This window comes from Onychomys torridus, chromosome 3 (assembly GCF_903995425.1).
Source record: "Onychomys torridus chromosome 3, mOncTor1.1, whole genome shotgun sequence".
Taxonomy (NCBI): domain Eukaryota; kingdom Metazoa; phylum Chordata; class Mammalia; order Rodentia; family Cricetidae; genus Onychomys; species Onychomys torridus.
The window spans coordinates 122,612,538-122,900,895 of NC_050445.1; positions in this window are offsets into that span (position 1 = coordinate 122,612,538).

Sequence of the window (288,358 nt, forward strand, 5' to 3'; positions counted from 1 at the left end):
CAAGCAGTCCAGGCAAGAACAGTTTCTTGTCAAATGGCTAGTTTTACCAAGGTGAAGATAAACTCCATATGAATTGTCTTCAATGCCCATCTTCCTCTTTGAAGTAAATCAGTGCTGCCAGGAGCAGACATGTCTCACTGTCCAGAAAATCTAAATTTTTAAAAATATTTTAAATGCCATATTATGTAGGTCTTTGAAGTGTTTGAAATTACCTATTGATCTGAAATATGTCTATGTATACCTAGAAGACTTAACTAACATGGTTATGAGTATGATTATCATAGATGACTAACTATTAATCTATTTTTACTTACCCATTGTAATTTTAAATGAGCTGTATAAACATAATACCTTAAACAAGAGTAGAAATATAAACACAGTATAACAAAATTAACTTTAAGTTTGTATCAATAGACTAAAATCTATACCAATGTAAAACATTTTAAACAAGTTTTTGTTCTTAAGAAGTAAGTTCATTAATCTACCCTTTTAGCCTGTTATATCTATATCATATCCCTTTTTTTCTTGAGAAAGAGATTGCATTTATAATCAACACGATTTAAATAAAAATGTTGGTGTTTCTCTGTCCCACACCAGAGGGTTCTTTTGACTTGGGACATAAGAATCTCTTAACGTTTTATTTTAGCAGTATGCCTGGGTTTAGAGAAGGAGTGAGCCAATTCCATCTGCAAAGCCAGCTTGATATATTTGGGAATTTGGGTGTAGTTTCTCTTACTACGTTCTGCTGGAGGAAGATGTATCTTATGGGGACGTAAAAAAAAAATAGGATTATGGAGTAGTCTGTGAGGGTATATCTTTTGAGCCAGTTGTCTTGAAACTGTTTTGGATATTGGATCATCTGAGCCATGGTGTTACTGGAGATCATTCAGTGGGTCTTGGCTGGTCAAACCTGATGTATCTTAATCTGGAACAAATCCATAGTCTCTGGCTTTCTGTGGAAACAAAAGCAGAGACACTTTTCCAAAGCAACATATCCTTATATCCAAATTTTGAAGTCAAGGTACCTTTAAAATTTACGTATTTGTTTAACTCAACAGCTTTTACAACCAAATCATTTTTTTAGTTAAAACTCACAAAGACCATTGGCAGAAGTCTACAGAGGATGTATCATTGTGGATTTCTGGGGACCTCTCCAGCACTCTGCCTATTCCTGTTCTCATGTGGTCTCCATTTATCATGGTCTGTTATTCCTCATTCTCCCTTTCTGTTCTTGATCCAGCTGGTATCTCATGTTCCCCTAAGCTTTCTTTCCCTCAAATCTTGCCCTTCATTACTCCCACTGTCATCCAGGTTGTTCATGTAGATCTCATCCATTAATCTGTCATTGGGTGATCCCTGTGTCTTTCCTAGGGTCCTGCTTTTTAGGTAGTCTCCCTGGAGTTGTGTAGCAGTCTAGTTATCTTTGTTTTGTGTCTAGTATCCTCCTATGAGTGAGTACATACCATGTTTGTCCTTCTGAGCCTGAGTTACCTCACTCAGGATGATTTTTTCTAGATCCATCCATTTGCCTGCAAACCTCATGATGTCATTGTTTTTCTCTGCTGAGTAGTACTCCATTGTGTATATGTACCATATTTTCTTTATCCATTCTTCAGTTGAAGGGCATCTAGGTGGCCAAACACCCTAACCGTCATGCTGGAACTCTCATCCAATAACTGATGGAAGTAGATGCAGAGATCCTCAGCCAGGCCCCAGGTGGAGCTCCAGGTATCCAATTGTTGAGAAAGAGGAGGGACTGTAAGAGTGTGAATTGTTGAGACCAAGATTGCAAAAAGCACAGAGACAAATAGCCAAATGAATGGAAGCACATGAATTATGAAGCAATGGCTGTGGAGTCCCCAGCTGGATCAGGCCCTCTGGATAAGTGAGACAATTGAATAGCTTGAACTGTTTGGGAGGCATCCAGGCTGTGGAACCAGGACCACTCCTTAGTACATGAGCTGGCTGTTTGGAACCTTGGACTTACACAGGGACACTTTGCTTAGCCTGGAAGGAGGGTACTGGACCTGCCTGTACTGAATCCACCAGGTTTCAATGAATCCCCAGGGAAATCTTGGCCCTGAAGGAGAACAGGGAAACCCATGGCTGATGTGTAAAATTAGAACACAAATACAAAAAAACAAAATTAATTAAATAAATAAAGAAAAGAAAAAAACTCACAAAGATAACATAATCCAGATTCTCAGTATAATATCCATCTTTATGTGGCTTATTTTTTATACTACCTTTACTGTCTCTTTAAAGACTTTATTTTTAAAAACTATATATTTGTTTATATAACTGTATATATATTTTTTTTCTTACAAGCCTACATACATTTTTTACACATAATGTAAAGCATTTAAAGTCTTGTTCCATCTGAATTTGTCTTATTGTGAATCAATTGCTTTAAAGTACAGCATTTCTAAGACTGAAATGGAGCTGTGGCTCTGCCCCCATCAGCTTCCCAACATGGTAATGGTACAGTTTACTTTCAGCTCTGGATCTGGAGCTATGTGTACCATCAACTATCAAAACAGTTCTGTGAAAACAGCTCATAGCCCCCCCCCCCTTTTTTTTTTACTAGCAAAGGCTAAATCTACCATGTGGCAGAGTAAAGTGCCGTTTGCAGACTCCTCATTCTGCCACATTACAGGTCAGATGCACAGGCCAGAAACCCACCATAGTAGCTCAAACTGGCAGGCTGCTGCTAAGGTGAAAGAGACAACTAGGAAGCTGTTTTTAGCTCCCTTTTAGAATCTTTCTCTTCAGGTTTTAGTTGGTTACTCTTGCCCCACATTGGGCGCCATTGTAGTTGAAGTTATCTGGTTCCTGCCCAGCTCCAGTGACCCTCAGACCCAAGCAAGTAAACATAAAGAGACTTATATTATTTATAAATTGGCCATGGCAGGCTTCTTGTTAACTGTTTTTATATCTTAAATCAACCCATTTCTATAAATCTATACCTTGCCACCTGGCTTGTGGCTACAGACATTTACATTATTTAAACTGCTTGGCCATTAGCTCAGGCCTACCATTGCCTAGCTCTTATTTTTATATTTAGTCCATGTTTATTAATCTATACTTAGAAAAGCTGGCATTTAAAGACTGCCAAGCCCTTTGACAGCTGTCCCCATTAATCACCATTCATGTGGCAATATGGTCAGGAAAGATATCCTACCCACTCCCCCTCCCCTACTCATCATATCAATGCCTGAGGCAGGTGGGATAGCTGGCCCTGTCCCTTGTCTGCTGCGGCTCTCAGAAGAATGGCAACTATGCCATGTCTGGTCAGCACAGTAGAGTTGACACTGAATGTGTAGGTATGGGGGATCAGACCCTTAGAGTATGAGAATAAGAGAGCTGGCTGGGTCCCCTGCTCATACCTGCAAGGGGAGAACTATCCAAGGCAACTCTAGAGAGCTCACCTTGATGGTGAGGACAAGGGAGAGCAGGCAGGCTAACGAACCCTACAACTACCCAGGCCCAGAACCAGGGTTACGGGTTGGCCCACCTATACCAACCACATTTGTGACCTACTGGAGCACATGAAGGGACTGGACCTGCAGACCCAAAGCCATATACACATCCCCATAACACAGGGCAACAGTAGTAAAACAAAGAGGAATTCCAGTGAGGGCCCAGTATTGATAGGGTAGCAGAAACCAGAGGCCTTAAACTAGACTAATGTCTCTTTTCAATGTACATCCGCAAATAAAGATAAGTGGACAAAAGAGTTTACTATGTGACTCAATATATCACACTACATCTTTTTTTATCCTTTTTTTTCTTTTCCCTTTTCTCTTTTAAATTTCTTTTGGTGGGGGCTGAAAAGGCAGAGGGCAAATACGCAGGGATGAGATTGAAATGCATGATGCCAAAGACACAAAAATTGAACAAAAAGAAAGTTTAAAAAAAATCAACACTGGCATCTATCTGATGGCTTGAAATTGGTCAGTAATGCAGCTTTGAACAGATTACTTATGCTTATCTGACACTATCTCATGAACTTTGAGACTCAGAAATGAACATGCTTCATAAGATTATTCAAGGACTAAATCTGTTAACATATATCATACTCTTGGAAGAGAAATGGATCCATAAATGTTTTGCTGTTATAATTATATTTTAGAGTTATGTAAATGTCCTATATGAAAGATAGATAAGCATTCTGTAGGTCTTTCTGAGGAAAGCTCAGACCTCAGAATAATGTCTCCTTCTTGAAGTTCCAGTTTATAAGCATGGAAATCAGGATCAAAACAAGGAGTATAAATATAAGAAAGATATTCATATGCCTTCAATGTCATTAGATATGTAGTCAAAAGAATTTTTATTTAATACTTATAATCATATAACTATTTTTATGTTGTCTTCTACTATTATTAATAATAATTATTAACTATTGACATTTGTGTGCCCTGTGTACATTTGGTGTTTAGAAGACAATTTCCAAAGTCAGTTCTCTGCTTCCACTAAAATTTCAAGTGGTGGATGTTTAAAAGTGGGTCACCAGAATTTTGTGGCAATTGCTTTTAATTGTACAGTGGTTTTGTTTGCCTACTTTAAAATCCTTATTTTTTTTAAATGCACACACTATTCTCTCATGGCATGTTGAGGAATATGGGAGACTAATAATCTAGGGTTATTTAGAAGTAAATCTAGTAACTGAGAACACACTGCAAGTTTACCTGATGAGAGATGTACAAGATTTTCTCTAGCTTGCAGGACTTATCATTGAAGCTCTATTTTAATCTGAACATGGTACCACCATTTTATATATATGTCTTCTCACCATACTGTAAACATGCTGTTTGAGCAATGTTTTCAATATCTCAATGTAGTGTTATATATATTACTACCCAGCATGCCTTAAAATTGAACAATGACAAATTCCACTTCACATAAATTTTATGACATTTATTTTCTAATTATATTCTCTTATGTACTTGATGCTATGAAAACTATAACAAATTAATGGACTATTATTCTTCATAGACAATGGATTGTTATTAGGAAAGCAATGTTTATATATATATATATATATGGTAAAAGAGGGCCGAAGGTCAAAGAACTCTCACCAAACATAGGTAACCAAGATGTTAGGTCTGATGGTTTGATTGTCGGAGTTCATAACCTTGTTTGTGAGACTTTCTTAGAAAAATAAAGACTGATATATGAGACAAAAATCTTCTCAGGTTTAACTCAAGATAATATATGCAATGGTCTTAAGCATGATAATAGTTTTGTTTAAGAGGTTTTTCTCAGAAAATAAAGTAAGTCCTTTGCAGACTATTTGCTTAGTTGTGAGCAAATTCATGTGTTCATCAGAGAAATGTTACCAGATCCTGGGATTCATCTAGCAAAATTCTTAAATGAGGTCCTGGGGTAATGATCTCATTTGCCTTCCATGTCACTTAATGATCTCCATTTTAACAGTAGTGAGAAAAATACCTAATGTGGACATTTTAATCTTATCTATTAATAGCCATTGTTTATGTATATGTGCCATTATTGATGTTGTCATTTTGTTCCTTTTCACTTTTATACCTATTCCAGATGTCTGTTTTTACTATTTACTAAACTCAGTGCTAGAATGAGCACTTCAAGGTACAGGAAAATTCCTTCAAGGCTGTGTCCTTCACATTGAGAGAAACTGCTGGTGTGTAGCAGGTGCGTAATTAATGTTCACACAATGAAAGAATGCATAAGAACATACTGTTAATTCTAAAACATAGCACAAAATTGATAATTTGGGAGAATATAAAAATTAAAGATTCAAAGTAATTTTAATCTGAGTAATTAAAATGATATTTTGACTCTCAAAAAAGTGGTGCTAATTTTCTCATTTGGGCTCAGTAGGTGATCAGGTATCCATATTTGACTTCCATTTAATGTTATAATTCCTGGCAATGCTTATAAGAATGGTATCCTCCAGGAAACAAAAAAAAAAATAATGCAATGTTGAGTTCTGTGTCAGCATAGGTGCTGGGAGAGAAGGTGATATCTGATAGAACAGTTTAGATATGAAAAGATAGATTATTCCCTTATTTGTTACACTTGATATGATAGTTATCAGAGATAACTATCAAACACACAGTCACAATTGAAGTGAAAAGTCTTATATTCTCTTCAACTTTATGACTGCACAATTCTGTTGTGACTCACTGGACCTTATCTCAATTCTGTGTTGTTCTACAGATGGACCTGGGGGTGGGGACTCATATCCAAGAGCATGGACTCAATATTTGAAAAGGACATGCTGTTCTGTACATGGTGAAAAATTGGAATAACATTCTGATGCACACAGAACAAGCAGTTGGTGATGAAAGAAGTGAGCCAAGGAAACCAGACTTAGATTATATTGGTAACAGTCTTTGGGGTCAATATCTGGACCAGGTATTTCCAAGTTGTGGGCATTTAATTTGATAATAAACTAAAAGCCCACATAGATTGCAAAGTTCTGAGGAAACTTAATTTAAGCCAAAGCAACAGAAAAGACTAGAATACACTACATGGTAATAGGCAGCCACATGAATGAATGTACTGAAGGGCTCAACTTTTTCTGTTTATAACTTCAAGAGTAAAGAAAATTTGAACACTAAGAGCCAGTTAGGATGAGTTTTTGTTTTTACTGTTAAATTAGGAAACAATCTTTTTATTTTATTTTATTTATTTTTTACTATGCACATCATCTTTTCTAATACGTCTGATTTTAAGTGGTCCAATTGTGTTATGTGTAATGTAGAAAATAAAGGTTACTTTCTAAACATAAATGTGTGGACACATTTTTGCTTTATTACACATGCACATTACACATTAAAGCCAAAAGAGGACCTAGTTTGATAGTTGTGAATGTTGGGGGGGGGGTATCACACTGTTAAAACATAAAGTGTGAATGTAGCCCAAAACAGAGATAATTTCAGGTGGTCAACACATTGCAAATATAGGGGATAGCTTAGCAATCTAGGACTCCACTTGGCTTTAGCTTGTACATATCTATCTCAGAACAATGGACCTAGAACCCAAAGGGCAACTGCTTTGAGTTCTGAAAAAGCTGATTCTGTAGTCACTCATTTGCTAGAAGTTATGGCCATCATGGGTCTATTCCTGCTAACTGATAAAGTCTCAATTTTCCTTTCAAAATTAAATCAGAGATTTTTTTTTTCCACATAAGTTTTTAATTTGTATTCGGTTTATTTGGTAAAAATATCCATTCCAATATAATATCTTCTCTCTGCATTAATATTCCTGTAGGAGAATGCCTAGAAGGTAAAATAACCAAAATGCAATCCAGCTTTGGATCGATATGATCCATGCGTCTTTCATGTACTTTCTTTTCTACCAAGGCCAATTCTTTCTCTCTCTCTCTCTCTTTTTTTTTTCCTCTGTATAGCTTTGCGCCTTTCCTGGAATTCACTTTGTAGACCAGGCTGGCCTTGAACTCACAGAGATAAGGTAATATATTGGAATGGATATTTTTACGAAATAAACCAAATAAAAAAAATAAAAAACTTTTGTGGAAAAAAATCTCTGACTTAATTTTGAAAGGAAATTGAGACTTCGTCAATTAGCAAGAATAGACCCATGATAGCCATTACTTCCAAGAAATGAGTGATTACAGAATCATCTTTTTCAGAACTCAAAGCAGTTGCCCTTTGGGTTCTAGGTTCATTGTTCTAAAATAGATATGGACAAGCTAAAGCCAAGTAGAGTCCTAGATTGCTAAGCTATCCCCTGTACTTGCTGGGCTCTATAGCTACACACTGATGCTAACTAACCCACACTGCTGGAATCTACATTAATTCCTTTATGAAGAATAACTTCTAATAATACAAAATTAATCTTGTACAATACAATATAAATTTCTACCGAATAATATTCTACTTGGAAAACAGTTGGGGACTGAAATATTCTCCAGATGTCCATGAGATGAAAATATGCTCTCTATATTGTAGAGAAGTTATGGAAACATGATGGCTTATGGTCTGGTATGGTGCCTTTATGTTAGCAGAGCTTTGATTTTGAGGATAACTGTGGAACCCTACCCTCCTTTTGCAGTATTTTCCTTACTAGCCACAAAATAAGCATTTTAGTCTGCTACACACTCTTTGCATGCTGTGATTCCATCCCAGACTCAACTCAATCCCCACCCCAGAATCCTAAAGATAGGTAAGATTAGGATATAGCTTAGTAACACAGGCTTCCATGTGGTTTTGGCTTTGCACACACATATTTCTGAATAATATACCTAGCAACCTGCCTGCAATCTAGGAAGCCCTACCTACCTGCCACAAGCTTCACCCTCTGTTAGCAACATAGTAATTTCTCCTCCCCTTGATTATTATCAAAATTAGATAGATTCCAGTCTTGGCAACACACACAATAAGGTAAAACTGTCCTGAAGTGCATGTCCAGGGAGAATTCCTTATGTACTGTTTTATGGGTAGAAGCTATATCTTCCTATGGACTGGAAAGTATAAAGTTGTGTTCTACCTAATAAACCTTTTATGTTTTATAAGTTGATTATCTCAAGTATTCTTATAACAAGAGGAAGTTGACAAATACAATATAAAAAGAAATTTCACTGGGAAATCTGACAGGGACAAACTACATCCCAAACATAGCAGATATAAGTACATTATCAGTATCAGACATGGTATGATACTGACCTATCAGAAGACCAAAAGACAACATAAAATATCAATTTCCATCTTCTAAGCAGAAACAGACTTTCATCAGAACAGTTTAAATTTCCCTCTGTTTACATATGTATATAATGCTATTGTGGTAAACATAATATGACACACAGTAAGAACTCAGGGATAAAATAATGAAGTTTTATTTATAAGAGAGAAATAGCTATAGGTGAATAATTAAAAAATCCAAATCACCATATTTCATCATGTAATAGGTAGAATTAAAATAATTTTAGAAAATATTAAACAGGACTCTAAGGAATATTTAAACAATAAGAAAAATGTAAGTTGTTAGCTGCTATTTAGTTAACTTAGTCAATCTGAGTAATCACATATTTCCAATAATATTTATAAAATAATGAATTTACCACTATTATCCTTATTTCGGGAATAAAACAAGGGTAAAATGCCTAAATCACTTGCCACAGTCTCATTGTACTAAAGCCTGAATGTAAACATAGTTCCTATCCTAAAATTTTATGCTATGCAGGCTCTCAAAAAGCGAGACAAAGAACAGACCAGTCCCTTCACTTTGCACAATTTTGCTTTCTCAAGTCTTGCATTTGAATGACTGCACTTCACTCATTAACATTCAAGTCTTTAAAAACATTTCCTAATCTTGAAGGCCTTCTGTAGCTTTCTCTGAGTTGTCCTGTAAATAGCAAATGCTATCTCATCATTTTCTTTGCTAAAACTTTGTATAAGGGGTAGCTAAAAGCCTTTACTTCTAGTTTTGCATTCAGGATTATTGATGGTGTGGATCTACCCTTTCTTTCTCTTATTCTCTGCATTTATTCTGATGTCATTCTATCCAGTTGTTTCTTTTTCCTGTGTCTTTCAGTAACTTTGAGACTTTGTTTATTAAGTGGCACTGTTTATTTATTAAGCAGCACAAATTACAAGATCACGAAGAGTACAGATTACATAGGATGTAAGGCTCTGGGGTGACTAAGCATCTCTCCTGGCTACTGGAAAGTTCATTTGTGGTCATGTAGCTGGGGGAGTGGCTAGGAATTCTAACACTAGCTATGTCCCTAGCCTTCTAGGTAAAAATCCTTCATTGATATTACTATAGCTACAATCATTGCATATGATGTTTATTTTCTACCCTCAATAGGAATTCAAACTCCATTTATTTATTCACAAATTAAGTAAAACCAGTGTGGGGCTAGGAATTTGGTAAACATTGATTAAGTCACTAAGTAGGTCAAAGACCTGAGAGAGAAAAAAAAAAAGAAACAAAATTCACTAGAAGATGATCATAATAGGCCTTTTTAGCCACACTAATACAATATGAAAGGCCCACTAAGGGAAAATAACTTCCTTCTTAATAAGGAAGTGATCACTCTGGTTTTAGTGAAGGCTTAACATTCCAGTTGAGCTGGTAATTCACTTTGGTAAGTGACTGTTCCACAGAAAAACAATCACCTTAAGCCATGCTAAAGAGATAAGCAGATATCCATCTCTTTAACAAGATAATGTGCTTTTCCTTCCTAGAGAGCCTGCTCCTAGTGCAGTCCTTTACCACAACCATGCAACTTCCTTAAGCCTTTTGCTTTTCCTCTTTCCATCTGGGTTCTAAGCACGCTTTCAACTAATAGTTCAGGCTTGACTCTTTGTCTTCCATCCCCCCACCTCCACCACCACCTCCACCATATGGTACTGAAAACCCAACAAGGATTTGCTCTAGGTATGTACCTAGCCTCCTAGGTATAATGTTTTCATCAATGTCACTATAACTGTAATCATTCTATGTGATATTTTTTTCTACCCTCAATGAAAATTGGACTCCATTTATTTGTTCAAAAATTACTTGTCTACCATGAAGCTGACCACTTTGCACGCCAGTGTAATTCAAATGGTACAGTTTACTCTCCTCTTCTTCACTTCTTTTCCCTCCTGGGCTCCTGCTGAAATTTATGGTGTGCCTGCTCTAGATTTTTTTCTTTGCTTAATAAAACTGTCCTTAAACTTCCTTTTGAGTCCATTCTTAAATTCACTTATTGATAATACTAAAAACTATGAGAGTGGACTCTGATTTTCCTGGTAAGAACATTAAGAAAAGTATTCTTCACAAGAAACAAATGTTGTGATTGGAATGTTTTAAATGTTTAAAATGTATGTTATATTATATTATTAAATTGTTATGTATTTGTTAGTGATCATTGAGAAGCTAGTTCTGAGAGTAAGGTTATCCACCATCACAGTTCAGACACCATCATGTCATGGTAAGTGTCTGAAGAGGAGCTGATCCCCTTCACTCTGTGATGGGGTAGAAAAAATAACAAAAGCTCAAGAGCAAAAATACTGTTCTGAAAACAGCTAGAAGCCAACTAGTTCCAACGGAGGTTATGAATGTTTATCCAATAAGACAAAAGTGCCAGCACTGGGAAAGAGAAACCTGAAGATCAATCATGGGAGCTTGGTCATAGAAAGGAAACTAGCTGATTCTTTATCTTTATCTTTCTTGGTAGGTTTCTGCTGGATATTGTGAGCCCCTGATCCCTTGCTATTTATTCCTTTACTTGGATGCTTCACCTGATGGACAATTGCTCTACTAGGGCATCTTGATTAGAAACCCCAGATGGAAGCTTTAATGAGGCTACCCAAATCATCTTTTGTTGGATGCTTTAAACACATCATTCACTGATATTTGCCTGTTTTCTATCTATCTGTCTTTCTGTTGGTTAGATTATCTATCTTTTCATCTATCTATCAATCATTTGTTTTGTTTATTTACCTATTTCTTGTGTCCTGGTTAGTTTTTTCTCAACTTAAAACAACCTAGGACCACTAGGGAAGAGAGAACCTCAATTGACAAAATACCTCTATCACACATTGGTCTATAGGCAAATTTGTAGGGTTGTAGTATTGATGATTGATGTGGGTGGGCCCATCTCACTGTGGGTGGTGCCGTCCCTTGACAAGTGCTCCTGGGATGCATAAGAGAACAAACTGAGCAAACCCCAAGGAACAAGCAGCATTCCTTCTTGGTCTCTGCCAAATTCCTGCTTTATCTTCCCTCAGTGATATAATATGACTAGTACATTTAAGCCAAATGAAGCATTTCCTCTTCAAGCAGCTTTTGGTCAGTATTTTAGTACATAAACAGAAATCAAAGAATGATATCTTATTTGTTCTTTGGCTTCTTACATACTCAGTAAACTCACTTGTTCCAGACCAGAAGGCTCACTATCATAGATCATCCTCCAGACTGCACAAGTATCATTAGGAAATTGTCAAATGAGCCTGGACTCTGAGATACAAATTAGAGAATTCAGTGAAAATCCTGGAGGCATGGTAACAACTTGAACTACATATATGGTAGAGGTAATTGGAAGCATTCAGAAGAGAAAATTCACAAGTCATGAGATTATGAATATGGATAACCACAGATTACAGAAGTGGTTGCTAGATGGTTACATAGCAGAATTCAACTGCATGCACTCTATAAATAATTCACATTTTATCTGAATCAGCATTTCACTAAAAATATTGTGACCATTTTCTGAAAATATGCATGGATGATTCTTTGAGATTCATGGCATCTTCTCTTTTAGACATTTATTTTTCCTGGTGAAGTTTCAGGTAGAATTCTCTAAGGTAGTTTATTTTTTCAGATGAGTTTTGAAAAGATATAATTCTTTGTTTTTTCCTTTTCTACAATTTTCTTTCTCTGAATTGATGACCAAGATATGTAATGTTTTACAAGAAGTTTAATACAGCCTTGCTACCTCAGCATCCAGTAGCCATGGAAATATGGAGTGTACTTTAATGATGCCCTCACATTCATTCTTAGGTCATAAGCAATCTATAGAAAGCCACTATTGTCACTTTAAAAATAGCCCAGTCTTTTGGTCTTAGTTTCCATTTGTAATATTCTTTCATTCTGACTTTAGCATTCTACCCATTGGCTTCATACTCAAATCCTTCTCTATAGTTCAGTCACCTACTGTGATAACTTCTGGCTCACAGCTTAGAATCTTAAGAAGCTTCTATTTGAATAGCATTTCATGGATTTTCATGGAACAAGAGAAGGGAGTCATTTATTGTGATATTGTATTTCTGAAATGTGTCACTTCAGTTTGGAATTTACTAACAAGAGTTTACACAGCTTATTTGTGTCATTGTAATACTAAAAAAACAAAAAAACAAAAAAAAAACAAAAACAAAAACAAAAAACAAAACAAAACACTGGCTTCCATGGAAATTTAAGATGCTAATTAGACAGGGAATGCTCAAACTTCTCTGTGTAACTATATGTCTCAGATAAAGCACATATATGAAAGCCTATGATATGCAAATGACACTCAAATTTCACACTCTAACATAAAGCCCCTTCCATTGTAGAGCATGGCAGTCAATCTTTCTGGTCTTTTTACCTTAAACTGCTTTCTCTCTTGAAAGTGTATTCTTTTGTACTGGGCAGTGGTGTCCCATGCCTTTTATCCCAGCACTCTGGAGGCAGAGTCAGGCTGATCTCTGTGAGTTCAAGGCTAGCCTGGTCTACACAGAGAGATCCAAGACAGGCACCAAAACTACACAGAGAAACCCTGTTTTGAAAAAAGAAAGAAAGTATATTCTTTTGTAACAGCTTTTCTACTTTGCTTTAATCTATCTGTATGTTTCTGTCAAATATCTTGCTCTGAAAAACAAGAACCTGGAACAACTTTGAAGGTACTCACCCAAAACCAACATCCACCAATACCAAACAGAGAGACTGTGGAATAAATTTGTCTATTTCTGCCTTCTAACATTGCTTTTCTTTTTCATTTGCACATGTGTATGGTTTTTTGTGTGTATGTATTTGTAAGTGTGTGTATTTGTATATGTATCAGGCATGTGTATGAAAGTCAAAGATAGCCTTGAATGATGATCATTATCTTCAGACAGGCTCTCTAGTTTTTCACTATTGAGCATGAAAAGCTAGCTGGAGGCTATAAGCTTCATAGGATTCTTTTATATCTATTTCCCATTTTCCTTAGGGGTACACTTGGAGTATGGAATTCGTGTTCTACTGCCTCTGATTTTTAGATGGGTGCTGAGTATTCAAATTTAGGTTGGCGTGTTTGAGCAGAGAAGATTTGCCTAGTAAGCCGCTCAATGGTCATGTCTTGGAACTTTTCAAGAACCTCTTTTATAAATTGTGCAACAAGAATCCATAAATAGAGACCAAAGTTCATCTCAGACAAAGAAAAATTTGAGATTGTGAAGCAATTTGGCCACTAGGAAACAACAGGATTTCACATATCTGAGGCTCGTAATTGAGTTAAGAAAAATAAGGGAGGAGAGATAAGGAACACAGAAGGGAGAGTTCCCCGATGAAGAGAGAAGGGGATGAGCACAATTAAAGCTGCTAGTAATGTAGTTTGGGTCCTGAGTGTGCTGTTTACTAAAGTTTGCTCAGCAGGATAGAGTCCCTACTCTGAGTCAGTTCATATCAACAGCATTTTAAGTGTCTTTCTTTTCTTCTATAGACAGAAAGAAAGCAGCTGGGCAGTGGTGGTGCACACCTTTTTAATCCCAGCACTTGGAAGGCAGATTCTAAATTTGAGGCCAGCCTGGTCTACAGAGAGAGTTCCTGAAGAGCTAGAGCAACACAGAAAAAAATGGTATCAAAAGAGAGAGAGAGAGAGAGAGAGAGAGAGAGAGAGAGAGAGAGAGAAAGAAAGAAAGAAAAGCAGAAAAGGAAAGAAAGAAAGAAGAAAAAAGGAAGAGATTGGCCTTGAACAAAATGGATTAGTCTTCATTCTGATATTCTCTTTGAAAGTTATGACAATTCTTTGACATGATCCAGGTATGAACGATCTATGAGATGTCCTATCTTTGATAGTACCAGAACAGATTAAATATTACAAGGATCTCTAGTTAGAAAACAGAAAGGAAAAGTCCTGAAATCAAGATAGAGAGGATAAGCAGCAGTAAAAAAGAGTCACACAGAGTACTTCAGAAGACTCAAGATGGATGTCCCAAAAAGGCTGACACCAGTGGCAGATGGTTCTCAATGCTTCTCACTGTGCAATTAGAGAAATGTTTTCCACAAAGCTCTATTGGGCTCAACAGAATCTGTACTTAAACCACTGTCAATATAACAAACATAACTGTGACCTCACAAGGTAGAAAAAAGTTTATTAGACCCAGACCTAGAAATACAAATTCAGGTCATGTGAAATTGAATGATTTCAATGTGACAAGAATTTTGTGAAGGTTTTATTGTAAGACAAAGGGTAAAATAATAAATCAGGACACTTTAAACATATTGGTGGGAATATTAGTTAATATCTCTATAAAAAATATGAAACATAAGGCACAGGCCTCTTACAGAAGAAGACAGCAAATGACCAGTAAGGGAGCTGAGGATAGCCAAAGATAAATTGTGATTAGGAAAGAGACCTGCAACATTCCAATCTCTCCATAATTTGAGGTTTACAGAAATACTATGGATTATAAGTTGGCCTAACAAAATGTATAGGACATTAATAAAAAATAAGATTAAAAAACCAGGTGAAATATTATTTTGATATGTAGGCTGAAATGAGATTAGGACATAATTATAACCTCTTTAGAGGCCAGGCCTTCCTATATATTATTGACAACAGTATGGACTAATTAATTTTATGCTAATTTGCCAATATTTATTTTAATATAGTCTTTACAGCTATATATTAATTGGTTAACTTTACCTTAAACATAGAGATTAATAAAGATAATGATACTAGTGTTTATATAAAAAGCTAATGAGAAACAAGTAAATTTACAATCAGAAAATGGCTAACTTACTTAAAATTGGTGCATACTTACAAGAGAAGATGATATATCACCTTTTATTGTGAGAGTATATCACAATTAGTAATTAATTTTATCAGTTAATGCTTTGCAACTAAGAAAATTAACTAACTGGGAACTATTCTGTAGTTCAAATATTAATGAATTATGTGTTTAGTGATGCAATGAGAAATCTGGAACAACACAAATGCATGCAAAGATTTAATTTTGATAGAAGGGCATCTTGGAGATAATACAATATAATGTTTCCTTTTATAAATGATCTGATGTTCACAAGGAAAATTAGTATGGGTAATAATTGTAAGACATGTGAAAAAGGAGACATGTCTATGGATAAAGAAGTTCTGGATGACCTCTGTATAAGGGAGGGATAAACAGATTCACATAGAACCTGTATTCACTTTCTGAGTGTCCACAATTGTCAGCCTTGAAATTAAGTTTTACTTTTGCCATTTTCATTCTTTTTATTCACTCTTCTCTCATAGACTACACTCTGACCACAGTCTCTCCATTTTTCTCTCCTGCCAGTCCCTCCTCTCCACCTCCTCTCCTCACCATATCCACTCCTTCTCTGTTTCCATTCAGAGAAGGCAGGCCTCCTAGGGATATCAACCAAACTTGGCATAACAAGTTATAAGGCTAAGTAGGTACAAACCTTCACATCAAGGATGGGCATCACAGGCTAGTAGGAAGAAAAGGTACTAAAAGCAGACAAAAGTATCAGAGTCAGCTCTCACCCCCACTTCCAGGAGTGTCACAAGAACATCAAGCCGCACAACTTAGGTTGTGGACTTAGGTCAGATTTATACAGGCTCCCTGGTTGTTGGTTGAGTCTCTATTTTATTTTAGTTCCCTACTTTCTCTTATTATGGTACATCACTTCAAATTCGCACTTTAGAAACTGAGCAAGAAAAGAAAAATGTTAAAATATTTAGGTCAGCAATTTTGTTTCAGTTGTTTGAATATTTATGGTGGGAGGAGATTAAAAACAAAAGGATACCATCTTATGTAAGTGTTTCCCTTATTAGCTAAAAGCCCATCAGATGAGTATCAAATAAGTTGACATTGGGAGATAAATATGTTTTTCTTTCCTTTAGCATTCTGATTCTATTTGGCTTCTCTGTATTTTTCATCATTCAAGTTCAAAGTTAGTTTTCATTATTTTTAGCCCCTTCTGCTTTTTTAAAGTATAACTCTTGCAACTTTCTGTAAATATCTGTCAGCAACAGAATTCTTGAGTATGTCATGAACCTAAAATGTACTTGCCCATTTGTAAATATGAGAATAGTTCTATCTTCCATCAGTAATTGTAAGAACCTTAAAAATGGATGAAAGGGAAGCAAACTGACAAGAAGTTTAAGCACAGATTGAAATAATTTACCATTTTCTTTCTTATTTGCCATTTGATGTTCACAGTTTTAATTACACAGGTCAACCATCAACCAAAGATTTTAAATGACAGATTACAGAAATAATTCACAATGTTAAAGGTTTACACCATTCACATGCAATATAATGCTGAGACAGTTGGTTACCAAGATGGCTACTAAATGACCAGCTCATGTGTCATATATACAGTGTTATGCTGGAAAAGGTATGATTCATGCACTAGAAGTATAGGGGGAGATTTTATTACATAACTCACAAGGATCCACAGAGAAGCTCAACTGTGGCCTAAAGCTGCAATACACAAACCATTCCCATTACAAAGATGTCTCATCATCTGTTAAGAACAGCAATAGACAAATTGTTTAATCTCATTAAGACTATGTAGAATTTGTCTTTCTAATTATGGTTTCCTTCTCTTTAATGTTGTAGATTAAAGCTGTGTTCTACACAAACAAGCTCTATCAACCAAAGTCAAGCTTTCACCCTAGTATTTTAAGAGATTTGAGCCTATGGTGGTGAATCACTGTTCATTTCATTTAAAGATTCTGAACTGCCAATAATTCCATAGCTTACTTTGATTACTCATTTGAAAATGTTTCTCTAGTAGGTTGCGATCCATGACTTACAAGACATGAATTTTTTTTTTTCTTTTCATTTTATTTATGTATTTTTTAGCCTCAGTAAAGATGCTCCTTGAGAGGCAGTGGAGTCACCTCCTAAAAATCACAAGGCTGAAAGATGGCTCAGTTGAATTGCTGATCCAGTGTCAAATGGTCAGTCCTGATAACAAATAAATAAAAATGTTATATATCATTAACAAGTTATATATAGGTATATACATGTGTACATATATGCATATAATCACAGTTAGTGAAAAATGATGCCATGAATTTGAAGAGTGAGTACTTGGCAAGATTCTGAGAAAGAAGGGGGAATAAAGAAATGTTGTAATTATACTGTAATCTCAAAATTAAGAAAGAGTGTACTTGCTGTTTATTATTATTATTATTATTATTATTATTATTATTATTATTATGTGTTTTAACTTTATACATCAGCGATGGGTTCCCGTGTACTCCCCCCTCCCACCCCCACCCCCACCTTCCCCCAAGCCCCTACCTTCCATTCCCATCTCCTCCAGGAACAACACACCACTGGGGACTCATTTAAACCTGGTGGATTCAGTACAGGCAGGTCCTGTCCCCACATTCCAGGCTGAGCATGAGTCCCTGTGTAAGGCCAAGGTTCCAAACAGCCAGCTCATGCACTAAGGACAGGTCCTGGTCCCACAGCCTGGATGCGTCCCAAACAGTTCAAGCTATTCAATTGTCTCACATATCCAGAGGGCCTGATCCAGCTGGGGGCTCCACAGACTTTGGTTCATAATTCATGTGCTTCCATTTGATTGGCTATTTTTCCTGTGCTTTTTGCAATCTTGTATTCAACAATTTACGTTCTTGCAGTCCCTCCTCCTTCATAACAGTTGGACACATGGAGCTCCACCTGGGGCCTGGCCAAGGATCTCTGCATACACTTCCATCAATTATTGGATGAGAGTTCCAAGATGACTGCTAGGATGTTTAGTCATCTAATCAACAGACTAGGTCAGATCAGGCCCTCACTCGACCACTGCCAGCAGTCTACAGAGGATATATCATTGTGGATTTCTGGGGACCTCTTGATCACACTGCCTATTCCTTTTCCCATATGGTCTTCATTTATCATGGTCTGTTATTCCTCGTTCTCCCTTTCTGTTCTTGATCCAGCTGGGGTCTCCTGATCCCTAAGCTTTCTTTCACTCAAACCTTGGCCTTCATTATTCCCACTGTCATCCAGGTTGTTCATGTAGATCGCATCCATTTCTCTGTCATTGGGTGATCCCTGTGTCTTTCCTAGGGTCCCGTTTTCTAGGTAGCCTCCCTGGAGTTATGTAGCAGTCTAGTCATCTTTGTTTTACATCTAGTATCCTCCTATGAGTGAGTACATACCATGTTTGTCCTTCTGACTGTGGGTTACCTCACTAAGGATGATTTTTTCTAGATCTATCCATTTGCCTGCAAACCTCATGATGTCATTGTTTTTCTCTGCTGAGTAGTACTCCATTGTGTATATGTACCATATTTTCTTTATCCATTCTTCAGTTGAAAGGCATCTAGGTTGTTTCCATATTCTGGCTATTATAAACAAACCTTGTATGAACATAGCTGAGTAAATGCCCTTGTGGTACATGCCCAAGAGTGCTACAGCTGGGTCTTGGGGGAGATGGATTCCCAATTTTCTAAGGAAGTGCCATATTGATTTCCAAAGTGGCTGTACAAGCTTGCATTCCCACCAGCAATGGAGGAGAGTTCCCCTTGCTCCGTATCCTCTCCAGCATAAGCTAACTTCTGTTTTTTGTTCTTAGCCACTCTGGCAGATGTAAGGTGGTATCTCAGAGTCAATTTGATTTACATTTCTTGGATAATTAGGGATGATGAGCAATTCCTTAAATGTCTTTTAGCCTTTTGAACTTCCTCTGTGGAGAATTTTTTGTTTAGTTGTATAGCCCATTTCTTAATTGGACTGTTGGGCATTTTGATGTCTAATTTCTTGAGTTCTTTATATATTCTGGATATCAGCCCTCTGTCAGATGTGGGGTTGGTGAAGAACTTTTCCCATGCTGTAGGCTGTCACTTTGTCTTGTTGACCGTGTCCTTTGCTCTACAAAAGCTTCTCAGTTTCAAGAGGTCCCATTGATTGATTGTTTCTCTCAGTGTATGTGCTACTGGTGTTATATTTCGAAAGTGATCTCCAGTGCCAATGCCTTCAAGAATACTTCCTTCTTTCTCTTCTATCAGGTACAGAGTAACTGGATTTATGTTGAGGTTTTGGATCCACTTGGGCTTAAGTTTTGTGCATGGTGACAGATATGGATCTATTTGCAGCCTTCTACACATTGACATCCAGTTATGCCAGCAACATTTGTTGAAGATGCTTTCTTTTTTCCATTGTTCATTTTTGGCTTCTTTGTCAGAAATTATATGTTTATAGGTGTGTGGGTTAATGTCAGGGTCTTCACTTTGATTCCATTGGTCCACATGTTGCTTTTTATGCCAGTACCAAGCTGTTTTTATTATGGTAGCTCTATAGTAGAGCTTGAGGTCGGGGATCATGATGCCTCCAGAGGTTGTTTTATTGTACAGGATAGTTTTGGCTATCCTGGGTTTTTTGTTTTTCCATATGAAGTTGAGTATTATTCTTTCCAGATCTGTGAAGAATTTTGTTGGGGATTGCATTGAATCTGTAGATTGCTTTTGGTAAGATCATCATCTTTAATATTTTAATCCTGTCTATCCATGAGCATGGGAGATCTTTCAGTTTTCTGACATCTTCTTCAAATTCTTTTTTCAGAGACTTAAAGTTCTTGTCATATAGGTCCTTCACATTCTTAGTTAGAGTAACCCCAAGGTATTTTATATCATTTGTGGCTATTGTAAATGGTGATGCATCTCTGATTTCCTTTTCCGCCTGTTTGTCTATTGTATACAGGAGGGCTACTGATTTTTTTGAGTTGATCTTGTATCCTGCTACATTGCTGAAGGATTTTTTTAGCTGTACCAATTCCCTGGTTGAATTTTTGGGGTCACCCATGTATACTATCATGTCATCTGCAAATTGGGAGAACTTGACTTCTTCCTTTCCAATTTGCATCCCCTTAATCTCTTTATGTTGTCTTATAGCTCTGGTTAGAACTTTAAGTACTATATTGAAGAAGTGTGGGGGGAGGGGACAGCCTTGCCTTATTCCTGATTTTAGTGGTATTGCTTTGAGTTTCTCTCCATTTAATTTGATGTTGGCTGTTGGCATGCTGTAGATTGAATGTATTATGTTTAGGTATGTTCCCTGTATTCCTGCCAGTATTTTATTGAGTATTTTGGCATCAATGTTCATGAGGGAGATCAGTCTGTAGTTCTCTTTCTTTGTTTCATCTTTGTTTGGTTTATGAATCAGGGTAATTGTAGCCTCATAGAAGGAGTTTAGTAATATTCCTTCTGCTTCTATTGTGTGGAACAATTTAAAGAGAATTGGTATTAAGTCTTCTTTGAAGATCTGGTAGAATTCTGCAATGAAACCATCTGGTCCTGGTTTTTTTTTTTGGTTGGGAGATTTTAATGACTGATTCTATTTCCTTAGCAGTTATTGGACTACTTAAATGGTTTTTCTGGTCTTGATTTAACTTAGGTATGAGGTGCCTATCCAGAAAATTATCCATTTCTTTTTGATTTTGCAGTTTTGTGGAGTAGAGGTTTTTGAAGTATGACCTGATGATTCTCTGGATTTCCTCATTGTCTGTTGGTATGTCCCCCTTTTCATTTTTGATTTTGTTAATTTGGATGCTCTCTCTATGTGTCTTTTGGTTAGTTTGGATAAGGGCTTGTCTATCTTATTGATCTTCTCGAAGAACCAACTCTTTGTTTCATTATTCCTTTGTATTGTTCTCTTTATTTCTATTTTATTGATTTCAGCTCTCAATTTGATAATTTCCTGGCATCTGTTCTTCCTGGGAGACTTTGCTTTTTACTGTTCAAGGGCTTTCAGGTGTGTGTCAAGTCACTAGCACGAGATTTCCACAGCTTCTTTATGTGGGCATTCAGTGCTATGAATTTCCCTCTTAGCACTGCTTTCATAGTATCCCATAAGTTTGAGTATGTGGTGTATTCATTTTCATTGATCTCTAGGAAGTCTTTAATTTCTTTCTTTGTTTCTTCCTTAAGCCATTGGTGATTCAGTTGAGAATTATTCAGTTTCCATGAGATTGTAGGATTTCTGTAGTTTTTTCTGTTGTTGAAGTCTAACTTTAAACCATGGTGGTCTGATAGAATACAGGAGGTTATTCCAATTGTTTTGCATCTGTCGAGATTTGCTTTGTGGCCAAGTATGTGGACAATTTTAGAGAAGGTTCCATGGGGTGCTTAGAAGAAGGTATATTCTTTTTTGTTTGGGTGGAGTGTTCTGTAGATATCAATTGAGTCCATTTGAGCCATAACATCAGTTAAGTCCATTATGTCTCTGTTATGTTTCAATTTGGCCGATCTGTCCAGAGGTGAAAGTGGGGTGTTGAAGTCTCCCACTATTAATGTGTGGGGTTTTATATGTGATTTAAGCTTTAGTAATGTTTCTTTTACATATATGGTTCCCCTTGTGTTTGGGGCATAAATGTTCAGAATTGAGACTTCATCTTGGTGGATCTTTCCTGAGATGAGTATGTAATGTCCTTCATCATCTCTTTTAATTGATCTTAATTGATTTTAGTTGGAAGTCTGTTTTGCTGGATATTAGGATGGCTACACAATCTTGCTTCTTAAGACCATTTGATTGGAAAGTCTTTTCCCAGCATTTTATTCTTAGGAGGTGTCTTTGAATTTGAGGTGTGTTTCTTGTATACAGCAGAAAGATGGGTCTGTTTTCATATCCTTTCTGTTAGTCTGTGTCTTTTTATAGATGAATTAAGTCCATTGATATTAAGGAATATTAATGACCAGTGATTGTTCATTACTGATATTATTTTTATTTTTTGGTGGTAGTGTGTGTGTACTTCTCTTCTTTGGGGTTTACTGCTGTGGAGTTATCTCTTGCCTGTGTTTTCATGTGTGTATCTGCCTTCCTTAGGTTAGAATTTTCCTTCTAGTACTTTCTGTAGGGCTGGGTTTGTGGATAAGTATTGTTTAAATCTGGTTTTGTCTTGGAAGATCTTGTTCACTCCATCTATGATGATTGAAAGTTTTCTTGGTATATTAGTCATGGTCTCTTAGTGTATCCATTGTATCTGTCCAGGTCCTTCTGGCTTTCAAAGTCTCCATTGAGAAATGGGTGTTATTCTGATGTGTTTGCGTATATAAGTCACTTGGCCTTTTTCCTTTGCTGCCCTTAATATTCTTTCATTATTCTGTACGTTCATTTGTTTAATTATTATGTGGTGAAGGGACTTTTTTGGGGGGTCTAGTCTGTTTGGTGTTCTATAGGCCTCTTGTATCTTCATAGGCATTTCCTTCTTTAAGTTGGGAAAGTTTTCTTCTATGATCTTGTTAAATATATTTTCTGTGCCTTTGAGTTGGTATTCTTCTCCTTCCTCTATCCCTATTATTCATAGGTTTGCTCTTTTCATGGTGTCCCAAATTTCTTGGACATTTTGGGTCATGACTTTGTTGGTTTTAGTGTTTACTTTGACTGACGAATCTCTTTCTTCTACCGTATCTTCAACACCAAAGATCCTCTCTTCCATCTCTTACATTCTGTTGGTTATACTTACCTCTGAAGTTCCTGTTTGTTTACTCAGATTTTCTATTTCCAGCATTGCTTCTGCTAATGTCTTCTTCATTTTTTTTTGTTTCCCTCTTCAGTTCTTGGACTGTCTCCCTTGCTTTTTCATGATTATCTTTCAAGGACTTATTGTTTTCTACTGCTTTAATTGTCCTTTCCTCTAGTTTTTTTATAGCTTTCTTCCCATTTTTTTGTTTGTCTGTTCCTCTACTTTATTTTTGATTTCTTCTATATAAGGCTCTAGGTTCTTCATGATGTTACTTATAAGGTTGTTTTCTTCTTCTTCTTCTTCTTCTTCTTCTTCTTCTTCTTCTTCTTCTTCTATTCCATGATGTTCAGGTCTAGCTGTTGGAGAAGGGCTAGCTTCTGGTGATGCTGTATTGCTCTTTATTTTGTTGTATGTACTTCTGCCTTGGCATCTGCCCATCTTCTCTTGGGTTCATTCTTGGTCTTATCAGTGTACTTGGTCCAGAGAGAGCTGACAGATTTAGGGAGCCTCTCTCTGGTCCAGATGGAAGCTCTGGGCCAGATGGGAGTGCTGGTCCAGATGAGAGTGCTGCCGGGATAGGAGCTGGGGGGTGGAGTCTAAGTCTGGGAAAGTCCCTGGGGTCTTCTTATTTTGTCCAGACGGGAGCTCCTCTTTTCCAGATGGGAGTTCCTCTGGTCTCTGGTCCAGATGGGAGTTCCAGGGCAGGATGGAAGTTGGGGGCTGGTCTCTGATTCTCAGGAAGTGGCTGGGGTCTCTGCCAGATGGGTGAGGGGGCAGGGTGTGGAGACTGCAGTGTCTTTCTCCAGTCTTGGAAAAGGGTAGACTTCCCGCAGGGTCTGCCAATTGGCTGGAAACTGGGGCAAAGTTGGGCAGGTCCTCCCCTCCCAGGGATGGCCTTTGTCCAGCTGTGGGACCCAGGGGCAATTGCCTCTCTGACTATAACCTCAGGCATTCACTTCTGGTCCAGGTGGGAGCTGTGGGTTGGTCTCTGAGTCTCAAAAGTAGCTGGGCTCTTGGGCAAATGGTTGTGGTGCAGCGTGTGGAGACTGCAGTGTCTGCCTACAGTCTTGGAAAAGGGGAGTCTTTCCCACAGGGCTGGCCAGTTGGCCAGAAACTGGGGCCAAGTTGGTCAGGTCCTCCCCTCCCGGGATGGCCTTTGTCCAGCTGTGGGACCCAGGGGCAATTGCCTCTCTGGCTATAACCCCAGGCACTCACCTCTGGTCCAGATGGGAGTTCCCGTACTTGCTATTTTTACAGATTACTAGATTTCAAATTGTTCCTCTTGTGTCAGATGGCTTGCAACTATCTATAACTCCAACTCTGAGAATTCAGGGCCATCTTTTATTTCCATGGGGATTTGCATATTTGGGAGCATATGTTTACATAGACACAACTGTGGTGGTATTGTGTTCCCAAAATAGTGTGCACCCTAATAAATGTATCTGGGTCCAAAGAACAGAACAGCCACTAGATACAGAGCCTAGAAAATGGTGGCACTCACACCTTTAATCCTAGCATTCCAGAGGCAGAAATCCTACTAGATCTCTGTGAGTTCAAGGCCACACTGGAAACACCCAGGCATGGTGACACAAGATTTTAATACCAAGAAGTGATCCTTTAAACCCAAGGAGTGAAGACAGAAAGCAGAATGATATAAAAGTCATGAACACCAGAAACTAGAGTCTTTTGGCTAGTTAAGCTTTTAGACTTCTAGCAGCAGTTCAGCTGAGATTCATTCTGGATAAGGTCTCAGAGGCTTCCAGTCTGAAGAAACAAGATCATCTGAGGAATTGGCAAGGTGAGGTAGCTGTGGCTTGTTCTACTTTTCTGATCTTCCAGCATTCACCCCAATACCTGGCTCCAGGTTTGTTTTTATTAATAAGACCATTTATGATTCCTGCTATACACAACATAAAATAAAAATTTCCAAAATCTAATTTATGCAGAAAATGCCATAAGTAAAGGGGAACTGAAAACACTTGAATTGCTGAATGTCACAATTTAGCCTTGTCCTCCTAAGGAATGTTCCAATACATAAATATGGGCCTGCAGTCAGTCAAAATCAACTAGCAAAAAGATTATTTATTGTAAAACACAGGGTAATTCAAATACATAGAACAGAAGAGGGTTCTGGCAGATGTGATGAGACACAGAGCCTATCACACAATCAGAGAGTTGAAAAACCCTAAGCTGAGTCATCATAAGTAAGAAACTATTCAAGACAGCATTTGGAATATATTTATCAGTACATGCACATCTATAGTAACACAGTGTGGAGTTCAGTAGCCAGATTTCAAAATGGAAGGCTGAATCTGAGAGAAGTCCAAGGATAAGGGTGGTATATCTGGAAGAAAATATCAAGATATGTCTGTATTTATTGACCCAGAGAGGATAAAAAATACAGATATAGTGGTCAGATGAAGCAAACTCTAGAAAAATTAAGTCATTGGATGGAGATTAAATGAACTGCTATTCTATTTTTTTTAAAAAAATAGAATTCTGCAGATTAAAAATGCTTTCATTCCATTTTGTGAAAACATTGGTTTAGGAGGTGAAATTACTCAAAAATATCCCATTATACTAAAATGTTTACCAGTCTTTCCTTTACTGCAACCATATGTTAATAGTACTTTCTTTATTTGCTTAACTGAGCTTTTAATGGATTAAATTGTTCAAAACATCACTATTATGCTTTTGGGCTTTTTAGGCATCACATAATTGTTGTGTATTCTCTTCCAGCTGTGTATTAACATAAAAATGCAGGCATTATTTTCACTAAGACTGTATGCCAAGGCTGAAATTTGATTTGGTACTAAGAAAAAAAAATATGACAAAGATTGCTTTAGAGCCTTGTGTATTTCACAGGATGATGTTCATATGAAGTTTTTTTTTTTTTTTTTTTTTTTATAATTGAACACACCTGTCTTAATTCAATATTTAGGTATGATAATATATTTGCTCACTCAGGTATGCTCAATTTAAGATATATATTACTGAACATTCACAGTTTATGATCATGGTTCAAGAACAGAAGATGGTGGGTACAGTATATGTGTGGTGAGGGAGCATGTAACATGCTTATCTCAGTGTCATGCAGCAGATGTTCAAAAGCAAGAAACAGCAGGCAAGAACAAGAAGATGACAAGAAGAGGAAGAGGAGGAGAAGGAAGAGGTAGAAGACAAAGAGAGTAAAGAGGAGGAAGATGATGATTTTAGTACAAACTAAAAGAAAGAGGAACTTTGAGGTTATGTTAATGTGGAATTTACCCTTACATGCATTTACCTCACTTGGCTGCTGATAATAAATGCCTACTAATTTCATTTAATGGATGTACTTGATAAGAAACCTAATATCTAGCTAATTGCTAGAAAAATACCTGAGGGAATTAAGGGCAATAACTATGAACCAAGATTAATATATCCTTCAGAAGATATATGGAAATTTCTGAAGGCATTGGTTCAACTAGAGGAAATAGGTTGATGATTGGCATGCATCAGGCAGAAGCCAGGGATGGCTCCAAACACTTGTGAATGTTCAGGACACTACAAAACATCAACAGTGTCATTCTTGAAAATACCCAACTGTCTCACCTATGCAGAGGGCCTAGTCAGTTCCATGGAGGCTCTATAGCCATTTGTCCACAGTTCATGAGTTCCCACTAGTTTGGTTTAGTTGTCTCTGTACATTTGTCCATCATGATCTTGATGCTCCTTACTCATAGAACCCCTCCTTCTCTTCGACTGGACTCCTGGAGCTCAGCTCAGTACTTAGCTGTGGATCTCTCTATCTACTTCTATCAATCACTGGATGAAGGCTCTATGGTGACAGGGTATCTGCATAAGGGAGACTGCTGTGTAGCTTGACCTGCTTCAGGGGCCCCCTGGCAGTTGGATCTGGATCTGTCCCTGATGCATGAGCAGGCTCTTTGGAGCCCAGTGCCTTGGTTCAGGGGGAGGGGCTTGGATCTGCCTCATCTGAATGTACCAAGCCCTGATGACTCCCCATGGGAGGCCTTGCCTTGGAAGAGGTGGGTATGGGGGGTGGGCTGGAGGAAAGGCTGGGGGGTGGAGGAGGGCGGAGAGGGGGATCTGTGGTTGGTATGTCAAATAAATAGATAATTTCTTAATAATAATTTAAAAAAAACCTGAACAATGTACACTACCAACATTGCTTTTGTTTGTACACTAGAACAAACTAGAAAACTACTATTTCTGAAGACATGACAGGTTTTGGTTGCAGCACTTAGAGAAAGTAAGTTGGAACCAAGCTTGAAGCTTCCTCCCTTTCAGTTACTATATATAGTATTCCAAGGTGTAATGAAGGTTGTTGGGCTAGAAAAAAAAAAAATCATTAACAGTTTTGCTGAGCAACAATATCAACCTTTGAGGCAAGGTATTCCTACAGTTGAATAATGCCATGAATGTTATGGGGGTAATCTATCATCTTCTGATTAAATTTGAGTCCACATGAAGGAACACATAGTTGGTACTGTAAACCTGGCCAAGAGCTAGTGGATGGAAAGGTCATAGACACTAGAAGAGAACCTACTAATTTTACTGCATCTACATGTGATCAAATTGTCTCCTACTTCTGAGGCAAGGATTCTCTGTGCAGTTTTTGGTGCCTGTCCTGAATCTTGCTCTGTAGCCCAGACTGGACTCAAACTCACAGAGATCCACCTAGCTCTGCCTCTTGAGTGGTGGGATTAAAGACATTTGCTACTACCGCCTGACTCAAATTGCCTTCTAAATACTTATGTTTATGATCATAGATTATTGCTGCTCTCAACTTTCATTAGAGTAGCTTCTGATATAGTGGTCAGTGGCTACTTCAGATCCCTACCTGGCCATGTGCTGAAAATAAGTGATTATTACATGCTGAGCCCCAAATGGAATGTTTGTATCATTTCCTACATGACAGGGGGATCATTGGAGAAGATGGTTCAAAAAAATGTAGGACCTAGAAGATGTCTCCTGGATGTGACATAACCAGTGAGACTTGCGCTCACTGCAGCTATGGTTACCTGCACAGATCTGTGTAAGATTGAGCCTGTCAACAACTTATGGATAAATGAAGCACTTAAGAAGCCCAACACCTCCCTGAGGGATCAATGGCAGTTAATTATTACTAGGAGGAAGGGATGTAATTCTCTTCCTTGAAGTAGCCACTCATAAGTGTCTCAGGCTCCAGTGAATAAGCCTCCTACTACCATTACTCATCAAATCAACCTAAGTAAACTCAGTGTACCACAAAAGGATTAAGTAATTAATTTAACAAAAATGTGAAAGTAGAAGTATGCTGCAGTCTGAATTGGAATGGCCTTCCTTCATAGAGTTATCTATTTGAAGGTTTGGTTCCTAGGTTGTGGAACTTGTAAGAAGGATGGGAGGTGTGGTCATGTTGGAAGCGGTTTGTCACACGGGATGGATTTTGAGGTTTCAAAAGCCTATGTCAGGTCTAGACTTTCTCTCTATGTCTCCTGTCTATGCATCAGGATGGAAGCTCTCAGCTATTGCTCCAGCTGTCTGATTCCACCATGCTCCCTCCTATGGTGATCATAGACTGATCCTATGGAACTGTAAGCAAGTCTCCAGTTAAGTGTTGTCTTTTATAAGTTGCTTTAGTAATGGTGTCTCTTGATAACAGTAAAAAAATAACTTAGAAAATAATTGGTACCAGGAACTGTGATAATGCTGTGACAGGCCTATCTTTTCTGTTTTGGGAGGAATATAGAAGACTTTGAAACACTGGACTAGAAAAGCGGTAGAACACTCTAAGAAGTCCTAGTAGCACTTGGGAAGACAGTGGTATGGAAAACAATGTGGATCAAGGTGAGTGAACTCAAGATGTCTCAGAGGGGAAGAATAAGTGTAGTGGTTAGCCATTCCAGCCTTGGCTTGGAAGTTCTAACCCCCACTGAGGCTTCCGTAATGGTCATGCCTACAAGGCAGGGCTGAGAGAGGATGCTGAAGACCCAGGATCCAGAGGAGAGGCTTCTCTTGGTTCCAGGACCCTGGACCCTGGAGGTAGACCAAGCAGATTTCTGCAGAGAACACCGCTGGACTGCTCCATACCTTTCCCAGACCCTGCAACCTACCTATCCCTTCAGTTGTAAGTTGCCCCACTAAATAAAACTCCCTTTTAACTATGTGGAGTGGCCTTAATAATTTCACCAATAGGGGTTGGGGATTTAGCTCAGTGGTAGAGCCCTTGCCTAGCAAGTGCAAGGCACTGAGTTTGGTCCTCAGCTCTGGCAAAGAGAGAGAGAGAGAGAGAGAGAGAGAGAGAGAGAGAGAGAGAGAGATGATTTTTGTGATATTTTGGAAAAGTTTGTGGCTGCTTTCTACCCTTCACCAAAAAATCCACTGGAAGCTAAACACAAGAGTTTGGGACTAATATCATTAGCAGAGGAGATTTCAAAAATAACTTAAATTTGATTCTGTCATGTAACTTTTAGTTATCACAGATATCAATGCAACAGAGCAAGCTGAGCAAACAGAAATAAAATAAAACGTGAAGTTTTAGGAGAAAAAGAGAACAAAGAAAAATTATGTTAACTCCAACCCTTTTGCTCAAAAACAAAGTTTCTAAAGAAGAAGAAAGAAATTGAAGGAGATATCAGAAAATGGAAAGATATTTCATGTTCATGGATTTGTAGGATTAACATAGCAAAAAAGGCTTCCTACCAAGAGCAATCTACAGATTCAATGCAATGCCTCCCAAAATTCCAATACAATTATTCACAGATTTTCACAGGATAAGTTTTGGCTTTATATGAAAACAACAACAACAACAAAAAAAAAAAAAAAAAAAAAAAACAACCAACCAAACAAACAAACAAAAAAAAAAACGAAGTAACAAAAATCCTGGATAACAAGAGAACTGCTGGTGGTCTCATCATTTATTATCTCAATTTGTACTACAAAGCAAAAGTAGTAAAAAGAGCATAATGTTGGCATAAAAATAGACATGTTGATGAATGGAACTAGATTAAGGACCCAGGCATGAATCCACACCTATGGACACTTGATGTTTAGTACAGAAACCAGAAATATGCATTTGAAAACAAAAGTATTTTCAACAAATGGTGCTGGTAACCTGGATGACTGCATGGAGAAGAATGCAAATACATTCCATACCTATCATCCTACAAAACTCTACTCCAGATAGATAGAAGACTTTGATATAAAACAAAGTGTGATGAACTTGATAGATGAGACATTGGGGAATCGTGTCAAACTCATTGGCACAAGGGAAGACCTTCTGAACAGAACACCACTAGCATAGGTACTAAGATCAATAATTAATAAATAACAGAAACCCCATGAAATTGAAGTTTCTCTAATGAAAAAGACACCATCAACTGGACAAAGCCACAGCTAATGGAACAAGAAAAGACTTTTACCAACAGCACATCTGACAGAGGATTATTATCTAAAATATATTAAGAATTCAAGAAACTATATATAGAATATCAAATTAATCAAATTTAAAAATGGGGTTCACATCTAAACAGAGAACTCAAAAAAATGGAAACTCAAATGTATCCTTCTTTATTAGGAAAATGCAAATTCAAACTACTTTAGGATTTGATCTTACACCTGTCAGAATGACAAAGATCAAATAAAGTAAGTCACAGATAATGCTGGTGAGGATGTGCAATAAGGGAACACTCACACATTGCTGGTGGAGGCACAAACTTATACAGCCACTGTGGAAATTAGCATGGTAGTTCCTCAGAAATTTAGGAATCAATCTGCTTCAAGACCCAGCTATGTCATTCTTGGGCAAATACCCAAAGGACACTTTATCTTGCCATAAGGACAATTGCTGAACCATATTCATTGCTGCTCTGTTGATAACAGTCAGAAATTAGAAATGACCTTAATGTACCTCAAAAAAAAAACAAACAAAACAAAACAAAAGAACAGATAAAGGAAAAATGTGGTATATTTACACAATAGGGTATTTCTCACTTGTAAAAAAATTGGAATGGCATCATCAAATTTTTCAGGCAAATGGATGGAACTAAAAAAAAAAAAAAAAGTCATCCCAAATGAGGTAACCCAACCCAGAAAGATAAATATATGTTTGTTTATATGTGTATATTAGCTGTTAAATAAATAATATCATGCTACATTCTGAAGACACAGAGATATTAGGTGTGGAGGAAGGGACCGGGTAACACATAAATCACACTGGGAGGGGGAAATTGAATAGATTTTATGTTTGGATTTTGGGCATGGATGGGAGTAGGAGGATCAGGTGGAGAGGAGGAGTGGGAAAGGGGTTGAGGGAGGGAATGCAGGGAAAGACAGCTAGAACTGTGAGATATTTGAGGGATTATATGGAAACATAGTGCAGTGGCAACTTCCTAAAATGTATGAAGGTGATCCTACTGAAGTCAGCAAACAATGAGGGAGAGTTCCAACTGGCCATCTCTTGTTACCTAATGAAGCTTCCATTACTGAGACCAGAGTACATCTAATTGAGTTGTTGGCCAAAGGAGTTCCATGAAATCCCTGAACAATCCAGGTAATTACCATGACAATAGATTGCTCTCCACAAATTGAAAGCAAGGCTACAATGCTGAAGGCAACACCCATACAAGTCATTGAATATAGAGAGGTTGAACTGGTGCCTACATAAAAATTCACCATTACATTCTAGTGTCTTTGGTCTTAGAAGGTACTGTAAAGGATACCTGTGGTGGTTTAAATAGGAATGACCCCCATTGGCACATAGATTTGATGCTTGGTCGTTAAGGAGTAGCACTACTTGAGAGAAATCAGAAGGTATGGCCATGTTGGTATAGGGATGGCCTTGTTGGATGAAGTATGTCACTGGGAGTAGGCTTTGGGGTTTCAAAAGTTCAAGCCAGGCCCAGTGTCTCTCTTCCTGTTGCCTATGGAGCTGGATATTGAACTCTCAGATATTTCTCCCAAATTCTGCCTGCCTATTAGCCACCATGTTTCCCACCATGCAGATAAGGGACTAAACATCTGAACCTGTAAGCAAGTCCCAGTTAAGTGTCTTCTTTTATAAGAGGTTTAATATAGAAGAGTCCTTCAAAATTCCTTGCTTCTCAAAAATGTCCATAAGTTATACTATGCCTGTAGGCCAAAGTTAGGTGCCCCAACATTAGGTGACTGTCTAGGCAGCTAGACATCACTGTTCTTAACATTTCACCCTTCTGGGGTATTTTTTGGAGTTAAAGACTAAAAAATTAGACTTGAAGTTTTTCTTAGTTATGATAAAAGGTAAATTAGGTATAAAACTTTAGACTCACAAAGATAAATTTAAAAAATGTTTTTTTTGTAATTTCACCAAACACAAATGGACTAGATATTTTAACTACAATTATTACTTAAGCACTGTTTTTTTGTATATAATTTTACTATTTAAAAGTTAAAACCTTCCTTTTTAATTAGACAAAAAGGAGGAAAAGTGGAGTATTGCTTTACACTGTGTAAATATATGTCACTATGATTGGTTTAATAAAGAAGCTGACTGACCAATAGCTGACTAAGATAAGGTTAGGTAGGAGATCCAACCTGAGAATGCTGGGAGGGAGAAGGGAGAAATCAGAAGAACTGCCAAGAAACTCAATGGGAGCAACACATGCTGGAGGACAGGTAAAGCCATGAGCCATGTGGCAGCACATAGATTAATATAAATGGGTTAATATGAGGTGCAAGAACTAGTTAGCAATAAGTCTGAGCTATTGGCCAATCATTTGTAAATAATATTAAGACTCCCTCTCTGTTATTTGGGAACTGGTAGGTGGGAAAGAAACATTTGCCTACAGTAGTGTCTCTTCACAGCAATAGAACACTGATAAAGACACTACGAAAACAGAAATGTAAACACTAACCTAGTCACAATATCTTTGATCTATAATCTCTCCTGCCTGCAAAATATCCTAGGACAATGGTGGCATGAAGCTTTTGGGAGTAACCAACCAATATGTCAATTGACTTAAGGCCTTGTTGAGAAGAAACCAGTACCAGGCTCTGCTGTGTGACCAAGAAGTTGAGTCTAGATAGCCTATAGACCTAGTGTAAAACCAAACACTACTGGTAAAAATAAATAAAAAAGTAAAGTGACTCCTAATGATATAATGGTATTTTGTTATAGATCAGTGCCTATACAGAGAACCACATTACATACACACACCCACACATACACTCATACACACACACACAAAGAGAGAGAGAAAGAGAGGGAGGGAGAGAAAAAGAGAGAGAGAGAGAGAGAGAGAGAGAGAGAGAGAGAGAGAGAGAGAGAGAGAGAGAGAGAGAGGGAGGGAGGGAGGGAGAGAAAGAGAGGGAGGGAGGGAGGGAGAGAAAGAGAGAGAGAGAGAAACCTTAGAATACACAGCACTAATTGGGGTGTCTCCATCAAATCCATTCCTTCAAAATTCAGGGAACACCATGGAAGAGGAGGCAAAAAGGATGTAAGGGTCAGAGGGTGTACAGGACACCAGTACAGCAAGGGCCTCTACATCAACAGAGCAAAACTCATATGATCTCAGAGACTGAAGCAGCAAGCACAAGGCCTACAGGGGTCTGTACAACATCCTCTGTGTGTATATTACAGCTTTCAATTTAATATTTTTATGGGATTCCTTAGTGTGTGAACAAGTGGTGTTCTGATTCTTGTGCCTTCTCTTGGGCTCATTTCCTTCTGCTAATTTGCCTTGTCCAGCTTCAATGTGAAAATTTTGTTTTAGCTTTTTTTTCATTTGTTACAATTTGTTGTTACCTCTTAGAAGCCTGTACTTTTCTAATTAGAGACAGAAAGGGGGTAGAGTGGTTTCATATGGGATAGGATCTCTCAGTGGGGTGGGACTGGAAGGTATAGAATGAGGGAAAATGTAATGAGATCACATTGTATGAGAAAATAATTTTTTTTAAAGGGGGGAAATGGAATAAAGTGAGTGGTTCTTTAAGGACAAGAACCCTCCTAGCTGAGCTAATTTATACAAAGCAAAGTTCCATCACAAAAGGAAACCATCAACAAGTCAATGCCTATGCAAATATAAGTCATGGAGGGGAGGCATGTTTCAGTCTAAGCAAACCAAAAATCTTGCCTTCCTCAGCCACATGGTGGTTCTGGTTTTAAAGTCAAGGATAATAAAGTAAATATAATCTTTCTCAATGGTTTAGGAAAGTCAATGGATGTCAGGTATATGACAGAGAAATCCTTGCATAGAGGCCTGGAGAGGCCATTCCATGAAACTGTGATGGTAAAGTCTGCATTATATTGGAGACCCCAATGTGATATGGATTCTGAGAGACACCTACCAAGGAATGATATGGACAGAGTGTAGAAGTAGCCCAAGAGAGAAAAATGTGTTACAATCAACAATGCTGTGATTAGAGATTCAAAGAGCAGTGTCAGGATTCATAGTTGGTCCACTTTGATTTAAGTTTTATTTTGGTCTAGTATTTCCTTATTATGCCCCCTCTTCTCCTTTTTGGAATGGTAATGCATATTTTCTTCCATTGTAATCAGAAATATGTGATTTGATTTTGATTTTACAGTAGGTTATAGTTAAGAAGAGATTGCCTTGAGTCTCAGAAAAGACTTTTGACTTTCAAACAGTGTTATGATTGTGGAGGACTATGGGGACTTTTGAAGTTAGAATGAATGCATTTTGTATTGTGATGTATCTACAAGCCCATGGATGCCATGTTGTTTGTAATGAAAATGTCCCCTCCCCATCAAAGGCTCACATATTTGAAGGTTTGTTTCTCAGTTGTTGAAACTTTTTAGGAAATATTAAGAGGTGTGACCTAGTTGGAAAAGTTGTGTCACTGGGAGTGGGCTTTGAGGTTTCAAAATCCCATGCTGCCCCCTCCCTCTTTGTGTGTGTGTGTGTGTGTGTGTGTGTGTGTGTGTGTGTGTGTTTATCTCTGTGTGTTTACTGTCTGTGAATTGGATGTAAGTTTTCAGCTACTGTTCTAGTGGTCTGCCTAATTTCATGCACCCCATCATGGACTAATCCCAGAAAACTCTTAGCAAGTCCCTAGTTAAATGTTGTCTTTGATATGCTGCCTTGGTCATGGTGTCTTTTCACAGTGATAGAACAGTGACTAAGACAGAGGAACACTTGCTAGGATAAAGAAGGGTTTCAGTGGGAGAAATATAGCATGAGAAAGGGTATTGGGGATTGAAAAATAACTGATAGAAGTGGATGCAGAGATCCTAGGCCAGGCCCAGGTGGAGCTCCAGGAGTCCAATTGGCGAGAAAGAGGAGGGATTGTGTGAGAATTGTTGAGACCAAGATTGGAAAAAACACAGGAACAATTAGCCAAATGAATGGAAACACATGAACTATGAACTAAAAGCTGTGGAGCCCCCAGCTGGATCAGGCCCTCTGGATAAGTGAGACAGTTGAATAGCTTGAACTGTTTGGGAGACACCCAGGCAATGGGACCTGGACCTGTCCTTAGTGCATGAGCTGGCTGTTTGGAACCTGAGGCTTATGTGGGGACACTTTGCTCAGCCTGGAAAGAGGGGACTGAATCTACCAGGTTGAGCTGAATCCCCAGGGGAGTCTTTGCCCTGGAGGAGATGGGGGGTAGACTGGGAGGAAGGCAGGGGCAGGGGCAGGAGGGGGGAAGACAGGGGAACCCATGGCTGATATGTAAAATTAAATTAAATTATTTAAAAAAATAAATATATCATAATTAAAATAATTATATCCACAAAGCCACACATTTTTTTGTGAACAAATTACTTTGTATGCTTAGTTCCGACAATCTGATAATATCTGAGAAAGTCTACATATACAGGTGATAAATTTATTGTCCTTATTGTACATGTGGATGACAACTTGCTAGGTTTCTATCATTTTCACCCTTGTAAAGGAGTTGCTGTGCCTTGCATATGTGTTCAGTCATAGAGAATTAGCAGTCATGGACAGTTTCAAGCAGCAAATGTGCTGTGAGAATTACCTGGAATCCCATACTGGGTAACCACTAGTAATTCAAAGATGGGGGAAGAGAAAAGTACAGTCCTTGAAGAAATAGAAGAGGTCTGGATAGATTGAAATAGAACCTTTATAGATATGTGAGAGGTTGACATAACTGGGACTTGTATAAATAAAGGTATATGTATGCTTATACAACAGACTGTTGAAACTATCTTTAAAATATCATTGAATAAGCAGTCTTCTATGAGATTTTACACAACAAATAAAATAATAAGAAGAGTTATAGAGTGAGCTTCTTGTAATAGAATATTCATTATTGGATCAAATAAAAGTAATAGAAAAAAGGGATATTTCTGTTTCCAAATTTAGCTTATGCCATTATGTTTGACCTAACTTTTTTACATGAGGATAGATAAATGAGTCAATGAAATGGTCCAATAGAAACTAGTAGTACATGCTTTTATCTACAAGAAACATTCCCATTAACTTGTGTGTGTATATGTGTGTGTGTGTGTGTGTGTGTGTGTGTGTGTGTGTGTGTGTGTGTGTGTGTGTGTGTGTGTGAGAGAGAGAGAGAGAGAGAGAGAGAGAGAGAGAGAGAGAGAGAGATTGAGAAAGTGTGTGAGAGTGGGTATGTATGTAAGAGATAGATAAATTATAGACAGATGATAGACAATTGATGGATAGAGATGTTCATTTATGTGTATGCATGTATTCTTATGTTTGGAAATTTACTGGATATACAGAGAATTGTGCACAAGTGGAATATTGCATATAGAGTCTTCCTCAGTGGTAGTCTACTCTATTTACTGAGGCACGGATTCTAAATTGAATACAAAGATTTTTCATATAGGTGGTCTAGCTGGTCTGTTTGCTCCATGGGTTTCCTGTGTGTACCCTCAAAAGTTGGAATTAAAATTAGGCTACCACACATTCCCAACATTTATATGGGTGCTAGGAGTCCAAATTCAGATAATCTCACTTCTGTGGCAAGTGTACTACCAACTGTACTATTTTCTTGGTCTTTTTCTTCTTTTATTTTTATAACAGGGGTAGAGATAGGCAAATTCGTGTTATCTCAATTTAAGAATGAAATAATCTGTTTGTAAAAACTAAGAACTAATTATGTACCCCAGGCTAGCCAAAGGATTATTGGTTTCCAGACTGGCCTCAAAATCAGTAATCCACTCTCTTAGCCTCTTGAGTTCTGGCGATATAGGTGTATAATACTGCATCTGTCTCAGCCCTCTCTTTAGAATGATTTTCTCCAGCCTTGTATTTTACATTTAATAGTGTCTGTCAGTTTTACCCTTGATGGTTGTCTATGTCAATATCAACTGATTTTCCTAATCTTTGTATATTGTATTTTCTTATATAGTAGAATTTATTTGATGTCACACATTTAAAGTTCATTTTGTGTGTGTGTGTGTGTGTGTGTGTGTGTGTGTGTGTGTGTGTGTGTTTGATACTTTTTATTCTTATAGATAGTGTTGGCATGATGGAGCTATTTAATAAAGTGACTCTTTTTGCACATAGCTTTCAAGAACTGCTAATTTGACTCACAGCTGTGCCTTCCATGAGATAAGATAATAATTCTTAACAAAACTCTTCTGATTGGTTTATTCAGTTCCTTAAGGATTATGAATTTTGGAGTTCTTGGTGTTGACAACAAGACATTTTTTTCCCAACCTCTAGCCATTATTGATCATTCTTCTTACCTTATTTTTCTCTGTGATTCTTATGGAAGTCATATAATTTTCTCATATGCATTTGGCTTTTGCTCTAATTATTACTTGAGGATGTCTCTATAGATCATCATAGCCACACCCATCCAATATCTTCAAATAATTCCATCTATGCTGCTCAGTCTTTTCTGTGACTCTCTCTGCCTGATAGTCTGTCCTTTTTGGTCACCCTAAGTTCCAAGTGCTATACCATGATTCAAAAGATTACACCATATATTTGTTAATTGTTTTCCTTTTCCCATGGGTAGGAAACTCTATAAAGGTATATTCTTGAACAATCTTAGGATTACTTTAGTGATTTTTTTTTTCAAATTTCTCACCTCAAAGAATGTTGCCCTTTGAGTTCTTGCATTCTATATATTTTATTTATTTATTTATTTATTTATTTATTTATTTATTTATTTATTTATTTATTTTGTAGCTGTTGATACATGGTTGTGACCAAGTATCTCGTCAATTTTGGAAAAAGTTCCATGAGGTGCTGAGAAGGAGTGTTCTTTGTGTTTGAGTGAAATGTTCTCTTGATATGTGCTAGGCCTTTTTGGCTCATTATTCTTGCATGAAATCTAAAATGGTCTTATAATAAAAACCCAGAGCCAGATATTGGGGTAAATGCTGAAAGATCAGAGGGACAAAGGAACAAGCCACTAGAGAAACTTCTCACCACTACCAAATTCTCAGGCCAAATGGAAGGCAAGATCATGTTTCCATGAATCCTTTGACTGAAAGCCTCTGAGTGTTCAGCCAAAAAGGCCTTCTCCCTAGTTCCTGCCTCTTCACGTATTATATGGCTTTCTCTACCCAGCTATTTTGATTCCTTCCCAGTGCTGGGATTAAGGGAATATATGCTTCCCAAATCCTGGTAGCAGAGGCATGAGATTTCAAGTGCTGAGATTAAAGGCATGTGAGTCCCAAATACTGGGATTAAAGGTGTATGCCACCACTGCCTGGCTCTGTTTCTCTCCTAGACTGAATCAATCTCATGTAGTCCAAGGTGGCTTTGAAATCACAGAGGTCCAGATGGATCTCTGCCTTCTGAATGCTAGGATTAAAGGTATGTGCCATCATTGTCTTGCCTCTATGCTTAATCTAGTGGCTGGCTCTCTCCTCTGATACTCAAGTAAGTTTAGTTTGATACACAATATATCACCATACATTATATCTGTTAGCTCCAATATTTCTCTGTTTCGTTTTTACCTATTGGTGAGAGATGGGTATTGAAATCTCCCAATATTAATTGTGATGTTTGATGTGTGATTTAAGCTTTAGTAATATTCTTTTTAAATGTGGATGCCTTTGTGTTTGGGGCATAATTGTTTTGAATGAAGATATCTTCTTGACAGATGTTTCTTTTGATGAATATGAAATCTTCTCCATCTTTTGATTAATTTTTTTGGCAATCTATTTTGTTAGATATTAGAATAACCACATCAGCCTGATTCTTCTCTCCATTTGCTTGGGAAATTTTTCCAACCCTTTACTCTGAGGTAATGTCTATCTTTTGATGCTGAAGTGTGTTTTTTCTATGAGGTAGGAGTATGGATTCTATTTTCATATTCATTATGTTAGCCTGTGTCTTTCTATTGGAGAACTGATTCCATTGATATTGAGAGATATTAATTATCAATAATGGTTAATTCCTGTTATTCTGTTGATGGTGGTCTTGATTGCTGTGTATGTGTGTGTTTTCATTATTTTGGTTTTGCTGGTGTGAGACTAATTATTTCCTGTGTTTTCATGGATATAGTTAATCTCTTTGGATTAGAGTTTTCTTTCTAATACTTTCTGTAGAGCTGTATTTGTGGATAGATACTGGTTCATTTGATGTTTTCATGGAATATCATGTATTCTTGATCTATGGTGATTGAATGTTTTGCTGAATATAGTAGTCTGGACTGGCATCTGTGGTCTCTTAGAGTCAGCAATTTGTCTTTCCAGGCTCTTTTGGCTTTTAGAATCTACATTGAGAAGTTAGGTATAATTTTAATGGGTCTACCTTTATATAATATTTGGTCTTTTTCTTTTGCAGTTTTTAATATTATTAGTTTAATATTATTGTAGATGTAACTGTCTTGTTAAATAAGAAACACATAGCCAATTGCAGAGTTAAAAGTTGCTTGCATTCTTCTCCCGGTTCTCAGGTAATAATATATCCTTCTGAGGTCTTTGATGTGGTTGAAGACTAGATAGTTATAATTTCCTCAGTTATGATAAAAGATAAGTTAGATATAAAACCTTAGACTCACAAATATAAGATAGATAGGATACCTTCTTTAATATTGTAACTGTAAATCTTGCTTGATAATTGTTTTGTTATCTGTAATTTTACTCTATAAGTTAAAACCTTGCTTTTTGAAAAAAAGAAAAGGGGAAGTGCTGTGGGATGTTTAAGTATGTCAAATGTGTTGCTCTGTTTGGTTAAAATAAAACACTGATTGGCCAGTAGGCAGGCAGGAAGTATAGGTGGGACAAGCAGAGAAGAGAATTCGGGGAAGTGGAAGGCAGAAGAGGAGAGAGCTGCCAACCGCTGCCATGACAAGCGAGATGTAAGGTACAGGTAAGGTACGAGCCATGTGGCAAGTTATAGATTAATATAAATGGGTTAATTTATGATAAAAGAAGTAGATAACAAGAAGCCTGCCACAGCCATATAGTTTATAAGTAATATAAGCATCTGAGTGATTATTTTATACATGGGTTGTGGGATTGTGGGGGCTTGTCAGGGGCTGGAGAGAAGGTCTCCAGCTACACTCTATGTTTAGTGTTTTGACTGTTATGTGGTGAAGGGACTTTCTTTTCAGGTCTGATTTATTTGGTGTTTTGTCAGCTTCTGGTACCTTTATAGGAATGTCCTTTAGTTTGGATTTTTTTTTCTATGATTTTATTGAAAATATTTTCTTGGAATTTGAGCAGGGATTCTTTTTCTTTTTTCCTATTATTCTTATGTTTAATTGTTCATAGTGCCCAGATTTCCTGTATATTTTGTGTTAAGAACATTTTAGATTTGACATTTCCTTTGACCAATGAATCTATTTCTTCTATTGTATCTTTAGTGCCTCAGATTCTCTCTTCCATCTTTTGTATTCAGTTGGTGATGCTTACATCTGCACTTCATGTTCACTTACCTAGATTTTCCATTTCCAGAATCATCTCCATGTGTGTGTGTGTGTGTGTGTGTGTGTGTGTGTGTGTGCACATGTGCTTGTTTCTGTGTGTTTATTGATTCTATTTCCATTTTTAGGCCTTCAGCAGTTTTTTGTTTTCATTTTTCTTCAAGTGTTTGTGTGCTTTTTCCTGGCTTTCATTAAGGGAATTATTCATTTCTCCAATTGTTTGTGTTTTTCTGGATTTTTTTATTATTAAAACTATTTATTTGTGTTTTAGGTATATTGGTGTTTTGTGTGCATATATATTTGTGTGAGGGTGTTGGATCCCCTGGAACAGGAGATATAGACAGTTATAAGCTGCCATGTGGGGGCCAGAATTGAACTCAGGTCCTCTGGAAGAGCAATCAATGCTCTTAACAGTTGAGCCATCTCTCCAGCCCCTTCCTAGAGCTCTTTAAGAGAGTTATTCATTTCCTCTTTAAACACCTCTACCATGTTAATAAAGTTAGGTTTATACTCATTTTCTTGTGCTTCAGCTATATTGGTGTTTTCAGGGCTTGCTGTAGTAGGATACCTGGGCTTTGGTAGTAACATATTGCCCTGGCTATTAATTTTGTTCTTTACTGGCATCTAGGCATCTGGGTTTCTGGTGATTATAGGTCAAGGTGCCAATTTCTGAATTTGTCTTTTTTTGTATGGGTGTTTTGTCCTTGTATGCATGTTTTGTTCCTTAGTTTCTGTTTCATTCTTGGTCTTCTGGTCTTTGTGGCCTGGAGCAGCATGTGGTCTTTCTGGAAACCAGCATGACCTCTGGTCTAGCACAGAGTCTCAGTCCAATCTGGGGCTACACTTGTGGTATCTAGTGTGACCTTCATTCTATCACGGTATCTCTGCATGTTCTTCTGACAGCCATTACCTGTGCCAGGGTAGCATATATCAACCTGAGTCAGAGTGGGGTGGTTTAAGTGGGTGTTGGCATTAGGATAGGAATAGGTGGCAGTAGGTTTGGTCTATGGGATTCAAATTGAAGACATGGGAAAGTTCTAAGTGCAGATAGACATTTTACCTGTTCTTCTGACCATATTCTTTTTTAAAGTACAACTAAATAAAATATATGATTAAAAAACAACTATCATATCAAAGTTACATAAGACAAACCAACAGCCAAAAAAGAGCCCAAGAGAAGTCACAAGAATCAGAGGACCCACTTGTGTACATTCTCAGGAATCTCATAAAAACAGTAACTGGAAGCCATAATATATACACAGAGGACCCAGTGAATATCACTATTTCATTTTTTTCCTGATTTGTATTTGCTTCATATGAGATGTTTCTGATAAACTGTTATGTTTTGAAGCTCTGCCTTCCCAACTGAATTCTTTTTTGTATTCTCTCCACAGTAGGATAATGATTCCTACTCACTACGAGAGAATAGTAATGAAAAAAGATAGGCATAGATGTTTATGTTTCAACAGGAACTTCAATTGTAAGACAAATAATCGATTTTCAAGTTCAGTCCAATAATATATACACATTTCAGAGATACTTTGAAGACTAAAGAAAACCATCTGTATTAGTCAGTGTTCTCTAGAGTAACAAACTTAGAGAATTTATCTATATACATTGAAAGGGGATTTATTAGAACAACTTGCAGGCTGTGGTCCAGCTAATCTAACAATGGCTGCCAATGAATGGAAAGTCCAAGAATCTAGGTTTTGTTTTGCTTTTTTCAGTTTATGAGGATGCCATCTTTCTCAGCTTATCTTCAGCATATGTCAGAATTTCAAAGAAGTAAACTCTAGTGCCAATGAAGAAATGGACTTTCTAGTGAGAGCAAAAACAAGCAGACAAAGAGCAAAGTTTCTTTCTTCCATATACTTTATATAGGCTTCCAGCAGAAGGTGTGGCCCATATTAGAGGAGGATTTCTCCACCTCAATTAAATCCACCTGGATTAAAGTCTGTCTTCTCATCTCAAACATCTGGATTAGAAGATGATCTTCCCCCTTCACATGATTTAATTAAGCAAAAATTTCTTACAGGTGCACCATTTGTGTTTTAGTTAGTTATAAATATAGTCAAGTCAACAACCAAAATAGCCATCACAATACCACTGAGTAGGTCCGCTGATACAGAAAATACACTGAGGACTAAGTATATGCAAGAACTTTACTAATTTCTGGCACCCAATTTCTCACTCTAGAGACTAAATAGGTATTTTCTTTCTTTAATTAGAACATCAGTGTGGCTTCATAATTCCAGTGACCTTCAAAAAGTGCTAATGTGTTCCCATTGTGAAGTATTCACTTAGTAAATGCTAGTGATTCTATCTGGTAAAGCAGGATAGGTAATCAGTATAATGCCTTTTCCATAGAATATCCAGTATCTCCTTCTCTCTTTTAATAGTCAAGTATAAGTTCTATATTAAGAAAAGTAGAAATGACTTTGGAACTAACAAAAAGCTTATAATTTGTATATAGTTAACCTTGACCTTAAATAAGCCACTTATTTTAGTTCTATTTCATGTTGCTGCCATGAAATAATCAAACTAAAGAATCTTAAACATGAAAGCAATTTTTGGCTTGTAATTCCAAGTTACAAACAGTTCACAATGATGGGGGAGTCATGACAACAGGAATCTGAATTAGCTGGTCACAACATATGCACAGTTAAGAACAGAGAATAATGAATTAATGTATGCATGCTTGCACACAGTTTATTTTCAACACTCTTATTCAGTCCTGGCCCTACACCAGGGGACCCATATTAGACAGAATTTTCCTTAGGCATTTCTATAAGCCAATCTGATTGGGACAGACTCTCACTGTGATGCTCTTCTTGGATTACTTAAGATTATGTCTGGTTGGCAATGAAAACTAACCATCAAGTTATCCATGACTTTTTATTCTATGATATGTATCTTTTCAGCATAGCTTCTCAGTCTCAGAACTATGGATACTGTGTTCTAATTGTGTCTTTCTTGGGCTGTTTAATTGTGTCCTTTGATGCTAACCACAAAACTTTATTCAGTTGGAAAAGTTGGCCCAACCTTCTTTAGGTTGAAATGAGGAAAGAACAGCCCAGAATATCATTGCTGCTTAAATCAAGGACAAAAGAAAGAAAGAAAGAAAGAAAGAAAGAAAGAAAGAAAGAAAGAAAGAAAGAAAGAAAGAAAAGAAAGAAATGTATATGTGTGTTAATAAATAAAGCTTGCCTGGAGATGAGTGGGAAAAGGCCAGCCATTTTAAGTAAATACGAAGTAAGATAGCACACACCCTTATTTCCTTAGCAGGCAGAATCTCTGTATGTTCAAGGCCACACTAGGAAACAGAGCCAAATATGGTGACACATGCCTTTAATCCCAGTAGCAACCATAGAGACCTGGAGGTCTATACAGACAGACAATGAAAGAGCTGTGTAGGAAGAGAAAGTGAGGAAGCTGGGCTAAAAGCCAATGAGAGGGCAGAAAACCAAGGTATATAAGTCTGAGTAGACAGGAAATTGTGCTCTTTGGAAGCTGTGCAGTTGGTGAGGTGAGGATAGCTGGTGGCTTTCCATATTTCTGTGATCTCTCTAAGGCTTTAACCCAAATTTCTGGTTCTGTGTTTTATATTTAATAAGACCATTTGGAAATTCATCTACAAAGGCAGAAAGATAGAAGGAAGGAAGGAAGGGAGGGAGGGAGGGAGGGAGGGAGGGAGGGAGGGAGGGAGGGAGGAAGGAAGCACAAATCATCAGGCTAAGAGCCAAGATTTCAGTTTTCTTCATACTCAGCTTTCCAGGATCAAGTCTAGAAATAGAAGAATCCTTGACCACCTACAATCTAGAGATGTAAAGTTCAAAGAAGATTCCTAGGAACATGCTCTGTAAACACTATAAAACACCTCAGGAGGAAGGAGTAAAGACAGGTGATTTATTTAAGTCAAATGACTCATGAGAAGTTGTCAGAGCTCACTTTTGACAATATGATGTAATTAGACATGCTTTGCCTGATTTAGTTAAGATTAATGTAGGTGAAAATGAAAACAATTTTCTATAGAAGCTCATGCCTTTGGATATCCAATGTTTTAAACATAGTATGTGTCTCACACCAGAGATTTTATGATAAGCATTTCTATGACTCTAACATCTTCCCCAGCAAGCAGAAAGACAAAAACTGCAAACCTACTTAAAAGAAAAGTCATTGATTTAAGATTTCACCATAAACCACACCTGTCAGCATCCTGAATATCAATATGCTATTGCTACAGGTGTCACTCATTCTGTTCTTTCAAATTTGTTTTATTTTAATGGGTTGATATAAATACAGCATTTATTAATAACTTTTTATTCTTCCAAATGCATGGCACCTTAAAAAATTAATTGTTATTAAGTATATAAATACAATCTTATCTGTATAATGTTACTTACATGTATATTTTCATGGATGACCATTTGTTATTGGATAACCAGTTAACTGATGGCTATTCCCTGAAGAAGACAACTCTCCTAATCTCAGCATTTCTTAGTTGTTTGTAGTTCTATCTGCAGTGTTGAGGCCTCCTGAGATTTCCTTTTTCTATGTTAGTCTAGTATTGTTCTTGTTCAGCTCATGTTTGGATAGTCATTTCAATGAGATGTAATGGGTTTAACTTCTGACATTGCTAGGAGAAATAAGCTCACTGCAAATTCTATGCTCCTCTGGCTCTTACAGTTTTTTTTAGCCTCTCTACTGTTTCCTGGCACTTTGTCTAAGGGACCATGTTATGGATATGTCCTTTGGGAATGGGTTCTACAACTCTGCATTTCAGTTGGTTGTGATTTGCTGTAATGGTCTCCAGATATTGCAAAGATCTATATTTTTTAAAAAAGATAAATTGCATTTTTACCATACTGAGTAATATAATGGATGAAATCAGTCTCTTTGGATTTCAAAAAAATAAAATTAAGAATAAGATATATGGAATAAAAGTTCACTTAAATAACACATGATTTGTAGCATATCCTCAAGCAAGGAAATTAATGTCCATTTCAGTATCTTTCAGGCACCAACATGGTAAAACAGAAATGTAAGCAGTATTGTATTGTTTGTCTTTTTTCCATGCTAGCCTTGTCTTGATAGCTCTGCTCATATCTAACCCAAAGGTTGATATTTTTAGTATTTTTATTTTTTCTTCCATTAAACCCATAGCATTTTATCATGTCTTCAATTTTCATTTTCTCTTCCCACATATTTGTCTATTTATCATAATGAATTAACAAGGAGTCATATGCCATATATGTGTCACCTTGGTTTAGTTATTTTATAGAAACTATGCTTTGAAATCAAAATTCACTTTACCTAATTCTTGTGTTATAAACACAATGTTAATAATTGAGTTCAAATTCTATACAATTATAAAAAATGAAAAACTGAATATGCAGCCATGGCCTTTTATCATCCTTTTTTGGAATTACTGAATGAGATTTAAATGTATGTTCTGACTATGAAACACTTTGTAATATTTTCTTGCCTGAGAGAATATTCATATTGCTGAATTCCCTTCTGCTGAGGTAACAGTAAAAATCTAGTCTCAAGTTTCTTTGCCATTGAAACAATGTGCTCTAGCTTCAGATCTTTAGATTTATTGCTCCAGTTCTCTTCACTGGAAAGTGATAGCATCTATAATTATATGTATAACTTGCCTTTGAGCTCCATTCCTTCCTCATTCTATTTTTATTCAAATCCCCTTTCACTTTCTTGGAGAATGAAATGTAGTCCATGAGAATAATCTCTGATGTCATATCTTTCCTTATCGAAACTTAATGGTCTTTTTCTCCAGATTTCTAATTTTTTGTATGTGTATGTATGTGCTTTCCCTCTATAGCAGTGTGCTTTTGCTTTGCTTTGCTTTGTTTTCTGTTGGTTCCTGTGTGTGTCTCAAGTGAACACAGGCATAGGATATTTCAAAAATACATTTGAGACAACTGCTGGGAACTTATTTGAAAAGTGACATTTTGGTTTAAACCAAGAATGAAATGGTAGAAGACAGCAAGAATCCACTAAGAAATTATTCTCTTATTAGAGAGATGTAAGAGGAGATCTGAATATAAAGCCTGAGAAGCTCTGGGGCTGGGATCAGGAGATTAGGAGTAGTTGGTTACTGTGGCTTTAAAAAAATACTCTCCCATTGTACTACTTTGGATTTGCTACTTCAGTTCTCAACTCCTCATTTTTGTTTACCTTTTGAATGTAAGTGAGAATACCCTTCTCTTCTTCTGGCTCAGACTTTTTCTGAAATTTTCATCTCCTCTTCTGGATTCATAAATTTCTAGCTCATGAGTAGTAGTTTTAAGATTATAGCCATGGAGATGTACATGAAAAGGAACTTCAGGTCTCAGTGCAGGTTTCAGGGTTACATCTAAACTTATGTATATGTCATTCACATTAGACAATGATCTTGGCCATTCCCCTCAGCCTTTACATCCAACTCTTGCTATGGGGTGTGGCTAGAGCCTGAATCTATGGGGCTGGACCCACACTAGGGTAGGTAGGCCCAAACCCCAAGGACGACCCAGGCCCCAGGCAGTCAGATGTTTGGACCTGTCTGGAGTTTGGTGATGCAGAGGATGCCCTGGCACCAAGCAATTTTCATAGGCATATTTTATAAACAGTGTTTTAGGATTGTTTTGTACAATTGTTATACAAATATTATATATATATATATATATATATATATATATATATATATAGAGAGAGAGAGAGAGAGAGAGAGAGAGAGATAGTTGTTGTTATTGTTTGTTTGTTTGGTTTGTTTGTTTGGTTGATTTTTCAAGACAGGGTTTCTCTGTGTAGCTTTGCGCCTTTCCTGGAACTAGCTTTGTAGACCAGGTTGGCCTCGAACTCACAGAGATCCACCTGGCTCTGTCTCCCGAGTGCTGGGATTAAAGGTGGTATATTCTTAAGCTTTTACAAGTTAACTGTTTGGATTCAAACCTTTAAACTGTTGGCTCCTTTTATGGCTCTTAGCTGCATCATATAAACACTCCAACTTCCATTTCTACTTTTTTTGTTTTTTAAGATTTTATTAATTTCAATATTTATATATATATATATGCATACATATTTATATGTGTAGGTTTATGAGAGCATATCATCTATATAGAGTTACTTGTGTAAGCCAGAAAAGAGTATTATTATATATAATGGAGCTGAAGCTGAAGTCACAAGCAATTGTCAGTCAATGGGTGTGGATTGTTGGGAACTGAACTCAAGTACTATGGAAGAATAGTAAGTGCTTCTAACCACTGAACTATCTTTTTGGTCCTCTACATTTCATTAGTGAGGTTTTCTTCACAAATGGGCACTCTCCACTATGGATACTGATCCCAAAGCAAAGAAACAGAGAGAAGGTATCAGAAAAGTACTTTATGTAGCCACTTGCTACCGTTGCATTTAGTTGTGTTTCACTTTTACAAACATGAAATACTGAAACATATTCAGTGTATGTGAATGTGTTGCTATGCCAGTATCATGAATCCTGAATTTACTCATCCAGTGGAAATAAAATGTCTAAGAGTTGAAGACATCTTAGATTTACAAGTGGGTTTCTCCATTAGTTAGAGCCAAGGATCTAAGGAGAAATCTCCTTCAACTTTCTGTTTCACTCAATGAGATGAGCTATGAGTAGATGTTTATACTTTAATAGTTCACAATTTCTTACCAATGTTCATATCCAGAGAGAGAAATAAACAAAAATATGTTCAATGACTTTATATATCAAGGATTATTTGTTTGTTGATAGTATTCACATTATATGATAGGGATTGGAGCTGACTAAATGACTCATTTGATAGAGTATTAATTTTGAAAGCATGAGGATCTGAGCTCAATTACCACAATCTGTTTTAAAGGTAAAAGCTAAGCATGGTGGTAAATCCTCACTATCTTAGTGCTAGCGAAATGGAAGCAGGCAGATTCTGAAATTCTCATTTGAGACAGCCTTGTCTACTTGAAAGGTTCAGTTCCAGGCCAGTGAATATCATCAAGTGTTGTGAATATCATTTGGGAAATAATACCTAAGTCTGGTATCAGGCATACACACTTATCCACGCACATACACTAACATACACACACAGAAACACACATACACATACATAATACAAATAAATGAATAGCTACAGATTAGTGCATCAATGTATCAAATTGGGGCCATGTTTAGAGCATGACCCCACATCCATGTGCATGCAGGCAATAACGTTGAGATTCAGTAGGTTATAAAAATCAATTAATTAACTAACAAAGAAGAGGAAGGGAAGATGGAGATGGGTGAATCTGGAAGGATTTGGGGTAGGGAGTAACAAGTGGATATGATCAAAACACATCATGTGTACTATGAATTTACAGAATAAAAATGACCCTTAAATAGATGCTAGGCAAACAGAATTTCTAATATTATATAAACCAGAATTTAAACAATATACCATTACTGTTCCCTGACAAAGTTCTCATATAAGTTGTTGTGAGTTGAGTTTATATATAGTTGGGTGCATGTGAAATTGCATCACCTGTTTCTAATTAAGCTTCTTCACAGATATTTAGCTTTCCAGGGAAGATAAGCTGTGGGAGAGTTGGCTTTGCAGATAATTTCTTTCCTTGGGCTATATAATATAATTTTTAGCCTCATTGTATTCAGATAGTCATAAAGTAGTCAGTTTTTCATTTTATTTCCCAAGATGCTCTCCACTTCAAATTTTCTGTGACTTAGGAAAAAAGTTTTTGTTTTTTTTTTTTTCAATTTTTTTTTGTGTGTGTGAGTTGTGTATGTCTATAGGTATGCCACATGTGTGTAGTTACATGTGGAGGCCAGAAGAGAGTATTGGATTCCCTAGAACTGGAGCTACAGGCAATTGTGAGATACCAGACATAGGTGCTGGGAACTGAACTGGGTGGGGTTCTTGGGAAAAGTTGTAAGTAGATTTTCAAAGAAGAAATATATTATCACACCCTTGTACCCATGACATCACAATGTATGGGTCCTGTTCAGACCTACTGGTGAAACAGACCTTTGTATGAATCTCTAGTTCCATCATTTTGCCATTGCTTAGTAAACCAAAAAGCAAAAGAAATTTGAAAAACATTTAAAATCGTCATGACTTTGGTGTGATGGTGAACAAGAAAATGCTTGAAAATAACTGCGTACTTGCAAAGTTCTTTTCTCAGTGGATCTGCAGTTGGCTTGAAAAGGTATAAATAAAGCAGTATAAAAGCTAAAACAATGCTTTTCAAATCTCATAATTTTGAAATGATTTAAAGATAGGCTAGACACAAAGTGGAGAGAAAGTACCAGATATACCTCCAAGATCCTTCCACTGTCCTTTTAATTAAATATCAAATCCATTTTGGCAAATTACTTCACCATTTATTTGAGAAGCTAGAGAGAGTTTCCTATAATTATATAAACATACTAATGATTTCAGTATCATGCTGTTCTGTTTCTGTTTGCTTATTTTGTTTCTCAAACAGGAATTCAGTTCAGGGCTGGATGGTTTTGAATTCTCCTTTGAACTTTTAGTTTTCCATTTGTTTTCAAGATACTTCAGCTCAAAAGCATTTTGTACAATTTATGAGATTGGAATACACAGTCAGAGGTAAACACTGCAGGCCTGGCTAGCTTATACTCTGCACATTCTTAAGAAAAGCCAACTTTCTTGGCAAGAACTTGTATAACTCCTGAGCACTGAACCCTGGAATTTTTCACTTGAAAAAGTGTTTTTTACATGCCTGAGGCCTTCTGCACATTGCATCAATGTTTCCTGATAGTTTGTATTATTAGTAAATAGTTGATACACATCTGCTTTTTCCAGCGATTTGTAGACTATGAGTTACCAAAACCAGATGCAGGTACTTTATGCCTCCATGTCACAGCCCCATTAAAACATTTGCTATTTGGACCGGGAAAGAGACATTTCTCATGTGATATCACATGTCAATGCTATAAGATTAGCTGCATTTTTGTATGATTCTTTTGTAAACATACTTGGAAGCTGGTAATGGATTCCTTATAGATTTTGCTCCATACATTCCCCCCCTTGGCAATTTTAATATGAACTATTTACTCATATAACTACACACATGTGGCATACCTATAGACATAGACAACTCTCACACACACACAATAAATATCAAACTTGACTCTCACTTCAAGAGGAATATGATTATTTATTGAGTCAAATAATAGCAGCTATGTTCTGGGAACACTGATTAAGGGTGTAGAGTTGTAAGTTTTTCTGTGTCCTACCTGGTCCTGCAGCCTGCTTATAAAATAATCACTCAGAAGCTTATATTAATAATAACTGCTTGGCTATTAGCTCAGGCTTATTACTGACTAGTTCTTACACTTAAATTAACCCATAATTCTTATTTATGTTTAGCCACATGGCTTGGTACCTTTTCTCAGTTCTGCCTTCTCATCTTGTCTCCTCTGTGTCTGCCTGGTGACTCCTGAATCAGCCCTTCCTCTTCCTAAAGCTCTCCTTGTCTGCTTATCCCACCTATACTTCCTACCTGGCTACTGGCCAATAAGCATTTTATTTATCAACCATCAGAGCAACATAGATATTCGCAGTATACAGAATGACATCCCCAGCAAGGGTGCTTTGAACAACATGATCCACTGTGGAAGCAGGTTTATGAAGTTTTTATAGCCACAGAACAAAAGGAAATGATGAATCATGGAATATCCTAAATACATTGGTAGAGATATCAGGTGGGTTTGTTTCAACAAAGTAGATACATCTCTGCTGTAGGTATCTGATGATAAGTGATGACATCCATATGCTGTGGATCTCGCTCTGTGTAGGCCTGAGCTAATGGCCAAGCAGTTTAAATAATATAAATGTCTGTGTGTTTATTTTACAAATGGGTTGTTGGACTAACAGGGCTTGATGGCACCTGGAGAGAAGGTCTCCAACTACAAATGGTGCCCAATGTGTTGGCAAGAGTTTCCACCTAAAACCTGACAAAAAAAGATTCTAAAACGGAACTAAAAATAGCTTCCTAGTTGTCTCTCTCAAGTTAGCGGCAGCCTGCCGGTTTGAGCTACTGTGGCAGGTTCCTGGCGTGTGCGTCTGACCTGCAGTGTGGCGGGAATGAAGAATCTACTAGAGGCACTTTACTCTGCTGCGTGGTGGATTTAGCCTTTGCTAGTTTAAAAAAAAAAAAGTTTCTGGGCTATGCACTGCTTTGATAGAACTGCTTCTGATAGTAGATGGTACACATGGCTCCAGACCCAGAGCTGGCAGTAAACTGTACCTCCGCCACTTTGGGAAGCTGAGGTGGGCGGAGCCAGCAGCCACAGCAGCATTTCAATCTTACAAAGATGGATATTACACAGAGAATCTGGTTTGTGTGGTCTTTGGGATTTTTAACTACAGAAAAAGATTTTATCGTAAAAGCTGTTGAGTTAAATAAATATGTAAATTTTAAAGGTACCTTGACTTCAAAATTTGGATATAAGGATATGTTGCTTTGGAAAAGAGTCTCTGCTTTTGTTTCCACAGAAAGCCAGAGGCTATGGATTTGTTCCAGATTAAGATACATCAGGTTTGATCAGCCAAGACCACCTGAAAGGTCTCCGATGACACCATGGCCCAAATGATCCAACATCCAAAATGGTTTCAAGGCAACTGGCTCAGAGGTTTACCCTCACGGACTATTCCAGAATCCTAAAATTTTCTTTGTGTCCTCATAAGATAGAGCGCCCCCCTCCAGCAGGAAGTAGAAAGAGAAACTTCGCCCAATTTCCCAAAATTATCAAGCTGGCTTTGGAGATGGAATTGGTTCACTCCTTCTCTAAACAAAGAAATATTGCTAAAAGAAAAGGTTAAGAGATTTTTGTGTCCCAAATCAGAAGAGCCCTCTGGTGTGGGACAGAAAAAAAACAATATTTTTATTTAAATCAGGTTGATTATAAATGTGATCTCTTTCTAAAGAAGAAAAGGGGATATGATATAGATATAATAGGATGAAAGGGTAGATTAAGGAACTTACTTCTAAAGAGCAACAATTTATTTAAAATGTTTTACATTGGTATCGATTTTAGTCTATTGATACAAACTTAAAGTTAATTTTGTTATACTGTGTGTATATTTCTAATCGTGTTTAAGGTATTATGTTTGTATAGCTCATTTTAAATTGAAATGGATAATTAAAAATAGATTAATAATTAGTCATCTATGATAATCATACTTGTAGCCATGTTAGTTAAGTCTTCTAGATATACATAGACATATTTCAGATAGATAGGTAATCTTCAAATTCTTCAAAGACCTACAGAATATGGCATTTAAAATACTTTTAAAATTTAGACTTTCTGGACAGTGAGACATGTCTGCTCCTGGCAGCACTGATTTACTTCAGAGAGGAGGATGGGCATTGAAGACACTTCATATGGAGTTTATCTTCACCTTGGCAAAAATAGCCATTTGGGCAAGAAACTGTTCTTTCCTGGACTGCTCAATCAACTGGACATGCAGGACCCATAGAAAGGTGACCACTGAACTTTGCTTGACAAAATGGTCCTTCAGGTTCCTGCTTCACAGAGGAAACTGCCAGACATTCTACAGGACACTGAGAGAAGTGACCCAGAGACTCTAGCCCTGTGGGCTGAAAACAAATGCCCCAACTTTACAAAGGAACATTAGGTGACTTGTCTCTGTCTACCCTGCAAGACTCCCAAAAGTTGTTTGCATCCTTCTCCCATTTCTCGGGTAATATTATATCCTTCTGAGGTCTTTGATGTGGTTGAAGACTAGATAGTTATAATTTCCTCAGTTATGATAAAAGATAAGTTAGATATAAAACCTTAGATTCACAAATATAAGATAGCTAGGATATCTTCTTTAATATTGTAACTGTAATTCTTGATAATTGTTTTGTTATATGTAATTGTACTATGCAAAAGTTAAAACCTTCCTTTAAAAAAAAAAAAAAAAGAAAAGGGGAAGTGCTGTGGATCTCACTCTGTGTAAATAAAATTCTGATTGGCCAGGCAGGAAGTATAGGTGGGACAAGAGAGAAGAGAATTCTGGGAGGTGGAAAGCTGGGTAGAGAAGACACCTCCAGCCACCGCCATGAAAAGCAACATGTAAAGACACTGGTAAGCCACAAGCCATGTGGCAAAGTATAGACTAACAGAAATGGCTTAATTTAAGATAGAAGAAGTAGATAACAAGAAGCCTGCCATGGCCATACAGTTTCTAAACAATGTAAGTTTCTCTGTGCTTTCATGGTTGGGTCTGAGCGACTGTGGGACTGGCGGGTAAGAGAGATTTGTCCTGACTGGGCCAGGCAGGAAAACTCTAACTACATCCACAGTCTTTTTTGGGTTGATAGGTCTACAGAATATATTGCAAAGTTTTGTTAAATGGTCAAAAGAATGCTATGCCAGACACAATAGTGGGAAACAAGTATTTATTAAGGGAAAAAGACAGCCCAACATGATTTTCCCTTTGGTTTTGAAATGTGCCAACTCTGTTTCAAAATGCAACTCAAATACAAAATTCCCAACAACTGTGTAGAAACTTGGCTATAGGTGTAGCATTTTAGTTTCCTAAGAACTTCATTCAGTTCTTGTTTTTCAATGTTGACCACATTTGTCCAGAGGAAATTAAAATTTGTTATGTTAATTACAGCACTAAGAAGGCCCATTTCTAGGAACTGATGAAGTGAGGCTGAGTAGTTGGGAAAACAGTATGTATGAGAGGGAAATTGTTATTAAGGTATTAAGGAGAAGTCTCTGTGTTCTATCACTGTTATTAGCCATCATCATGATCCAGGTCTGAATTTCCCCTTTTTCAACATTTTACATGTGACACAGAGTAGGAATATTAAATCTATAGGTAAAATAATCAATATATTATGACCTAAATATTGTAATGGGCAGAGGAAATAAATACTTTTACCAACTAAATAATACTCTATTTTCTTCTTTGTCTACAGTTATTTAGGTGGCATGAAGTATTTATCTACTGTTTCTAATATTTGAAATAATTTATTATTATTATTATTATTATTATTATTATTATTATTATTACTTTTCATTTCTCTCTCTTAGTTAGTTTCATTTTATACCCATAACATTATTTTGAGTAACTAAAATTTTAGGAAAAAATAGTTTTTAATACCTATCTTAGTCAGTGTTACATTTTATGAGGAGATGTGACCACAGCAACTTTTATAAAAGAAACAATTTAATTAATGTTTGCTTACAGTTTCAGAGGTGTAGTCCATTATTTTCGGGGCAGGACATTCAGGAAGACATGGTAGCTGAGAGTTCTACATCCAAATCCACAGAAGCTGGAAAACAAAGCCACTAAGCCAAACTTGTGCTTTTAAAGCCTAACAACCTACCCACCAGTGACACACTTCCTCCAACAAGGTCACGCCTCTTCCCACAAAGCCACAAGTCCTAATCCTTCTAGGTAGTGCCACTCCCAGATGACTGAGCATTCAAACACATGAGCCTGTGGCGGCTATTCTTATTCAAACCATGACAATATCCAAGTTATTCAACTGTTTTCTGTGACTAAAGATATTAGTTTTCATGGTTCACTGGTATTATGTCAGAGTCCCAGCTGTATTCACAGGGCAGATTGCCATGAGTACAGGTTATGCTATGACAGGCAACACAGGCAGCTGTGTTTGTGTTTATTTTCTTGAATCTGAATGATAGTTCATTAAGAGATTTTAATACATATATTGAGTTGTAGTTAGAGTTTTCCTGCCTGGCCCAGTCAGGACAAATCTCTCTTACCTGCCAGTCCCACAGTTGCTCAGACCCAACCAAGAAAGCACACAGAAACTTACATTGTTTACAAACAGTATGGCCGTGGCAGGCTTCTTTTATCTACTCTTTTTCTATCTTAAATTAACCCATTTCTGCTTATCTATACTTTGCCACATGGCTTGTGGCTTACCAGTGTCTTTACATGTTGCTTCTCATGGCGGCGGCTGGCAGTGTCTCGCTCCAACCTTCTACTTCCCAGCATTCTCTTCTCTTTTGTCCCGCCTATACTTCCTGCCTGGCCACTGGCCAATCAGAACTTTATTTACACAGAGCGATATCCACAGTATTGAGTACTCTTAGGAAAGGCATTCAGGAAGACAGTATGACACTCCTGAGTATGTGGGTGTGGGCTTTGCACAAACTGTCCAGTGACATACTTTAATCATTCAGCTCTGTCCACTCACTTTTTAAGATGCTGGGGGAAAAATCCTTTAGAGTAGAAAGAAACATATAAACATTTCAGCACAATTTCTGCCTAAGGAGTAGAGAGTTTTGGTGTCTACTCTACTTCTAGGTTTACACTAACAGGCTAAAAGAATCTTTCTTTGATACAAACACACACACACACACACACACAATGTGCTGAGTCCATTTATAGTTGTGCTGTGTACATGTATTTAGGGCTGCCGTATCTGGGAGCTTGCTCCTGGAGAAAACTGGTATTTTCTCAGCAGCTATTAATTGCTTATAGTTTTTCATTTGGGGGTGGCTCCTTGTGAAATCTCCCCATCTACATTAACTGTTGTTATCAATATGCATATCTTGTTTAGGCCAAATATTTTTTTTTACATGATAGCTTCCTGTCATATCCAGAAGACACTATCTCTAAGAAATCATGTATCAAGCTCTTATAATCTCCCCTGCCCCAAATACACACATCTTTTCTAATGTTCCCTGAATCTTAAGTGAAAGGACTCCATTTTAATGGATCAGTTGTTGTTGGACATTCAATGGTCATTTATTCCCTTCATTTTGCCTAGTTGTAATGTCTGTAATGGTCTTCACCTGTCTCACAAAAGGAGAGCCTATAACATTTTTATGCTGTAGTTAAAATGGTAGGTAATTTTTTTAAGTTCTCCAGTGCTTTTTTTTTTTTAGTTATATTTGTGTTTTACTTTTACACATCAGCCATGGATTCCCCTGTCCTCCACGCTCTCACCCCCGCCACCACCTTCCCCCCATCTCCTCCCCTCCATTCCCATCTCCTCCAGGGCCAAGACTCCTCTGGGGATTCATTTAAACCTGATGGTTTCAGTACAGGCAGGTCCAGTCCCCTCCTTCCAGGCTGAGCATGTGTCCCTGTGCAAACCCAAGGTTCCAAACAGCCAGCTCATACACTAAGGACAGGTCTTGGTCCCACAGCCTGGATGCCTCCCAAACAATTCAAGCTATTCAATTGTCTCACTTATCGAGAGGGCCTGATCCATCTGGGGGCTCCAAAGCCTTTTCTTCATAATTCATGTGCTTGCATTCATTTGGCTATTTGTCCCTGTGCCTCTCCAAGCTTGGTCTCAACAATTCACACTCTTACAGTCCCTCCTCTTTCTCGATAGTTGGACTCCTTGAGCTCCACCTGGGGCCTGGCTGAAGATCTCTGCATCCACTTCTATCAGTTATTGAATGAGAGTTCCAGCACGACCATTAGGGTGTTATCATTTTTAACAAAATGAAATACAATATAATGAAAATGAACACACTGAAGTTGAACAAGTCAAACCAACAGAAGTGAAAGAGCCAATGAGAAAGCATTAAGAATAAGAAACCCACTTGTTCACACATTCAGAAATCCCATAAAAGTACTAAACTGAAAGCTATAAAATAAAAGCAGAGGACTTGGGGCAGACCGCTTCAGTTCCTGTGCATGCTCCTTCATTCTCTGTGAGTTCATGTGAACTTAGCTCAGTAAGATATCTTCTTCATTGTAAGTTACCATTTCCCACTTGATTTGCTCATATCACATTAACTGAAGCTAGAGTCATTTTTCTTACCCAATGTGTGTCTTAGAGAAAAGACAGTGTGAAACATGATTTCTCCTCCCATGGTTGCTCACAAAGTACTTCAATTGCATCTGATGAGGTACTCACCACAACTTTTGACACAAGTTCAGCTTTATGGATTTGTTTCTTATGATGTCTTTAGTGTTTATAATTAGTGACACTTTCTGAGTCCAAAATTACTGAAAATCTGTGATTCTGCAACTGAAATCTTACTATAAATGTACAACTCCAGACCTTCTCATCTATTCATAAAATGTGATTAAATAACACCTTGTTCTACTGCAGAAGCAGCATTGCAGGGCTCAACTTAGCCTTCATTTTCTTCCTGAATTTGGACTCTTTCCTTATTTTCAGGAATGAGAATATTATCTAGGCTTTATTCTTTGATCATTTGACCTGGTCTTTGCATAATGGAAGTGTTTGCATGACAAAAATAAATATGATAAGGTAGTCCTGCACTCAAGATTTCAACAGTGTTTCTAACCCCAGTATTTGAATACTAAAGAGAACTCAGATTTGGATCTCTTTAAAACATAAAATCCAACCTTGATGTGATATTATTGCCTGGTCTCATAGTAAAATATGATAAATGCATATTTTGTTGATGTTCCAGGGAGGCCTGCTCGTTTCTGAGGGAGATAGAGGGAGGGTGTATCTGGAGGAAAGAGCAGGTGGGGAAGAGAGACTGAGGGAAAGGGAGAGGGGGAAATGGCAGAGAAAAAAAATTCAAATACAAAACAACAACAACAACAACAAAACCCACAACATTTCTGCTGGGCAATTGGCTCAGTGTGGTAAGTACTTGCTGCCTAAGCCCAAGGACTTCAGTTCTGATCCCAAGCACCTCTGTAAATACCCTTGTAAAAATGCAGTTTTATAGTGCATTTCTCTTACCCCAGCTCTGACAAAGGGGTTGAAAGTTGGAGAAGAATGAAAAGAGTAGGATCAAGAGGACTTGCTAGCCATCTGGTACAACAGAAATATCAAGCTGCTGGCTGGATGAGAGACCTCTGTTGAAAAGGAAACAAGTGGGGAGATACAGAATACCAGATGTTAGCATCTGTCCTCCACATGCCAGGATGAGTGTGTGCAAACCCAAACACACATAGATACACCAGCATACATGTACCAGGCCATAGAAATGGTTGAATGAATGAATGAATTACAAGTAAATAACTAACTAAATAAATAAATGAAATTCAAGCACAGAATAATAGTAAAGGTTCACTGTAATTAAACACAATTTACTTTAGACCAACAGCTGTGGAGACTTCATGGAACTGGACTAGGTCCTCTGCATAAGCAAGATAGGTGTGTTGCTTGATCTGCTTTAGGGGCCTTTGGCGTGAGATCAGAATCCATCCCTGGTGCATGAAGTGGTTTTTTGGAGCCCATTGCCTATGGTGGGACACATTGCAGTCTTGAGGCTTGGACTTTCCTTAACTGAATGTACCAGTCTTTGCTGACTCCCCATGGGAGGCCTTACCTTTCAGGAGGAGGGGGTGGGGTTGATTTGTGAGGGGGGAGGCTGAAGAGGGGAGAGGCAGGAGGGATGAGAGGAGGATCTTCAGTTGCTATGCAAAATTAATAAAAGCATTCTTAATAAAAAATAACCTACTTATTTATTTAATATATTTTGAAAACATTGGGTATTAAATTTATAAGTATATCATAATAATACCAATTTTTTTAAATTTTTAAAAATTTTATTATTATTATTATATTTGTTTTAATTTTACACATAGCCATGGGTTCCCCTGTTCTCCCCCCTCCCACCCCCACCCCCACCCTTCCCCCAACCCCTCCCCTCCATTCCCATCTCCTCCAGGGCCAAGACTCCCCTGGGGATTCATTTAAACCTGGTGGATTCAGTACAGGCAGGTCCAGTCCCCTCTTTCCAGGCTGAGCAAAGTGTCCCTGTGTAAGCCCCAGGTTCCAAACAGCCAGCTCATGTACTAAGGACAGGTTCTGGTCCCACAGCCTGGATGCTTCCCAAACAGTTCAAGCTATTCAATTGTCTCACTTATCCAGCGGGCCTGTTCCAGCTGGGGGCTCCAAAGCCTTTGGTTCATAATTCATGTGCTTCCATTAGTTTGGCTATTTGTCCCTGTGCTTTTTGCAATCTTGGTCTCAACAATTCACACTCTTACAGTCCCTCCTCTTTCTCGACAATTGGACACCTGGAGCTCCACCTGGGGCCTGGCTGAGGATCTCTGAGTCCACTTCCATCAGTTATTGGATGAGAGTTCCAGCTCGAATGTTAGGGTGTTTGGCCATCTGATCACCAGACTAGGTCAGATCAGGCTTTCTCTTGACCATTGCCAGCAGTCTACAGAGGATATATCATTGTGGATTTCTGGGGACCTCTCCAGCACTCTGCCTATTCCTGTTCACATGTGGTCTTCATTTATCATGGTCTGTTATTCCTTGTTCTCCCTTTCTGTTCTTGATCCAGCTGGGATCTCCTGCTCCCCTAAGCTTTTTTTCCCTCAAACCTTGTCCTTCATTACTCCCACTGTCATCCAGGTTGTTCATGTAGATCTCGTCCATTTCTCTGTCAATAGGTGATTCCTGTGTCTTTCCTAGGGTCCTGTTTTCTAGGTAGCCTCTCTGGAGTTGTGTAGCAGTCTAGTCATCTTTGTTTTCCATCTAGTATCCTCCTATGAGTGAGTACATACCATGTTTGTCCATCTGAGTCTGGGTTACGTCACTCAGGATGATTTTTTCTAGATCCATCCATTTGCCTGCAAACCTCATGATGTCATTGTTTTTCTCTGCTGAGTAGTATTCCATTGTGTATATGTACCATATTTTCTTTATCCCAAATTTTTGAAAGTTCATTGAATGAACTGGGACTCTATTCATTGGCTCTAATTGATTGTATACTGTTAGTATTCTGACTTGCCTCTTGGGGACCCTCCCAGCAGTGTGACATCATCTTATGTGAAGTCCCCTTTAAGAAAAAAAACCCCTTGCTGGGTGGTGGTGGTGCACCACTTAAATCCCAGCACTCGAGAGGCAGAGGCAGGCAGATCTCTGTGAGTTCAAGGCTAGCCTGGGCTACAGAGTGAGTTCTAGGATAGACACAAAGTTACACAGAGAAACCCTGTCTCGATAAACTAAAGAAAAATAAAAAATTCCTCCCTGTTCACTAGAGGTAGCCTGAATCCCCCCTCCTCTCTCTCTCTCTCTCTCTCTCTCTCTCTCTCTCTCTCTCTCTCTCTCTTTCCCTTTTATAATTAAATTTTCCATGTGGATGCTGGTTCTAAAGTGTGAGTAACTTTGCACCTTACCATGAAGCTGTCTACCTAGCCCACACAGCATGTCTCACCCACTGTGGGGCACCTTGATTCAAAGCTGCCAAGGCCTCTGAAGTACCGTTTCACAACATTAAAGTGTATAAAGTGAAAATCTTCTGTGTTACATCTCTGCATCTCTGATTCTCCATTGTCCTCCACAAAGACAGTTTTGACATTTTGTTTCCCAGACTGTTGCTATACTGTGTCTCAATATATGTATATTACTTTAACTCTATTATGATAGTTTTGAGTTTACAAAATAGTCAATGTCTTACGCAATTTTCTCAGTGTGTTAAACTGTTCTACTAACAAATATCAATGGCCTTATTTATTATTTGAAATACGTTCGATTTTTAAATTTTTTAAATTGTCTATAATTTAATGTGTGTGGGTATTTGGTCTGCATGGATGTCTTTGTGTCACCCAGAATTTTATTGTTCAAATGCTAGCATTGAAAGTACCATTGTCCTATCACTGCCATTTTGGTCATTACGCATTGCTAACAGATAAGGCATAGTCACCTTTGAGTGTTCTAGACATTAAAGTCACGAGGGAGAAATCAATCTCTTCACTGTGTTTAAGACAATTGATTATATGCTCACATTGCAGATTTTAAGGATTTGTGGGTTGTAAACAGAAAATTTTAAATCAAATAAGAACACTATAATTAGCTGAAGAAAATTAAGCAAATCACTGAGTAGTTCAACAAGTAAAGAATGAGAAATCTTAACAGTGTGTCTTAGTCAGGATTTCTATTGCTGTGAAGAGATTTCATGACCATGGCAACTCTTATAAAGAAAAACATTTAACTGCGGTTGGCTTATAGTTCAGAGGTTCAGTTCATTGTCATCATGGCGGGAAGCACAGTAGTGTGCAGGCAGCCATGATGCTGGAGAGGAGCTGAAATTTTACATCTGGATCCACAGGCAGCAAGAGGAGACTGAGACACAATAGGCCTGGCTTGAGCTTTTGAGATCTCAAAGCCCATACAAACCCCCAGTGATGTACTTCCTTCATACCTACTTCATCAAGGCCACACCTCCTAGTCGTGCCACTCTCCAGGGGCCTATGGTGGCCATTTTTCCTCAAAACATCACAGTGTATCCTGAGAATGAAGGAGGGGATCTATGCTACTACCTGGAGCACAGTGAGATTTAATAAAGATTAAAATTTTAACTTGCATACAAAATAAATTTAATAACAACAATCGTTGTAGGATCTGTGAGGCCTTTTGTTCTGATTTAAGCCTCCAAAACTCCATATTTGGGATTTATGGAAAGAAAGACACAATAATCCACCGAAATGTTCCTGCATGGCAAAGAGCTTAAGAATGACTCTCCCCTACTGCGCTCTGTCACTCAATCTTTCATAGATGTTTAATAAAGTAGAAATGTATAAATACTTACTTTTTACTAGTGTGAATTTGGACACAAATACATTTCTGTTTTACCATGCAAACATTATATAAGTGAACATTTACTAAATTAAGTGCCACATGTCTAACACTAACATGACTTGGATACCAGATTTTAGTACACTGTACATTTTGTGGTATTTTATAATCACTTTGTATGGAGCAGACATACAAGAAAGCCTTCTAGAAAATTATCAAGGCTGGAAAAGATTTTGCCAAACTCTCCACATCAGAGAAATACTGTCAACAATGCCAAAATAAGAGCTGAGCCTTTCACATTGATATTGTGAAGCATAGAGCTGGATGAGGGGACCTAGAATGGCCCCTGGCTGTCATCAGCATTCAGGACCACCCAGTAGATTGCTCCTAATTATTGAATTCCCCTACTGTAATATTTCTCAGAGGAATAATTGACTCTTGTACAGAAAATAAAGCTCAAATTAGGTGTAGGCATGCTATTAATACTTCAGCATTTATGATTACAAAATCACCTAAACATTAATACTCATTATAGAATTCCTCCAAAATTGATTTTATTTATTCTGGCTATAGATGAGTCAAGAAAACTAGTTTATGTTTTTTACTGTTATTTTTAGTTATTTTTGTTTTATATAAGGTCTGCTGTACACCAGGAGGGCCTCAAACTCATTGTTGACTCTGTACTTGAGGATGGCCTTGAGCTATTGATTTCTCTACACCTTCCTCTTGAATGCTGGCATTAGAGGCATGCATCAACATACCATTTTCTGTAGTGCAGGGGATGGAATCCAAACTGAGCTTCATCACTGGTCCTTTTCCTTTACTCATAAATTTTATTCTACTTGATGGTGATATACAAAGATCATGTAAAAGTTTGAGTATACAGAAGTATGTTTGTTATTTTCTAAAAGTCAAGGGGATTTTAGTCTTCTAAGAGATGGAGAAAGTAAACGAGGACTCTAGTTTAATGGGGCTCATTATAGAATGCTTGAATTTAGCATAGAAGACAGATGTCCTACATGTAAATTTAATAGTTAAAATGTGGGAGTTAGCAGAGATACCATCACAAGTCACTATTTTCAGGTCAAGGCTAGGTTAAAGGAAAGTATCTCAAGAAATTTTTACTATCTACTGAGAAATACTAAAAAGAATACCAAAGCCCTACAAACATTCTGAAGACCTTTTTGTTCTAGTTACTATGACCTGTCTGCTTGATACAGTACAGACTAGCCATTAAAATGAGTTGGTTTCAATTAAGCCACTAATTGTCTTTATCAGAGTGGTTGTGGGCATGTCTTAGAGGGAGTGTTCTGATTGGTAATGGATATAGGAAGGTGAAGCTTACCTTATGCAGCACCATTCCCTATACTAAAGCTAAGTGAGCATGAGCCTGAAAACCATCCAGCAAGTCCCATTCCTCCATGGTTTACGATTTGAGTTCCTCCTTGTATTTCTGCTCTGACTTTCTTCAATTATGTACTATGACCTACAAGTACAGGACAGATAAACCCTTTCATCCCCTAAGTTGCTTTCTGTCAGAGTGTTTAGTCACAGCAAAAGAAAGGAAACTATAACATTCTAAAATCAGGTTTAGTTTTTGTCCAGTTAAAATTCCACCTCTGTTTAGTTTGGTAAGTTAGATGACCTTAGTGAGTATGAATCATGCACATCTGTCTTATTTTACTTTTAAAATAAGTGGTGCATGTAATAGTACTCACTGATAGATGACTTAAGTAATATCTGGTCAGGATGCAGTGATTCACTGTGTGGGCTTCTAATACCACCACCACCCCCTTGCATGGGTTATTAAAAACAAAGAAGACTCTTAAATAGTCACTCTACCATTCATACACATGTAATAAAGTTGCAAAGTTGTAGCTTTTAGTAATCCTTAACGCCCAGAAAGTAGAAGGGTGAGACTCAAGGATCACAGAAGATATGTAGCTAGCCTGGACTACAGAGCAAACTCCTTTCTCAAAACAAACAAAAAGTCATTATCAACAAAGCTACTTAGCACATCAGCCTGTCTGCAGGATCTTTCTAGCACTGTCAGTGTGTATGAATTCACATGCTCAGGGAAGGAAATGGAGCCAGTGGATGGCTTTATGTGCCACTTTTCTAGACTTGAGATCTGTATGCTCTGAAGTGGTTTCATACTTAAATGTAGTATCCACTGTTCCTTTCTTTAACATTTTATGCATTTATTCTGTGTGCATCTCTCATACATACTCATCTGTGTGCATCTGTATATGTCATTGCATATGTGCAGATCAGAGGATAACTTGCATGAGTTGGGTGGGTCTTTACTACAGCCATGAGAGTCTTGGGAGTCAAATTCAGGTCATTTGGATTGGGTGCCAATGCCTCTTCTCATATCACCATTCCCTGTGTCCATTGTTCATATTATTTCAAGCACAGAAAAAATGTTGTCTTTGGCCTCCTCTCTTCTAACATTTCATTATTACCTCTGCCAATAATGGAAGAAACATTATGCAATTCTTAGGTGCATTTGTATCCCCCAGTGGGAGTTCATAGAAAAAGGAAACATATAATCACTCCTAGTATGGTGTAAATTGTCAAAATGATACACAATTAGTGAATTGATGTGTGAACTCCCCCCAGGAAAGCTATTCCACAGTGTGCTCATTAGCTCCAGGCTGGGCCACCATTGTAGCTCTATTTCTTTCTAAGTAGCAACTCCCCTAAGGTTCACATAATATGTATTTTTTGTCCAATCCTAAATTGCTTTAGCAATGAGATTTGTGCATAACTCCTGGATGTCCATCCTGTCTCAGCAAGTAGAAGCTGCCCATGCTAACTGACCTGCTTCTAAAGAGAGGAATATATTATACACTCTTGTAATTGGGACAATACACAGAAGCCCTGTCTATGGCTCTCCTATGCTTTATCCTCAGCAGAAAACTTCTCTGTCTATCTGTTCTTACTCATTGTTTTTAGTTTCAGTGATTAAATTTATGGGTTGTTGAGTATGAAGGCAGGGTCCTTACCCAAATGTCCTCTAAGGCTGCTATATCTAATTGGCTATCTAACAGTAGTAGATACATGTTATCAGACATGTGTCTAAGCCTATTAAATATACAACACTGGATTTGAATCCAAGAGTAAATCATTATGTAAGTATTGGAGAACTAACTAACATAGAGGAAGAAATAATTCAGCAGGATATCTGGAATATCTTCATACTTTCTTGCTTATTTTTGTTGGAAACCAAAGACTGAACTAAAAATATCAAAAGTAATATAAGTTACTAATAAATAAAATGAACCAAGAAAAGTTTTATATACTCAAATTGAATGTGTTCATGATTAAACTTATTTTAATAACTATTCACAATTCTCATCATTTTTTATATAGAATATTTGTGTATCAAATATTCATATGCACACATATGCTTTAATTCACCCATCTAGGTTTATCCCAACTTCTCCATTTATGATTACCTGTCACACATATAATGAAGGGCTAAATATAGAGAGGGAATGATTCGATGTTTATAGAAGAAAAAAATGAAAGACTAGAAGAGAACATTCACAGTGACACTCAAGGATAGTGGAGTCGCACAGTGGGAAGACAGAAAGGGAAAGAATGCTTCAGGCAGTCATTCCATGCCCTTACTTCGAATATTTCTGGTTGGATGCCTACAAAACTACTGTAGTGTACCCTAGCGTACATATGTTGAGAAAAGTTTTTAAAATGAAAATTATTTTGAAAGCTATTCTGTGTCAAAAACTAGATATGAGTGGAAATATACCATTTTACAATGATTTTAGCATTGTTTGTTTTTAAAGATATTGTGTGTTTTGAAAAATCAGGGTTAGATAAGGATTATAATGTATGAACTATGCTCTTTAATAACCACAATTCACAATATATTATTATATGAAAACACATCACAAAACAGCTGAAGTGTATGAAGCCACTCATTTTAGTGCATATATTTAAAATATGTTAAATTATATACAGAAATGTTTTTAGAAAATATTTGTTTATAAATACATTTACATGGGTCAATGCATAGGAAGCTACACTTTTAAGTGTAGTAGTAGTTTCTGCAGTAGTTGTTTCAAATTAGCCACTTGAGATGACTGGGTATTCTCTTTGTTTTACCATCTTGCATTTGATGCACCCACAGACTCTTCCTTTCTTAAATACTAAGTGCTAGGATTCCTTGCTTCATAGTACTTGTTCATCATCCATCATGATCATGCAGATGCTGCCTTTTCATTGTGATGAATCCCTTCTCTTTAACAACCCTCTTAATTCTGCTGGCAGTACAGATTTGCTACCTCTGTTTTGTGTCACCAGCATTGTTGACAATTTTATATGCCATTAATTATGACATGGAGGGACTCATATTTGGGTGACTTGCTTCTGTGAGTCTCTAAGTGCTGAACCATTACATATTTTATATAAAATTTGGGCAAGTAGCTGAAATACATTTTTACATAAAAAGAACACAGACCTTTTTGGTTTTAATGTGTTTCACATGGTATCTCTTATTAACCTATAATATTGACTGACAACATATGATATAAGATAGTCAAGGGAAGAAAATATTGCTAAAAGAGAATTAATTTGAAAGTTAGATATCAATCTAATTTATAATGAAAGTCCAAGCACCTTGCCCACCAAGAATAATAAATGTCTTCAATTTCTTTTGTATTCTATCATTTAAAAGTGCAAAGAAGCTCAATTTACTATCAAAGCATGCAAAGAACGGGAGAAAATGATTGTGAAAATTCTTAGGTCATGAAAGAAAATTCTAGAACTATAGACCTATTGCTTGTACAGAGAAAGTCCAATTTCCCTTGCTTAGAATTTAGTACAGTCCTCTTTAATTGATAACTTTGATAGGTGTCAGATGTTTGAAAGCAAGAAAAATGAGTCCATTTGAGAAAAGAAGAACAGTCATGTAAAAAAAGAGTCAGTAGGGATTTCAGGGAATGAGGCTTTTGCTTAAAATAAAATGGGAAAACATTCCAGTGAAAGTTTGATACCAAGATTTGGAAGCCACAATGAAGGCAGTTACCATTAATTTCATTTGTTCCTATTGCTCTTCCATTACTGGTCCTAGAAAGCTCAGTAAATAAGACTTCTGCATACACACTTTTGTCTAAAGTTCTGTTGTTTGTGTCTGTTAGGTGAACATAAATAGTGGTTATGATTGGGCTTATTAAACAGGAACTTAAAATCTAGAGAGATTTGGATTGGACTAAGATCAATCATATCTACGTCAGATTGTAAACCAGCTCTACTTCCCACATTAAATATAAAAAAACATGGAAAGCTGTTATCAGTGCATAAACAATTATACATATAAAAAGTACACTTATCTGTGGGTAGAACAAACTTTAAAAAATGGGCTATAGAGCTAAACAGAATTCTCAAAGGAAGAATTTCAAATGGCTGAAAGACATTTAAGGAATTATTCAGTATCCTTAGTCCTCAAGGAGATGCAAATCAAAATGACTCTGAGATACCACCTTACACCTGTCCAAATGGCTAAGATCAAAAGCACTGTAGACAACTTATGATGGAGAGGATGTGGAACAAGGGGAACACTCCTCCACTGTTGGTGGGAGTGCAAACTTGTACAGCCACTTTGGAAATCAGTACGGTGGTTTCTCAGAAAATTGGGAATCAACCTTCCTCAAGACCCAGCTATACCACTCTTGGGAATATATACCCAAGGAATGTTCAATCATACCACAGGGACACATGCTCAACTATGTTCATAGCAGCATTATTCATAACAGCCAGAACCTGGAAACAATATAGATGCCCCACAACTGAAGAATGGATAAAGAAAATGTGGTACATATACACAATGGAGTACTACTCAGCAGAGGAAAACAATGACATCATGAAATTTGCAGGTAAATGGATGGAACTATAAAATATCACCCTGAGTGAGGTAACCCAGATTGAGAAGGATAAACATAGTGGATACTAGATGTAAAGCAATGGATAATCAAGCAACAATCCACAACTCTAGAGAAGCTAGCTAACAAGGAAAACACAGAGGGACATATGGATCCCAGGGAAATGGAAATCAACAAGATCCTCATGAGTAAACTGAGGATGAGGAGTGGACAATGGAGGGTAGGGTATAGGTGATGTGAACATAAAGGAATGGGATGGTAGAGCTGGAATAGGAATGGCTTGGGAAAGTAATGAAAGATATACGATGATAGAAGGAGATATCATGGGGATAGAGAAACCTAGTGCTAGAGAGCTTGCCAGGAATCCCCAAGGATGACCCAAGGTTGGACTACTAGCAATAGTGGAGAGGGTGCCTGAACTGAACTGGCTTATCCCAGTGATCAGGCTGGTCAATACACTAGCTGTCATCACAGAGCTTTTCTCCAATGACCGATGGAATCATATGCAGAGATCTACAGCCTAACACCAGGCAAAGCTCCAGAAGTCCAGTCAAAGAGAGAGAAGAATTCTATGAGCAAGTACACCAGGATCATGATGGGGAAACCTGCAGGGATGACCAAACCAAACTAGTGAGAACTCATGAAAGTTGGATCAATGGCTGTGGGAGCCTGCATGGAACTGGATTAGACTCTCTGAATGGCATGACAATTGTGTAGCTTGATCTGCTTGCCCCCCTTCCGGCAGTAGGATCCAAATCCATCCCTGGCACATGAGCGGGGCTTTGTGGAGCTCACTACCTATGATGGGATATCACATGCAGCCTTGAGGCAGGGTGAAGGGCTTGTACTTGCCTCTACTGGATATGCCTCCCCATGGAGGCATGCCCTTGCGTTTTTGTGGGGGGAAATGGGGGGGTAGATTGGGAGTGGAAGGCTGGGGGGAATCTTTGATTGGTTTATAAAATAAATGAAATTTTTTTTCTTAATAAAAAAAAAGAAATTAGGAAGAAAAAAAATGTTCCAATGGTTAAATAGTTAATATATTTTTTAAAAGGATATTTCACATATAGAGAATTAACTAAAAGTTCTACAATTAGTGTGTAGATTTGGCTGGAACATGAGGACACTTTGAAATTTAAAGAAGAAAGTCACACAATAGAAAACAAAGTTTTCTATGAAGATTGCCTAGGTTGTATATAAGTGAGATTTATGAGTTAAAATTTCTTTTAAATATAATAAAGCATGTATTCACTACTAAACATTTTAATTGTGATATCTAAGAATTTCTGGAGTTAGGAGTACTTTTAGCATCTTGTACTGTTTATGTATTCAGCTTTTAAATATATATTTATATTAAATATTAATGCTATGTTTATTATTATTGTAAAAATAATAGTATTTCATTTAGTTTCTTTCAGAAAAGAATTTCTAGAGATACCATGATGCATGCAATATATATGTATATATACAGATATATGCATGTAATGTTTTATGATTATTTTAATCATATATATAGAGAGAAGAGACAGAGCTACAGAGAGAGAGAAAAAGCATTGTCTCAAATTCCTAAAATAAGTCAAAATGACAGTCATTTAATATTTGTGAAGAGCTCACAGATGACAAAGGGAAACGGGAGGTGGTGCTTGGTAGAGAATGGCTATTAACCTTGAAAGAGGGCTACAATGAGATAGCTCAGCAAGCAGTACACCTGCTGCCAAGCGTCATTGGTTTCCAGAACTTACATAGTACAAGGAAAGAACTGACTCCTGTAAGGTGATCTCTGAGTTACACACACACATGCAGATAAATGCATTTAAAAAACATTCCAGACTTTTTAAAAATTCAAATAATGTCATAATGAGTACTTATTTAGATTTTCATATTAACATATTGTTGTTCTTTGAAATCATATCCTCCTGACATGAAAATGTATGGGTGTTTTGTTTTGTTTGTTTGGTTTTGTTTTGGTTTGGTTTGGTTTTTCAGTTTTTCGAGACAAGGTTTCTCTGTGTAGTTTTGGTGACTGTCCTGGATCTTGCTCTGTAGACCAGGCTCACTTTGAACTCAAAGAGATCTGCCTGGCTCTGCCTCCTGAGTGCTGGGAATAAAAGCATGCACCACTACTGTCCAGCTGAAAATGTATGTTTTTAAAAGACAAATTGAATTTTAAAAAGATCTAAAACAAAATCAGAATAACTTCTTCCATAATCCACATTTTCTGAATTTCCAATATCCAATTACTTCCAAAACAAAGATTCAAATTCACTTGTATTAAATTGTATTTAATTATTCCATTCCAATATCATTATTAATACAGAGATGGATTCTCCATGAACTACATACACTTTAGTTGCCAACTTAACATTTGAGAACTTTAAACTCTAGCCCTTACTTTATGGTCACTTTTATCTTTTATACATATATCTTCAAGGCAAGGCTTGATATTTCTTCACTCATAATGTCAAATCAGGAAGGCTATTTACCTGCATGATTTTTCCCCACCTATTTATTTATTTACTTATTTTTTAACTGAAAGTGAATTTCTTTTCTCATGTGATCTATCGTACTTACGGTTTTCCCTTCCTCTACTCTGCCCAACTCCTCCCAAACTACCCTCCCACCCAGATCCACTCACCTTTTTGTGTTTCATTAGAAAACTAACAGGTTTCTATTGGATTATAATTGATATAGTATAAAATAATATAAATAGATAGTAAGATAGAACAAAAACTAATATATAAGAACAGGAATTAACAAACAAAAAGAAGGAAAAGAGCACAAAAGAAGACACATAAACCACATCCCCGCTAATTTGCAGATTCAGAAATCCCATAAAAACACTAAACTGGAAGACATATTATGTACACAAAGGACCTGCAAGGTAAGCAGAGAGAAGAAGGAAACAATAGACAAATAAAATAAAAATAAAAGTAAATGAAAAATAATATGATACAAATAAATAAATAAAAGGGAAGAGCCAAGACATAACATTATGAGACCAAGTTCCTCCAAAGTAATTAAGTTCATTTTCTTTTTATCCTTTAGTGCTGGGCATACAGCCTACCCTGAAGAGTACTTTGTTTCTCCAGTGAGGGTCCCCTGCGGGGACCTAGATTTTTATTTGCAGATGGTTATCAGTTGGCCGTAACTTTCAGGATAGGGTTGGGGACATCTATCCACTTTTCCTTTCCACTCTGGGACACCGTCTGTTGCAGACCTCAGCAGGCCTGGTGTTCAGCTGCTGTCTTGGTCCCAGTGAGTCCATACATGTATCAGTCATGTTGATTTAGGCGGCCTTGTATTCTTAGTGTCCTCCATCCCATCTGGCTCTTATATTCATCCTACCTTCTCTTATTTGTGGTTCCCTGAACCTGAATGGAGGGATTTGATGGAGAAATCCTATTTAGGGCTGAGTGTCCCAAGGTGTCTCCCTTTCTGCATAATGTCTGGTGGTGGGTCTTTGTATCTGTTCTGATATATTAAAGGAGGAAGCTTCTCTGATGATGGCTGAAGAAGGCAATGATCATATTTGTCTTTCTGGGTTCTAAGTTACCTCACTGAGCATGATTTTTTTTTTTCTAGGTCCATCTGTTTATCTGAGAATTTTATCATTTCCTTTTTTTAAACAGCAGAGTAATACTCTATTTTGTTAATAGACCACATTTTATTTTTCCTATATTCTGTTAAGATGCATCTAGGTTGTTTGCAATTTTACTTATGACTAAAGAAGCAATGAACGTGGCTGAGCAAGTGTCTCTGTTTTAGGATGAAGCAACCTTTGGTATATGCCAAATAATTGTATAAATGGATCTTTAGGTAGATTGATCTCAGTCTTTTTGATGAACCTCCATAGTGGCTATACAAATTTGTACTCCGACCAGCAATGGATGGGTGTTGTCTTTACTCCGCACCTTAGTCAGCATGAGGTATCACTTGTTTTATTGATCTTAGTCTTTCGGCATGATGTGAGATGAAATCTCAAAATAGTTTTAATTTGCATTTCCCTGAAAACTAGGTATGCTGAACAAATTTTTAGATGTTTCTCAGCTATTTGATTTTCCACATTTGAGAATTCTCTGTTTATATGTGTTATTCATATTTTAAATTGAAGTTTTATTGTTGTGTTGTTGATATTTAGGATTTTTAGTTCTTCATATGTTTCAGATATTATCCCTCCACTGGATGTGTAGCTTATAAAACACCCTTTCCTGTTCTGTAGGCTGCCACTTTGCCAGAATGGCAGGAGCCTTTGCCATGGCAAAGCTTTTTCATAAGGTTTCATTCATTAATTGTTGATCTTAGTGTCTATGCTAATGAAGCTCTATTCATAACGTCAATTCCTGTGCCAGTGAGTCCAAGGGTACTCCTAATACCCTCTTCTTGTGGTTCAGTGTATCTGATTTTAAGTTAAGGTCTTTGATCCATTTGGCATTGAGTTTTGTGATAAGTATGGATGGCAGGGTGATAAGTGTAGTTCTATATGCATTCTATGTGCACTCATCCAGTTGTTGAAGATGCTGTCATTCACTGTGTGTTTCTAGGTATGTTGACATATGTCCATGTCTTCAATTCAATTCTAGTGATGAAAGGAATGTGCCAGTTCCATTCTGTCTTTATTATCATAGCTCTGGGGAGCAACTTGAAATTGGCAATGGTGACACCTCTTGAAGTTCTTTAATTATTGGGGATTGTTTTAGCTATCCTAGTTTTTTTATTGTTTTTGTTTTTGTTTTTGCATATGAAGTTGTGAGTTGTCCTTTCAAGGTCTGTAAAGAATTGTGTTGAAATTTTTAGTAGGATTGCAATAAATCTGTATATTGGTTTTGGTAGGATGGCCATTTTCACTATATTAAGCATACTGACCCATGAGCAGGAGAAACCTTTCCATCTTCTGATTTCTTTTTCAATGTTTTAAAATTTTTATCGTACAAGTCTTTCACTTGCTTGAATAAAGTTACCCCAATGAGTTTTTATATTAATTGAGGTATGTGAGTGGTGCTTCTCTGATTTTTTCTCAGTCTGTTTGTCATTTGTATTGATGTTCTGTGAATTAATTTTGTATATATATACTTATAAGGGTGTGTTTATCAGCTGTACATGCTTCTCTGTGGAATTTTTAGGGTCACATAAGTATATTGTCATATCATCTGCAAATAAAGATATTGTGACTTCTTCCTTCCCTGCTTTTGTCACCTTGATCTCCTTCATTTGTTTAATATTCTAGCTAAAGAGCCAGACACTCTATTGAGTAGATGTGGAGAGACTGGGCAACCTTGTCTTGCTCCTGTTTAGTAAATTACTTTGAATTTCTCTCTATTTAAATTGATGTTGGCTTTCTGTGAACCTTCTTTAATATATTTAGATATGTCCATTGTAACCCTAATTGGTTGTCCTTGTGTTTGGGGCACAGATGTTAATTAAGAATGTTACAATGTCTTTTTGATGGATTTTTCCTTTGATGAGAATGTAGTTCTTCTTCCCCATCTCTTTTTAGAATTAATGGATACCCCAGTTGTAGAGAATGTTAAATCAAAAAAGAATATTCAGGAAATCTGGGACACTACTAAAAGACCAAATCTAAGAATACTAGCAATAGGAAAAGAGAGAGAGAGAGAGAGAGAGAGAGAGAGAGAGAGAGAGAGAAAACCAAGCTCAATAGCCCTGAAAATATTTCAACAAAATCATAGAAGAAAATTTCCTTAACCTAAAGATGGAGATACCTATCAAAGGACAAGAAACATACAGAACACCAAATAGACTACAGCAGAAAAGGAATGCCCTTTGTGTTCACCACTCACATTACAGCCTAGCTGTTCAGGTTACAGTGTTCCTGTGTCTCTTCCCTCCTCTTTGTCTTCATTGAAGAATAGATTATCAAGGAGATGGCCAGGTTCTTGGTCATTGTCTTCTAGTGTTAACAACTTTTAAAAGACCCTTGATCAAACAAGCCTTATGATGAAGCCAAATTTTGTTGTATATAATGGCATTGTGATGGTTGTCTCCAGGATTGGTGAGATTTTCCATTGCCAATAACAAAGAATTGAATGATGGGAAAAGCAGAAGAGAAAGACACCTTGAAAAGGAAAGCAACACCTTTACAAATTCAGAATGGGTGAAGTCTAAGGCTGGAAATCCATTCAAGGGAAGTTGATGGTTATTTTAGAGGACCCTTTGGTACTCTCATTTTGGCTGCTGGCCCTGTTTTGATACTCACCTACTTGTCCTCCCAATATTTCTCTTCACAATACTTTTTGGCGCAAGAATCAGCCATCTCAGGCAGCTCACTTTTGTTTTCTGAGTCTACATATGTCCCTCTTAACTCTCCTCCAGGTTGAAAAGGATCATGCATGTCTACAGAACTAACTAGGAAACAACCAGGAATGGGATATTTAATATCCCATTGTGTTACTTCTGTCTTTGCCAATGTATTAGAAAGAAATTCATTTTTAGAGATTAATTTACAATATTGTATATTCTGCCAAGAGGACCATAGCATGGAGAGGGTAGAGGGCTAGATTGAGTAAAGAACTTAAATTGTCACTGGAGTTGCTAGGAAGGATGGAGGAAGAATTTCCTTTTCCTTGGGGGACTCTAAGTTTTGTTGTTTGTTTTCTCTTAAGACTAAATGGATGTACCTCAGCCACATTATGGTGAATAATGATTGGGATTTACTGCAAGTAAGCTGACTTTATTATTGATCTAGTGTTTTTTCACATCAATTGGTACAGTATCTATTAAGCAAATTGGTTGCTATTTTACCAATATATACATAAGATTTGCACACTGTAATGACCAAAGGAAGGAAACTTAATTTGGGAGATAATAAAAACAAAATGACTAATTTCACTATTTTCTTTCCCTAGTACCCTTTCTTCAAGCAATTGTTGTACTCCATTTTTGAATATATTTTTCTTGGGTGAGGATGACATTTGAGCATATTTCCTTAAGAACATGGCCTCTGAAAATATGCCCACTCACATGTATATCCTTGTCTTCAGAATTTTTTTCACTTTTCAAACTACCAGTGACAATAAGTCTGTAGGGTGCTCCTGGCATAGCTGTTCCAAACTTGACTTTTGTTAATGATTGGTTGTTCCTAGAGTTCTCCTTTCTCTCGTGTTGTTGGTCATCATAAAACATCCTTCAGATTGTCATTAAATTGTCTTGAAATCTTAGACATTATCTTAGGTTTAGGTTAATTTACTTAAATTGTGTGTGTGTGTGTGTGTGTGTGTGTGTGTGTGTGTGTGTGTGCATATGTATGTAGTTTTCAGCAGAGGTCATATTAGCATGTCAGATCTCAGAGCTGGAATTCCATGAGGTTATGTGCTGCCTGCCAACATAGGATGTGAGAATTGGAATTGGATGTTTTTCAAGAATAATAGCAAGCTTACTCAACAGCTGAGTCATCTCCAGCCCTCAAAGCCTTAGACTTTCAAATTTTTTCTTTCCTGCTGATTACTTGGTTGTGATGAATTACTTTTATTTATATTTGCTTTTTTATGTGTTTGGTATATGTGTGCCTGTGTGTGTGTGGGGGGGTGTTTGTGCATGTATGTGGGTGCATGTGCACATGGTATGTAATGGCTAGAGATTGACACTGAATGTCTTCTTATATTGCCCTATAACATGTCTTTTTGAGTAAGTGACTTTCACTGAAGTCAGATATGCTGTTTGGATTAGACTGGCTGGCTAGTGAGCCTCAAGGATCATCCTTCTTTTCTCAAGCACTAGAGTTACAGATGTTTGCTACTGTACCTAGATTTATATGAGTAGTTGGGATTTGAACCTGTGTAGGTGGAAGGCCATCTCCAAAGCACTATGGAATATTGTTTTGAGTTCAGATTTTTGTTGTTTTCTTGATTCTAATTTAACATGTGAACAATTCCTTCTATTAGTGGGATTTGTTGTCCATAATTGTGATGTTAGTCTAAGGGTTAGTCTAAGAGACCCAGAAATATCAACAACTTGGGCAATTGTTTGGCCTGGCATTTTGGTTTGTGATTTTTCTGATTGAGACAACATGGATTTACATTCCCAATCTGAATCTTGTTTGGCATTCTACATTTTCACACAAGATCACCTCCAATAATGGTTTCACATTGGAATGGCACATGGAGCTTTAAATAAAAATTAATGTCTATAGAGATCTGATTTAACTAGTGACTAGAATGACCTCAGAAAGCTTGTTTTCTTCCTGTCTTTTGATTTCTTAGTTTGTAAAAACACAAGCAGCTCTAAAATGCAGCCAAGTTTGAGCTTCGCCAATAGAATGATATTATTTGTTTGACTCTCTTCTCCAGTACCAAGTCCAGGATATTAGCTGTGAGATATAGATACTATAAAGATGACTACTTCTACTCCCAAGGTTTTGGTTAGTATCCTAGAGATTTTAAACTCCAGTTCATAGCAACAAAACACAATAATACTCTTATCAGTGTGTTCTATTGATAGTCAGGTATTCAATTAAGCACTTATTAGTCCAGTTTTGCTTTCATTTCATGAAGTTATGAACACCCTTCAATTTTTAAATTTTCCTGTAAATATATTTAACAATATGTAAACAATCTTGTTTATTTTATCTAAAATATCTAGGAGCTTATGCCTGAAAGTGTGCCCATTTTTCTTATCTTCATAAAGTCCAAATTGCCTTGCTAGTCTTCTAGTAGCACATTGACTTACGTGTCAAGACATATCTTGCTATTATTGCTATTTTACATAGGCAAATTTCTATTTCCTAGAAGGTCTAGTTGTTTTCAATCTGTGGGTCATGACCCCTTTTCAGTCTCATATTAGCTATTTCTTCATATCAGATATTTATAGTAAGATTCATAACAGTAGCAAAAGTACAGCTATGAAATAGCAATGGAATAATTTTATGGTTGGTGGTCACCACAACATGAGAAACTGTATTAAAGGGTCCCAGCATTAGGAAAGTTGAGAGCCACTTTACTAGGTGGTATATTGTATGAGTTTCAAAAATTACCAAGTAAAGTGCTTACAAAGTTAAGTCATTGTTACCATCCATGGTACATGGAGCATTAAACAGCCCTGACCACAGTAACTGTTGAACTAAATAGCTTTGTGTTTATTGATTTTTGGAAAGTTGTGGTTGAAAGAGTCCAACTCGTCTAGCCTATATGAGCCATTTAAGAAGCTTGGGGACAGAACATTGCTCAGTGCCCCAAAATGCTTGCTGTGTAAGCAGGGTAAACCAAATTTGACTCCCTAGTACCCACATTACAGCTACAAACAACAACAACAACAACTAAAACAAAATCAATCAACAAACAAGCAAACAACAACAATAAAGAAACAATGCAAGTCTGTAATAACAACATTAGAGGGCTGAGAGAGATAGGCCCAAGGGCTTTCTGTGTCCCTAATCAGTGATTTCAATGGGTGAGTTAGAGACAAGGCCAGAAAAAATAAGGTGGAAAAGTGGTTGAAGTACGTATCTGGACTTTTGATTTTCATACACACCCTCTTCATATGCACATGCTCTATACACACACGCCCCCCCCACACACACATGTAGACAAGGTTAGAATTTTCTGTCTTAACAAGCCACTACCATATGTAGCTTTTAAAACATAATATTAATTCCTTACTAAGTGTTAGTATCTCCTTTACATTATCCATATTTATATTATCCAACACATGGCCCATGTATTGAATATCTAACAGAGGGTATATCTATGCATCCTTGTAGAAAGTTCTGCTGTAGAGGTCAGTTAAGAATCTTTTTAAAAAATGTTTCGTTTTTATTTTTTTTAATATTATTTGGCATTTTGCCTGCATGTATGTCTGTATGAGGATGTCAGGTCCCCTGGAACTGGAGTTACAGATAGTTGTGAGCTGCCATGTGAGTGCTGGGAATTAAAACCTGGGTCATCTTGAAGAACAGCCAGTATCCTTAACTTCTGAGCCATCACACCAGTCCCTGTAAGGATCTTTTTTAAGGAAACCAACTCAATTTTTTCTTGGAAAAGTATTTCAAATGATAGTGTTAATTTTCCATTTTCTATTTGGAACTAAATTTTAATTACATGATTTATTACAGGTGTCAGCGTATTTCAAATGCAAAGGCAAAGTCTAAAGTTTTCACTAATTGTTAGTAGCAGAAATTTGTTCCATAGCTGTATGATTTGAATACTTGGTCCCAGTTTTTGGTGCTCCTTTAAAGGCTGTACAGCTTTTGGGGGATAAGAATGAGCAAAAATAATCCTGTACGGTTGGCCTTAAGATTATTTCAGGCTGTAGGTCTGGCTTATGGTCCCAGCTCCTTAGTCAACTCTTTAAATGAGTGAGAAGGATAAAGGCTCAGAGATGATGAAGAATCATGTAAGTTCCATGGGGAAACATCAAATTTAAAAAATAAGTAGAAAGGAAGGAAGGAAGGAAAATGGAGGGAGAGAGGTGAGAGGAGAGAGACAGAGCAAGAGAGCTAGAGAGAGCTAGAGCTAGAGCGAGAGCGAGAGAGCGAGAGAGCGAGAGAGAGAGAGAGAGAAACCATAAGTTAACCACTAATCTAAAAATGAAAGGAGAAACTGGGGAGTCCAAATTTGATATTTGCCTCTGTTAAGTTCACTGACCACTTTAATCTTGCATGTACTTCTTCCTAAGGATATAAGTAAAAAGCATTAAAAATCTATACTGTTCACCTACAGTCTCACCACATCCCCACAGCCACCTTACCTTGTCACCTTGTCATCCCTGCTATGATGGAATAACATCTACTGTGATGGAAAGACATCTCTTGAAGCTCTCAGCCAAAATAAAGTTAATCTCCTATAAGTTGTTTTTCCTGGGTATTATAGTCACAGCAATAAAAAAGCCACTTACCTCCTGTGGGATGTTCTCTGTGTCAAATGTGTTGCTCTGATTGGTTAATAAATAAAACACTGATTGGCCAGTAGCCAGGCAGGAAGTATAGGCAGGACAAGAAGAGAGGAGAATTCTGGGAAGTGAAGGCTGAGGCAGGGAGACACCTCTAGCCGCCGCCATGACAAGCAAGATATAAGGTACTGGTAATCCACGAGCCATGTGGCAACTTATAGATTAATAGAAATGGGTTAATTTAAGATATAAGAACTAGATGACAAGAAGCCTGCCACAGCCATACAGTTTATAAGAAATATAAGTCTCTGTGTTTCCTTGGTTGGGTCTGAGAAGCTGTGGGACTGGCAGGTGAGAGAGATTTGTCCTGACTATGGGCCAGCCAGAAAAACTCTAGCTACACTTACCCAACCTTAGAAAGCATGTTGTTGAACTTTCTTATTTCACAGTTGAGCAAACCAAGAATCGGAGGCTTGAGCAGCTTGCCAATTCCACACTGCTCGTTTAAATTAGGATGGAGAGATTGTAACTAGAGAAACTAATCCAAAGCTAGGCCCTCTGCTTCACAGACCAATCCTCAAACAGTGGGTCTACTAAGATGCACAGCTACTAACACTAGATGCTAAGGCACAGAGGGTCTGAATATATGCTCCAAAAGCCCAGCATGATTATTTATTTGTGGTTGGTTCAGGAAATATTAAAAATAAGTGACAGCCAGAGGAATCTCTGTAGGCATACCTACATAGAAGGATCCTCAGGGATCGCTGCCTTCGATTAGCTCTATATTTCCAGACTTGGATCTCAGACAGTGCTGGAGTTCTATTTAACACTGAAATAAATCAGTGTTCCTTTCTTTCTAGTTTTTCAGCCCTCCACAGCCTCTGTGGACTGACACTGCCTGGGATGTTTATATTCCATTCCAAATGAACAAGCTTTTACAGAGCCCATAGTTATGAGAATGTCTTAGGATATTTGTAGGGCTATCCATCAAGCAGGGGAGACCAATTCTACTTTGTAATTATTATCATAGAAATTCAGGTGAATGTCAGAAAGGAGTCTAAAAAATGCACTCCTGAGGAACACTTTCTTCAATTATCTGAGGCTTACTAAAATCCATTTATTTTGGAATTCATATACTTTATGAACTTACATCTCAGTGATTTGCTAGGAAAGCCCTTACTTCAAAGTTCTTTAATTTAACAGGTGTAATGTACATACATTTATGCAAAATGTATTTCTCATTTTAAACAGAAAATAGAAATACAGACTAGTTCTATTCATCAATAAGAAAATATTCAGAACTTTGTTAGACTCAAAGTCTAGTGACTAATATTTGAAAATTTGTACTTTATACCAAAGTGTTGGCAGCCATACATTCATCAAACTAAAGCTTATATTAAATATGCTAATATGTGAATTCTAATTGTTTTTGCATGTGAGAGAGTCTTAACTTTGTGTGTTATAAGATTCAAAATCTCCTTTGGAAATAACTACACTCTGAGGGATGTTGCAGGGTCAAGGCAATCAGATATATCTCCTCTTTCTCTCTCTCTTCTATACTGACTATGATTATGATAGATGATAGGCACTTTGCCTTATAATAGGCTGAAAATGTTCTGCTGCATCTCTAACATTTAGCATAAAGTAACTGGTTAAGGATAGCATGCCATGGTATCATTACCACACTAATTCATCTTCCTTAATAAAATTTTAAGCAATGCAGAGCAGAAATAATTGTTTGAACTATATGCTTAAATCAGTTCTCTCAAATTGATTGAAGATACATAGGACTGTTCACTGAACAAGAGAGGCATGCATTGCATGAAGAAGCACATTAAATTTCTAAAATAAAGAGAAAAGAAGGAAGGAAGGGAGGGAGGGAAGGAGGAAGGGAGGGAAGGAGAAAAGGAGTAACAACAGAGGGAAGAAGAAGGAAAGAAAGAGAAGGTCATATGAGGTAGCTATGAGTTAATGATTTTATGATGAGGTAAAAGGAGAAATTGGAAGAATCTATTTGCTACTTCCCTCTGTTAAATTCACTGATAATTTTATTTTTGCATATATCTCTGTAAAATGATACGATTAAAAAGCATTCAGGATGGAATACTATTTAGTCATAAAATTATGCTACTATTTGCAATTATAGAGATAATTAGAAATCACTATATGAAATGAAACAACCCAGCCTAGAAAGACAAAGGCCACATAATCTTGCTTATGTATGGAGGTTGATCTCAGAAAAATTAACTGTGGATCAGTGACATATTTTATCTATATCTTCCTATCTATCTATCTATCTATCTATCTATCTATCTATCTGTCTGTCTATCTATCTATATCTATATCTATATCTATATCTATCTATCTACCTATATATGTCTATATGTTTATATCTATATCTATATATCTATCTATATATAAAATTATACTTCTAGTAGGACAAAATCCAGGCACACATCTTGATGATTATGGATTTGGCAAAAAAATTCTTAAATGTGACACTGACACCCAAGTAAAAAACAGATTAATGGACTTCTTTAAAATAAAACATTTGTATCAATACAAAGAGTGGGTGGGTGGTCCTTGTGGTAGTTGATACCTGTAGTCCAAAACATGGGAGACTAAGACAGAAGGGATATAAGTTCATGGAAAGCCTGAATTATATAATAAGTTTGAGAGAAGAGTGTATGGAACACATAGAAAAGACTTGAAAAAATATGTAAAGACTTTCCCCTTATCTGTGGTTTGCCACATTGCAGGAATGGTGGTGTCCTTCTCTGCACTGTTTTTTAGTTTCATGAAGTCTCATTTATTAACTGTTGATCTTAGTGCCTGTTCTATTGGTAATCTGTTTAGAAAGTAAACACACAAACAACTGTGAATAAAAATATATTCAAATCACCTAATGTAGAGAATACAAAATATAACATTACTCAATAACAAAAATATTTAAATAGGGGACAACTAGATTATATGGACATCTATCTTAAGAAGATACAGAAATGATTAATATGATCAATAAGGTCAAATAACATATTCAAGATCATAACTCAGTGGGGAAATGTAATTAAAAATACTACAAAGCAGAGCTCCCAAATAACAGCAAAAAGAAAGAAAGTGAAAACACCGATAGTTTGTAAATTGCTGGTGGGATGTACTCCATGACTCAGCATATGTGGGGAACAGGTGGTTACTCAAAATGTCAAATGCAAAATTAATTAATGACACACTGGTTTCACTACTAGGAAATTAACAAAACAATTGAGAACAGCATTAATGCAAATTCACATGTAGATTTGATTTTAGTGTGATAACATATAACAATCCAAAATTATGAACGTGTGTGTATGTGTGTGTGTGTGTGTGTGTGTGTGTGTGTGTGTGTATCACTCAATGCTTAAGAGTGATGATAACTCACAACCTTTTGTAACTTCAATTCCAGGGGACTTGCTGACCTCTCCTGGCCTCCACAGCCACCAAGTATATGCAAGATACACAGTCATAAATACAGGCAAATCACCCACACACCTAAGATAAAAAATAAAAATTAATAAGAAGCCAAAACTTCCAACACCATAAGCATGCATAAATAAAATGCTTTATCGATTCAAACAATATTAACACAATTCATCTGTAAGATAGAATTATATACTAAAGAAAAAGAGGCGATTTAACTGCAAAACACTGCAGAATGAAAGAGTCTGAATACAAAAGGTTGAACATCATACGATTCTGGGAAATTTCTAGAACACAGAGTTGATGCAAATGACTGACTGCTTCAGGCTAGAGCCAAGTAGACACAGGGTAGGCAGCATAAAGGCTAAAAGCATCCCTTGGAGGAGAAAAACGACCTGGAGCAAGGCTGTGTTTGCCTAGCATTGTGACAATGTTATAAGCTCCATCATTGTTCATGAATTTACATGATTAATTTTGTATGATGTGAAAATCACCCCATAGTGAAAAAAAATATAAAAAGGGAATGAAAGTGTATGCCATGTGTATTGATTAATCCAAGGCTTATGTTTCACAGGATGATTTTTAAACTTGTTTGACCTTTCAAGAATACCTGCATCACTTTCTTCTTAACTGTGCAGTCACCATATCTCTTTGGTTTGGTATTACTTTCAGACATCAGCAAATTAATTCTACCATAAACCAACTGAAAGGGTAGGGGAGGCAGCACAGATGGGACAAGACAAAGGTTTGTGTGCTGCAGTTACCAACACAGAAAGGAGCAAATGAGAACCGTTGCTTCTTCCTACAGTGTGTAGTTTGTTAAACCTGTGGCCATCAAAAGGTAGGGTGGCCAAATGAAGCCTTCCCTCTCTCATAATGATAGAAACTTTGAGTAGACAAGTCTGTGATATGGAAAATGCTGAGAAGGTCGTGGAATGTTATGGGGCCGATAGAAGAATCTCCAGGTTCTATTCTCTGTCAACAGTAGAGATCAACCAAAATCTCCCAACTGCAAAACATCCCTTGGAGGAAGGAGACACAGGACTGACTCACACGTAGAACTACAGTCTAGAGGTAAAGCCTTGCAGATTTAAATTAAGGTTTTTTTGTTTGTTTGTTTGTATTTTTAATGATTGATGGAATATAAATTTGTATTTGCAACTAAATTGCCAAATTGTGGCAAAATTGAAAAAAGGAGGCTACAGTTATAATTCTTTGAAAAATAGTCTTTGTTATAATCCATGTAAATGATTTACTCCCCCCCCCCTCCAAAAAAATAGCAAGGTAATTATTTTGGGAATTTTCATTATTTTTAGCTTTGTTTTCTTAACATTTCTCTTTTAGTTCTCCAGACTACTTTGAAAACATTTGTTTAAGTTGAGAATAAAGAATAGAAATCTAACAGGCAATACTGTTAGATCAAAGCAAGTATCTTTTTTTTTGGCCTCATTTGCTTATTATCCTATGTTAATACTTGTAGCATGAATCTTAAATGGTCTTATTAATAAAGTCAAACCTGAGGCCAGTTATTGGGGTGAATGCTGGAAGATCAGAGAAGCAGAACAAACCACAGCTACCTCATCTCACTACTTCCTCTGCTGATCCTGTTTCCTCGGGCTGGAAGCCTCTGAGTCCTCATCTGAATGGGTCTCAGCTGAACTGTCCTGCTCAAAGCCTAAAAGCTTAACCAGCCAAATGCTTCCGGTTTCTGGTCTTCATGCCTAATATATCTTTCTGTTTTTTGCCATCACTCCCTGGGATTAAAGGCTCACTTCTTGGGATTAAAGGCATGTGTCACTATGCCTGGCTGTTTCTAATGTGGCCTTGAACTCAGAGATCCAGAGGGCTTTCTGTCTCTGAAATGCTAGGATTAAAGGTGTGAGTGCCACCATTTTCTAACCTCTGTATCTAGTGGCTGTCTGTTCTCTGACCCCAGATAAATTTATTAGGGTGCACAATATTTTGGGGAACACAATTCCACCACAAATAGTGAACTAATTTTTGTGTCACTCATTCAAATCTGGCATTCATTTGCAAGAATCTAATATAAGACAAAATTTAGTGAGCCTGTTTCATTTTCTTAATAAAGGGATAATAAATTGGTAGCCTACAATCTCCACTTGGCACACAGATGTACCTTGAGTTACTGTCTAGTGAATAATGTGTTTTTATTGTAAATATTTTAAATATACTATATATTAAAACTCGTTCAGCTTCATCAAATAATTTAAATGGTATCTGTAGAGATAGCTCTTGGCTTAAGAATGCATGCTCAGATCCCAGCACCTACAGCAGGAGTGCTCACAGTCTACCTCTAACTCCAGATCCAGGGCATATGACATATTCTCCTGGACTCTGCAGGATCCCCACTGCATATACATAATTGAAAATAACACTCCTGTGAATGTTTTTTTTTTTTTTTCTACTCTGCCACGCCTGCCTTTAGACATGGCTAAACAGGTGCAAATTTAGTCTCATATTGTCAGATGTTTTGTATACACCCATGTTGGGACCCTAGCACCAGTCTCTCTATCTCCTTGACACTTGTTTTAGCCATTTGCCCCTCTGTCTTCACACTTGCTGAAATGCAATAGTTTGTGTACATACTTAAACACATTGAATAAAATAATTATTTCAGGGTAGCTTTATAATGTTATGGCTTGATGCCAAAAATATTCCAGTTAGAGAAAGACAATTTCAGACTTACATTGAAATTCTTTCATTTTATTTTTTGAATCATCTTGTTTTTGAATTATAATATAGACAGCAAAACTCTATCATTTTAGCTGCTTAGTATAGTCAGGCTAACTTAAAATACATTTTTCCCTTCCATTATTCACTTAAAGGATGCTGTGTTCTTCCATAGCAGGCTACCAGGGAAGCATGTGCGGGTACCAGAAGGGCTTGATGGTGAAGAAGAAGCTCTAGGCTGTAAGAGAAGACAGATGTTATATGACATCAATTTATATATATATATATATATATATATATATATATATATATATATATATATATATATATAAAACTCAGCAGGCGAATCTAAGAAACTGTTCCTTCAATAAGCAGAATTACTCCCATAGAGAGTTATTTATTTTGATCTGTTCTAAACTTGTCTGGTAAAGTCGGGCAACCCCTTCTGATTGTTTAAAAATACATGAATGGATACACATAGGGAATGACTAATAAAAGCCATATTACCCAGATGGTGATAAGCAGAAGATTAAATCAGTCCCAGAAACAGGATCAAGAGCCACAACAGAACCAACTAAAAGTTCCTCCCTTTTACTCATATTTCCTGAAGGGTTTTGTTTGAATTGTTGCTTTATTTTTTCATCTAGAAGCAGATAAATAGAAAGAGATCCTAAACACAAAAATTTCTAAAATACTAATGAGTGAGTTGATTTCTAAAACCAAAGGGCATTTGCATATCCTGAGCCACCACCTCTTTTAATCTAGTATACTCATAATGTGGGACTTTTTTATTTCTCTCCTCCTCCTCCTCCTCCTCCTCCTCCTCCTCCTCCTCCTCCTCTTCCTCCTCTCCTCCTCCTCCTCCTTCTTTTGGTTTTTAGATACAGGGTTTCTCTGTGTAACTTTGCACCTTTCCTGGAACTCACTCTGTAGCCCAGGCTGGCCTTGAACTCACAGAGATCCACCTGCCTCTGCCTCCTGAGTGCTGGGATTAAATGCGTGCGCCACTGCCGCCTGGCTATTCCATGTTTGCTGCTTTTTCCTCACTTTAATTGCCTTATTTTTCTAAACTATGGATGTGTGTGTGTGTGTGTGTGTGTGTGTGTGTGTGTGTGTGTGTGCGTGTGCGCACGTTTTGGACAAGTGTTTTCCATGGCATGCAAGTGGAGGTCAGAGGACAGCCTTCTGGAGTTTGTTCTTACCTTCCACCTTGTTGAGGTAGGGTCTTGTTTGTTTCCTTTTTAAACGTCTTTATTAATTAAGTTTGTTCTTTGGCAATTTCATACATGTATACAGAACATTGTTTATTCTTTCCCACACACTCTTTTGCCTTCTCCCCCTTTTACCCTATGTCTTCCTACAGATTGCTTTTCCATATTCATGTCTCTCCATTGTATTTGTGACCCAGTAATTTTACCGAAGACAGTATATATGACCATAGATTTTAGAGCTATTCTTTGGAACTTGGTGGGCTAACACTAGGTGCACATCTAGAGGTAATGACTCTCTTTCCACTAGAATTCTTAAGCAGCCAACAGTTCATCAGGGAGAGAAAGGGCCTCATGAACCTCTTCCTAATTTACATCTAGCTATCCTGTCCACAGTTCACATCTTCTGCATTCCCACTGCAGTCAAATGTTGCTACTGAGAGCTCATGTTTGCATTGGCTCTGCCATGTCCTGAAGGCCACATCATGTAGATTTCTACATAGTCTGGCTCTTCTATTATTTACTCTCCATCTTCAGTATTGTTTCATGAGCCTTAGGGAAAGCACAAATGACCAGTTTAGTACAGAGCACTCAACTGTCTTTATTTCTAAGCATCCTCAGCACCCAAACATCTCTGCATTGATTGCTGTTCACTGCAAATGAGATTCTCTGATTAATGATGATAATAGACTTTGTCTATGACTATAAATGTAAATATCTTAATAATGTTTAATGGTATGTCAATTTAGCTGAATAATAGTAATAAGTTTCCTGTGAGGGCCTATGGCTGACTTAGTCATGAATATATGACTTAGTTTACAGTGCCAGGCATGCATTCTCTCCTGTGGAGTGAACCCAAGCAATCAAATTCAAAAGCAGTTGACAATCCCCATAATAATCATAATGCTATTTCACCCCTTGGGCATTTTGCATGGGAGTTGGGCATTGCAGCTCCCCTTGTTTACAAAAGCATAAAATCATTGATACCTTTTCTCCCCAACTTTGAGTTTCCTGGTACTATGAAAACCAGCTGTCAGGGAGGAAGGAAGTTTCTATCCCAGTTCCAGCTTGACTTCTCTGTATCACACAACTAATGCAGGTGGTGTCTTCACCAGATATGTTGCTGCCATCTAGTTGTATATGTACATACAACTATAGAAGAACTATGGAACCAGAGAGGGACTATCTGGGATGCCTTATGTAAGGGGTTGGAGTAGAACACAGATGATTTGAAAGCTAAGTATACTAGAGGTGGCAAGGTTTATGTAGAGACCCTGTGAGGGAAGAACATGAAGGCAGAGCTTAAGATCAATTAAAGTGAAGGAAGAGGGGGCATGGAAACATATTTCTTTAAATGGCACATAAAATATATAAATTTAAAAAAAGAAAAAGAGTTAAAAGGGGCTGGAGAGTTGGCTCAGTGGTTAAGAGCACTTATTGCACCTGCAGAAGACCTGGGTTCAATTCCCAGTACCCACATGGGGCTTGCAACCACTACAGCTCCAGGACCAGGGTATCTGAAGCCCTCTTCTGATCTTTGAAGGCATTAAGTATGAATGTGGTGCATGCACATGCACAAACACACACTCACACACACACACACACACACACACACACACGTAAAACATTCCTACACATCAAATAATGAAACAAACCTTTAAAAATGAATTAAAAAATTGCTGGGCAGTGGTGGCACATGCCTGTAATCCCAGCATTCGGAAGGCAGAGGCAAGTAGATCTCTGTGAGTTTGAGGCCAGCCTGGTCTACAGAGCTAGTTCCAGGACAGCCTCCAATGCTACAGAGAAACCCTGTCTCAATAAACCAAATAAATAAATAAATAAATAGATAGATAGATAGATAGATAGATAGATAGATAGATTGATAGATAAATAGATAGACAAATAACTAACTAACTAACTAACTAAATAGATGAATGAATGAATGAATGAATAAATAGATAGATAGATAAATAAATAAATAAATAAATAAATAAATAATAAATGAATGAATAAATAAATAAATGAAAGACTTAAAAGAGGGACATGCTGCATGGCTTGACAATGCTGATCGTGGGATCTGGTGTTTAGCTAATAAAAGTTTCAGTGCCAGGTGTGGAGTACCTCCTTAGGAATGTTTAGTCAGACAGGTCCAAGAGAGTTCCCTAGATCCAGTTTCTGCCACTGGCTTACAAGCTTTCAGGTGATACTGCTGTCTCTGCTTTGGTCTGTCTGCAGGAGTGCTAGGATGACAGGTGTGTGATTTTCATATGGGTTCTGGAGTGTGTCTCTGGTCATTAAGACCATCTCCCTAAGTTCTTCATTCTCTATTTAATATGGCTTCTCACTTTCATTCTTTCATTAAAGTATAAATTAGTCACTTTCATATGAGATAGAGCCTCGCAATAGATAACCTTTCCTTGCAACAGAACAAGTTCCCCAGCTGATGGATACTGACAGTGTGAAGGGCATATCTGATGCTGGAAGTTTCTTGTTCAACATTGACCAGCCCATTATTTATCTGCTCCTGCAGCCCTCTCCCATTCCAAGCACAACATGCCCTCCTGATCCTTTGCACCTTTTCTACCATCTGTCCTATATCTGCTTATCTGTTTCCTTTCATTTAGTGGCAGACATAGAAATTCTATACAAAGGAAATCTTAAACCTTTCTTCTGGAAAGTCCATTGATCAATCTAAGTCCACATACTGCACAATCTATGCACAGCTGATGCATAATATATATATATCAATATTGTATACTTTGTACTTCAGTACTTAGAATAACCTAATAGGCTTTTTCCTGTTTCGGTCTTTTCAATTATTACTTTTGAAATTAATATTTATATCATTTCCCCCTTCCTGTTTTTACCCCCAATCCATGTTGCTCTTTCTCAAAATCATGAATTCTTTTGATTTTATTATTGTTACATATAAACACATATGTGTGTATATGTCTGTATACATATATTTCAAAGTACATAATTACAACCTGTTTTGTACATAAAATGTTACTTCTTTGTAGATAGGGTTGACCATTTTGTTATTGATAACCAGTTGGGTGACAACGAGGGGTGGAGCAAAAGACCTCCTCCCCCAGCACAGCCAAGTGCAGACCATTTCAGACACCTGCACTCAGGCCAGTGGCCATAATCATCCTCCATGTGGACCTGCTGGGTAAAGCCACAAGGAACCCTAAAACGGGCTCCTACACTTTACCAACTAAGCCTTATCCCCAGTTATTCTTACCCTCCTTCTCTCTTCTTCCTCCCTCCCATCTCCCTTCCTTTCTTCCTTTCTTCCTTTCTTCCTTCCTTCTTCCTTCCTTCCTTCCTTCCTTCCTTCCTTCCTTCCTTCCTTTCTTCTTTCTTTTCTTCCTTCCTTCATCTATTATTCCATACTTTCTTTAATCTTTTTGATACAGACTAACTATATGACCCCGGATGGTGTGGAGCTTGTTATTTAGAAAAGACTGGCCTTTAACTAATAGAGTTTCACTTGCCTTTACGTCATATGTGCTGGGCTTAAAATAGGTGCCACTACACCTGGCTCCAGATACTTTTATTTAATTTGATTAATTGAACTCTTATTTATTTTATAATACAATTGATGCCCAGTGCTAGTTATTTTTTTATGTAACTATACTACTTTTTTTAAAAAAATCGTTTGAATAATTGAGTTCATTTTTAGTTGGAAGGTTATGAATTGCAAAAAGTCATTTACTGAGAAAGAAAATAAAGGTGTTATTATGGGATCAGTCCATCTTTTCATTCCTGACTTTTATTATAAATGTGAACCATCTGATTTTTCATTAAGGCAAGGGAAAAGGAATATTTGCATTTAACTCTGTGTACAGTTCTTATAGCTGTCACGTAACAAGTTCAAAATGTTTTCATGCAGTTCAGTTTTAGAAAACTTTTGACCTTTTTAGATTTTATTTTATTTTCAATATTTTTTTATTGAAAATGCCAGGAACCATCAAGCCACTAGTCTTGAAAGAAAAGGTCATCTCAAAGAAGAATGTTAGTCCTGAGTTGAGTGACACTGTTTTTCTGTTGTCTAATCTGAGGTGTCAAGCACTAATTGCTGAATGGCTGAATGGCCACTTACGGTATGCACTAGTCCTGGAAGCACAATGATGCTTCTGGAACTTCTGAAGCTTTTTAAAACACAAACTTGGCAATGTTATAAATGGTAAAGTTTAACTGTTAGGGGAAGTGGAAGCCATTCTCTTCAAGTCTTGAAGTTTTCACATGTTTCTCTGAGATCTAGTATTTGCTTTAACGTAGTCAATTGGTGATATCTATGAGGACTTTGGAGGAATCATTCTCAGCTAATTGTTGAGAAGGACTAGACATTTGCTTAAGTAATACTTTACTCTTGCCAGGATATCTATCTCTCTGTCTCACAATAATTAGAGGACAAAATAAAAACAAAATAACATAGGGTTTTCCAACAAAATAGATTACATGGAGGGCTTTTCTCAAAAAAAAAAAAAAAGAACAACTTTACTGTAAGATACTACATGCATGAAGGACTATATAGGCTATTAAAGAACAGTTTTGGTTTTTAGAAGAAAGATAGAGGCAAAGTGAAGCTGGAGTTATGCTCCTTTTTCAGGGACTAAGTGCATGTCTCTTCTCTAAACCAAAGATATTGAGATTGTAAGATGCAGCTTATGATCTAACTGTTGAAATCAGATATTTAAATAATCTATGGTTTATAATAATACACTATTCACTACCACACTAGTTCCATGATGCTACATTGAGAAATTATCTCAGTGTCTGAGGATATTGTTTGGGTCAATAAACAAAACCATGTTGATTCTTATGAGAATTAGAGTCTTAGAATACTACCCATTGTGTTACTCAGCACAGACCTTTAAAGGTTTTAAATAAACCTTTAAATTTCTGATAAATTTCCAAGGTGAAAAGGAACTAAAGCTTTTGTTTTAAAAAGTTTCAAAAATGAGAATAACTCTGTAAAAGAAAAAGTCCCACAGTTTCATCCCTGAGTTTATGTGTTTATAAGTATGTTCTCAACTATCAATTATTAGAGTGAAGAGAAAGGCATTTTTTGAAATTGAAGGCTTAGCAGCAAACTGAAGTGTCTAAAGCACAAATTATTTAATTCTGAAGGCTTTGAAAATATACTAATGGGAACAAACACATGATAATGAGATTACAATGAGTTTTTAACATCAGGAAAATCAAACTCAGTTTATTTTGGTTTTGATCTGTGTACATGTTGAATTAATCTGTGTAAAATAGCAGTAAATTTTACATTTTTTATTCTGTAAAAAGTATTCTTTTATTTTTATGTAGTTTATAAAGGTATGCCTGCATGTGAACATGAGTACAGGTACCTGCAGAAGCCAGAAGAGGGCATTGGATCCTGTGGAGCTGCACTAACAGGTGATGGGAACCGTCTGACATGAGTGCTGGGAACTAACCATGGGTGGTCCTCCGGACAGGGGTATGAGTGCTTGACCACTGAGCCATCCCTTTAGCCCAGGAAATACGTTTTTAACATCTTATTTTCCAAAGGCTTTTTATCAAATACATAGGGAAAATACGTCTGGAAGAAAATTATCAGCATGAGGCTTAAGGATTTGCCATTTATTGTTTACTTGTGATATAAAATCACTGCTCTTAAAGCTGCTTGCGGTGCTATTGATAGAGTGTCCTAGTAAATTCTTGTGACAAAATAGTCACCACCTGTCAACTTCTTTCACAGAAAAAAAAAAAAAATTGCAGTGCCAATGAAGTTGCCTTTGCCCAATCCCTGCCCAGGTTGCATTTCTGAAAGAATGCAAATTTCTTAGCAAGATCACATTAACGGGTAAAATTTATTCAATCCCAGAACATTGTCTTCTCAAATAAGAAATAAATTGATTCCAATACCCTTTTGCAATTACCTGTCTTTGCTGTTGCTCATGTCCTATGTCTAAATGAGAAAGTAATGAATTCAAGATGAAAAATCTCCTTTGGAGAATCAACTTAGTCAACTTCTTCATTGCAGGACTGAATTCTATTTGTGTAACAAAAGAAAATTCCAAAGTAGTGGGGCAAAGGCAATAAAGTATATACATTTGCACTAAGTTGTTGTTTCTTTAAAACAAAAAGACATTCTATACAGGTGGTTAACATCTTGCCACTGTTGGTATTTCCACCTAAATTTGAAATCTTTACTGTATCACAGAGGCTCTACGCCTGAAAGCCAGTGTCTTGTATTCATGTTCACGCCAAAACTCCTATTTAGATTGGACTTGTGAGAGGTATTTTCATAAGAGATAGAAGGTACCAGAGAAACTGAGCCTATTGTTGTTTCATATAGTAACAGGAACTGACAACCCCACTGAGATCAACAATGAAGGATTTAATCTAGAGTGGTGCATGGATTTTGATAGGATGCAGATTTATATGTGTATTGATGGAAGGTTTAACCAGCATTGTTATGTCTTTATCCAGTTTGATGCTTCCTCCAATGCACTTTCTGCAATTCCTTCTTCTCTTAATTCCTAAGCCCGAGAAAACTTTCCCTCACATTCCAGAGGCAATTTTAGCATCTTCAAAAAAATATTTAATTAATTTTAGTGATATTTCATGATGTACATATGTGTGTGACTATGTGTGGTTATGCTACCTTGTGGAGGGGCGAGGCTCTGCAGGGTCCAGAAGATGTAAGTTCTCTTAGAGCTACAGTTATAGGAAGCTGTAAGATTCCTGAGTGGGTGCTTGGAATTGAATTCTGGTGCTATGCAAGAGAAATAATTGCCTTAACTTCTGAGCAATCAATTCAAACCCTGTTGACTCTTTGTTAAAGGGAACATGTCTCCAAAAGCTCTATTTGTAAGGACAGATACTTTGTAATTACCAAGTTTGCTATGTGCATTGTGAACATGACTGACTGTAAAGGCCCTAATCATGAATCAGTACTCTAATTATTAACCATTAACATAATCAAAGCAAAGAGACCCCACTAATATCTATTGTGATTTCATTTTCTCATTTCCTAGTGTCTCCTCGTCCAAGTGAGCATTCAGATTGAAGAGATTTTGTAGTTAGATTTCAACAAGGTCCTTAAAGCTCCCATGAGAACAAGTTTCCAGGGCTTAAGGCTGTCTGTTGAGGGCATGGATATACTATAACATGTTTGAAGATTGACTTGGGTGATGAGTTCACATGAGTTTCCCCCAATTCTAGAAAGAAGAACCAAATTCATTCCATTAGATTGTCTTTTCAGATAGATTTTTGGAATATTACATATCTGTATCTAGATAAAACATAAGTTTTCTTACAGCTTAGATGAGACAGTATTTTACCCTGGAGATACAGATAGTTGTATTTCCCTTTACATGGGTGTTGGTTGCTTAAAATTAGGATCATATACTGCTATATTATACCTGTGCAAGTATCATCAGAATCCCTTGTGCTTATCACTTTGTGGGAAGTTTTATCTGAAGGGACTGTCCTAAATACTTTATATTCTGATTACTGTTTTTTATCTTTCTTATTATGGCACACACTGACAGTTTTGTACCATGAGTTTCTAAATTTTTCTCAGCGCTCATGACATTGTGGCAGACTATATTACTTTTAGTAAACTTTAAATTCCCAACAGCTGCTGGAAGTGCTGTGTAATTGGTGTTTTATTATGGACCAGTGACTCTTTTGTTTTGTACTTTCTAACCCCTTCAACCAACTTAGAATAAAAGCACGTACAGCCAATTTGTTTGTTTGTCTGCTTTTAGATCTTCTCCATCATTGTATTATGGATGTGTTGAGATGGGTTCTATGTCCATTTCTCTTGAACCTGACTCAAGAAAAAAGAAGGAAATTCAAGGTGCTATACCTAATATTATCATCTTGTGATGCTTTACAGTGAACTGGACCTTACTGAATTAAAGAAACCTATGATGAGCTACTAGATGATGACAAGTGGGATAAGATTGGAGAGGGAGGAATCTTGGAAAGGCATAGATATAGTTTATTGATGGGAGAATTGTGATTTGGTGAGATGAGAGAGTGGATTGATAAGTTCTATAGTTCTATATATGAACATCAAAATCACATTGTCTCCCACTCTCCTGGCTCTCTTAGAACCCTCCTTAGGACCATAATATCCAAATACAATATTGTTCTGGACACTCATAGTTTTATTCCTACATTTATAACCAAAGAGCCAATTTACTCTATTTGAAAATCTCTGAGTCAATCCTATGCAGCTTATTTTCTCACAAAAAACAAAAAACAAAAACAAAAAAACAACCTTGATTCTCATCATGGGGAACAAAGTTTCTTAGATTGCTGAACGGGAAAACACATTTTTATACATGAATTATTTCAACAACAGTTACATAACTCAGTTATTTAATTACTGAAAAGGTATCTGACTTCTAAATAAATATTAGGGAACTTTAGTAAGTAGTTTTTCATTCTTTGGAGGACATGAACAGGAAGTTATTTTATAAACATATGTGGGACTGTTCACAAATATATATGCTCACTGACAAGCAAATTTACACTGGACAATCACTGAAAATGTTGAGAGTGCTGAAATAAAATGAAGTCTTCAATCATGGACACTTTTGAGCAGATGTTTGAAAGGTAAATAATCATAACTCTTTCTTCTTGTTGTTCCAGGTGCACTTACTCAAGCGGAATACACAGGAACATCCATTCTATTTCATTCTTTAATGTCTACTCTCTACCCATTCATTAAACTTGATTACAATGTGAGTGTTACACCTCCTCACTCACCTGTTTCCTCTGTGCTAGCCTCTCATGTGACAATAATAAGAAACAAATAGGTCCCACTTACTTGATAGACATATGATTGAACTGTTCATCAACGATAGACAAGACAACATAAAACCAATAGGAGGGGAACGGGAGGAAAAAAGAAGGGAAATTTGTGCTCAGGAGACAACGGGAGAGAAAAATAAATCTAAATAAAAGGCTTAAATTTAGAAGTGTGAAGGAAATATGAAATCTAATTTCCATTGTTCTTACTTCTCTTTCCCCTAGCATTCTATTAAAACTAACATTGTTCAAAATAACAAATTTTGATAATTTTTGCATATCAGTATTTATAATATTTTAGTTTATTATTTGAAAATATAAACATATATACATTATATTTTGATCATATTAACTTTCTCTGAGATCTTTCTGTCTTTATTTCTTTTTTATTATTATATTTGTGTTTTAATTTTACTTATCAGCCATGGCTTCCCCTGTCCACCCCCATTCCAAAAACGCCCCCACCTCCCCCCCCATCTCCTCCCCTCAATTCCCATCTCCTCCAGGGCCAAGACTCCCCTGGGGTTTCATTTAAACCTGGTGGATTCAGTACAGGCAGGTCCAGTCCCATCCTTCCAGGCTGAGCAAAGTGTCCCTGTGTAAGCCCAAGGTTCCAAACAGCCAGCTCATGCACTAAGGACAGGTCCAGGTCCCACTGCCTGGATGCCTCCCAAAGAGTTCAAGCTATTCAACTGTCTCACTTATCCAGAGGGCCTGATCCAGCTGGGGCTCCACAGCTTTTGGTTCCAAAAGCAATCTACAGATTCAATGCAATCCCCTTCGAATTACCAACACAATTCTTCACAGACCTGGAAAGAATAATACTCAACTTCATATAGAAAAACAAAGAATGCAGGATAGCCAAAAGAATCCTGTACAATAAAACAACCTCTGCAGGCATCATGATCCCCAACCTCAAACTCTGCTATAGAGCTACAGTAATAAAAAACAGCTTGGTAGTGGCATAAAAATCAACATGTGGACCAATGGAATTGAATTGAAGATCTTGACATTAACCCGCACACCTATGAACATATAATTATTGACAAAGAAGCCAAAAATGTACAATGGAAAAAAGAAAGCATCTTCAACAAATGATGCTGGCATAACTGGATGTCAACGTGTAGAAGGCTCCAAATAGATTGATATCTGTCACAATACACAAAACTTAAGTCCAAGTGGATCAAAGACCTCAACATAAATCCAGTTACTCTGAACCTGATAGAAGAGAAAGTAGGAAGTACTCTTGAACGCATTGGCACCGGAGATCACTTTCTAAATATAACATCAGTAGCACAGACACTGAGAAAAACAATCAATCAATAGGACCTGTTGAAACTGAGAAGCTTTTGTAGAGCAAAGGACATGGTCAACAAGACAAAGCAACAGCCTACAGAATGGGAAAAGTTGTTCACCAACCCCATATCTGACAGAGGGTTGATATCCAGAATATATAAAGAACTCAAGAAATTAGACATCAAATTGCCCAACAGTCCAATTAAGAAATGGACTACAGAAAGAAACAGAGAATTCTCAACAGAGGAAGCTCAAATGGCTGAAAGAATTTAAGGAACTGCTCAGCATCCCTAATTATCTGGGAAATGCAAACCAAAATGACTCTGAGATACCACCTTACATCTGTCAGAATGGATAAGATCAAAAACACAGAAGACAGCTTATGCTGGAGAGGATGTAGAGCAAGGGGAACTCTCTTCGACTGCTAGTGGGAATGCAAGCTTGTCCAGCCACTTTGGAAATCAATATGGTGCTTCCTTAGAAAATTGGGAATCTATCTCTCCCAAGACCCAGCTATACCACTCTTGGGCATATACCCAAGGAACGCTCAATCATACCACAAGGGCATTTGCTCAGCTATGTTCATATCAGCATTGTTTGTAATAGCCAGAACCTGGAAACATCCTAGATGCCCTTCAACTGAAGAATAGAAAAAGCAAATATGGTAGATATACACAATGCAGTACTACTCAGCAGAGAAAAACAATGACATCATGAGGTTTGCAGGCAAATGGATTGATCTAGAAAAAATCATCCTGAGTGAGGTAACCCAGACTCAGAAAGGCAAACATGGTATGTACTCACTCATAGGAGGATACTATATGTAAAACAAAGATGACTAGACTGCTACACAACTCCAGGTAGGTTACCTAGAAAATGGGACCCTAGGAAATACACAGATATTGCCCAAAGACAAAGAAATGGACGAGATCTACATGAACAACCTGGACGATAGTGGGAGTATGAAGGACAAGGTTTGAGGGAAAGAGAGCTTAGGGGAGTAGGAGATCCCAGCTGGATCAAGCACAGAAATGGAGAACAAGGAATAACAGAACATGATAAATGAAGACCACGTGAGAACAGGAAGAGGCAAAGTGCTGGAGAGGTCTCCAGAAATCCACAATGATACATCCACTGTAGACTACTGGCAATGGTTAAGAAAAAGCCTTATCTGACCTAGTCTGATGATCAGATGGCCAAACACCCTAACTGTCATGCTGGAACTCTCATCCAATAACTGATGCAAGTGGATGCAGAGATCCTTGGCCAGGCCCCAGGTGGAGCTCCAGGAGTCCAATTGTCAAGAAATAGGAGGGACTGTAAGAGTGTGAATTGTTGAGATCAAGACTGGAAAAGCACAGGGATAAATAGCCGAACAAATAGAAGCACATGAATTATGCCTTTATTTCTTTTCTCCTTTTTTCCCACCACTGAATTTCCCTTCCCATCTTTCTCTGCTTCTAAGATATAGGCAAGTATGAGGTCCTGAGGATGTTCTTTGCTTGACATTAGTAATAATGTGGTATATTTCTTAAGATATATGAGAATGAATATTCAAAAATTTTTAAATAAATTGTATGACATTTGAACATCTATGGTTTTAGTCATGAATTCTCAAATGGAAGGAATATGTTCCCATGGCAGGGTTCACATTTCACACCCTATGGATTTCTGTTAATAATCTTTTGATTGACATACACAGTAGTTCAGCACATGCTTGTAAATAAGAATGATTGTTAAATAAAAGATAGATTTTAGAACTGAATGAGCAGTTAAGGCTTCAGCATTTAACTAAGTTCCTGTAACAGCAGTCTAGAACAGATCTATAATTATTTCCTTGAGTAAGTGCCTACATTTCAAAATAAGACATAGATATACATTTTTATTAATGAATATACTCTGTTAATGTTTAAGTAAGCAGAAAACAAGTCAAAAATAAGAATGAAACTATAGTATATCTTATAATTAATTGCATTATAGTTATCACATATATTTTTATATCTCTACAGTTCTGTATATAATTTCTACAGTTGATGATAGTTGACTAACAGATCTAGGTGATTTTATTTCATTAACTCATCAATATAATAAAACCAATTATATTTCATTATAATTGTTGACACTGCTTGAAGTGGATAATAGAGTGTAGAAAATGTGACTAAAAAAGGCCAGCCATTGGACTTTTTACTACCCAATGTTCAGTTTTGCCTATTTACCTTGAATTGTATGATACATCTTGAGATACCATTAATCACTGTCATGGATAAGGTATTCTTTAAGCAATCATATATGCTTAATTTTGAGAATTTCAAAATATTTTAAATGTTTTCAGATAAAGACTTTTAAATAAAACCAAGGAAATAAAATACAATTTCACATTGTGAAATTAGAAGACAATGTGATATATATTATTGGTCTTTGAATAAACAGAAGCAGAAAATGCCCATGCATTCGTGTTTAGGGACACACACACATATTTCTTTAGTCCTCTGTTGAGGACTGTTTCCGTGCCATAGAACCCAAGTTTAATACATTAGCTTAGTGACTGGTGCACATTGGGGCCTGTACAACGGTTTGCATGTCATCTGTTTTTCAGGGAATGTCTCCATATGGTCACTATGTCACTAGTGCATTAGATATCCAAATAACTAAGCCAATTTTTATTCAACAGACTTTGTAAAATATAAAAAGGCCAGTGTTTGAAGAACCTTTCAAGATCATTGTATGCCATTAAATAAATTAAACACAAGACTAAGGAATTTGGGAATCTGTAGTATTTAGAGAATTAATAGGATTCTTGAAGGTAGACAGTCAGATATTGGGAAAAAGGAAAAATTGATTGTAAAGACATTGAAAATTAATTGTATTATAGTGTTAGTGAACACAGTAATAAAATTATTACAATGACAGTTGTTTGAAGATGAACAGCATTACAATAGTTATAAATTCATGTTAGAAATAAAAAATGAAATCACAGTGTGAGAGACAGATTTAAAAAAAAAAACCTCAGCATGGTGAAAGTATAGACACAGGGAAAGGGAGGTCATGGACAGTAATATGGAGTACTTAAATCTCCCGATTCAGAGGAGTGATAAGGGACCAGGAAATTGGAAAAGTGAGCACAATTAAGATTCAAAAATAAGAAAGGAAATGGAAGGGAGATTTTCTAGGAGGAAATGTGGGATCACATGCAGCCAAAGATGAAAGTAAGAGCATTACGTTAACAGATTTCTCTGTCAGCAGTGAACTTTGAGAACAAAATTGAATATAGAAAATCATGAAACTAGGATATCATGTGTCTAAAAATTGGCATCAAGTGGGAAGCAGTGAAGCCAGTGGGGGAGCTATAGGTAAAAATATGAGAAATGCTGATATGGGGAATTCTCTTTTAGAAATAAACAATCTTTGATGTACTTTAAAAGTGCTAGAAAATCAATCTAGGTTTGAAAACAAAGGAAGAAAGTAATTGATGAAGAAAATTTTCAGATCTGGTAGGGAATGAGTAGAAATGAATGAGATTATTGGGTGGTAGGGTTTTCTCAAAAAGCAGTCATGATAGCTGTTCCCAGACAAAGGAGAGAAGCCAGTATGGTGAATATTTTGGGAGATGTTGGAACAGAAAAAGAAGGGAAGGCATTTTTTTAAATAGAGAATTGCTTTTAAAGAGATCAAGATCTTTATTCTTCCTTCTCTAGAATTCTGTAGTGACAACTCTGAAAAGTAGAAAGCACTTTTTTTAAAATTAAAATCCATAAACCCTTATGTGATTTTTCAGGATCATGAATTGCTATGACATTTTCAACATATTTACTTCTCCTATCCTCTTATTGCCATGCTCTCCCAACATAAAATGGAAAATTTGATGATAAACATAGAAATGTGCTGCCCCAGATGCTAAGACCAAGGAAGACCTTTCCTGGTTACTCATAATGACCTAATGTGTCCACACTCAGCCACCAGCCTTCCTGAACTGGCACAGTGTGACTACTTAGAGTATTCTGTATCTCCAGTTCCAGAGGATCTGGTGCCCCCTTTTGACCTCTATAGACATTACACACATGTGGTGCACATGTATTCACCCAGACTAATACACACAACTGTAATTATATTATATGAAAGACAGCAGAAATCTATAACACCAAGCCTAAATCCCTTGCACATTGACCAATGGAAACAGACTTAAAGGTCTGGCAATTTTGGTCCAGTGTGAGTGTATTAGTTCTGATTTTTATTACTGTGATGAAGTATCTCACAAAAGCAACATAAGGAATGATTGTTTTAATTTCCAGTTTGAAGGTGAGGGTTCATATTAGCAGCATCATAAGGCAGCTAGTCACAGTGTATCAGCATATGTGAAGCAGAGAAAGATGAATGCTTGTCTTCAGCTTGCCTTTTCCTTTTTATTCTGTCTAGGACTCCAACATATGAATGGCTATTTCCATACCCAGAGTGAATCTTCTCACCTCAATCAAATCAAGCCACTTTTATCTCAAGCTAGTTTAGCTAGTGTCAGAGTGACAATCAAAATTAAAAATTATAATGAGCCAGGTTTGAAGAGGCATTTTAGTGTTGATTCTGTCTCAGGGATGGGCAGCACTATTGTGCAGGTTGTGTTTCTTTTTGCCAATCTTCCTAACTCCTAACTCTTTCAAGTATATTATCACCAAGAAAACTTTCTCTTTAAACTCCTCTCTATTAAACTTTACCTCTGTCACTTAAGGCTTAGCTTCCTAGCGAATTTGCCAAGAAGCTGTAGGAAATAATGAAGATGAACCTACTTTTCACCAAGTAGATGCACACAGACTTTGACATGAAATGAACACCTCATACTTCACAAAGAGGTGGGTTACACCTACACATTTAACCTGTTTAGCATTTGGGCATAATTATCCCATGAATGTGGGCTTTAAACTCTCCTAGCCGTGGTTAGGTTCAGTTGGGATTATAATTAGAGATCAATTTCAGGAAAGAGTAACATACCATGCTATACCTGATTCATACCACTGTGCTGAGATATGGTGAGATTTCTATGTACCTGGGTGTACATGTGCAGCCTATGTCTTACTGTAAGTGCAAAGCAGAGAAGAGACCTGAAAGGACAAGCGTCCCACACTTTCGGCTTCTGAAATACAGTGGAAAGAATATAATTATTCAGTCCTCTATACTTATTTCAGTGTTGTACTTGGTTTGTGCTGCAGTCACAATATGTAGTGTATTTTCTTTCTTCCTTCCATATCTCTTCCTAAAGATTTGTTGTCTTGTCAGTGACAGTCCACTCAGTGACAGGGTCCAGTTCTCAATGAACTACAGCTTTTCTAAAGTGAATGAAGATTCATGACAGATAGCAAACTATTGTTGAGAATGAGTTCCCACCAGTAGAGCAATAACTTCATTCAGAGGACCAGCAGTTCAGTCCTCCTGAGAAGAATAGATCCCCATTTAAGTTCTAGGATGTGATGAAAGGGTAGAATGCAGCTGCACTGTCAATATTTCACAATGGTTTTACTTCAGATGGCTATGACAAACCTATGTTTCATAAATCATCACAAAAGTTAACTTTGGAGTTCAGGTTGAAATATGCCTCCAGTGGGAACAATTCACCACTGACAGAAAAATTAACACAAAGTTTTTATTACAACTTTCCCCCTCTTCAGCCAAAGTAAGATTACTTATTTTTTGACATGTCCATCTTGTCTAACTTCAATTCCACCAAATAGACAAAAGACTTGAGCAAAGTATCAGTACAGGTAACAAATATATTAAAAAAAATCTGTTATGTTTCATGTGACTTCTCTGTAAATGTTTCCTTAAGTGAATTAGCAAGTTTGCTTTACAGGATCTTAGAAGAAAGCTTGAACTATCGTTATATAGTGACTCAACAATTGTTTTAAGAAGATCAAAGCCCATTAATTTGCAGAAGGAAAGTCAACAGAACCAATCTGTAGCTAGAGTTTTTCTCTCAGGGTCCTGCCAAGCCCTGGCAGTCCCCTAGCCCACTTGTAAAATAAACGTACAGACACTTATATTATTTAAACTGCTTGGCCATTAGCTCAGGCCTACCATTGTCTAGCTCTTACGCTTATACTCAGCCCATTTCTATTAATTTATATGTCGCCACATATTCCATGGCTTTACCTGCTGCCTTTATATGCTGCTCCCTGGAGGACAGGCTGGTGTCTCTTCCAGACTTCCACCTCCCAGTCTCTCCTCTCTGTTTGTCCCGCTTATCCTATACTTCCTGCCTAGCTACTGGCCAATCAGCATTTTATTTATTCACAACATACAGGACCTTAAGAGGGCTCTTGTTCCAGACAGCACTAAACTTGAATGACTCCCATATTTTGGGCAATATAAACTCCTAAGTGATTCTGATAAAAAGACTTCTAAAAATTTGACCTTTCACATTTTCTTTTTTCAGCATTATTTAGCTGGCTCTATTACAAATATTTACACAGGAAATATTTTTGTGTACCCTTTCATATGAAATCAAATCAATGAATTAAAGAGTATATTTACTATGAAAGTTAAGTATTTCTGCCTTTCTTGACCTAGGTATTATATTATATCCATCAAAGGTAACTGTACTTGGGGAAATTTTCTAAGCATATGCAAATTAATGTATATATGAGGAGATTCAGAAGTTTGATTTGTTAATTTTGTACATACTGTACTTCATATTCTTCACTTTGGATCATATCATATTTTTTAAATTATTCCTTTAGTTTTTTTCTGAGATTATAATATAATTACATAGTTTGTCCCCTTCCTTTTCATCCTTGCAAATGCTCACATATTCTTTCTTCCTTTCTTTCTCTCTTTCTCTCTCTCTCTCTCTCTCTCTCTCTCTCTCTATCTATCTATCTATATCTATATCTGTCTATATATCTCTATATATATGCCTCAAATTCATGGCTTTGGCCTCCTTTTCATAGATGTGTGTGTGTGTGTGTGTGTGTGTGTGTGTGTGTGTGTGTGTTGAGCAGCAAAGAATCTCTCCAATTCTGTGTATTTTATCTTCATCAGAGTTATTGTTTCTTTGTGTACGAATATGAAGTATTTCCAGAAATTGTTAAAGAAGCTTCTCCTTCTATTTATGATGATAGATTGGAAATCCAGGCAACCAATGGCTTAACTGAAACCTCCATGGAAATACTAATTCATGAAACTTAGAGAGGAAACCCTTAAACCTCAATTGAAGACCCCAAATATACAACAACGTCTCAAGTAAGAAAAACAAAAACAAACAAACAAACAAAATGAAGACAACAATACTTGATATCAGGACATTATACAAAAATATAATAACTAAAACAGTATGACACTGCAAAAAATTGGAACTGTATACAAATGTAGTAGAACTCAAAGCCCATGAATGAATTCATGTTATACAGCTATCTGCCACAAGCACAATTGGAAGAAAAGACATTTTTATGGGTCTGCTTTCCAGTGTTGGGTACTACATGAAGCTTCAAAAGGAGGAGTTTAAACCTGAAATTCAGGTTCAGTGTGAAGTCAGGCTTGAAAGAAAATGACTCTATTATTTTTAAGAAGAGTAATATACACAGAAAGTGTCTCTTCCCAAGCTATGAATCAATAAATAAACAAATCAACTGAGAAACAAATGTACTGTTCTATTTGGGAATTAATCTACCCAAAAAAAGTCTTTCTTTTTCAATAAAAATATAATTCAAAATGAAAAAAATTATTCTAAGATCTTCCTTAAGAAAACTAGAATTCATCAGAAGAAATCCAGTCATAGAGCAATTTTGGCTTCCAGATCACTATCTAGTTGGGAAGGATACTTATTAAATGAATTACTAAAATATCCTCAGAAGTTAGATTTCAAATGGGGGTGGATTAGAGTCCTAGTTACTAATCCTTAAAAGTAAATTATCAACTTCACATCAGAATATTTGAGTATCAGGGTTGGCTTAAGTTCTTGATATAGAAAAAGAAAGAAACCTTACAATAGAGGTTAAATGGCCTAGCAATAAGATCATAAGCAATTGGCCGTGGAGAATGCAAACAGGACACTGTGACCCTGGTCTCATTTAATGATATTTAAGTTATTCCGATACAGAAGAACTGACTATTTTATAATACCAATAACAAGTTCTATTTTAAGTTAGCACAGGAAGCAGTTGTATATAAATTGAATGATGCAGGAGTCCATACAAAAATGAGAAACCTTAATGAGAATGTGCTATATTGTATTGCTATTATCACTGAATTACAATTCAATTCGGTCTTTAAAAACCATTTTAACAGCTTTCATTAAGGCAAATAAAGCTTTAGAAATTAAGCCTGTTAAGGGGCAATTGAAACTGATAACACTAGCAAGTATAGGTCAAGAAAGAGAATACCACAAACATCATTTCTCTGCCCTTGTCTTACAGCAGTGGTCAAATGACTGGGTCTTAATACACATAGACACAGAGTATAAATGTGGTTAGAGAGATTCAGGGAAACAATTATGACAGAGAGAAACATGAACAATTATGTAATCTCCAATCTTTCAAGTTCAAATCTTCCTTTGTATGCATATTCTGTTTGTAATCTATATTGGAATCAGGGATTACTGAAGATATTTGAAAATAAAATTTAAATATAAAATTAAGAGAAACAGGTAGTTAGAAAACAATCAAAGATTTTGGCTTTGGGTATTAAGATAGAGCCACCTATAAACAAACTCTTTAAAATTTTAAATTAAAGTAAATTTTTCATAATTTAAATTATTTATAAGTAGCTACATATGGAAAAAATCTAGCAATAGAGCTCAACAAAACTAAGTTGTCTTGATTTGTAACCCAGCCCAGTGACTTGATAAAGTCCCTCAATCCAGCTGCAATTATAACTATTTCCCTTCTAGCTTGTACTCCAGTATGTGATATGGCTCAAAATATTTAACCATTACAATACAGTAAAGGCAATTGCTTGTCATAGTCATGATTATAATATACAAATATACCTACCCATCTCTCTACACCTCTGTCTCAATACCTATCTCTGTGTCTCAGACACTGTCTCTCTCTGTGTCTCTGTCTGTCTGTCTCTCTCTTTCTTCATTCCTTCCTTTCTGTCTCTCATTATTTTGTCCGGTATGATACCAGGGAATGTGGTGCTAGAGAAGAACACACCATAAATATTTGGGGACACTTTCTTGTCTACCAGGCCCTGATAGTCTAATTCCTGTCACACTCATGAGACACTGAAAGAAAATATGTGTTAAGGTAACTACAGATGCAGAAAATTCTTAGCAAGAATCCTGTACCCAGCACAGAGAAAGAATCCCAGCTAAGCCAGACATAGATTTCTGACTCACTGAAACTGAAGATAATGAGCATGGATCCTTTAAGCTGCTAAGTTTTTGAGTCCTTAGTATTCAAAATTACCTAAGTCACACAGTTTTAGGAAGAGGAGAAATGAAACCATTTTGTCACCCATAAATTCTGCACATATGGAAAATATTTTTGAAATTGATAATAAAAGGAGTTCAGACTAAAACAAACACATTTGTTCATATATATAAATGTATATCTATGTATTGATATATGCTATGCATATATGTCATCTAACTATCAACGTATATATGTATGTATCTATCATCTTCATCATCATCATCATCATCATCATCATCATCATCCATCCTAACCTGAACTGTGTATTCCAGGGTACACACACATGAACAAAGATGTACAATTGTTTTCTATGCCATGAGTAGCTATAGATATGTGCAATGAATATACATGCTATTATTATCCATTGTGAGTACCAAAATATAAGAACAGACAAAATAGAGATTATTACATCTAGCATGTTTACATTTATCATGTAGTGAATACCTATTTGTACATAAAAGAGAAAAGAAAGACAAAGGAAACACTTGGATAGAGTATGGACACAGGTTGAGTAGGACAGTTAAAATTCAGTGGGAGAAATAGGTTACAGAAAGCTGATGTAAGCCCTTTATTCTGAACACAGCTTTCTACATGCGTAGAAAAACCAAGATAAAAGAATAGAGATAAAAAGAAAAAGAAAAGAAAAAAAAAAAACAAAACCCTTTGCCGGGTGGTGGTGGTGACACACATTTAATCCCAGCACTTGAGAGGTAGAGCCAGGTGGATCTCTGTGAGTTTGAAGCCAGCCTGGGCTACCAATTGAGTTCCAGGAAAAGTGCAAAGCTACACGGAGAAATCCTGTCTAAAAAAAAAAAAAAAAAACAGAATAGAGAATAGAGATAAAGAAAGAATAGGGGAATGGATGGGGTAAAAGGAAGGTGTTGGATTATCTTGGAGGGTTGGAGGGAGAGGAAACAGTGTTTAGGATGTATTGTATGACAAAAGAATCTGTTTTCAATGAAAAAGAAAGAATAGACATTGTCCAGAATTAACAAAGTTCATGAAAATTTGCACTTGAAAATACAGTGTGCTTTTAGAACATAGAAAACTGATAGAGAATAAATGTAAGACATAGAGACCAAAACAGAATAAGATAAATTATGGGTAGGAAAAACTTGAAATCCTGCAGGATAATTTAACATGATCCAGTACTACTAAAAAGAGACATACATTATCATAAAAGCTTCAACCTTTCAATCTGCCTATGAGGAACAGACAATAAATAAGACTAGACTCAAGAAAATTTGTTGGAAATAGAACTTGATTGGCAATACATCTTCTCAGTTATCTTTATTCAAAAGAAGTCAGCACTTTAATAATTACATGAAAAATACAGCCATAAAATGATGGAGAAGTTCAAATGTCTGTAATGAAATAATAGAAAGTATTCATGCAGAGATTATTTGAACTAAAAAATAATTATGGTTCATGTCCACTATCAGTATGTTACCTTAAAAATCTGTTTGGAATATTTGTTCCCATGTTCTCAATAGCTTCTTCAAAGAATTGGAAATGTACATTCAGAAAGCTTAAAAACAAAGATTTTCATTGAATAGCCAAGTCAAAGCACAGAGTAGTTACCCTGCAAGGAAACAGCAGGTCATTATAAGGCATGGATCTCAGTGGCCCCTTTTTACTGTCCAAGGTTTCTTTTGTGGGCTTGTAAGGAAAAGTAGTTGCTTGTTAGATGCAGAGCATAGTAAGTTTCTAACTTTGGATAACAGGCTTGAGTTATATAAACTTTAGTTCATTGTGTATGTCTTTTCCCATGATGCATTTAATTTTAATCATGCATGCCCAATCTTGCATAGGCATAAAAAACATAAATAGAGCTCATAATTTAACATTTTATTCAGTAAGTAGTAAACATAGAAGAGTTAACATGCCCCTTTCTTTGAGTAGGTATCAGAAAACCAGGTCCCAAAGAAGATGGGTCATCTTATTGCTTTAATTACCAGATGTCATGTTGGCTGCCTTCCAAAACTCTAGCAACAGTGACAGAAGGCAATGGTTGCTAAGGAATTTTGGGAAATAGCCCCTTTTGGAGATGACAGAGATCTTGCCCCCATGAACTCACAGCAGCTATGATTATATGTATTAGACATGGACAGATTCTACCCATTCATATTCCAACATGGATGGAGGAATGATAGCAAGCCTTGCTCCTAGCTGAAAGCTATTGACAGCTAGAAACTGATAAGGAATGGAGAGGCAATATTCTTCAGGAATGTGGCCATTCATAGGTTACCAATATTTTCCACAAATGGCCATGAATCAGTATGTAGTACTAACTAGACTTGGTGGGTAATAAAGGGGGGAAAAGGAAGATATGAAGTTAGAAGGGGGATGTGGGGGAACAGAAGAAGTTGGAGGAGAGAGTAGGTGGTATTTATGATCAAAATATATTCCATACATGTACAAAATCCTTAAAGAACAGACAAACAAAATAAAACTTTAATGAGAAGGAATTACAATGTATCTTTTTGTGTGTGAATTCTAGGAGTCTAAAGCAAGCCACATTTAATGTGCTTATGAAATGCTGATTTTTGTGAGCTCTGAAGGTAAAGATTGCACTGGTTAGCTTTGGCACACAGAAAGCTCCATATTCATCTCATTTAGAAAACTTGCACCAACCCATCATTTCCCCCAAAAGTCTTTTCACTAAGTGAAGGGTACTTTTAAAAAATGCTACTCTTTTTTTTTTTGTTGTTAAGAATTTTTTCATTCATTTTATATACCAATCAGATATCACCCTCTTCCCTCCTCCCACCCTCCCAGCCTCCCCCTCCCAACCCACCCCAACTCCTCCTGCCCACAAGAAGGCAAGAGGCTCCCATGGGGAGGCACATCCAGTAGAGGCAAGTCCACAGTCCTTCCCCCTGCCTTAAGACTGCATGAGGTGTCCCATCATAGGTATTGGGCTCCAGAAAGCCTACTCATGCACCAGGGACAGAAATTGTTCCTACTGCTAGGTGGCTCCAAGCAGATCAAGCTACACAACTGTCTTTCTAAGCAGAGAGACTAGAATTCATTCCCAAGCAGGCTCCACAGACATTGAACCAACTTTCATGACTTCTTTCTAGTTTGGTTTGGTCATCCCTGCAGGCTTCCCCATCATGATCCTAGTTGCTTGCTCATAGAATCCCTCTTCTCTCTCTTTGACTGGACTTCTGGAACTCTGCCTTGTGTTTGGCTGTGAATCTCTACATCTACTTCCATCAGTCATTGGAGTGAAGCTTTGTGAGGACAGTTAGGGTATTCACTGGTCTGATCACTTGGATAAGCCTGTTCAGTTCAGGCATCCTCTCCACTATTTCTAATAGTCTCAGCTGGGGTACTTCTTGGGGATTCCTGACAACTTCCCTAACACTGGGTTTCTCTCTATTCCCATGATCTCTCCCTGCTGGCATACCTGAACATCAACATGTAGAAGATTGAAAATAGATCCATATCTATCACCATTCACAAAACTCAAGTGCAAGTAGATTAATGACCTCAATATAAAACCAGTTACACTGAAGCTGATAGAAGAGAAAGTAGGAAGTAGTCTTGGATGTATTGGAACAGGAGACCACTTCCTAAATATAACACCAGTAACACAGACACTGAGAACAGCAATTAATAAATGAGACCTCCTAAACCCAAGAAGCTTCTGTAACGCAAAGGACACAGTAAATAAGACAAAACTACAGTCTACAGAATGGGAAAAGATTTTCACCAACTCCACATCTGACAGAGAGCTGATCTCCAAAATACATAAGGAACTCAAGAAACTAGGCATCAAAATAATGGACAATCCAATTAAATAATTGGCTTTAGAGCTAAACAGAGAATTCTCAAAGGAAGAGTTTCAAATGGCTGGATGATATTTAAGGAATTGCTCAGCATCCTTAGTCATCAGGAAGATACAGATCAAAATGACTCTGAGATACCATCTTACACCTGTCAGAATGGCTAAGATCAAAAGCACTGCAGACAGCTTATGTTGGGGAAGATGTGGAGAAAGGGAAACACTCCTCCAATGTTGGTGGAAGTGAAAATTGGTACAGCCACTTTTGAAATCAGAATGGTGATTTCTAAGAAAGTTGGGAATCAATCTGCCTCAAGACCCAGGTATACCACTTTGGGGATTACCCAAGGAATGCTCAATCATCCAAAAGGAACACATGCTCAACTATGTTCATAGCAGCATTATTCATAAGAGCTAGAACCTGGAAACAACCCAGATGACCCTCAACTGAAGAATGGATTTTAAAAATGGGGTACATACACACAATAGAGTACTACTCAGCAGAGAAAAGGAATGACATCATGAAATTTGCAGGCAAATGAATGCAACTATAAAATATCATCCTGAGTGAGGTAACCCAGACTCAGAAGAACAAACATAGTATGTACTAAGTGGATACTAGATATAAAGCAAAGGATAATCAAATGACAACCCAGAAGTCCAGAAAAGCTAGCGAACAAGAAAGACCCAAAGAGGGATAGATGGATCGCCATGGGAAGGAGAAATAGATGAGATCTCCATGAGTAAACTGGGGGCTTGGGGTGAGCAATGTATGGTAGTCGATAGGGGATGAGATAATAATGGATTAGGATGGTTGAGCTGGAAGAGGGATGGGGGAAGAAAGTAATGAAAACATGCTACTCTTTAATCAATGATTCTGTGCTGTTCTCCACAGTCAACAATAATTGAGAGTTGCATTATACTACTGCCAATAGGCCATAAAATTGATTTCAAAATGTTCCCTTTATCTCTACTACTTAACAGTCCTGACACATACACAAAACCTGCTTTTGGAATTTAATACTTGCATGTTCTGAATAGAACCTTCTCACAGATATTCAAAACTGTGAAGCTTCCAAGCCCCTTCCTAGCATTCTACACTACTGCCTCGCGCTCCTCTTCGGCACTCTTTCATTCATTCAGATTTTGTGATTCAATTCCCACTCTCTACCTACGTGTCCAAGTTCGTTACAATTATTGAGGTCACAGGTATAATACTGGAATTTACAACCAAGAATACAAACATATTAATCTGTGCTGTGGTATGTCAATCTGTATGCTGCGAATATGTGTTGCTCTGATTGGTTGATAAATAAAATGCTGATTGTATATTGCCAGGCAGGAAATATAGGTGGGGCAACCAGCTTTGGAGAATGGTGGAAGAGGAAAGGAGTTAGGAGTTGCCAGCCAGACAAAGAGGAAACAAGATGACAAAGCAAAACTGAGAAAAGGTACCAAGCCATGTGGCTAAACATAGATAAGAATTATGTGTTAATTTAAATGTAAGAGCTAGTCAATAATAAGCCTCAGCTAATGGTCGTGAGGGTAAAAATTAATATAAGCCTCTGTGTATTTACTTGGGGGCCATGAATGTGAGAGATTTGCCCCAACAGCCAGCTGGCTGGGACACAGGAAAACTTCCAACTACAATTTTGGTGTTTCTATATTGAATATTTTACCATCTTTATTAAACCATATAAATTCTAAATCTCTGTTTCTTCCTATAGGACATCAGCCTATAAAACATCAAGTATTCTTCCAATAATATATATATGCATATATGCACTGCTCAAGGGAATACATGGTGAGAGGAAAATCTGGTAGGAGAGCAGTTTTATACAATTTATGAAGAAATCTACCCATTCTCCCAAACAATTTATCTGTCAGAATAAGGAATTATGTTCACCACACTCTTTCATTCTGACAAGTTGTTGCACTCTAGGACATTTGGTGATGAAAGGAATATGCCTGGTCTTTCATTCACACAGCTGGGTAGTGGAATGTGTCTCCATAGAAACAGCGGAATAGCTGCTAGGGTGGGAGGTGTGCTTCAGTGCTATATAAAGCTATTTTCTTCTCTTTAATCAGTGAGCATCAATCCTGCTTTGGTTGTGCTCATAATCAGACAATCATCAGCTGAAGCTGCATGAAGTCCAGAAGAGAAAGCTTAAAGGAAAACCTTCAACATGGAAACTTCTAAGGTCAGACAGAAAAAGAAGTACCTTGAACATATGCTGTGTCAATTCTAATTCATAGGGAGTGTCAATCACTTGTTACTCATTTATACTATCCTTGAGACTACAAAAGGCAGCAGAGAGGTCAGTCCAATTTTAGTCAAATTATTGACCTAGATTCTTTTGAGTAAAGAAGCAGAGGAAGACAGTTTCTTCTGGGTAAAACAAACAATAGTCCATTCTTACTTTAGGGTATTTTTAACAATATTCCTCTCACCAGAGTAGGTCAGCTTTCTCTGGACCATTGCCAGTAGTATATTGTAGAGGTATCTTTGTGGATTTCTGGGGACCTCTCTAGCACTTTGCTTCTTCCTATTTCCATGGGGTCTTCATTTATTATGATCTCTTTTTCCTTGTTCTCCCTCTCTGTTCTTGAACCAGCTGGGATCTCCTGATCCCATAAACTCTTTTTCCCATGACCCTTGCCCTTCATTTAACCACCCCCCACCACTGAGAGAGATTTGTCCTGACTCTGGGCCATACACACCACCACCACCTCATGTCCAGTTTGCTCATATAGATCTGATCCATTTCACTGTCATTGGGCAATCCCTGTGTCTTTCTTAGGGTCCTGTTTTCTAGGTAGCCTCCCTGGAGTTGTGAGTAGCAGTCTAGTCATCCTTTGTTTTTTATCTAATATCCTCCTATGAGTGAGTATATACCATGTTGGAGCACCCAACTGGATCAGGCCCTCTGGATAAGTGAGACAGTTGATTAGCTTGAACTGTTTGGACCTGTCCTTAGTGCATGAGCTGGCTGTTTGGAACCTGAGGCCTATGCAGGAACACTTTGCTCAGCCTGGGAGGAGGGGATTGAACCTGCCTGGACTGAATCTACCAGATTGGGCTGAATCCCCAGGGGAGTCCTTGCCCTTGAGGAAATGGGAATGGAGGGTGGGCTGGGGGGAGGGCAGGGGGCAGGAAGAGGGAAGACGGGGGAATCCATGGCTGATATGTAAAATTAAATTAAATTATAAAATTAAAAACAAAAACAATATTCCTCAATGTCACTCTAATTTTATGTTGCTTTCAAATAGAAGGTAAATAGTAAATGTCTAATCTTTAATATTAGATTTGGAAGAGTATTCTAGGTATGGTGTAGGGATTTTACTAATTTTAGAAAATAGTTGGTCTGTATAATATATATTTCATAGTTTTTAGTTTCCTCTTCAAGTGTTTTTTTTTCCCTAAAACAGTTGAGCTTGTTTATGCTCCAGATTTCTCTACCCTCTATTTATATTTGCATTTTTACCATTATTTGTGTTTTGTTTTGATCTATTTTGTTGGTTTTTGCTATTTTGTTGTTTTTCTCTGAGACAGGGTCTCATGAAGCAAGATTGACTTGAACTCTTGCTTTTCCTGCCTTTATCTTCTAAGTTCTAGAATTACAGGCGTGTGTCAACAGATCCAGATCATATGTTGGTTGTTATTAATGAGATCATTAAAAAAAAACTCAATTCTGTCAAATTCTTGAAAGTTTCTCTTCACCTACCATCACCCTCCTTCTATAGCAGATACATTGTAGAAGAATGTATGGGTACAGTTACAAATTAAATAACATGACAAATTTAAAATACATATGTCTATTATCAAAGATAAATTAGTAGCAATTTAGAGAGGAAAGTATCTTAGAATATATATATATATATATATATATATATCCCTTTTCTACACTCATTAAACATACCAAGACTTTAAGTTTGTTTTCCAACACTGTTCACATAAAATGACATATCAGAGTGTGTTATGAAACATATATTGCAAAAAGAATGAATTTGGTTATTCATGAAAATAATGTACTTCAAAAAAACACATTGAAATTAGCTCTAAATTGTTACTTCGCCAGTAAAAGGCCTTATTAGTTCAGCAATAGCCTAGTAAAACACACTTCCATTATTTTTTTTTAAAGTTATTTCTTTTTTACAGTGAAACTAAGGGTATTTTCTTATAAGATATTAATTATTGGCTAGCAATTGATTTAAATTAAAGAAGAGTATTTCAAAGCACACTAACAAAGAATTTATGGATCACATTTATCTGGCAAAAATTGTCTAGCTGTTTAATAAGATGGTTTGCCAATAACACAATCTAATTCTCAGAATCAAAGATCAGGAGTATTAAATAAATCACTTTGTGCCACAGGGTGGTACATATATATTTCACAAAGAGAAGACATATTTATTCTAAAAGCAGATTGTTAGATATTTTGGAGCAGAGCAGACGGCCTAGTGAAAGGGTCACTAATTGGACTAAGTGTGTTAAAAATAGATAAATATGTTAATTAATTAATTTAAAAAGGAAGAAGTGGAACTGAGGAGATGTGATGGGGAGTCGTAAAAAAGAAGTTGGGGACAGAGAGCTATTGATAGATATGATCAAGATAAATTCTATACATGCATGAAATTTCCAAATAATACATGAAAAGATAAAATAAATACATGTAAAAAACTTAAAATTTTAAATTAATTTCTTTATTTCAGCAAAACTGAAATTTGGACCTAATTTTGTACAAAATAGGTCCTGGGTCTCAGATTCTTAAAAAAATAAAACCTCCTAAAACAACTGTAAAATTTCTAAATCTGTGACTTTTCTCTTCTTATAATTTAGAATTCTGAAGTTCATTTATCAAAATTTTTGAACAATATTAATTTGTTAAACTGTCACTAATACCCTTTGGCTATTGATAACAATAGTTTTATATATATATATATATATATATATATATATATATATATATATATATATATATATTCTGTTCCCAAGGGAAACTATGACTTGTGAAGGATATTGATATAATGTGCTATTGTAGGTATTTTTCATTGTTGTTATAAACACCATGAGCTCTACCTGTAACAGACAGAGAGAAAGAGGTTTATTTAATCTTACAGATTACAATATACCATTGAAGCATGCCAAGGCAGGAATTCAAAATAGGGACCAAGAAAGAGGCCATGGAGAACCACTGCTTACTGGGAACACAGTCAGCAATCTTTCTTTTATATGGTTCAAGACTGTCTCTTTAAGGATGGTGCCATCTTAGGCTTGAGTCGCCTACATCAATTATTAATCAAAAAAGGCTCCCATAGTTATATCTATAGGCAATTCTTCCTCTGAGGTTCCTTCTTCCCCAGTGTGTCAAATTATAACTAAGATTAGCTGTAGTAATATTTTCTTTATGAACCCCAATAAGGCTTATATGAGAATCAGAGAAAAAAGCCAGCCACTATAGTAAACATCAAGGGCAAGCAGGTATAGCACATGCATTTAATCCTAGTACGTGGGAGTCAAAGATACATCTGGATCTCTGTGAGTTCAAGGCTCTAATGCAGAACAGAGCCAAGCATGAAGACACATGCCTTTAATCCCAGCACTAACCATAGAGGTCTAGAAGTTTGTACAAGACAGACAGGAAGTGATATACCTGGGTGGAGAGAGGAAGCAAAATGCAGAACAGAAAAGCTTATAGGTGTGGGTATATAGGAAGTAGGTCTCTTTGGCTGAGCATTTCAAAGTGGTAAGAATGTGGCTGGCTTCTTTATGCTTTTCTGATCTCTCAGATTTTATCACAATATCTGGCTCCTGTTTTTTTTTTTTTTTTTTTTTTTTTTTTTTTTTTAATAATACCACTTAGTAATTTCTCTTACATTTGGTGGCCCAGTGTTTGTGGCAAGAATTCACTAAAAAGCTACTATGGACTTTCAGGCCCCTGGCTCATGCCCAAGCTACATATGGCAGGAGTCTTCACCCCACATGGTCCAGAGTTTCTTTGGCTTTTTCTTTCCTGGTAGATTGTGAGCTCTCTGGATTCCCATCTTAGACTGCTACTGCACTAGTTAGCTGTTTTGAAACTCCCTTGGATTTCTACAGTTCTATTCAGTCAGCAAACTTGGTGAGTCAATTAAAATATCTTAAAGGGAGAAATTCGTTAAAAGAGAATGTTTTCCCCACATTAAAAAAAAAATGGGAAATGTTTTTACAATGGAGGGAATTTGGTCTCTGTTTGATAAAACATTAAGGAGTATGGAAATAGAACAATTAAATGAGAGGATAATTAATGTTGATGGGATTTATATAACATCAATCATGAATATTATTTGCTTGATCATTTTATTTTAGCATTAAAATGATTGGCTAATTTGAGTGCCAAGATAAATTTTTAGAAAAAACTTGTTAAAAAGGATTATAGAGAAATTCTGACTCAGACAGAAGAATTTGAAAGTGAACCTATTTCAGCATTGAATTATATGGTTGCAGAGAAACAGTCTAAGGTTACCAGACAGCAAACATTAATCTACTGATAATCTTACAGGAACAGCCAAATGCTCAAGGCTGTATATGAGCTAACTGGACGTTACTGAAAATGTTAGATTTGAGGACATTTGAAGAAGCTATATGATCATATTGTATGTATTCTCCATGTGTAAAGCAGATGTTAAACTTGTGGTCACCTTGTAATAGAATTATCCCTCAGGACTGGAAAGATTTGGTTATAGCACCCACAGATGTTGGGCCACAGTAGAGAACCTGGTAGAAAGAGGAGGCTAAAACTATAGAACAATGATGTAGGGCTAGATATGTGCAAATTTCCCAGGATCAATTTATTGGAGAAGGCAATTACACTGATATACAAAGATAATCTTTAAATGATGACTACACACTAATTGTACACTGCATGGCAGGCACCCATGAATGTGTGGGACAGAACTGAAGAAGCAGGGAAGAAAAATGAGTCATTTGCAAAATGTATACAAGGCCCCCCTAAAAACTTTCACATATTTCTTACAAAGCCTGTCTTCAGCAATAAATAGAATGATACCAAATTCAGAAGCTAGATAGATAAAAATTGAACCTTTGTTTTTTGAGAATTCTGATGCAGCATGCAAAATCAGAATTAGGCCACTAAAGGCACAATCAGCATCCTTGGAAGAATGGATCAAGGAAACAATTAATATTAACTCTCATGACCATGATGATACATTGATAGAAGAGGTGATTTCAAGAGGTTTGAAGAAAAATAATAATATCAGATGCTTTAATTGTAGTAAACAAGGCCACCTAAAAAGGGACTGTGAAAAGGGTGTTTCTATAAACAATGTTTCTTTAAGGAACAATGGCAGCAGAATGCCCCTCCATTCCGGATTATGCAGAAGGTGTGGCAAAGGCAAACATTGGAATAAGGAATGTAGATCATCAAGGAACAGACAAGGTAATCCTTTACCTTTGCATTGCAAAACTCCATGAAGGGCCTCTTGCATGCCCCCATGGAAAATTCAGTCCTTTCCTGCCATCCTAGGAGAAACTCTGTCTCAGAGCAATTAAATTGGGATAAACCATACTGCTTGAGGTAACAGAACAGCTATAGAATATGGAACAAAAACTCAGGAGAAACTGTGAACAAAAGTTTTGGCAAATTTCTATAAAGGAACAAAGACCAAAATTAAAAATACAAATAAATGATGTTCTCATGTAGGGTCCTGTAGATACAGGTGTAGATGTCACAATGACTGCACCACAGTCTTGGCATTCAAATTGGCCTCTTCAGGAGGTAAATGTTCAGGTGTAGGATTGGAACATTAGCTCAAGTGAAACAGAGTGCAAGATGGCTCGAATGTATAGTTTCAGAAGGACAGAGAGGAAAATGAAAGTCATATGTGGCTAATATAACTATAAATTTTGGGGGCTGTGATCTATAACAACAGATTAACATTCCTTCAACTTCAGAACTAAACCATGAATTATGTTTCTGAGAGAAATAATAGAATGTATTATTATAAAGAACAGTCACCAAACATCCAGATAGTACAGGAACAGGGCACAATAGCTGTTGATCTTTCAAAGACACCAACAGTTCTACATTTCAAATGGCTAACAGACAAGCCTGTATGGATTCAGCAATGGCCTTTAACAACAGAGAAACTGCAGGCCTTACAACAGATGATACAAGAGTAGTTAAATGCTCAGTCTATTAAAGAATCAAACAGCCCTAGGGATTCACCTGTATTTGTTATTAAAAAGAAATCTGGTAAGTGATGAATGGTAACAGACCAAAGAGCAACTAACAAGAAAATTCAGCCAATGGACTCTCTATAATGTGGAATTCCTTTGCCTATTCTGATACCTAAATGATAGCCTCTTATAGTTACCAACTTAAAAGATTGTTTCTTCTAAATATCCTTATAAGAAAGAGACCCAGAAAGATTTGACTTCACAGTGCCTACTTACAATTATTCTCAGCCAGTTAGGAGATATCAATGGAGGGTTCTCCCACAGCGAATGTTAAATAGCCCAACCCTGTGCCAATATTTTGTTTGAAAGTAATATGTAAACAATTTCATGAATCTATAATTTATCATTACATGGATAATATTTTACTAGCTGATTCAAATACAGACACCTTAGAAAGAATTTTTGAAGAACTAAAGAAAATTGCTCCTGAAAAGATACAAAGAGGAGATTCTATTATTTAGGATATAAAATAGGAGTACAAAAAATTAGACCCCAAATGGTGAAATTAGGAGAGACCAATTATAGATTCTTAATGACTTTCAAAGATTATTCAGAGACATTTCCCATCATAGATTGTTGTTGGTGTAAAAAAATAATGAACTGAGTAATTTGTTCAAAATCTTAGAAGGTGACAAAGACTTAAAGAGTCAAAGATAATTATCACCTGAAGATTAGAGAGAATTGGTCTTGGTGGAAAAGGAAATACAGGATGTACATGTGGATCATGTGGATTTAAAGCTTGATGGCATTTTGGTTATTTTACCCTCTAAGCATTCTCCTACAGGAATTTTAATGCAGAGTAAAGATACTATATTTGAATGGATATTTCTACCAAATAAACAGAGTAAAAAAAAAAATAAAATCTTGTGTGGAAAAGTTCTCTGAGTTGCTTTAAAAAGGAAAATTAAGACTTTGTCAATTAGCAGGCATAGACCCAGCAGAAATTGTCGTACCTTTAAAAAAGAATGACATTGGCAAATTATGGGCAGAAAGTTAACTTGGGCAAAGAGCTTGCAGTATTTTGGGGGGGAGATATTAACAGCAAATATCCCCAAAGCAATAAAATGCAACTTATAAAAAGAGCTGACTAGATTCTGCCTTGAATTGTACAAGAAACACCAATATCTGGAGCCCCTAAATTTTTATATAGATGCAAACAAACACGGAAAGGTGGGTTACAAATCAGAAAATTTAAGTAAAGTTGTTCAAAGTCCCTATAATTGGGTTCAAAAATCAGAATTGTATACTATTCTGTTGATATTAATGGTTTTCCAGGACCTCTCAACACAGTTACTGACTCTCTGTTTGATGAAATAGTGCTCTTACATATTGAGACTAAAGAATTTATCCCTGATGAGTCAGAATTAACTTCATTATTTATTCAGCTACAAGATATAATCAGTAATAGAAATCATCCCTTACATATAACTCACATCTGATCCCATCTGGGTCTGCCAAGACCTCTAGCACAAGGTAATAATGAGATTGATAAACTATTGACAGAAAATGTGCTGGAGGACACATAATTTCATTAATATCATATCATATCAATATTTCATATCAATAGTAATGGTTTAAAGAAGGATTTTCCCATAACCTGGCAACAAACCAAGGAAATTATAAGGAAATGTCCTACTTGTTTTTATCCAAATAGACCCCACTACCAGCAGGATGTAACCCAAATGATACTCAGATTAATGAAGTCAGGAGATGGATATGTTCCATTTTGCAGAATTTGAAAAATTGAAATAGGCACACCACACCATTGATACTTATTCAGGATTTCATTGGGCAAGTGCTCTGAATTCTGAAAAGGCTGATTCTGTAATCAGGCATTTGCTTGAAGTTATGGCCATTATGATTCTACCTGCACAAATTAAAATTGAAAATGCTCTAGCACATATCTCTGGTAAAATGAAATCGTTTTGTTTTTTGTTTGTTTGTTTTTTTTTTTTTTTTTTGGTTATTACTATATAAGGCACATTTCAGGTACAGCACACAATCCTACAGGCCAAGCAGTAATAGAAAGATCAAATTGAACTCTAAAGGATATGCTAAATAAACAGAAAGGGATGACAACCCCCCAGAAATAGATTACATAATGCTCTATTACCTTTGAATTTTCTCATTGCTAATGAGAAAGGAACAATAGCTGCCGAGATAAATTAGATAATAGAAAAAAAAAAAACTATAGAATTAAGTCAGCCTACATATGCTGATATTCTATTTGTGCTGAAATGTGATTTTTATTTGTATGTTAATAAATAAAGAGATTGCCTAGAGATCAGAGGTCATAGCCATTAAGCAGATGTCCAGCAGTGGTAGCACACACCCTTAATCCAAACACATGGCAGGCAGAGTCTCTGTATGTTCAAGGACACAGCCAAGCATGGTAACACATGCCTTTAATCACAGTACCAACCATAGAGACCTAGAGGTCTGTATAGACAGGCAGTAATGATGAAGTCATGTGCTTGGGTTTTGAGCCAATGAGAAGGCAGAACAGAACGGCAATAAAAAGACAGGATAAAGGTAGAAAGTCTATCTCTCTCAGGGGAAGCGATGACAGCAAGTGGTAAGCTAAAGGGAGTTATGGATCTTGCTCTGATCTCTTAGCTTTAACTCTGTATTTGGCTCTGTGTTTCTTATTTACTAAGACCATTCAGAATTTCACCTACATACGTACTTTAAAGATATGTTAACCTCAGAATGGAAACGAGGATATGCATTACATTTGGGATAAGGTTTTGCTTATTTCTACAGGAGGAAAAAAGGCTATGGATAGCATCAAAATTGATAAAGGTTCAATTTGAACAAGAGAGATATATTTTAGATAGACATGTCATCTTGAAACTCTTCAGCCATCTGCAGAATATGGCAGTTAAGATGTTTTAATAACATAGTTTTTTGTCTTTGTGTGGGGCGGGTGTGTGTGTGTGTGTGTGTGTGTGTGTGTGTGTGTGTGTGTGTGTGTGTTTTAATGACAATGAGACATGTCAGCTCCTGACAGCACCAATCTACTTCAGATAAAATGATGGACATTAAAGAATCTCCACATGGAGTTTAATTTTATTGTGGCATAAGTTAGCCACTAGGAAAGAAAATGCCCTCACATTGACAGCTGTCATTATGCTGTCCAAAATGGGTAAGCAGGACACAAAACAAAGGACTGCCATGCTTGCTGAGACAAGGTAGGCAGGCTCCTTAGAAAATCCAACTTCACAAATGAGTCTGTCAGATATGCTAGGCATGTAAGCAAAAGATGATGCCCCAACATTGCAGAGAAACGTAGGGTGACCAGGCAGCTGGCTGTTTCTGTCATAACTCACACTTCTTGGTAGTCCCTTGTTTGCACTTCTTGTTTTACTAGGTAATAATATTTCCTTCTCAGATCTCTGAGGGAGTTGAAGATTAGATAGTTATAGTTCCCCTTGTTAAGAAATTTAGAAGAGGAACTCATTAAAGAGATGTAAGTATATAAGTTTGAAAGGTATCAAAAGATAGTTTTGGTAATACAAATTAGTATAGATGGTAAATTAGATACAATCCTTTGGATTCACAAAGGTAGGACAGATAATACAATATTTTCTCTGATTTTGTCAAATGCAAATGAACTAGACATTGTTGATATATTTATTACCAGTATATATTACATATAGTTATTTTACTTATTGTATATAGTTTTTCTTATATTAGTTATAATTTCTTTATTTTAGACAAAAAAGGGAAATGTGGTGATATTTTCTTTGTGTGCCCCAATAAAGCTTATCTGAGAATAGGAGGAAAAAGCCAATCACTATAGTAAACATAGAGGTCAGGCAGGGGTAACACATGCCTTTACTCCTGTCATGTGGGAGGCAGAGATCCATCTGGATCTTTGTGAGTTCAAGGCTTCATTGGGAAGCCAAGCATGAAGACACATGCTTTTAATCCCAGCATAACCACAGAGGTCTGGAGTTCTGTACAGACAGATAGGAAGTTATGTAGCTGGGTGGAGAGAGGAAGTGAGATGCAGAACAGAAAGGCATATACGAGTGGGTATACAGGAAGTAGGTCTCTTTGACTGAGGATTTCGAAGTGGTAAGTATGTAGTTGGCTTCTATCTGCTTTTCTGATCTCTCAGATTTTACTCTAATATCTGTCTCTGAATTTTTTATTAACAAGACCATTTAGCAATTCATCTTACAGTTAGCCATCACACTTACCAAGATAAACTGAGGTCCATAGACTATATTCCTGGACAAGTCAGCAAGTATTTATTGAAAAGTCATTCTATCCCCAGCTCTAGAAACAATCAAGATACAGATAGAAACAAAGCCTCAAGTGCACTCAGCATTTAATTCAGCTGAGCATATACTGATAATGAATTGCTTTGAGGCCCCATTTTATTTTTTCAGTTTATCACGGAAACTTTCTTCCATAAGTGCAAAGCATCCTTGTATTACATCCTTCTTTGGAGTCTCATGAATAGGAAACTCATGTGCTGATCTGGACTTGCCTTCTAATAGTTGAGACTATATCTCAAGCATTTTTCTTATTTTTGTAACCATTTTCTATTCCTCTCTACAAAATAATTCAATTTGTGGTTCTATAACAATAACTTCAAATTTATATGACATATGAAATTATATGACATATGAAGCTTGAAAACCATCAATGTGTAAAATAAAAGATAAGGGTTGAGACTGATATTCAGACAGCCAACAGTCCTATCTAGCTGTGACACATATGAACATCATCGACTGACATAGTGCAATCACCCTAAGGGTGATGTAGTGGCATGCATGGCTTAGCAGTAGCTGATAGCTCTCAATAAGAGAGTCCAATAAGGACTTAAGATGCACTCAACAAGAGGAATACTATATCTATTACTGGAAACCTACCTAACTAATCAGTGCTAGTGAAACCATAGTTATTGCAGGAGAATCTGCAACTACTCATTTTCACTAAGCATGTATCCTTTTACCCACAGATAAGTGAAGTCTTTACCCTTCAACAAGAAAAAAAGTTCTCTTTGCTCTCGATGGAGACCACTACAGAAAAGCATAACCAAAACATTGCCAATCTAAATACAGAATAATTGATGCCTGTGGATACATCTACAAAACACATCCACACCAAAGACTCAGAGAATACTGTAGAAGAGGAAGAAGAACAAATGTAAGAGCCAGAGAATCAGGGAGTTTGTTGTGAGATTGTGTCTCCTAGTAACAGCAGAAGTTATACCTACAAAATCTTATGGACTTGATTACCCAAGCATGAGTTGAACAATAACTATGCCAAACTGGATGGAGGCAATCCCAGAAGGCCTCAAACTTACACAAAGAATTATGAGCAAATGAGGATAGCTAGAATTGTGAGAGGTGGCCTTACCCAGGAAGAACATACTAAGTGTTGTCCAGTGCCAAACAGACAGCTCTTAAACTACACATACAGATAATATTATATGAGCTTTACAAGTTATACACACACACACACACACACACATACAAACCATATATGCATACATTATCAAACAGTGTTAAAAGGAACCATGAATTTGAAGAACAAGGATGGGTATATTGGAGGGTTTAGATTCCAAACTTTAGAAGCAGAAAAGGGTAGGGAGAAATGCAATTGAATTATTATCTCAAAGTTAAAAAAAAAAAATAGGTTAGGTTAGCCTCTGAGCATGCCTCTGGAAGACTATGTTTATCAGGGTAGTTGATGTGCAACAACATACCATAATTTGTGTGTGGCACCAGTACGTGGCCCCTGCCAATGGAGCAAGAGAGCTGAGTACACGAATTCATTATTCTCTGATTCCTGATATTGGATATGATGTTGCCTGCTATTTTAAGCATCTGTTGCTATGATTTTTTCCATTATGATGGAATCATTCTCAAAGAACAAGTTAAGATAAATCCTTTCTCCTTCACGTTGTGTGTATCAGGGTGTTTTGTCACAACAGGAAAGTAACTACACACTCACAAAGATATATTTAAGAATCCAACTATGAGACTGCAAGCCACATATCATCAAGCCTGTTTCGTCTTGGGTCCAAAATCCTTTCACATTTTTTCTTTCTTTCTTTTTTTTTTTTTTTAGTTAAAAGGGAGGTTTATTTTGTGGGGTAGCTTACAAACAAAGGGATAGTTTGCAGGGTCTGGGAAAAGTATGGCGCAGTCGGGCGATGTTCTCTGGAGAACTCTGCTCAGTCTACCTCCAGCGTCCAGGGTCCTAGAATCAAGAGAGACCTCTCCTCTCGATCCTGGGTCTTCAGCTTCCTCTCTCAGCCCCGCCTTTTAGGCATGACCATTACTGAAGACTCAGTGGGGATTGGAATTTCCAGGCCAAGGCTGAAATGGCTACCCACTACAAGCCTTGGGGCAGCACATAATAGAAATGGGTTAAGTTGTAAGAGCTAATTAATAACAAGCCTGAGCTATTGGCTGAGCATTTATAATTAATATAAGCCTTGGTGTGTTTATTTGAGAGCAGCTGTGGGACAGGAAAACTCCACCTACATGTATGTATATAATTTAGTAAATTTCTACTATATTTTTCATATGTTCTGTCAAATGGCCCTCAATTTCAGCTGTCCATCGCCATATTCCCTCTGTCACCCTTTCTCTCCTCCTCCTTCCCATTTGATACTTCCCTTTCAGTCTACCTCATCAATCCATAACTATCTATTCTATTTCCCCTTCTTAGGGAGATCTGACCCTCCCCTTCTGTACTTTAACATACATATAACTCCTGTGGTTCTACATATTTCAGCTTACATCTAACATCCACATATAAGCAAATACATACTATATTTGTCTTTTTGTCTCTGGGTTACCTCATTCAGGATGATTTTTTTTCTATTTCCACCCATTTACTTATGAACTTCATGGTTTCCCTTTTCTTTTTAACAGTGGGGTAGTATTCCATTGTATAAATGTTCCATATTTTCTTTATCCATTCATCAATTGATGGGCATCTAGATTGTTTACAATTTCTGTCTTTGTTTTTTCAAATTTGGGTGATCAAGAACCTGACTATTCTATTAAGTTCAGCAGCAATGAAAATGGTTGAGTAAATGTCTTTGTAGTAGGATGAAACATCATTAGGGTATACATCCAAAAATGATAGAACTTAATCTTGAGTTAGATTGGTAATTTTCTTCTTGCAGGGTAGACACACTAATTCCTATAATTTTTGTAAAAAAGTTTGCATTCCCACCTATAAAGGATGAGTGTTCCATTTATATTATTTTTCTTGGCCATTGGTGTAGGATGAAATCTCAAAATCCATTTTTTAGTTGGGTTATTTGTTACATATTGATACATATTTGTTTTTTTCCCTTTTCTTTATTTTTTTAGTTCTTTATATAGTTATGATATAGTCCTCTATTATATGTGCAGTTGGTAAAAGTTTTTTCCAATTCTAGAAGCTGCCACTTTGTCCTAATGATGGTGTTCTTTGCTATGCCTTTCAGTTTCATGAGATCCCATTTATTAATTGTTGATTTTAGTGCCTGTTCCAATGTGTTCAGTTCAGAAAGTCTTTTCCTGTGCCAAAGAATTCAAGGCTATCACCAATTTCTCTTCCATCACATTGAGCTATTTGGTCTTATGTTGAAGTCTTTGATACCTTTGGAGTTGAGGTTTGCACAGAGTGATAAGTATGGATCTATTTGGATTATTTATACACACAGTCACCCTATTTGAGAAGTACCATCCATTGAAAATGGTTTCTTTATTCCACTATGTATTTCTGGCTTCTTTATAAAAAAATCAGGTGTCCATAGATGTATAAATTTATGCCTTAGTCTTCAATTCCATTCCATTCATCAATGTGTCTGTTTTTGTGCCAATACCATGCTGTTTTTATTACTATAGCTTCATAGTAACATTTGAGGTTTGGAATGATGATACCTCAAGCAGTTCTTTGGCTATTCAGGATTGTTTCATCTATCCTGGATTGTATGTAAGATTCAGTGAGTTTCAATTTTCTAACAAGACTTAGATAGATTTATCAGATTTAGTCTCTAGTTAAATTAACAAACAGGGCCAGGCAGTGGTGGTGCATGTCTTTAATCCTGGCACTTAGGAGGCAGAGCCAGGTGGATCTCTGAGTTTGAGGCCAGCCTGGTCTATAGAGCAATATCCAGGATAGGCACCAAAACAACACAGAGAAGCTCTGTCTCAAAAAACAAAACAAAACAAAACAAAACAAAACAAAAAAACAAAAACAAATTAACAAACATGTAGAGTGAAACATTTACCAAAAACTAACTCTTCTTGTGTTTCATAGAGCACTCATGGTTTGTATGGCCTTCTGTGATTATGGTGCCCTCTGTCCATAAACAAAGTTTTTTTTTTTTGTTTTTTTTTTTACATAAAAAGTGTGAAAGAGAAGGGTGTAACACTAATTTTAAAAGGTATTATTAAATAAAAACTCAGTGCCAGCTATTGAGGTAAATTCTGAAAGATCATAGAGACAGAACAATCCACAGCTAACTTCACCTTGCCAACTTCTCAGCTGGTCCTGTTTCTTCAAACTGGAAGCCCCTGAGTCCTCATCGGAATGGATCTCAGCTGAACAGTTGCTAAAAGCTTAAAAGCTTGAAAGCCTCTAGTTCCTGTTCCTCACACTTATATACCTTTCTGCTTCCTGCCATCACTTTCTGGGATTAAAGGTGTGTAGCATCATGCATGGCTGTTTCCAGTGTGGCCTTGAACTCACAGAGATACAGATGGATCTCTGCTTTCCCAGTGATAGAATTAAAGGTTGTATGTGCCACCATTTTCTATCTTCTATGGCTATCTAGTGGCTGTTATGTTCTCTGACCTCAGATAAGTTTATTAGAGTGAACAATATATTGGGGGACACAATATCACCACAGAAGGGACATGGAATCATCTTTCATTCTTTCACTGATTGTTGTTGTTTTCTTACTATCTTAAATCCTAATTTCAATTTTGCTACAATAAATAGGAGGTTTATTCTAAAAGATAGGTGTATATTTAAAGAAGCAGAATCAACAGTGCCCAAATTGCTAGGAATAATTTTCAGTTCAGAACCATTCTTTAGGAAAACACTTTCAGTAGTGTTTGGCACAATATCCCTATTCCATCTTTATAATAATTGCAATGCAGGAACTTTCTTTAAATTCTTAATTCTGGCATGAGTTGTGACCCAGACTAAGAATAATTCATGGAAGTTATTTCTTTTCTTGCAAACTTTAAGGCTGTTGTAAATGTGTACTTTCAGGAACTCTGAGTACTTTGTACCACAGCTGGCATTTGTGTTGCTAATTGAAAATGTCAGACCTGGATATAACTGGTAGACACTGTAGACACACTTATATGGACTTTCCCACTTCCTCAGCAATCTACAAGTTACACTCAAACAACTAATAAAAGTTAGCCAGTGTATATAGTATTTTATAGTTTTGCTGAAACATAATGAAAATTGTATCTTGCAATTTGATGATTGCATGAAGAAGTTCTTTAAATATAAAATGCCAAAATGATGTTAATCATAGAATAGTATTTATATATAATTTCCCACACTTTATCTTCAATATAAATGTTTACAAAATATAAATTGTCTCTACAGCTTCAAAACTTCAACCTCATCCCAGAATTTCTGTTCTGATTTATTCATCCTTGGTGACTGGAGACTTTTGCTAAATCACTGGTTCCCAGAATCTCCTTTACTGAATAATATTCATGTACACTTATTTGAGTTTCTTCTTTCAATACAGCCTTTCCTCCACCATATCACCTTTATGCTGAGTTCTGCATAACTCTGTAATACTAATATGCACTTATACATTAATCACATATTTTGTGGATTATCAGTTGTTTCTTGGTATTTTTTGTTAGGTTTATTTACTTTTAGGGTCTGAATATGTCACTCTGGCTACAGTCAAAATCACAAATCCTCCCACCTATCTTCTAGGTCCTGGGGTCATAAGTATCTGCCATGTTGTGTAATACTTCACTGTGCACGTGTGACATAGTCCACCCATTCTCCTCCCAGAAAACATGATGCAGGCTTCCATCCTTTCCTAATTTTACCAGTATTCCCATCTCTCTCCTTCTCTGGACTGCTTCATTTATTTCACCCCCATCCACTGTGTGTCAGTCATTAAGTGTTGCTCAGATCTCAATGAAAATGCCATTGCTGTTCCTGCTTTAACAATGATATAACATGAATTTGACATTTTAAATTACATTTTTCTGTGTGTATGTGTGTGTGTGTGTGTGTGTGTGTGTGTGTGTGTGTGTGTGTGCGCGCACGCGAGCAACAGTCAGAGGACAACTTTTAAGAGTCAGTTCTCTCCTTCCACCACACAATATGTGGAGAAAAAACCCAGGTTGTCAAGCCCCTTTGCCCACTGTACCATCTCTCTGAGCCTCAAGCATATTTTTTCTAACAATTTCTTTGCTGGACTCTTGTCAGTACTTTAATACTATTAACTATTTATATGTAGCTAATTTTAAAACTTTTTCTGTACATGAATATAATCTTGCTTTGATTGGCTCAACTCTGTGTATCTAACACCTATTAATATCAAATACATAATACATTCCATGGTATCAATTTACTAAGTGAGACTTGCATGATAATAGTGACATTTTATAACAGTCATATAATTTTCTCATTTATATTTTACCAAGAGAAACTGACAACAAAGTGTAAATGTACTCATTCATATATGTAATGACATGACCTTTAAACTTGAATGTTTATATCTTGTGAGATGTTCTCCCCTCTTAAATACAGATATACTAAATGGAAAGCCAGTGTTCTTCCCCTACCCTACATGGTAAAGTGAACCTTGAAAACTGCTCTGAATTAAGATGCTACAGATGTCAACAGTGTTGGCTGGCTAGAAGAGAAGATATTAGAATCCTGTGGTTTTCAGGACATGAGGTTAGAACCCAGCCCTTAAGGAGGTGCACATAATCTCATCAGAAAACTGCAGAGCTTGATAACATCTTCCAAGGTTCCTAGGGTGTTCAATTATGAATGAAGTGTGGGTTCATGGGAAAGTGTTAATTTCAGTTTGCTTCTTTGTCATGAATTAAAGCTATCTTTTTACTTTATCTGAGCCTAAGGACTGGACTTGCTGGTGCGTTTGCATATTTTTCTACTCTCTGACACAGTAAATATTCATGAGCCCCTGCCCACTACAGGCTGGTGATAGAATCCCAGTGGTACCACCTCCTCCCGCCCCCCCCCCCCATACTGAAGCTGTGACTGTTTGCAGAGACATGTATATTTCCTTGGCTTCCTTTTCATTGCATGGAATAGTGTGGATGTCTTTGCTAGATGTCTTTAAATTAATTTTGTGTATGAGAAAGCTATCCTTACTGGATAACTTTTAGGATTCCAAAAACGCACTGCTACTATCATCAGCATAGAAACTTCAATATTTCAACAATCATAACTGTGCAGAGACACCCGAAACCACCATGAATGAGAAGGTGTATAATGAAAACACTATGTATTAGTCAAGGCTGCTGCCAAATTAATTCTCAGTCATATATGTGTATGGAAGAGTCAAGACCAACACACTGAATGGAATATTGTTTAACTGTAATTGGAAAGATTAATAACAGCAATAAATGACCATTAGCTCATCAAGGACATTTATCTCAATTATACAGAATTTTTTTGCAAGAAAATTCAATTTAATAGCTGTGTGCATAGTCTGTCATTTTTCATCTCTCTACTGTATATGTGGGATAATGCTCCCTGTAGGCAATGGTCGACTATTTTTATTTTTATTTTTTTCCATAAACTCATGTATCAAGAAACTACCATGAATAATATTAACATGCTAATATCCTTACTCTCCTCCTGCTTTAGACATAATTGCTTCCCTCTTCACCATTGGACCTCACTGGAATAAAGAAGAAAAAATAAACACGGTATAAAATATAGATGAAATGCAAATATATTCAGGAGGCAAAATAATGAAAGTAATAATTAGGTGAACATGGTTTTTCTGTGGTTACAGCTTTACACTTTTGAAACTGTCTTTTTAATCAAAAGAATCTAACCAATGTAGGAAACTTGTTTAAAGTCTTCTTTTGACTACCAGTTTTTTAACCCAAGTTTATGAAATTCAGTGACTTCATCTGGAATTGTATTCAATGTAAACAGTGAGTGCTCATTTGAAAATAGCATTGAAATGAATTAAATCAATATTTTGTTTACTCTTCAAGCATATAATGCTATTACTATTTTGAGCAGTGGTTTATCATATATTTGAATGATTGTATTGCACAGGTTTTATACATTGGGTTCCATGAAATGCCTTATGAAGTGGGAATATTTTTATATAATTCTGTTTATAAATTATGGTATTTACATCTTTAGATAGTTATGATGTTTTGTCTCTCTGTGTGTGTATCTAGTCAATTGTTTTGTTTGCTATATGGAGTTCATATATTATTAAAGTAAACTTCAGAGCATGTGTTGTGAGCAAACTTTTACTGAGGCAAAATGTACATAGCAAAAATAAAAATTCAACATTTCAATTATTGTAAAGGCAAAATTTAGTACAATTTGGTCTACTCACATTGATGTATGTCTAATATTGTTAAATTGAAACTATACATGCAAATAACAATTCTCCATTTCCTTCTCTGCCATTTCTGCTCCTAGTAAATGTCATTATACAATCTTAACCCATGAATTTCCCCTCTCTTTTTACCCCATGTAAGTAGAATACATACTGTTTATATTTTGTGACTTTCATCTATTAAAATGTCCTCATGATTTTTCCATATTTTAGAACTTACCAAAAATTTCATTTCTAAGATTCAATATGTGCATTTTTCCTCTGCTATTCTGCTAATGATGTTGGATTGTTTCAATTTTACTTTTGTCTGTTACTTATAATAATTCTTTGGAAACAAATATGCAGTTTGAAATCTAATTTTAAAGAATTGGCATAAAGCTGTGTGGTGATGGAGCATGTCTTTAATCCTAGCAATTAGGAAGAAGAGTTAGGGGGATCTTTGTGTTCGTGGCCAGCCTAGTCTACATAGTGAGTTCCAGGACAGCTAGAGATACAGAGAGGAAACCCTGTTTTAAAAAAAGAAATAAAACAAAACAAAGGTAATTGTCATATAAAATATACAAATATGCATTATATATAAGATAAATTACTAATCATATTTTGATTTCATTGTTTCTCTTTTGGAGTGATTTATCATTCTGTTTCCTGGAGCAACTGAACCACTTTACATTCTAATCATCCACGCACAAAGGTTCCATTTACTCCACATTTATGCAAAATTCTGTTTTCTGTCTTTGTTAGGTAAGAATTGTCCTGACAGACATAACATGATATTTAATTACGGTTTTTATTTCTATGTGTAATTGATTAATTATGGCTAACATCACCATATATTTTGATTGGCCACTTTAAAGTTTTATTTGGAAATTTTATGTTTTGTGGTGATATTTTATTTGTGCTGAAATGTGGTGATATTTTATTTGTATGTTAATAACTAAAGTTTGCCTGGAGATCAGAGGAAATAGCAAGCCATTTTGAGTAAACACAAAAGTCAGGCAGTGGTAGCACATGTCCTTAATCGGATCACATAGCAAGCAAAGTCTCTGTGTGTTCAAGGCCATACTATGGAATAGATCAAAGCATGGTGACACATTCCTTTAATCCCAGTACCATCCATAGAGACCTGGAGGTCTGTACAGACAGACAGTGACAAGGAAGTGAAGTGAAAGGTTAGAAAAGCGAGACAATAAAGGTGTGGGTAGACAGGAAGTAGCTCACATTTGGAAACCACAGAGCTGGTCAGGTAAGGTTACCTGGTGGCTATTCCTATTCCCCTAATCTCTAATGTTTTCATCCCTGTATTTTTTATTTAGTAAGACCATTAAGAAATTTGTCTACACTGTTTGAGCTGATTTTAAAAATGAATTGTTTGGGTATTTTATTTTCTTAATTTTTAATATTCCTCAATATAATCATGATGCTCATTCCTTATCAAAATATGTAATTTTCAAATATACTCTCCAATTCTATGTATTTCTTTCTAATATCTCTCTATATATAGCCCTTTAGGCAAAACTATTTCTTTAAATTTTCTAATTCCAACTTTTCCATTGTCTGTTATTGTCTCTATCTGACATGTGTACAGTCAAAAAAATATCAGTCAAATGTTCAGAAAATTGCTGTGGGATGTCTTTCTGTATGTTGCTTCCATTGGCTAATAAATAAAGCTGTTTTGGCCTATGGCAAGGCAGCTTAGAGGCAGGCAGGAAATCTAAGCAGAGATACAAAGAGAAAAAAGGAGAGTAGAGAGAGATGCCTAGCCACCACCCAAGAAGCATCAAGTTGCCAGTAGACCGGTAATGCCACAGCCACATGATAAAACATAAATTAATAGAAATGAGTTAATTTAAGATAAAAGAGATAGCTAGCAAAAAGCCTACCATAGGCCATACAGTTTGTAAAAATATTAAGCCTCTGAATGATTATTTTATAAGCGGCTGCAGGACTGTGGGGCCAGGTGAGACCAGAGAAACCTACCACTACAGAAAATAATCATGATCATTCAAATTAATGCAATGACAATGACAATGTATCTCTTTGAAGATTTGAACTGAAGAATCGAGATGACAGTAGTTATTTTAGTCATAATGATGAGGATATGCTCTGTTGGAGAAAATTCTCAGGGTAAATAGTAGGAATTTCAAATGTACCCTAAATAATCTGAATTAGTACACTTTCTAATTCTGTAAGTAGAAAGATTCAAACATGGAAATATATATTAGGGAACACCAATTTCTGGGCTGGTGGTCCTGGGCTGGGTAAGAAATCCAGGTTAGCATTAGTGTGAGCAAACCTGCTAGCAAGCACCACCATCCACAGTTCATGCTATGTTTCCTGGTCAGAAATTGATGCTGTGGCGAACAGCAAGCAGGGTGCGTTCAAGTTCCTGCTTGGGTTCCTCCACTGATTTCTCTGAGTGAAGAACTGTGACCTGGAAGTAAATGTAAGCTAGGTACGTCCTTTCCTCACTGTAAGCTTTTCTTTTTTAGAGTATTTTATCACATCTATAGGAAGGAAATTAGAAAAAATATGCATAAATATATACATGGGGATATGAGAGAGAGAGACTATGTGTGAATGTGTGTATGTACATGTGCGTGTGCGTGTGCGTGTGCGTGTGTGTGTGTGTGTGTGTGTGTGTGTGTGTATGTGTGTGTGATATTTTGTGTGTTTATGTACTCACCTACTCAGGTATGTGTGAACGCCAGAGTTTACATCAGATTGTCTTTTCTCGATTGCTTCTCCATTTATTTGTCTATTCATTCATTCATTCATTCATTCATTCATTTTTTGAGACACAGTCTCTCTCTGAACCTGGAGCTCACTGTTTTGGCTTGACTTGCTTGCCAACAAACCTTTGTAGTCTGATTGTATCTGTCTACCAGTTCTGGGGTTCCATGTGCCCATTGCCCTACTCCCTATTTTATGTGGGTTTTAGGGATCTGCACTCACATCCTCATGATTATATACCAAGCCTTTTGTCCACTGAACTGTCTCCCCAGTACTTTTATCTATTGTACTTTAAGTTAAACCAATGCAATATTAAGAAAGGACTCAAGTTACATTTTTGTCTTACTATGGCTGGTGGGTTTTAAGTAGTAGTGGTCTTTCTAGTAGGACTTGACTTAGATTATTGGCTTTGGAGATTAACTGCAAAGGTATATTCTGGTGTTGTTTTCAAACTTTAATCTCAGAATCAAATTCATCTTAAATAATGACTTTGGGAAGAGAAAACTGGAAGCCTGAATCTATAATGGATGCTAATGGGCAGTGAAAGTTGCCAAACTACTTCATCAGATTTTCTTTAAACTCTTTTCTCTCTTATCCTGTTGAGGTCAGTTTTCCAGGTTACATTACAAGACACAGTAATGTAACAAGAAGAGTGCTGTAAAGCAAGGACAGTGAATGGATTGTCTACTTAGTTCTAGATGACTCAGTATCCCAGGTACTGATCATTGGCACAGATACGAGCATCAGTTCCTCTCCTACTCCAGCAAATTCTCAAATACTTGTTTAACCAAGCCTTTTTATACCAACTTCCAATTGCATTTTGCTTTAAATTTTAGATAGACATGATATGAGTCCATGCAAAACAATGAATTACACAACGCTTTCTCCATATTTGCTGACTAAGAAAGAAAGTCATTCTGACTGCCTTGGCAAGAGTGAGGCAGAGAGGGTAAGAATGGTACTAATGTTACAAAGCAAATCCCATTACTTGTTACAATATTCGCAATAAATCTTTTCCCATCCTGTACTGTTTTAGTAAAATCCCTTCAGTATGGTTTATTCCCTCAGAATAATTCAGGTTTTTCAACAAATAAAATGACTGATATAAAGGATTCAGTCCAAGCATAGATTTAAAAATTAATGTGTGGAAGAAAATCAGGACAATTTTATCTCAAAGGCAGCCCCACTTTGTCCTGGAAAACCATCTCTTTCCTGTGACAAAGAGTTTCAACTTCTAAAAGTCAGATATTTAAAAGCAAACACTTTTCTTCCCCTGCTTGTTTAGTCATTAATATCATCTGAATTTATTGATGCAACTTCTGTAAACACATAGTCCCATGAGTAGCCTTCTCACAAGCTGTAATAAAAACACTAACATATATAATAACTTTATTCCCAACCTGTTTTAACAGGATCCTTTCTCAGGTTCATCTATAAATAAGTACATGGATCTTTCTGTACCCTGGACTAATCTGTCTTTTCTTTACAGTGAACGTATTGCTTCTTCGAATAATTATCGACAGAAAACACAGAATCATAGTGGCTGAATTTCCTCTAATTCTTGGTTCAGACAGGATAATGGCACTCAGTCCAGTGACAAACAACAGAATGTGGTATTTCTGTAGCAATGATGACATTTTCAGAGAATGTGCTGAGAGCCTCGTGCTATTTTAGGTACTGAGACTTAGAGTGAGAGTATATTCAAAATTTACTTCAATCATTTAGAGCTGGGTGTGTTAGTTACCTTTCTTTCGAGACCATGAAAAAGGCAATTTATAGAAGGAAGCATTTATTTGGGTTTATGATTCCACAGAAATAAGTGTCCCTAATAGTGGGGCAACATGAGAGCAAGTAGTAGGCAGAGCCACAGGAGCAGGAAGTCAGGAAATCACATCCTGAACCATGAACATGAAACAGAGAGAATAAAGGGAAATAGGGAGAGGGTATATACTCCCAAAGTCCACCACCAGTGACATTCTTCTTCAAAGTCCCATCTTTTTTTTTTGCGCCTTTCCTGGATCTTACACTGTAGACCAGGCTGGCCTCAAACTCCCAGAGATCTGCCTGCCTCTGCCTCCTGAGTGCTGGGATTAAAGGCGTGTGCCACCACCTCCAGGTCGAAGTCCCATCTATTTAAACATCCTCAAACAGTACCACCACCTGGGTATCTGGTATTTCAACACATGAGCTTATAGGTGACCCTTGCATTCGAATCACTTCCCTGGCTGACTAGGCATAGATTTCTAGATCCCAATGTGCTTATTTATAAAATGAAGATGTAATATATAAATACTTGACCACAGGATTATTCTGATGGGTGAGTGCATGGGACCTTTTAAGTTCAGGAAAGTATCCTACATGAAAGAGACATTTGCTAGTACTTGGATAACTTCCTATCGACTGGCCCCAGCATGAATTTTGGCTTGCTTTATTTTTTAAAAATAATTTATTTAACTGTATTTTATGTGCATTGGTGTGAAGGTGTCAGATCTCCTTGAACTGGAGTTGCAGACAGTTGTTAGCTGCTATGTGGATGCTGGGAATTGAACCCTGGTCCTCTGGAAGACCAGCCAATGCACCTAACTGCTGAGCCATCTCTCCAACCCTTGGCTTTCTTTTTTATGGACCAGAATATCTAGCTAGTTTATTTCCCTTTGGTCAGAGGTTATGTTAATGAATTTTTATTTTCACATCCTCTTAAAGACAATTAGATTTAACTCCAATTACTTTGGTTATCACAGCTACTTGTATATACCTCACAGACTATGGGGACATAGCACCTAACATAAGGTTAATAAAAGTTCCATTTTAAAGTGGAAAAAGCCATGCTACATACTTACAAAGTGGCTTAAAAATGTACTTGACTATTTTATATCATAAACAATAAAATTATTTGTTTTTATTGTCTTGGATGAACACTGTAATTTCACTCTTTCATAAAACTATTAGCTTATGCTCAAGCTCTCTTTATTTATGGATTTTTATTTAATTTATTTCTATATATTTTTTATAATAAATTTACACAGCTGGAATAAAGAAAACAAACTCTTGCTTTATCCCAAACTCTGTGTATCTTAGTGAACTTCTCATGCAGTTAGAATGTCAGTTCTGAAGTTGTGGTGCTGTGCATATTCTCAATCAATCACAACTCAGGCACTTGTGCATTAAGAAAAAGGAAATAAAAAACTAGGACAGAGTTGTAGGTAGAAATCAGTTTAGTTTAATATTATCTTTTACAATTAATGTGTTCTTTTCCCTGTATTCTGTCACTCCTTCTCATCTAATATGATCCTCTCTTTGTCTCTTCAAATGTTGTACTATATACAGGCTTACACCTTTTCACATATGTGCATGTGTATATTGTAGGCTAGGATACAATTATGATGGGGCACATGCCTGATTTGCATAGTTTTTCTTTGAGATTGGGTTATCTTGCTTAAAGATTTATTTTATTTCATTTATTTATTTATTTTAGATGTATTTCTTTTCTGAAATTTCTGGGATTCTGTTTTTCTTTAGTGCTGAATAATACTCCATTTTATGTATGCACAAAGTTTTCACTATCTACTCATCTGTTAACAGACATCTAGCCTCAGTCTATTGCCTTTCAAAGCTAAACAGAGCAGAGATAAACATAGGTATTCAAATATCTCTTTAGAAGGTATGGACTAGAGCATATTCCCAGGAGTAAAACAGTTGAGTCCTTTGGTAGTTCCACTGTTAAACTTTTGAGAAACCTGCAAATAAATACAGCCATTACAGCCATTATGGATGGAAATATTTCCAGAACACAAGTGCAAGAAATTTCACATTCTATTTTATATTCTGAAGGGAGAGAGAGAGAGAGAGAGAGAGAGAGAGAGAGAGAGAGAGAGAGAGAGAGAGAGAATCTTTTAAGATCAAGGGGGTGCTTATTACCTGGAAAATGTGCAAAGTGAGGGAGGTGTGATTTGCAATAAATAATGTTCTAAAAGCACACCTGGAAGTTGAGATGGCTGCCCTTCTTCTTTTCTTTGTGATGTTGGTGAAAAAAATCTTGTGTGGGATGGTGAGTTTCATTCCACTAAAGACCAATATTCAAATTCTTCTCCTTCTTTGCTTTTGAGAGTGTGCCAGTTTCTCTGCAGCCTTCAATGACCTCATCATCATGGTTTTCTATTTTTTTGATATCAATTTGCAGTTTTAAGGATTCTGTCATCTAAGTAAGTTTTAGAATACTTTGTTTGTTTTCATAAATCTGAAAGATAATTATAGGGTGATTTTGTTGGCTAAGTGGGCATGATTGAGTTTCTCTCCTGTAATCACCACCACCTCTCAAGTGAAGCAACACTGAGTGACTAGTCTGCTCTTACTGAATTTATTTTACCTGTTTATGAGGATGTAAGTGGGGCCCTAAGTGAAGATCTCAGTCTTGTTATTATAGGCATTTGCAGCTTAGCATGTCAATGGGTGACATACAGAGAGAATTGTATTTAGGATTGGTTCTAAATGCATCTCTGCTAAGTAAGTGAGGACTAAGAAATTCCACTTCTATTAAGTACATGACCACATTGCTCTTGATGGGCACTAGGAAGCCACTTTGTTCTAGTGGCTGTCTGTTCTCTGACCCCAGATATGTTTATTTTGGGGAACACACAATATTTCAGGGAACACAATACCCACCACACATGGTGACACACACCTTTAATCCCAGAAAGCGAGTCTTTAATCCCAGAAAGCGAGTCTTTAATCCCAGGCAGTGGGGGCACAAAAAGAAAGATATATAAGGCGTGAAAAACTGGCACCAGAGTTAGTTAAGCATTTCGCTGGTTTAACATTAAGGCTTTGGTGTAGTGGATAGCCATCCCAGCATTGGCCTGGAAGTTCCAACCCCCATTGAGGCTTCGGTAATGGTCATACCCGCAAGGCAGGGCAGAGGAGGAAGCGGAAGACCAAGGAGCTAGAGGAGCTCTCTCGCTTGGTGGAGGGACCCTGGATGCTGGAGGTAGACTGAGCAGAGTTCTCCAGAGAACACCGCAGGACTGCGCTATACCTTTGCCAGACCCTGCAACTTACCCCTTCATTTGTAAGTTACCCCACAAAATAAACCTCCCTTTTAACTACGTGGAGTGGCCTTAATAATTTCACCAATACTTTGGAGCAGCACAGTTCAGCTGAGAGCCATTAGGATGAGGACTCAGAAGCTTGCAGTCTGAGGAAACAAGACTAGCTAGGAATGGGCGAGGTGAGGAAACTGTGGTCTGTTCTACTTCTCTGATCTTCCAGCATTCACCCCAATAACTGGCCTCAGGTTTGATTTTATTAATAAGAACTTTTAAAATTCAACTACAATTGATATTTATTATTAGATCATAGTTATGACAGTCAACAGAGAAAATGATAGGAAAAATACCTTAGCTGTGATGAGGAAGAAAATATCTACATATATCAGCTCCTAGGGCTCAGACAGGACAGTTTCCTTTCAGAGTGATCAAACTGTATGAATCATTTAGTACTAAATAAAATTAATACATTCATATGAAAGAATAATAACATACTAACTCCTAAATATCAATGAGAGCTGGCTGCTGTTGTTGATTGTTTTGGGCTTTGTGTGTGTGTGGGGGGGGGCACCATCCAGCTCACAAATAAATCACACACAGAGGCTTATTCTTACTTATGAATGCCTGGTCTTACCTTGGCTTATTTCTTGTCAGCTTTCCTTAACTTACTCTGTCCACCTTTTGCCTCTAAGCTTTTTCTGTTCTCTTACTTCTGTAAATCTTACTCCTTTTCCATGGCTTGTTGTGTAGCTGAGTGGCTGGCCCCTCGACTCCTCTTCCTTTTCTGGCTCCAAGCTCTCTTCATTTCACTCCTCCATCTCTTTTTCTTCCTCAGATTTCTCTCTGTGTATATTCTCTCTGCCTACCAGTCCTGCCTATCCTTTCTACTGCCTTGCAAGTAGCCAGTTCTTTGTTAGACCATCAGGTATTTTATACAGGCACAGTAACACAGCTTCCCAGAATTAAACAAATGCAGCATAAACAAAATTAACACACATTAAAATAATATTCTACAACAGGCTGTTCTGTACTCTGAAATCACATTTGCACACATTTTGAATTCAAGTACAATAAATGAAGAGTACCATGGCAACACAAGGGAGCCTCTCTGCTATTGAAGCTATTGTGAGGGATGAGTATGTCATGTTAAAAAATATGAAAAAAAAAAACCTCAAAGTGATGGATTTAGAGTATTATGAAAGGACAATGTAAGAAGACCCAGGCTTTCTTTGTATTGGTTTTCACCTATGCCCTTCCCTGGGCAAGCAGCAGTGCTGAGGATGACCTCAGAACCCACCAGGAGAGAGTTTCTCTGTGATGAATTGTCAGTACAGTGGTTGTGATCAGTACATTCTTACTTGTTCCTTTTATGTTCTGTGGCCCAACTTGAGGACAAGAATTCCTCTTTTTATAGGTAAGTGTACTGGGGATTTGCCCTGTGAGATGTCTTCATTATTTTCCAATAATCTTTTCCTTAAATACAGAAACTGTCATGCTGAACAAAACACAGCCCTGAACAGAACATAGCTATTCAAAGAGATCAATATTTGGTCTTCTTTCCAGATGGTACAAAGAAATGAGTGAGTTACCAAAATACTTTAGACTAATTTCACAATGAAATATAGAAGAAATAAAATCTTTTCTCACCCCAGCCAACAATCTGTTAACAGTCCAAAGCATAAGGCTAGGTATTTCCCTCACAGTACTTCTTTTTCTATTGACACTGACAAGCACACATGTGCTGTTGTTGAAGGCAAAGACTGATCCTTACACAAACAGCTAGCTAGCTTTCCCTCTAGACCCTGGAAACAGCTAGTACCACTGGGAAAGTGAGTTTTTACATATGTAAAGCAATTTTAAGTCTGCAAAATGTGGCAATTATAGCTTGGTGAGAAAATTTATTTTTCTTCTTCTCTGACTGGCTTAATTACCTACTGGGCTACCCCTCTAGGTAGAGGTGATGTACCTATGCTGATATGCAATTTGCCTCTTCTAATGACACTAATGTTTGTCCCAAATGTGCCCTCACATTTCATCTGTTTAGCCATTACTGACACCTGGTGAAGGTATGTTACTTTAGCCTCATCACTACAGTGTTAAATTTAAGTATAGATTAAGCACATCTGACAATCATGCTTAATTTATTTGATTGCAGAACAGGTCCCAGAAGCCAAATTGCTAAGTCAAATGTTCTTTTGGTGATATAGTCACCATTAGGCACAGTCTTCATTTTAAAGTAGAAATGCTACAGTTGTTTGTGGGAATAAGGACAAATATTTAGAATACAGCAAGAAATTATTCTGGTTAAGGAAAGTACAAGTAGTTTGTTTTCTTCTAGGGCCTATGACCTCATCAGTCATGGGTAACTGGCTAAGTTTACTTCACTAGATAGTAATTAACTCCTATTTATCAAGCTTTAAATTAAGTTGGACTATTGTTAGCTACCTCCTAAATATAACTCCCCAACTGATAAAGCTACAACAGAACCACTATACCTAAGACACAGGAGTAATTCCATTTGGGGCAGAAAAGTTGTAAGAACCAGAGCATCTGCAAGAGGGTGTCCTCTATATAAGACAGATAAGCTCCACCCAAGAAATCTAAAAAAATGTGACTACCTAGACCAAGTCAGTTAAATGTTAACACAGGTTGTCATGCCAACGTAGATGGGGGAAATTTCAAAAGACCCAAGACACCATACCTAGAGATACAGGAAATTACCAACTTTGATAGGTAGAGATTCTGGCTTTTCCGAGAATGAGTCCCTAATGGGTTTCCCAATGCCAAGTGCTCATCTCTAAACACACACACACACACACACACACACACACACACACACACACACACCACAAACACACAAACACACACACACACATACATACATTACCAACACTAAATGGATTAGAAGGTTATATTTATGTGTGTGTGTGTGTGTGTGTGTGTGTGTGTGTGTGTGAGAGAGAGAGAGAGAGAGAGAGAGAGAGAGAGAGACAGTGAGAGAGACAGAGAGAGAAAGAAAGAAAGAAAGAAAGAAAGAAAGAAAGAAAGAAAGAAAGAAAGAAAGAAAGAAAGAAATTAGTAAGAAATGATGAATTTGAGAGTTGGAACACAGAAGTTGAAAGGAGAGATATAAGAATGGAAATAATATAAATATACTACTTATGTATGACATTCATGAAAGATAATATATAATTAAAAATAGAGTAGGAAGGGATAATGAAAGAAGAAACTGACTTTATTGAGTATAAACCATGAATAAAACATGATTTGACATAAATCAATACTGTCCTAATACCCTCTAACAATTATAATACCACTGCAAGTCAGGTGTGACTATCACTAGATTTGCTCATTTCCTGAAAGCAAAATCGGAATGATTAATTGTATAACCTATATCTCAATGTTAGAGAATATCCAAGAATCTACAATGAATAGATGTTACCAAATTTCCACCTCATCAAATAGAATAAAAAAGCTACACCTTATCAAGTGGAATTTAAAAAAAGAGATACTTAGTTTTCTTGTAAGAACATCCTAGGGTGCTCTAATATTAAAGATAGAAGATGAAATGATTTTCTATTGTTTTTATTAGACTAAGCTATGTTTTCCCAGCCAACATCAGATAACATAGGAGACAGGAAGTCTTAGCAAAATAGTAACAGTGAAGCTGATATTCAACTCTGTTCTCTCTCTGGGACACTGCTGAGTTACTGTCACTCTTACATTATCTTCAACCTAACTAATGGTTGTAGCTCATCATGCTTCTCTCTGGTGCCATGAGGCTGGTGTCATTCTCATGATATTTGTTTATATTCCTTTTCAGTGAACCCATGGCTGACCTTCAGTAGCTGTTGCTGTTCATGGCTGTACAATGCTACTCTATGAATCACTGTTAAAGATATGTCTGTTGCTTGGTTTAAAGTTAGCCAGGCAAACTTTGCTATTTGCATGCATACATCACATTCTACTTGCCTGGCTCTCTCAGGATGGTCACAATGCTCAGAGAAGAGAATTGGTATTCTCTTCTTAGAATCCTTTAATCCAATTTCAAAAGCAAGCTTTGTCTTTAGTTTTTTCATCTGTTATGACCTTGGGGGTCACAAATAATGTATTAGTCTTGGTCTCTCACCTTTCTGTAAACCCTGCTGGGTAAATGTTTGACATGTATGCTAGCACAGCTGAGAATATTAAATTGACACTCAAAAGAAACACTTTTACCTCACCACAATCAATAAACCTCTCAGCTGAGTGCAGTAACCTCATCTGTTTTCTTTGTTTCATCCACATCAGTCTTGTTATTTTTGAAGACGGAAAAGATGTTATGAAGCAAGCTTCGTTTGGGAGAAGGTTTGTTCAGTTTTCTTCCATGCTACCAGCACTGTTGCTCAGGACTTTTGCGGAACAGGTTTATATACAATTTATATAGTAAGGACTTCTGTCATGTAGTTTCACATAGTCTCCCTAAAGTCTGTGCCAATTATAGAGCTCTTGGTAATACTGAAGTAGAACCCATGATATTAAATTGTTGCCTTGTAATATATATTATTATCATTATGTATGTTGTTAATGCATTACTATAATTGTTATTTGTTATTATTACTGTTTGAATATGCATGCCAGGGTATAATGTAGATATGGAGGCCAGAGAACAATTTACTGAAATATATTTTCTCTGGATTCTGGCCATATTTATGTGAATTTGAGGGATCATTCTCAGGTTTCTAGGCTTTGTATGTCAAGTGCCTTTACCTAATGAACCATTTGACTAGCCCTTGTACAATATTTTTGACAAGAATTGTTCAATACAACCTGGAAGTACATTCATGGTTACCTTCATGAAGATGAAGATATCTTGTAAATAAGATTTATTGACATTGATAAGGTTACTCAATATCACCAGGCTCTTCCAAAGAACAGCTAATGAGGATGGGTGTCATAATGGTGAGATGGAACACAGAAGAGAAATGTTCCAAGCAGTCTAGTATGCAATAAGTGATGATTAATTAAGGGGTTGTCAGAGGAAATAATCCATCCCCATTCCACCCTTGAAATCTAGGTTTCTATGACTTTCTGTTAAGGAATAATAATGCTTTAATAGTTTGGTCAAGCATCAATGGCTCTAGTGTAAATGAAGACTCCCAATGATATTTTACTTTCTGTTATAAAATAAACTATTACTAAGTTCCTTGACTATTTTAGCTCCCTCTCCTCCCAGACAAGCTGCTCATACTTTAATTTTCTGAGTTGTTTTGTCAGTATACATTTTTCTATGGCTATAGTTCCCCTTGGTACCACAGCAAGGGTTCAATTGCATCCTGTCATTTTATTGTATTTATATTTTTATGCATTTGTGTTCAAGAAACTAGTGACAACCAAGGGTCAGACTTTTCCTGGTTACAAATTTTCCATTAGAATTTTCTGACAATGGTTGTTCAACCACATATACAAACATGATTCTAGCCTATGTGGCTAATCTAGATCAAACTCTGTCTTATCCTGCTTTCATCTTTAAATGTCCTGTCATGTTTTCCAACACTTGCCTCTCACAAGAGTGTTTCTCTTTTGTCCTGAAGCCAGTGAACATCAACAGTGCGAGTAGAGATAGCTTATAGAGCAGGGCTAAGTACTGTGAAACTGTCTACTCCTTCTTTTTCTGTGCCTTTTGGCAGTAATTACTCCCAGGTTCAGCCTCACTACTGGAAAACCTAATTTTGCTTTGTCCCTGCATTTAGTACTTTTTTGACAAGGCAGTTCTGTTGATACCACCATTTTAACTCTATTCTACTACTACTACTACTACTACTACTACTACTACTATTATTATTATTATTATTATTATGTGTTTTAATTTTATACATCAGCCATTGGTTCCCCTGTCCTCCCCCCTCTCGCACCCATCCCCACCTTCCACGCAGCCCCTCCCCTCCATTCCCATGGCCTCCAGGACCAAAACACCCCTGGGAACTCATTTAAACCTGGTGGATTCAATACAGGCAGGACCAGTTCCCTCCTTCCAGGCTGAGCATGTGTCCTTGTGTAAGCACAAGGTTCCAAACAGCCAGCTCATGCACTAAGGACAGGTCGAAGTCCCATAGCCTGGGAGCCTCCCAAAAGATCAAGCTATTCAATTGTCTCACTTATCCAGAGGTCCTGATCCAGCTGGGGGCTCCACAGTTGTTGGTTCTTAATTCATGTGCTTCCACTCGATTGGCTATTTGTCCCTGTGCTTTTTCCAATCTTTGATTCAACCATTCATGCTCTTGCAGTCCCTCATCCTTCTCGACAGTTGGACACCTAGAACTCCACCTGGGGCCTGGCTGAGGATCTCTGCATCCACTTCCATCAGTTATTGGATGAGAGTTCCAAGACGACTGCTAGGGTATTTAGCCATCTGATCACCAGACTAGGTCAGATCAGGATCTCCCTCGACCACTGCCAGAAGTCTACAGAGGATATATCATTGTGGATTTCTGGGGACCTCTCAAGCACTCTACCTATTCCTGTTCTCATGTGGTCTTCATTTACCATGGTCTGTTATTCCTCATTCACCCTTTCTGTTCTTGATCCAGCTGGGATCTCCTGCTCCCCTAAGCTATCTTTCCCTCAAATCTTGCCCTTCATTACTCCCACTGTCATCCAGGTTGTTCATGTAGATCTCATCCAGTTCTCTGTCATTGGGTGATCCCTGTGTCTTTCTTAGGGTCCCATTTTATAGGTAGCCTCCTTGGAGTTGTATAGCTGTCCAGTCATCTTTGTTTTACATATAGTATCCCCCTATGAGTGAGTACATACCATGTTTGTCCTTCTAAGTCTGGGTTACCTCACTCGGGATGATTTTATCTAGATCCATCCATTTGCCTGCAAACCTCATGATATCATTGTTTTTCTCTGCTGAGTAGTACTCCATTGTGTATATGTACCATATTTTCTTTATCCATTCTTCAGTTGAAAGGCATCTAGGTTGTTTCCAGGTTGTGGCTATTACAAACAATGCTGATATGAATGTAGCTGAGCAAATGCCCTTATGGTATGATAGAGCATTCCTTGGGTATATCCCCAAGAGTGCTACAGCTGGGTCTTAGGGAAATGGATTCCCAATTTTCTAAGGAAGCGCCATATGGATTTCCAAAGTGGAGGAGAGTTCCCCTTGCTCCAAATCCTCTCTAGCATAAGCTGTCTTCTGTGTTTTTTATCTTAGCCATTCTGACAGGTATAAGGAGGTATCTCAGAGTAGTTTTGATTTGGATTTCTCGGATAATAAGGGATTTTGAGCAATTTCTTAAATGTCTTTCAGCCATTTGAACTTCCTCTATGGAAAATTCTCTGTTTACTTCTATAGCCCATTTCTTAAGTGAACTGTTGAGCATTTTGATGTCTAATTTCTTGAGTTCTTTATATATTCTGGATATCAGCCCTCAGTCAGATGTGGGGTTGGTGAAGAACTTTTCCCATTGTGTAGGCTGTCACTTTGTCTTGTTGACCCTGTCCTTTGCAATACAAAAGCTTCTCAGTTTCAACAGGCCCCATTGATTGATTGTTTTTCTCAGTGTCTGTGCTAATGGTGTTAAATTTAGAAAGTGATCTCCCATGCCAATGCGTTCAAGAGTACTTCCTACTTTCTCTTCTATCAGGTTCAGAGTAACTGGATTTATGTTGAGGTCTTTGATCCACTTGGACTTAAGTTTAGTGCATGGTGACCGATATGGATCTATTTGCAGCCTTCTACACATTGACATCCAGTTATGCCAGCACCATTTGTTGAAGATGCTTTCTTTTTTCCATTGTACATTTTTGGCTTCTTTGTCAAAAATTATATGTTCATGGGTGTGCAGGTTAATGTCAGGGACTTCAATTCGATTCCATTGGTCCACATGTCGGTTTTTATGCCATTACCATGATGTTTTTATTATTGTAGCTCTATAGTAGAGCTTGAGGTTGGGGGATTGTGATGCCTTCAGAGGTTGTTTTATTGTACAGAATTCTTTTGGCTATCCTGGGTTTTTTGTTTTTCCATATGAAATTGAGTATTATTCTTTTCAGATCTATGAAGAATTATGTTGGTAATTTGATGGGTATTTCGTTGAATCTGTAGATTGCTTTTGGTAAGATCGCCAATTTTACTGTGTTAATCCTGCCTATCCACAAGCATGGGAGATCTTTCCGTTTTCTGACATCTTCTTCAATTTCTTTTTTCAGGGACTTAAAGTTCTTGTCATATGGGTCCTTCACATGCTTTTTAGAGTAACCCCAAGGTATTTTATATCATTTGTGGCTATTGTAAAGGTGATGTATCTCTGATTTCCTTCTCAGCCTGTTTGTCTATTGTATATAGGAGGGCTACTGTTTTTTTTTTTTTGTTTTTTTTGAGTTGATCTTGTATCCTGCAATGTTGCTGAAGGTTTTTATTAGCTGTATCAGTTCCTTGGTTGAATTTTTGGGGTCACTCATGTATACTATCATGTCATCTACAAATTGGGAGAGCTTGACTTCTTCCTTTCCAATTCGTATCCCCTTAATCTCTCTGTCTTGTCCTATAGCTCTGGCTAGAACTTCAAGAACTATATTGAATAAGTATGGGGAGATGGAACAGCCTTGACTTATTCCTGATTTTAGTGGTATTGCTTTGAGTTGCTCTCCACTTAATTTGATGTTGGCTGTTGGCTTGCTGTAGATTGCTTTATTATGTATTCCTCATCACTCCAAGTCCTTTATCATGAAGTGGTGTTGGATTTTGTCAATTGCTTTTTCTGCATCTAGTGAGATGATCATGTGCTTTTTTTCTTTGAGTTTGTTCATATGGTGTATTACATTGATGGACTTTCATATGTTGAACCACCCTTGAATCCCTGGGATGAAGTCTACTTGATCATGGTGGATAATTGTTTTGATGTGTTCTTAGAGTCTGTTCGCCAGAATTTTATTTAGTATTTTTGCATCAATGTTCATGAGGGAGATTAGTCTGTAGTTCTCTTTCTTTGTTGCATCATTGTTTGGTTTATGAATCAGGGTAATTGGAGCCTCATGGAAGTAGTTTGGTAATATACCTTCTGCTTTTATTGTGTGGAACAATTTAAAGAGCATTGGTATTAAGTCTTCTTTGAAGATCTGGTAGAATTCTGCAGTGAAACCATCAGGTCCAGGGCTTTTTTTGGTTTGGAGACTTTTAATGACGATTCTATTTCCTTAGGGGTTATTGGACTATTTAAATGGTTTTTCTGGTCTTGATTTAACTTAGGTATGTGGTACCTATCCAGAAAATTATCCATTTCTTTTAGATTTTCCAGTTTTGTGGAGTAGAGGTTTTTGAAATATGACCTGATGATTCTCTGGATTTCCTCATTGTCTGTTTTTTTGTCTGCTTTTCATTTCTGATTTTGTTAATTTGGATGCTCTCTCTCTGTCTTTTGGTTAATTTGGATAAGGGCTTGACTATCTTGTTGATTTTCTCAAAGAACCAACTCTTTGTTTCATTAATCCTTTGTATTGCTCTCTTTATTTCTATTTTATTGATTTCAGCTTTCAATTTGATAATTTCCTGGCATATTTTCTTCTTGGGAGACTTTGCTTCTTCCAGTTCAAGGGCATTAAGGTGTGCTGTCAAGTCACTAGCATGAGATTTCTCCAGCTTTTTTATGTGGGCATTCAGTGCTTTGAACTTCCCTCTTAGCACTGCTTTTATAGTATCCCATAAGTTTGGGTATGTGGTGTATTCATTTTCATTGATCTTTAGGAAGTCTTTAATTTCTTTCTATATTTCTTCCTTAACCCATTAGTGATTCAGTTGAGCATTATTCAGTTTCCATGATATTATAGGTTTTCTGTGTTTTTTTCTGTTGTTGAAATCGAACTTTAAACCATGGTGGTCTGATAGAACACAGGAGGTTATTCCAATTGTTTTGTATCTGTTGAGATTTGCTTTGTGGCCAAGTATGTGGTTGATTTTAGAGAAGGTTCCATGGGATGCTGAGAAGAAGGTATATTCTTTTTTGTTTGTGTGGAATGTTATGTACATATCCATTAAGTCCATTTGAGCCATAACATCAGTTAAGTCCATTATGTCTCTGTTAAGTTTCAATTTGGCCAATCTGTCCAGAGGTGAAAGTGGGGTGTTGAAGTCTTCCACTATTAATGTATGGGGTTTTATATGTGATTTAAGCTTAAGTAATGTTTCTTTTACATATGCGGGTGTCCTTGTGTTTGGGGCATAAATGTTCAGAATTGAAACGTCATCTTGGTGGATCTTTCCTGTGATGAGTATGTAATGTCCTTCATCATGTCTTTTGATTGGTTTTAGTTTGAAGTCTATTTTGCTGAATATTAGGATGGCTACACCAGCTTCCTTCTTAAGACCATTTGATTGGAAAGTCTTTTCCCAGCCTTTTATTCTTAGGAGGTTTCTGTCTTTGAATTTGAGGTTTGTTTCTTGTATGCAGCAGAAATTTGGGTCCTGTTTTCATGTCCATTCTGTTAGTCTGTGTCTTTTTATAGGTGAATTAAGTCCATTGATATTAAGGGGTATTAATGACCGGTGATTGTTCGTTCCTGTTGTTATTTTTATTTTTTGATAGTAGTGTGTGTGTACTCTTCTTCTTTGGGGTTTACAGCTGTGTTGTTATCTATTGCCTGTGTTTTCATGGGTGTATCTGCCTTCCTTAGGTTGGAATTTTCCTTCTAGTGCTTTTAGTAGGGATGGTTTGTGGATAAGTATTGTTTAAATCTGGTTTTGTCTTGGAAGGTCTTCTTCACTCCATCTATGATGATTGAAAATTTTGCTGGGTATATTAGTCTAGGCTGGCATCCATGTTCTCTTAGTGTCTGCATTATATCTGTCCAGGTCCTTCTGGCTTTCAAAGTCTCCATCAAGAACTCGGGTGCTATTCTGATGGGTTTGCCTTTATAAGTCACTTGGCCATTTTCCTTTGCTTCCTTTAATATTCTTTCTTTATTCTGTATGTTTAGTTGTTTAATTATTATGTGGTGAGGGGACTTTTTTGGGTGGGTCTAGTCTGTTTAGTGTTCTATAGGCTTCTTGTATCTTCATAGGCATTTCCTTCTTTAAGTTGGGAAAGTTTTCTTCTATGATCTTGTTCAATATATTTTCTGTGCCTTTGAGTTGGTATTCTTCTTCCTCTATCCCTATTATTAGTAGGTTTGGTCTTTTCATGGTGTCCCAAATTTCTTGGACATTTTGGGTCATGACTTTATTGGTTTTAGTGTTTTCTTTGACTGACGAATCTATTTCTTCTACCATGTCTTCAACACCAGAGATCCTCTCTTCCATCTCTGCATTTTCTTAGTTATACTTGCATCTGAAGTTCCTGTTTGTTTAATCAGATTTTCTATTTCCAACATTCCTTTTGCTAGTGTCTTCTTCATTTTTTCTATTTCCCTCTTCAGGTCTTGGACTGTCACCATTGCTTTTTCATGATTTTCTTTCAAGGATTTATTCTTTTCTTCTGCTTTAATTGTCCTTTCATCTAGGTTTTAATAGTGTTCTTCCCATTTTTTGTTTGTCTGTTCCTCTACTTTATTTTTTATTTCTTCTATATAAGGCTCTAGCCTCTTCATGATGTTACTTATAAGGTTGTTTTCTTCTTCTTCTTCTTCTTCTTCTTCTTCTTCTTCTTCTTCTTCTTCTTCTTCTTCTTCTTCTTCTTCCATTCAATGATGTTCAGGTCTAGCTGTTGGAGAAGAGCTAGGTTCTGGTGATGCTGTATTGCTCTTTATTTTGTTGTATGTACTTCTGCCTTGACGTCTACCCATCTCCTCTTTGGTTCATTCTTGGTTTTTATCAGTGTACTTGGTTCAGACTGAGCTGACAGATTTAGGGAGTCTCTCTCTGGTCCACATGGAAGCTCTGGGCTAGATGGGAGCACTGGTCCAGATCAGAATCCTGGCTGGATAGGAGCTGGGGGCTGGACTCTGAGTCTTGGGAAGTCCCTGGGGTCTCCTTATTTTGTCCAGATGGGAGCGCCTCTTTTCCAGATGGGAGTTCCTCTTGTCTCTGGTCCAGATATGAGTTCCAAGTCAGGATGGAAGCTGGAAGCTGGTCTCTAAGTCTCAGGAAGTGGCTGGGGTCTTGGGCAAATGGGTGTGGGTGCAGGATGTGGAGACTACAGTGTCTGCCTGCAGTCTTGGAAAAGGGGAGCTTTCCCACAGGGCCTGCCAATTGGCTGGAAACTGGGGCCAAGTTTGTCAGGACCTCCTGGGATGGCCTGTGTCCAGCAGTGGGACCCAGGGGCAGTTGCCTCTCTGACTATAACCCCAGGCACTCACCTCTGGTCCAGATGGGAGTTCTGGGGCAGACCAACTCTATTTAATAGTAGTACCAATTGAGGTAGTGATATACATGAGCAACCAGGGAACTGCAAAAAAAATATTTGCTGAGGAACTAAATAGTGAAAAATATGTTGGAGTATTATGAGGTTAAAATCCAAAACACAAAGTCTTGGGGATTAGAGAAATAAAAACATTAGGAAGTAAAAATGTTCCTGAACTGTCTTACTGTGCTGTGAGGTACTTCAAGTTAACTGCATTTTCCTCTTTTTAAATGTAGACATGCCTGAGTACTGAGCTGTTGTGGAGACTGAGACATCTGGGGCAATGTTGTTACTCAGGTTGAACGTAGATATATGGTAAAATTCTTTTTCAGTATAAAAAGCTAAAACAGACACATTTAGGTTTCAATGTTTCTAAATACTTTCTATTCTTTTGGAAATGCTTCTTCTGAGTACTGTGTTCTCCTCCTCTTTGATGTAGTCTAGGTCAAGTTTTCTTCAAATTGTAGAGTAGCACACTGAAGAATGAATAGCTCCTTTCTGGGAGGAGTGTGGAGTGAGGAAGCAGGACAGGGAGGGTTCCTTTTCCAGCTGGTAGGACTTTCTCTAAGTTCTCTATTGTCTCATCTTTTCACAGGAGAGATAATAACCAAATCTTCACAGGTAACTACTAGAAAACAGGACTCAGCCCAGTAAATTGCTTATCTAGTGCTGTGGGATGTCAAATGTGTTGCTCTGATTGGTTATTAAATAAAACACTAATTGGCCAGGAAGTGTAGGTGGGACAAGCAGAGAAGAGAATTCTGAGAAGTGGAAGGCTGAGGCAGAGAGACATTTCCAGCTTAATGTACTGGTAAGCCACAAGTCATGTGGCAACCTGTAGACTAATAGAAATGAGTTAATTTAAGATAAAAGAACTAGATAAGAAGAAGCCTGCCATGGCTATACAGTTTGTAAGCAATATAAGTCTCTGTATGTTTACTTGGTTGGGTCTGAGTGGCTGTGGGACTGGCGGATAAGAGATTTGTCCTGACTATGGGCCAGGCAGGACCAGGAAAACTCTAGCTACAATCTTACTTTTCAGATATGTGTATTTCTAGAGATTCAGGAAGGCTTCCTAAGAATAATAGAAATTTAGACAGTTAAGTAAACTCCTATATCTCCCACTGGATGCAATAATTATAAGCCACAGGTAGTCACATGTAAAGATACAAGACAATTACCTTTACCTTTTCTCTTAAGATGTCTGTTGCAAGTTCATTTCTGTTGCTATGACAAATAGGGACAACAAAAGCAACTTTAGGAGGAAAAGGTCAACTTAGCTTCTAGGTCATAGTCCAGAATAGAGAGAATCAAGGCAGGAAATCCAGTCAGGAATTTGAGGACAAACATGTTTGCTTTTGCACACTGAATTACCTCTGGTCAGTGAACTCACTTCAAAAAGTGTGGCAGGAATTACAAAGGATGCTGCTTACTGGCTGGCAGGGAGCTTTATGCATAGAAGCATTCTCATACACTTCACAAGTTCCTCAAGAATGGGATGGCCTGCAGTAGGTTATGCCCTCCCACAGCAAATAATAATCAGTACATACATGTGTACAGGAAAAACTGATCTAGGCAATGTCTTAATTGGATTCTTTTCTAGGATAACACTAGGTTCTGTCAAGTTGACAGTTAACACTAACAAAAACTATTCAGTTTTGCAATATTTTCAGAAACACTCCCAAATATTCAAGCTAAATAGATGCAAATAAAAATAGTGATCAAAATAATTAATAGTGGAATAAGGATTCATAAGTTACTTGATCATTAGAGTGGAATTCATTTTAAAAGTAAAATCCAAACAAACATGCAACATCATGAATTATGCTTTTTATTCATTAAGATTTCTTTACTTTTATTTATTTATTTTTTATTTGTTTATTTTTTTAGCTGAGGACCAAAACCTGGGCCTTGCACTTGCTAGGCAAGCACTCTACCACTGAGCTAAAATTTTTATTATTATTATTTTTGTTTGTTTGTTTATTTGAGACAGGGTTTCTCTGTGTAGCTTTGCGCCTTTCCTGAAACTCACTCTGTAGTCCAAGCTGGACTCAGAGAGATCTGCCTGGTTCTGCCTTGCGAGTGCTGGAATTAAAGGTGTGTGCCACCACCACCTGGCCTACCTTTATAACTTAAGATATAATTATATTATTTCTCCCTTTCTTCTTTTATCTTGTATACTCTCAAATCTATGGCTGTTTCACACTTGCCTCTGTGTGTGTGTAGACATATCCGGCTTGTTAAATAAGAAACACAGAACGGATTGCAGAGTTAAAAACCACAAGGTCAGAGCAAGAGCAGAAAACCTTAACCTTCACTGCTTCTGCTGTTCTTCCTCTCCGCAAGAGACCTACTTCTCTGTGTCCTGTCTATTTAAAAACTTTCTGTTCTCCTCTCTCATTGGTTGTAAACCCAGCCACATGACCTCCTCGTCACTGCCTGTTTGTACAGACCTCCAGGTCTTCTATGGTTGGTATTGAGATTAAAGGCATGTGTCTGCCATGCTGGCTGTGTCCTTGAACACACAGAGATTCACCTAGCTCTGCCTCCCAAGTGCTGGGATTAAAGGTGTGCCCCACTACTGCTCAACTTCTGCTCTGGCTTGCTCTGACCTCAAGGCAACTTTATTGACATACAAATAAAATCACATTTCAATACAAATAAAATATCACTATATTTCCCCTTTTCTATTTTAATAAAAAGAAAAAAAGGAAAAAGTTATAACTAATATAAAAAAAACTATATACAAAAGTACAATAACTATATATACCATATATACAAACAATAAATACCTAAACAATATCTAGTCCATTTGCATTTGACAAATTCAGAGAAAATAATTCCATTATCTATCCTATTTTGTTAAGTCCAGAATGTAACTGATTCACTTTTTATCCTAACTTATATTGCTAATGTAACTGTCTTGTAACGTCTTTCAAATTTATACACTTATAGCTGTTAGTGAGTTTTTCTGAAATCCTTAACAAAGATAATTATAACTATAACTAACTGATCTTCAACTCCCTCAGAGACCCAAGAAGGAAATAATACTACCTAATAAAAATAAAAACAAGAAGTGCATGCAAGAGGGGTGAGCTTAGTTATTCTTCAAAAATAACTGTTTCATCTGCTGTTCCATTGCACATCAGAAGCCATTGGCCCACTCCCTGTTCAGCTGCCTTTGAAGAAAAGGGCACAGTACCTTTTACAGATTGCAAAGGTCACTCACTTCAGGGATGGTGCCATATTGTCCTGGCTTCAGAAGATGCCTTTTGTGAAAGCCACAACCACACTTGTTTTGGCAAGAATTGGTAGTCCTTGGTTTCATGTCCTGTCTGTCCTGTTTGTCAGCAGTTGATTTGAGGATACTTTGTTGTCCAGTGGCTAACTTTTGCCACAGTGAAAGTTAGCTCCATATGCAGTTTCTTCAATGCCCATATTTTCTCTGAAGTAGACTGGTACTGCCAGGAGCCATCATGTCTTATAGTCATAGCAAAAAAGAAAAATTCTTAAGTTATTAAAACATTTTAAATGCCATATTCTGTAGATCTCTGAAGGGTTTGAAGATGACCTGTCTATCTAAAATATATCTGTTTGATCTTGAAAACACACCTAATATGACTACAAGTTCAATTGTAATGTCTAACCACTAATTTTCATTTCTATATATCCTAATAGTTGGTAATACTAACATTCAAGGATTAGCAAATTGCATTACATTGTTAAATGAATGGTATAAATACAATATCTCGAATAAGATTAGATATACGTGTATGGTATATTCTAACAATCTCAATCTCAATAATAATAATTTGTATACAATATAAAATAATCCAATTGAATGTAAAGTATTTAAATCTAGTAATTGTCTTTTTCTTTTCTTTTTTTTTTTTAACAAGCACCTTTTGCCTAGCCCTTTTCCTAACCCTTAACAACAACTTGTAACCAACCCTCCTAAACAATGAAAACTATCCCAGACCCAATACCCATAAAAAGACCAAAAAACCACCCACCCACACCACCCCTTTGGGAATGTGGGCGTCAAATTCTTAAAATTGCTTCTTGCTGGGTATGGGCGAAGTTATCTTTATTCTGAAAAGAAAAAATTTGGGTTAATTGACAAATTCTAGGAATGATAACTATATTCTTTGTTATCCATAATGCCAAAGTTCAGGGTTTATCTCAAGTCCTTATTCAAGTAGTCTTTGAAACTGGATCATCTCAGCTAGCCATCTCAGAATTGCTCTAAGCACTTTGTAGTCCAAAGCTGATCTATAGATGATGTTTGTCAGCTTAGTGATATTATTTTCCACGTGGAATTGTCGTTGTGGGGCCCCATCTTCTTCCTGGAGATTTCATTTGATGTTAGGCCTGGCCATGATTTCCTGCAGAAAACTGAAAAGAGACTCGAACACAAAGACATGTATAGGCAGCTAATCAAAGCATTTTCTCTAGAATTAATTAGTACTCTATATGACCATTATTATCTTAACAAAGTTTAAAATATATATATCTTGTAAATTTTGATATAAAATTCATACTTTAAGAAAAGTTTAAAGAATCAGAATAGAATCAAAGAATTGAGATTAGTAATAGAATAGTCCCTTAATTCATTTGTTTTTTCTCCTGTCCTATGTCAGAAGATGGCTCTTTCTTCTGGTATGACACAGGGAGTTTTCATTTTCCTTTTAATAACATGCTTGAGTTTAAAGGAGGAGAGAGCTATTCTCCAACTCCAAAATCAGCTTGAAGCTTTAATTGAACTGGGACTACAAGAAGGCTAAGAGTGTTAATTATTTAGAGAAGAACAGAAACAAACATTTAGAAAGATTTATGAAATTTTGTAGATGATATACCAATAGGCCATTTTACTCTTTTTCCTGGGACAGATGATTTGTCCTTTTTCTTCAGTTGTCTCCTTTGTCCAGTGTTCTTCAGATTCCTTAGCCTTGATTCTCCTAAAAGACAAAAACAAAAACCCTTCCCCAAGACTAATTTTGGGGAGGTTCCCTTTTGGCACGTTACATCTGATTAAATGAAAAGGCATGTATTAATGGTATAAGTGAGTTTAAACTGGATGGTCATGTTGGTTGATGAACTATCATCTCTTCTAATTAAGAGGTCTCTCTTGTTCAAATCGAACCTTTATCAGTTTTGATGGTACCCACAGCTTAACTTCTCCTGCAGAAACAAAAGCAAAACCTCGTCCCCAACGTAACACATACCCTGGTTTCCATTCTGAAGTCAGCACATCCTTGAAGTATATAGGCTGATTTAATTCTGTTGTTTTTTCTATTAACCAATGTCTCTCTGCAGCTGTTGTTCCTCTCTCATTAGCATTGAGAAAATTCAAAGTTAATAGAGCATTGTGCAGCTTATTTCTGGGGGTTTCTGTTACCCCTTTCTGTTTATTTATCATGTCCTTTAGAGTTCTGTTGGATCTTTCTATAACTGCTTGGCCTGTAGGATTATGTAGTTACCTGTAATATGCTTTATATTATAGTAAGCAAAAAACTGTTACATTTTAATAGAGACATATGCTGGAGCATTGTCAGTTTTAATTTGTGCAGGTATACCCATGATGGCCATAACTTCTAGCAAATGAGTGATTACAGAATCAGCTTTCTCAGAACTCAAAGCAGTTGTCCATTGAAATCCTGAATAAGTATTGATAGTATGGTGTACATATTTCAATTTTCCAAATTCTGCAAAGTGAAACACATCCATCTGCCAGATTTCATTCCTCTGAGTACCCTTTGGGTTACATCCTGCTGGTAATGGTGTCTGATTGTAGAAGGAACAAGTAGAACATTTCTTTACAATTTCCTTGGCTTGTTGCCAGGTTATGGAAAAATCCTTTTTTAAACCTTTACTATTGACATGATGTTCCTTATGAAATTCTGAGGCCTCCAGCACATTTCCTATCAATAATTTATCAATCTCATCATTACCTTGTGCTAGAGGGCCTGGCAGACCAGTATGGGATTGGATGTGAGTTATATATAACTCTGATTGTGTCTTGTAATTGAATAAATAGTGAAATTAATTCTGAAGCATCAGGGATAAATTCTACAGTCTCAATATGTAATATCACTCTTTCAGCATACTGAGAGTCAGTAACTATATTGAGAGGTTCTGAAAAATCCATTAATACCAACAGAATAGCATACAATTCCAATTTTTGAACTGAATTATAAGGACTTTGAACCACTTCACTTAAATTTTCTGATTTGTAACCTGCCTTTCCTTGTTTGTTGGCATCTGTATAAAATGTCCGAACTCCAGATATGGGTTTTTCACATACAATTCGAGGCACGATCCAATCAGCTCTCTTTATAAGATCAATTCTATTGCTTTTAGGATATTTGTTGTTAATTTCTCCCAAAAAATTACTGCAAGCTCTTTGCCAAGGTTCACTTTCTGTCCATAATTTTTCAATGTCCTCTTTAGTTAAAGGTACAACAATTTCTGCTGGGTCTATTCCTGCTAATTGACGAAGTCTCAATTTTCCTTTCAAAATTAAGTCAGAGATTTTTTCCACATAAGTTTTTAATTTTTTATTTGGTTTATTTGGTAAAAATATCCATTCCAATATAATATCTTCTCTCTGCATTAATATTCCTGTAGGAGAATACCTAGAAGGTAAAATAACCAAAATGCAATCCAGCTTTGGATCAATACGATCTACATGTCCTTCATGTACTTTTTTTTTCTACCAAGGCCAATTCTTTCTCAGCTTCAGGTGATAATTCTCTTGGACTATTTAAGTCCTTGTCACCTTCTAAGGTTTTGAACAAATTATTCAGTTCATCATTTTTTACCCCAATAATAGTTCATAGATGAGAAATGTCCCCAAATAATCTTTGAAAGTCACTAAGAGTCTGTAGGCGATCTCTCCTAATTTGTACCTTTTGAGGTCTAATTTTTTGTAGCTCTATTTTATATCCTCAATAATTAATAGAATCTCCTCTTTGTATCTTTTCAGGAGCAATTTGTAATCCCTAGCAAGGCAATATTTTCTTTACTTCTTCAAACATTCTTTCTAAAGTATCTGCACTTGAGTCAGCTAGTAAAATATCATCCATATAATGAAAAATTATAGATTTAGGAAATTTTTTACATATCACTTCCAAGGGCTGTTGTACAAAATATTGGCACAGGGTTGGAATATTCAACATCCCCTGTGGGAGGACTCTCCATTGAAATCTTCTAACCGGTTGAGAATTATTATAAGTAGGCACCATGAAAGCAAATCTTTCTCTGTCTTTTTCTTGTATGGGTATTGAAAAGAAACAGTCTTTTAAATCAATAACTATGAGAGGCCATCCTTTAGGTAACAGAGTAGGCAAAGGAATTCCAGATTGTAGAGAGCCCATTGGCTGAATTACTTTGTTAATTGCTGTAAGGTCTGTTACCATTCTCCATTTACCAGATTTCATTTTAATAACAAATACAGGAGAATTCCATGGGCTAGTAGATTCTTCAATATGCTGAGCATTTAACTGTTCTTCTACCATCTCTTCTAAAGTCTGGAGTTTCTCTGTTGTTAAAGGCCATTCATGAATCCATACAGGCTTGTCTGTTAACCATTTTAAAGGTAGAGCTGTTGGTGTCTTTGGAAGATCATCAGTTTTTCTGCCCTGTTCTTGTATAATATGGATGGCTGGTGACCACTCATTAGAATAATACCTTCTAATATTTCTCTCAGAAACATGTGCTAGTTTATGATTTATTTCTGAGGTTGGAGGGATGTTAATCTGAGTATTCCATTGTTGTAACAGGTCTCGACCCCACAGGTTCATGGCTATGTTAGCCACATATGGTTTTAATCTGCCTCTCTGTCCTTCTGGGCCTATACATTTGAGCCATCTTGCACTCTGTTTAACTTGGGATAATGTTCCAATTCCTAACAGTTGAACATTTGCCTCCTGAAGAGGCCAAGATGGATGCCAAAATTCTGGTGCAATTATGGTAACGTCAGCACCTGTGTCTATGAGACCAGACAACAAAACACCATTTATTTTTATTGTTAATTTTGGTCTTTGTTCATTTATAGAAGTTTGCCAAAATTTTTCTTTATGGTCTCTCCTGAATTTTCTGTTCTCTCTGTCTCAGTTGTTCCATTACTCTGAGTAGCCTGGTTTATTCCAATAGGCATTTGGTCATTTAACTGCTCTGAGCAGGGGTCTCCTCTACGATTGCAGGAAAGGTCTGAACTGGATTCACTGTAGGGGCCTGCCTGAGGCCCCTCTGGGAGTTTCCCGAAGACTGAGGCAAAGTATTACCTTGTCTGTTCCTTGTTGATCTACATTCATTGGTCCAATGTCTTCCCTTACCACACCTTCTACATACTCCTGAAGGAAGGGGCATTCTGTTGCTATTGTTCCTTGAAGAAACATTGTTTCTAGAAGTGCCCTGTTTACAGTCCCTTTTCAAATGTCCTTGCTTTCCACATCCAAATCATCTAACATTCCTCAAACCTCTTGAAATTGCTTCTCCTACCCACATATTATCATGATCATGAGCCTCAACATTAACTGTGTCTCTAATCCAATCTTCCAAAGGTGAAGATCTCACCTTTAACGGCCTGATTATTCTCTTCCATGCTTCATTTGCATTCTCAAAAGCCAAAGATTCAATTATTATCTGGCTAGCTTCTGAATTTGGGACCATTCTCTTTACTGCTGAAGTCAGTCTTTGTAAGAAATCTGTGAAAGATTCTTTTGGGCCCTGTATAACCTTTGTAAATGACTCAGTTTTCTTCCCTGGTTCCTCAACTCTGTCCCATGCATTCAAGGCTGCCATTCAACATAGAATTAGAGTTTGCATATCATATAAACATTGTGTTTGTACTGCAGCATATTGGCCTTCTCCAACAAGCTGATCCTGGAAGATTTGTATACCTCTATCACTACATTGTTTTTCTATGTTTTTAGCTTCCTGTTTGAACCACATTTGCCACTGGAGCTGCTGTCTGGGTTCCAGAACCGCCTGTGCCAGCTCCCGCCAGTCCTGTGGTATAATTCTATTATAAGTTGACCAGGAGTTTAACATTTGTTTTACGTATGGAGAATGCATGCCATAAGATACTATTGCTTCCTTAAACCTTCATAAGTCTACCATTTCAACTGGAGTCCAAATATTTTGTGTATTCACTTGACCAGGTTGCTGTTGTATGGTTACCAGATAAATTAAGAGTGATTGTGTGAAAACAGGCTTTCTTTCTGTAACCTTATAATCCAATCCTGAAACAACTTCACTGTTAATTTCTTCTGTCTGAATCTGAATTTCTCTATAATTCATTTTAACAGGTTTAACAAGTTTTTCTAAAATTTTCATCCTGGCACTTAAGTTGACTGTCTTTTTAAAGTGTAAAATATGGATAAGAAGAATAACAATGTACATAATTTGATCAACATTAATCTTCTCATATAGTTGTTCCATTACCATACTGCCTAAAATTTCAAACAAAGCCCAATTTTCTTCCAATGTACACATAAAACCCATTTTTTTTTAATGTGGAAAAAATCTCTTTTAAATAGTTTCCTTTAAAATATCTGATATAAATGACTTACCAATTCTGTGTAGAACAGTAGAAATCTGAGGGAATTTCCAAACAGCTACCTAGTGTCCGAGGTGGGAATCCAGAGAGAGAGAGAGAGAGAGAGAGAGAGAGAGAGAGAGAGAGAGAGAGAGAGAGAGAGAGAGAGAGAGCAAGAAAGCGTAGCCACGTTCTGGCTAAAAGCTTGAATCCAACCTCTTCAATGTTCCGGTCTGAGCCTAGTCCAGCCTGGGCTCTGGCTTCCTTAAGCTCTGACTGACCACGTGCGCTGGCGTTTCAGCCAAAAGCAGCCTATCTGCAGTTGCATGTAGCTACTGCAATTAGCGGTAGCTCCCGCAGGCCTGAGTTGTTTGTAGCTCCAGCTTTTTAAGCAAGTAATTCCAGCTGCAGCGGTAACCGCTCGTAGCTAAGGTAGGTTGGGCCTGAGTCCTAAGCTGACCTAGGCCCGGGTTAGGCTGGGGCTAAGCCGGAGCTAGGGAGCCGGGCCTGCCCAGGTGGGAAGCTGGACCCACTGCCAAGGCAAGTGGTTTTTTAATGAATTCTTGCCACGTTGGGCGCAAAATGTAGATGTATCCGGCTTGTTAAATAAGAAACATAGAACAGATTGCAGAGTTAAAAACCACAAGGTCAGAGCAAGAGCGGAAATCCTTAACCTTCACTGCTTCTGCTGTTCTTCCTCTCCGCAAGAGACCTACTTCTCTGCGTCCTGTCTATTTAAAAACTTTCTGTTCTCCTCTCTCATTGGTTGTAAACCCAGCCACATGACCTCCTCGTCACTGCCTGTTTGTACAGACCTCCAGGTCTTCTATGGTTGGTATTGAGATTAAAGGCATGTGTCTGCCATGCTGGCTGTGTCCTTGAACACACAGAGATCTACCTAGCTCTGCCTCCCAAGTGCTGGGATTAAAGGTGTGCCCCACTACTGCTCAACTTCTGCTGTGGCTTGCTCTGACCTCAAGGCAACTTTATTGACATATAAATAAAATCACATTTCAATACAAATAAAATATCACTATATGTGTGTATGTGTGTATATGTGTGTGTGTGTGTGTGTGTGTGTGTGTACAAATAACTATATAATACAACCTGTATACACACACATAATTAGATAAACACAATGTGCTCACCCCATTTATTGTCACTTGTATGTATATGATTTTAGGATTAACCACTTGGCACAGGATAACCAGTTAGGGGACTCATCTGTGGGAAAAATAACTTCTCTCACTCTAAGAATTCCTTAGTTGCCTGTAGTTTTTTGTCTAGGAATGAGACTGAAATTTCTCCCATCCATAGTAGCTTGTCTATAGGTATACTTGTTTTTGTTTAGGCAGCCCTGTTATTGGAGTAACATGGGTAGAGCTTCTCTGTCCTTTCTAGGATACACATTCTCACATTTGAGTTCCTGGCCTTGGGCACTTACAATCTTCCAGTCCCTTCTTTGGCAATATTTCTTGAACCTTAATTGTAAGAGTTGTATTGTGGATTCAGCTTTTGGGGCTGCACACTCCAAATTTTCTCTATATCCTGGCCAATTGTGAAGTTTCTTTGATGAGAAGTGAAAGCTACATTTATATCTGCAGATATGGAGGCAGGAAATACAAAACTTGTTTTATTTTGTTATTGTTGTTGTTTGTTTGTGTTTTGTGTATATGTGTTCATATATTCCTGCACAGATCAGAAGAAGGCATCAAATCTCATGGAGCTGGAGTTACAGGAAACTATGAATTACCCAACATTGCTGCAGATAACTGCATTCTGGTACTTTGGAAAAGCAGCAACTCTCCTTAACCCTAGTGGCAGATCTCTAACCCTTACCTTTTCTTTTCCTTATACTTACCTAAGATCTTTCTATATTAAATAATTTAAATTTACTTTTAATCAAATCTCTGACGGGAAATTAACAGACATCACTTTAAATTGTCTTGGAAAGGAAGAGGAACACTTAAAACTGAGTATATGGCTTGAGATCTGGGAAGGAGAAAGTGATTATAGGGGCACACTGAAAATACAAATTTAAACTTAATACCTGCCTCATTCCAATCAGGACTTTCAAAATAAGGGAGACATGCCCAATGCCATGGTTTAATAAAGTTCTGAAAACCACTATGGAAGTAGATCTTCAGGTCTTCTTGCTTTGTCAGATTGGGATTGCTTCTATGGATATGAGATTACATCATCCATTCATATCTTGGCTGTCTTTTGACTGAAACCTTCACAGATCATTCTCTCACACATAGCTGTGGCCAATATCTAGATTTCCTCATCACTGTGTTTTTAAACAATACAATGGGTTTGTTCCAAGGAAGCTCTGACTGACATAAAATATAATGGAGTAATTCATTTTCCTGGGTCTCAAAACACAAACTTGTGTTTCACCTATGCCCTGAGTACTCATCAGTTTGTCACTCTTGTTCCTGGTAATTGAGGTAGGGTAATGCACAGAGGTAGAAGCCCCAAAGCCATGAGTTGTTCCTGCTATAGTTGCTGGATTTTCTTTCAATGTTTTAATAATCTATACTTTCCAATGAAAGTCAATGATGCACAAAACACACACAGTGACAATGACTCTAAAAGAAAATGGGTCTGTTCCACCCATTGTTTCAACATTGACACAATCTTTTGATTTGCCCATGATGCTAGGTTCATCAGCATCATGGCCTGGACAAGTAGTCACCTGCTGCTTCTCCTGCACAGATACAACCAGGTATTACAGGACTTTCTCATTCCAATCAGGACCACAGAAGCCACCCTGAGAGCAAAGCACCCACACAATCCTGATGCTGATGGGTACCTTTGTATGCTTTGCATTGTCCTTCACAATTCTTTTGTGGATTCTCCTTTGTAGTTGAAGTATGTTGGTGAATATTGGCTGCAAGCTTCTCCAGCATTTCTACCTTACTGTTGATCTTTAGGGATATTAAGGATCCTTGTTCTATGCTCATCAGCTGCTGAAACTACAGTCAAAAATGCCAAAGAAAGACAAGAACTTTACTAACAGTTATCAACATTCTACTTAGTAAAATATGTTAAATGCCTTTCTCTACGAACCATGTATGGTGGCTCACTATTGTTACCCAAGCAACAAGGAAGATTGAGGGAGAAGGAATCAACTGTAGCTCAGAGTATATCTTGAGATTCAGGAAAGTTTATGATAGATACAGAAATAAAATCTGTCTTAGTTATGATTTCTATTGCTTTGAAGAGACAGCATGACCATAGCAACTCTTATACAAGAAAACAGTTAACTGAGGGGCTTACAATTTCAGAGATTTAGTCTGTTATTTTCATGTAGGGACATGTTGGCATCCAGGTAGACATGGTGCTAGAGAAGAGCTGAGAGTCTTATGTGCTGATCTGCAGACAACAAGGAGTGAACTGTCTCATTATCAGCATGGCTTGAACAAAGGAGACCTCAAAGTCTACCCTTAACAGTGACACACTTTCTCCAACAAATAACAAAAGAAAGAATGGAAGGAAGGCAGAAAGAAAGAAAGAAATGAAATGAAATGAAGGAAGGAAGAAAGGAAGGAAAAAAGAAATAAAAAAGAAACAAAGAAGAAACCATTTATCACATAAATTCACAATCATTTTAGTAAGTTAATATATTACTCTTGATGCATTATAGGATGAAATCTACTATAAAAGATCCATATTCTTAACATTTTTTTGTCTGTGTAAGTGGGGCTGTTGAAACAAAATTGTTCTTGTTATTTGAAGAATGTCTACAAATTTTATCTCATACCTACAAAGTTAATAAACTATATGTATATACATGTAATTGTCAGTTGGCAGACATAAATTTTACAGTTGAAAACAGAGAGGTGTGCTTGTCCTGGAACAAAATAAGGTGCCCAAGCAATAAATAATGGTATCCTACTTAACAGAATAAAATCATAACTTTTACCCACCACCCAGATACTCTTTATACTCACTGCCATGCCTAAGATAAATGTTTAATATCTTTATAAGGTTCTAATAAATAAATATTTTGTACCATTCTACCTATCATATTCATTACACAAATATATTCAATATATATATATATATATATATATATATATATATACATATATACATATATACATATGTATATATGATTTGTAAACAAAAAAGTACTTTACTCAACTCAAAGGGAATAAAAGAAAGTGGGTTCTGGAGCTAAATATGAATGACCATAACCCAGAAACAGAGGTTTAGATTATGCTTGATAATTTATTTTAGCAAAGTGATAGGTTCAATGAAGTTTTTAATTGTTAAAGAGCAAAATAAGTTGTTAAATAATGCTATTTTATACTTATGTTTGTATGTAAATATGTGAGATTGTACACGTATGTGTGCTGTATGTGCACAATTGTGTGTAAGAACAATGTACATGTTCTGCTCTAGTACTTTCCATCTTAGTTTTTTGAGACAGATTTTCTTACTCAAGTTGAATTTTGGACAGCCATTCTCAAGATCCTACTATCTCTACCTCCCATTTGCTTTTTAAAAGGGTTCCAGGAATCCTCATGTTTATCTTCCAAGCACACTTACCTACTTAGCTTCTCCAGCCTCCCAATTTTTTTCAACAATGATGGAAAAATTATGTAGGTGGGATACAGCAAAGCCAAGAAATATCCGCTGTATGCCTCAGATATTTTTTAAGTGACATTCTTTACCTTTTGGTTTGGGATATGCTAGAAGTCTGTATATAAATACATTTAGGATTTTTGTAACAGGCAAAAGAAGTTATGCTAGATTAAACACAGATATGGACAAGCAAATGATGTTTAAGTGGGGGATTTTAGCCCTAAGCTTGTCTTACTCTCAGCTTGCAACCTTCCATCTCTCTTTAATCCCTGACATGTTACTCGGTCCATTTTCCTTGTAGCAAGTTTACCACAGGTACAAGTTCCTTGTTGACACATTTTTTTGTAAGTAGATTTTCCTTGTTTTTTTCATTGCTATTATTTTTTTTAATTTTTATTTTATATTGAATATAGATTGTTTTCATAAAATATACTCTGATCATAGCTTCCCTTTCTCTGATTCCTCCTATATACTCCCTACCTCTCAACCCTCAGAAATCCACACCAATTCTTTCTCTCTCACATTCAAAAACAAATATGCAACAACAATAACAAAAATAAAAACACACAAACAAACCAGAATTAGAACAAAACAAATAAATAATCAGAATAAAAGAACCAAAGAAAACCTGTGAGAAACACATATGGATATAGAGACACACTCCCACAGAGAAAGCCCATAAAAACACAAAATTGGAATCCATAATATATTAGCAAAAGATCTATAAAGTAAAAAAAAAAATGCCCAGAAAAAGCATTATGAATCAAAAACCTTCCATAAATACTATTGAATTTGTTTTGTATTGGCCATCTACCTTTGAGCATGACACCTACCCTTGTGTGGTTTGTATACCCAGTGAGACTCTGTTGTAAAATTTATTTCTTCCTTTGCAAATGGTTTTTAAATTAGGGGTAACTTCAGAGTTAGACATATTGGCTAATGCTAATTTCTCTTCTCAGAGCTGGAACCATATCTGGCTTAGACCTGTGTGGGCCCTTTGCATACTGTCACAGTTTTTGTGTGTTCATGTATACATCAGTTCTGTTGTGTCTGGGAATCTTGTTTCTTTGGTGCCCTTCATCCCGACTGGTTCTAACAATCTTTCTGCCCTTCTTCAAAGTTTCCTGAGCTCTGAGGGGAGGGATTTGATAGAGACTGTTTGATATTGTCCTACTCACCCTGTCAGTCATCTGCAGGCCAAGTGAAGAGTCAATGGTTTGACATTTAAACTTCTGAAAAGTGATGTAACACACTTTTGTAACACACAAGTTGGAACACAAGATGGAGGAATTAGCTACAAAAAAAAAAAAAAATAGTGGAAGACTCCTATCCCAGGGAAGACCTGCCCAACTTGGCCCCAATTTCTGACCACTCTCAGGCCTTGCAGGAAGGTTCCCCTTTACCAAGACTGCAGACAGACCCTGCAATCTCCACACCCTGCCCCCATACCCATCTGCCTGAGACCCCAGACACTTCCTGAGACTCAGAGACCAGCCCCCAGCTCCCATCTGGCCAGAGCTCCCATCTGGCCCAGAGCTTCCATCTGGACCAGAGAGGCTTCGTGAATCTGTCAGCTCTGTCTGGACCAAGTGTGCTGATAAGACCAAGAATGAATCCACAAGGAGAAGGGCAGATGTCAAGACAGAAGTACATACAACAAAATAAAGAGCAGTACAGCATCACCAGAACCTAGCCCTCATCCAACAGCTAGACCTGATAATCACAAAATGGAAGAAGAAGAAGAAGAAGGAGCAGGAGGAGGAGGAGGAGGAGGAGGAGGAGGAGGAGGAGGAGGAGGAGGAGGAAAAGGAGGAGAAGGAAGAGAAGGAGGAGAAGGAGGAGAAGGAGGAGAAGGAGGAGAAGGAGAAGAAGGAGAAGAAGAAGAAGAAGAAGAAGAAGAAGAAGAAGAAGAAGAAGAAGAAGAAGAAGAAGAAGAAAACAGCCTTATGAATAACATCATGAAGAGGCTAGAGCCTTATATATAAGCAATCAAAAATGAAGTGGAGGAACAGACAAGCAAAAAATGGGAAGAACACTATTCAAAAAAAAAACAGAGGAAAGGACAAATAAAGCAGAAGAAAACAATAAATCTCTGAACGAAAATCATGAAAAAGCAATGAAACAGATGAAGGAAACAGTCCAACACCTGAAAAGGGAAATAGAAAACTGAAGAAGACAAAAGCAGAGAGAATGCTGGAAATAGAAAATATGAGTAAACAAACAGGAACTTCAGAGGCAAGTATAACCAACAGAATGCATAGATGGAAGAGAGGATCTCTGGTGTTGAACATACGGTAGAAGAAATAGATTAATCAGTCAAAGAAAACACTAAAGCCAACAAAGTCATGACCCAAAATGTCCAAGAAATTTGGGACACCATGAAAAGACCAAACCTAAGGAAGTCAGATACACCCTCAAAAACACAGGAAATAGATAATACCACAGCAGTAAATGCCAAAGAAGAGAAGTACACACACACTACCACCAAAAGAAACAAAATAACAGGAATGAAAATCACTGGTCATTAATATCCCTTAATATCAATGGACTTCATTCACCTATAAAAAGACACAGACTAATAGAACAGATATGAAAACAGGACCCATCTTTCTGCTGCATACAAGAAACACACCTCAAATTCAAAGATAGACACTACCTAAGGAAAAAAAAAGGCTGGGAAAAGGCTTTCCAATCAAATGGTCTTAAGAAGCAAGATGATGTAGCTATCCTAATATCCAGCAAAATAGACTGCAAACTAAAATTAATCAGAAGAGATCATGAAGGACATTATATACTAACCACAGGAAAGATCCACCAAGATGAAGTTTCAATTCTGAACCTTTATGCCCCAAACACAAGAACACCCACATATGTAAAAGAAACGTTACTAAACCTTAAATCACATATAAAACCCCACACATTAATAGTGGGATACTTCAACACCCCACTTTTACCTCTGGACAGATTGGCCAAATTGAAACTTAACAGAGACATAATGGACTTAACTGATGTTATGGCTCAAATGGACTTAATCCATATCTACAGAACATTGCACCTGAACAAAAAAGTTTATACCTTTTTCTCGGCACCCCACGGAACTTTCTCTAAAATTGACCACATACTTGACCACAAAGCAAATATCAACAGATACAAAACATTTGGAATAACATACTGCATTCTATCAGACCACCATGGTTTAAAGTTTGATTTCAACAACAACAAAAACCACAGAAATCTTACGATCTCATGAAAACTGAATAATGCTCAACTGAATCACCAATGGGTTAAGGAAGAAATAAGAAAGAAATTAAAGACTTCCTAGAGAGCAACAAAAATGAATACACCACATACCCAAACTTATGGGACACTATGAAAGCAGTGCTAAGAGGGAAATTCATAGCACTAAATTCCCACATAAAGAAGTTGGAGAAATCTTACACTAGTGACTGAAGAACTAGAACAAGAAGAAGCAAAGTCTCCCAGGAAGAATAGATGCCAGGAAAATATCAAATTGAGAGCTGAAATCAATAAAATAGAAACAAAGAGAACAATATAAAAAATTAATGAAACAAAGAGTTGGTTCTTTGAGAAAATCAACAAGATATACAAGCCCTTATCCAAACTAACCAAAAGACAGAGAGAGAGAGCGCATCCAAATTAACAAAATCAGAAATGAAAAGGGGCACAAAACAACAGACAATGAGGAAATCCAGAGAATCATCAGGTCATATTTCAAAAACCTCTACTCCACAAAACTGGAAAATCTAAAAGAAATGGATAATTTTCTGGATAGGTACCACATACCTAAGTTAAATCAAGACCAGATAAACCAGTTAACACCTAAGGAAATAGAATCAGTTATTAAAAGTCTCCCCCCCCCAAAAAAAAGGACCAGAGGGTTTCCACACAGAATTCTAACAGAACATCAAAGAAGAGTTAATACCAATACTCTTTAAGTTGTTCCACACAATAGAAGCAGAAGGTATATTACCAAACTCCTTCTATGAGGCTACAATTACCCTGATTCCTAAACCAAACAAAGTTGCAACAAAGAAAGTGAACTACAGACCGATCTCCCTCATGAACATTGATGCAAAAATACTCAATAAAATACTGGCAAACAGACTCCAAGAACACATCAAAACAATTATCTACCATGATCATGTAAGCTTTATCCCAGGGATGCAAGTGTGGTTAAACAAACAAAGTCCATCAATGTAATGCATCATATAAACAAACTCAAAGAAAAAAACCACATGATCATCTCACTAGATGCATAAAAGGCATTTGACAATTCCAACACCCCTTCATGATAAAGGTCTTGGAGCAATCAGGAATATAGGGAACATACCTAAACATAATGATGGGAATTTGCAGCAAGCCAACAGCCAACATCAAATTAAATGGAGAGAAACTCAAAGCAATACCATTAAAATCAGGAACAAGGCAATGCTGTCTGCTCTCCCCATACTTACTCAATATAATACTTGACTTTTTAGCCAGAGCAATAAGACAACATAAGAACATTAAGGGGATACAAATTGGAAAAAAAGAAGTCAAGCTATCCCTGTTTGCAGATGACATGATAGTATATATGAGTGACCCCAAAAATTCAACCAAGGAACTGATACAACATATAAATACCCTCAGCAACATAGCATGATACAAGAGCAACTCAAAAAAAAAAAAATCAGTAGCCCTCCTATATACAATAGACAAACAGGTTGAGAAGGAAATCAGAGATACATCACCATTTACACTAGCCACAAATGATATAAAATACCTTGGGGTAACTCTAACTAAGCAAGTGAAGGACCTACATGACAAGAACTTTAAGTTCCTGAAAAAGAAATTGAAGATGCCAGAAAATTTAAAGATCTCCCATGCTCATGGATAGGCAGAATTAACAAAGTAAAAATGGTGATATTACCAAAAGAAATCTTCAGATTCAATGCAATCCCCATCAAAATACCAACACAATTCTTCACAGACCTGGAAAGAACAATATTCGTCTTCATACGGAAAAACAAAAAACTCAGGATAGCCAAAATGTCCTCTACAATAAAACAACCTTTGGTCACATCCTGATCCCCAACCTCAAGCTCTACTATAGAGCTGCAGAAATAAAAATAGCTTGGTACTGGCATAAAAAACTGACATGTGGACCAATGTAATCGAATTGAAAACCCTGATATTAACCCACACACCTATGAACATATAAATTTTGACAAAGAAGCCAAAACTATACAATGGAAAAAAGAAATCATCTTCAACAAATTGTGCTGGCATAACTAGATGTCAACAAGTACAAGGCTACAAATAGATCCATATCTGTCACCATGCACAAAACTTAAGTCCAAGTGGATCAAAGACCTTAACATAAATCCAGTTACTCTGAACCTGATAGAAGAAGTAGGAAGTAGTCTTGAAGGCATTGGCATAGGAGATCACTTTCTAAATATAACACAGTAGCACAGACACTGTGAGAAATAATCAATCAGTGGGAACTAAGAAGCTTTTGTAGAGCAAAGGACATGGTCAACAAGACAAAGCAATAGTCTACAAAATGGGAAAAGGTCTTAACCACCCTACATCTGACAAAGGGCTGATATCCAGAATATATAAAGAACTCCAGAAATTAGACATCAGATTTCCTAACAGTCCAATTAAGAAATGGGCTACAGAACTAAACACAGAATTCTCAACAGAGGAAGCTCAAATGGCTGAAAGACATTTAAGGAAATGTTCAACATAACTCGTCATCAGGGAAATGCAAACCAAAACGACCCTGAGATACTACCTTATACCTGTGAGATTGGCTAAGATCAAAAACAATGAAAACAGCTTATGCTGGAGCAATGGGAACTCTCCTCCACTTTTGGTGGGAATGCAAGATTCTACAGCCACTTTGGAACTCAATATGGTGCTTTTTTTCTTAGAAATTTGGGAATCCCAGATGGATCAAGAACAGAGAGAGTTTACATGGAATAACAGACCATGGTAAATGAAAACCACATGAAAATAGGAAGAAGCAAAGTGCTAGAGAGGTCCCCAGGAATCCACAAAGATACTTCCACTGTAGACTACTGACAATGGTGGAGAGAAAGCTTGAACTGACCTAGTCTGGTGATCAATTGGCAAAATACCTTAACTGGCATGCTAGAACTCTCATCCAATAACTGATGGAAGTGGATGCAGAGATCCTCAGCCAGGCCCCTGGTGGAGCACCAGGAGTCCAATTGTCGAGAAAGAGGAGGGATTGTATGAGTGAAAATTATTGAAACCAAGATTGGAAAAGTCCAGGGACAAATAGCCAAACTAATGGAAACACATGAACAATGAATCAAAATCTGAGGAGCCCCCAACTGGATCAGGCCCTCTGGATAAGTGAGACAGTTGAATAGCTTGAAATGTTTGGGAGGCACCAGGCAGTGTGACTGGGACCTGTCCTTAGTGTGTGAGCTGGCTGTTTGGAACCTGGGGTTTATGCAGGGTCACTTTCCTCAGCCTGGGAAGAGGGGACATGACCTGCCTGGACTGAATCTACCATGTTGAGCTGAATCTCCAGGGGAGTCTTTGCCCTGGAGGAAATGGGAATAGGGGGTGGGCTGAGGGTCGCTGGGGCGGGGGCGGGAGAGGGGAAGACAGGGTAACCCATGGCTGATATGTAAAATTAAATAAATTTTAAAATAAAAAGTTAAAAAAATTCATTTTTAAGTCATCTTAAAAAAATGAATGGAGAAAATTCATTTAAACTTTGTGTTGTTACAACATTTTTTTCTCATACTGCATTTACTAATATCCACTTATTTGTTTGTATGTTTGTTTAGTGTGTATATATTATGGTATGATTGTGGAATTCAAAGTACAATTTGCAAGAGTGGGGTCTCCTTGTATGCAGTGTGGGTCCTGGAAATAAAACTTGATTTATCAGGCCTGAGCAGGAAGTTGAACTTATCCTCATCATGCTTATTAAGCCAATTAAGAGTATAAGGAGTTTTTTTGTTTGTAGTCAACAGCCAAGAGTGGCCAAGAGAGGCTAGGTATTGATGCTCATGGGTACATCATTTTTAAAATCTGATAATGTCCCACAATAGTCCCACATTTTTAAGGTTATACAATGACATCAAAGTTAGATGAGGATCAGAACAACTTCACAACATTTACTTTGTCAGAGCACAGTTGTTATTTCAGTGACATGACAATTTTTTTCATTTATGCCTTTATCAATTGTTTTAGTTAATGTTGTGTGGCACAGGGGTCTGACAACTATCTAAGCAGGCACAAAATGACCTCAGCACAAGATGGAATTACCTTAGTCACTTCAAAGTGACTTTGCTTAGTGAGCCTTGTAGAAGTCAGTGATGACTTTAAAATACATAATATATTATATTAATATTAATATATATTAAAATACATTCATATACATACACACACACACACACACACATATATATATATATATATATATATGGAGAGAGAGAGAGAGAGAGAGAGAGAGAGAGAGAGAGAGAGAGAGAGAGAGAACTAAGATTCTCTCTTGGAAAACAACAAAATAAACTAAGGTACAGAAACATGTCTTAGGAGAGACAGGTTAATGGATTGTATGATTGATTTTACTTTAATATTGCAAGTGGCAATGGAAATTCTCTCTGAGAGGTAAGGTTTAGCTAAAGAACTGTGGGAAATATGTTATTTTTAAAGCCATTCTATGTTAATTAACTGATACCTCACAATGGTGCTACTTACAAGCTTCTCACTTGTGATCATTATATCTTGATCTAGAGTTGGTCTGTTTTTTCAGCTTTCTACTCACCAAGGCTTTAAGGTCAAAAACAATGTTACCATATCTGAACTTGCTACATCTTATTTGAGCTGCCTAGAAGTACAGAGCTTTATTTGTCTTTGTGCTTTGGAAAGATACTAGGAAATGGCATATCAGATTTTACATGTTATGGCTTCAAGGTATACATATTCCTCCTGCTCACAGACTAGCAAATCAGCCAAATTGGAAGGTGCATGTAATATGTAAGGGGCAACCAAGTAATATTTGACACATTAGTTTCTTTGTTCCTACCACAAATCACTACATTCGTGTTATAAAGCAACATGTAGTTTCCCCATATCTCTGGAATTCAGAAATCCCTAAATAGTGAATTAGAGTTTTCCTCTTTCTGGAGGCTCCAGGAAACAACACACTTCCAGATTTTTTAGTTCCTTAGGTAAACCTCAAGCATTGCCTTAGGGTTTCACTTCCCATACTGTCTGTATAATCTTTCCCCTCTAATTTCATAACCATCTTCATTTTCTCCAATTTCAAACTTTCTACTGGCCTCCTACAAGGAACCCTGTGACCATATTGGGATATCTAGATGTGGAATGTAGACAGATTAATCTGTGTAACCTTTCCTTGGCTGTGTAAAATGAGTGTTACAGGTTCTCAAGGTTAGAATGTGTGTGTGCTGGGAAGAAGAGCATAGTCTGTCTACTGTCTGTGACAGGAAATGGCAAAAAACTTCTAATACTCAATCAGAGCCATGAGGAGATGGTTATGGGTACAGCTCAGTTGCTGAGCCCCGGCGTGGCAGGTGCATGATCCTCATGTGTTTGATGCCAATATGGGGGAAATTATAGATAAGGAGGAAAAAATAATTAAATTATTTTGAATTTGTTAATATATTCATGACTCAACAAGGGAACAAAAATAAATTATTAGAGAGAGAAACAGGAAATAGGAAGAGAAAAATAAAAAATAGGAGGGGACAATGGTGGGCATGTCTTTTCATTAAGCTAGGATGAAGATTAGAACATTACTACTAAATAAGATTTGAAACTACTGACAAAAATGAATAACACAACTTGATGATAGGCTGTAGAGTCCCAAATAAGAGAATGGAAGAACACAGCAAATTGAACTAAAGACAGAAAACCATTAAATGCATTATCAAGCTGGAGAGCAAGGCTCAAATCTCATACAACTCACACTGTTGGCTATTTCAGTTTTCAATATCATTTCAGTTTCCCTGGAGTTTCCAGAAGATTCTAGAAGAAAATTGAGTGTAGAAGAACTGAGTTTACCTATTCACAGATACCTTGTGGGATAGTGGGTCAGATATTTGCCCAAACTTATTGTCAAAATAATTAAAGAAGCATAGTGATTTATAGCAGCACAAACTTATTTATTGGTCCTTGTATATATTCAGTGTACAAGGTAAGTGATGAAAGGTTAATGAAATGCTGTCAGGAGAAGGAGTTTGTATGAGTGCTGTTTTTATTCACAAGCATCTAACTAATTAGAGACACAGCCAAATTTGCTAGCCTTTGACTTGGTATTTAACCAACAGAGAAAGTAAACTAGAAGGATATAAATAGCTTCACTTAAAGAGCCTACTTCTACTGTGTGCTAATGCTACTCACAGAATAGCTGTGATTACACTACTAATGAATATATGAAAGTAGCCTTTTTAAATTTTGAAGAAGACATTTACCTGAAACATATTAAAATTATTCTTGGGGCTGATGAGATGGCTCACTGTGTAAGGGTGCTTGCAGCCAAGACAGAAAACTTGAGTTTGATTCTCAGAGCCTATATCATGGAAGGAGAAGACCTATACTCTTAAGTTGTCCTCTGACCTTTACGTATGCCACAGTATAAGCACATCCAAACTCAAAAGTACACATACACACAATAAATGAATGCAAAAATAAAATACTTATTCTTTCTTTTCAATTTCATTTCAGTATCATTTTTTTTTGTTAATTTTTGAGATTGTGTTGTAATCTCACCTTTTTTTTAACTTTCCTTTCCTTCCTCCAACTTACTTATTCTTCCCATTCTCGCTCAGACTCATGGCCCTTCTTTATCAATATCAATCACGGCAAGCAAATGTGTATCTGGTTATCATGAAGTATTCAAACACCAATCTCTACTTTATAATTCTAAAACATATGTCAGATAAATCCAAATTCTGCTTCCATCCAAACCAAAAATGTGTAAGACTTTTATGAATGTTTAAGCCATTATCCAATTAATTTGTCAGAAATTATCTCTATAATCATCAAAGATATTTGATGTTTATATGATAGTCCAAAGCCAATAAATAGCAAAGGACTCACTCAATAAACATCTTTCTAATCCTGGGTATAAATATCTAAGACTGGGTAGTAACTCAAAATTTTTATGAAGTTTTCTGGCAACAGAAACCAGTGTTTCCAAATTGAAACTCATTGTAACTTTTTGAGCCATAGTTTTGTTTAAACTCTTTCTGAACATATTTTTCTTTCTAGGATCTGTAACCTCCTGGGGGTTGCAACATTCTAATTTTTCTTCTCAATGTGTAAAATTCATGATTTATTTGACCCAATTTAAAAACTATCCTGTTATCTTGGGATTTTTCTTATCAAGATTATGCTGCAGCCCAATTTCTCTCTTTCTCTCTTGCTTGATTTTATCCAATTAGGCAAATCTCCCCATGGGTTTCTTGCTTTTGGTATTTAGATGCTTATATGCCTTTTTTTTTTTTTTTTTTTGCTTAAGTATTAGCATTTAATGAGACCAAGGGAGAATCTGTAGAAAGATCTGTGCATATGATAATGGAGTCCTAGCATTCCAACTTAAATGCTATCAAATATGGCTAAAATATATACAAGTCTAGTGGCTTAGTGTATAAGGCCCTTGTTGCTAAGCCTTGGCATACATGTACGCCTTCTCACCTGAGTCCACAAACACACACATACACACACACACACACACACACACACACACACAATACATACATACAAACAATAAAAAATAAGTGAGTAAATAGAAAATATTTATAACCAATCACATACTCTAACATTCCCATTAACACTGAAATATTTATATTTTCATTAAACCTATCTTAGTAGATTTGACCTCTAATTTGACATATTGGATATTGTACACCCCCCAAATAGTTCTCGTTTTCTGTACAAATAAATGTTATGAAAATAATTTATTAAAAACAAGCCACAAAATTCTATTTATATATACATATATGTATATGCACATATATATATATAAAGTTATGTTTATATTTTTTTTTACATTAAGATATAAAAACTCTTTAAATGTCTCTGTGTGTAGGTGTTGTTTCAGTGTATTTTATTAAGGGCATATGTGTTTAACAGGAAAAGTATTTGTGCTAAATTTATAAAACAATAATAGAGTAATGATAAAAAGGGTTTATTTTGAAGCCAATAATTTTTTTTATATAAAAGTCTTCTTTAAAATGTAATACTCTTTCTGGGAAGTTGAAGCATTTACTCATTTATCGCACAGAATGTGTTACACAACTCTAATCACTATTTCCATTTACTGGGATATATTTAAATCCACAGCTTGGGTTTTCTTTTGCTTTCTGTTTTGGTGAATGGTAACCTTTGGTCTTAACTTTTAGCTTCTACAATCACTTCCAGTCCTAGGAAATTAATCCTATAACTACCTGCTCTATAATTCATTTCTGAGATAGATGGGTTCTAGGAATCACCCGACTCTGGTGCAGAGCAAGCTGTGTTCTGAAGGCAGATTCTGTCTTCTGAAAATATCTTCATCTTTTCTCTACAAGGATGTTTGTTTCTCAGAAATGGAGCTATTGTTTTACCATTTGATATGGTTATCTTCCTGACTTGGTCTGATTATTTAACAGAAAGACTATAAAGAACAAGGAAATATTAGGAAGAAGAAGTTCAAAATGTAACAGTGCTCCTTTAAAGTTCTTTAAATTAAAAGAATCTGGCTTGGGGTTGGGGATTTAGCTCAGTGGTAGAGTGCTTGCCTAGGAAGCACAAGGCCCTGGGTTCAATACTCAGCTCCAAAAAAAAAAAAAAAAAAAAAAGATTCTGTCTTTTAAAATAGATTTTGGTATTGTTCTTTTTCCTTCAAAAACATCAATCAATACTGGATATGAGAAGGGAATAGCTCTAATGTGGAAGTAGTCAGAGGGCACATGTGGGTATATCTCAACTACCTTTCACTTTTGTTTCATTTGCTCATGGGAAATATGACTATGCATTGAAATAAAAAGAATATATATATATATATATATATATATATATATATATATATATATATATACATATTCATCTGTTTGTACAGAAATGTGATTACTTAGATGCTAAGACATTAATATTATAATAAACTCTCTTTTATTGTGTGGTAGAGGAGTAATGCTAAGTTATATATGTGTAACTGTGAAGTTGTTCTGTGTCATATCATTCCCTAGTATACAGCAGAAGGAATTTAAGTTAGAGATAATCACACATTCACGTTTATTGCAACACTCATCACAACAGCTAAGACATACATCAACAGGTGAATTGGAAAAGAAAACACACATATATATATATATATATATATATATATATATATATATATATATTCAGCCTTAAAAAAGAAGCATGTGTCACTGAAAGAAAATAGGTACATCTGCATATCATCATGTTAAATGAGGTTAGCCTTAATCAAAATGACAAATCTCATGTTATTATCTTAAATGTGTATATTTACTTGTATTATAACAATATATAACACCTATATGTATATTCATATGTATTAGCTGCCCAGATAGCTAAAGGCTTCAAAATATTGATGTTTTTCATAGTTTAATGTGCAATGTTTTCAGAATTATCTTACTTACTAGCACATAGATAGTAGATACCTAGATATCATCATGTTCACATGTATACTTAGTTTTAAATCTAAAAGTAAATCATTTAGTGGATAGTTAAAGATTATTTTGGTTTACTTTTTGTGTATGTGAGTATGTGTGCACATTTCTGTGTGTGGATATGAATCTGTGGGTATCCTGCCATTAATATGGAGGACAGAGAACAACCTTGAGTGTTACTTGTCACCCACCACCTTGTTTGAGAAGGGATCTCTCTGATTGTTCACCATTTCATATGCCAGGACACATGCATATGCCCAAAACTTCTGGATACTACCCTGTCTTCACCTTTTATCTCATCACAGGAATTCTCAAATTATAGAAACATGCTACTGTGCCTTTCTTTTTATGAGTTCTGGGGACATGAAATCAGGCTCTTGTGCTTACACAGCAAATACCTTATTTACTGGACCATATCCCCAGATCAATTAACCATAGTATTTTAAAAAGCAAAAACTTGCATGCATATTTATGGATATAAAAGTCAATGTTGGAAGGGGGTATTTTTGAGAAAAAGGAATACCAGAAGGTCATGGGAGTTGAATATAGGTAAGTAGGATCAGGATTGGATAAATGGTTCAGTAGGTACATACTGTTTGTTTTGTCAGAGAACCTAGAATTGGATTCAATAACTCATATCAGGCAGATTACAACTTCCTGTAACTCCAGCTGCAGGAGATGAGAGTCCCTTTTCTGGCCCCTCTAAATAACCGCATTCTGTTCAGATACAGATACGCAAGATTAAGAATAAACTCTTCCCAGATCAGACAAGATTGAGTGTGTTCAGGCTGGTAATGGAGAGGAGGTGGGGGCAGGAACAGGATGGGGGAGGACAGGGGAACCCATGGCTGATGTGTAAAATTAAAATACAAATATAATAAATAATGAACTGACCAGGATATAAAATTAAGTATCTGTTTGCTTGGATGAAAGGCAGAAAGAAAAATCTTTTGTACTTAGGTATGTTAACCACCTATTGGCCATTTCCATATTATAACCTAAACAAAGTGTGTATTTTTTTTATACTTACATGAATATAAACTGTCTTTGGGATATGAAGAAAGAAATTGAGGATGACATTAGAGATGGAGATTTTTCATACTTATGGACAGGAAAAACTGGTCTTGAAAAATGACTATCCCACCATGATTCAATACAATCCTAATACAAATACAAAGGCCTATCTTCATACATATTAAAAACACAATCGCCAAATTTATGCAGAGACAAAAATGACTAAGTGTATGTGAAGTATTCCTGAACTCAAAGAATGCAGCAAGAGGTATCACCACACCTGATTTCAAATTATACTACAGGGACATTGTAATTAAAACAGAATAATGGAATTGAATGGTGGACCCAAATGTAAGTCCATGAAATTCCACCTATATGATTTTTGACAAAATGTCAAATACAAATATTGGAAAATATGTCTTCAAAATGGCACAGGAAACATATTTCAACATGGAGAAATACAAAGAACCTACCTAACCCTGCATAAAACTCTCAACATATAGATCAAACAGCTCAACATAAGGCCTTGAAACTAGTGTCTTAAAAACCAGAAAGTACACTTCAAGTTATGGGCACAGGTAAGTACTTTTGAAATAGGACTCTAATAGTGCAGGAAAAAAGACCAAAAACTGTCAGATGGGAACTCATGAAAACAAAAAGCTTTTGTACAGAAAAAAAAAAAAAAAAAGGAAAATGTCAATTGAGTAAAAATGTATCACACAGAGTGGGTATATAGACATCTATACCTCTGTCATGGAGCTTCTGTCTAAAATAATAAGAACTCAAAAATTAAATATCAAGCAAATAACCTTCTAATTATAAAAAGTCTATTGGTGAAATTAATAAGGCCACTCCACGTAGTTAAAAGGGAGATTTATTTTGTGGGGTAGCTTACAAATGAAGAGATAGGTTGCAGGGTCTGAGAAAGCTGTGGCGCAGTCCAACGGTGTTCTCTGGAGAACTCTGCTAGGTTTACCTTCAGCGTCCAGGGTCCCAGAACCAAGAGAGACCTCTCCTTTTGATCCCAGGTCTTCAGTGTCCTCTCTCAGCCCCACCTTGTGGATGTGACCATTACCAAAGCCTCAATGGGGGTTGTAACTTCCAGGCCAAGGCTGGAATGGCTACCCACTACAAAAGTCAACTATGGAACTTAATACAAATCCTCAAAAGAATAATTACAAACAGCTAGTAAACACTTTGAAAAGTCTTTAACATCCTTGGTCATCAGAGAAATGCAGAATTAAATTAGGTTTTTAATCTACATTGCACATTGAAGTGACCATCATCATTGATACAAATAGCAGCAAATGCTATTGAGGATGTGAGAAAAGTGACTCTTATACATTGTTGATGAAAGTACAAACCAGTGAAGGCACTTTAGAACTCAGTATGAAAATGTCTCAACTATGTAAACATAGAACAGCTGTAGAATCTAGCTATACCACTCCTGGATATATATAACCCAAAAACTTTACATCTTACTACAGAGATATTCGCGCATCTATGGTCATTGCTGCTTTTACCAAAACATATTTAATGCAACAACCTAGATGTTCATGAACTGATGAATGGATTGTAAAAATGTGGTATACATATCCATTGGAAACTTATTCAACTATAAAAATCATGATACCATAGACTTTCTGAAAATGCCAGGTAGATTATTTGCAGGACATACTAAAGTTAATTTTTAACAGAGCAAGAAATGCTCTCCCTGCTCATTAGCTTTCATGCTGCTGGATGGTGGTACAAGGCTGTGAAAAGAGAAAGGCATAATTGGTGTTTTCCATCAATGGACCATGCAAGCCATAATGCTGTCCTGCCAGGCAAGATGTCCCACTGGTACACCAGTGGAAAGATTCTTTATGGGAGTAACCAGCTGTGTTCTTTTGTTGTAATTTATGGCTGGTCCATAGGAAGTAATTCAATGTTATGTTTGTTAAAATACTCATAGTCAAACTTATGGCTAGGAAAATCATAGGTCCTTGAACTTGGCAACTACTAGTGACATTTTGCTAAATGATCACATTGTAAACCTGCCTCTTAGATATTTATGTTGATACGTTTGTCCTGTTATCAACCTTGATCAAAGAATCTTTTGATTACATACGGCAGTGGTTAATGGAGTTCAAGTAGAGACTCGTAATTGTTCAAATTTCTGAGAACAAATGAGTATGAGTTCTTAGCTGTAGATCAGACATTTATATCATTCTTTCAACATTGCTCAGGAGATTTTATGGAAGAGGGAGAAGAAAGAATCCCAGGAGAGAAAATAGGGGATAATGACTCCTGGACATGACAAGGATGTTGCACAGATGTATTCACAAAGTTCATGAGCTATGGTTATCTGCAAAAGATCAAGTTAGCTAAAAATTACAGTATGAGGTAAAGAGGAGCTTCAAAGGCACGACTTCTAACCAGTGAGCTTCAAAGACACTACTTCTCACCAGGCAGTTGATAGCTGCTAGGGTGAGTGAGTCATAATCTTTGGAGTAAGGCCATTAATAGATTGCCCACACCACTGTGAATGAACCCAGATCCATATACATATTGGCAGTACTAATTGGATCCAATGGTTTAAAATTAAAAGAGTAAATAAATAAATAAAAAATGGGTAGATAAATAAATAAACACAATAGGATATGAGGCTCTGAGAAAGATGTATTTGGATGTTCTGGTAAATGGAGGCTATTATACTCAAGATACATTGTATGAATACATGAAATTTTCAGTGAATAGTAAATAACATTATTTTTTAAATTCCATAAATATATACTCATGCAAATAAATACTTAAGAGGCAAATACAGAATAGAGGATAGGGAAATCTGATGAGTTTTCATTTAAGAACTTTAGTTCATATATAAACCATGATTGAATTGAAAATCAACATTACCATATTAAAGTAATAAATTTCTGGACAGGCTCTGCTGATAAATGATCAAGTGAGCAACAGCATGAGTCAGCAGGGTCAGAAAATTTATATAATCTCAAGGCATGTTTCTATAAATACCTATCAATGGCAAAGGAAATTTACAGAGAGGCTTTGAGTTAATATCAGCAGTGGGACATGTCAACTCTGCTTATCCCCCAACGTGATGCACCTGAAGTCATATCAGCTCTGCTGCACACTTCCCAACAGTGTCTAGTCTCAAAACTACAGGAAGGAGAATGAATGATATCTCAGCTTGAAGGTCATCTTGCCTGTCTTAATCAGAGATTCTATTGTTAAAATACTCTATGACCACAAACAACTTGGGGAGGAAAAGGTTTATTTCACCTACACTTCCAGGTAATAGTTCACATCACTGAGGCAAGTCAAGGTAGGAACTTAAGTAGAACAGAACTTGGAAACAGGAAATTACTTAAAGGCCATGGAGGAATGCTGTTCCCTGACTTTCTCTCCATGGTTTGCTCAGTTGTTTTCTATATCACCAAAGACCAATAGATCAGATGTGCAGCTACACACAATAAGCTCTTCTCCAAGATAGTCATCAGTCAAAAAAAAAAATGCAACACAGGCTTCAATTCACTAGAACTAAGCCCTCAAAATGCTGGGAATCTGTTCTCTTCTGTCTTCTACTTCCCAGATATCAAATGATTGTTCTAGCTCTGCTGTGTATTCCCACCACTACTTGTGACATGGATATTTGTATATCTGTGTCCATTGCTTCTTTATCCACAACAGCTATGGAATGGAATCAACATAGATGCTCATCAACTCATAAATGGATGATAAAATATGGTACATATACAAAATGGAATTTTATTTAACTGTAAGGAATAACGATAGTGTGTGCTTTCTAAAATTGCCATACAGTTTGGTTTCAAGATGTAGTAAAACTAAGCTTCAACATATCAAGAAATACTCTTCTTGCTGAATGGTGCCATAAGGCCTTGTAGAGAAAAAGGCAGAAATGTTTTTTGTTGTTGTTTTGTTTTTATCCATGGAACACGCAGACTGTCATACTGTCCTGCCAAGATAACGCTGTAGAGGCTCAAAGACAGCCTTCTAGCACCTAGTACAGCCAAACAATCTAAACTCTTTAGTTGGAAATCAATTTTTTGGTCAAGTACATAAAAATGCCTGCTTGCAAATATCTGATAAATTTTTTTTTTCTCTAACTGTGAATATTTTTTTCATTGTGGCAGACTTTCAAAGTTCTTCCTAAGAACCAGATTTTAGGCTAACAGGTGGATACCATAACTGCTGCATAAAATCCTTCTAAACAAGATGGAGCATATAAATTTTTGACACACATCCGGAACATTTGAAAACATTAGCATTATTTTTTTGTGGGAAACTATGATGGAATTTTATTCCATTTTTAATTGAGGGAGATGTAAGCTATATGTTTTCATTTTGTATACTAGCTGTAATAATTTTGTTGCCTCTGGCATACTCACAGCATTTAATCCTCAAAAATTAGCAAAAGGTTTTGAAAATTGGTTTTTATTTTAAGTATTGATGTTGCTTGAACATAACAGTCTGCCATCATTGTGAATAAATGCAGCTAATGACAGGAAAGAAATGTGGCTTGTAAAGGAAATTAAAGGAAAAATTAACATGGTTCTGTATTTTCTCTTTCACACTGAAAATGCGCTAGTGATGAATTGAGGTCAATATCTTATGTTTTATGTATTTGAAGTAGCTTATTTGCATAAATCAAAACGCTTAGTCTATCTGCTGAAAGTAAAATATAGCTGATTTCTATAAAGGACAAATCAACATGCAGTCTGTGTACACTTGAGAGAATGATGTTTTTCTCTAGAGCCAAAACATACTGTTCCTACCAAGACAATCAAAGCACAGAATGAGAGAGAACATTCAAATTGAACCTGGTCCCAAGAAATAAAATACATTTGGGGAACAGACTCATATACCCTGAATTATACTTCAGTAGGCTAGCTGAGGCATTGGGTCTAAGAATACCTGGTCTGTGAGGAGTGGGAGGAAGCAAGGGAAGAGCTTGATGTTTTCATGACTACACAAAGGCTGGTAGAGGCTTGGATTAGAGAAAGCTTTATAATGTCTTTGAAATGAAGTAAAAATGGATTATTTTAAAGGTAAACACTTCCTGATTTTCTGTTACAGTCACTGTAAAATGTGGAAAAAATAAATAAAAAATACATTAAATGATCAATTATTTTATGCAATGATTAGACAGAGGTTATTTTCCCAGATGTCACAATGGATGAACTGTTGTTGTATAGGAATACATGGGATTCAAATAATACAAGAATATTCATTACTGACCTAAAAAGATTCACAGAGGAATTTGTTTATCCTTGTGTCAAAACTCTGCCTAAACATTGATGAAAGACAGTATGTACAATATACAAGGAACCTGTGATGAGCAAAAGTCTCAATTGCTCAATGTCCAAATATTTAGAATTTTAGAGTCGTCTACCACAACCTTGGTTACAAAATAACCTTATTTCAAATTAATTTTATGACCTATTTCTTAATTCATTATCATTTCTTATTTATTCCTTAGTCATTAGATTTTATTACATTTTTATCCTAATTCCATTATCTTTTTTTTTTCATGAATTCTTCATGAAGTTCTCTGTATATTTGACCTCACAGGTTCTAGTCTTCTATTGGTTGCTGGTAAATTCTTGTCAGTATCCTTCAGTGTCTAGTCTACTTTCACTTTCATTAAAATTCTCTTGTTATTATGTTTTGTGTTTCTTTTAGTCCTTAATGACAGAGATTAAGACATTTTTTTCATAAATATCTTTTCAAGTTTTGTGTACTAGATTCTTACTAAATAATTCTTGAATGAACACACAAGTTAATCCACCAGCAATTCTTTATTTGTAATGCCATATGTTGGTGGGATGGAGTCATATAGACTCTCTGAAGTCCATTTTTAAAATGGGCAATAATTAGCCAGGCAGCAGTGGCACATGCCTTTAATCCCAGCACTCAAGAGGCAGAGCCATGTGGATCTCTGTGAGTTCAAGGCCAGCCTGGTCTACAAGCCAAGCACAGTGTTTACATTCATTTCCTGTTGCCTTAGAATCAAGATGTAGAATTCTCACACCCTTTTCCAGTACCACGTCTATCTGCATGCCACCATGTCTCACCATGATGATTATAGCATAAACCTCTGAAAATGTAAACCACCCCAATTAAATGTTTTCCTTATAATAGTTGCCATTGTCATGGTATCTTTCCACAACAATCAAAACCTTAACTAAGAGAGAGTATTACCTTAAATACTATCAGGAACTGGGATATTGTTGTGATAGGGTGTACCATGTTTTTATTTGGAGCAATATGAACTTTGGCACTTTGGGTTAGGAAAACAGCAGAATGCTTTAAGCACTGCTTAACTGGGCATACTAATAGGATCATGTAAGACAGTGATGCTGAGTGTGAATTGGTGAATTGTGGGAGTTACCTCAAAAGGTTTCAGAGGAGTAGAATTTTAATATGTTTCCTAGAGATCATTCTTGTACTATTTTAGTGAAAAATGTGGCTGCTTTTTGCCCTAGGTTGAGGAGTCTGCTTGAGGATAAAGTGAGTACTTTTGGATTAATTCCATTGGCAGAGAAGATCTCAAAATAGCTTAATATAGACTTTGCTGTGTGGTTATTAGTGGTAACACTAGTGTAGATTTATAACCAAAAAGAGCAACCTGAGAAAATAAAACTATAAAATACACAGATTGAGAAGGATCTCCAGGAAGTAGAATAGAGATAAATACTGTGTTCAAGGAGATAAATAGTTTAAGAAATGGAATAAAGGGAGTGGTGACCTCAGGGCAAGATCCCACTCAGCTAAGTTTCCAACTTGTAAAAAGGAACTAAAGAAAAGCTTACAGCCAGTGTGATAGCACATATCTTTAATCCCAGCACTGGGAAGGGGGAGGCTTGTGGATCACTGAGCTTCATCTAGAGATCCAGTTTCAGGACAGTCAAGCTTAGGCAGTGAAGGACAGAAAGCTGGTGAAGATGTAACTCAACAAGGGGAACATGCTCCTGCCCCAGTAAGCAGCAGAACTTGGCAACTTCAGGCACATAGCTCTGAAGTTAAGGATAGAAGAAAGGGACTATGGGTTTTGCCTCCTGAGACTAAGGAAAACCACTGAGGCCAGGCATGTCAGGCATGTCCCTGAATGAAGGTCTAAAGAGGTCATTGTATAAAACAGTGGAGTGGAAGCCTGGTTTGCCTTGGAGAACTGAAGACATTGGCAATGCCAGAGCCACCTGGATACCTGCAGAGGAAAGCTGCTAACAGAAAGTAAAACCAGCCCAAGAGAAATAAATGTGTTGGAGTCAACAAAGCTGAAATGAATTGGAGATCTGAACAATGTTCTGACATCAGACATGGAGATGCAGAGTTTGAAGTTTGCCCAGTTGGCTGTTGATCTTGCTTTGGTCCAGTATTTCTTCTCTATGCTCCATTCCCTATGTTTCAGAAAGGAAATGCGTATCTATTCCATTATATGTTGGAAGCATGTGATATACTTTTTTTAATTTTGATTTTATAGGAGATTAGAGTTGAGAGATTGCATAAATCTCAAAAGAAACTGGACTTTTAAGCAGTGTTGAGACTGTCATAGACTGTATGGATTTTTGAAGTTGAATTGAATGCTTATGATATGGGTAAAAGCTTTTGGGTACCAGGGAGTGTTATGTGGTTTTTTGAAATAAAATGGCTCTCATAGGAAGTGCACTATCAAAAAGTGTGACTTTGTTGAAGTAGATGTGAAGTAGGTGAAAAAGGCATGGCCTTATTAGAGGAAGTTTGTCACTGTAGTGAGGCTTTGAGGTCTCTTTTGCTCAAGCTTCACTGAGTGTACCACTCAGACCATTTTCTGTTGCCTTTTGATAAAGATGTAGCCAGTATCATATCTGCCTGCATACACCATGTTCCCCATCATGATGATAATGGACTGAATCTCTGAACTGTAAGACAGCATCTCAATTAATGTTTTCCTTATGAAAATTACCATGGCCATTATTGTCTCTTCACAGCAATAGAAACCCTAACTAAGACACTATGACAGTATCACCTCTTTGCAATAGGGGAATGCCCCTGCAAATTATGAGCTAAACTAAGCCCTTTCTTCCTTAGGTTGCTTCTACCAGACATTATGTCCAAGTGAAGAGAAAATTAATGAATGGAGGAGAGGCTATAGTGGCCTGAATGACTGGCATTAATTTCTCATTGCAATAAGATACGTCAAAGACTTTATTTCCTTTCAATCCTGAGGATAACATACTCTGTTACTCCAGATTTCTCTGTAGAAGAATAGCCTTCACTCTCTTTCCAGATCACATCATGAAAGTGGAGACTTTAAAACTCTCCTAAATTCTTATGTCTTTCTCTAGACTAACCCCAACACCAATTTTACCTCATCTTAGCATTAAAACATTTATTAAATCAAGAAAACCAATCAACTACTGTCCCGCCCTTTTCCTTTCACAGGTTCTCAGGCCATGCTTCTCTGATACACTTACTGGGTTTGACTAGAAAAGGAGGACCACACAGTGAGCTGTCCTATTTCTTCATGTTGATGTGTACTGGAACTGTCTCTAGTTTCATGTACAAGGCATCCTGTTTTCATTCCCTGATTCCCTGCTTTTGCTTTGAAAATTGCTTCTCATATATTAATCTCTACCCATTTGTGAGTTGATCTTAGAAAGTTTTTTTTTTTTCAGAGCAGAAAAAAATATCGGTGTGTGTGTGTGTGTGTGTGTGTGTGTGTGTGTGTGTGTGTGTGTGATGTATTGCACTTGAAATAAAATGGGTAATAGCACTTTTCATTGTATTGTCTCACTTTCTTGTATGTTACCTAAATAAGGTAGGCTCTTACATCCTAAACTCCAAGTACATGTACGACTCATGATGTATTTACTAAATGTTACTGAAGTGAACTAGAAAAAAAATCTACCAAAAGAAGAGCAAACAAAGTAAAAACTCTGAAATATTCTTTGCAGGAACAACTTGAGCCAGAATTCAGTTTTCAGTTCTCTTCTATATGGTCCGTTTCAGATTAGAAAGACTACAAGGTGCTATCTTGAGACAATTATCAGCTGCATTGTACGGCATAAAACACTGATTGCCTTAAGAGCACTTCAGAATGAGTGAGCAAGCTGCGGTGCACTGCTAGATTTGATAGAGCATTTTTAATATGAACAAGTGCCCTGAAGAACTTTAACAACTTCTATGTAATGAAATTCTAAGTGTAAAAATGCCACCAAAAGAATTAAAACATGGCAAGGATAGCAGAAGAAATGAAGAGGGCAGAGGTAACTGCCTTGATATTTCAAATTAAAAACAAAAATGTTAGAGAAATAAATGGCCTCAGTCTCTTAGAGGATTATAGTTGTAGAGAGACAAAAACAGGTGAGCTTGAGGATACAAGATAAGATGTAATTTGGTGAATCAGTAAAGTTCATCAATGTTTTGTTAATTTTTTATATCAAGTTTAATTTTATATTTTTGGAAATCAGTTTAAAAAGAAAAAGTTGTTAGATGAAAAAAAAAAAAAAGATAGGCAGATTCTTATAAAATTAACAAAACAGAAAATAGGATTTGTCCTGCCCCACACCCTTCAGTGTAACACATGGTCTGGCCTGTGTGTACCTCAACCAATCCACTTTCCTGTTCATTCTCATCTGTAACAATTGAAGACCAGCTCTGAATTCATAAGTGGGGATGCTGTGGAGTTGTGTTGACTAACTATATTCAGCTTGGAGAGTATTATTCATTAGAATAAAATAATGCAGGTTTTCGCTCTGACTTACAAGATATATGTCAACTGGTCAAAGTCTATGTAGTTACAGAAGAGGTCCATTGAGTTTTATCTCTCACTGAGAAGGCATTCTTACAAGGTCAAGAAAGCCATGTACATTTTTGTTTCTCCTTGCAAATGAATGAAGAGAGTCAATTTTCCGAATCCTCATATAGTTTGAATTTTGGGATAGTTATTGTCTGCTCTCTGCCACTCTGACCTGGTACAATAAAGTACAAAGTAAAGCAGACTTAGATGACTTTTACTTTCAGAAAAAAATGTTTTCACTTGCTTTTCCAGGTTTAAAAAACCATGCTTCATCTATCAGTTAGCACCACATCTCTATGTCAACTCTGTACATCTATCTGTTTATGCAAGAATGAACACCTGAGATTGTGATGAGTCATTGTGCAGCCCTTGGAAAACCCAGGATTTTATTAGCTTCTTTAACTCAAAAACTGAGATATTATCCACACAAAAGTGGAATTTAACAGCTTAGAGAATATTTCAAACACTTTTCTTAAATTTTATCGCATGTACATGGATGTTTTACTGACATGAATTTTTGTGCAACTTGTGCATTCCCACTGTGCATGGAAACCCCAGAAAGGGGGTGGTGTTAGATTCCCTAGAATTGAAGTTATGGACAGCTTTCAGCCACCATGTGGAAATCAAATTTGAATTGTCAGGTAGGGTAGCCAGTGCTTACATCATCTGAACATGTGGTCATAGGACAATGAAATCATCACAATTCAGAGCATAGTAAAAATAAAAGTTATTCTCAAGGTCTGTAGAGATGGCTCTTTGGATAAAGGACTTTGCTTGCTATTAAGTATGATAACCTGAGTTTGATCCCTAGAATCCACATGTTGGATTCCCAGAAGTTGCCCTAAGACTTCTACAGGAGTTTTGTAGTATTTGTACGATTCCTTGCCTGCTCAAATTACTAATTACATAAGTGTAATAAAACATCCAGGCTGTTGTCAAGACTATAGTTATTCTCCACAAATGGACAGTAAATCCCTATTGCTGAATACAACACCTATGCAACTCACTGAGGATGGAGATGTCAAGCCTATGTTTCAATAGAGCACATCTACATTCTAGCATCTTTGGTATAGGAATTTATTCTGAACGTCTGCCTTCAAAAGAGAAGCATAAACACCAAAGCAGTCATAAAGCCCAAGGACCTACCAAAAAAAAAAAAAAAGGATTATTGTTGTAAAAAATTCACAAAAAAATAATACTGATGATAGTTTGCTCTACTCATATAGCAGTGCTATGTTTGGCTATCATCACAGAACCTACCCCCTTCAGCAGATGGAAACAAATATACAAAGACCCATAGCCAGACGTTACACAGAGAGTGAAAGACCTAGGAACATTCAGCATTAATTGGGATTTCTCTATCAAACCCTTTCTGTCAGAGCTCAGGAACCCCATGAAAGAGGATGTAGAAAGAGTATAAGAGCCTGAGGGGTGGGAGGACACCAAGAAAACAAAGCCCTATAAACCAACATGGGCAAAGCTCATATGAATTCATAGAGACTAAAGCAGAATGCATAGGCTCTGCATAGTTTGCACCATGTTGTCTGTGCTTACATTATGACTTCCAGTACAGTGTTTTCATGGGACTCCTTAGTGTGGAAACCAGTGGATCTAAGATTCTTGTGACTTCTCTTGAGCTCTTTTCCTTCTGTTGGCTTCATTTGTCCAACTTTAATATAGTAGTTTTTGTTTTATCTTATGTTTTACTTTGTTGTATTTTTAAAAAGCATGAATGAATGAATGAATGAATGAATGAATGAATGAATGAAATCTTAGCCACTAGGGTAAAGGTTAACAACTTAACTGTCACTTTTATCTGCTTGGTAGAGGGAAAATCAGTTTTCTCCAAAAGAGTGATGCTGGGTATATCAAGCACTCCAGGATAGGCCTCAGGTTGAGGAGTAGTTACGCAACATATAACAGATTCCATAGTTCTTTTGTGTGCTTTTATTTGGTTATAGTTTGGTGTTTTACTATTTTGGTGTTGTGAGATTTTGTTTTGTTTTCTTGGTTTTGGATGGTTTGTCATTCTTTTCTTTTTCTTTTTTTCCTGAAATCACTTAAATTTGTGAAGTTGTGTAGGTACATCAGGGGAGAGTAACTGGAGGACATGGGGAAGGGGACAGATAAGATCGAAATAACTTTACATTTAAAAGCTATTTTAAATAATAAAGGAAATAATAAAAAAATCTTGACACCATTAAACTAAAGAGATTCTTCATCACCAACATGTGAGGACCTGAGTTCAGATCCCCATAACCCACATAAAATTAGCCATGATAGTTTGTATCCATACTCTTATTGCCCCTAACATGATATAGGAAGTAGAGTCAGGAGACTCTCCAGAAAGGCATGGACCACTAACCAATCATATGCAACAGTGAATGCCACTGTCAAATAGGATGGAAGTTGTGGACAGCAATAGAGGTTGTTCTGACTTCCGCATGTATGCTGAGGTATGCACATACCTACACCCCCACATAGAAACACTCTCTCACACAAAACAAATGTGTTACAAATAACAGTAATCCCCTATGGGAAAATATGAAAAGCACCAGTGTAGTCCAAGAATAATGAACACGGTACACAGCTACAGCCGCCACTCTTTAGCTGCAGTTCATTTTAGTTTTCAGGATTATGTCTATCAATGTGAGAACCTACCCCCTCCCTGCAAAGAACTCTAAATTACATCAGACAAACTAGAGTTTCAGTTAAAAAAAATCTGCATGTTCCCATATGCAGCAGAGTCCAGAGAAACACACTAAGCATAGCAAGTGGCATCAGGAAGCACTGTCAGAATGCATAATACAAAATCCATGCTTACTGGCTAGCTTTTTTTGTTGTTTTTCTATTATAATTAATGAACACTGGAAAATTCTGTTTTTAAGAAGTTAGATTCAAACCATAAATGACTACTGAAGCAGTCAGGTACAGGCATGTTATTATTATGCATAGTGAGAGGTGTTTAAGCATTAAATTGTTGGAGACACCATCAGCAAATAGCTTTAGTTTGAGGTCCAGGTGAATCTGAATATTTTTTGGAGTCCTCTTATATAATGCTTTATGCATTTCATTGTAATCTAATATAATCCATATTATAACTGCATTTGTCACTGTAAGGAGTCTTCCTCCTGAATGTCCTTGGGTTCTGCTAAGAATACATACCTGGTATTGATCAGACATTTTAGAGATGTTGTCCCAAGCAAGAAACTGAATGTTTTAGGCTCAGAACTCACATAACTAATGTACAAAATTCTTCAACTACATACATATTTTGAGAAAACAGATAGAAAACTATAGGAATCATGAAATTGTGTTATTTTTGTTGTTGTTGCCGTTGTTATATGTTTCAAGGTAAGTATTTAGTGGAATATTGAATAGAAAAAAATAACAAAAACTTTAATACTTCATTTTCTATATGAAATCTCTCTCCCTCTTTCAGCCCCTCCTCCCCTTCTAACACATAGTTATTTTGTGACTAGCAGGTCACAGCTCCTGAACCAAGATCTGAACCTATGTGCTGATGCAAGTTATATTCTGCAATGTAAGACAGATAGCAAACAAATAAATTAGTAAAAATCATGACTTCTTTTAAGGAGCATATGTTTGTGTTTTAGAGAACACTAAGGAAGTGGAGGAATGAAGAGTCTGTTTCATAGATGGGGTTAGAAAAGGCCTTGTAGGACTCATATGTAAGAAGCAGCCTGACAATTAAGAAGCATTCTTGATGTGATAAAAGAGACAGAACCTACACAAATACCTTATCAACTTGACTAGATTCTCAGCCTCTCCACTGTTTTTCATTTCGCCCTCCCCACAGTTCTCTGAAATTTGGACACATAGTTGACTATTTGACAGTTATAGTCCCTAGGTGATATTCTTCCAAGGTTGTGAATTAAGCTCATTTTAATCCACAAAATCCAGAGTCAGGGTCTATATTATTGACCAGTTACCCATCTTGCTGTAAAACGTCTAAGTAGTTAAACAGCAGATGAGGCACGCCAAATATATTATTATCAAAAGAAGGGGGGGTCTTGGCAATTGAGGAACAAACAATCCTTAAATGTGACTAGAGAATCACAGGTAATAAGGAAAGGGGGAGGTCAGAGGAGGACAGAAATACTTGGGAGAGACCATCATGGTGCGATGGGATGCTATGTGTTTCTGGTTTTATTTTGAGTGCAGTGGGAAATGTTAAGTATACAATCTTAGGTATACAACATTTAGGTTTACAGGTACTGTAGTCCAATGATAGTCACAGGAGAGTTGTTCTGGTTTACAAGTATCAGAAGCTATGGCATATAAAGAGATTAAGTATAAGTAGAAGACCAAATCATCATGGTTGCTGAGAACATTCCTGAGAGAAAGCTGGTGAATGAAAGATCTATAATTTTGTTGTGTTGAATATATTGAATAAACATCAAGACCATATAATAATCTATCCATAAGCTAATTAAAAGGCTTATTTACATAAGCTCTAGTACAAATATTAGCACATTCATTAGTATTCTTCTGTAATTTTTGTAAAGAATTCCATATACGAATACTGCATGTTCATCATTCCCACTTGTCTCTTTCCTGCTTTCAGTGCCTATGTCCCCCAAACTTCCTCCCAAGTTCATGACCACTGTTTTAACCATTGTGTACAACACACACACACACACACACACACACACTACTGAGTCTACTTACTGCTGCTATTATTACATGCATTTGTGGATGACCACTTGGAATTGGATAACCTACCAGTGAGCTGATCCCCAAAGATAACAGTAATTCTGTCTTTGTAGTTTTTCTAGGGGTGGGATGTTGTGAAATTCCCCGTGTGTGTCCACATATAACATGAATCTTCTTTTACAACTTAATATATTTGAAATCACTACTCCTGCAATTCTTGGTAATGCTATAAATTTAATAAAGTGTTATTAATTGAAATTTCTTTGTCATGGAAAAAGTATTAGCATATGGAAATTAATGTGTTGCACCCATGGAGATCTCATCTATTTCCAGTTCACAGAGTGATCCATGTGTCCCTCTTTGGGTCTTCCTTGTTAGCTAGCTTCTCTGGAGTTGCAGTTTGTTGTCTGGTTATCCTTTGTTTTACATCTTGTATCCACTTATTAGTGGGTACATACCATGTTTGTCCTTCTGAGTCTGGGTTACTTCACTCAGGATGATATTTTCTGTTTCCACACATTTGCCTGAAAATTTCATGATGTCATTGTTTTTTACTACTGAGTAGTACTCCATTGTGTATATGTACCACATTTTTTTAATCCATTCTTCAGTTGAGGGGCATCTAGATTGTTTCCAGGTTCTGGTTATTATGAATAATACTGCTATGAACATAGTTGAACATGTGTCCCTATGGTATGGCTGAGCATTCCTTGGGTATATATGCCCAAGAGTAGTATAGCTGGGTCTTGAGGAAGGTTGATTCCCAGTTTTATGAGAAACCACCATACTGATTTCCAAAGAGGCTGTACAAGTTTGCACTCCCACCAACAGTAGAGGAGTGTTCCCCTTGTTCCACATCCTCTCCAACATAAGTTGTCTACAGTGCTTTTGATCTTAGCCATTTGGACAGGTGTAAGTTGATATCTCAGAGTCATTTTGATTTGCATCTCCCTGAGGACTAAGGATGCTGAGCAATTCCTTAAATGTCTTTTGGCCATGAGTAAACTGGGAATGAGGGGTGGGTAATGGAGGGTAGTGGATCAGGGATGAGAACATAAGGGAATGGGATAGTTGAGCTGGAACAGGGATGGAGTGGGAAAGCAATGAAAGAGATACCATGATAGAGGGAGAAATCATGGGAAAAGAGAGAAACCTGGTGCTAAGGAAGTTGCTAAGAATCCCCAAGTATGACCCCAGCTTGAACTACTAGAAATAGTGGAGAAAGTGCCTGAACTGAACTAGCTTGCTCCACTGATCAGACTGGTAAATTCCCTAACTGTCATCATAGAGCTTTTCTCCAATGACTGATGGAAACAGAGGCAGAGATCCACAGCCAAATACCAGGCAGAATTCCAGAAGTCAAAGAGAGAGAAGAGGGATTCTATGAGCAAGTACATCAAGTTCATGATGGGGACACCTGCAGGGACAACTGAACCAAACTAATGGGAACTCATGAATGTTGGATCAATGGCTGTGGAGCTTGCATGGGACTGGACTAGGCCCTCTGCATGGCAAGACAGTTATGGAGCTTGATCTGCTTGTGGGGGGATTCCTGGAAGTAGGATCAGAATCCATCCCTGGTGTATGAGTGGGCTTTTTGGAGTCTTTTACCTATGACAGGACACCTAGTGCAACCTTGAGGCAGGAGGAAGGGCTTGGACTTGCCTCTACTAGATGTGCCTCCCCATGGGAGGCCCTTGCCTTCTTGTCGAGGGGAGTAGGGAGGGCAGGCTGGGAGGGGAAGGCAGAAGGGGCAGGAGGAGGGAAGAGGGTAATCTTTGATTGGTGTGTAAAATGAATAAAAATTGTCTTAATAAAAAATTTCTAAGTTAAAAAATAAGTTGCACCCTTCTTTTTAAATTTCTGCTAACATATCATTCTCCAAGTATTTTCTACTAGAAAACCTTAACAATTTGTTGAACTCTTTGTTGGAGACCACAGAGGTTTCCTAGTGGCTTTACCCAACAGTACTACATAAGTGGATGATTAAGCCACAGGCCTGGATACCAGATATTTGGAAGGGTCTACACTTGGTTGTATCTAGCAGGGGGAGGTCTTTTTGCCTCAGCCCTTGGCACTGTTGTAAAGAAAAACAAAACACCCAGGCTGGTGGGTTTTGACCCAGGCTCTCCCAAGGCTATCCCATGTTTCTGTTTTACCTTTTGTCATCTAGGTATCTCTTCCTATCTAAATATTTCCCACTCTTCCTGCTCAAGGGTACCCTGGTCATAAAATTGAGAACTGGTCTCCAACCATTCTTTATATATTTTCTAACATGGACTGTTTGCTCTGCTGCTCAGGCTGGTCTTGATCTCATAAGCTCAAGTAAGCAGGATTTGAAGCACATCTGCAATACACTTCAGTGTTGTTTTTTAAGGCTTATCCTATGTCTATACCATGGTCTCAATCTCATAATGCTTTAGCATGGATGTGCTCTTGTACTTTGAGTATCTCATCGGTGGGTTATCAATGCTGGAAAGAAGCAATGTATGTTATAACTTTTCCTTGAGATGAGCTGACATGTCTCAGTGAGGTACTTACTATCCTCTAAAAATGTCTGTCTTTTTATTTTCTAGTGCAAAATTACATCTAAATATCTATTCTCTTTGTCCTTTCTGTTCTTCACTTGGGAGTGGGGATAATTGACTATGAGAGTACACAAACAGATCATCTGTGTAATAACAACTTCCCAAAGACAGGAAGAGACAGAGAAAAATTTAATTGGAGGATATGATGAACAAGGACTAGCATGGCTGGTAGAACATGGATCTCAAAAATCCGTTCATTGGAAACAACATGCTTTAATAGACACTGTTAGAGATGACCTTTCTAAATAAAGCTGGTGCTTTCTCTTCTTTCCAAGTCTTTTCTTTCTTTCATTCTTTTAACATTAATTTCTTGACCAGCCTGACTAAACATAAAAATAAGTGATGAAACTATAACTCACAAGAAGAAAAATTCAAATCACCCACATAGTCAAATATGGATTCAAAGTTACGTTTGAAAAGCCCTGTCTGTGAAATGAATGTGTAAGGTATTACAATAACAATGATCATGTAAGTAAATGAATAATGCATATATACTTTTAAATATAAGCAAATTAAGTGTCTGTTTCCATTACTACAAAATTATAATACAATAATATAATCATAAAAAATAACGATTAATATTCTAAATTATGTGTTATAAAATATAGTAAAGTTATAATCACATGATTAATTAAATAAGCTTGCAATTGTTTGTAATAAAATCAATACTGCAAAGAATAATTTTTAGAAGGTAAATATCTTATTTTTCCCATAATAGTATGGAATTCTATTAAGGTGATTTGATGAAGGAAATGAGCACAGACCTGAATTAATAATAAAGAAGAGACTGTGACCACAGCATAACATCAGTAAAAAATTTATAGGCATGAAACAACAGAGTTCATTAATCTGCATACTTAGCAAGTTGATTTAAAAATTTAGACCCTATAACTTTGATCCATAGTAGTGTCTTTGTTCTAGGCATTCAAAGAAAGCCAGAGCCTGTTGCATCTTTACTGTTGGATAATAACCAAAAGCTGAAACCTATATCTATTATCAAAACAATGACTTCCATATTTACCTTTACCCTCATCCTGTGTGTAATAATAGGATACTTTTTTCTTTTTTTATTTATTACATTTGTGTTTTAATTTTACACACCAGCCATGGGTTCCCCTGTCTTCCCCCCTCCCACACCCACCCCAAACTTCCCTCCTGTACCTCCCCTCCATTCCTATCTCCTCCAGGGCCAAGACTCCCCCGGGGATTCATTTAAACCTGGTGGATTCAGTACAGGCAGGTCCAGTCCCCTCCTTCCAGGCTGAACAAAGTGTCCCTGCATAAGCCCAAGCTTCCAAACAGCCAGCTCATACACTAAGGATAGGTCCTGGTCCCACTGCCTGGGGTGCCTCCCAAACAGTTCAAACTATTCAATTGTCTCACTTATCCAGAGGGCCTGATCCAGTTGTGCTGGAACTCTCATCCAATAACTGATGGAAGTGGATGCAGAGATCCTTGGCCAGGCCCCATGTGGAGCTCCAAGAGTCCAATTGTTGAGAAAGAGGAGGGACTGTAAGAGTGTGAATTGTTGAGACCAAGATTGGAAAATCATAGCTAAACTAATGGAAACACAAGAATTATGAACCAGATACTTTTTTTTTTTTTAAAGAATGGGCATTGTAAATATATAGTAAGAGATAAAACTATGAGACTCATCTTAGAGTTATTCACACCTGTTAAGTCAATACATCTCTGGTTTAAAGGCAACTATGAAATTTCAAGAACATAAAATGAAACATTTTCAGTATTATCAAAATAAGTTATAAAATAAATGTATTGAATACATAAGCAAGCATATAATGGAGTTTGTTGTAGTGCAGAATAAGTAGAATAAGACTTCATAATATTTTAAATTAAGAGAAAAACGAATAAATAAATTATATTACCAGAGCATGAATCCTAATTTTTCTTGTTAATAAAAACCCAGTCAAATATCAGGGTGAAAGACCAGAGAAACAAAGCAGCCACCCACTAGTTCTTACCTCTATGAAATCCTCAGCCGAAAGGGAGCTGAGCTCCTGTCTCCTCCCACCTTATATTGCTCTCTCTACCCAACAATATCACTTCCTATCTCCACCTCCCTGGTGCTTGGATTGAAGGCATCAGATCCCCATGGCGGGGATCAAAGTTATGTGCCACCAATTGCCTGGCTCTGTTCCATTTTAGACCAGTTCAACCTTGTATAGCCCAGGGTGGCCTTGAACTCACAGATATCCCTCTGCCTCTGCCTCTGCCTCTGCCTCTGCCTCTGAGGTGCTGGGATTAAAGTTGTGTGCCACCACTGTCTGGACTCTATGGCTAACTAGTGGCTTACCTCTGCACTATGATCTTCACACAGGCTTTATTTGCTAGATCACAAACAAAATATCATGACATCACTATATTCATACATTATTTTTCATGTTCAGAATTTGTCTTTCAAATTCTCAGCAAAACACAAGGTCATGTTTGCTTAATATATCTATATTTTTTGAGTTTACATTTCACTTATTAATGTTAATTTGTTAGGGACATCAGTGTCAGGGAGTATACAGCTACTTTATGAACTGTATAGAGGTCAGAGAGCAACTTACAGAAATCACGCGTTGTCCCCACCATATGCAGTCAGACACTGACCCACATCATTGGTCAAATATTTATAATTTTTATTGAGTATTCATGTATACCATAATTTATTACATAGACTACTGCACAAAACAAAATACAAACTAATCAGAGATCAAGCTCAACAGAGTTCTTTAAATCTAAGAGTGCAATGTTGAGGAAATCAAATTCAACCATCTGAACTTCTTGCCTGTAAAGGATCTGTTTCAATTTGCTACAGATGCTGCAAAAAGTCCACTTGAGGAATCTGAATATGAAGGAAAAACAAATGTAAAAAAGAAAGACTTGGGAAATCAATCAATCAAGCTGTAGGATGATGTAGAAAGCAGTGAGTTATGAGTACTTGCTAACAATGTTGGAAAGCTCTACCAGAGCTCCAAGACAGATTAGATGTATACATAAGCTACAGCCAAGGCCTTCTCTTCTTCTTGAATCTTTTGAAACCAGTGTTTAGCAGGAAGTTATAGGGCCCCATGAGAACCACTTCCATCCATAAGTCATTATGACAGGACAGTCTCAGGCAAGCCCAGTGCAGATAACCTTAATTTTTATGAGTTCAAACTGCAATGTGGCTGTAATGCTGGAAAGATAATTCTTTCAGGAATACATTTTTTGTATGTATGAGAATGTCAAACAACAACTATAATTAATAAATTCAATTAAAATTTTCTAAGCTTGAAAACAGTGGCAGTGTGTTAGTCATATTCTTGTAGCTAGCTATATTATGATATTAAAATAAATGTATGTAATCAACTGTGAGATTGAAACAATCACTTTGGAATAAGAACATAAATAACTACCCCAAACTAACTATGGTTATGCCTTAAGATGTTAAACCTTAGATAATTTAAATTTGTTTTTCTCTGTAAGTCCAGCTGTTCAAATTTGGATTAAGCAAATAAGAAATTAACACTTTCATTTTGTAAAAACTAAAAAAGAAGGACATAAACCAAACCAACCAACCAAACAAACAAAAACCCTGAAATTAATAGGTGTCATCAAGGAACAGGTTTGAATTACCCACTCCCTGAATCCCACAGAGCTGATTCAGAAGATAACTTGATGGAAATAATTTTCTCTTTTCACCATGTCTTTGTTCTAGAAATAGATCTCGGGTCTCTGATTGGCAGTGAGCACCTCTACCCCAAGAGCAATCATGCCAGCTTTTTTTTTTTTTTTATTCTTTTATGATTTACACTTGTTTCATCAATATGATGAAAAATTTCAACATATGTAAGCTTAGAATATGAGGGTTTTTATCATGTGTTTGTCTTTGCAGTTTTTAGAAATGTATTCTCATCTCATATTGAAATATAATCACATATTTTTTTTTGTTTTGATGAATTGTTATTGTTTGGTCTTTCTAAATCTGTTCTGAAGCAAGTTTTGACCATGAGTTGATGAGGTTTATAAATTATCCATTCTGTGTTTTCAACCCCTTTGACATTTTATTATTTTTAAGAGTATTTCCAAATTTACTCTACAGGCTTTCATACTTGTGATTATTTTTAAGAGCACTTTCCCTGATATGCTTCTGTTGTTACATTGTACTTTTTTAAAAATATTCACTTCTAGTTTTTCAATAAACATAGCCAGAACAATAAAATATGATTTAATTAACATCACTTTATTTTATTTAAAATTTTTATTATATTTGTTTATTAATTTTTGTGGGTGGCAGGTCATGTTTGAGCTCATAGATCCAAGGACAACTTGAAAGAATCTCTTTTCTTCTTGTGGCCCTGCCTAAATACACTGAGACATCTTGTGGACTCCTGTTCTGGTTAATTTCTATCAATTTGTATTCAAGGTCACTTTACATACTATTTTTTTCTCCCTGTGTGTGAACCATCCACCCAGAGACAATACCACCCTTAGTAGGCTGGGTCTAGGCCCTCTCATATCAATCATTAATCAAGAAAATGCCCCACAGACTTGCCTATAGGCCAGATTTATGGAGGCATTTTCTCAATTGAGATAGGTCTAGCTATTGTTAAGCTGACAAAATAAACCAAGACAGACAGACAGACACACACACACACACACACACACACACACACACACACACACACACACACACAACAATAGCAATTCAAGGGGAAAAAAGGCCATAAATTTGAGAGGAAGAAAGGTAGAGTACATAGGAGGAATTGGAGGAAGAAGAAGGAAGGTGAATGATATAATTATATTACAGTCTAATTATTTATTTATTTATTTATTTATTTATTTATTTATTTATTTATTTTGGGTTTTTGAGACAGGGTTTCTCTGTAGCTTTGGAGGCTGTCCTGGAACTTGCTTTGTAGACCAGGCTGGCCTCAAACTCACATAGATCTGCCTGGCTCTACCTTCCAAGTGCTGGGATTAAAATCATGTGCCACCACCCCTGGCTTTTTTAAAGCTATTCTTTTTTTTTTTTCTTTTTTTTTTTTTGAGCTGAGGATCAAACCCAGGACCTTGTGCTTGCTAGACAAGTACTCTACCACTGAGCTAAATCCCCAACCCCTAAAATAATTTTTAAAGAGAAAAATATTTTCACCAGTTAACCTTTAAAAATCAGGTAATAATACCTTGAAATACACTTATATCTCTGATTCTCAAATACTTTTCTGAACAATTCAATACTTTTTTATCTGAAAGATAGTATTGGTAAAAATAAGTAAAGCATGAATATGAGAATCAAAAATATCACAACTTGATATTGGGGAGATAATGATTCATAGACAAATAAATCTTAGGACTTAGGAGAATGATGGTCAAGAGAGTGGAACTGCTCAATGTCTCCCATGTAGCTCCTAAAAACTAAAATAAAAGGGCAACATTACAGAGACTAGGTGAATATTCCAAAGGCATTATTGACAGAAGGAGTGTGTGCAACACAGCAGCGAAGTGCTAAGATATCTACAGAACATGAAAATCCAGAAAACACCACTGGAGAGAAATTGAGGCACCTTGTTTGTCTCTCCTATGATGTTTTGCTTTACAGCTGTGAGTCAATATTGACTTCTTATAGTAGCATGAAATTTGGAGCTCTGTAATAATTTCCATTAGAACCTGAGATAATCAAAGCCTTTTCCATGTGAATCATGTTGTTCACAGGGTCCCCAAAACCAAGTTGTAGAGTTATCAAGAGTAAGCTTATGCTGTGCAGGCTATCCTAGTGACCACAGTGACTCCATCTCAGCACAGAAACCAGACTCATTGCTAGAATACAACCTTCCGTTAGGAAAAGATACTAGGCAAATCTCCTTTTTGAAAACTCTCCTTCATTTTACCATGCAGACATGGTGAACACAAACCCCAAATTTGGTCTGTTCAGAGCACAAGCCAAGAGAAAGGCTGGGATCATTTCTAAAGCCATATTATTTTCCTTGTGTTCTAGGAAACTTGCAAAATATTATTGAAGAAAAAAATGGTCCAAGCCTTCACACACACACATACACACACACACACACACACACACACACACACACACACACACACACATTCACACACATATATGTGTGTGTTGTGTGTATGTATGTATGTATGTATGCATATGTATACATTTGTATATATACATATACATATGTGTGGTTACGTGTATATGTATGTCTGCTTATCATGTCATTCAGTATTGATTGGCCATCAAAATGAAAGTCTTGGTCAACTCTTGTGCTCTATTACTTTGACAGTATAGTTTTTATAAAACTGATATATATATATGTGTGTGTGTGTGTGTGTGTGTGTGTGTGTGTGTGTGTGTATGTGTGTGTGTGTATTTGCTATGTCAAATGCAGATATGTCTCTAATACAATAATAGAACACTCTGTATTTTGTATCTTAGTATTTGAGACTATGATCTAAGTTCATGGCACAAATAAAGGTAAATAGTATTTTATATCTTCATAAATAATACGATACATGGATAAATGTATTAAGATATGTGGATAAGTAGTGTATGACTTGTTGAATAGTATATGATATGGATAAATAGCATATGATATGTGGATTATTAGTATATGACACATTGATAAATACTATATGATACATAAATGAATAAAATCAGAAATGGACACTTTGAAGAATTCAAGAAATGATAAAATGCTATTGGGAATAATAGAACTATTGATCGTTTCCTGAATATGAGATATGGTGGATAAGGAATACTATCTTTACTCCTTTTCATTTCCTCTAATTATGAAATGAGCTACTCCCCCTCTCTAATAAGTAAATGAAATATTTTTGAATCCTTGGAACATATTTGTTGCTCAGTTGAAACATTTTTCAGCTACATATTCTTAGTCTATTGTATTTAAAAAAATGTTTGTTTTCACATTATGATAGGGAAAAATGTATCAAAAGGACAGGCAAGAATAGCCTGTGTGACATGGATTGATTCAAATTGTAGAATAAAATATGCTTAAGATCACATAATTCTTAGTTCCATTGAGAATTTTCCTACACAGTCATAATATAATAATTTCCTACATACAGTGTATTGTGCTTGCCTTAATTAAAAACAATTGAATCACTATACACTGAACTGTATAGTTAGTTGAGCAACCAAAAGACACTTGAGTTAACTTTGGAAATTTTCATGTTGCAATATACAGCTTTCTTTAGCTGTATTGACAAACACATGTGGACACAGGAAAAGAGCACTGCTCCACAGGGTTCTTTTGCATGTGCTTTGAGAAAAGTAATACACAGGCAGAATTTATGGATATATTTTAAATTGAATCTTATTTCTTACCTCAGATATTTCTCTACAGGTGCCAACAGTAATCCACCAATAACCAAACAATTCACTGACCCAACATTCTCTTGATCATGCCTGGCAGCATTATTAAAGTTGTTCAGACTTTAGACCCTTGCAAATCACTAGAACCGGCAGATGTAAGTTTGGTTCTTTTTCAGAGCCTATTTCTTTTTCCAATAAAAAGCCATCAATGGGATTTTATGAGTCAGACAATTAATAGAATTTACTTTTTGTATAAGTCCAAAAGCAAGCTGGATATGTGGCACATATCTGCTATCCAAGTACTCTGGAGAATGAGGAATGAGGATTATGAATGAGTTCAAGTATTGGGCTAATAAGAGAGACCTTTCTCAATAAATATAAACAATGAATAAATGAATAAGTTCAAAAGTAAGAAATGTTTGACTAATACAATTTATTGGTGAAATTATCAAGGCCACCCCACATAGTGCAAAGGGAGGTTTATTTTGTGGGGTAACTTACAAATGAAGGGATAGGTAAGTTGTAGGGTCTGGCAAAGGTATGGCTCAGTCCGGCAGTGTCCTCTGGAGAACTTTGCATGGTCCACCTCCAGCAACCAGGGTCCAGGGTCCCAAGACATCACTCTCATTTAGATCCTGGGTCTTCAGCATCCTCTCTCAGCCCAGCCTTATAGGCATGACCATTACCAAAGCCTCAATGGGGGTTGGAACTTACAGGCCAAGGCTGGAATGGCTACCTACTACATCTCCCCCTTTTGTCTAAATAAGAAGGTTCTAACCTAATGAAAGACAATATACAAAGAAATGGTAATCAAATATTTTCTAGGAGTAATGAGGGATAATGCCCTAGATAAGATGGAACTATAATCAATGCAAACAATATCAAGAAGAAACACATACTAAAATCCAGGGAAGTCTAGAGCGTGGTTAGGTGGCATGTTACAAAGATCATTCCAAAAGGTGTCCTATCCTAAAGAACCTGAGTCTAATACTATATATATACTAAGTTGTAACTATAACTGCTAGTCTTCAATCTCATCAAAGACCTGAGAAGGAATATAATAATACTTGAGAAATGGGAGGACACAAACAACTTTTGGGAGTAGACAGAGACAGCTGGCAGCCTGGACAGTCACCTAATGTTTCTCAGCATCACTGGTGCATTCAAATTTGCTACAGGCCTAGAGTATCTGACAGACCATTTTCAGAAGCAGGAATTCTGAAAGACCATCTTACCCTACTGTCTTGGCAGAGTACAGTGGTTGCTTTCCTTATATCCCACTTGTCCAGAAAGGACAGCATTTGTACGCTCAGCAGTTGAGGCAAGGGCAGTTCTTTGCCCAGTAGGCCATTTTGTGCAAAAGAAGACAAACTTACAAATGGAAATGTCTTAGAAGCCCAACATTCTCTCCAGATCAAATTGGTACTGCCAGGAGCAATTGTGTCTCATGTCAACAGAATTCTAAGTTATTTAAATGCCATATTCTCTAGGTCCATGAAGTGTTTGTAGATTACCTGTCCATCTGACCTATGTATCTATAAATCTGGATAACAGGACTGCTGTGGATGTTGCTCTGTATAAATAAAATGCTGTTTGGCCAGTGGCCAGGCAGGCAGTATAGACAGGACAAGAGAGAAGAGAACACTGGGAGGTGGAAGGCTGGGGCAGGGAGATACTGCCAGCTCCAGCCATGACAAGAAAGATGTAAGGTAATGGTAAGCCACAAGCCATGTGGCAAATTATAGACTAATAAAAATGGGTTAATTTAAGATAGAAGAAGCAGATAACAAGAAGCCTGCCATGGCCATACAGTTTGTAAGCAATATAAGTTTCTGTGTGTTTACTTGGTTGGGTCTGAGCGGCTGTGGGACTGGCCTGTAAGAGAGATTTGTCCTGACTGTGGGCCAGGTAGGAAAACTCTAACTACAAATGGCGCCCAACATGTTGGCAAGAGTTTTCACCTAAAACCTGACATAAAAGATTCTAAAATGGGCCGGGTGTTGGTGGCACATGCCTTTAATCCCAGCACTTGGGAGGCAGAGCCAGGTGGATCTCTGTGAGTTCAAGGCCAGGCTGGGCTACCAAGTGAGTCCCAGGAAAGGCACAAAGCTACACAGAGAAACCCTGTCTCGAAAAACCAAAAAAAAAAAAAAAAAAAAAGATTCTAAAACGGAGCTAAAATCAGCTTTCTAATGGTTTCTCTCAAGTTAGCAGCAGCCTGCCAGTTTAAGCTACTATGGTGGGTTCCTCGCATGTGTGCCTGACCTGCAATTTGGTAGGAATAAGGAGTCTATACATGGCACTTTACTCTGCTGCATGGTGGATTTAGTCTTTGCTAGTTTAAAAAAAAAAAAAAAAGGTTTCTGGGCTATGTGCTGCTTTGATAGAACTGCTTCTGATAGTTGATGGTAGACATAGCTCCAGACCCAGAGCTGGTGATAAACTGTACCACCAACACTTTGGGAAGCTGAGGTGGGCGGAGCCAGCAACGTTTCAGTCTTACAAAGTTGGATATTACACAGAGAATCTGGTTTATGTTGTTTTGGGGATATTTAACTACAGAAAAAGATTTGACCATAAAAGCTGTTGAGTTAAACAAAATTTGGATATAAGGATATGTTGCTCTATAAAAGAGTCTCTGCTTTTGTTTCCACAAAAATTCAGAGGCTGTGGATTTGTTCCAGATTAAGATACATCAGGTTTGATCAGCCAAGACCACCTGAAAGGTCTCCGATGACATCATGGCCCAGATGATCCAACATCCAGAATGGTTTCAAGGCAACTGGCTCAGAGGTTCACCCTAATGGACTACTCCATAATCCTATAATTTTCTTTGTGTCCCCATAAGATACAGCACCCCCCTCCAGCAGGAAGCAGTAGGAGAAACTACTTCCAAATTACCAAAATTATCAAGCTGGCTTTGGAAATGGAATTGGCTCACTCCTTCTCTAAACCCAGACATATTGCTAAAAGAAAAGGTTAAGAGATTCTTATGTCCCAAATCAGAAGATCCCTCTGGTGTGGGACAGAGAAAAACCAATATTTTTATTTAAAGCAGGTTGATTATAAATGTGATCTCTTTCTAAAGAAGAAAAGCAGGTATGATATAGATATAATAGGATAAAAGGGTAGATTAATAAACTTACTTTTAAAGAAAAACAACTTGTTTTAATGTTTTACATTGGTATAGATTTTAGTCTATTGATACAAACTTAAAGTCAATTTTGTTATACTGTATATTTATTTCTACTCTCATTTGAGGTATTATGTTTATGCAACTCATTTAGGTTGTAATGGTTATATAAGAAATAGAGACCAATTAGTCTTCTATGGTAGTCAAACTTATAGTCATGTTAAGTTTTCTAGGTATATGTAGATATATTTCAGATAGACAGGTAATCTGGAAACACTTCAAAGGTCTACAGAATATGGCATTTAAAATATTTTTAAAAGTTAGACTTTCTAGACAGTGAGACATGTCTGCTCCTGGCAGCACTGATTTACTTAAGAGAGGAGGATGGGCATTGAAGACACTTCATATGGAATTTATCTTCACCTTGGCAAAAATAGCCATTTGGGCAAGAAACTGTTCTTGCCTGAACTGCTTGATCAGCTGGACATGCAGGACCCATAAAAAGGTGACCACTGAACTTTGCTTGACAAAATAGTCCTTCAGGTTCCTGCTTCACAGAGGAAACTGCCAGACATTCTACAGGACACTGAGAGAGGTGACCAAGAGATTCTAGCCCTGTGGGCTGAAGACAAATGCCCCAACTTTACAAAGGAACATTAGGTGACTGTCCAGGCTGCCAGCTGTCTCTGTCTGCCCTATAAGACTCCTGAAAGTTGCTTGCATCCTTCTCCCGGTTCTCAGGTAATATTATATCCTTCTGAGATCTTTGATGTGGTTGAAGACTAGATAGTTATAATTTCCTCAGTTATGATAAAGGATAAGTTAGATATAAAACCTTGGACTCACAAATATAAGATAGATAGGATACCTTCTTTAATATTGTAACTGTAATTCTTGCTTGATAATTGCTTTGTTATATGTAATTTTACTATGTAAAAGTTAAAACCTTCCTTTAAAAAAAAAAAAAGAAAGAAAAGGGGAAGTGCTGTGGATATTGCTCTGTATAAATAAAATGCTGTTTGGCCAGTGGCCAGGCAGGAAGTATAAGCAGGACAAGAGAGAAGAGAATACTGGGAGGTGCAAGGCTGGGGCAGGGAAACACTGCCAGCCGCCACCATGACAAGGAAGATGTAGAAGATATAAGGTACAGGTAAGCCACGGACCAAGTGGCAAAGTATAGAGTAATAGAAATGAATTAATTTAAGATAAAAGAACTAGATAACAAGAAGCCTGCCACGGCCATACAGTTTATAAGTAATATAAGTGTCTGAGTGATTATTTCATACATGGGTTGTGGGACTGCAGGGCCTTGGAGGCACCTGGAGAGAAGGCATCCAACTACACCTAACATAACTATAGAGATGACAAGCATAGGTGACTATAAATCTATAAGTCTTATCTACCTAAACAACCTAAAGACTAAGGCTTTATGTAAACAAGGCAAACAGTCTGTAAGCAAATGTACAGTAAAAGGACAATGACTTTAAAATTGTGACAATACACAAAATATCTTTAACAGAGGTAGGAATGTATAGTGCATTATGCAATATGACAATAATCTTAAAAATATATTAGTATACAGAATATCTTGAAGAGAAGTAGAACATACATGCAGTATGACAGATATAAATTTACATTTGTATCAATATACAAATATTTCAAATAAGAGCATGTTCCCTAGTCGGAGAGCCCAACTACCTATTCAATATTCACACTTGACTCTTCCCAGTCACTGCATGCCTAGGACTCTTCTTTCCCATGGAAATCTGCAGATCTGGAGCATATGTGTCTTGCAGTCAATCAATGCTGATGCTTTATTTGTGGTCCCTACTGTATTCTGACTGTGCTCCTGAGATATCTCATCATGACCTTGTCTGTCTCACAGCAAACAGTCCCTTGTTTAGGAGGTGTGTTTTCCTTAAGCTTCTTATTTCACATTTCTTTAGTTGCCAAAAATTTATTAAAAGAAATTTTGAAATTGCTGACTCTGTAACCAGGTCAAGTGGAATCAAATACTGATTGTGTTATTTGTTAACTTCAGCATATAGTCAGTCTCATAACTTTTCTTTGTTCAATCTTTGATAAGAATAAAGGAATATATTTTTATTACTTTCAGGACAACTGTGTTCAAGACTACATGTGATAATTAGTATTAATAACCTTTTCCAATAAGTGTTGTAATTAGAACCTATACTATAAGTTCAGAACGCATGATGCTTGTTACTCTGCTCTCCATTGCATTTGAGAATAATGCCTTTCACATAATACACAACAGTACAAACCTGAAATGATTTGTCTCTTATAATTAAGAAAGATTGCTTTAATGCTGACAAATGGGAGTTATTTTAATGCTGCTTCTTGGGCTTTCCTATAAAGTTAGTGTTCTATTATTTATTGACCAAATATGCATGAATGAGTAGCCCAGAGAGTTTTTGATGCTGCTCCTTTGGGTGAGGATGTATGTCTAGACTGCTTTATTTTGTAAAATTCAGACTAGTTACATCAGCTTCCTTTGTTGTGTTAGTCTCCAAATAGTTTAATTAAAATAAATTATTTCATTACACTAAAACATTTTTGTTGTTCAAATCATAGCTCCACATACTACACATCTAATCAACTCTAGAACTGGACTCTCACAACTACATGTTATTTGAGAGATTCAGTATGCTAACTTTTTTGTTTATGTTTTATTTTCTGAAATGAAATGCACATACTTTCAGGTTTATCTCACTTGTCATCGTCACTACCTCCTGCTCCTCCTGCTTCTCCTCTTCTTTTTTTTTGAGACAGTGTTTTTCTATATAGCTCAGGGTGTCCTGCAACTCACTTTGTAGACAAGACTGGCCTTGAACTCACAGAAATCCACCTGCCTCTGCCTCCTGAGTGCTGGGATTAAAGGCATGCATCACCACTGATGGGTTCTATTTTGTATTTTTAATTAACATATTAGGCACATCATATCCTTATCTTGGATATCTTCTATGACGTATTACCCTAAATGATTTGATGTCTAATTTCTATCTGCATGATATGCAAAACATATTTGCCTTAATTTTACACCCATTTTAAAACTTATATCATTGATATAAGACAATTCCAAAATGTAAAAGGATAGGGGATAATCACATTATACAGATCCTGATATAAATTGTGCAGTCTTTTGTCTGTATAAGAAAGGACACTTTGGTTTAGTGGATATATTAAAAAAATCTATTTTCCATTTCGAAGAATGCTATAAAGAAGTCACATCAAAAGTCACATGTCAAACCATAGTGACAATGAGACAGTGCCAGACTGTCTTATCTTTTTCTTGTTATCTTTTCAAGACTAAAATGGAGACAATAAAAAGAAGGAAAGTATACTCTAGATTATTTCCTTCATTCAGTAAGTGAAATTCTTGACAATCTTCAGGTTCTAATTACTGGGAGAAAAGAAAACTCTGAAGGATGTGCTTATACAAGGGTTGTCTTTTTCCCCAATTCTATAGACAAGTGTGCATTATGCTAGACAAAGTATTTCATACAATTTGTCCTCTAGCCTAAGACTTCAATTAATACAGACATGTTTCAAATGCACCAAGGATTTTGCTTTGCTTTGCTTTGTTTTTGTTTTGCCTTATTCTTGTGTAGATCTGGGTCAAAATTAATCAGAAAATGGAAGATAAACACCTATGCTAATAATCTATGATTTTGTGGCTATTATTGTTCATGACCATTTTCCCACAATGATGAACGGTAAAGCATTTCAGCTTGACAACATAATATGTTTTAGGCACAAAATTGAGATGTGAAGGAAAATCTAATAAAATCATATTTTAAGTACATAAAAATGACATTTTGTATGTGTTTGTGTTTGTGTATGAGTAAGTACATCTGTGGGTCCAGATGTCCATGGGGCCATCTCTCTGGTCCAATTTAGATATTATAGAGGAAAATCCTTGGAAATAAAATTAAATGATACAAAATGCTGTGTAGGCAGACTACAAAGTAGAATTGAGGAGTGGATCATGCACTAGACAGAGCTCAGTGCTCAAATCTATATGAAGGATTTAATAGAGACTTGAACGCTTTGCTATGTATTAGTGTGCAGTTTGAGGAACAATCCTTCAAGAAACATTTGGCTTGAGCATGAGATAAACTTAACGGAGGAAAATAATAGATGCTCATCAAGGGAAAAGCCAGTGTTACCACATGAGAAATCAGGGGTAAAGAATGAAATTGACAACATAAAAACTTATTTAAGGCACTTATATGTTATGGAGTTCTCTGAATATATGTTCATAGAGACACACAAAATAATACACAGTATAAAGGACCCACTAAATAAATTCAATCCCACAAAAAGATTTTAAATCATCCTCAGGTGAGTTGAAGACAAGACTGCAGCAAAAACAAGACCTGGGGAACATAAGGGGTCAAATAGCTGCTACATATTAGTGGGGACACAATACAGGCAAAGTGAGGATAGCCTAATAACCCAAATAAATTGTTCATGTCAAAACAACTGTAACAATGACCATCATAGGCTGAAAAGAGGAAGAATCCATGAATACTAAGATAACTTAATGCAGACTTCCAATGTTGAAAAGCATAGGAGTAAAGAATAAATTCTCAACAGATACAAAACAATTGGAATAACCTCCTGTGTTCTAACAGACCACCATGGTTTAAATTTAGATTTCAATAACAACAACCAAAAAAAACTACAGAAAACCTACAATCTCATGGAAACTGAATAATGCTCAAATGAATCTCCAATGGGTTGAGGCAGAAATAAAGAAAGAAATTAAAGACTTCCTAGAGATCAATGAAAATGAATACACCACATACTCAAACTTATGGAACACTATGGAAGCAGTGCTAAGAGAGAAATTCATAGCACTAAATGCCCACATAAAGAAGCTGGAGAAATCTCATGCTAGTGACTTGACAACACACCCGAAAGCTCTAGAACAAGAAGAGGCAAAGTCTCCCAGGAGGAACTGTTGCCAGGAAATTATCAAATTGAGAGCTGAAATCAATAAAATAGAAATAAAGAGAACAATACAAAAAATTAATGAAACAAAGAGTTGGTTCTTTGAGAAAATCCACAAAATAGTCAAGCCCTTATCCAAATTAACCAAAAGACAGAGAGAGAGTGCATCCAAATTAGCAAAATCAGAAATGAAAAGGGGTACATAACAACAGACAATGAGGAAATCCAGAGAAGGATCAAGTCATACTTCAAAAAACTCTACTCCACAAAACTGGAAAATCTAAAAGAAATGGATAATTTTCTGGATAGGTACCACATACCTAAGTTAAATCAAGACCAGATAAACCATTTAATTAGTCCAATAACCCTAAGGAAATAGAATCAATCATCAAACGTCCCCCAACCAAAAAAAGCCCAGGACAAGATGGTTTCAGTGCAGAATTATACCAGATCTTCAAAAAAGACTTAATACGAATACTCTTTAAATTGTTCCACACAATAGAAACAGAAGGAATATTACCAAACTCCTTCTATGAGGCTGTAATTACCCTGATTCCTAAACCAAACAAAGTTGCAACAAAGAAAGAGAATTATAGACCAATCTCCCTCATGAACATTGATGCAAAAATACTCAATAAAATACTGGCAAACAGACTCTAAGAACACAATAAAACAATTATCCACCATGATCAAGTAGGCTTCATCCCAAGGATGCAAGGGTGGTTCAACATATGAAAGTCTGTCAATGTAATACACCATATAAACAAACTCAAAGAAAAAAAAAAACCCACTTGATCATCTCACTAGATACAGAAAATGCATTTGACAAAAACTACCACCCATTCATGATAAAGCAACAGCCTACAGAATGGCAAAAGTTCTTTACCAACCCCACATCTGACAGAGGGCTGATATCCAGAATATATAAAGAATTCAAGAAATTAGACATCAAAATGCCCAACAGTCCAATTAAGAAATGGGTTATAGAACTAAACAGAGAATTCTCAACAGAGGAAGCTCAAATGGCTGAAAGACATTTAAGGAATTGCGTATCTTCCCCAATTATCTGGGAAATGCAAATCAAAATGACTCTGAGATACCACCTTACACCTGTCATAATGGCTAAGATCAAAAACACAGAAGATAGCTTATGCTGGAGAGGATGTGGAGCAAGAGGAACTGTCCTCCACTGCTGGTGGGAATGTAAGCTTGTATAGGCCCTTTGGAAATCAATATGGCGCTTCCTAAGAAAATTGGGAATCCATCTCCCCCATGAGCCAGCTGTAGCACTCTTGGGCATATACCCAAGGAATGCTCAATCATACAAGGGCATTTGCTCAGCTATGTTTGTATCAGCATTGTTTGTAATAGCCAGAACCTAGAAACAACCTAGATGCTCTTCAACTGAAGAATGGATAAAAGAAAATATGGTACATATACACAATGGAATATTACTTAGGAAAGAAAAATAATGACATAATGAGTTTTGCAGGCAAATGCATAGATCTAGAAAAAAAATCATCCTGAGTGAGGTAACCCAGACTCAGAAAGACAAACATGCTATGTACTCACTCATAGTAGCATACTAGATATAAAACAAAGATGACTAGACTGCTACACAACTCCAGGGAGGCTGCCTAGAAAATGGGACCCTAGGAAAGGCACAGGCTTCACCCAATGACAGAGAAATGGATGATATCTACATGAACAACCTGGATGACAGTGGGAGTAATGAAGGGCAAGGTTCAAGGAAAAGAGAGCTTAGGGGAGCAGGAGATCCCAGCTCGATCAAGAACAGAAAGGGAGAATAAGAAATAACAGATCATGAAAAATGAAGACCACATGAGAACAGGAAGAAGCAAAGTGCTAGAGAGGTCCTCAGAAATCCACAATGATACATCCAATGTAGACTACTGGCAATTGTCGAGAGAAAGCCTGATCTGACCTAGTCTGGTGATCAGATGCCCAAACACCCTAACAGTTATACTGGAAATCTCATCCAATAACTCATGTAAGTGTACGCAGAGATCCTGGGCCAGGCCCCAGGTGGAGCTCCAGGAGTCCAATTGTCGAGAAAGAGGACAGATTGTAAGAGTGTGAATTGTTGAGACCAAGATTGGAAAAGCACAGGGACAAATAGCCAAACTAATGGAAACACATGAATTATGAACCAAAAGCTGAGGCACCCCCAAATGGATCAGGCCTTCTGGATAAGTGAGACAATTGAATAGCTTGAACTGTTTGGGAGGCACCCCAGGCAGTGGGACCTGGACCTGTCCTTAGTGCATGAGCTGGCTGTTAGGAACCTTGGGCTTACACAGGAACACTTTGCTCTGCCTGGAAGGAGGGGATTGGACCTGCCTGTGCCAAATCCCCCAGGTTTAAATGAATCCTCAGGGGAGTCTTGACCCTGGAGGATATGGGAATGGGGGGGGGGGGCTAAGGGTAAGTTGGGGCTGGGGGGGGGAGGGGGGAGGACAGGGGAACCCATGGCTGATGTATAAAATTAAAACACAAATATAATAAATAAAAGAAAAAAACAACAAAAAACAAAATCAAAGAAAAAAAAAACCCAAAACTAAGAATGTATTGAAATGAATTTTAGCTACCAAAATGTAGATAAAAATATTGAAATAGCTCAATATTCATTGGCTCAATAGAACCAATAATTACATGTCACTACTAAGAAAATCAGGCTGTTGTTAACTCATTTGCAAACTCTACCAAGTAGCTAAAGAAGAAATTACAATGATTTTTCTAATATCTACTTTGACAACTTATATGCAAAAAATATTTCTGGTATTATTGGTGGCTATTGTCATCACACAAATGATACAACAATGTAATAAATTAAGATAATAGTGTTATATCTATCATGGACACAGAAGTGAAATTCCAAGTCAATTAACAAATCAAATAAAAAAATCCATAAAAAATTAAACACCAGGATCATATAGTATTCTTTCATTTATGGAATGAAGGGTAAATATAAAATTAACTAATACAAATGAAATTATCTCTTGATGTGGCTAACTTTAGAAATGCATGGAAAAAATAGGATGAAAATTCCAGTGTTGTTTTAATAAATGCAGAAATTATTTGATAAGTACAACACTCCTAAAGAACTGTGAAACAAGAACGTATAATTTCCTTAACTTATTGAAAATATCTACAAAACCTAAGTTAAGATTGTTTCTTGAATATCCCCTATTCAAAGTACTTGAAACCAGAGTGTTTTTTATTTGTTTTACTTTTTGCATTTTTGAATTGCATAAAGAGAATGCTAGAGTAAATGATCCAAGTCTTAATACAAAATCCATGTGTGTTATAAAATACACATTGTATGGATACAAATGGCAAATTTATGAAATATTAAATATTTTGTGTATGAAAACTGAATGTGTTTATATTTAACAATGAGATATCAATAATGTCACTATTTTGTCTTCCATGGGCCCAATGTGTGATTGCTTGACACCATTGTCATTTCTGACTGAGTTTCTACTCTATCTGCAAGCAACCATTTACTTATACTTAACTACATGTAAATACCTAATAGTTATAAATATTGCATATCATAGAACAGAAAATAATTCAAGGTGTTTGGTGTAATTAAGTAGCACATTGCTATTTAAGAGTATGAGAATCATATTCAACAACAGCAACAATAAGCAATGAAACGGTTTCATTAAAAGATCGCTGTACTTGGTATTCTTTTTAGATGAAAAGGGAAGATTAAAAGCTAAATATACATAGCATAGACAAGAAAATGAGTCCTGTATAGATGAGGAAGCCTATTTGTTGCATGACTTTTATGTTTCCTATATTATCAACTGCCTAATAACAATGTGTACCAAGCAAGCAGTCTCTCTCTGACATTGTAAACTGACATTTTTTTCTTCTTTTGCTATGAGTGAAAATTGTGCTTACCTGTCCTTAAGTTCAATGCACAGATTTACCCTGGTTCCCTTGTACAGGCAAGCTTTCTGCAGCTTTAACAATGCAATGCCCTGCCTGTCCCCACTGTTATTACATTACTTTGTTTTTGAACTCTCTCACCTATCTCAATATTGATCTGTGAATGAACTGAAGACTCTATTGATGTTAGAACCATCAATATCCATTTCCTCTACCTTATTGATGGGCTTCACAAATAAACATTTTACATATATGAAGAAGTCATACATTATTTTTCTTCCTTGGCATATAGAATTCTTCAAACTCATCACCACTTATTTCACCTCCATGCTGAATATCATCACAGGCCAGAATTTGTACAAAGCATATACATCTGCCTGTAGTCAATATGTTCTTAGCAAAGGATAGACCGTATCTAGCATAGTTGACATCAAATTCCATGTGTGAACCTCCCACACACAAGCTTCTGGTTATTGATGCTAGTAGTCTGTTCAAGAAAGGGTTTCTATGATTACTCTTTATTGATTGAAGGATAGCATGGTTGCGTTAACACCTGGCTGAATTAATACACTCACATTTGAGGAAAAGCACATTGGATAAACGTTATTGTTGATGGAATTTCAGTGAGAGAATGAATAGCAGTTGTCGAGCAGTAGCAAAAATCTTAGACTGTTAAGATCAAAAGACTACAAATGTTCTTTACTAAAATCTAGGCACTGAATGCTATGGAGCTATAAAATTATTCCAGTTAACTAGTATTGAACATTTCTGTAATTATCCCTGTATCTTGAGCCAAGAGCTGGGAATATACTAATGCTTGAATAAATACCATCAAGTACAATTTCATAAGTTACAAGTGAAGAATGAAAAGATGAGTGAACACTTGCACATCCTGATTGACTTGATTTACACACTCTGATCTTTCATCCACTACTGAATGGGGTGTCAGATCATAATGGAATCAATTTTCCACTCTCAGCATTTGTCAGCCTATGTCTGCCATTGAGATGTGAGTGCCTGTTAACACTTAGGATGGGTATCAGGACTATGTGCTCAATGGCTCAGGAGGACATCACCATTAGTGTCTGGCAAATATTCATTACTGACAACCACTATTCAAAACACCAGATATCTTACATGTATATATGGTAATGCATATGAATATATTTTTTCAGGATTTGTTGTAGTCATATTTAAATTAACATTTTATTTCTCAGTAAGTGCTTTCAGCTTCCTTTGAAGGTTTCTGTTTGATAACACTGTGGCAGTGAGGAAATCTTCCTGTCTTTAACTTCCAGCTTAGCACCAGGAATAGGCTTCTGAATTCTCTTCAGGAAGTCCTAGGAAGAATCTGCAGGTTCCTTATATTTCCTTATATATTTAGTTCCAGAGAACTTCCTGGTGCTACTGCACTCTGGCTCCTCATGTTTGTTTCAAATGATATCTGCAGTGATAAAGAGACAGAAGTGGTTTAAGTACAGGATGTTCTTGCTCTGGATGAAAGATTCCAACTACACTATTCATCTATTTTGTGACCATAAGTGTGAGAATCTATGTTCCTATGCCCAGTATGTATCAAGTAAACAACTCTTCCTTGAATTTTCTCTCTGACACAATCCTTTGCTCTTCCTGTTCCTGCCCCAGGAGTAGATAATACTTGTTTCAATATAGGTCTCAGGATACCTATTGCTCCATCAAGGAGCAGGTTTTGTTTAAGCTTGCTTGCTTTCTTTCTTTCTTTCTTTCTTTCTTTCTTTCTTTCTTTCTTTCTTTCTTTCTCTCTCTCAATCTCTTCCTTCCTTCCTTCCTTCCTTCCTTCCTTCCTTCCTTCGTTCCTTTGTTCCTTCCTTCCTTTCTTTATTCTTCTCTCATAAAATATATCTGAGTCACAGACTCCACTTATACCAATTCTCTATCTCTCCTCCAGATCCACTGCTCCTCCATTTCCCTTCAGAAGAAAGCAGACATCCCAGTGATATCAACCAAACTTGGCTCAACAAGGCGCAATAAGACTAGACATATACCCTCATACTAAATGTGCACCTGGCAGCCCAGTAATAAGAAAAAGGGTTCCAAGAGCAGGCAAAATAGTCAGAGACACCTCTATTCCCATTGTTAGTGTTCCAACAAAAACCCCAAGCTAAAGAACCACAGCATGTATGAAGAGAACTTGGTGAAATCTTCTTGATAATTCATTTTGGAGGAAATATGCTATGAGTTCAGGGATGACCATAGGCTATTTATTTATTGAGTGAAGAGTTGTAGTGTACAATTAACTTGGGAAGGTCTAGTTTTTGAAACCCAATTAAAGAAAATCAAGTAGAATAATGATAATCTGTGATTCCAAAGGACTAATGCATTTCTGAACCCATTGTACTGAAATTAGTATGCATTTGCTTTTCAGAATGTTTTTTTGTCAGATATTTTATTAGATATGAGTGAGTGATATTATTCTTACCTAAAAAGAAGAAAAAAAATGGCTAATGTCTTTCAGTGGGCCTAGAGCTAGCCATGAGATCTGAATCATGTTCATATTCAATCAGCAGTACTTTCATACCACACTCTTTGAAATATTCCATCTTTACTATGAATAGAAAATGATATCTTTCAGAATTGTTTCATACTTTGAAAGAAGTTATTACCTATTACCAGAAAGAGATAATTGGTAAGAGTAGGATGTGTATACTGTTCTCTAATCATCACATTCCAAGGCATCATTTTGCTTAAGTCATTTTTCCCCCTGATCACTAAAAGTATAGCAATAGTGAATTGTTCTAAACAAAACAAATGTCCCAGAAGCTACCTGGGGAAAGATGGAGACAAATAGAGGAAAGAGTTGTCATGTCTTAAAACATTTTTACAGCCCTTCCTCCAAGTGCAAAAACAGAAAATCATATAGTCAGTAGGATGAGGACTCCCAATGAAAGACCAAAATTAATGCATGAATTAGAAAGAGTACATTTAAGAATGGTCTGTATTGAGAGATTTGAAACAGATGTAAAGAGCCTGAATTTCTATGGCATATGACCCAAGATGAGTGTAAAAGAGGAGAAGGAATGGCTTTGGCCAAGGCTGGAGAGAGGGTAAGGTTGGATCGTTCTAGGTATTGCATGCATACAAAGGGATTATAGACTGAGCTCCAAGTTTTTGGATTAGTGTCTTTTTCCATGGTGTCTAAGAAGACTTTGTCTCGTCATCTTCTAACAGCATCTGTTTAAAGTGGATAACTCAGTCTTTCAGCATAAGTGTATACTATAAGTGTTATTTTTCTGACATGGTTATGAACAATATAGTTCATAGGAAGGTACTCAGCATGCCAGCTGATTAGAATGACCATATTGGTTCACATTAGCAGTTGTGTTTAGAGATATAGATCAACCACATCATTTCTATATCAGACTCAATAAATTTATGCAGAGTCATTTGGGGAGTATGAATACTCGGTGTTAAAACAGAGGTTAAAGATAACAGTTATAGTATTGCATACACCACCACAGCAGAAGGTGGATAGCATTTTACTATCTGTGTTATGTTAACAATAAAAATCTAAGAACTAGGAGTGAAGTATCAATGCAGATAATAATTTGAAGAAAATAACCAAATTTACTATCTAATTAATTTAGCAAATATTTAGTAAGTGCTGATTATGACTGAGGAATCATGGTTAAGTATACACATAAATGTGAATACAAATATATATTTAACTATAGATGAAGATTGGCTTAAATGTATTCTACCTAAGGAAAAATAGTTCCATATAAAAATTTCAGCGTTAACTATCTCCTAACTTCTATTATAAATGAATTTATATCTGCCTAAAGAAATTGGGGAAAATGTATCATAAAGTTCAGCCTTCAAGGGAAACTTGAAAAAATAATCAAAATTGTGAACAGCTATGAAAACAAAGAACAAAACAGATTATAAAAGCAAGAACAAGTGTTTAGAAGTTGTTATATAAAAAACCTACAGTATTTTAATAGTTTTCAATCCTGTTAAGGATTAGCAAACAGGAGAAAAGTTTCAAAAAACATCGGTAATGGACCAAAATGCAAATTCTTATGACATGTGCATAAATGAAATTTATATTTCACAAGCCATGGAGAAGTTTTGAGAATAACATCTACAAAGTATACTTCTGCAGTGCTGAGTGTGGACTTTTTAGAGAAGGAGGAAAGGATTCTAGAGGCAGAGATAAAGGAAAGGTGACTTTCATTCTATTTTACATAGAAGAGGAAAAATGTCTGGATGGAGAGCTTGCCAATGAAGCTACAGAGGAGAAAATATAAACATGAGTACTGAAATTAAGTATGCCTACCTCATGTGTATCAAGAAAGAAAGCGGGGTTGGGGATCTAGCTCAGTGGTAGAGCGCTTGCCTAGCAAACACAAGGCCCTGGGTTCCATCCTCAGCTAAAAAAAAAAAATAAGGAAAGAAAGAAAGAAAGCAAGCTATAACTAATACCACTAAAGAGCACTATGGTGGATGGTGCAGAGGTAGGAGACAGATGAAATATATCAATATGAAGTTTTGTGATAGGTTTGCAGGATCTTAACTCAAAACTGAAGTTCCAGAATGGAGACAACCTTGGGGGAGAAAACCAGATGTGCCATTTACTGGTGATATCAGTTAATTTTAGTCTAAACACAAAAACTTTTCAAGTTAAGTATAAGTTAAATTACTTGGCTCAATCATTGTTAATGTAAGGCCTCATTGCATATCATTAGCAAATTGTTACATCAAAATAAAGCACTCTATTATTTACAGTATCTTGCTAAAATATTTTTTATTTCAAGGAAATTATTATGCATTGCTATTATTAATTTAAAACATGAGGCTACCACACAGCTGATACTGCCAAGAGAAAAGTAGACAAAAATTCTTCATTTATTCTCTTTGTGTGTATCAAATATCATAATGTTCAGGATGTTTTTCAAGGGAGAAATGGAAGGAAAGTTCAAGAGTTTGGCATGAAATAAAAAAGCTGAGGGTCATGGTTCTGTTCTTACTTATTGCCCTAACAAGGCCCCTAGGGATATACCCAATTGCTATATTTTGTCACAAATTTTGGTTAAGTACAATATTTATATCACAATCAGGTAAGAGATTCTGAACTTACCAAAAGCCCTCATCTGACTTGCTTTTTTTTTGTTAAGGGTAATGATGACTACCAGCCTACCAAAGTGTCCAAAAAACCTGTTCAGTGAAGAAAATATGAGATGTGGATAGAAAGTACAGGTTCAATGAGACATCAAAAAGCAACCCATTAACCAGTGATATTGATAAGAGTATGATCTGCAGTAACTGGAGGAAAAACTTGAATATCCAAATGAATTATACATTATCTGCAAATGATACATAACTGCTATTTTTCTATATTTAACAAATATATGGATCATGTTTATGGCATCAGCCATTGTAGAAAGAAACAATAAAAAACAAAATATACTATAGTCATATAATTGGCTCTATATTTTCTATAGTGAAAACTTCATAAATGTGTAGTTAATAAGTTAATTATTTCATAGCCTAAAAATGTAGGAGTTTGGGAGTCAATATTCTGAGGCTGCTTGTGAACAAAAACATGCCAATTTATGGAAGTTTAAATTGTTAGAAGCATTGGTTGGCTTTTAAAAATTAAATTTGCCATGATTACTGGCTACAAGTATTCAGTTGTTGAGCAGTCTGCAGTCATTGTTCTGTATAAAAAAGAGGCATCTGAATGTATAGAAGCATGAAGCCACAGGAAACACTGCACTGCTATTCTGAAGACCTTTGCACACCACTGAGCTATGCTGAAGATTGCTCAGTAATTGCTGACTGCAGAATGAACATAGGAGTATAAGAATTTGTACTGAGGAAAACTTTTGAAAATTATTCTTGTGTTAGCAAGATGGTTCAGCAGGAAAATAAACAAACCTTAGATACCAGTGTCCAGCATTCCATCCTGCCCCGGAACTCCCATCTGGACCAGAGAGCACCCAGCTCCCATCCGCCCCAGAACTCCCATCTGGGCCAGAGCTTCCCATCTGGACCAGTGAGAGGCTCCCTAAATCTGTCAGCTCTGTCTGGACCAAGTACACTGATAAGACCAAGAACGAACCCAAAAGGAGATGGGCAGACTCCAAGGCAGAAGAACATACAACAAAATAAAGAGCAATGCAGCATCACCAGAACCTAGCCCTTCTCCAACAGCTAGACCTGAACATCATGGAATGGAAGAAGAAGAAGAAGAAAACAACCTTATAAGTAACATCATGAAGAGGCTAGAGCCTTATATAGAAGTAATAAAAAGTAAAGTAGAGGAACAGACAAACAAAAAATGGGAAGAACGCTATTAAAAAAACTAGAGGAAAGGACAATTAAAGCAGAAGAAAACAATAAGTCCCTGAAAGAAAATCATGAAAAAAAAAAGGGAAACAGTCCAAGACCTGAAGAAGGAAATAGAAAAAATGAAGAAGACACTAGCAGAAGGAATGCTGGAAATAGAAAATCTGAGTAAACAAACAGGAACTTCAGATGCAAGTATAACCAACAGAATGCAAGAGATGGAAGAGAGAATCTCTGGTGTTGAAGATACGTTAGAAGAAGTAGATTCATCAGTCAAAGAAAAACCAACAAAGTCATGACCCAAAATGTCCAAGAAATTTGGGACACCATGAAAAGACCAAACAAACAAAATTTTACTTAAGTCTGATAACCTGGGTTTGATCACCAGAACACTTAGTAGAAGAGAATTATCTACCCCAAACTATCCACTGACATCTACAGGTACCACATGACATGGTGCACCTGTACTCACACAAAATCAGAAGGTAAACAAATATTAAGAATTATATTCTTATTTCTAATAGTATATTTTTGAATGTGGGCAATAGAAAATAATATTTTCTTAAACTATTTGGGCATTTGGCAGATATCAAACATTGGAGAAGGAGAAGTTAACTGACAAGAAATGAATAGAAAAGAAAAAGACATTATCATTGCTCTTGATACTGAAAGATTGTCAACAGAGATGAAAGGGAAACAGGAGGGTAGAAACAGTGAAGGTGTCTGTCTGTCTGTCTCTGTCTCTGTCTCTCTCTCTCTGTGTGTGTGTGTGTGTGTGTGTGTGTGTGCTCATGACTATGCAACTAAAAGAAATGAGAGCCAATGAAATGCTAGAGATACAACTGAATCAAATAAGAAACAACTGTTATCTTCCCCAAAATATAGAAATTGAAAACTATTTTAAGAATAGTAACTTTTCTATTTCTTTGAAAACTCTCATCCTTGTAATAATACAAATTATTATTTTCTTCTTAATACAACCTAGTCCTCTCCCAGCCATCAAAAGTCAGTGAATTATTTGATGTTTAAAATGAATGGCTTATGTTGCATAAATACTACAATTGGACATACAGCCTGTCCTAGAATGTGGTTATATTCCAGTGAACAAAACTGGTGTCCTCAGCTGGGTGGTGGTGGCTCACGCCTTTAATCCCAGCACTCAGGAGGCAGAGACAGGCGGATCTTTGTGAGTTGTGGCCAGCCTGGGCTACTAAGTGAGTTCCAGGAAAGGCGCAAAGCTACACAGAGAAACCCTGTCTCGAAAAACCAAAAAAAAAAAAAAAACAAAACAAAAAACAAAACAAAACAAAAACAAACAAACAACAAAACATACCTTCTTCAAAAGGTATGAATTAAAAGAGCTTCTTCATTGGTTGGGGGTGAGACTCCATGTCCACTTCCCCCCTTTCAGTGTTGAAATTCTCTTTTGAATGTGTGCACTTCATATTCTCTGTGAGTTCATATTTTGTATTTCTATTTTGATATTTGCTATGAGAGAGAGAGAGAGGGGGGGGGGGGAGAGGGAGAGGGAGAGAGGGAGAGAGAGAGAGAGAGAGAGAGAGAGAGAGAGAGAGAGAGATCATGAACTTTAGTGGATTGGGATGTGAGGTTTTAGGAAGAGCAAGGATAAGGGGAAACATGACCAAAATTTATTGAATGAAATGTTTTAATTAAAATGATGAATTGCAATGTAATTAAACAAAGAAACAAATAAATAAATATTTTGTATTTTATTCCAAAGTTTGCCAAATTAAAATAACAACTAGAATAGAGTATTATGCAGGAACGTTGCAATTTCAGGTATGGAGGAAAATAAGAGGAGGTGGGAAATTTGGCTGAAGTTTGGGAGCAAGGTGGGGGTTTGTACAGTGCTCTGAACTGAAAGATTTGAGATGGTGTTCCAATTATCATAAGCAGAGACTTACCTGTTTTTCCTAGTCCTTCCAACCTGTCTTACTCCTTGCCAAAGGAAAAAAAAACACAGAATGAAAGATGTAAAGCAGACAAGGAGGAGAGGGTGATGGAGAAATGGGAACAGAAAAGGGGAGAAAAGTGAATGAAGGAGAAAACTTTTATAAAAAGTTTTATGATTTTATTTATGTGTATGTATGTGTGTCTGCATTGGGGTCTGTTTGTATCTTTGCAGGCACACAGGGAGAAAAGAAGACCTTGGATCTCCTAGAGATAAACTACAGACAGTTATGAATTGCTTGCTATGGGTGCTGGGAACCAAACCCATCTACTCTCTAAGAGAAGAATGCATTTTAAAATACAGAGCTGCTTTCCAGTCATAAACAAACAAACAAAAACAGACAAACATTAAAGGGAAGAAAAGGAAAACAGAGAAGATACTCATCACTACTTAGGTTCCTACCAGCTTTCCAAAAACTCTGGTATCCAATCAGACTCTAGAACTTGATCATGACTCAGGGTACATAATGATAAAGCACCAAAGAGCAAAGTAGATGTTGGCAAGAGCATTAAATGGGGGAAAAGATGTTTGTGGGTAAAAGTTGTAGCATTATTTATGTAGAACAATTACCATTCCGTCTGTGTTTAATGGCAAGTGAACTCAGCAACGTTCACAAAAGACTGAAGGAAATAGACTCAGTGGAATGGTTATGAAGAGACAGGGTATAGGAAGAGGGTGATTCTGGTGTTTTCAGAGGTTTCTGAGGCAGTAAGTGGCTATAGGATCTAAAAATGTTCATTTTTTGAAGATTACTCTGCCAATCATGTTAGATGGGTCGAAACTGAATTTGATATTATGAAGCTTTGAAAGAGACCATCTGGGAATTATGAAAACCTGAAAAACAGCCAACATAGATTGAAAGCTGATGAAGAGAAATAGAACTTAGATTTAAAATTAATGAAATGTGGGAGTAGCTGATTGTACCCATAGACAGCTCTCACCTTTGGTCAGAGAAAATTCCTTTTGAGGTGTAAAATGGTTATATAGAGTCTTAAAACTAGCTCAAAAGCTGATAATAAGTGGCTAGGGTGTTTAGATGTAGATGTGTAATCTATATTCTGCCCTCCATCCAAGAATCAGAAATATTGTGGTATGTGAGCAAAAGTTCTGGAAAAGTTGAAACCAGGGAAGAGATCTGTGAAATTCTGTCATCTGAACACGCTATGACTGAAGCATACATCAATTCACAGTATCTCTATTGGCTGAACAAGAGTTGCAGGAGGCAATAAAGTCTCCTGCATACATGAAGAATGGTTCTTGGAGGCCCCACCCCTCACTGAGAATTGGTAGCTGTTCATAGCTGCCAAGGAGGAAGATTGTGGTAGTATGAATGCAACTGCCACCTCAGCCCCCAATTCCAAAGGAAATGACACTATGAGGAGGTGTGGCATTGTTGAAGTAGATATGACCTTGTTGAAGAAGTGTGTTATTGTAGGCATGGCCTTTGAGGTCTCTTTTGCTTAAGCTTCGCTCAGTGTCTCAGTTGACTTCTGTTGCATGCAAGATGTAGCACTCTCAGCTACTCTTTCAGCATCACAAATTCCCACATTTTGACATGTTTCCCACCATGATGAGGATGGAATGAACCTCTGAAACTGTAAGTGAGCCAACTTAATTAAATGTTTTCCTTCATAAGAGTTGCCGTGGTCATGATGTCTCTTCACAGCAACAAAGCTCTAAAACAGAGAGTCATTTTTATGTGGGGATGAGGCTGCTGCTAGGTTAAGCATACTGCAGGAGATGTCACCACATTCATTGTCAAACGTTCAGAATTCAGAATAGAAGGGGCTGTTAAAAAGTGATTTTAAAAGAAGGCATGAAGTCAGGAAGAGGAATATCTGGTGGGTTCTAAAGAGAGTTGAAAGACAGTTATGTGAGTGAATAAAATAAAAATGAATTATATAAGTGAAGTTTTCTAAGGATAAAAACAAGTATAATTTTAAAAGTAAAAATAACAAAAAGTGAATAGTTAATATTAAAGTAGAAAGGACAAAAGTAAAATATTAAATAGCAAATAGGAATATTTGGAAATAACAAAAAAAATCTGAGTTCATAAATTTTGCTTGTGTGGGGGACATATGTATGCATATACTGAAACAGGATCTCATTTTGTGGCCCAGTCTGGTCTCTAAATTATGGAAAGAACTACTGCCTCAGAACTCTAGTACTGATGTTATATGTATGAGCTACCATGCTCACATTTTGCCAAATATAGAACCACTCTTTACCATGTAGGAGGAGGATGGAAACAAAAACAAGGTCAGACAGTAAAGAAATCTCTGCAATATTGTATATGGGAGAGTATAGGGGAGAATTTGGATGCAGAAAAGCAAAGGCAGAAATAATGTAATTATAATCTAAATGTAGATATCCAACACCTCATAAAGGTCTATCCAGGAAATACTCCATACAACTTTCAGAAATACTTTCTGTTCTGCAGTCATCTGATTTAGCATCTCCACCCCACACAAGCAATATATTCTCATGGACACATTGATATGCTGCCACTATTATCAATGCTATCAGTCTCTCAGCTTACAACGTTCAATATATGATTTTCCTCATCTGATATATGTGATGTATTGAAGTCCCCTGATAGTCTTCTAAAAGCATCCCAGCTTTTCCCTTCAACATAATTCCTCCAGAATTTGTGATTAGTTAGTTTAGTTATTGAATCCTACTCTAAAAAAATAAAATCTCAAATGAAGTGAGGTCTTGAAGAATAGATCTAAATACTGACTACGTATATTATAAAAAGTATATGTTTGCTAATGCTGATAGATAGTTGAAAAAATAGTCCCAAATAAATGGATTTATTTTATAAAATATCTATTTTATATTTATTTAGAAATTATAAAGTAATTTTTAATATAATTATATCATTTCTTCCTCCTCTTTCCTGAATCCAAATTCTCCCATATACTCTTTATTCTCTTTGAAATTCATGGCCCACTTTTTATTTTTATATATATATATATATTGTATATGTATGTGTGTATGTGTGTGTAATATATATGTACATATAGACACATTTGTCAATACTTTATATATTATTTATATATAATTTATATATAATATATTCATATTTATATATATGTTTCTAAGTATATAAATATAGCCTGCTCAGTCTATATAATGTCACATGCATATATATTTTCAGGGGTGATCATTTTGCATTGGATAACCAATTGATGTGCTCTTCCTTGGGGAAAACTGTTTCTTCTGCTTTCAGCATTCCTTAGTGACATATATTTTGTTGTGTAGAATGGAGGCCTGAAGAGCTTTCCTTTGTCCACATCAGCATGTCTATTGTGTAATCCTTGCTCAACTCATTTCAGACAGTTATGTTGGTGAGACTTTATGGATGTAGCTTCCAAAATTATTTGGAAACACCATCTCACAGTAAACTCTCTTCTATTCTGTTTTTTACAATCTTTCTGCTCCCTGTTGCAAAATAATCCCCGAGCTCGACACACAGGACTAGAATTATAGATGTTTCTGTTGGAATTTGGCTCCAGAACTCTGCATTTTGGCTGTCTGTTATTCTTCATAATAGTCCCCATCTATTGCAAGTAGAAGGTTCATATAAAGGGTGAGGACTATACTTATTTCTGTATAAGTCCAGTGACTGATGGAGGCTGATGCAGAGATCCATAGCCAGGCACCAGGCTGAGCTCCAGGAATCCAATTGATGAGAGGGGAGATTCCACAGAAGAGGGATGTTGGGATCATGATGGGAGGACGTGCAGAGATGACTGGCCACACTAGTGGAAGTCCATGAACTGTGGACTGGTGGCTGTGGAGCCCCCATGGGACTGGACTAGGCCCAATGGATACAGAAGATGGTTGTTTGGATAGAACTGTTTGGGGGCACCCAGGCAGGGGGATCGGGATCTGTCCCTGGTCTATGGGCAGGCTTCTGGGAATCTGGTGCCTGTGGTGTGATGCCTTGCACAGCCTTGGTGCAGTGGGAATGGGATTGGACCTGCCTAGGCTCAGTGTGCTGGGCTCTGCTGACTCCTCATGGGAGACCTCAATTTGGGGGATGTGGGGATGTGGGATGGCTTGGGAAAGAGGGCTGGGGATGGGAGGAGGGAGGAGGGGGGATCTGTGAATGGTATGTGGAGTGAGTAGAAAATTTATTTATTTTTTTTACTTAGATAATTTTATTTACTCTTTGAAAATTGCATACATGTTTACAATGAGTTTTATTTTGTCCACTCTACTGTCTAACTTCAACTGCCTCTGGGACCCACTAGTCTGTATCCTTAACAAATCCGTGTCTTTAGTTTGTTTTTATTTTTATCTTATTGGTAGCCTCATGAGTCCAATCAATGCTGACCAAAGATGAATGGGTGTCTAGTGGACATCCACTGGACCATAGGCAGCCTACAACTGCCCCATCCTCAAAGAGAAGTGGGCTTCCCTCATCAGTTACCGGGTACAATAGCTCCTCAGCAAGAAGTGGGCTTTGGCAACCTGTCCCCTGTCCTAGTAAAGAAAAAAAAAAGAATGTTAGATTATGGTTTTTTAGTAAAGCGATAATTTTAGATCTTCCACCTAGATCCATGACTTTGTTCACCCTTGGAACTTAGCTAGATTTCCGGTACCAGGCATGGTTTCCCTTTTGTTGAGTAGGTCTTAATTAGAGAACTGTTGACTCTGTTGCACACCACTAAGGTTTACATACCACTACTGCACCTTTAGGGGTTCTGTGCCATACTGGTCATTGTTATACTTTATAGACATCATATCTACATAGAATTATTGGTTGATTCCCTCCTTTGGACACTTTCAATGCACCTTCTAGTCCCATTAAAACTAGTCTTCTGTGAGGAGAGTTTCTGTTCAATTTCAGATCAGAGTCCTTTGGGCTCTGTGTTTCAAGTGCATAGTTTCTGTTTGAAAATTACATTTTATTTTGGCTAGATAACCTATTCTGATTCTGTATCTTGTTTCATTCATATATTGAATGTCCACAGTGCTAAATTTTGTATCTTAAATTTTTTCATTAGAATCTGATCAGAAACCTTAAAAACTCTTCAAAAAGAAATAGGTATAATAAATTAAAAAAATATGTTGATGACAAAAAACATGTATGTGTATATGTGTTCTTGCTAATTACTGACAAGGACATAAACATATTAGTTTTTATTGCAGTATGCAATCCCAGCTCCTGGCCTATTTGCTTTAAACATGAAGGCATAAGTTCATTTTTTTAAACTTATATTTCAGTAAGTTGCATTTGAGAACATGAATACAATAAAGTGTGTGTTGATTTCTAGTCTCTAGAAATTATTAATTCTATTGTTTCCCAATCCAGAGATTTTTAATTCATGGAATTTCACATGATTTCTAGACTTGCTGTAGAGTTCTTTCTTGAAATGGCTGATGCCTTTAGAAAATGTTAACTCTTTGAGGTATTTCCTACAGTGCTTAGAATGAAGGAAAATGAAAATAGCAGGAAGGAGACTCATCTAGAAGCAAATGCCTTAGTTCTGAAATATCAGAAATATACGGTTAGCTTAGTGTGTTTCTAGTGTTAATCCCAAAGATGATAGGCAGAAAACCACTGAACCAAATTATCATGGCCAAGTTAGTTAAAGTGAGCTTCTTTGTATTTGTGTACACAGGTTGTCTCCCTGTAAGTCAGGATTTGAGGGCAGCATTGAATGTGAGGAATACAAGATTTTTATAGCTAAGGAGTAGAGAGTTTCCAAATGGGGAATTTGGCAGGCAAAATAGTTGGGGTTACAGGATCATAACATCATAACAAGTTAGTCCGTACAAACTCTTAAAACAAAGACATGGTTGCATGGTGGGCATAGAAGTAGTCATAACTATAGGCAGCCATAATAAGGTAGTTCTAGGTGGTCATATAACTTTTTGAAACAAAGGTAGGCTTGCAGGATGTTTATTAAACAACATTTTTAAAGAAAGATGTTTGCCATTGCTGGAACAGGCAGATCAGAGCCATTCATAGTTAAGGTTGCAGGTGGAGTATAGCCCAGTCTTTGAGAAGGAAAGGTCTGTTCATAAGTAGAAATGAAATTACTTTGTCTTTACTATAAAATGGCTTTTAAACCCAAGATGGAGGCAAGCTAGTTCTTTATTAGATGATATATATATATATGATATTTTGTCAAAAATATACCTCATTTCTACATAAGCAAATGGAGTTGAATTTCATTGGCTGACCTCAGAACATGAAATTAAATACATATTTGACAGCCCTTTGAAAATAACAGTTTTTATATGTGAACATACACATACATATACACTTACAAGCACACACACATATACATATACATACACACACACACACACACACACACACACACACACACACATATGTATGTGTGTGTGTGTCCCATATATATAAGACATACCCACCTGAGTGGCTTGAGTTTAAATCCCCCTTTTTTTGTTTATTATTAATAAACAATTAGGTCACAGGAAATAAGGTGATGTTATCATTAGATTACTTCCTGCTAAATCAGGGAATCGAGATTCTTTGGGCAATCTTCATCTTCATCATCAGGATGTAACCACATGCTGCAGGTTTCTTGCTCCAGGCTGGTAATCCTGTAATAGTAACTAGTTAAAAGTCTTGTTGGAAATCTCTTGGATCGGTTTTTAAAGAAATCTAGACAATAAATTTGAGTCAGGGTGCAACTAGTATGATTAAGAAAAGAAGGAAAAGGGGATGGAGAAGGCATCCAGTTTCATGTTGGACTATCAATGATCCGCTGGCCAGAGGCGTCAAGCTATTTCTTACATTTTTTGAAGATCTGTCTGAAGTTGTCGGATCTTATCTTTTATAAGACTGCTAAGGTCAGCCTACATCTGGCAGACATCTGGTGATCTCTAGTGTGGTCACAGAGAAAGAAGAAATAGGGGACAGGTGTTCAATAACTGATTTAGGTGTCAGATGGAGAAGTATGGCAACTTTTTGGCAAGCTGATGATGAGCAGTCTCTAGACCCGACTGCACAAGTGGTCTGGTTGAACCATTAAGTATAGATTTAACAATAGCATAGAGGGGAAAGAAATCTGAAACATTTTCCATCACTCTAAATCACTTTTTGAAATCTGCAGAACTTTCATTTACACAGCACTTTAAAACACTTTCTTATACATTCAGAACTTTCCTTTTCATAACACTATTTTTTTTTTTTTTGAGACAGAGTTTCTCTGTGTAGTTTTGGTGCCTGTCCTGGATCTTGCTCTGTCAATCAGGCTGGCCTCAAACTCACAGAGATCTGCCTCCCAAGTGCTGGGATTAAAGGCGTGTGTACAACCCTGCCACTGCCTCTGCTGCTGCTGCCACCTCTACCACCCAATGGTTTACATAACACTTTCTGATACCTTTAAAACTTACTTAGGGGCTGGAGAGATGGCTCAGAGGTTAAGAGCACTGGCTTTTCTTCCAGAGGTCCTGAGTTCAATTCCCAGCAACCACATGGTGGCTCACAGCCATCTGTGATGAGATCTGGTGCCTTCTTCTGGCGTGCAGGCATACATACAGGCAGGGCATTGTATACATAATAAATAAATAAGTCTTAAAAAAAAAAACCCAAAAAACTTACTTACGTTTTCACATCCTTAGACAATACTTTCTTAGACCTTCAGAACTTAAGTTATCCTCAGTGCTTATGTAAGCTTTCTCAGACCTTTATAACACTTGTACATTTCTGGGTGAGTACATAAAGGTACAGCATTAATACCTTATTAAACAAGCATTATTTTTTAAATTCTATCAGAAACCCTGTTTTATGATTTTTTTTTCAGGACAGAAATTTTACAAGAATAGAGAAAACATGCATTGGTGATAAGCCCCAGTGAAGGAGAAATGGATAAGGGAGTTATAGGGGACTGAGTCAGCCTTTGACAGCCTGATGTAATTTCTTGACCCTATTAGAATGGGCTGTTGATTATAGGTGAGGGTCTATTACATCTATATGTAAGAGCTACTCCAGATAAATGTAAGTAAGAAGAAATAGAAAAGAAAGCAAGTTTAGATATGAGAGAATTATGGATAATTTGTTTTTGCAGTGGCCAGAAGTTATCATCATTGAAAATAAAGAATGCCAATTTTGGCTGTTTGAACTGTACTAAGGCCAGAGAGAGGCGTTAATAAAATTGGAGCCAATAGAGGAAGAGGGGGAGGGCTGCAAAAATAACTGCTGGAGGGAGGTTCTGTAAGCTCCAAGTGGGAGCTGAGAGGCAGGAGCGACAAGGTCGTCGCAGAGGCCCAGAGGGACTTAAAAAAGCTGTGGGGGGATTAGCAGGCAGCTCCTAGTGGGAGGAAGCCAGAAAACAGGGACAGTTCCAATAGTTGCCCACATCATGAAGCCCTGGAGGGTCTAGCAGGCTCTAGGAGCCAGTGAGAGGACATTTCCCAAGCAGGTAAGGAGAGACTGATGGTTAGATCAGGTGGAGAATTTTGAACCAAAAATGAATGGCAGCAGAAGCCAGCAGAACCAAATGATCTGCACACATCTTGAGAGTCAAATCAACAACTTGAGTCACTTTGAAGTGTTAAGACATGGGATGAAGGGAGACTACTGCTGAGTTGATAAGTCGGAGATCCTGAACTAAGCGGTAGGTTCCATTGGTTTTCATAACCGCGAGTATCAGGGTATCAAAAGGAGAAGTGGGGAGCAGAAGATTGTTTCTTAGCTTAGAGATGCGAGGCTTAAGTCCCCTGAGGTTTTGGAAAGAAAGTGGGTATTGAGCCTGGGTTGTATATTTGATAGGGTTTTGTAGTTGATTGAAAAGGGATGTGATGTTTGGCTATAGAGGGGCGTTAGGTGTCCCATACCTAGTGATCTGCCTGAGAGGTTGGTAAGGGAAGAGGAGTATCAGATCAGGGGGTTTGGAGGAGAAAGAGGAAGGGAATGGCTGGTGAACCTGGGGTCAAGAGGATCAAGGAGAAAAAGAAATAGAGGCTCCCACTTTGGATCAGAGGCTCTTTCCATTAAGAAGTTGGGATAGATTGACACCATTGGGAAGGAATAGGTAAGGGAAATCCCCTAAAGATACAGATAAATGCTGGGGTTTGGTGAACCTGATAAGGCTATGTCCTTACTCCAAATATAAGAATAAGGAGAGGTGGGTCCCCAGAACTGTGGTAGGACCAAAGAAGTGGGTCCTGTCCCAATATAGAAGAAGACGAATCACCCTGATATTGTGGTAACTTCCTGAGGCTCCCTGTCAGAGATGGTGGTGGTCAGTCGAAGGGAGCCCGGGGCCCCCTCAGTTGTTCATGGCCAGATCAAGTAGGTCAGATGAAGGGTGATCTGGGCTTGATGTACCCCTGCCACAAGAGACATGGGGGCAATCAATCAATACTCCAATGTCCTTCTTGAGGGCACTTTTGGACATGGTCTGGGTAGTTTATGAGGGTTCAGGTAGGACTGGGCCCTGTGACCTCCTGACTACATTTGAAACAAGGACACAACAGTTCTTGGGCTTTGAGACCATGGAGCCTAGGCTTTTGCTTTGGCCAGCTGAGAGGACTTAGCCATCATTAGGTATTTTTGTTTGGGGGCTTTTTCATCTCTCCCATGGTTCAACATGAAGGCCACAGTGAAGACTTTTGCTTGTGGAGCCAGGGTCCTCTCCCTAGACATTTGAGTTTGGCCCAAATATCAAGGAATATTCTGGAAGAAGTAGGTCATGAAGAGTTGTTTCCCATCTGGGGTCTCAAAATCCATATTGGGATATTGTAAAAGGGCCTTTGTAAGGTGCTCTAGGATTTGAGATGGGTGTTCAAGCTGTTCTTGTGTGACCCCTTGGACTTTTTCATAATTTACCACCTTAAGGACAGCCTTCTGGATACTTGCCAGGAGACAATTTATAAATGGATTCCTAACTCAGATGCCTTCTTGAATATTGTAATCCCATTCAGGGTCTATGTGGGGGACTGCCATAACCTGGTCCCAGACCTACCTATGCTCCTCTGGGAGAAGATTGTTAGCAAGAATCATATAAATATCATGAAATGTGAGGTTGTAGTGTTCAGTAATATATTGGATATATAATTGGTTTTCATACAGCAAGGCATTATATGTGATAGTGAAGTACTCTGCTTTAATGACACATACTCAGCACTGACTGGGTGAGCAGCCTGTTGCTGAGGAAAGAGAAAGGGAATCTATAGAGAAAGAGAAGGGACTACTGGTTGAAGTTGATAAGGGTGAGGTTCACTAGTGTGACAGGAAATAGTGGAGTGGTTTGGGTTTCATAGCTAGGAGTTGTTTCCTCTTTGGTTGGTTTATCCTAAAATGGTGTCATACCACATGGTTCCTTTAAGATTACCTAAGAATAGATTTTTAACTATTAACCCCAGTGTTACAGATTTTTCAGACTTGTAACCTTACCCAATATGCTTACAGATCTTTGAGGCAAGATTTATACCTTAGCAAAAGTTTTAGAAAAAAAAAAAAGTAAGAAAAGCATATGAGGTGAGTAGCAATGGTCCCCATCTGGAATAGTCTGTCCCTTTATCTTGTTTTGCTTTCCTTTCTGTCACACAGCAGGTGGCTCGCCTGATGTGGGACAGAGCTCTTGGAGGAAACCTTCTAAACAAGCATGCCTGGGGCTACAGGATGGACACCTTAGCCTAACTCCAGAGCCAGCTTTTAATTGAAGTGGGGCAGCATAAAACAATGGTCCAATGCCACTCATACCTAAAAGACAACCAAATCCCCGTAAAACTGAACCCAGTAAGCTAACAAAGAAGGGGTAAGATAGGAATGTTTGAACCTTGGACACAGGCAGAGGACACTAGAGAAAAGAATGAGAGATGCACCGGCCAGGGAAGACTGGTGTGTCAATGCTGCAGCTGGCTTACTTTTGTTTCTCCCGATGCTGCTAGCTCTTGCTCCTAGCTCCCACTTTGCAACAAACTTACAGATCTATCTATGGTAACTTAAGACAGGACATTTACACAGTGTTTGGGGGTGGGTAGATTACACAAAAACAAACAGGGCTTAGAGCAGAGAAATAGGAAATGGGGAAATCTCTTTCCATTTCCCCAGTCACTCATAGTATTTGTCAAGCTCATAAATAATAATAGCATCTAAGTGCCATTAGGTGGCCTTTTGGATTCATTATTTAAGGGGTATTGAAACCAAAAATGATTGCAAAAGGGAGTAAATTTAGTGCTCTTCAAGCTAGGTGTCAGATGGAGAGGCCAGAAGTTTTCTAAGAGGTATCCCAAGGGGCAATGAGAGGGTATGGAATGCTGAGTTCACATGGATGAAAGAGGTGAGGGAAAAGGTCATTGCAGCCTATAGTCATGGGCATCCCCTAGACTTAAGGAGGACTGAACAAACAAGGACCAAGCCATTCAGCGGGTCATCACCCAACTCAACGGGGGTCAAGTATAGCAAGCCTAGCCTGGCTAAGCCAGTGAAGAGACCAGGGTGACTGATACTGAAAGACCCCCCGGCACCCCTATAGTAATGCTATGTTTGCAAGGCTTATAAGGGAACAAAAGACAGTTCCAGGAAATAGAGTGGCCCCACCGTAGCCCAGATAGCCGATAGATAAGCAGGATGTCAGGGGCAGACTGCCTGGCGTCAGTGCGGGAGGGCCAGAGCAGCTGGAATTCTAGATAGGGGTTGAGCCAACACACATATCTGGTTACCAAGGGAAAAACCCACAAACCACCCTGAGCCTGAGTTCACGCCCCATTTGATTTATGCTCATATATTCGCGCCTCACTTTGAATTGTCCAATCAGAGCTTTGTCCAATTAGAACCCTTTGACTATTCGCGCCTCACTTTGAATTGTCCAATCAGAGCTTTGTCCAATTAGAACCCTTTGACTATTCGCGCCTCACTTTGACAGAGCTTTGTCCAATTAGAACCCTTTGACTATTCGCGCCTCACTTGAATTGTCCAATCAGAGCTTTGTAACCATTCGCGCCTTGTTTAAATTATCCAATCAGAACCCTTTGACTAATGCTTTCCCGCGCTTCTTGCTATAAAAACCCATCTTACCAACCCAGAGGCGCGCAAGTTTTCCGAGAGACTTGGTTGCCCCAGGTACCTGTGTTTAAATAAACCTCGTGCTGTTGCATCTGATCCGTGGTCGCTGCATGCTCCTTGAGCCGGGGGTCTCTCCTGAGGGGAGACCTCTCTGGGGGTCTTTCAATACCAGGGCAAAAAATCAAGAGAAAATTGAGCTCTAGGAGGAGGGTTGCATCCAGAGAAAAGGATTGGAAAATGGGGGCTTTTGTGGCTCCTGTTTTGGGAAAGACAGGCGGAGAGGCCAGGAAAGGATGCTACAACCCAATTAGGCTGAAGGAAACTGCCTGATTGCAGCTCCAAGGATGGAGGAGTGGCTGGGGATTCCTCTGTTTCCAAGAGTACTAGAAGGGTGATGAACACTCAAAGGTCACTTCCTCAAACTTAGAGAAACATTTACACTGACCAAAGGGAAAAGCTACTTAATTGATTCTGGTGGATGGGGTGTTGAGGGATCAGTGAGCCAGAAGGCAAGTCTGTTGCAGGTGGACTGGAGATAAGAGATAGGGTCCCAGTGTAGCTTAAACCATGAGGGGAAATTTAGGCACTAGGAGACCTATCCGAGTCATGCCACCAAATTTAAGCATCGCAGCTGGCGTGGCAAAGTATCTTGGCAGCTGGAAGCCAAGAAATACCACAAAGTCACACAGAACAACAAACCTCACACAAGAGATTTATTGGGAGGGAAAATCACAGGAGGATGGCTGCCTGTGCTCAAGCAAGAAACAGCAGCAAACTGAATGGGATAGAGGCTTATATAGAGCTTCTTGGGAAGAGGGTGGAACTTTTCAGGGTGGAGATTGGTGGGCTTTCATGTCCAGAGATTGGGCTTTTTGCTCTTCAGGGTCCAGTAGTTAGGGCAGTTAGAGTATTCTGTGGGTGGAACTTGGCAGTTAAAGGTCCTTGGGGGAGCTGCCTGGCTACTTCAGCACAGACATACACATATATCCTTCTACAGACATAGTACCGTATGTCCTGGGACATTTTGAAATTTATAAGGTTGTTATAAATAATATAATAAAATAGAATTTGGAGTAACATGGGATTGTAATTTTGTTTTTGTATGAAATAAGTTGAATATGTAGTAGGCAACAGATATAGATATTCAGGATTGAGTAGAATCTATCAATAAACAGTCTTTCTAATGTGTAACCCAATGAGATACTACACATATAGTGAGTAGAGTATTTAAAGTAAGCATATTTTACACTGAGTAACAGAATATTATAACATGACATCAATAGATGTATAATTACTGCTAATTACTGTTATTTTATTTTTTTAATGTGAATGGCCTCCATAGGCTTATATATCGGAATGTTTAGTTCCCAGTTGGTAGACTGTGAGGAGGACTGTTATGCCCAGATCACGGGGACCCCCAAAAGACCACCATGGATACCGAATCCCGCATTTAAAAGCAAAGAGCCTTTATTTCAAGCTCAAGAGCTTCGTCCTTCTGTCTGTCTGACACAGCGGTGAGAGCAGAGAGCCAGGAACTCAGGTGAAGTAGAGTTTTTATCATAGCAGAGGTTGGATTTCCAGGGTCCTGGACCCTGATTGGCTGATAATTGTCTAGGGATATCTGTAAAAAAAAAAAAAAAAAAAAAAAAAAAATTAGGTGTGTGCTAGACTCTGGCCACCTTATCTAATGGTGGGAATGTTTGGGATGTCAGGCACTTCCTCACCCCTGGGTGGATCCCTGAGTGGTATCATCTTAAGGCTTTTCCTGGATCTGGGTGTTGCCTGCCAGTAAGCCTGTCATAGCTGCTTATGTGGTCAAGCTATTTTGGGGCCCCTTCACAGGAGGGATAACCTTGGTGGAGGAGGGGTGTCCTTGAGGGTGTGCTTTGATGTTTCAATAGCAGAGGGCAGACCCAAGCCCCCCCCCTCTCTCTCTGCCTCCATCTTACTAATAAAATATAAACTCCAGTGCTGTGCCTGCCTGCCTATACCATACTCCTATGTTGATGGTTATGGACTAACTCTCTGAAACTGTAAGGAAGCCTACAATTAAACACCTTCCTTTAAATTGCTTTGTTCATGGAGCTTCTTCACAGCACTAGAAGAGAAATTGACTGTCAAAAGCACAGATTAGAGTAAGCATTTGAGAAATCAGCATTGTCAATCACATGGGCCTATTTTCTCCAATGGAAGGAAGTGAATGACAGCTAGTCACCTGGAATGCTGGAGTGAAATTGGTCAAACAACCTGGTGATCTTTTGCTCTTCTATTAGGACCCAGCCTCCATATGAATCCACTAATTCACCCAAATTCTGAGAATTGTTTAAGGCAGAACTCTGGGCTTTCCCGCTCAGTGAATACAACTCATCCCTATGAAAGAGGCCTCATGTACTTTGTATCCTCCATCCATTGACTCCGTCCCTGTTTGTTAAATAGTCTTCCTTTGTAGGGCCTAGCCCTGTTTCCCAGTGAATAGAATCCATTTGTATGATAAGGGTCTAAGGTAATTTCCTACAGCAGGTATTTTGAAAGAGAATTTCAGTGTAGCTATTGCTAGAGTTCTGCAATGAGAATTGTCATGCAGAGACTGTTTCTACTCAAAGTTCTGTTGTGTAGGACAATTAAACCATAGGATGCTCCTGAAGCTAGGATCTAGTCTTACTGCCTAGATCTGGTTTCTTGAGTTTTCAGTCTCATCTCTTCCCAGTTTGTTGGGCTGTTTGCTATGATTCTATAAGATGTACATGAGATCATTGTTTTCCTTGTGTGTTTTCACCGCTTCATGTATACATCAAATAAAGTAGTCTCAACAAAAGACAAAAACAATATTGAAGCTGCCAATATATTTTTTTAAAAAATGAGGAAAATTTGGATTAGACCAAATTAGATATACATTTGTAAGCAAACACTTAGCATTGTATCATTTAAAAAGTTACTTCTTCCACTCTGAGATTATATTTCTTTAATTGTTTTAGTTGAGTTTTCTTCACATGTTGTTTTGTTTAATTCTGTAAATAAGACAGACTTGCACAGTTATAATGTACAACATGGCTAAAGAAGGACAATGTCAGTTTGCAGAGATAATTTAAATTTGCAATTAAGAGTGTTTTTGTGTGTTTTAAGCAATATTTTTATTTATTCTTTGAAGTTTTTATACATTTATGCAACATATTTTCATCACTGGAGGAGTTGAAAGGAGGCAGTGGCATATGAGTAAGATAAAAATAAGTTGTGTTTCATTATTTTTAAAATATGCATAAAAATATCCTAGAATAATATTAAACACTTAGTGGAATTGTCACATATCCAGTGGCAATCACAGACCCAGCTATATTCTTTCTCTTTGTCATCATGAAAGACATAAGTGGGAAAGGATCTCATGGCATTCTTAATACATGCTTAAAGTTTTATTCCATATAGCACACTGACATTATGCAACCATTATATATGAAAACAATGAAACTTTACAAATTTCAAGAGAAAATGTATAGGTATGTACCTAAAATATGAAGCCTATCATTGAATGAACATCAATATTCCAGATAAGTTGGAGAGAATTTTTGTTATTATGTGGAGCTTTAAAAACTCCAACCTCTCTAAAACTATTGGGAGCTATAAATAAGAGCTGCATTGCTGTAATTCATCTAGATTGGCTTCTTATATATCAATGAATCGATATTGTTGACATTCTATGGTATAATTCAACAATCTGTTGAATATTAATGAGGCAAATGTGTCAGTTGCATCCAGCTCAATCAACCGACACCATGTAAATCAATGTGTAGTATCATATAAAAATCATATCCTATTGATGCATACTGATAACAATAGCAGCCTTGACAATAAGGGATTAAAGATGCATTTGCTTTGGACAAAGAACAAATCCCAAATAATATTTAAAAGTGTCATTTTTTAAAACTTGAGACTACAAATCGCAGACAGTACTGCCTTTGAGTTTAGTATTATACATTTTAGTTATGCTGATGTGGTCAGATCACATCAGTTCTCCCTAAGCTACCATACCAATCAGCATGCTTTATAAATATCATGTGGTTGCAAAAGGCACAAACTTCATTGCTATAACTCTTGATATCATAAATCATCTCAATAAAAATTGATGATGATCAATGTGAATGATCAATTATATCATTTATTCCTTTCTAAAAGTGTTATTCTTTCAAATTTTTTTTGGTGCTGAGTCATTGAGCATCTAGAATTTGGTGCACACAGAAAGAGCAAAGTATGCAATTGTGTGTTCCCTTGTATACCAGTAGTAAGTTCATATGAGTTTTCTTAGAACACAATGAAACTGGGAAAGATAAAAATACAGCAAATAAAGAAATGGTGAAATTAAAGGAAGAGCAGGAAATGGAGTGCATGTAAATGAGAATGTTGACTTAATCAACAATCTGGAGACTGGATGCAGCAAGAAAATAGAATAAAGTTCAACTGTGAATGCAGATGTGTGGGAGTTGCAGGGAGGAATGGGAGGAGGAAACAATGTAGTTACATTTTATCTTTAAAAAATGAAAAACAAAAAAGGTATCTTGAGAGAGGTGATAACTATAAAAAGAAATGATTAAAAAGATGTTTTGCTTTTTAATATTAAAAATAGATGCAGTTAAATATGAATGGACAAGAATAAATACTACAAATATCAAGTACAGCCAAACACAGAAATGCTCATGAAGCATTTTCCCCACACAGAGAATATACTTGTGTATTTTTATAATTTATACAAGATGTCAAATGACATTCAAATTATTCAACTTCCAGTTTGCCTACTGTATCCAGTTATAATTTATTAAAATAATAAATTTATTAATATTTGTATCTTCATCTTTATTTATCTTTAACAGTAAGTACTAGAATTCTGCCCTTATTCCAGCTGCACATGTACAGTTCAGTGTCTGTGTCTCACATTATCATTGTGCCCTAGTGACTACATGCTCAGGGTATGGTGTGGTCATGCAATCAGCACATGTGTGGTATAGCTCCATACCAGGAGCCCTTAAAGCTAGATGCAGACCCCACACAGGCTCTGCTCTCTCTGATCTGCTCTCTCTCCCTCTCCCTATGCACCAGGCCTGATTCCCTCTCCCCCACTTCCTCAAAATAAAGCTCTGAATACTGATGCTGGGCTCTGTTATGACCGTGACCTTTCCATTCAGTAACCAGTGCCACAACCAGCACTGTTTATCTTTCAGTAAGGGTTTTATAACTAAAAGACAAAGAATATCATTTGGTTTTACATGAATTATTCCAATGTCTTTGAATGATTTGGGGTTGTCTAGACATCTTTTTCAAGACACACACACACACACACACACACACACACACACACACACACACATATATATATATATATATATATATATATATATATATATGCATGATATCAATGCCAGCCTGGTTGATAAAGTGAACTCAGGACAGCCAGGGCTGTGACACAGAGAAACCATGTCTTGTGAAAACAGAAGAAAACAAAAACAAAAAGTAGAACACCAATACTACAGACACTGAGATCAACAATTAATAAATGGGACCTCATGAACCTGAAAAGCTTCTGTAAGGCAAAGGACACTGTCTTTAAGACAAAATAGCAGCCTACAGAATAGGAAAAGGTCTTCACCAAACTCACATCTGACAGAGGGCTGATTGCTAAAATATATAAAGAACTCAAGAATCTAGATGTCAAAAACAAATAAAACAAACAAACAAAAAAAAAAACCAATCAATCAAACAAACAAAACAACAACAAAACTCCCAAATAGTCCAATTTGAAAATTGAGTGCAGATCTAAACAGAGAATTCCTAACAGAAAAATCTCAAATGACCAAGAATCACTTTAAAAATGTTCAACATCCTTAGCTATGAGGGAAATGTAAATTAAAGTGACTGTGAGATTCCATCTTATACTTGTGAGATTGGCTAAGGTAAAACACAAGTGACAGCTTATGTTGGAGAGGATGTGAAGCAAGGGGAACACTCTTCCACTGCTGGTAGGAATACAAACTTGTAGCCCTCTGTAAAAAAATCAATCTGGTGGTTTCTCAGAAAGCTTGGAATTGATCTACTTCAAGACTCAGCTATGCCACTCTTGGGTATATATCCAAAGAATGCTAAATCTTACCACAAGGACACTTGTTCAACTATGTTCACAGCAGCTTCATTTGTAATAGCAAATAGTAATAGAAACTGGAAACAATGTAATGTCCCTCAACTGAAGGATGGATAAAGAAAATGAGGTACATTTACACAATTGAGTATTACTCAACTGTTAAAAACAATGATAGGATGAAATTTGAAGTCAAATGGATAGTACTAGAAAAATTCATCCTGAGTGAAGGAACACAGACCCAGAAAGACAAACATGGTATATACTTACCTATAAGTGAATATTAGCTGTAAAGTAAAGGATAATGCTATAAGCCACAGACCAAGAAAGGCTAGATAATAAGAGAGCCCAATGGAGGATTCATAGAAATCCCTTGAAAGGGGAGAAAGAAGAGATCTCCTGGATGGACTGGGGGCAGGTGGGAATGGAAACATGAGGGATCAGGTTGGGATGTGGATGGAAGGGTAGAGTGCTGTGGACTGTCATTCTGTGTGCTATGAATATGTTTTGCTCTAATTGGTTGATAAAAAACAACAATAACAACAACAAAAAAAAAACCTGATTAACCAGTAGCCAGGCTGGAAGTATAGGAAGGGTAAGCAGACTAGAGCAATTCTGGAAAGAGGAAGGCTGAGTCAGGAGTCATCAGCCAGACGTAGAGGAAGCAAGATGACAAGGCTGAACTGTGAAAAGGTACTAAGCCACTTGGCTAAGCATAAGTAAGGATTGTGGGTTAAATTAAGTGTAAGAGCTAGTCAGTAATAAGGCTGGGCTAATGGCCAAGCAGCTATAATTAATATAAGCCTCTGTGTGTTTACTTGGGGGACTCAAGTGGGAGAGATTTGTTTTGACCACCAGCCGGTTGGGACACAGGAAAACGTCCAGTTTCAGGAGAATACTGAAAGAGATGACTGTAAAGAGAGGGGGGCTTTCAGGGTAAGATTGAAACCTGGTACAAGGGAACCTCCCAGGAATCTATAAGGATAACCTACCTAGCTAAGACTCCTAGCAATAGGGATATGAAGCCTGAACTGTCCATCTCCTCTGATCAGGCAAGATTTCCAGTAGAAGGATTGGGAAAGCAACCCAGCCACATAACCTTTAACCTACCTACAGTCTGCCCTGCCTATAGGATGAGCTGGGGTAAAAGTGGCACAGAAATTGTGGGAGTGTCCAACTTGAGACCCATGCCACTAGAGTGAGTGTACCCTTTACACTACTGGAGCACCAGGAGCCAGAGGCTGGATAGCCCAGAGACCTAGAATAGAATCAAACTCAATTGGAGAAAAAAAAAGTCAATGTAGTGATGCCTAACGACATTCTGCTATACTTATACATTGGTGACTACCCAAATTGGCATCAGAAGGGCTTTATGCAGTAACTGATGCAGACACCCACAGGCAAACATTAGGCCTACCTTGGGGAATCCTGCTCAAGAGATGGGGGCAAGGATTATATGATCAAGAGAGGTCAATAACATTGTAAGAAAACCCATGGAATCAACTAACCTTGGTTCCTGAACAGACAACCATGGAAACTGCATGGGACTGACCTAGGTCTTCTGTTTTTGTGTTACAGTTCTGTAGCTTGGTCTTCTTGTGGGATTTCTAAAAGTGGGACAAGGGGCTGTCTCTGACTGTTGCCAGCTTTTAGAAACCATTCTTCCTGCTGGGTTGCTTTGTCTATCTTTAGTAGAAGAGGAGGTACCTAGTCTCACTGCAACTTGATATACTATGGCTGTTTGATATCCACAGGATGCCTGCCTTATTCTCAAGAGAAATGGAGGAGGAGGAGTGGATGGAGCAAAGAATGGAGGTAGGAGTATAGGCACTTGAAGAAGACAAAGGAAGAGAAACTGTGGTCTGAATGCAGAATAAATATATAAATAATATAGTTCAAATTTTTACCTAAAATCATATTGGGTCTCAAAAGTAGAATAATAGGTCAACTTTGATAGGTACATAAGAATTTTTACTTTAATATTTCTGATAGTTAGACTTTAAAGTTTTGTCATTTCAGCTGCCTATGAGTCCAGTTGAGCATCTGGGAACCAGAAGGATGGGTGATCAAGACTGAGTGGTTTTAAAGACTCTTAGTCATTCATAACATATGCTACTATGAAATATTTGCTTCACATTATTTAAGCCCACAAATATCAATTTTAAATAATTGAAATAAGTAACTTATGCATAAATTTGTTTGTTTTATTTAGTTTGCAGGTGATATGTTAGGATGACATTTTCCCTGTCCCCACTTTGTCATGAGTATCTGTTCCCATCCTGCCTTCCTCGGTTTGATCTGACACCAAGGCTCAGATCACAGAGCACATTGATATACCCTTGCTTTTTTCCTTTTGGTTAAATGAATGTCAAGACAGGGAGGCTAAAATTCATGTGACTTTTAAGTATAATTTAAAGAATATATATTACTTTTATCACAAGATTTCCAAAAGAAATTCAGAGATAATTTGAATTAACCTACACTTTTTGGGAGTTGATTAAAAGAGGGACAGACAAATTTGGATGTTGACTGTTTTCATGATCTGTATGAAGCCAAAGAGTAATTGACAAGTTATCTTAGTTTCAGTTCTATTGCTAAGAGGAGGCACTATTTTTCTTATAAAGAAATATTTAATTGAGGGCTTACCCACAGTTTCAGAGGCCTAGTTTGTTATTTCATGATGGGGAGCATGACATGCATGCAGGCAGACATGGTGCTAAAGAAATAGCTAATCATTCTACATTCTGATACACAGGCAGCAGGAATAGAGTCTGAACCTGGAATGGGATTTTGCAACCTCAAGCTCTCCCAGCAACACACTTCCTCCAACAGGCCTACACCTCCTAATCCTTCTAATCCTATCAAAGATTTCCATACCCTGGTGACTAAGCATTCAAATAAATGAACCTCTGGGGTAAATCTTATTCAACCATCACACAAGTAAATGACAAATATAAACAATCTAAAACAAATAGGCTTTATATTTTTGTTGGATTTTGATATTTGAATATGGACTGAAGGATCGAGAGTGGTTAGGTGGGTGAATGTGCCTTGAGATATCTAAAGGATCTCTGAGTCTCTTACCTTGTTGTAACTGATGATGATCAAGCCAAATAGAAGATACACATGTTCATTGTCTGGTTATTTGCTTGGAAATGACTCATCTTATGTCTAATCACATTGTATTGGAACAGTTTAATCACCTATACCCACTAAAACACAGAGGACTGGTATAGAGTCTTCTTGTATTACTAACAAACTATGGTTCCTATATACTGAGAAAAAAATCAATTCTTTGTCATCAATCATTATTATATTCATCTAAATAGACAAAAATCAATAATAGTCTCAGGGACAATAACATTATTTTAAGGGTCCAATTAAAAATAAAATACAGGATATATTGTGCTCAAAAAGAATCTGAGAATGGCTATACTTTTAGGGACCATTTCATTAGTTCATGACTCCTTTTCTAATAATTTTTGTTTTACATCTTTATACTGAAGATACAAAGAGTGTTCAAATACAAAGAATATCCCATTGTTTACCAACTGTATTTGGCCATATCATTAAAGAAATTATCCTCTAATGCTGTTTTCTCTTGGGGATTGGGGAATCTGAGGTTTCCAGGGCTGTGACCACAAATCAGGCCCAGAATGCACAAGTGACGAAGTAATCAGCTACACTTACCACACAATGTTTTACTAACATGTCTTGTTGGCCACAGATAATAAAGTTAATCTTCTTTCATTTCAATCTGTCACCTCAACTCCTGGCACATAAGTGCCTAAAAAGGACTGTGGCCTAGGACATTCTCAGTGCCCAGATCTAGGTTGCTTCAGACCCTGGTCTTTCTTAAGTCACTCCTCTAAATGCTATAGGAATGCTGTCCTTGGGTGGAGATACTGACAACATGCTCTGCCTACTCCAAACATTGTGAGGTGTTCAGCATCTCCAGTCCCAAGTGTCTTTTTGTCTTTGCTTGGGTCTCTAGGAGGAGTGATGGATCATGAGGTAATGTCTTCTAATGAAAACATGATCTAATTCTTGTTTCAGTAAGAGGTGTAGCAAGCTTGTGGTAAAGGAGGGAAAATTATTAGACTAGAATAGCTATGACTCCAAGGAGCTAGGAACCAGTGGCTGGCTGGGTATGCTGGAGAGAGAGCGAGTTGATAGTCAATGACCTTGGCCACATCATAAGCCAATACTACAGAGTCCTATTGGATTTTACCTAAAACTCCAAATAAAAAATCAAATTATTAATATTTCAAGAGACTATTGACCTTCCTTGGAATAGAGAGAAGATGGCTGCACAGTATCAAATTGTTTTCCCACTCAGCACACTATTCTATGGGAGACTGACATACTAGTGCTTTAATGTAGTTACCATTTCAAAATCTACAACCATAATTTTCCTCATGCTTTTGACTGTGCCATTTCTTCTTTTAAGTTCTTTTCAAAACATTGATGGTTAAAACAGTTTAAGAAACAATTTGCAATAAATCTCATTCTTAAATCATTCTTCCTTCAATTTAATAATTTCTTTTTATTTTAAATATATTTATTTATTAATTTATTCATTTTACATACCAACCCAAGTCCCCCCTCCCTCCCCTTCTCCCACCTCCTCACCTCCCTCCCACTCTGTCCCCATCCACTCCTCAGAGTGGGTAAGGCATCCCATAGTAGTCAATAAAGTCTGACATATCAAGTTGAGGAAGAGCCTAGCCCCTCCCCATTGTATCAAGGCTGAGCAAGGTATCCCACCACAGGGAATGGGCTCCAAAAAGTCAGTTCATGCAGCTGGGATAAGTCCTGGTCCTGCTGCTAGGGACCCCACAAACAGATCAAGCCACACAGCTGTCACCCACATTCAGCAGGCCTAGTTCGGTCCCATGCAGGTTCCCGGGCTGTCAGTCCAGAGTCAGTGTCCTCCAACTAGTACCAGTCAGTGTCTCTGTGGATTTCCCCATCATGATCTTGACCCCCTCTTCTTCTCCTTCTCCTTCTCCTTCTCCTTCTCCTTCTCCTTCTCCTTCTTTTGAATGCCAAATGTCATTTATTGAAGGAGGGAGGAGGTCTTAAATAAAGGCTTACAGCACAATGGGAGAACCCAGGAGGGTAGAAGGTTGCTTCTGATTGTTTTTTTTTTAATCTGAGGATGGAACTCTGAGCCTTGCACTTGCTAGGCCAGCACTCTACCACTGAGCTAAATCCCCAACTCCGCTTCTGATGTTTTACAATCTTGCATCTAAGCTGTGAACACCCAATATGCTAGATACACAGACAAGGAGCTTCCCTTAAGCATTCAGGAAGGTGAAATCTTGCAGGGAATTAACACAGGTGTAGTTAGAGCTTTCCTACCTGGCCCAGAGTTAAGACAAATCTCTCTTACCGGCCAGTCCCACAGTCACTTAGACCCAACCAAGAAAGCACACAGAGACTTATATTGTTTACAAACTGTATGGCCGTGGCAGGCTTCTTGTTATCTACTTCTTCTATCTTAAATTAACCATTTCTATAAATCTATAAGTTGCCATGTGGCTTGTGGCTTACCAGTACCTTACATCTTGTCATGGCCATGGGTGGCAGTGTCTCTCTGCCCTAGCCTTCCACCTCCCAGAATTCTCTTCTCTCTTGTCCCAATTATACTTCCTGCCTGGCCACTGGCCAATCAGAATTTTATTTACACAGAGCCATATCCACAGCACACAGGGATGGTGGTATTAAGGTCAAGGTCAGCAAGCAATGCAACAATTACCCAAAATGGGAGCCAGGGCCCTACAGGTCCCTTCCTATTACTAAAAAGAAGACTTAGGTTGCATGGGACATATCAGGTCACCTTACCTGTCATGGAGACACCTGACCAGGCCACACAGGCATTCTGTCTTAGGGTGGTGAGCGCTCCCCAGGTATTACACGTCTCTGAGTACTCATTATCATACAGGCTCAGTTGTGTGAGAGCTGCAGAGTTAACTGTTGCCAAAGATCTCTAAGTGGTGCCGGGCTTGCAATCTGTGTGTTCGATACAGAAAAGACCAACAGAAGTCTTAACCTACCCATAGCCAGTAGGCTAAAGGCAATGGATCCATTCTCTTCCTTAACAAGACTTACTGTAAATTGGAGTCCTTGTAAAATAGTATCCCCAGAGCAAATGGAACTTGAGTTTGTAAATTTATAACTTTCAAAGCCAATCAAATTGTATGTAACTATAGATTTAAATTTGTCATGCCCAATAGAAAGATTAGTTAAATGTGGTAGCTATTTTTGCTGCCAGGGTCTCCACTGTGCTAGCTGCAGTATCCAGTTATGAAATGGCAATCCCAGAAACAGTAGTAGTGGTGGTTGTCACTGTTATAATAGCAACAATGGCAGCAGTGATGTCAAATTCTCTTCTGGAGCATGTGGGTAACTACTAGCATGGATACAACTCCAGGAACACGAACCACTGAGGCCCATTATTCTTGATCCCAGTATAACTTAAGCTGGCAGCTCTGCAAAAGAACAACTAAGAACCATAAAGGAAAAACAGGCAGCTCACAAGGAGCAGAACTAATGGTCTCATAATGGCTACATTCAGACTCACAAATTTTAAGGTATCTTCAAAGGAGGCTAAATGAATTTCAGGAGGCCAAAAAAAATCTTGCACAGAGCCACTCCTGAGAAGCAAGTACTGCTCCAGCCTTAATAGGATTTTGAGAATAAAAATGCTTAGCTGGCATGCTACTGTTAATAAACGGAGGTCAGTGATCTCCAGTGTTATCCTTAGTCTCCTAGGTGTCTGGGTGACACATTCTCAATTATACTTGAAAATGCAGTTACCATACATTACCTTCTGGAGAATCCAACTACATGGCTGCAGTTCCTAGGCTTACATTAATGCTTGCCAAAGCTGACCATATTGGGCTTTCAATCCCCATTGGCATTGGAAGGGGAGAGTTTTTCATGAAGTCCCAATAGGTCCCCGCCATGTTGGGCTTGCTTCAGCTGCAGCCACAGGGCTCACTCAGCACTTAGAAACCCAATGAGGAATTTCATTGTCCTTAATAGTGTAATGTTTCATTGAGAGTTGTTCAGTAATTGAGTAAAACCAAATCTTTTTTTTTGTTTGTTTGTTTTTTTGAGACAGGGTTTCTCTGTGTAGCTTTGCACCTTTTCCTGGAACTCACTTGGTAGCCCAGGCTGGCCTTGAACTCACAGAGATCTGCCTCCTGAGTGCTGGGATTAAAGGTGTGCGCCACCACCACCCAGCCCAAATCTTATTGTAAGCAATAGTCATCCTAGGGTCCTCCATGCCATATATATATAGCTTTATGGTTCTGTGGGTTGCAGCCTGATTGATTTTTCTTTCTATCTAGAATCCACTTATGAGTGAGTACATACCATGTTTATCCTTCTGGGTTGGGTTACCTCACTCAGGATGATTTTTTCTAGTTCCATCCATTTACCTGCAAATTTCATGATGTCATTCTTTTTCTCTGCTGAGTAGTATTCCATTGTGTATATGTACCACATTTTCTTAATCCATTCTTCAGTTGATGGGCATCTAGGTTGTTTCCAGGTTTTGGCTATTGCAAATAATGTTGCTATGAACATAGTTGAGCATGTATCTTTGTGGTATGGTAGAACATTCCTGGGGTTTATGCCCAAGAGTAGTATGGCTGGGTCTTGAGGTAGTTCAATTCCCAGTTTTCTGAGAAACCACCATACTGACTTCTACAATGGTTATACAAGTTTGCATTCCCACCAACAGTGGAGTAGTATTCCCTTTGCTCCACATCCTCTCCAACATTGACTGTCGTTAGTGTTTTTGATCATAGCCATTCTGACAGGTATAAGGTGGTATCTCAGAGACGTTTTGATTTGCATTTATCTGATGATTAAGGATGTTGAGCATTTCTTTAAATGTCTTTCAGCCATTTGTGATTCTTGTTTTGTGAATTCTCTGTTTAGCTCTTTAGCCCATTTTGTAATTGGATTGTTCAGTATTTTGATGTCTAATTTCTTGAGTTCTTTATATACTGTGGAGATCAATCCTCTGTCAGATGTGGGGTTGGTGAAGATATTTTCCCATTCTGTAGGCTGTCTTTTTGTCTTATTGACCATATCTTTTGCCCTGCAAAAGCATCTCAGTTTCAAGGGGTCCTATTTATTAATTGTTGTGCACAGCACAAACACTGAGCACTAGAATTAATAAATAATGATTTCCTGTAGAAGAAAGTTTATGTATGTAAATTACCTCAGAGGATTCTCAACTGTTATCATTTTCTCATTTTCTATGCTGAAGATTTAAGTATAAGATACACATGTACATTTCAGACAGCCTCTAGATATTTCATTTATGACATAGTGATCACATTCATGGAAGCCCATGGTTTGTTGTTGTTGTTGTTGTTTTTTCGAGACAGGGTTTCTCTGTGTAGCTTTGCACCTTTCCTGGAACTCACTTGGTAGCCCAGGCTGGCCTCAAACTCTCAGAGATCCTCCTGGCTCTGCCTCCCAAGTGCTGGAATTAAAGGCGTGCACAACCACTGCCTGGCAGGAAGCCCATGTTTTAACAGCTAAAGTTCAGAGTTGTCCTATTGTTTTAAGCAAGTATTGCTTATGTTTTATTTTACATATTTACATGTCCAATGCCTCTATATGAAATACAACTTGTATTGTGAAGGTCTTGTTTGTATTTTCCTATGTTTTATGAACCTTTATGTAGTACTTAGGCTTTTAATATGAATCAGTTACTTAGATTACTATGTATTTTGGTATATGGAACCTCAAAAGTAAGTGCATGCAAAGGACTAAAGTTTAGTTTGAGATACCAAAAGCATTTGTTTTGAATAATTACAGAGTCTTCAGTTCTGCCTTAGCTAAATGAGCAATTTTTTCTCTTTGGGATAAAAATCCAAGCTGAACATTGGTATTAGGAGAGCTTGATACCCTTTAGCAAATCTTTATCCTGACAAGCTATGAAACCTGCTCCTGTAATTTTTTTGTTCTGAACATTTTTAGTCGACTTTTTTTTTTTCTCTCTAAGACCATTCTATGTTTGCTCTTCTGGGCCAGAAAAGGTTATGTATCCCTTTGACTAGATGGCACTCTCAAAGACTGTAGTACCCCAAATTCAGATTGTGCAAATGTTTGCTTGTGTTCTTAAATCTTTGTATTTGGTCAGTTGAGCCTAGAATCTGCTTGGAGATGATAGTGTCTTTGTGGTCAGCAGTATCTCCTATAATTGCTGTACTGGCCAGGGTATTTTTTTCACTTCCTGCTATAATTTGTTCTTCTAGCATCCATCAAAAATAGCTATATTTTGCTACTAAATTTCCATTTAATTCATTGACTAACTAAAGTACACAGGTGGATGGGAAAACTCTTAAGGATATGAGGTGGTTCTCATAAAAAGTTGCTCAAATGATTAATTTTAATATTATCATCCACCATCATAACATCGGAATTTTTCTATGGAAGTAACAGGGTGATTTAGCCAATTTAGTCAGTTTTGTTGCAGTTACCCATTATTGAACACGGTTTTCTTAAGAGAAGTAATTGCTACTTTTTTCCTGCTGATTTAAGGCTCATTAAAAACCTTCATCATAGTGAAACATTATTTAATTAACTCCATCTGACCTTGACTATGTCTCCACATCACTTTATTTCTTGTAATTTCAGATTTTTCATCAAATGCTTTGAATTCACTTGTGCCATATTTAATATCATCTAATATTACATTATCTGGCATATAAATCATGTAGTATTGCTATCATGTCTAATATATCTGGTTCTATAAAATGGTTTATATAAATTATTCCAGTTATCAAAACACATTGATGGTTACCTGAGAAAATTTGTTCTTAGACTGTATAATTCTATAACTGTCAGGAAAACAATTTTTATTTTTAACATGTGGATACAAGTTTTTGCACATGTGTGGACACATGTAGGTAGATTCTCATGCACTGCTGTACATATGTGGAGGCTTAAGGTGGATATCGGGAATAATTCTAGATTGCTGTTCCACCTCAGCCACTGAGGCACAGTCTGTCAATCAAAGAGCTTGTGGCTGGTCTTGATAGCTATCTTGCTCTGGAGATACCCTATCTCTGCCTTTTGAGGCTGGAATTACATGTGGAACTTGAAGCCTAACTGACATTTACATGAGTTTCTGCAGATTTAACCTCTGTTCACCATTGCATTCAAATGCTTCAACTGCTGAGCCATCTCAGCACTCTCCATAGAATCAATTTGAAAAACTAATCATATTTTAGTAAAACAGAAACTATTAACTCATAAACTTTCAAGTGACCTAGATATTTGCACTTTGCTAAAACACTGGATAGTAAATAGGCAGTCTAAAAGTACAGAATTACACAAATGAATTAGTATCTTCAGTTTCCTTTGCTAGCTTCCATTCAAGACAAACAAATGTGATTCTCTGATTCTCACTGCTATCAACATGCTGCATACTTTTGTTGTCTGTATGAGCTGGCATCTGGAGAGTATCTGCTGTTTTCCATATTCCTTATTGTATACATGGATAATGGTAGAACTAGAGATGGCTTATTAATGGGAGTTCTACCAAGAATAGAATTGGTCCAATTAGCTGGGAAAGCTACAAAGTCTGGTCCCCAGACATAAGCATGGTGAGCCTTTACATATAATTTATGTGGCCCGCTCCTTTAGAATTTGGTGACTGTGGGATTCTCTGGTACAGGGTCTTCTTTTTTTTAAACTGTCCTAGCAGGGAGAGGTTTCCAGTCTTTCTGCAAGCAGGTTTTTCCACATTGGTTGTTTTTCATGTCTTTCTATGCCCTAATCTCTTTCTACACCATGATACATCTCTTTGTAAATGAAGGGCCAAAGACTAGGGAGATGGGAAAATGTTTTGAAACTCAATTTTCTGGGTTCCTATAAAGATGAATCATTAGATTAATGTCAAAAAAATGTTGAAGGGCCAAGAAGACACTATATGTCACAAAGATATCGAGCAATGATATTTTATTATTGAATATTGGACAGAATATCAAACCAAACTACTTACTTAAAGAAAAGTAATGCCCTTTATTCATCTGTGTAATAAATTTCAAACAAGATATATGCAAATACTTTTGAAGTGACCTCAAATGTGTTTTAAAGACAAAGGCAGGAACATAACTAAACCAAGGCTAAGGAGAAAGAAAATAGATTGCTGCTCTTTGTAGAGTCTCAGTAGAGAGAAACAACTTAAAGAATGGTAGAAAGAAGAATTGGAATGCTTTCATTTACTTTTCTAAAGACAGAATAATTGCTCTGAAGGCCTACCTTTATCCAGTGCACACATACATGTACTCAAGTAGGGAGCTTAAGCAATACTTGTTCTTGGACTTCACCCCTAACTCTGATTGAATCAACATGGAATTGAATGGACATAGGATTTTTTAAATAAGCCTTGATGATTAATTCGCCTGGAACAAGTAAGAGGAGATTATCCTTTTCTTATATTTTGGTTTAAACCAAGAGACAGAGGCAAGTCCTGGTATCAATTTAATACCTGTGAACAGGGTGCAACCTTGGGCCAGCTCATGATCACTAGCCATGTTATAGACTTATGGGCCCTCCATACAAGAGAAAAGTTTTCTTTTATCTTGTGGATCTAAGTCTTGGTAGGTCATTGTGGGAAGTCACGGCATTAGGCACTTGAGACAACTAATTTTAATATATACACAGTCAAGAGTAAAGGGAAATAAATTAATGTACGCTCACTTGCTTACTTGTTGTGCACACTTAAAGAGTTGAGGACACACTGTCTAGGGAATGGTGCTCCCAACAGTAACCTGGGGCTTCCCATAATACTTATTTAAGATAAACCCCTCATTTATATAAGACCAACTCAGTGCAAATTACTCTCCTTCAAGGTTACTCTCATGGCAGGTTATCCTTTAAAGCAAACCTTTGCAGTAGCCCCTCCTTCCTTTTTGAAACAGTGTCTATTTTACTCTTCAGGTGGCTCATGATCATACTGGTCTGAAGTCATACCATAAAATCTAGAATATATCTCTTAATGCTTTCTTTTTACTTGCTGTCTAAAATGATGCCAAGTTATCTAATGTCAATTGACTTTTTAATAGATGTAACCATTGGCAATTATTTAAATTAGAGTTAAAATATTGCCCCAAACATTTATTGTATTCTAGTGGGTTAAATCATCTAATATCCTATATTATATATTTTTGAGAAATGCACTGTATTACTGCTACTGATATGCTTAACATTGTGCCACATAACCTTAGTTATTCTAAATTATTTAGAATATATTTAATCTATGTGAAAAGAAGACTTAGTTTAAACTTTCCCTTATTCAACTTAAGGATGGGAAAGTTTTCAGCATTATGGACAGTCTTAAGAATCATATTACTGAGGAGGGTATTATCTAAAAGGACCTTGCATGTAGGTAATAGACCAATTGCAAGAATGTATGTATGTAGTAAGGTTCAAGTTCACAGAACAGTGATTAATGTTCATTATTCAGGTATGTGTTTGAAACACTCTTTTAATTTTATTTATTTATTTTTTATGGTGTTGGAGATGGAGTGTAATGTCTTGTTCATTCTGACCAAGGATTTTACTATTAAGGCACAGCCCACCATTGTAAACTTTGATAGCCTGCCAACATGAAAAAAAAAAGTTTCCTGGAAGAAATGGAAGTCACCCAATTATTCTAATAACAATGAAATATCAGATATTGATTATGTCAAAGGAATTGCTACACATGCTTAGTATAGTATATCTTTCTGCATGAGATAGCAGCATTATAATCTCCATTTTAAATGGGGATAAATATGTACACAAGTGCATATTAATGGCTCTATGTCTAGAATATAAATTTGTAAATATGAAACTTTCCAAAAGTCACATAAATGGAATGTGGCTAAACTAACATTCTAACAAAAGGAATATAACCTATATTTTTTATACTGCAACATGAGTGGACTCCAACTCTGTAAGTAATATTATTTAATATATATGTAGTATCTATAATGTATCAACCATACTAACCATACTATCTATCAAAAATAAATCAAAATATGTGAATTTCTATAGGTTTGATTAAAATGAAATTAAGATAGAAAGCAGTTTTATACTTTGTCACATATACTGTTTCTTTTTTTTTTTTTGGGTTGGTTGAATAAAATTGACCAATTTCAGGCCTTTATATCCATAATTATAAACAAAGTGCTTTGATACATGAATTGTCAGAAAATATTTCTTCAAAATGAGAATTTTAGATAAGACACAAATAGTGATTCTCTATACCTTATGAAGGTATAGCAATCCAAGGATTTGCATACTCAAGAATATCTTATAAGGGTCCACCCCGGAACTCCCATCTGGAGCAGAGGTGAGTGCCTGGGGTTATAGCCAGAGAGGCAACTGCCATTGGGTCCCACCTCTGGACACAGGCCATCCCAGGAGGACCTGACCAACTTGGCCCCAGTTTCCAGCCAATCGGCAGGCCCTGCAGGAAGGCTCCACTTTTCCAAGACTGCTGACAGACCCTGCAGTCTCCACACCCTGCCCCCACACCCATCTGCCAGAGACCCCAGCCACTTCCTGAGAATCAGAGACCAGTCCCAAGCTTCCATCCTGCCCTGGCACTCCCATCTGGACCAGAGACCAGAGGAGCTCCCATCTGGACAAAATAAGGAGAGCCCAGTGACTTCCCAAGACTCAGAGTCCAGCCACCAAGCTCCTATCTGGCAAGCACTCTAATCTGGACCAGTGCTCCCATCTGACCCAGAGCTTCCATCTGGACCAGAGAGAGGCTCCCTAAATCAGTCAGCTCTCTCTGGACAAAGTACACTGATAAGACCAAAAATGAACACAAGAGGAGATGGGCAGACGCCAAGGCAGAAGTACATACAACAAAATAAAGAGCAATACAGCATCACCAGAACCTAGCTCTTCTCCAACAGCTAGACCTGAACATCATGGAATGGAAGAAGAAAAAGAAAACAACCTTATGAGTAACATCATGAAGAGGCTAGAGACTTATATAGAAGAAATCAAAAATAAAGTAGAGGAACAGACAAACAAAAAATAGGAAGAAGGCTATAAAAAAACTAGAGGAAAGGAAAATTAAAGCACAAGAAAACAATAAGTCCTTGAAAGAAAATCATGAAAAAGCAAGGGAGACAATCCAAGAACTGAAGAGGGAAAAAGAAGAAATGAAGAAGACACTAGCAGAAGGAATGTTGGAAAGAGAAAATCTGAGTAAACAAACAGGAACTTCAGAGACAAGTATAACCAACAGAATGCAAGAGATGGAAGAGAGGATCTCTGGTGTTCAAGATACAGTAGAAGAAATAAATAGATTCATCAGTCAAAGAAAACACTAAAACCAACAAAGTCATGGCCCAAAATGTCCAAGAAATTTGGGACACCATGAAAAGTCCAAACCTACAAATAATAGGGATAGAGGAAGGAGAAGAATACCAACTCAAAGGCACAGATAATATATTGAACAAGATCATAGAAGAAAAATTTCCCAACTTAAAGAAGGAAATGCCTATGAAGATACAAGAAGCCTATAGAACACTAAACAGAGTAGACCCCCCAAAATAGTCCCCTCACCACATAATAATTAAACAACTAAACGTACAGAATAAAGAAAGAATATTAAGGACAGCAAAGGAAAAAGGCCAAGTGACTTATAAAGGCAAACCCATCAGAATAACACCCAAATTCTCAATGGAGACTTTGAAAGTCAGAAGGACCTAGACAGATATAATGCAGACCCTAAGAGACCATGGATGCCAGCCTACACTAATATACCCAGCAAAACTTTTAGCCATCATAGATGGAGTGAACAAGACCTTCCAAGACAAAACCAGATTTAAACAATACTTATCCACAAACCCAGCCCTACAGAAAGCACTAGAAGAAAAATTCCAACCTAAGGAAGGCAGATACACCCATGAACACACAGTCAATAGATAACACCACAGCAGTAAACCCCAAAGAAGAGAAGTACACACACACTACCACCAAATAATAAAAATAACAACAGGAATGGACAATCACTGGTCATTAATATCCCTTAATAACAATGGACTTAATACACCTATAAAAAGAAACAGACTAACAGAATGGATATGAAAACAGGACCCATATTTCTGCTGCATACAAGAAACACACCTCAAATTCAAAGACAGACACCTCCTAAGAATAAAAGGCTGGGAAAAGACTTTCCAATCAAATGGTCTTAAGAAGCAAGCTGGTGTGGCCAACCTACTGTCCAGCAAAATAGACTTCAAACTAAAATCAATCAAAAGACATGATGAAGGACATTACATACTCATGGCAGGAAAGATCCACCAAGATGAAGTCTCAATTCTGAACATTTATGCCCCAAACACAAGGGCACCCACATATGTAAAAGAAACATTACTTAAGCTTAAATCACATATAAAACCCCACACATTAATAGTGGGAGACTTCAATATCCCACTTTCACCTCTGGACACATCAGCCAAATTGAAACTTAACAGAGACATAATGGTCTTAACTGATGTTATGGCTCAAAGGGACTTAATCAATATCTACAGAACATTCTACCCAAACAAAAAAGAATATACCTTCTTCTCAGCATCCCATGGAACCTTCTCTAAAATCGACCACATACTTGGCCACAAAGCAAATGTCAACAGATACAAAACAATTGAAATAACCTCCTGTGTTCTATCAGACCACCATGGTTTAAAGTTAGATTTCAACAACAGAAAAAACTACAGAAATCCTACAATCTTAAAAACTGAATAATGCTCAACTGAATCACCAATGGCTTAAGGAAGAATTAAGAAAGAAATTAAAGACTTCCTAGAGATCAATGAAAATCAACACACCACATACCCAAACTTATGGGATACTATGAAAGCAGTGTTAAGAGGGAAATTCATAGCACTGAATGCCCACCTAAAGAAGCTGGAGAAATCTCATGCTAGTGACTTGACAGCATACCTGAAAGCCCTTGAATAGGAAGACCCATCTCCCTCATGAACACTGATGCAAAAATACTCAATACAATTCTGGCAAACATACTGCAAGAATACGTAAAAACAATTATCCACCATGACCAAGTAGGCTTCATCCCAGGGATTCAAAGGTGGTTCAACATATGAAAGTCCATCAATGTAAGACACCATATAAACAAACTCAAAGGAAAATAACACATGATCATCTCACTAGATGCAGAAAAGGCATTTGACAAAATCCAACACCCCTTCATGATAAAGGTCTTGGAGTGATCAGAAATAAAGGGAACATACCTAAACATAAAAAAGGCAGTCTACAGCAAGGCAACAGCCAACATCAAATTAAATGGAGAGAAACTCAAAGCAATACCACTAAAATCAGGAACAAGGCAAGGCTGTCCCATCTCCCCATACTTATTCAATATAGTACTTGTAGTTCTAGCCAGAGCTATAAGACAACATAAAGAGATTAAGGGGATACAAATTGGAAAGGAAGAAATCAAGCTCTCCCTATTTACAGATGACATGATAGTATACATGAGTGACCCTAAAAATTCAACCAAGGAACTGATACAGCTAATAAAAAACTTCAGCAACATTGCAGGATACAAGATCAACTAAAAAAAAAAAAATCAGTAGCCCTCCTATATACAATAGACAAACAGGCTGAGAAGGAAATCAGAGATACATCACCCTTTACAATAGCCACAAATGATATAAAAAACCTTGGGTTTATGCTAACTAAGCATGTGAAGGACCTATACGACAAGAACTTTAAGTACCTGAAAAAATAAATTGAAGAAGATGTCAGAAAATGGAAGGATCTCCCATGCTCAGGGTTAGGCAGGATTAACATAGTAAAAATGGTGATCTTACAAAATGCAATCTCAAATTACCAACACAATTCTTCACAGATCTGGAAAGAATAATACTCAACTTCATATGGAATGACAAAAAACCCAGGATAGCCAAAAGGATCCTGTACAATAAAACAACCTCTGGAGGCATCAGAATCCCCGACCTCAAGCTCTACTATAGAGCTACTGTAATAAAAATAGTTTGGTACTGGCATAAAAACCGGCATGTGGACCACTGGAATTGAATTGAAGACCCTGACATTAAACTGCCCACCTATGAACATATAACTTTTGACAAAGAAGCTATAAATGTACAATGTAAAAAAGAAAGCATCTTCAACAAATGGTGGGAGCATAACTGGATGTCAATGTATAGAAGGCTGCAAATAGATCCATATCTGTCACCATGCACAAAACTTAAGTCCAAGTGGATCAAAGACCTCAACATAAATCCAGTTACTCTGAACCTGATAGAAGAGAAAGTAGGAAGTACTCTTGAATGCATTGGCACTGGAGATCACTTTCTAAATATAACACCAGTAGCACAGACACTGAGAATAACAATCAATCAATGGGACCTGTTGAAACTGAGAAGCTTTTGTAGAGCAAAGGACATGGTCAACAAGACAAAGCGACAGCCTACAGAATGGGAAAAGTTCTTCACCAACCCCACATCTGACAGAGGACTGATATCCAGAATATATAAAGAACTCAAGAAATTAGACATCAAATTGCCCAACAGTCCAATTAAGAAATGGGCTATAGAACTAAACAGAGAATTCTCCACAGAGGAAGCTCAAATGGCTGAAAGACATTTAAGGAATTGTTCAACATCCTTAATTATCTGGAAATGCAAATCAAAATGTGTCTGAGATACTACCTTATACCTGTCTGAGTGGCTAAGATCAAAAACACAGAAGACAGCTTATGCTGGAGAGGATGTGGAGCAAGGGGAACTCTCCTCCACTGCTGTTGGGAATGCAAACTTGTACAGCCACTTAGGAAATCAATATGGTGCTTCCTTAAAAAATTGGGAATCCATCTCTCCCAAGACAGCTATAGCATTCTTGGGCATATACCCAAGGAATGCTCAATCATACCATAAGGGCACTTGGTCAGCTATTTTCATATCAGCTTTTTTTGTAATAGCCAGAACCTGGAAACATCCTAGATGCTCTTTAACTGAAGAATGGATAAAAGAAAATATGGTACATATACACAATGGAGTACAACTCAGCAGAGAAAAACAATGACATCATGAAGTTTGCAGGCAAATGGATGGATCTAGAAAAAAACATCCTGAGTGAGTGTCCCAGCTTGGGCCCTGGGTTCCAGGAAAACAGCTCATGCACTCGACAGGTCCGGTCCAGCTGCCTGGGTTCTTCCTAAATAGTTTCTGCTGGTCGACTCTCTTACTTGTCCAGAGGGCCTGATCCAGTTCCATGAGTCCTCCTCCTAGGCTATTGGTTCGTGGTTCATGTGTTTCCACTGGTTTGGCTATTTGTTCCTGTGCTTTTTCCAGTCATGGTCTCAATACTCTTGCTCATATAATCCTTCCTCTTTCTTGCCAATTGGACTCCCGGGGCCTGGCCATGGCTATCTGCATCTGCTTCCATCGGTCCCTGGATGAGAGTTCTATCCCGACAGTTGGGGTGTTCGGCCATCTGATCACTAGAGGAGGTCAGTTTGGGATTTCTCTTGACCTTTGCCAGTCGTTGATTGTGGAAGTTTCTTTGTGGATTTCTGGGGACCTCTCTAGCACTTTGCTTCTTCCTATTCCCATGGGGTCTTCCTTTTTCGTTGTATCTCTTTCCTGGTTCTCCCTCTCTGTTCTTGATCAAGCTGGGATTTCCCCCACCCCATCCCGGCTATCTTTCCCCCGACATTTGCTAATGGGTTGAGTTTTTATTTCCATGGTCTTACTTATTTTAACTTATACCATAGATAGTGACTGGAAATAGTGTCCCTGGAAGTGCAGTTGTGTAATTGGGACAGGATATGTTTGAGGCTGGACTTCTCTTTTCTGACCCCATCTGCAATATTGCAGACATGGGCACACAGCTGCATCTTTCCTCTCCCAAGCAAATATGTCACTTTTCAAATTAGAGGGGATTACCTGTAGAGGTGGTGGTTCTTCAGAGGTATTAGGTAGTGGTTCTCCCTGAGGATAAACATTAACTTCTGGATTCCAAAAATTTTTTGAGCCCTCATCTTTAACCTCTTCTGGCAAGCTTGCTCCGACCAATGTGAACACTGTGATGTAGTTTGATCAAGAAACAGACACTGTTTCTTGTCCACAGAGATATATTCTTTGTCATTTATCTTCATTTCTGAGGCTAGATATTTTCTGCAATGGAAAGAGAGAGAGTTAACTTTTTTAGTTTGGTTCTGAAATTAATATTTTAGTTTTAGGGTGCATGTTTTCTAATCTACTGTATTCTTTAGTAATCACAGGGTATTGATATTTAAACATTAGAAACTAATAATTAACAGTTAAATATTTTCAAATATGCTTATCTATTCACAAAGTACTAGGATATCAAGAAGTATAAACTGGTACCCTAGAATAGGAGAAAGTCATAAACTAAAAATCTTTCCCTTGCTATTGTTATTTGGACTAAAATTAATTCACTATATTTTCAGAATTTTAAATCTGTTTGAGGTGAATATTAATATTAATAATCCCCTTCATCAATCATTCCCTTCTTCCAAAGTTGGGAAGTAAAAATGCACATTATTTTCCATGTATATTTTCCTTCTATAAATAAACACTGATTGAGTTAAAAAAAGAATATCTTATGAGGAATCATGGCAATATTTCAATGTGAGAACTAATACCTAGAACCTAAATCCAAGGAAAGAATTGGACTGCAGAGTTTAGATGAATTCTTCAAATCAGATATTTTTAGCTCCATGCTTCTCTCCAAGTCAATGAGTAAGGTAGTCAACAAGCAAAATAAATTTTAACAGTACTGAAACAATATGTAATTATTTTAATTTATTAAGAATGTAGGCATTCTATTATTCAATTTTAGTGACTAGAATAGTGATACATTGTTTAGACAGAAGTCAATTCATAAGCATGGCCAGTTGTCTAGAATATCCTGACAGAGTGGCACAATCAGTCAAGCAGCCCAAATAATGCTTAGGGACCAAAAAAACAACTGGTGAATTGCCTTGCCCTTTGATAAGATTAATTTGAATTGTACAAACATAAAACAAGTTCTCTGCTTCAGTATTCCTATTTCACATGAAATCAGAAAAATAAATTTTGGTCCTATGAAGAGCTGAGATTATAGTTGAGATAGTAAAGTTGAGAGAAGAGGGACATTCTATTTGAAATCACTTTCCCCCAAAATATTCATATGAAAATTATCAGAAATTGTGAACATATTATCTCATATGGAAAAGTTAGAAGACAGAATTAAAGTTATTGATTATCTTGTTAAATCCAATGTACTTGCTGATACCTTGAAATAGTTGCCCCTACAATGAACTAAAGTGATGTTTAGCAGGGACTGGAACAGGAGGATTAAGAGAGGAAGAGAATGTTTGGCCATCTGATCCCTAGACTAGGTCAGATCAGGCTTTCTCTCAACCATTGCCAGTAGTCTACAGTGGATGTATCATTGTGAATTTCTGGGGACCTCTCTGGCACTTTGCTTCTTCCTGTTCTCATGTGGTCTTCATTTATCATGGTCTGTTATTCCTTGTTCTCCCTTTCTTTTCTTGATTCAGCTGGGATTTCTTGCCCCCCTGAGCACTCTTTCCCTTGAACCTTGCCCTTCATTATTCCCACTGTTGGTTGTGCTAGAACTTTCATCCAATAACTGATGGAAGTGGATTCAGAGATCCTTGGCCAGGTCCCAGCTGGAGCTCCAGGAGTCCAATTGTCGAGAAAGAGGAGGGACTGTAATAGCATGAATTGTTGAGACCAAGATTGCTAAAGCACAGGGACAAATAGCCAAACTAATAGAAACACATGAATTATGAACCAAAAGCTGTGGATCTCTCAACTGGATCAGGCCCTCTGGATAAGTGAGACAATTGAATAGCTTGCACTGTTTGGGAGGCACCCAGGCAGCTGGACCCAGACCTGACCTTAGTGCATGAGCTGTCTGTTTGGAACTTTGGGCTTATACAGGGACACTTTGCTCAGCCTGGGAGTAGGGGTCTGGACCTGCCTGTACTGAATCCACCAGGTTGAATTGAATCCCCAGGGGAGTCTTTGCCCTGGAGGAGATGGGAATGGAGGGGAGGGGATGGGAGGAAGGTGGGATGGGGGCAGGAGGGGGGAGGACATGGGAACCCATGGCTGATGTGTAAAATTAAAACACAAATATTATAAATAAAAAAAGGAAAAAAAAGAAAGGAAGAGAAGGGGAAATGGGCATTAGAGGATATTGGAGAGAGTTAAAATTAAGGGCCATTTTAGGGCTATAATTGAAACCTAACACAATAGAAGGTTCTTAAAATATATACATTTGTGAAAGTGATCTAAATTAAATCATCAAAATTAAGGGAGACAGAGCCATACTGGACATCTTTTGTCACCAAAGGAAGCTTCCAGTACTGGGGTTGTGTTACATCTAATTGAGTTGTTGGCCAAAGAAGTTCCATAGACACTCACAGAGAACTTAGTCTATTGCAAATCTATACAGGTTTCTCTCCACAAACCGATGGCAAGGCCTGTTGCAAAAGACAACACCCACACAACTTATTGAGCATACAGAAGTCAAGGTGGTACCTACCCACAGCCTTCAATACTACATGCTATTCTTGTTTGTACAGAAGTAGTTTGCCTGCTAACAAAGGAGTAATGTAATCAGAAACCTAGCAAAAACCTTTAATCTACAATGGTGTCTTACCTACAGGATGTGCTAGGGCAATGGTAGCACAAAGCTTGTAGGAATAGCCAACTAATATCTGATTTGGCTTAAGGTTACCTCCACAAAACAGAACAAAAACCCAAAACTGCTTGGGTGACCAAGAACTTGACACAGATACACCTAAGATAAAACCAAATACTACTGTTCTATTAAAGGAACATAGCAATAAAATGACTCATAATGACATTTGCTATAATAAGAGACCAGTACCTTGCTCTGCCCTTATTAGATGACAGCAGATGACAAAAAGGACAGAGATCCAAAGCCAGGAAATATGCAGAGAGTGGGAGATCTTGGAACACTCAACCATAAACTAAATGCCTCCATTAAATTACTACCCTGGGGGCTCAGGAATATCTCCAGAAAAGAAGGTAGAAAGAATGTAAGAGACAGATGATGGAGGACACCAAGGCTATAAGGCCTTCTAAATCAAGAGAATCCATACATATATGGTCTCATAGAGACTGGGGAAGCATCCACAGGGCCTACACAGCTCTACATTGAATAGGATCCTAGAATTGATAGGAGAAGTGGACACATGCCCCCATAACTGATTTGACTTAAGGTTCCCTCCACAAAACAGAGCAAACACAAAACTACTTGGGTGACCAAGAACTTGACACTGATACACCTAAGATAAAACCAAATACTCAGATGGTATCTCCAATTGATAGCCACTTGCAAATGAAGATTTCTTTTCCCAAGGGGAGTTTCCCTGTGTTAACAAATTATTCTTAAAAGCAGGTTGTATGCCCAGCAGTAGAAAGCTAACAGGGTATGAACTCTGTGGCATCTTGGATATTCACTGCTTTATAATGTCATGTCAGGGCTTTTTAAAAATATCACTCCCAGTTTAGTGTTTATATGGGATTCCTGAATGTATAAACAAGTGGATCTATGTTTCCTATGCCTTTTTCTTGGGCTTCTTCTCTTCCATTAGTTTTGTTCTATCTGGTTATGTTAGTTTTAATTTAATTTTATTTTATTATTATCCCTAAGAACCATGTTTGTTTTCTATGAGAGATAGAAAAGGGGTAGACCAGGTGGGAGGGGAGGCGATGTGGAATTGTGAAGAGTAGAGGGAGGGGAAACCATAATCAGGATAGGTTATATGAGAAGAACTATTTTAATATAAGGAAAAGAAGAACAACATATTCTCCTTGAGAGGTTATGTAGCTTCTGACATTACTAAGGAGGCAGTCTCACATGAAACTTCCTAATTCCCTGGCTCTTAGATTCTTTTTTAGTACATATTTTTATTTTATAATTAATTTAATTTTATATATCAGCCATGGATTCCACTGTCCTCCATCCTCCCCCCCCCCAGACTCCCCCCCACATTCCAGCCCCCCATTCCCACCTCCTCCAAGGCAAGGTCTCCCCTGGGGAGTCAGCCCAGTGTGGTAGATTCAGTTCAGGCAGGGCCAGTCTCCTCCTCCCTGCACCAAGGCTGAGCAAAGTGTCTTAGCATAGGCCCTAGGTTACAGAAAGCCAGCTCTTGCACCAAAGACAGGTCCCAGTCCCACTGCCTGGGGGCCTCCTGAACAGTTCAAACTCATCAACTGTCTCACTTATCCAGAGGGCCTGGTCCAGTTCCATGGGGCTTCTCAGTTATTGGTTCACAGTTCATGTATTTCTGCAAGTTTGGCTATTTGTCATTGTGCTTTTTCCAATCATGGTCTCAATATCTCTTACTCATATAATGCCTCCTCTCTCTTGCCAACTGGACTCCTGGAGCTCCACCTGGGATTTGGCCATGGATCTCTGCATCTGCTTCCACCAGTCACTGGATGAGAGTTCTATCATTTGGAAATCAATATGGTACTTTCTTAGAAAATTGGGAATCAACCTCCCTCAAGACCCAGCTATACCACTCTTAGGCATATACCTAAGGAATGATCAATCATACCACAAGGACACATGTTCAAGTATGTTCATAGCAGCATTATTTGTAATAGCCAGAACCTGGAAATAACCTAGATGCCCTTCAACCGAAGAATGGATAAATAAAATGTAGTACATATACACAATGGAGTAATACTCAGCAGAAAAATAATGACATCATGAAGTTTGCAGGCAAATGGATGGAACTAGAAAATATCACCCCGAGTGAAGTAACCCAGACTCAGAAAGACAAACATGGTATGGACTCACTCATAGATGGATACTAGATGTAAAGCAAAGGATAACCAGATTGCAACTCAAAACTCCAGGGAAGCTACCTAGTAGAGAGGACCCTAAAGCAGACACAGAAATCACTCAGTGACAGAGAAATGGATGAGATCTACACAAGCAAACTGGAGGTGGGGGTGGGGGTAATGGAGGGTAAGGGGCGGGGGGGGGCAAGCTTAGGGGAGCAGGAAGTCCCAGCTGGATCAGGAATAAAGTGGGAGAACAAGGAAAGAGAAATCTTGATAAATGAAGACCCCATGGGAATAGGAAGAAGCAGAGTGCTAAAGAGGTCCCCAGAAATCCACAATAATACCTCCACTGTAGACTACTGGCAATATATGTGGTCGAGAGAGTGCCTGAGCTGACCTACTCTGGTGATAGGATGGCCAAACATCTTAGTATCTTTTCAGCTGCTCTCCCTCAATGTTTTCTGTGCATTAGCTGAAGGAATGAATATATATATATATATTCTACATGTATTCTTTATTTTCCCAAGCCTATGTGTATTTTAAATATGCTGTAATCTATCCACAGTTTTTTCGATCTGAATCTGTTCTTACTGTATTTCTGTAATCATTTTATGACCATTGCTTTAAACAGCAGCATGGCTAGGAGTGAAGTAGCAGTTTGGCTGCTAACTCCACCCCCTTACCTTTTCATCATGGGGCAGGTACCAATGAGTCATGCTTACTTCCCCAAGTCTTGGAAGCAGTATTAAGTAGTGTGGAGCTATGTTCTTAAGCTGTGCTCTCAAGCCTACAGACAGCAGTAGGGACTGGAAGAGTCCTCTCTGTACCTCAGCCTGTGGGAGAGACTGTGGGAGCATACTACACCACTTAGCTCATGATAGCTGGTGGCAAGCTTCATCTTGAAAGCAGCCATCTCTATGTTGCTGCTGGCATGAGATTGCAAGACCAGGAAGCCCCAGGCAGCTCTGTTTCTGTGTGTTAAGAATCCTTTTAAGCTTTATCAGGTTTAGGTGGCTCAATGCCCCACATTGGGTGCAATTTGTAGCTGGAGGTTCCTTTGGTCCCATAGCCATTTATAAAATAATTATTCAGAGGTTTATATTAATTACTAACTCTATGGCCTATGGCATAGCTAGCTCCTTCATTTTAAATTAGCCTATTTCTATTAATCTATGTGTCACCATGTGTTCTGTGGCTTTACCTGGGTCCCATTACATGCTTTTCCTTGGACAGTGATTTGGCATCTCCCCTTAATCTCCTTTCTCCTCTCACTATCTCTCCTGGATTTTCCCACTTGACTCCATCCTGCCCTGTCATAGGCCAATGGAGCGTTATTTATCAACCAATCAGAACAATACAAATTCAAAGCATACAGAAAGACAGGCAACAGCACTTGACTCAATTCTCTGTTTGAAATATGTGGGCATAACTTGTTTTTCTCTCTGGAAAATAAGTATAACTTTTCAAGTTATCAAGTTGCAAGGCTAAATTCAGATGTAATTGAAATAGCCATAGTAATTGGTAAGGAAAATTTTGGAAGACAATCTCTAATAAGACCCATGGATAATGGACAAATCAGAGAAAAGTATTCTGTTAACAGGATAAGGATAGATTTTGTTAACACTGTGCTTGGTATGACTGATTGTTGCTGTGGATATCGCTCTGTGTAAATAAAGTTCTGATTGGCCAGTGGCCAGGCAGGAAGTATAGGCAGGACAAGAGAGAAGAGAATTCTGGGAAGTAGAAGGTTGGAGAGAGACACCGCCTACCGCCGCCATGAAAAGCAACATGTAGAGACACTGGTAAGCCACACGCCCTGTGGCAAAGTATAGACTAACAGAAATGGGTTAATTTAAGATAGAAGTAGATAACAAGCAGCCTGCCACGGCCATACAGTTTCTAAACAATGTAAGTTTCTGTGTGCTTTCTTGGTAGGGTCTGAGCGACTGTGGGACTGCCGGGTAAGAGAGATTTGTCCTGACTGGGCCAGGCAGGAAAACTCTAACTACAGATTGTGGTTATGACAGTAATTTTAACATCAATGAAAGAATGAGGGAAACAGAAAACTAAACATTTAATGTTATCATAAAAACTTTTACTGTGTTGGATTCCAGCTACTTGGTAATTCTGACCCTTAGTTTTGCCACTCCACTACTTTCAATATTTGGTGTGACAGTAATGTGTATTCTATGTAACTTAGAAGACACAATGGAGGTAGATACTAAGTGAGATGCATTGAATAAGATGAAAACCTGGCATACAGAGCATTCTAATGGTAATGCTGACCTTTATATATTGAACTTCAATATTAGTAATGGTCTTATCTTTTCCTAAATATTAACACTCACTGAATATCAAACACTCTAACATTTATATACAATATACCATTTTATAGTTATTTTACTTCTATTCTTAATGAAGTGTTTGTGGAACATAGAGGGCTTTGAATATTGATTCTCAGCTTATGCTTCATCCTGCTCCATCTGCCTTATTGACTTCACTTTTTAAATACAAATTTTAGAGTCTTCATGCCACCTGTCACCACATATTGTCAATATTGAGCATTTCTACCTGCTTGGGTATTTTCCAACCAGGTTGTTCCTGTACTAGAGAAATATATCCTGTCTCATTTAACCCTTATATATCCAGCATGGAAGACAACACAACAAGCTCTGCTTTTCATATTGTTTTTGCATATTCTTGTGTGCTTAAGAAAATTATAATATTCTGCATTTAGTATAAAAAGAGTGAAATGATACTTCTCCAAGACACTGGAGACTACTGAGCAAATTGTTGTTCCTCTTGTTCTATGTAACAATGACTAAAGTCATTTTCTGAAAATGAGTATTCTTAATCATTGGCTCATTAACCTTTACAATGTCAATGTGTTCTCCATATTGAATTCAGTTAAATGACTGCCGGAGGTAACAGTTAAGGAACCATTTCACATAGATGAACATATTAATGCTTTACTTAGTACTAAATGCTTGAAGAAGGATTTAGGTGAAAGCTGATATGTCCTAAGAAGAAATTGCAAAGTGCCAGAAGAACAATTTTACAGCAAGAAACTGAGAATTTGACAGACATAATGCAGCTTACCTTTTAGCCCTTTACATTTCTTTATTCCTTATTTTCCCATCTTATTATTTTGTTTTTTCCTTTTCAATAAAGAATTCAAACTAATCAAAATGCACAGAAAGTAGAAAGATAAATTGTTAATATAAGTGAGTAGGTCCATCTTAAAGCTCACTGAAGTAAGAACCTCTTCCACTCTGGATGGAAGCAATCATTTTCTTCATGTTTTCCATTCACATGTGTGCCTATTGTTTTCTGGCTCAGAATCAGATTTTCTATATCTTTTTTCCTTGTTGTAAATCCTTGTTGGATTATGAAAACAGTGACACATTTTAAGGTACAGAAAGTTATTTTTTAATAAAAAAAAAGTGGTTTCTTGGATGAGACTCTTATATTTGCATTTTAATGGTTTGGGAAATAACCTGAACAAATTAATTTTACTCAGAGGGTCTAGGAAGTGTGCTTACTGAGCATTTAATGTGTTTGTATTTGCTATTGGTGTTTGAACACTAAATGAGGGGAAGTTAATGAAATATATTCTATGTGCTCTGAACACAGACAGAAAACCTTTATCTAGCAAACTACCAATATGCACAAAGGTGGTCAATAGTTGATAATGTCAAGATTTATCTTGCATTTACCATGAAAATGGCAGTCATCTAGAGAAATCCCCACATGCCTCCATATAGGAGACTCTTAACAGAACATAATAAGCTTATATATCCCCCCAAAGGTATTCTGCTTTCCAGAAAGGAAGTTATAACCATACAGTATAGATTATCAGTCTTGGTCCTAGAGCCTGTAGTTTCACTATTCTGGAGCATGAAGCAGAAGGCTGGGCACACAGTGAGCTCAAGGCCAACCTGAGCTACATATGGAAATTCTGTCTCCAACAAACAAACTAAGCCATATAAAAACTGTTTTGAAGCCAGAAAATTGAGTAGTAAAAGGTATTTTTTTTCCCCAGCATAACAATTTGAACCAAATCCCTGGGGCCTCCATGATAGAAACAGAGTGAACCAACTATTGAAAGTTGTTTACTGATTTCCGTATATTTTCTTTGGCATGGACACACCACACAAACACACAGTCACACACACAGACACACACACACACACACACACACACACACACACACACACACACACCACACTGAAAATGTAAAGAAAAATGAGTGATAATTTGAGACAGATAAAACACAATGAAGTCATTTATACAATTCTATGTTTTAACTAATATTAATTTAAAAATACTTCCAGAATGCCTCTAAATTGTTCCTAAAACTACTACGTTCCTGAGAATGTCTATTCTGGGACTTAGCATACACCAGTACCTTGAGGATTGTGTCTATGTGTGAGGCTTCTCAGATCTGTCATTTCAAGATTTCATCATCAAAGCCCTTCCTTTTATGAATACCATAAATCAACTCCATTTTCTCCTGTCATGTTCACATCATTCATGCCAGCCAGCTTCTATGCAATATCTGATAATCCAGTCAGCTTCATCAAGTGGATGAAAATGTCTGTCAAACTAATCATTTATTTCCAGCCATGTAGACAAGACAACTTGTGGATTAAATTAATATATTACTCTTCAAAACACTGCACAGGTGTCATGAAGACAAAACCTTCCTGCCTTGGTTGACATCTTAATGAAAGATTAACTTCAGCCAAATTTAGCCTGTGGAAACTTTGTCTTCAAAAGAACTTATACTCCTGCATGTCATGACCTCTTTAACTTCTATGGGAACTTCTAGGGCTTTGCTTTGATTGTTTGCTTGCTTGTTTCTTTATAAACTGTTTTCAAAATTGGAACTGAAGATGTATCTTAAATGTTTTATCACCTGCTCTTTTAGAGGAACTTGAGTCAATTCCCAGTATCCAAATGGCAGTTCACAGCTGTCTGCTAACTTTATTCCCAAGGGATTTGATGTACTCATCTCACTTCTGTGGCACCAGAAATGTACATTGTGCATAGACATATGTGCAGGCAAGTCACCCATAAACATAAAAATAAAAAAAAATCACTTCAGATGGAAGTTTTCCTTCAAGTGTCCTTTTTAGAGCTGAATTTGTGGATATACACTACTTAAAGTTGGTCTTATAAGGGAATGTCTTTCTCCCTCATTTGTGACAGAAATTTTTGCTGGGTTAGTAGCCTGGGCTGGTGGCTATTGTCTCTGAGAGTTTGTAGATCATGTGTTCAGTCCCTTCTGGCTGTTTTGAGTCTCCACTGAAATGTGAGGTATAACTGTAACAGCTATGTAATTTATATATTACTTAGTATTTTTCTACTTCAACTTTTAATATCATTTCTTTGTTCTATATGTTAGTGTTTTGATTACTGTGTGTTGTGGGAAATTACTTTTCTGGTCCAGTCTATTTGGTATTCTGTATACTTCTTGAAACACAATAAGCTATTCCTGGATCTTAGGACAATTTTCTTTGATTTTGTTGAAAATATTGGCCCTGGTTTCTTATCTTTCAATTATTACTATACTTCTTAAATTTGGTCTGTGCATAGTGTCCTGTATTTTCTGGAATTTTTTTTTTTTTTTTTTTTTTTTTTTTTTGTAAACTGGATTTTTTTAATTTAGCATTTTCTTTTGCTAAGGTATCCATTTGTTCTATAATGTCATCAGTGTATGAGATTCTTTCTACCATCTCTGTGTTCTTTTGATTAGGCTTACCTCTGTCGTTTTCATTTGACTTCTTAAAATGTTCATATCCAGATTTATCTCAGTTTGGGTTTCCTTTTCTTAGTGATTCTATTTCTGCTTTCCTGTCTTGAAATGTTATCCTAAGTTCATTCCTTACTTGTTTTTGTTTTCATAGGTTTCATGAATGGATTTATTCATATCCTCTGTAAGATCCTTGATCATATTCATAATAGTTCATGTGAATTCCTTGCCTTGCACATCAGCTGTATTGCAATTCTTGGAGCCTATTGTGGTTATATTCCTGCGTTCTGGTGCAGATACATTTCCCTGGCTGTTATTGATTGTGTTTCTATGTCAGTGTGTAGGCACCTGTGTTTTGGATGATCGTAATTCTGGGTGTTGATATTTGACATTGTCTTCTCTGGGTTGATATGGTGTTCAATTTATTAGGATATAAATAAGTCTGCCAGGAAAGAAGGAAAACAAAGTAAGGCCTGTGCGGGGAGGGAAACATGCAACTGTTAATGTGTCCATGTCTAGCTAATATCTGGGGGTGGAATTCAGACACTAAAGCATTTATCTTGTATTTGTTAATCATGTCAAGGTTCCCACATGACCAGGGGAATGAATTAGAACAGAAGCCCATGCAACTGCACTTTTAAGTAGGAGGATCACCTGGCTTGATTTTCTGAACTGTCCACTTCATGTCATTGTCTGGATTTTTAACATAGTGGCTTTGCACTCTGATAACTGACAAATTTAGCGGTTAAACTGCACAGCTAATCATACTTAGAATTTTAAGTTATTTTTTTTCCTTCAAGATTATGACCCTAATGGTATTCTCAATAAGTTTTTACTTATCTCAAAATCTAATGATCCCACATTTCATTAAATACATGAATTTTCGACCTTCCATCGAGGACAAGGATAATACAGCTGTGAACAACTGAAATCTGAACTTGAAAATAGTCTTATTTTTGTTTTAATAGTTTTTGCATCTTCTGACCATATTTCCTTGTTTGAAAACCTTTCTCCTTCCCATCTTTGGTCTTTCTAACCAGAGACCTGGAATCCTCATTATGATGGAATCAGCACAGTCTTCTACTCTCTTCAGTCTTCTGTAACTGTTAGGAACCTTTCCAAATGTCCCCCAAACTCTTCACTTTCTCTGGAGATGGCTTCAGTTCTGAGGCTTCACCACAATGCCTGGTGATAGTAGTGGTTCTATTGCACTAGGCAGATCTTTCCACTGATAGCTACTTAAAACAACTGAAGGCTTTCCAGGTCTATGTATCTGTGATTAAAGTGTTGCCAAGGCCTTCTAACTGGATTTCAGGTGTCCATTTGTCAACTATAAAAGGAAGCAATGAGCTGATTCATGACTCCATTCTGTGAACTCATCACCTTTCCCACTGCACCTTTCTGTCAGCTTGTAATTAGCCTGAACACTGCTTTCTTGATTGATTTTTAAGACAATCTGGAAATTACCAAATTAAACATAAGTGCAGCAAAAAAAAAAAAAGTACAACCCTTGCAAGGTGGCACATGTCTTTAATCCCAGCACTGGAAAGGCAGAGACAGGCAGATCTCAGTGAGTTCCAGGCTAGCCTGTTTGAGTTCCAGGACAGCCAAAACGACACGCAGAGAAACCTTGTCTATAAAATCCAAAACAGTGCAGCTCTTTGATCTCAGACTATATTTCCCTTGCTAACTCAATGACTATTAAGATATTATAATCTTTTTGGAGTCCCCCTGAACCTTAGTTTACTTCCCTAAAAAATGGAGTTATTGATTATAATCTTCCTGATAATATTCTTGGAAACTATGATTGAGATATAGTATCTAATATAAATAGTACAAGCTACCAATTAAAATTAGTTTGGAAGTTGCTCACATTTTGTGACTGCTACTCACACCACCTACACTCTATAGGACACAGTTTAGAACAAAGTCAAGACTATGAAGCCCAAGTTCTGCTTCTTGAATTATCCATTTCTCTGCTCTTGCCAGTCATGTGAAGAGCAAGAGCAGAGCTAAAGAGGAGTGAGGAGAAGCAGACAGCTGAAGAAGACTAAAAGAGGAGAAGTGATGAAGGAATGTTGTTGGAAAGATAGATGCTATATCTAATAGACTTATTTTGGAGAATCTAATAAAAACAGAGCAGGCCTTCAGAAATCTGCAGCTTAAAACTGGAAAGGTCTATGACTTCAAATAATGCAACAATGATCACAGAAATGAGAGGCATGGATAAGGAGGATAATGGGAAAGCTTTAAATGCTGGAAGATGCAGCAACAGAATAAATATTACAGGATAGACTCAAAAGATGAGTGGCATCAAAGTCAGGAAATATCAACTGAACTCATGAGAAGAAACCTTGAGACTATGACAAAATGATACTATTGACCTAACTCAGGAGTCTGGTAGATCTGTAGGTTTTAGGTGAATCTGTTTACATTTGAACAATTAGCAGTGAAGAAATAGAATATTTCAGTATGAGTAATCTCATTTAGGGAACTGTTGCTGCTTCCACAAAAACAGCAGGAAATTGGCCATTCTCTGGCTTCTAACCCATCATTAACAGATGGTATTAACATTGAACAAACTGTGGAAGACCTGCTTGCTGATTTTCTATCTCTATCTGTATGTTGGCAATATTTATGGGCACAGAGACCTGTAAACAAGTATCATTATGGTGTGTTTATCTAAACTATGCAAATTAACTCTGCTAAAATATACATAAGAGAAGATAATCCAAGATAAATATCAGATCATATTGTATGCTGCATTAATGAGTCTTCCAAGTCTACTACTGAAATAGTGCAATGTTAAGCAGTGCATGCCTTAGCACTAAACAGATGGCTAACATAAGCCCTTTTAAAGTAAATGAGCATTAATCCTATTCCAAAGGTTGGGATGGCTGAAAGTCATCAGAAGAGAAACTGATCCAGTAAAAGGGGCCTCTTTATTTAAGGTATAAAGCAGCCAGGAAGAGAAGTTTTTCTAGGAAGTCAGAGGGAAGGAAAGGTCTGGAAAATTCTTGGGCAGGTGATTTCCAATTTAGCCTTTTATTGTAGGTTTTCTAAGTACTAACAATCTGATAATACAATAAAACAGTAATGACATAAAATAAGCTAAAAAATATGGATAGCATGTTTTCACAATGTGAGAGTGTATCTGAACCACCCATTTCAGACTTTTTTTTCACTGACAGACTCCAGTTGACATATCCCAACTCAAAATATACTTTTGTTTTCTTGGGAATTGACTTCATTACACATTTATTGTTTGTAAATGAGAAGAAGAGAAAGAAACAATTCATAAAGTATTAGTAAAATAATTCAGAGAGCACATCTTCGATGAAATTGTTTGTAGACACAATTTGAAAGAAGAATGTAGCCACTCTGGCTCTGCTTGACTCAAAAAATATACAATATGAGGACTTTTGTACACACTATGAACAAATAGTTCATTAATTTGGAGCATAGTGATATTCTGTCCATACAATTTTGTCCCTTGAAATCTATGTATCTTAAATTTCAAATCCAGGCCATTGAACATAGGTAATTGGTACCATTTGAATTCCAAAGGATTCTATAAACACATGAAACACTGTGATGCTATATTCAATCAATTTTCTTACATAGTGATTTGAGGATCCCAGCATCTTTTCCTTTCTAAGCATGCATCTATTTGCTTTTCCTAAATCAGGAATTCCTTTTAGGGTTTAAGAGGACGTGATAAGAAAAGTTAAGCAATCAAACTGAACAATGGAAGAAATTCAGATAACTGTCTTTTTTTTTTGTTCAAGTCTGCAGATAACATAATTGTATAGTGTTATAAAAATCTACTTTCAGTAATTATCAGCATTTAGTACTTTATAATCCTTTGGGAAACCACTGAAATATAAGGGATTCACAGCTGCATACTTCTCTTATACTCAACTTTTTTTTTTTTTAACCAAGTAGGGTCATTGGCCTCCAAATGGCATGCATTTTTAATATGCTGTTCTCTGTATGCCCTTGGGAATCAGTAATCTGTTCAAATTACTTATGTCTAAGGTGAGGGAGGCATTGAGTTAGTTACCAAATCAATGTGTGAGGATCCTTTGAACTCATCTCTGCTGGTTCCTGGTTTGAGAGTCAGCTATTTGGCATTACCATTTCTAAAAATAGATGCTATCTTTTATAACCTCATTAATAAAGAGGTAAATTTATAGAACTTAAATTTGGCAAATGCCATAAGTTTTGAGGTCCAAAACTCCAACAGGAAGCACCTGTATCCATTTTCCTGGGTAAAACCATTAGCTTGATGAAAATACGATTTCTGTGAGAAGACAGAGTGATCAATTTAAAACAATGCCAGAAGAATTAGCTTCATATACATGGTGTGCAATCATTTTAATTAGGAGATAAGCCAGGATACAGAGCATCTCATCTTTGTGCAACTACTCACAAGCACCAGGAGAAAAGAGATGGAATGACAATCTGGAAGGATCAACAACACCAATAAAAATTTTGCTGACATCCAAGCTGCACATCAGGTGTAATTTGTTAATGGTCCAGAATACTGAGCATTTTGGAAATGAAATTAAGTACCAAATCCCCTTGCATTCAAAAGGTGGAAAGAATTAGTGGAGTTAACAGGTTTTATGGATGCATTTGCTGGTAGTCGGATCTGACTGCGTGCAAAGACTAACCCTGTAATTGCAGGATAATGAAGCATAATGCAGGGCAAGGATGGGAAAGTCTATGAATGGCAATGGCTTTATCAGCTAAGATGGGTGTGATAAAGCAGTTTATTCCGAAGAAGATGATTTTGGTTGGTGCACATATTTTCCTATTAGAATAGACTGCTCATATCAATGGTATATAAAAGAAGCATAAATGCACAATAAGAATCTGAGATATATTCTATAAATAAAGGCTAAACATATAATAGTAATAGTAATATATATATATATATATTCAGGTAATAAACCAGAATAGCATGTTTTCAATGGTGATTACTATCTCAAGGGTAAGAACTTAGCAGTTGTCTGTTTCATTATCTCACAATCCAACTTGGTGAGAAAGATGACATAAAGGATTTCTACAAGACTGTGAATATACTATTCTCCACACACATAAACACACACACACACATACACACACAGACATATATATATATATGTATATATATTCATATATATATATATTCATATATATATATATGTTTTGTCTTACATGTTGAAAAATACAATGCAAATTATATTCCTATAGAAGAACATAATCTTGCCTTTCAGGCTTAGCATTTTCTATTACAGATCTTTTGGAACAGATCATGGTTTGCATAATTAGCTGGGACAATGATGAGCCGCATGTAACCCTCAGAAGCAGCTGCACTGTTGAGACACAGAAATTAAACTCCTATTAATACAGTTATTTGGGGAGGGATGATTTGGCCTACTTTAGTCCCTCATCAAGACAGGAACTCCAAGCAGACACTATGGAGGAACTCTTTTTGCTGCATCATTATCTGGTGAGTTCTTATTCATGGTCAACTAAAATCAGGAACAAGACAAAGCTGCACAATCTCCGCATATCTACTTAATATAGTACTCAAACGTTCTAGCTGGAGAAATATGACAATAAAAGGAGATCAAGGGGATACAAATTGGAAAGGCTGAAGACAAACTTTCACTATTTGCAGATGGTATAATAGTATACATAAGTGACCCAAAAAATTCTACCAAAGTATTCCTACAACCGATACACACCTTCAATAATGTGGTAGGACACAAGATTAACTCTAAAAATTCAGTAGCCCTCCTATGTACAAATAATAGATGGGCTAAGAAAGAAATCAGAGAAACATCACCCTTTACAATAGCCACAAATAATATAAAATGCCTTGGGGTAATGCTAACCAAGCAAGTGAAAAACATGTATGATAAGAACTTTGAATCCTTGAGGAAAGAAATTGAAGAAGACATCAGAATCACGGATAGGTAGAACCAACACAATAAAAATGGCAATCTTACCAAAAGCAATCTACAGATTCAATGCAATCCCCATCAAAATACCAACAAAATTCTTCACAGACCTCAAAAGACCAATATTCAATTTCATATGGAAAACACCACCAACAAAAAAAAAAAAACCTAGGATAGCTAAAATAATCTTTTACAATAAAGCAACGTCTGGAGGCATCAACATTCCTGACTTCAAGCTCTACTATAGAGCTATAGTAATAAAAACAGCTTAGTATTGGCATAAAAACGGACACATGGACCAATAGAATTGAATTGAAGACTCTGACATTAATCTGCACACTTATGAACACTTGACTTTTTACAAAGAAGCTAAAACTTTACAGTAGGAAAAAAAGCATTTCCATAAATAGTGCTGCAATAATATGTAGATGATTGCAAATAGATCCATATCTATCTCCATGCACAAAACTCAAGTCCAAGTGGATCAAAGACCTCAACATAAATCTAGCTACACTGAACCTGACAGAAGAGAAAATGGGAAATAACCTAGACTGCATTGGCACAGAAGACCAGTAGCACAGACACTGGTAACAACAACTAATAAATAGGATCTCCTGAAACTGAGAAGCTTCCGTAAGGCAAAGGTAAATAAGACAAAATGACAGCCTATAGAATGGGAAAAGATCTTCATCAACCTCACATCTGACAGAGGGCTAATCTCCAAAATATATAAAGAATTCAAGAAACTAGACATAAAAATACCAAATAACAAATTAAAAAATGCGCTACAGATCTAAAAAGAGAATTCTCAACAGAAGAACTTCAAATCATCAAAAGACATTTGAGGAACTGCTTAACATTTTTAGTCATCAGGAAAATGCAAATCAAAACAACTCTGAGATACCATCTTACACCTGTCAGAATGCCTAAGATCAAAAGCACTGATGACAGCTTATGATGGAGAGGATGTGGATCAAGGGAACACTTCTCCACTGTTGGTGGGAGTGTAAACTTGTACAGCCACTTTGGAAATCAGTATGGCAACTTCCCAGAAAATTGGCAATCAATCTACCCAAGACCCAATTATATCACTCTTGGGCATATACTCAAGGCATACTCAATCATACCACAAGGACACTTGCTCAACAATGTTCACAGCAGCATCATTCATAATATCCAGAACCTAGACACAACCTAGATGTCCCTCAACCAATGAATGGATAAAGAAAATGTGGTACATATACACAGTGGAGTATTTCCCATCTGTAAAAAACAATGACATCATGAAATTTGTGGACAAATGGATAGAACTAGAAAATATCATACTGAGTGAGGTAACCCAGACTCAGAAAGACTAACATGGCATATACTCATTCATAAGTGGATACTAGAATTAAAGCGAAGGCTAATCAGACCACAACATATAGCTTCAGAGAAGCTAGGAATCAAAAAGGACGCTAAAAAGGACACATTAATCACCTCGGGAAAGGGGAACAGCTATGATCTCCCAAGTAAACTGTGGGTGAGCAGATGAAATAGAGGGTAGGGGATGGAGAAAGAGGGCATAAGGGAACAGGATAGTCAAGCTAGAACAGAGACTAAGAGGGAGAGCAATAAAAGAGATATCTTGATAAAGACATTGTGGGGATAGGGAGAAACCTGGTGCTAAGGAAGTTATAAGGATGACCCGAGGAATCCATAAGGTGACCCCAGTTTAGACTACTAGCAATAGTAGAGAGGGTGCCTGAACTGGCTTATCCTGGTACTCAGAGTGGTGAATATCCTAACTGTCATCACAGAGCCTTCATTCAGTAACTGATGGAAGCAGATGCAGAGATCCACAGCCAAGCACCAGGCCAAACTCAAGGAGTCCATTCAAAGAGAGGGGAGAGGGATTATATGAGCAAATGGGTTCAAGATCATGATGGGGCAATTTACAGAGACAATGGAACCAAATAATAAGAACACACAAACTTTGGGCTGACAGCTGTGGAACTTGCGTGGTACTGGACTGGACCCTCAATATGGATAGCTTGTTGTAGACAGTGGTGTAGCTTGGTCTGTTAGTGGGGCCCCTGGCAATGTGATCAGGATCTATTCCTTGTGCATGAGCTGGCTTTCTGGAGTCCATTACCTAGGGTCAGATACCTTGCTCACCCTTGATGCAGAGGGGAGGGGCTTGAACCTGTCTCAACTGAATGTACTAGGCTTTTTTTCGGACTCCCTGTGGGAGACCTTAACTTTTTGAAGGACTGGATAGGGAGTTGTTTTTCTTTTTCGGGGGGGGGGGGGGCAAGGCTATGGAGAGAGGTGGGAGGAGGGATGAGAGGGGGATCTGTGGTTGGTATGTAAAATGAATAAAAAATTTCTTAATAAGGAAAAAAAATTATTAGTGAAAATATGCAGATGACTCAGCAAAACAGATAAAGGAAAACATTCTTTTAGAAAATGAATGCAGAGGGCCAGAGAGATGACTTGGCTGTGAAGTGTTTGCCATGAACAAAGACCTGAGGTTTGGAACCCCAACTCTCAAATGTCAGACATGAACACACACACACACACACACACACACACACACACACACACACACACAGAGGGGGGGGGGCAGGAGTCTCTGACTCATTTTCCCTGCTTGTGGGAGTGATTCCCTCCTACTGGGTTACCTTGTACAGCCTCAAAATAAGGATATATGCCTAGTCTTATTGTGTCTTGTTATGGCAAGTTTGGTTGATATCACTTAGAGCCCTGCCTACCTGAAGGGATACGGAAGAGCAATGGATCTGGGGGAAAGGACATGTTGTGGGGGGACGAAGAAGATGAAGGAGAAGTAGCAGTTGGGATGCAATGTATAAAAGAAGAATAAATAACTGGAATAGATTAAAAATAATGGATAAGGGGTCAAAAGGAAAAGAAAAAAGCAAGAAACAAGAAACCAATGATTATTGTCTTACAAAAGCAGTGAACACAGATAAATGTTATGGAATTAACTGTTGTTGATTGTTTCACTATTTTACCCTTTGGCTCTTTGGGGGTGGGGGAAGGGCACCACCCAGATCCCAAAGAAATCCACATGGACTCTTATTGTTATATATAAATGCCTGGCCTTAGCTTGACTTGTTTCTAATCAGCTTTTCAAAAAATTACCTCATTTACCTTTTGCCTCTGGACTTTTCTTTCTCTATTTCTATTTACCTTTCTTTCACTCTTACTCAAAGGCTGGCTATGTGGCTGAGTGGCTGGCCCCTTGTGTCCTTCTCCCCTTCTCTCCCCTTCTTTGAACCCATGTTCCTCCTCACATTTATTTTCTCTGCATTCCAGCCCCACCTATCATTTCTCTCTGCCCAGCTGCTGGCCATTCAGCCTTTTATCAGACCAATCAGGTATTTTAGTCAAGGCAAAATAGCACACTTCTACAAAGTTAAACAAATGCAACACATCTTTGCATCATTAAAACAAATGTTCCACAGCATAAACAATGTAGCACATCCTAAAATAATATTCCACATCAATTAACTTTTGATCTTACATTTTCCATTGGGTTATATAGGACTGTTTTTTGTTCTTTTCTTAATCAAGTGACTTTCAGACAAATTGGTGATAGTCTGACACAACAGGACAGGAGATGGCCCTTTATCTGACTCAATTGCTAACATTACTCTGGCTCTAAAATATGCCTTTTATTATTTTTGTATTTTGTTATAACAAAAAATAGATTTTGGGTCTCAGGGATGCTTTTGCCATTAAAGTTTTTGTTGCACATAAAAGAAAACCTGAGTATGAACCCACATATAATAAAAAAGATGGGCATATGGGTATGCACCTATAACCCCAATGTTAATGGTTAGAGACTGGTGGATCTCTAGAGCTCATTGTACAGCCAAGGTAGTCAATATAATGCGATCCAGGCTCAGTTAGAGACCATGTATCAAAAATAAAGGTAGAGAGTAATTAAGAGGAAAAAAAAACCATGAAAATCTCTGGCATATAAGTGTCCATATGTATACACATGAACATGAATGTACCTTTGACGTACCTACACAGACACATATGCATTCTCATACACATACACACATTCATTTTAGAAGGTGAATGAAAAATATAAGTGGTAAATGAATTTAGGCTGTAGCTACTCTATTCAGGAAAGTCTCTGTTCATCTCTCTCATAGATTCTGCTATGAAGTTAGACTGTGTATGTCCATGTGGTAGTTTGAAAGAAAATAACCCCCAAAGGGAGTGGCACTATTAAGAAGGTGTATCTTTGTTGGAGTAGATGTGACCTTGCTGTGGGGGTGTGCTTGAGGTCTTCTAGGCTCAAACTACCCCCAGTAACACAGTTCATTTCCTGTTGCCTGCAAATCAAGGTGTAGAACCCTCAGCTCCTCCTTCAGCACTGTGTCTGCCTGTGCTCCACCATGTCACAACATGATGATAATGGACGGAACCTCTGAAACTGTAAGACACTGTAATTAACTGTTTTCCTTTATGAGTTACTGTGGTCATGTTGTCTCCTCACAACAATAAAAACCCAGGACAGTCCATAAAATATTACTTTTATATAATTATCTCATTTAAATTTGGAGGAAGGAGAAAAGGTTCTGGGAATCACACTAGTCACATCTCAGGCCTAGGGTGAGCTCACTTTTGATAACTGACTTATAGCTTCTCTCAACCCTAGAGCTAAAATATTCATGTTTTCAGGAACTAAAAATTTCTTCATTTTACTGCTATAACTTGAAAAACATGTAAAGGGTACCAAGACACAATTTGGATGACTCAGTTGTAGTGAGCAGTTGTTGCAAAAGGGAAAAGGGAAGAAAATATCTTGTTCTATAGATGTAAGAGGAATGAACTTTATTGACACAATCAACAAAATTGAAACTATCTTCCTCCTTAGTGTCTCCCTCAACACTGTATAATTAAATACAATGCCTTTTCTGGAATTGTAGGATCCCACAAAGACTCCAACTTGTGGTTTGAGTCAAGGTCAGAGAGTCAGTTGCTCCTCCACGCTGCATAATAGGGTAAAAAGGCATGGTGTTGAAACTATATTTTCGTGGTTAAGAATATGTAGAAATTAGATGTGTACAAATTTTCTCTTATAGGTCATTGGTATTTCTAGATAAATGTGGTCCCATAAGAATAATTTTTATTTATTTTTTTAGTGTTTAGAATCATGTAGTTGTGTCAGTAAATATCTGTTGCTAATATAATTTTTGAGAAGTTCATAGTGTGTGTGTGTGTGTGTGTGTGTGTTTCTGTACACATGTTTAGTTACCCCCAGAGGCCTTAAGAGTACTTTAGATCTTCTGGAACTGAAGGTCTTATGTGGGTTCTGGAAATTGAACTCTGGTTGTCTGAAAGATCAGTAAATGTTCTTAAACACTTTGCTATCTGATACAACTATCTCTAAGGTTAAAAACAAGAATGATTATTTGGGCTTAAGAATTTATAGATTTCAATCCATAGTTAGTGGGATAGTATCTTACATTACAATTTAAACAAAGAATTAACTGATCCACTTTTTGACTGAAAATGCAAAAGGAGGAAATAACATAGGAAACCAAGGATTCACAATTCCTGTTGAAGTAAAAACCTATTCCTCAAAGGAACTTTTCCAGGCAAAACTTCATCAAGGTTCCATCACCATTGCTAGGAGTCTTAGCTGGGTCATCCTTATGGATTTCTGGGAATTTCCCTAGCACCAGGTTTCTCCCTAACCCTAAAATGAAAGCCAACAAATAAAGGTTCCATCAACTTTTTATAGTATAAATGACTGAGGACCAAACCATTAATACACCAGCATTTCAGAGAAATTCTGCATCCAAACTACACTTGCATAGAGTTAGAGGTATGTACTGCTAATTTCAGTTCCTAGTAATGAAAGTACCATTAACACATGCTAATATTGTTTACTTTGTCTTCCACATCCCAAGAACAAAGTGTGAGCTTACTCAGAGTATTGTAACTGTCTTTTCTCATTTTGAGTAATTTGATTTGGATACTTCTTGTCTCTTCATCTAAGGCTGGCTGTTAGCACTATTATACTAGAATTCTATATCAGATCAAATATATAAGATGATATTCAATGAATTTTTATACATTTGTACATTTGAAATAATACATGATATTCAGATGTAGCCTGTATCCCACCACTCCTACCCAACCCATTCTAATATTTATGAGGCTACCATAATGCACTCTAGCCTGTGGCATTTTACAGCTTTGTCTCTACATGTTTATAAATAGATTGCTTACAATTTGTTGTATTAAAAATAATTATAATAGCTTTCTTATAGTGTCACATAGATTAAAATTGGTCAGCCAAGTTTTCACATTCTTACCTTTTAGTTACCTATTATTCCATTAAAGTTCTTTCCTATTCAGGGCAGTGATGCTTTATTTTAAAGACTTATTCTTATTTTTATTTGTGTGCATGTATTTATGTGAGTTTATGAAGGTTAGAAGACAATGGTGGAACCACTGGAACTTGAGTTACAGGTGGTTGTAAGTCATATGACCTGTGTGGCATGAATAGAAATCAGGTCCTTGGAAGATCAACAAGTATCCTTTAGGATGGAGCCATTACTTTAGCCCCTGAACTAAAGGAAAAAAAATAAAAAGATAAAAATATCCTTCCTCCATCTAGGTTAAGTACATGAAAGGTTATCACCACTCTAAAGATAGATTTTTAACTGGTATCTGGTATTAGAATGAAGACTCATCTTTTTTTTTTTTTTTTTTTTGAGGTTATTCTATTGCTGTAGACATCTGAAACTGAGTCCTGTGAAATTTGCTTCTCATTCTATTGTCCTCCCTAAGCATATCTTTGGTTTGCTAAATCATTATGGTAAATACTCAGTTAATAATTCCCTTCTTCCCACTTCTGTCTTCTAGGACACAACTGCTTAAAAAGACCCAGCCCTTATTGGCTGAAACTGCATTTTATAATCTGTATCAGGTAAGGTGTTCTCCTACTTATTGTACACACACACCACCACCACCACTACCAACAACAACAACAGCAAAAACAAAAAACCAAAACCAACAACAACAAAAACTCCAGAAAGAAGTATTCTCCCTTCAATTCACTAGGATTCATTCAGAGTCAAGTTTCAGCATTTTTCTCCTGGATTTTTAAGAACTAACTGGTAATTATGATGATCCTTTTGATTTTTTGAAAATCTCCTCCTCCTAAAAGCAATGTTGTGGAGAGTGATCAAAATCTACTTTGGGTGACTTTAGTACAATCTGAGCTCTTGCAGGTTTGAAGCATTGCTAAAATGACAGGGGAAATTATTTGTAAGTAAAAATATCTTCTAGAAGAAAAGGCTCTAGAGTATCTGACCTGCATAATAGCTTTTTATTTTACTTCCTACTGGCTTCAGGGTGGGAGAGAGGGAAATCTTTTCCAGAACTGCCAGATATATATCAAGTTTTCATTAAAAATACATTTATGTCAACATTAAGTAATGTGCCATCAACTGTAATGAGACATTTATGGATGTGCAAAGCAAGGAAATACAAACACAATATATGAACATTACAATTCATTTATGAGAAGTCCATCATTCCTCTAACAAAATGATAAAGTATTTCAGATGTGTGTGTTATCACGGCATCAGGGCAAAAATCTCACTGTTTTCATTTCCAGTCCTTCTCTCCAGAACTAGAATGCACTGGGTGCCAATTGTCAGTTGTTTTGAAGTAAAATTCTCAGTTAGAATATTGGGGGAAAAATATCAGTGAGGATGGAATTCACTTTGACCATAGTGATGTACTCTGAGGATGCACAAAATCATATGTATTAGAATCCTGATGACTAAGACTCTTCTGCCCAGTGACATTCCAAAGCATTGTTCCTAAATGTACTGGGACAAATCACAGACAATTGCCAATACTGTGTCAAAAATGAATACATAATAAGGAATTTGATCATTCCAGGCCTATTTTTTGCTCTAACTCTTAGGGTTCTATTTACCCCTGAATCAAGCCTGCTCAGAGACATTCCACTGATTATGGGGTACACACTGCATTCTTAGTCTAATTGAGCTTGAGAGATCTCTTTCTGTCCTAAGGGACACATCTACCTTGGTTGGCTTCCTTTTGAAAAGGGAATCTGGTTTGAACCAGTCACTGAGATGGAGAAGATAATGAACAATGTCACCAAGTCTCTTTTTCCTGTTTCTGTATTTGGTTTGTTTTCTTTCCAAATTCTGCTTACAAAGAATGGATGTGTTTGAAACATGATAAATTGTGGCAATAATAAATGCATTGATATGGAAAAGCATGTCATGTTTGCTTTTTAAAAATATTGTATCACATTTGTTTATTGTCTTTATGTCTATTATGTCAGTGACTGGATAAGATGGTATACAGCTGGAGGCCATTTTGCTCTGGTTGATTAACTCCTTCTACCAAGTTAGGCCCTAGGATAGAACACAAGTAGTCAGTTGTGGCAACAAGTACTTTTACCCATTGAACCATCTGATCTACCCACATGTTTTTATTGGATTGTAAAATGCCCCCTCACAGACTCATGTAGTTGAGGATGTGGTCTCCACATGGTGGGCTCTTTTGGGTGGTGATGGAAACTGTAGGAAATAGAGGCTTGCTGCAGGAAGAAGGTCCCTGGTGTCTGGTCTCAATATGTACATCCTAGCTTCTATTCCTATCCATGCTCTGCTTTCTACTACAGATGCAATGTAGACAGCCACCTCAGCTTCCTGATTTCATGCTCTCCTCACTATAATAGGAAGATATTTCCTAAAGCTGTAGGAAAAATAAAACAAAAAACAAACAAAAAACCTTTCTCTCTTATATTGTTTGTCAGGCATCTGGCCACAACAAAGAGGAAAGTACCTGATAAAGTGTAGTGTTTCAAATTTACATTTAAAATCATTTTCATTTGTGATCTTTATCACAACCATATGAAGTGAACAGGAAAGAGAACTGGGCATTGTTTTCCTTCAAACAGTGGTAAGGCTTATAGTTCAGCTGACTTTAAACAAAGTGTGACCTATACTAAAAGTCTCTGCAAACTAAGTCTGAACATGTTAATATAGTAAAAAGTTTTCATTTTTGAAGAATGTACTTAAAAAAGAAAACATGGCTGTTTTAAGAGACAAAGACAGCCGGGTGGTGGTGGCCCATGCCTTTAATCCCAGCACTCCGGAGCAGAGTCAGGTAGAACTTTGTGAGTTCCAGGCCAGCCTGGTCTACAGAGCGAGATACAGGAAAGGCACAAAGCTACACAGAGAAACCCTGTCTCGAAAAACAAACAAACAAACAAACAAACAAACAAACAAAAGAGACAAAGACAGTGGACGACTAGTGAAATCTCTTCCATACATGCCAGGACAGTTGCACATAGGAATTCATAGCTCTTGTGATGGTGTCAACAAGACCCACTCAACTGCAATCCACACAAAATCCCCTAGGTGGAGGGGGCATGAAGTCCCACCCCTAACTAAGGAACAGTAAGCAATTGATAGTTTCTGGGAGGGAGAGAGGGGAGAGAGAAAGGGAAGGAGGGACGGAGGGAGGGAGGGAGGGAGGGAGGGAGAGAGACAGAGAGAGAGAGAGAGAGAGAGAGAGAGAGAGAGAGAGAGAGAGAGATTTTATTTAATTTTTTAGTTTAGTACTTAAGTTGAACATGCTCAATGTCAACACACACAGGAGTACAGAGACAACGGATAGTGTACACAATGGGTAAAACCAACAACAGATGCTACAAAGTTGATTGGGTAGGAAATGGTAATAGATTTCTGAGAAGTCGTGAAAAGGAGTGAATGTGATCAAAATGAATGTGATCAACATATGTTATATGAAATTGAGAAATGCCTTATTAAAACTGAGAAGAACAAGTATGCACTAAATTATTTCCTAATTACTATTTCAAATAATGTGAAAATTTATTCATTAGCTAAAGTTTCATATTGATCTATACATGTCTAAAAGAATTATTACTGGGGTAGGCCAGCTCAGGCACCCTCTGCAGTAGCCTAGGCTGGGGTTATCCTTGTGAATTCCTAAGAAAATCCCTAGCACCAGGTTTCTCCCTATCCCCATGATGTCTCCCTCTATCAAGATATCTCTTTCATTGTTCTCCCACTCCATCCCTTCCCCAGCTGGACCATTTGGTTCCCTTATAGTCTCATCCTCCATCCCTTACCCTTTATTGCCCCACTTGCCCCCAGTTTACTCAGGAGATCTCATTTATTTCTCCTTCCTAGGGCTATTCGTGTATTCCTCTTAGTGTCCCCCTTGTTTCCTAGCTTCTCTGGAGTTGTGGGTTGTAGTCTGGTCATCCTTTGCTTTGCATCTTGTATCCAATTATGAGTGAGTACATACCATGTGTGTCCTTCTGAGTCTGGGTTACTTCACTGAGGATGGTATTTTCTAGTTCCATCCATCTGCCTGTAAATCTCATGATGGCATTGTTTTTTACTGCCAAATAGTAATCCATTGTGTGTATGTACCACATTTTCTTAATACATTGTTCAATTGAGGGGCATCTAGGTTGTTTCCAGGTTCTGGCTATTATGAATAATGCTGCTATGTATATACCCTAACTCATCCTAGAGCTTTCATGCAGTAACTGATGGAAGCAGATGCAGAGATTCACAGCCAAGCACCAGGGCAAGCTCTAGGAGTCCCACTGAAGAGAGGGGAATGTAACACAAATTTCAAATGGTCTTATTAATAAAAAAAATATGGGATCCAGGTATTGGGGTAAATTCTTAAAGATCAGAGAGACAGAATAAGCCCTAGCTAATCTCACCTCACCAACTTCTTAGCCAATCCTGTTTCTTCAAACTGTAAGCCTCTGAGTCCTTACCCAAATAGATCTTGGATCTTGGGTGAACTTCTGCTAAAAGCCTAAAAGCTTAAAAGCCTCAGGTTCCTGGTCCATACAACTTAAACACCTTTCTGCTTTCTGCCATCACTTCCTGGGATTAAAGGCATGTGTTTTTCCCAAACAAAACATGAGATCTCAAGTGCTGGGGTTAAAGATGTATGTGCCATGATGCCTGGCTGTTTCTAGTGTGGCCTTGAACTCACAGAGATCCAAATGGATCTCTGCCTCCCAAGTGATAGGATTAAAGGTGTGTGTGCCACCATTTTCTGGCCTCTATGTCTACCTAGTGACTGTTCTGTTCTCTGACCCCAGATAAGTTTATTAGAGTGCACAATATGTTGGGGGACATAATATCACAACAGAGAAGAGGGATTCCATCTATGAGCAAGGGGCATCAAGATCATGATGGGGAAATCACAGAGACAACCGAACCAAGCTAGTGGGAACTCATGAACTTTATACCAGAAGCTGTAGAGCTTGCATGAGACTGGAATAGGCCCTCCGC